At 43.0% G+C, this 286,924-nt stretch overlaps 8 protein-coding genes, 1 long non-coding RNA gene and 2 other non-coding genes across 21 annotated transcripts; 3 read left to right on the plus strand and 8 right to left on the minus strand.

Moving 5' to 3' along the window:
- Positions 1-5,736: 5,736 nt before the first annotated feature.
- Positions 5,737-6,681, minus strand: GSX1 (GS homeobox 1). The gene is made up of 2 exons (XM_019612072.2): positions 6,294-6,681; positions 5,737-6,092 (listed from the first exon to the last, which is right to left on the minus strand). The coding sequence occupies exons 1-2, from the start codon at positions 6,679-6,681 to the stop codon at positions 5,737-5,739; spliced, it is 744 nt and encodes a 247-aa protein (XP_019467617.2).
- A 37,185-nt stretch (positions 6,682-43,866) lies between these two features.
- LOC100544276 (uncharacterized) lies at positions 43,867-61,728 on the minus strand. 2 transcript variants are annotated; one of them, XM_010728914.4, is made up of 4 exons: positions 61,570-61,704; positions 59,778-59,867; positions 53,200-53,274; positions 43,867-45,224 (listed from the first exon to the last, which is right to left on the minus strand). In XM_010728914.4, exons 2-4 carry the CDS (start codon positions 59,789-59,791, stop codon positions 44,939-44,941), a joined length of 375 nt encoding a protein of 124 aa, XP_010727216.2. In that variant the 5' UTR covers positions 59,792-59,867; positions 61,570-61,704; the 3' UTR covers positions 43,867-44,938. The 2 variants fall into 2 exon arrangements, with proteins under 2 accessions (XP_010727216.2, XP_010727215.2); XM_010728913.3 differs by lacking the exon at positions 59,778-59,867 and having other exon boundaries at positions 61,570-61,728.
- Positions 61,729-61,811: 83 nt separating this feature from the next.
- On the plus strand, positions 61,812-120,837 carry LNX2 (ligand of numb-protein X 2). 2 transcript variants are annotated; one of them, XM_085216116.1, is made up of 10 exons: positions 61,812-62,042; positions 94,727-95,247; positions 103,263-103,498; positions 105,182-105,381; positions 108,695-109,075; positions 110,790-110,936; positions 112,523-112,700; positions 114,200-114,431; positions 116,131-116,289; positions 118,412-120,837. In XM_085216116.1, exons 2-10 carry the CDS (start codon positions 94,847-94,849, stop codon positions 118,545-118,547), a joined length of 2,070 nt encoding a protein of 689 aa, XP_085072242.1. In that variant the 5' UTR covers positions 61,812-62,042; positions 94,727-94,846; the 3' UTR covers positions 118,548-120,837. The 2 variants fall into 2 exon arrangements, with proteins under 2 accessions (XP_085072242.1, XP_085072243.1); XM_085216117.1 differs by lacking the exons at positions 61,812-62,042; positions 94,727-95,247 and adding an exon at positions 99,199-100,222.
- A 12,375-nt stretch (positions 120,838-133,212) lies between these two features.
- On the minus strand, positions 133,213-153,236 carry LOC104917540 (uncharacterized). The gene is made up of 3 exons (XR_014881089.1): positions 153,136-153,236; positions 144,921-144,991; positions 133,213-137,694 (listed from the first exon to the last, which is right to left on the minus strand). It is a non-coding gene; the product is annotated as an uncharacterized LOC104917540 (long non-coding RNA).
- Positions 153,189-158,448, plus strand: MTIF3 (mitochondrial translational initiation factor 3). Of its 3 annotated transcripts, XM_085216120.1 has the most exons (5): positions 153,207-153,263; positions 153,728-153,938; positions 155,667-156,130; positions 157,337-157,482; positions 158,170-158,448. In XM_085216120.1, exons 3-5 carry the CDS (start codon positions 155,668-155,670, stop codon positions 158,377-158,379), a joined length of 819 nt encoding a protein of 272 aa, XP_085072246.1. In that variant the 5' UTR covers positions 153,207-153,263; positions 153,728-153,938; position 155,667; the 3' UTR covers positions 158,380-158,448. The 3 variants fall into 3 exon arrangements, with proteins under 3 accessions (XP_010727213.2, XP_085072246.1, XP_010727214.2); XM_010728911.4 differs by lacking the exon at positions 153,728-153,938 and having other exon boundaries at positions 153,189-153,263; XM_010728912.4 differs by lacking the exon at positions 153,728-153,938 and having other exon boundaries at positions 153,234-153,340.
- GTF3A (general transcription factor IIIA) lies at positions 158,371-162,802 on the minus strand. Of its 2 annotated transcripts, XM_085216118.1 has the most exons (9): positions 162,471-162,801; positions 162,288-162,388; positions 161,884-161,980; positions 161,616-161,704; positions 160,950-161,023; positions 159,641-159,724; positions 159,023-159,252; positions 158,892-158,945; positions 158,371-158,648 (listed from the first exon to the last, which is right to left on the minus strand). In XM_085216118.1, the coding sequence occupies exons 1-9, from the start codon at positions 162,726-162,728 to the stop codon at positions 158,490-158,492; spliced, it is 1,146 nt and encodes a 381-aa protein (XP_085072244.1). In that variant the 5' UTR covers positions 162,729-162,801; the 3' UTR covers positions 158,371-158,489. The 2 variants fall into 2 exon arrangements, with proteins under 2 accessions (XP_085072244.1, XP_085072245.1); XM_085216119.1 differs by lacking the exon at positions 158,892-158,945 and having other exon boundaries at positions 162,471-162,802.
- A 48,380-nt stretch (positions 162,803-211,182) lies between these two features.
- On the minus strand, positions 211,183-217,326 carry RASL11A (RAS like family 11 member A). The gene is made up of 3 exons (XM_010728910.4): positions 212,358-217,326; positions 212,143-212,279; positions 211,183-211,718 (listed from the first exon to the last, which is right to left on the minus strand). The coding sequence occupies exons 1-3, from the start codon at positions 212,476-212,478 to the stop codon at positions 211,275-211,277; spliced, it is 702 nt and encodes a 233-aa protein (XP_010727212.1). The 5' UTR covers positions 212,479-217,326; the 3' UTR covers positions 211,183-211,274.
- Positions 217,327-217,484: 158 nt separating this feature from the next.
- Positions 217,485-221,954, minus strand: RPL21 (ribosomal protein L21). 2 transcript variants are annotated; one of them, XM_003203407.5, is made up of 6 exons: positions 221,925-221,954; positions 220,910-220,988; positions 220,295-220,356; positions 219,257-219,369; positions 218,444-218,594; positions 217,485-217,620 (listed from the first exon to the last, which is right to left on the minus strand). In XM_003203407.5, exons 2-6 carry the CDS (start codon positions 220,974-220,976, stop codon positions 217,531-217,533), a joined length of 483 nt encoding a protein of 160 aa, XP_003203455.1. In that variant the 5' UTR covers positions 220,977-220,988; positions 221,925-221,954; the 3' UTR covers positions 217,485-217,530. The 2 variants fall into 2 exon arrangements, with proteins under 2 accessions (XP_003203455.1, XP_003203454.1); XM_003203406.5 differs by having other exon boundaries at positions 221,880-221,954.
- LOC116216247 (small nucleolar RNA SNORA27) lies at positions 219,063-219,195 on the minus strand. Its single transcript, XR_004158700.1, has one exon. It is a non-coding gene; the product is annotated as a small nucleolar RNA SNORA27 (small nucleolar RNA).
- Positions 219,584-219,659, minus strand: LOC116216235 (small nucleolar RNA SNORD102). The gene has a single exon (XR_004158689.1). It is a non-coding gene; the product is annotated as a small nucleolar RNA SNORD102 (small nucleolar RNA).
- Positions 221,955-235,690: 13,736 nt separating the features above from the next.
- On the plus strand, positions 235,691-270,897 carry USP12 (ubiquitin specific peptidase 12). 5 transcript variants are annotated; one of them, XM_085216122.1, is made up of 10 exons: positions 236,129-239,614; positions 241,132-241,643; positions 246,510-246,590; positions 249,996-250,209; positions 253,123-253,349; positions 258,757-258,833; positions 259,043-259,126; positions 262,516-262,713; positions 265,867-265,945; positions 268,197-270,897. In XM_085216122.1, the coding sequence occupies exons 2-10, from the start codon at positions 241,584-241,586 to the stop codon at positions 268,296-268,298; spliced, it is 1,122 nt and encodes a 373-aa protein (XP_085072248.1). In that variant the 5' UTR covers positions 236,129-239,614; positions 241,132-241,583; the 3' UTR covers positions 268,299-270,897. The 5 variants fall into 5 exon arrangements, with proteins under 5 accessions (XP_085072250.1, XP_085072251.1, XP_085072248.1 ...); XM_085216123.1 differs by having other exon boundaries at positions 241,479-241,643; XM_085216121.1 differs by having other exon boundaries at positions 236,129-238,220; positions 239,493-241,643.
- The last annotated feature ends 16,027 nt before the right edge of the window (positions 270,898-286,924 follow it).

The following is a 286,924-nucleotide window of genomic DNA, read 5'->3' on the forward strand; positions in this document are numbered from 1 at the left end:
TGTAGCAGTCCAAATAAAAACATAGGTTGGGATCTCATTCATATGAAGTGGATCCAGCTTTAGTTACCATGACACCATGACAATCAACTTGTTTACTGCTTCAAGGTACAGTCTAAACATTCTTGGCATGTCATTTGCATAGCAATATCCAGAATGCTTTGTGTCACCCTGCTATATTCCAGCTCTGCAAACACGTTGAAAGGTTTCTTTACACATATGCCTTACAAATGAAAAAGAAAGGAAGAGGAAAAAGAAGAGAGCTTCATTTTCAGTAATGTGTTTCTTATGAACTGTGCCCTAAACTGGGTGCAAAACTAAACGTAAGAGCTGGATAATGAGACGTTCTGGGGGAATGGGGGAAGCAGCTGCCAAACTGAGGGTGGAAAACAACTTTAAGAAAATCCAGAGCCAGAGCTGGTTCTGGCAGAGTATTTCAGCATGTTTTAACTTCAGAAAGGTGACTGGCTGAAGTACAGGGAAGAAAAACAAAAAAATACATTGTGAAAAGATGGTTTACCAATAGAAGAGAGAGAAATGAGGGCGGAGAGTAAGCAGGCTGTGTGAGCTGGCAGAGCTGCAGAGGAGCTGGGATGGGTCTGTAGAGTGAAGGGGAGTGGCAGTGTTGGCTGGAAGGAGCTGGTGGGGCTGAGAGTGCAGGAAGGACACTGTGTGCATTGTGCTGTGTTGCGCTCTGCAACTACCTGAGCTCTCAGCAACTTCCTGAAGGTAAACTGCAATGATGAGGGTGTCAGTCTCTCTTCTCATGTAACGAGTGGTGGAGGCGAGGACGTGGTTTCAAATTGTGCCAGGGAGGTTTAGGTTGGACATTAGGAAGAATTTATTTATGGAGACAGTGGTGGGGCGTTGGAATGGGCTTCCCAGGGGATTGGTGGAGCCACCATCCCTGGAGGCATTCAGTAGACGTGGTATTAAGGGACATGATTTAGTGATGGGGCTCGGTGAGCCAGGTTGATGGTTGGACTTGATCTTGAAGGGCTTTTCTAACCTGGAAGATTCTGCAATTCTATGGCACATCTCTTGAACCTCTGCCTATGGAAACCACTACTGGAAACCAGTGTTGTCTTCAATAGTTGTGCCAGCAGGGCTGAGAGGCTGAGTCACAGGAGGTCTCTGGAAGGATGGACCCAGGGAAAAGACAGAAAGAGGAACTGTGAATGCTGGGAGAAAATGGCTGACCACACGTGAAGCTGGATCTGGGGTCAGCCAGAGAGGTGGGGATGTAACTGTCAGTGTGAGGATATTCCTCATAGATCCATCCTTCCCGTGGCTACTTGCAGACTCCAGCATTGCTAGACTGACACACATTGAGCAGGGAGGCAGCAGCTCATTAACACAGGCATGATGTGGAATGATACTTACTTCTCAGCTTTAAGTAGTGAGGGGTCTTTCAGGCACAGAATTCCAGCATTTTCCTGCCTCAAGACTCACTGTAGCAGTGCTTTTTTCGGCACCAATGCCTACCATAATAGGCAGCTGAAACACCTCTAATGTATTTGTAGACAAAATGCCCATCCACTGCTTCCATGGGGAATTACTGTCATCCAGGCAGAGAAAACTGCAAACATATAGCTAAGACACAAACAAGGGCAGTGCATAGTGCTGCGATAGCAGAGTACAAACTAAACAAAAAGATCAGGAGTTATTATTAGAGATATGAGACAGAAAAGACGTGACTCACAACTCAAACCCTGTTGTTCCCAGGTCATGTTGTAAGCCCAGATCATAACATGATTATTTTATCAGATAAAGTAAAAAAGCAGAAGCCAGGGTGAACTCCAAGGGTGAAATACCTAACCATGCAAAAACCAAACTCTTCTGACACCGTCTGTTGTTACTTATGGGCTGTTCAAGATCTTCACTGAAAACTCAACTCCTTACTGGCACATGTAGCATTCATCATCAGCCTTTGGGGCTTTGGGAAGACAACAGACACATGTCAAAGCTAGGGACAGGATCCAGGGCACGTTTTGTGTCCATCCTGAAGTCTTTCCAGTGTGGTCTATGAAAACTTGGTAATAACTGTAAGATGAAAGTCCGCTCCTTTCTGTGTGTTCCTTGTTGGGAACGGGCCCAATGGAAAATGCCAACAGAGAAAATGGGAATTGCAGCAGAATGGGAAAGAGATAAAATTCAAGCATGAAAGCATTTTTCCCTTTTATGATCACTGCTGCTACTTCTTTTAGTTTTGTTCTTTTAGCACTTCAGGGCTTCCTAGAGTGTGTACAGATGATATAGTGTATATAGAGCACATAGTGCATGCATAGAGCAGTAGCAGACCAGCACCAGTCACTGCTGGTCTGTCTAAAGCTGCATTAAGCAACAGGCACAGCCATTTGCTGTCATCATCAGTGTCAGTATCCTAGGAGATCAGATCCTGCATAATCGCATCCCGATAAATGAGTACTTCGTGTTCATAGCAAAAACACTTTCAAAATTAATGTAACTGAGAGACTGCTCATGTCGACGTAGTGTTTCAAACCATTTGGAATGCCATACAGAAACATTTTATTTCAGGTCTTAAGTTAACACCCATCTATATTTTTAAGTAATAACTTTCACAGGCATAATCATGCTGTCATTACAGAACCAAATTTCACAGCCTGTGTCAAGGCTTGAGGATGAAAAGCGGAGCCTGGATTTTCCAGGTTGATCCTTTGGTAAGAATAATTCCAGGTAAACTCGAGTAGAAGAAGCACCCAGCTGTACCCAATGGAGCACCATTTCAGAACAGAATCAATCTGTTTACAGTAAATGCTATTCCAGGACCACAGGGTCAGCTCAGTGTGTAAATACACATTTACACACTGTGTAAATGCATTTACAGATGTGAAACTGAATTGTGAACATCCAGTCTTCCTTCCCCTGTCAGCGTAACCCACTTTTGCTGTGGCACCCAATCTTCAAAGTCCCAGTAGCACCCAAAGAGTTTCCTTTCTTCTTGATAGGAATATTACGGTTGGATATTTGAAAAAAATTGCTTCTCAGAAAGAGTGGCAATGCATTGGCTGCCCAGGGAGGTGGTGGAGTGACCGTCCCTGGAGGTATTCAAGAGATGCGGCCCTGCGGGATGTGGTTAGAGGGCACGGTGGGGATGATTTGGGGTTGGACTAGATGGTCTTAGGGGTCTTTTCTAACCTTAATGGTTCTGTGATTCCATGAAATACTTCAAGATAAAAATATGGTGGAAAATGATACGCTGAAAGATGGTCAAACTCTTTTTGTGGATTTGCAAATGCTATTCCTATTACAGTCACAAAGGACCAGGCATTTCAGATGCTAAAATGTTTAAGTAACTTTCAAAAACCTCCTATCAAAATGGCTGGAGATAGAAAGTTGAAAATTGGTGTGTTCTGACATTTGCTCTAGCAGAGGTGCCCACGCTCTTCCCACAGCAAAATGACTTTAATTTGCCCAACACCAGGGTCCTTGAAAATGACACTCTGAGCATTTGCTGTAATGATTTCTCACTAAATTAGAAAAATGCTCAACTAAGGAGGGATTATCTCTGCATGTGGATGTGGCATAATGACTGTCAAGTGCACTGAGAGCCCCCGTGGGCTTTGCAGGGGACATGGGGTCTGCAGCAGAGGCCGGCACGTATCAGAGAATATTAATATTGCCTTGTTGGGGGCATCCATAGTGACCCTTCACTGCTGTTCAGACAAAATTACACCATATGGGGGAATTCTCATTGCTGCTTTACATATACAAGATGTCTTTTAGGCTGAGGATTATCCCCAAACTCGGTTTGTGAAGGATGCAGACGTGTGCACGCTCCCCATGCTGTGTGTGCCTGTGGGGACAATGTTGCAGCCTGCACCCACTGTGCCTGCGGTGCTTGGGGAGAAGTGGAAAGCTGGGGGGGACGTGCTGCCAAATGGGGATTCTGAGTTTCCACATCACAGCCACAATAGCAGTTTAATAGCAATACTGAATGCCCAGTGCTGGTGTTCCTCCCATTACAGTTGGCAGCCAGCTGGCTGCAAACCATGCCAAGGGGGCACAAGGAGCACGCACAAGCCTCCATGCATGGATGTTTATTGACTGCGATGCCAGCCCCCTGTAAGCCTACACTGGACTGCTGCTGTCTCTATTTTGCAATGACTCTTCCAAACAAGGCTGGTTAGTGTGGGCAGGGAGTGGGGCGAGTGCTGGAAGGGCTGCAGGGCCCTGCTGAGCCAATTGGCTGGGGGGGTAGCAGGCTGGAGTTGGGCCATTGTGGAGGGCAAACAGGGGACACCGTGGGGCCAGGACAGCATGAGGCTGACTGCCTCCTGCAATGAGGTCAGGTCCTCACCCCATGGGGATTTTTCATCCCTCACCCACAAGAGATGTACAAACAGCCACAGGGAAAGGAGCCAGAGTGATGCTATGCGTTCTCAGCACAGCAGTGAGCAGACACTGCCTAGGAAGGCCCCCGCAGTACCCCACAGCCATAGTCATCACAGCGGGACAGAGGGTGAAGTTCCCCTTTGGTGACTGAGACGTGAGGCTCTCTTGGCAGTGGCACTGCACTCAGCCCGTGTACATGGTTTGTAGGCTCTTTCTGCGGGGATTTTTAGGGATGTCCAGGCCTGGGTGGCCTGGTAGGGATAGGAGGTACCCAGACATCGGAGCCGCTTCCAGACGGCCCCGGGCTGACTGACACAGAGCTGGCGATCTGAGAGCACGTCCCCATGAGCCCGAGTGGAGCGCATTCCCGCACGCAGCAGAACGGAGCTGCTCCCTCCGCGCACGGCGAGGGGACCCGACGGTACCGAGCCTCGGAGGTACGCCCGATCCCCCCGTCACGTCCAGGGGAGGGGGAGCATTGTCACCGGTGCCCCCGCCGTTGTCACTCTCGTTTGTCACAGGGCAATTCCCGGCTGCTTTTCAGCGGGGAACATTTTTTTTACGACGGCCCTCTCCGCCGGGCTGCGGCTTTACGAGGAGATTCCCGGGATTCCTCCAAACCGGCGGGTTGTCGGACAAGGAGTTCCCCGCACCCCGTACCTTCGACTTTCGGAGAGCAGTCCCCGTGGGCAGCGGAGGGCGGCTCCCGGTGCCCACCTCGGTGCCCGTCCCGGTGCCGAGCTCCGTTCGTCGGAGATGGGGAGAGAAAATGCCCCGGGGGGTACCGGAACCCGGAGCGCGGCAGCGTGCGGCTCTGTGTGAGGAAATAAACCACCAGCGGAGCCTTTATTGACATCATCGTCATTATTAACATCGCCATCATCGTTTCTCAGCACATAAATAAATAAATAAATATCTCCCGGGGAGGGATGGTGATGGGGACGGGGACGGAGCTGCGCGCCCACCAACGCCAATGTCAAAACAGAACAAACAAACAAACAAACAAAATAATACAGTTTGGTAGGGAAAAAAAGAAAAAAAAAAAAAAGAAGCCAATATTATGACAAGAACCCAAATAGCCCAGACCCTCCCCGGCCGCCCGCTCTCGGCCCCGCGCTGCGCTCTCTGCCCTCCGGTCCGGCTCTGCCCGCGGAGGCTGCGGGGACCCCCGGCCTCGGGTGGGACAGCGCGACGTGGGACGCCGGGAGTCCCGTGGAGAGCCTTATTGGCAGCGGGGCGCCCGCACGGCCGCCGCTACTGGTCGGGGGTGTGGAAAGGCGAGAAAGTCTTTCGTAAACAACACGGATTATACAAAACGGTAGAAAATCATCCGGCTGCGCGGACCCCCCTCCGCTCCCGGCACAGTTCCTGCGGAGCCGGGGGTCAGGGGGTGCCGGCGAGGCCTCTGTCGTCCTTCCCCGAAGAGGACGGAGACATGCGCAAGTCCTCGTCGTCCTCCGAGCACTTGGTGGTGGAAAGGGCCGAGCATTTGCAGCTGTGCCCGGGCCCCCCTCCCCGGTGGGATCCGTTTTTGCCTTCTTTCTTGTGCTTAACCCGGCGGTTCTGGAACCATATCTTCACCTGCTTCTCGGAGAGGTTCAGGTAGGTGGCGATCTCGATTCGCCGCAGCCGGGAGAGGTACATGTTGGAGGCGAACTCCCTCTCCAGCTCCAGGAGCTGCGTGCTGGTGAAGGCGGTGCGCATCCTCTTGCTGCTGGGCAGTTGGCTCGACGTGCTGTCTGCGGAGCGGAGCGGAGCTCAGCACCCACCGCACCCTCACGCTCCCCGGGTAAAGCTACGGGGGCCGCCCCCCTCCCGCTTCCCCCCGCCCGCATACTCCGCGCACCCAGCGGGCGCGGTGCCCGTCCGCCCCGTCGAGCCTCCATCCTCACGCCGCCCCCCGCCTCCCTCTGCATGCGACGCCCACGCGTGCCCCTTACCCACGGAGATGCAGTGGAACTGCCGGGGGTCGGGCAGCGGGTAGGCGCCCTGGTAGAGCGCCGGGCCGTGCCCCACGCTGACGGCGGACACGGAGTGCTGCTGGCGGCCGAGGGGCGGGTGGCAGTACTGGGAGCCGAACGGGGGGAAGGAGGCCTTGAGCAGGGGGATGGCGGGCGGCGGCGGGTGCAGCTGCGAGGCGGTGACACACAGCGGACAAACGCACAGCAGCCCGGCTTTGCGTGCGTGGCAGGCGCCGGCCGGCAGCCCGGGCAGCGGGTGCGAGGGGTGCACGGCGTAGGGGAAGAGCGGCGGCGGGGGGCTGCCCTCGCCCTTCTTCTCGCCCGCCTCCCGCAGCACCAGCGAGTCCACCAGGAAGGAGCGCGGCATTGCCCCGCGCAGCCCCCGCGCAGCGCCCGCGCAGCCCCCGCGCAGCGCCGCTGGCCAGCCCGAGTGGTGCTGAACGGCGCCCGCCCGCCTTAAATAGCGGCCTCGCCATGTGATGGCGGCGCCGGGCGCTCAATGGGCTTTCTGTGCCGCTTCTCTTGGCATTCACGCCGCACGCTCCCTCATTATTTCCCTTGTTAACTAAATGAACTGCATAATGTACTCTATTCTTGTCGACCCCACCCACGCCGTAGCAGGCGGCCTCTCCCCTCCTCTCCCTTTGGCGGGGTTATTTTCTCATTCTCTCGCGATTTAATATTCTTTTCTTTCTCTTTATCGCTCTCCTTCTCTTTCAGCCCAGCTCTCGGCCCGCTCCCCCTCGGTTATTTGCCGGCCGCGCCGCTCCCCCGCCGCTCCCCGGCTCCTCTCCCACCTGTGGCACCGCCGAGCTCCCGTATGGCCCCGCACGGCCCCTGTCCGCTCCCGGAGACAGCACCGCGAGCCGCGCCGCGTTCCGGGCACAACCGGCAAAACGGCTTTTTGCGGCCGACGGGTTAGGGGGTGAAGGAGTGACACTAAATAAGGAAAAAGGACTCATCGGAGCCTGTTTTTCTCCCCATCTTCCTGTTTAATACTGTAGGGGGGAAAAAAAAAAAAAAAAAGAAAGGGAAAAAGAGACGCGCTGCCGACGAAGCGCAGAGCGTGGGGATTTGCGCCGCAAGGGAACAGCCGCTCCTTCGGATGAGGAGGAGGACCGCCCGGGAAGCGCAGCGCCGCGTTCTGCTGCTCTCGCTGCGGGGTTCGCTGCCGTGATATCCCCGCACTTCTGCAGAGACGAGATCGGTGCTCGAGTCTGGAAATGTGGGGATGGGAACAAATCGGTGTAGGAAAATCACGGGATGATCCAAAACGAATGCCAGCGAAAGCTCGATTTTTATTCAGATTTAGAAAGAATTTCCAAGTGCCCTTCCCTTCAAAGCGTTAACGGGGTTGGTTAATTCCGTTTTCATTCGTAAAGAACTCGGCATGTAAAGGCTTTCCCCGGGCCGGGGCGCATCGCCTTGCTGAGCCGCGGCCGCCGGGGGGGCCCAGTCGGCCTGAGGCGATCCGCTGCCCGGGGCGGACCGCAGCGCACGGAGTCGCGGGGAGGTAAAGGGTTAACGGCCCCTGAATGCACACCGAGCCCAAAGCCACTGGGAAAGAATATCCCAAAAAATAACCAGTTTTTTTTTTCCAGCCGCTGGACCTTATTGAATGTCATTGAAGAAAGTTTTGAATGCCAGATAAAGAGAGGCGAATTAAAGTGTGTGACAGCAGAGGATAAGCAAACACAAAGAGAACTCTGTCACACTTTGGGCAAAATCCGTGGGCTTTTTACCAAGCCTCTTCGCTATGATTGAATTAAGTAATAGGAAAACATTTTCTTTCAGTTTAGAGCCATTAGACAAAAACTTCAAAGCGAATAACACTTTTTAATGTGCAGCCCGACAATGGAATCTGTTTTGTGCTGAAATGTTTAAACGGTTTGTTGTGCAACTGGGGGCTGAAACAACCCAGACTGCGGCAAAATAGCATCCTTCGGGCCGCTTTCTGAGCGCCTGAAACGAGAGCAGACCTTTCATCCAGGCGCTTCAAACCGCCCTCCCCTGTCCCTGCTGCCCCGCTTCGGGTCGGCTTTATTATTTATTTATTTATTTACTTATTATCATAATTTTTTTAGGGGCGATCCACCTCCCACGTTTGCCATCTCGGAGCGATCTCCTCTCAACGAACGCGGCTACGGGAGAGGGGAAAGGCGGAGAGGCTCCGGCGGAGCGATGCGGGAGGCGGCTCCGGGCTGCGGGGCGCGGGCAGAAACCTCCCCTCCTCCTCCTTTCCCCATCCCAGGGTGCGGTGCTTCCTCCGGTTGAGGAGGGAGATGGGTCCGGTGGGAAGCGGGGCCCGGCCTCGGCCCTGCATCGTCCCGACATGGGGGTGGGGAGGCGTTGAGTGGCCATCGACGGGGGAGAGGGGTATCGAAATGAAGGGAAGGCTGGGTAACACCGCGGGGAGCGAAGGGGAGAGAGGGGATCTGCCTTATATTGGCAGGAGTCAGTACTGCTGAGGGATGCTCTCCCTGCAGGGAGCGTTATTTCCAAGGAGACCGCATCCTCGGTAGCTGAGGATTCGCATCTGCGGGAGACTGCAACCCTCTCCAGCCTCTCACAGAACTGGGTTTTAATGGCAAATGCCGAAACGTAAATCAGTATCTGTGCCGTGTGGTGGATACGCCTTTGTGCCTTGGGCAGACACACCCAGGAGTATGTCAAGCCCACGAAGTACCTGTGCATCCCTTTAATCAAGACGTCACAGTCAGTGGGAGTTTATTTGAGTAAGCAGAAATATATTAAAAGTAAACAATTCACCGTTTTATCAGCAAAACTGTTTTTTGTGTCTACACAGCTGATGGACCACTGGGACTGAGTGATGAGGGCTGGCATCAGCAAGAGGTGGTTCTGTGGGCTGTTTGTGTCACTGTGTAAAACTTATTGTCTGAAAACTGCTGTGTTTATTTTGTGCGCTGACTTCAGTCAAAGCTGGAAGTGTTTGGCAATTCCAGAGTCAGAGCCATTCAGAGACAGTGAGGAGAACTCATCTGCAGCATGACGAGCATGGAGTGATCCTTCCCTGGCTTACTCCTGGCCTCCAGTGATCCCTAATGCATGGGCTTACAGACACAGGAGTAGTTTCTTTGTGTTTAGTTACATTTCCTCCATGCTGAAGATAAAGTGCAGCTATCTGTGTCATGAAGTTGTCTTCTTGTCCTTCAGCTCTTGCCTGACCTTTCAAAATCACCACTGTACAAACATGGTAACCTAACAGCAACAGCCCGTGCAGCTCTTCTACATCTCCATCGTAGTTCCTCTGGTTTCATCTAGCTTTCATTACAAGCTATCAGGGCAATAATTAATCTGTGCCAGTAAAACCTGTGCCACAGGAGGACCAAATCAAAGCTGCCTGTTTCCAGGACCTGCTCCTGTTTTCCTCGTTCACTTTCAACAAACAGATTCCTAGAGTTGAGATTTGCCATTTAGCTTTTCTCCAGGCCTAGTGCTTCCAGGCAATGAGGTCCATAAAGGAACCCTGCAATCATGTTCGAGTGTGCAGAGCTATTTCTTCTCCTTGGTTCAGCCTTTCATGTAGGAGGTGACATCAAGTTGGACAAAACCAGTGAAAATGTAACAGTAAAAGGAGGGACATGTAAACTACTCATACAAAAATAGCCCTACTTCAAATCAGTTGTCCTGGGGATAGAGAAGGATACAAAGGATGGAGAAGTCTGTGAGAGGAATGAAGACAAGGAATTCCAAAAGAGCTGAATGTGAGATCTGCAAGTCTGCCTGAATTATGGAATTATTTGAGATACGGTTCTTCTAACTCAGAATCCACCCTATGTCCAGCCACATTTCTCACCTTTGACTGTGCCAAGTACTTTACAGATTGAAAGTTTTTGTGTTTCTCAGACTGTTCTCAAGGAATATCCAATATCCTTTTCAGGTTTTGCAGCAGCAATTATGAAACCTTATATGCAAGAGATGTATAATATAGGTATATTGTTATTTTTTACAGAGTGGTGAGGTTGCCTGCAGAGGTGTGGATGCCCCATCCCTGGAGACATTCAATGTCAGGCTGGATGAGATTCTGAGCACCTAGTGGAGCTGTAGGTGTTCCTGCTCATTGCAGGGAGTTGGACTCCATGGCCTTTAAGGGTCCCTTCCAGCTTCAACTTCCATCCACCACCTCCTGGGCAACCTGTGCCAGTGCAGTGCTGCTGTACAGCCACCTGCAGAAACTGGTGCAGTGCTGGCAGTGGTGCAGCAAATGGGGCAAGGTGTTTGGGTTTGCTCAGTGGTTGGTACATCACAAATGGAAAGTGGAGCCTGTGAGAAAAGAGAGGCAAGCTGCTCTGTGACAGGGCAGCTGGTAAAGAGGAGCCTGGATGTTGCAGAAGAAGACTGTGCAGCTTGCTCCTTTCATTAATGTTGGGAAAAACACATTCCTCAAGTGATTATTGCACATGAATGTGAAATGACTATCTGATATGTTTATTCAGCTCATGTAAGGCAGACCTCACCAAGAAGTCCTAACTCCTCCAACTTTCCAGTCCTAACAGTACAATGGGATGAGAAACACTGAGATAACAAAATCATATTCATCTTCTCATTGCATTTTGAAGGCTTAAAACCACTTTTGAAGATAGCATTCAGGATGTGTTACGTTACCTGTGTTTGCATCTGACTGTCTTAACACGAACTTATATTATTAAACAGATCAACCAAGTGTACAGGATAGGAATGTATCAATATTTTGTAGAAACCATGTCCTGCAGGTTGAGTAGAGCCATTGGTTGACCTCCTTCTATCTGCATGGAAATTTTCCAATGCACAGCAGGATGTTTTTCGAGACACAAAAAAGCTTTAGCTAAAAACATCAGCATGAAGAGCCAAGTCAGCTTATCACAAGTGTATGTGATTGTACTGCTCCTATTTTTCAGTATTTTAAATGCAAGTAAAGCCCACAAACCACATCCTTCTATTTCCCTGTATCTTAGTATAATTTGTGGTGCAATGTGAATTACTCTAGGCTTGTGTCACTGTAACAGATGAACCACTTTTTAAACTTATTCCAGTACAAGACACATGTGCAGCAGAAGTCAGTGCACAAATTCATCCTTGCTGTGCCCAAAGTCATCACTCTGATGATGTGAGATTTGTGTTGTCTTCTCTGATTCTACCAGGGAAATCAATAGGCAGAGGATAAGGCTGTTAGATAAGGCTGGGATTTTGCCATGGCAAGAAGTCCCACAGCTGTGGCTCAGGGGCTGTAGCACCTCACAAACCTGGCATCTCTTCTTCACTGATGTAACCGTTTACAGAGCCTGGATTCCTAGTTGATGCAGTCTGTCCTGGGCCAGCAGTAGGCCTGCGAGTTCTACTCAGAGCCTGACTCTCACAAATAGGACTTGTGCCTCACACTCTTTTGCTGGTTAGACCTTTGTCTTCCACATCTGGAGAATCTTGAAAAAATACAAACATTTTCATAAAAATATTTTTGTTCACAATGCACGTCCTGTTTTTTTCTTTTTATTTTCTCAGACAAATGTATGGTATTGCTCCACTCTGTTGGTCACCCTTCTGGCAGACAGGCACAGTGGAAGACTCCTGGCATTTGTCCACCTCTAAGCCTCCAATCAGCACCAGAACTCACAGGCTGTGGGTCCTTGCAAGGAGAAAAAAAACACTGCAATTATGCTTCCTTCAGGTTCCTGATCAAATGGGCTTTCAGGACAGAGGAAGAATAGCCTTCACTTCCTACGGGCCTTCAAGTAGCATCACATTGCAATGTTTTTCAGTGTTCTGCTGTTGCTCACTGTCCTGTGAGTTCGGTTTGTGCTATTCTCCATACCAACATAAGAAAGAAGGATCAGAAGCCTCAGAACCTTTTTCTTTCATTGTTTATCTTCACAATGCTGTATTTCCCATCCTGACTTCCTGGGAATCCCTGGAACACAGTCCAGTCATTCTCCCCCATCCCTCACAGCATCCGCTGGGCAGACTGTCCAGCTGTGACATGAGCAGGTTCATGTTATGCTGAAGATGAACTGGCTGCAGCTCAAGGGGCTGCAGTGAATGGGGCTGCATCTGGCTGGAAGCTGTTACTGGAGATGTTCCCCAGGCTCACTTCCATCTTCATCAGTGATCTGCAGTAAAGCATAATAGGAAGCTCTGAACAAGAATTGCATCAAGTGGTCTCCAAACTACTTGACTGACCGATGATTTCACTTTTCTCCAAAAGAATCCCTCCAGCCTTTAGGGATGGAGATAGGGACCTGATCCAATTATTGGCCCCTTGAGCATCATCAAACCACACACACACACTGAGAACATTTCACCCAGGGGAACACTCTGAAGCTCACTCAAAAATAAGCTCATCTGAAAACAAAATAGAAGCAGGGGTTGCTGTACTGGTCGCTTCAGGCTACGCACCCATCTCTACTGCAGTAAATTAATGCTGGTGTAGGCACACTGCTGGAAGGTGAAAGGCACATGTCTTTATGGTCAAGCACATCTTCTACTTAGCCACGCCACCCAAGGTCCCCATGCTGAGCCCGTGTCTTCATTTCCAAGTTATCAAGCAGATGAAAACCTGAGATACAATAGCAAAATAGTCCATCTAAAACAGAAATGCTGTTTATTCTACTCCCATAAGTGTGAATTTCTTGTACATCACTCAGCATTTCTTCAACTACAGGAAGCTAAATCCCAAAGAATTATGAGGTGCATGAGTCCCATCCACCACCTCCTCGTGCATGCCATAGCAGTGTCCAAGAAATAGAATGACATTAAAGAGCAAGGATATTAAATCACAGAATCAACTGAAAACCCATGTCCACGTTTAGTTCTGTACAATCACAGAATTATAGAATGGCTTGGGTTGGAAGAGACCTCAAGGATCATGAAACTCCAACTCCCCCGCCACATGCAGGGCCACCAACCTCCTTATCTAACAGTAGACCAAGCTGCTCAGGGCCCCATCCAATCAGGCCTTGAACACCTCCAGGAATGGGGCATCCACAACCTCTCTGGACAGCCTGTTCCAGCACCTCACCACTCTCTTGGTAGATACAATATATCTACTTTAATATACAATCTTCATAAAACCAATGGAGCTTTCCTCTCTGGTGACACGAGGAGTAGGAGAAATCTCTAGATTTACAGCTTTTACATTGGGTAGCATTTTCAACCATTGTATTGGTTTTATTTAATAGTTTTATCACTTGGGTAGAATGAACAGGTCTGTGACAGACAAATCCATAAGTGCAGTACAATTATTTAATGGAATAAAAAGGACACTTGTCTTTCTGTAGCACAAGAAGAGAAGCAGACACAAATGTATTCCTGAACTTTTTTTGTCCTGCATATGAAATAGTTTCAAAGGTTCCTTTGTCCACTTTCTAGATTGCTCACAGAACTGCTTTTCTCAAACAGTGATTATTCATGGTTTATCAGTGGATGCGGAGGTCATTATAAGAATAAAAAATTAAAATCTTAAAATTTGTGTTTTGCCATTAGCTGCAAATATGAAACAAAAAAGGTCTTTATTTCCACTGATAATAGAATAGGGTCAGGGGCTACAAATTAAAATCCCCTCCATTAGGCACAGTCAATTGAATTTTGAAGTTTGGTTTTCTACTCCGGACTCTTGGTTGGGAACTAAATAGAAGAAGTCACATTTCCAGGAAAAAAAATAGCAGCCTCAGGACAAAGGGACCTGCTGAGGAGTGTTCACATGACTCTGGGCTAGGGCAGCAGCACAGACCAGGTTCTGGCTGTGCTCTAAGGAGGCAGTGATGGATGATGTCCCAGTGTGAAGGCTGAGCAGTGATAAATGAGGCAGCCATGCTGAGCACACGCATGGTAGTCATACAGCACATCATAAAACAACACTGGCTGCTGCTTTGATGAACAAAACTCTTGGAGACAGGAGGGGAAATATCAGCTGTCTGCGATAAGACACTGGGAGTTTAACACAAAACAGCACCTTTTCAGGGGCTCTGCTAGGAGCGTGAGCACAGTCATTTGGTAAACAGTCATGGCTCGTGCCTCTGCTCTGTGGCCATGGAGAGGCTGAGGGTGAAGAACAATGAGCCACAGAAGAGAGAAGGCCTCTGAGATGGTTTGGACTTTGGTCTCAAGCACATAGAAATGGTGGAGCATTTGGAATGTACACCTTGCTCTTGGACATTGGAGAGATACAGATGCCAAAACTGGGTTATGAAAGAGAGAACGTGGGTCCTTGTTTTTATCAGTGCTTTGAGTAGGCATTCCATGTTGAAGATGTGGCCCCTCACACCACAAACACTGTCATAGCTCCTGAGGCTGCAAAGTCTCCTGCATGTGTCTGCCTTTCTGCATGCAAGCGATCTCTTTGAAACAATGAATTTAGGAATATGCATCACAGGTGTTGCATTATCAATGACTACTAATTCATAAATTATTAATATAGAATCTACATTAAAACTATGCAAATTCATGCAATATTGAGGTCATTTGCTGAGCACTTTAAAAATCTTGAGCTGATTCATTTTCATACTGACATAATTTCTTTTGTTAATGCTGATGCTTGCGAGAATTCACATACATTGCAGAGTCCAACAGAGGCATCATATTCAGTCTTTAGATTTGATTATATGTATGGATCAGTGAGAGCAACAAAATGAGCTAATTTTAGATGAGGAGAGAAACATGCTTATTTTTTTACACTTGTTGGTTTGTTCTTGCTGATCTAGAGTTCAGTGCCAGTCTTAGAGTACCCTTAAAAATGACTCTTCTTTACTCAGTTGAATGGTTTGATGTTCATTATTAATTAAATTTATTCCATGTAATGGACTATATAGATGACCTAGAGTATCCCCAGATACTGGCTCCTTTGTTAATCTCTAGCTTCGTTGATTCTTTAAATATATTTAAAGAGTCCAGTCCAACCCAAAAACAGGCCGATCTTCACCAGAACAAAAATGAAGACAAAGAACAACACATCAGTGTACAGTGCACCAGAATGGGAGTAATACAGATGTATTTCAAAATAGAATATTTCTGTTTTGTTATTTAGGCTGAGGTTAAATTGTGATTGATCCTACAGTATTAAATGCAAATGCTGAATTTAGGAAGAAGAAGGACTGTTCTCTAGGATCCATGGACCATACTGAAGTATAGAACCATAGAATCATAGAACTGTTTGGGTTGAAAGGGATCCTAAAGACCATTCAGTTCCAGTATGCCTTCCATGGGCTGGCTGCCACCCATCAGATCAGGCCAGCCAGGACTCCATCCAATTTGGCCTTGAATGCCTCCAGGGATGGGGCATCCACAGCTTTTCTGGACAACCTGTGCCAGTGCCTTACCACCCTCTGAATAAAGAATTTCCTCCTAATATTTAATCCAAATGCCCCCTCTTTTAATTTTAAACCATTCCCCCTTGTCCTATCACTATCAGATCAAGTAAAAAGTCTACTTCCTCCTGCTTGTAAGCTCCCTTCAATAACTGGAAGGCTGCAATGAGGTATCCTCAGAGCCTTCTCTTCTCCAAGCTAAGCAATTCTAGCTCTCTCAAACCTTCTTCACAGGGAGAGGTGCTCCAGTTCTCAGAGCATTTTCAAGGCCCTCCTCTGGTCCCACTCCAACAGCTCTACATCCTTCTTATGCTCAGCACCCTAGGCCTGGACACAGTACTCCAGGTGGGTCTCATGAGGGCAGAGTAGAGAGGGACAATCAGCTTCTTCTCCCAGCTGGCCACCCCTCTTTTAATGCTGCCCAAGATACTGTTGGTCTACTGAAGTGGCAAGTGCACAGTGCTGGCTCATATCTAGACTTTTGTCCATCAGCACTCAATCCCACATGTTATTGGTAAAGCATGATCTGCCCCTGCTGAAGCCTTGCTGATCTGGGGTCTCCTGCTCATCCTTCACGTACCTTAACATAGTTTCCAGGAGGATCTGTTCCATGATCTTCCCAGACATAGAGGTGAGACTCACTGGCCTGTAGTTTCCCAGATCTTCTCTTTTCCCTTTCTTGGAGATTGGAGAGATGTTTTCCTTTTTCCAGTCACTGGGACTTAACCTGATAGCCACAACTTTTCAGATATGATGGAGAGTGGCTTGGCAACCACATCAGCCATTTCCTTCAGGACCCTGGGATGCATGTCATTGGGACCCATAGACTTGTACATGTGCAGCCTCGTCAGCTGGTCTTGAACTTGCTCTTTGCTTGAGTATAAAGGATTTTGCTCCCTCAAGCTCCACCTAGAGGTTCAGGGACATGGGAGACATGGAAAGCCTCACTGTCAGTGAAGACTGAGGCAAAGAACTAATTGAGTGACTCAGCCTTCTCCTTGTCTATTGTTGCCATTTCTCCCTTCACATTTTCAGAGGGGGTTACACTCTTCTTGTCCTTCCTCTTCTGATCAATGTATCTGCAGAACCCCTCCTTGTTATCAGCTATATTGAGGACATCTCCACTCCCAACAGCCGTGAGACGTGGAGCTCATGAATAATGCCTACACTGAAGTACATGACCTTCACACTTGGTCCTACCACAACCACCTACAGCAGCACGGTTCTATTAAACGTATGGAAAGATTCAAAGGTCACATCTCAAAGGTGAAATACCACAGCAGTGGAACATATGGCAAAACTAACGTGCTAAGAGAAGTGTGCTGCCCTGTCTGTGATGGCTACATCCATATAGCTTAGCATTTCTCTTTTGAAGAATCCATGTTCCCACTTCTGGTCAGCCCACTGCTCTGTAGCACTGAGGTTTGGATTGAGCATACAAGGTGTTCGTTCCAAAACACACGATCAAATAATAGTAAGGTGGACATTCTGAGAAAAAAAAGCTTTTTCTGACCATGTCTTTTTTACTCATTGTAAAGGCCTGACATGTGATTTGGAGAAAGGACTGGGAATTTGCCCCAGATGAAGAAAAGGGCGTTATTTTGCTCTTTTGCATGCTTCCTATTGATCAGTGTACAGAAGGGCACACCTCTAGGCTCCTGTAGGCCTTGTGTTCTGGGGAGTTACCTCAGTTTTCTCAACAAGACACTGTCTTTGCTGGTGCCAAACGCAATTTAGGTTCAGCACAAGACCAGACAGCACTGCTGGCCTCTCATCTCCAAGATAAGCAACATAGGCAGCTCCAGACACTGGTGGATAATAAGTTCAGCTTTCAGAAGTGATATCTGTAATAACAAAAGTGAAGATTTTTTTTTTCTTTTTCTTTCTTTCTGCTGTATTTTATCTGATAGTGGCCATCTTTCAAATTCTTCTCAAGTTAGAATGCCATGACTGCATGAAACAACCACCAGCTCCTATTTTCTGATAGATAACAAAGATAACAGAACAACCTGGTTGAAAACTCCTACTGACAACTCACAGTCATAAAGACAACTTTGTCAAAATCAACATCTGTCCAAGGAGGATACCAAGCCTGAAAAATTCTCTGTTAGAAGAACTTGTAGGGATTTGGCCCAACTTTATTATTCCATACTACTAACACTCTAAAACACACACTTCTAATAAATTCCAGAGATTATTATTTGATATTTATATTCCAATACTGGTGTTACCGTAGCACATCATAGAATCATAGAATAATTAGGGTTGGAGAAGATCTCTAAGACCAAATCCTATTCCAACCCACCCCACTGTGCTCACTGACCACGTCCTTTGGTGCCACATCCACACGGCTCCTGAACGCCTCCATGGAGGTGACTGCACCACCTCGCTGGGCAGCTGTGCCACTGCCTCACTGCTCTTTCTGAGAAGAAATTGTTCCTGATATCCAAGCTGAATATATATTTTATTATTACTTAGCTATTTATTGTAATGCTTTCACTGTATTGAATTAAAATTAATTTTGATATTAAAACATTCTGAGTTACTAAAGTAAAATCTTTGAAGGATTCTAAGTCATTTTTCCCCCCAAATCTATATTTGTTAGAAACATAATGTTCTGCCTTTGCATTGAGGTATAGCTTGAGACAAAATGCCATTGCATTACCCTGGAGCACAGCAGTCGTCTGTCATGACTCCTCACACCATTAGCAGTTATCATGGGTGGTAATTTAAAATCACACCTTGTAACACAGTAGTCTGGCTTTAAAGTTGTCATGACTGACAACAAAACACATCAAACACAAACCATATTATAGCTACTGATAAGAAAGGCACCAGTTTTTTTCCTCAGGAGATAACTTCTAAAAATGCTATCAGTTCAAATGAAAACCCAGTAATAAATGAAGTTCACATCAGTGCAGATCAGACAAGAAGGCATTTCTCTGCCTCTTTTTAGATTTTTTTTTTTACCTCTGAGAAGAAGCATTTCATGAAACTTGCTCAATAAAACACCAAAACCAGGGTGCACCCAGAAGATGGTGCACTGAAGACACTCAGACTACGGCTTGAGCTTTTGCAGGGACAATACTTTTGAGCAGTTTTCATCTCCCTTGCAAACTCTATCCTGGAATGATGGGAAGGCAAAGAACTGAGGTGTTTATTCCATCTGTCTGCAACCTCACATGGATCTGTGGAATGTTTGGCTAATCTATACTAACGAAGATATAATGAAAATGTATGGAAATAAACAGAATATCCAAACATTCAGTAAGATTATGGTTACTTATACAGAAAGTAACTGTAATGTTCATGGTGACCTGTCATTCAATGGGAAAGTATTAATGCATAATGAATTTTAAAAACTGAATTTTCCTGCCCAAGCATGGTGCATTGCTCCTCAGGTCAAAAACATGTTTACTCCAGTTCTGTATGTATGAAGAAAAGTGAACACCTTAGCAGATAAGATGGGAAGTCTCAGCAGAAGCAAGGGCAAATTATTGTTGAATTTCTTCATGGAATCACCAAATATTCTCTGATTCATATGACCACTGAATAGAGATGTTGCAATACTCTTCCTTTGGGTTTTGCACAGACTGCAATGTCATCCTGTATCATAGAATCATGGAATCATAGAATGACTTGGGTTAAAAGGGACCTCAGAGATCATCTAGTTGAGCAGAATTGCCAATCACCAGATCAGGCTGCCCAGGAACCCACCAGCCTGGCCTTGAACACCTCAAGGATGGGGCATCCACAGCTTCTCTAAACAGCATGTTCCAGTGCAGCAGTGCCCTCTGAGTGAAGAATTTCTTCCTAACATCAGCTTACTAACATCTTCCTAACATCTTCCAGATGTCAGTTGCCTTTCCTTGGTCCACCAATGCCATCACTCCATCATAAAAGTTGTGACAAGACACGGGTTAGTGGATAGTTGTAAGGTTTATTTCTCTCCATTGCCCAGCTGTGACTCAGAGCACTATAAATTGCAGAAGGTGTTGCCATCTTGAATCCTATATCACTCTCCCTGCTGATGGATGTGAGGATAAGCATAATACCCTGTTGTCTGTGGTCCTACGTGATACAGACACTCTCTTACTACTGTACTTTAGCTGAATTGTCTCCTCACATGTAAGGGTTTAATATTCACACCATCATCATCAGAATGAAGAATACTTATACTCTTAGCATTTTAAACTACTGAGTTAGTTATTAAAACCTTTGGGTCTTATGGTGGTTTTTTTTTTTTTCTTTTCCTTTTTGGAACTTAAACTTGTGAATCTAACATTTTTGGAGAAAGCTCAGATTGTTAAGGAATCAGCAGGACACATCACCAAGCTACAATAGGTTCACTTTCATGTGGATGCTGTAGCAGGCAAGCCTTCATGGAAAAACTCTGAATGTGAATTTAGCTAGTTTTGGATAAAGACGCCTTTCAGCGTCAATAAACACCATGAATGCAGCCACGGTAGAGTTACAACTTAATGAGATGAGGGGAAGTGCACAGGGTCAGGCCTCATCTCCCGGCCTCTGTCATGCTAATCAGCTGGGCAGCCTGCAGCTGAAAAACTGCTGGAATTTTTATTTGCATTTCATTTAGTTGGAAGGAAATTGACCCAGATGGTCCACAAAGGCAATAGAAGGCTGGCAAGCAGTCTAGTGCTGCACACTTTTCGGAGGGGCTGCACTTGTCCGCCCGTCCCTCTCAGAGCCCAAAACATAAAAGATTAAAACAGCGTAAGGGAATTGATTTCATGATTTTTAGATAATTTCCCTAAGATTTCAGAAAAGGCCTAAAAAAGCTAATTTAATCAGCCAGGAGCTCAATAGTAATTAAAGGGAAGAAAGGCTGAGATAATGAAAGAGGTGGTAGAGATTTTTGCTGTTGCTGGTGGGAACCTTTCTTAATTAGATAAAGTCTGAAATCTAAATGATGTTAATGACGACAAGCATGAACATTTATTGCAAAGTCGCTCCATCCTTGGTCAACATGGATGATTGATAGTCAAATCTGATAAACTTCCTTAGAAAAAACTAGAACGATTTTCTATGTATTTGTCCAATCCAGATATTTCCATGCATTTTCTCAAATGAACAATATTGGTGTCACTACTACTCATTTGGCCAAAGCTTAGATATTCGTGCAAGTGATGTGTTGTTCTACACTGTCTCCTCATGGCTTCAACTAGTTTGCTTGGAAAGCCTAGTTAAAGCTCTAACATAAATAAGAACACTTTGGATTATACCTGCTTTTGCACTAATCTTAGAAATGATAATGTTTCAGAACAAGTGCAGCAACCTCACAGAAGAGCAGCTGATGGCATGTCTACCTAAGTGGAAGAGATAAAACATAACTGAAGACAAAATACTGTTCCAGCAAGCTCCCTTATTTCATGTTGTCTTTCTAGATAGTTACGTTGCCTCTAACACCAGTGTGTTAAAGCTTTGGGTTTGTCTGAACTAGTATTTCTGATGCAAGTCCTGGGAATTAAATGCTGCAACTTCAGTAGAATTGCTTCTGATTTATGCTCATACGGGAATGTACATAAATCTATATTAGCCCTCTGGATTATTGGGCACAGGAGCCCATAGTAGCGCACCATACATGGCTTTAGCTTTCATGATAAGAATTCTGTCTCTGGGGAGATGTGAAGAGTTTGAGGTAGCCAAAAAAACCACATGACGATATGGGTGGTGTGACAGGTCATGCAGGAACTGAACAGTCTGGAATATTTCCCCTCCTGGTTCTTTGAGGTTTTTTGTTGGCTCAGCTTGTCTCAGTTCAACTGCCAAGCAGTATGGGCTCCATGAGCACACCACTGAGGTGGCCCAAACACTTCACCTGCTGCCTGCTGCAAGGTCTTGGTCTTCATCCAAAGCTTCTGTGACTCAGCCACAAGTTATTATAAGGATTAATTGCTCGCATGGTTATGACAGTCACACTTGAGCTTTGCTTTTATGAAGTTTACATATAGCACTCATCCATGGTCCTCCATGCAAAGCAGGTGGGAATAATTTATATTTTCAGCACAGTCAGAAGTCCCACACTGCCCTTAATGTTCTTGTTAGCAGTTCAGTAGCTAAGAAAGAAAGGAAGAATGAATGAGGGCAATTAGCTCAATTTCCTGATCTGGTGGTTTAATAAGCTAAGGCAATTTATAGGACAAATATTTATAAGAGAGTCAAGACTTATGTAATTCTGAAGACCCACTGCTCAAGATACAAAACCATAAAATCATACCTGAGAACAACAAGGCAACATGAATAGCCGCTGTCCTTGCTGGAGGTAGCTGAAAGAGGTCATCTGGCACTGCAAGACTTACCTTCTCTGAAAGATGGAAGAGATCAGTGCTTTCTATGTGGCTTCTAATATCACATCACTGCACAAGGGAAGGATCCTTATTATGGGCAATGCTTATCTCATATAGGTTGAGTACCATAAAAAAGATGTGTTTAAAAACTGTTTGGATGTGGTACTCAGGGACATGATTTAGTGGAAGGTTGTCTATCTGGATAGATATTCAATACTGCTGGGATAAACATGCTGATATGGGTGATTCTTTCTCCTCCAGAGTCTTTCCAGTGCAGACGCAACCCAACTTTGCAGCTGAATATAGGCTCAGTACTAGAAATGAGCATAGCAGAACCTAATATCAAGGCCTCATTGAAGCTACATTTTGACTGGTGCCTGAAACCTACATGTAAAACCAAAACAATCTCATCTTCATACTGACAAGACAGAAAAAAAACTCTGGAGGTGAACTTGCAGTTGAAGTGTTCCCTGTACTTCACTGACCCAGTGCTGTCCCACTCACAGAGTGGATGAGATACTTCCCACCAAGTTGCTCATTTCACATTTCAATGTTGCATGAAATTTTCTTGTCATTGCCACTCTCTGGGTATAGCTGCAGTCTGTAGATGGACTGAATTAAGCTTGAAAGTCCCGCAAGATGCCCACAGCTGGGTCAGGACAGAGGATGGACTGGACTGAACTTATTCTCAGATTCATCATGGTCATGAAAGTCACGCTGGGAGAGTTTGGTTGAAAGAAACAGACTCTGAAGATAATATAAAATTAAAAAAAAGAAGACACCTGTGGAAATCAGCACTTTCTTTAAAAATTATTTCATATAGTTAATAAGATGCACTATCTTCTTGGCACACAGATATCACTAATAGGGGTTACCAGAGCACAAGCAGTAGCTGTTTATAGAGGCAGAGGAAGGATTTGGGTCAAAGCATGGACTGCAATCCTTAGAAGAATGGTTAGGATTAAAACTAGAAGCTGTCACATAAACTAAGAGCAATTTTGGGACTGGTGAATCAAGTTGGCTCTCACTGCAGGACTTCTAATGGCACTGTTTTTCTGCTAGCTCATTTCAAAGCATTTACCACATTTTCCTTGAAGACCACAAAAGCCAAAAAAAGTGCTGTTTGTGCTAAAACCCTGAGAAGGTCTCAGGCAAAACAGGAAATGTTTATCCAAACATCTGGTGAGGAGTGCTACAGGCTGTGCTGGGCCCCAGCTGACTCCACACTGCTGGGTGCTCCACAAGGCTTGGTGCCCAGCCTGGGTCCCACATGGTCAGGACTGAGGGGCACAAAAGAGTGAGAGCACATCCAGAAAACATGCTACACAATGCAGAAATTGGGGCTGTTCTATTGTGCGCTAGGGGTTTCCTGATCATATTATTCAAATATGCCAAGAACTGCTGCAAAGACTGAAAAAAATACTCTTCATGACTATATATGACAAGAAATGATACATTTAACTGCAGTGAGAAGGTTTCAATGAGAGACCAAAAACACTTGCTAATGATATAGACAGTGAGGTGGGGGAGTTGTGCTAGAAACGTGTGCACTCTCTGTCACAGGAAATGCTTAAGGACAGCATGGAGAAGCCTCCATTCAAAAGGTGAGAGTGGTCTTGTCTTGTGATGATGGTCTGGACCAAAAGACTGCTTGAAACCCTTCCAACATTACTCCTGTGCTTCACTTTTTTTTGCAGACTTTCAGAGTAAGTTTACTTTGGTGACGTCAACTGCCCAGAAACTTTTGTCTTAATTGTGTAGAGACAACTTACACCATGCATAAGGATATCTGCACTGGTTCTTCTCCAAAACAAAAAGCAACAAAACAAACTACCAAAGAAATACAGTTAAATATAGAGCTACAGCACATGGTTACAACTCAGCTGGATATAATCAATCTGTAAAGTCTTGCAAAGAATTTGGTCTCTATGAACCAAATTCTTTCTCTGTAGAAAAAATTGTCATAGAACTGGTAGAGTGAAGGCAAAATATTAAAAAACAAACAAACAAACAAAGTATTTCAACAGAACTCTGCACATTAGTTTAAAATTCGGCAGAAAGTGAATTCATTAGCAAAGTCACTGAAGCTTGACTAATGAGAGTTTGAGCCAGAAAATCTAGCAATTTAAAGTAAACCTTTAGCTGTGAGCATAACTTGATACTTATGATGCCAGCTGCAGAAATTGCCATTTCAAACCTCACTCCGGTTGTTGGCACAAAGGGAACAAATAGCTCTCAGCTGCAGGTGAAGCCTACCAGACCTTTCTCCTCAATCTTTGTATAGCGTCAGTTCTTCTTAAAAAACAGCCATTAAATTATCGCCATTGTCTTGGGGGAATGGTGATTGATGTCTCTTCTTTTATGCTAACTCAGCTTGTCTCTCTGCTCTAAATGGCCTTGTCTTTGGCGTGGATGTTGGTAGTACATCATTAGGTTGTGGTCACAGCTTGGCAAACGCGGCTGTTGAGCAACGTGGCCATTAAGTGGATTAATGCAACTCTCCTGAACTCCCTAACACAATAAACCATGGGCTCCCACCTGTTCAGGCTGTAGCAGGGTGCTTTGTACAGGGTGTGAAAGAGAAGGTGACAAGGTAAAACAACCCTCTTGGCACTGCTGCAGCATCCTTGGGGCTCCATCCCAGCTGCCACGGATGGACGGGAGCAGCACTATGGGAGATCCTCAGAATGGCAGCAGAGCCCAGTGAGACATTTCAGGTGCTTATGTCCAGAACAGGCACTACTTCTCTGTTGTCCCCTTGCAAATGTACCTCTTATGTTTCAGCACACCATCGTGGATGGCACTTTTTTCATACACTGCTGGTTGCAACCAAATATAACCATATATATAACTCTCCTTTGGACCCGCCCCAACAGCTCTGCATCCTTCCTGTACTATGTCCAGGCCTGGGTCCCCAACACAAGAAGGATTAAGAGCTGTTGGAGCAGATCCAGAGGAGGGTCACGAAAATGCTCGGGAAACTGGACCACCTCTCCTATGAAGAAAGGTTGAGGGAGCTGGGCTTGTTTAGCTTGGAGAAGAAAAGGCTCCTGGAGAAGTAAAACGTCATTGCAACCTTCCGGTAACTGAGGGCAGCTTGCAAGCAGGAGGAGGACTGACTACTTACATGATTTGATAGTGATAGGATGAGGGGGAATGGATTTAAACTTGAAGAAGAAAATTTAGGTTAGATGATAGAAAAAGAATTTTACGCAGTGTGTGGTGAGGCACTGGCACAGGCTGCCCAGAGAAGATGCGGATGCCTCATCTCTGAAGGTGTTCAAGGCCAGGTTGGATGGTGCCCTGAGCAGCGTGAGCTGGTGGGTGGCAACCCTCTTATGGCAGTGGAGTTGGAACTAGATGGTCTTTGAGTTCCCCTCCAACATGAGCCATTCTGTGATTCTATGATTCTATGAGTTTGTGGAGCAGTTATCCTCATGCCACCACAACAACTGGGTGTTTACCAGATGACTTCTGAGAGCAAAGGAACATTCCTAAAAACTGCATGATGTTTGACAAAAAGATTGGGATGGGGGCATGGAGGGAAAAGGTAGGAGTGTTTGCAGATGTTTTTGTTGTGTGAAAAACCTTTCTTCTCCAAACTATGAACTTGGAAAGTGAAAGTAGAGGTTTTACATCACCCTGGTCCTTTTTATAACATCATCCTTCACTCTGCCCCTTTTTCCCTTTTCTTTTATGGCTGCAGGCTTCCTGACATGTTTGAGCTGATATAACATACCTCTAATGCTGACTGTACTTCGTTAAGATAGAATGAGTCTTAAACCGCTTTATCTTTTCTTCTCTGCTCCTTAAACATGGAATTAGATGTGGCACTGAGAGACATGGTTAGCAGGCAATATCGGTAGTAGGTGGATGCTTGGACTTGATTTTAGAGATCTTTTCCAACCTTAATGATTCCATGATTCTGATTAGCTATAATCTTCACAGCTGATAGACTGCAGATTCAAAAGTACAGACACTAAATAGTGAAATAAATACACATTGATATGTTAGGCAGTTAAAGAGTGAAGAGAAACCTAAAGCCTTATTTCTCCCTGACATTGAGTACTGGGAGCAGATGGAGTCTCTGCATCTCAAGAAAGGTGTAGCAAACTCAGAGGACACAGTAAAATCCAATGAAAATAATTGCAGGGAATTGAAATGTCCATCTTGTATGGAGCCTAAAAAGACTCTTTAATTTAGAAGAGGTTATGTACAAATCCCACAAAACCGTGGGGGTGATGGGAAGGGCAAATGTGGAATGACTACTCACAGATCCCTCAGAGCGAGCACTAGAGAACACATGGGAAATCAGTTTAAACACAGTCAGATAGTACATGGTTGATGGTAATTGTTTGGAAATGCCATCTCTGGGAGGCTACATAGGCATATCGTACCAGCAGCTTCTCAAGGAGATTAGACATATTTAAGGAGAGTAGGTCCACGGAATGGCACTCAGAAGCCCATACAGGTACATAGTGTTGAACATCTCTTCAGCTGTGGGGCTGGGAAATCTCAGTAATGCAAAGAATGTGGTGAAAATCCTGTGTTCTGTATTACAGCAGCTCCTACTGCCACTGATAGAGACAGAGCAGAAGGTAGGATACCACCGCTCTGACTCTTGTAGGGTGTTCCTCAATCTCACCTTCTATGGTGCTCCCCCAGCGCCCCAGAAAAAGCTCTCACTGCAAAGAGACCACCATGGGCTGGCAGGAAGGGGGAGCATGCCATGAACTAGATGGTTCCCACACCACTGGATGTGGCCCTGGAGTTACTTTTATTCTGCCTTGGTGGCCGGGAACAATACCCCTTTATTGGAGACACTCTGTTTTAGAGTGACTCTGTTTACAGACAACTCCAAACAGATTTTTGCAAGTGTTTTTTCCAAATACAAAAATTCTGCTTTGGTGGCATTCAACTTCTTCATCTCATTCCTTTCCAGAGATGTGAGAGAACATGGTTTACAAGGATGCTCATGGACACAGAGTCTCTGGCAAACACGATCCTTCATGAAGAGTCACAGTAGGAAGGGATCATCTGGTAAATCTTCAAAGCACCAGGAATTGTCCAAAGTGACTTCAGAAAAAAATAAGTCTCTAAGTTACCAATTATGGCCCACTCACAAAACATAAAAAAAGAATCTTAGGAATTCATAAAACAATAGACAAGGAGTCTGCAGACCATCCAAAGACTGTCTAACTGTTGAACAAATAACTACAGGTGAATAAGAAATAAGAAAAATAAGATCATTTTATAGATATTTTTCCAAAGAAGGAAACGTCACATAAACTCTCCTTGGCCAAGAGTTCTGTTCTACCTTTTAGAATCTAGAATTATGCCTGTAGAATAACAGAAAATAATAGGACAAAGTCTGGTTTAGACTTCAGTAGTTTTCTTTGGTTTAAGTTTTCTTTTGAATAAACATTGTGACCTCAGAAGATACCAGACTAATCTTTCTCTTCTTTTTAAGGACATTTCTTCCCTAAATGAAGCCCTTCCCTAAAGAAGCCCTTTTGCCGATATTTTTCCAGTCAGACTTTCTATAAGATGACAATCTATCAACAGACTACACTGAAGGCTTTCCCTGTGTTGCTTCTGCTGCTTCCTCTCCTCAACACCTTTTAGGTGGTGAGGTTCAAAAAATCATAATTACATTGTACTATAAATGATTTATATACTCTTATACTCTACAAAGTTCCTGAAAACATTGATGCTCCAGTGGGAGCTCCAGAAGGACATAGCAGGAGAGAGAGGAGATAGCTTGGAATGGCCAAACTCACTGAGCAGGAGTCAAGACAGCACTCACTCCCATGTTGCTCCTCTGCCTGCTTTTAGAATCATAGAATCACTGAAGTTGGAAAAGACCTCTAAGATCTAGTCCAAGTGTCCAGGTACCACCAATGTTTATCACTAGATCACATTCCTTGGTACCACATATACACATTTCTTGAACACCTCCAGGGGCAGAGACACCACCGTCTCACTGGACAGCTCATTCCAGCACCTGACCATTGTTTTGGAGACGAAATCTTTCCTAACATCCAACCTGAACCTCCCTTGGCACAAGTTGAGGCCATTATCTCTTGTCCTACCGCTGCTACGTGGGAGAAAGGGCTGACCCCCCACCTCACCACAATGTAGAGAGCATTGTAGAGAGCGATGAGGTCACCCCTGAGCCTCCTCTTCTCCAGACTGAAGAATCCTAGTTCTCTCTGCTGCTCCCTATAAGACTTGTGCTCCAGACCCCGCTCATGGATTCACTGCCCTTCTCTGGACATGTTTCGGGGTCTTCATATCTTTGTGGTAGTGAGGGGCCCAAAACTGAACAAATTACTTACGGTGCAACCTCACCAGAGCTGAGTACAAAGGGACGATCACTTCTCTGCTCCTGCTGACAACACTATTTCTGGTACAAGCCAGGTTTCACCATCCTTGGCCACCTGGGCACACTGCTGTTCAGCCAAGCACTAACCAGTACACCCAGGTTCTGCACATGCCGTCTGATCTCACCGAAAATGATCCTGCCTCCTGGTCTACTGCTACCTGCTTGCCACCACAGCTCTGAATTCTGTACCTCAACTTCTTCTAGCTTCAGAGCTGCTCACTCCCACAAAGAGATATCAAAATAGAAGTGGAGAAGATGTGATAAATGAAGGGTAAGGTTGTAATATAAAAGTTCTGCAAACTCAGCGGAAGTGCACTCTGAGAGACATTCTTTCCAGGCACCAGTTGAGAATGGAGCCCATACCTGGAGCTGATAAGTGCAAAAGGAAACAGTAGAAAGGGAAGAGTAGACCAGATCTCAGAAGGAATATATTATGATGGTATTTCTGCCCTTTAGTATGAAATACAAGAAAGAAAAAGATATTGAAGTCACATGGTAAACTTTTTCTGCATATAGTTCCTTGGAATTATTTTCCATTGGCATTCTCTCCCTCTCTTCTTCTCCCATGGTTTACAAGACTGTATACTATTTGCATCAAATAATAATAATAATAATAATAATAATAATAATAATAATACTATAATGTCTCAAAAAAATCAGATTTTCCTCAGCTGTCTGCAGAACAACCTTCAGTTTGTCTCTCTCTCCAAAACCCATACTCAGCAGCTACTGTGAGACTTGTTGAAAAGCTCCACAAAAGATTTCTTCAGCAGAAAGGATCCCCCACATTTCTTAAATGCACTCATCCTTCATCTTTTCAGAGCCTGCCCACCAGTCACTCTGTGTGCAGGCTGATGTGCAAGCTGGTGAGACCCCAAGGGGACTTGTCTTGAAAGGGGAAGTACAAATTTTGCAATTTTATTTGCTGGATATGAGCCTTTAATCACATAACCTTGCACCTCTATGCAGCTGAATCCCACTCCTTATGTCAGTCATGAAAATAACAGCTTCTGGAAAGCTGTATCAGATATCCCAATCCTTTTTATTTAAACTATTAACTTGCAGACCATCTCGAAGAAAGTTTATGTCTTTGAAGATAGATACTGAAGAACTGCCATCTGACTAACATTTACTTTGATATTTGTAATTTATTTTCCTTTTATCCCACTGTTCCTGAGCGCTGAACCTCAGCCATATGTGAGGCAGGATAAAGTCACCATTCTGCCCCAGCTTTGCACAGGTATATCCCGCAGGCTCTTGGTCTCCCCACTTTTCCACATCCCAGCAGGGCAGGACTTCTCTGGTCAGCCTGGTCTGTCCCTGCTGTCTGACTGCCTGTCCTTTTGAGCGGAAAAGCTGCACTTCATGCAAAGCACATCCTTACCTTTAGGAAGCCTTATTCTTATCCTTCTCATACTCACAACTTGGGATGGGTCAGCCACATGCTGAAATGCATCTTGCATCAAGTGATGAACTCTTTTGTAGTGATGAATGAAACCTCCAGATTTTGAGATTTTGATGTTAAGTCCTAGTTTAAAACTGTCTGAGATGTAAACCTCTGTTTTACCTCGCGTTTTATCTGTACAAACGCTGGTTCTGAAACTTAGTCTCCATATGCAGAAGAAGGTTTATTTCTTCACACATTAAAGTTCTTTTCTCCCAGTATTCAACTGACCACGAACACATCAAGAGTCTGATGTAAAGCAAGAATCACCATCTCTGCCTCTCCACGTGCTAGAGATATAAATATGCTCTGCCCTGTTAAAAAGATGCCTCTGAGCAAGAAAAAATGGTAAGTGGAATCGTCTGCAAGACTCAACTTTTTGTCCTCATTTAAGTGAGAGAAAGCTCTGATGAATCTCTTTAATGCTCTTGAAAAAACTGGACAAAACTGCCACTCCAGCTATAGCCCACACTTCAAATGGCCGTGAGATGGCCTTTTCTGAATGTTACATAGTTCAAGGAGGCAGTGAAGTGCTCGGTGGAAGATTTTGTATGGGAACTTTAACTTCCCATTCCATTTGACTTTTGGTCTTTAAAATACAGGTCAAATCAATGAATTTAATGAAGGCCGTGAAACACAAAGGCTTTGCCTTGCATTTTGACCTAGATAAAGGAGAGTCAGTCCAGGTCAAAAGGCTTTAGCAGCACTTTAAGTGGTTAGTACACAAATGTGACAGAATGTTTAGACTCTCAGAGACTTGCAAGACCCAGTGACAAGCCGTTAAAAGTATTTGAAATAGCTGCTTGAATGAACTTCGATAAGGTAGCGTTATTGTCTTCTATTGTCTCTTTCTTTTCATACCAAAACACCCCCAAAAGAACAAGAGTCAATGAATGTATAATGCAGTCCAACTTTTACTGGATTTGGGGCTTCTTTCGGCCCTTTGGACTTTTTTTTTGTGAACTTTTAATGTCATTTTCATTCATTTTTCCTCATTAAACCGTTCTCAGACACTAGTGATTAATGTGACTTGTCAGTAAGAGCTTTTAAAGTGCAATGATACTTTCAGAAGCTATGACATGTCACTTGAACCCAAGATTAAGATCAAATTAAGATTAAATTTACTCTTACTGAATCTTCTTGCCAGATGGAGCTAGGTTCATGAAGGTGGTAATGGTGCCTCCAAGCTTCCATGCTCCACATCAGGCATCTGAAGCAAAACTAGCACAGAGCAGCAGGCCCATATGTTAAATTCTGGATTCACACCTTTCCTCTCCATGGGATAAAACAGCCTTCTGAGACAGTCAGACACTTAGCACACGTCTGTGTACTTTGCACAGGCATCTAAATCAGAAGGTGGAAGTCAGCTGGCCAATAAAGGTAAGTTCCTGTTATCAACAGTAAACATACTTTAATGGTGGAAAGCATAAAATCAGAAAACCCATGATTGAAATACATGCCAGAAAACAAATTTCCATTTAAATACATAATTATTCTCCATTACTAGAAAGCAGTTGTCTAAGGAAAACTGGTAAAATGTGTAACAATTCATAATACAGGGCTGAATTTTCTAGAAAGACCCAAATCCTGGTTGATTTGTGCAAGAAAGAAAGATTTAGTTTTGTTTTGCTTTTCAATTTTGCTGTAAAAAGTCTGCTTCTTGAAAGCTTTCCAGGCCAGAGATCAGGTTCCTCCTTTATAATGAGAGCTATTAATGCCTGAAATGGGCCGCTCTAAAGAACCACATGGCGGTTTCACATGGTTTGATAGTTCCAAGATTTTGCTCACTGTGCTTTTGGGACTTTTCTCAGTATTCTCTATAGTGAGATTTTTATTGTATTTTACCCTTTTGTCTGGTTTTTGTGTTTGAAAATTTTCCCTTATTCATTGACTACTAACTTTCTGTCACCCATCTTTGACTTTTCTTCTTACATCTGCATTAAAGCTGTCATTTACTTCTGCTTTTTCCCCTCTCTCCATATTTGACAGCAAAAGCCTTCATCAGCTTTTATCCCTTTTTGTTCACATTATGACATAACCTGCGCAAAGTGGCACAGCTCCCCAATTCTTGTATATAAAATTTGCAACATTTTTTGAGACGGGTCAATGCCCATTTTTGGGATCCTTTTCTTTATCTGAGTACCGTGTTAAAACTTTTTGCAGATGTGAGCTATTCAGGAGCAGCCTGCGGCTGCATGCAGAGATGGGGAAAAGAAGAAAAGGCCTTCCTATTTTGTGATTGCCATAGTAACTCAAACATTGCCAGTGTGTTTGTCGGTTTGGTAGGGCACAGCCAGGGAATTTTATTTCCTGTGCAATCAAGCCCTCTACTGGAGATCATGGCTTGTATGACACAGGGTTACAGAGAGGACAGTGTGCTTGTTAGGCCTGGTATTAAGCATTTCACTTTAAAATAATACCCATTTGTATCCATTTTGTTCAACATAACAACAGCTGCTGTCCTGGGGATGACAGGCTTGCCTTTTTAGCCAAAGTCTCATATGACATTTATGAATGAGGCAGGCTCCATTCATTTCCACTCTGAATTCTCAGTGGTTATTTTGGATTGAGTCTTTTTTTTTCTATTTCTTTTTTTTTTTTTTTCCTCCTAGGCGTGTGGAGATATTCAGCATTGTCTCAAGTAATTACATTCACGGTTTATGACAAGAGAAAATACACCTTTTTTCAGTGTCAATTTATCACTTTCATTAACTTTCATGTTAAAAAAGAAAGAAGAATGAAGCAAAAAAGCATCCTAAGTCAGTGGAATGGAAGCTTTCATTTGGTCAAGAAATAGGGATGAAGAAGCCATAAAAACCTCCAGGTCTGCAACAGGACCTGCGGGCTTCAAGTTCAGCAGTTTCCTGGTTCCTTTTGGGGTCAGGAGGACTCGCTGCTCCAAGCACCTGCCCATTTTTCTCTGCTTGGCAAATGCCTCTGCTTCCAGTGCTTTGCTTCCAGCCCCAACCACCCCATCCATGGCTGCTGCCACTCCAAAACTGCACAGCTTTCACCTGCCCGTGGCTTAAGGGAGTGGCAACATCTCTACAGACCTCAATGCCTGGCCACCTTCAGCAGTGGGTCCTATCTGAGGACTGAAGATGGATGCACTGGTGAAGAATCATAGAATCATTTGAGTTGAAAGCAGCCCTTCAAGGTCATTTAGTCCAACTCCCTGTAAGGAACAGGAACATCTTCAGTTAGCTTTTGAGAGTATCTAAAAGACAAAAGGAGGAAAATAATAGCTTAAGGGGAAGCTCTATCAATCTTGGTTTCAAAGGGAATTCAGTTTTCTGCTGCTTGATGGCCGTGCTAAGCAACTCTAGTAGTTACACACCCACCAGAGCAATAGGGAAAGGATGAGAGATATCTTGCCTTTTCTCTTCCATCATTCAAAGAATGGCTTGTTGTATCACTTTGTGCCTTTTCTTGAAGCAAGTAAAAAACCGAGGACCACAATGATCCCGGCAGTGAGTTTTCTACCTGGAGGAAGCAGGAGAGCTCCGCAGCTGTGTCTCTTGTGGCCTTCAGCCATGCTGAGCATTTACACAGCTTTTGGGTAACAGTACACAACTGTTTTATTCAGACAGCAATTGCACTCCTACTTCATATAGTTCAAAGAAGCAAGGGCAGAGTGAATCATGCTGGTGGTTGCATTTTCCAACCTGGGTTCCTCATTCCCACCTCTCATACAACGAGTCCCAAAGCTGGGACTGCCCTGAAGTGCTGAGGTACTCAGTCTCATGTGTTCCACCAGCTCCTCTCCCAACTTCCCTGCTCCTGCAGCAAGGCTGCCAGAGTCTCCCAGACCCTTTTTGATGCATCTTTCCAACCTCAGACTTTGCATTCCCCAGAGACTTCTAGCACTATTTAAATGCAAAAAAAAAAAAAAAAAAAAGTTCTTGAAATCTGGCACGTTGTGAAGGTGTAAGGGAAGCCTCCCTTGTATAAATTCTGAGGTGAATCTTGGTTTTGTTTCCTTCCAAGATATTTCCCAGGGAAGACAGTCACACTGATACTTCATTCACCACCAAAGTTCTAATTTACAAGCTTTCCTGACCTGGGTCAGAGAAATTGGGCAGCTCAGTAGAGCCTTCCCATTGACAGAAGTGGTTTTCTGCAGTGCCTTGCAGCTGCCTGGAGAAGAAGCAAGGAGGGGTGAGGGGAAGGAAAGTGCTACGTCAAGTAATTTGAAAGTTACCCCTCTGCCTTTGCTATCCAGGCTTTTAATTCCTACATCATAAAAGGCCTTGTACAGAGATCTTGACAAATTAGAGGGCTGAGCAATCAGCAAGCACAGGAACTTTAACAAGAGCAATGCCAGATTCTGCATCTGTGGAGGGGCAGCCGTAGATACAAGTACAAACTGGGTGATGAGAGGCTGGAGAGCAGCCCCACAGAAAGGGGTCTAAGGGTTCTGACTGATGGCAAGTGGAACACGAGCCAGCAATGTGCCCTGGGGCACTCCAGGCACAGAACTGTCACCGGGGAAGGGATGGATTGCCTGCCTGCTCTGCGCTGCACAGCCTCACCTCCAGCACTGGGTGCAGTTTGGGTGCCACAACATAAGAAGGACATAAAGCTATTAGAGAGTGTCCAAAGGAAGGCTACAAGGGTGGGGAATGGTCTGCAGGACAAGGTGTGTGAGGAGCAGCTGAGGCCCCTGGTTTGCTCAGCCCAGAGCAGAGCAGGCTGAGGGGAGGCCTCGTGGCAGCTGCAGCTCCTCATTTTGGGTTCAGAGAGGGATTTTGTCTTGCACTGTACATGTCATTCTTGAGTGGATTTACAGCTGTGAGATTTGTAAGAATGTCCCACGCTGCCACGTAACCAGGAAGGAGTGCAACTGCAGCTACTGTCCAAATGAGCTTTTGGTGATGGAAATGTCTGGACTGAGCAGATGTCACCTAATAGCTGACAGTCTCTATGATTATTTACCCAAATAAGCCCCAGGAAATACTCCACTGTGTGTCATGGGATGCTCCGCAACTTACCCTGCAGGTCGGAGTAAAGCTGATGTAGAATGAAGAGAAAAAGAAGTACATTAGGATGATGGACTGGATGATTTTCTTTAGTCTTTCTTTCCGTAAGGCTTCAATTTTCAAAATAAAAAGGTGAAGATTAATAATCATCATAGAGGGCAGCTTTGAAATAATGCCTTCTGTTTTATGATGTTGGCCCACAAATTCAGATGTTGGCGGTACAGCAGTAGAGGTTGAACCTTCCCATCAGCATTCAGTTATATGCTGTTGCCATGTGACAGATGGCAGCAGAGGGGCAGTCTGACAGAATGGTGTCTGACATGGAAGTGTGTATGGAGCAAAGGTGTGGCACTGAATTCCACCATGCAGAAAAGATGGTACCCACTGACATTCATTGGCGCTTGCTGAGTGTTCATGGAGATCAAACCATGGATGTGAGCACAGTGAGGTGATGGATGGTGCATTTTAGCAGTGGTGACTGTGAAGTGAAGAACAAACCACATTCTTGATGGCCATGCACAGCTATCACAAAGTGAAGAGTGTCTCGATCAGCTCATCCACGTGAACCAGAAGATTATGACCAGGATGCTGTGTACAGAGCTGAACATCAGTTTCAATTTGGAAATAGTGGTGGGAACATTGGAATATTGCAAAATTTGCACCAGATAGGTCCCACAAATTCTCATATAGGATCAGGAAGAACACAGTATGCAAGTTTGTCAGCACCTACTGAACCAATAGGACACTGAAGGTGACAGTTTTCTGGACCACACCATAGCCGGTGACCAAATGTGGTGTCATCACTACGAGCCAGAGTCAAAACATCAGTCCATGGAGGGGTGAAATGCGAATTCCTCATCGAAGAAAAAGTTCCAGGTGCAGCCCTCAGCAGGTAAAGTCATCTTCACTCTTATGGGATAGGAAAGGGCTGATCCTTCTGGATTTCCTGAAATCCAGACAAACCATCAATTCTGTCTGCCACACTGCAACGCTAACTAAGCTGAAGGCTAGAACTTCCAGAATCAGGTCAGAGAAGAGGTCAGTCTTTTGCAACATGATAAACCAGGCCCCATACCAGTTTGGATACCATGGAGCACATTGTCATTCTAGGCTGCACTGTCCTACCACACCCACTGATAGTCCAAATTTGGTGCCTTCTGACTTCCATCTGTTTGGCCAATGAAAGATAGACTGCACGGGTAATAGTTTCCTAGCAACTATACATAGCAGGTGTGAAACAGTGCATCATCTCTGCTAGTGAAGATTTTTATGACTGCAGCATGCAGGCTCTTGTTCATCACTGGCAAAAATGCATAGATAAGACTATATTAAAAATTAGAATTTGCACAATGAAGTAGTGTGATTGTGCTCTTTGTAGCTGTTGTAGTTTCCATGGAAATAAATAGGAGGCATTACTTTCAGAGCAACTTATGTATTTACACACAGTGAAATCAGCGCCATTGTTATCAGTACAGGTTTTGCCAATAAAAAAACATCACAATATAATAATGTAGCACTAGGATACCTGGAGGCATTCCCATCTCTGGGATACTAGAAAGCTTCAACTCTATGCTAAAGTCTATGGGTTTGCACAGATGTTAGATGGGAATCCTGATCAAGTCACATGGTTCCAAAATAAGAATATTTTTAAAGGTCAGTCAAATACAGCAACGCATGAAAAAATACTCTTGTAGAAAGTTTCCCATGCATGCCATGTCATGCCATAAATAACATACGTTACTTACAAACAAACTCAAATTCCCTTTTTTTCATGTGCAACTTAATGTTTAAGTTTTACTGGCCCAAGAAATTCAGAACATTTTGTCAGTGTGGCTGCTTCCACCCTGCAAACATGGCTCAGGTTTGGTGGGACCCTCCTCCCTTCTGTGAGTCACAGCTCACTGGCCAGCACTGGGTGCTGGGTCTGTGCCTTGCCCTTCTTCCAGCACATGGATTGGGATGGTAGGCGTGTGCATTTGTCCTCACAAATAGGTTAGAAACAAGATCTAGAGGGTGGGGATCTTTGACAGAATGATGTAATATGTCTTTTATATGAATTCCCAGATCTGCTCTGGAGGAACAGCTCCATGCAGCTTCATTGCTCCTGCTTGGGAAGGATGCTCAGGAGCACAGGAGAGAGGAGGAAGCAGCCTGTGCACTATCCATGGCATTTTTGCAGCCGGATCCGGCCCAGGAAGGGTTAAAGGCTTTGTGATGAGGTGGGACAAACTTCACTTTCCCTCAATACTGTGGTGAGCAGCGATTGTTTTGACACCTGCACGATGTGAGGGATGGCATGGGCTCCTTTGTGGCACATAATGGCATATCTTCATTATTGTTCTAATACTCTTAAGAAAGATCCCTAATCTTTCTGCGGTGCCAATGACTGTAACAATGCTGGGATGTTTTATTTTCTGCTTGCTCTCTCTTTCCCTTAACCCGCTATTGTTGCCATAGCCACGATGGTGTGGTACTGCTGGTTTGGGGAAGTTTCTGTACTGTACCGCTCTGAGCTTATTGTTTAAATCTTTATTATTCAACTGTTCTGAAGATTTACATTTTTAATGGCTCATTTATGTAATCCCATAAATAAAGTAGCAGAAAAGCATCCCACACAAATGAGTGAATTGGGGTTTGAAAAAAGCTGCTGAAGCAGGTCACCCAGGGTCTCAGCTGCGGGGCCTTGATTGGTATCAGTGATATAGCCACTGTGGCAATGGACTTAAGACCACCCAGTCAGCTCCAAAATGGTGCATTACCAAGGAATAGTGGAATGGTGCTATAGTTCAATCTCCCCTATTTATCAGGGAGCAGAGTTCTGCCGCAAAAACCATTTCAGCCCCAGACTCATTTACCTTATTGCTTTGACAGCTGCACCTCTCCCGCAGCAAAGTTTGGATGATTAGCTTTGCCCTGCTAGCAGCTGATGTAGATAGTTTTTTTCTTTTTTTTTTTTTTTTTTCTTAACCAGTATATTCCTGGGGCTGATAAATTCCCTCTAAAGAGGCTGTGAATTCAAGCACCTGCCTGAAGAATTTGTTTTATAAACCAAGTGCTGGGATGGAGAAATGTCCGAACAATTTGCTTCTGCATCTCCCTCCCTGTGCACAAACCCTTAGCAAACTGTGAGTCCTCCATAAGGGCCAACACAGTTCTAGCTGGAGCTGTGGTAATGGAACATGTGGAAAAAAGATAGCTTGCTTCAGTTCTTACCCCAAAATTATGTTTTTAGTTTCTAACTCAAAGAGTGGCCTCATAGCCCCTGCGCATCTATGCCATAAGGCATAGCTTCCTCTTGCTCGGGAGGACAGGAAGGAGCATGGGGCTGATGCCTCACATCCAGCACCCTGACATGAGCTCGTCGAGGTGTCTGGCAGGAGGGACCCATCTTGTTGGTCCAGCACTGTGGTTGGTTGATGCCAGCACTAACGAGGTCAGAATAATTATAATAAAGTACCGGTGGTGTGCATTTATATATCAGCGTAGAATATAAGGAGGTAAAGGCAAACTGGATGATACCATCTTGGGTGAAGAACTGAAGAGATGCTTCCAGATTTGAACTCAGTCTGCACCTCGCCCACACCACACAGACTGACAGACAGACAGACTGGCTGCCTCCCACCAGTCTCCATGTCACTCATCTTAAGCAGGGACATGCCCCTGCGTAGGCAATGTCCCCACAGCGGAGGTCCCCAACCCGGCTGCCCCACCACCGGACCATGTCACAGCCACCGTGCCCACACGCAAGGAATGAACATTTTCAGTGCAAAGACCTCGTTCTGCCCGGCTGCATGGCACAGAGTCAAAGGAAGCTGCTCGGAGAAGGAGAGGGAGAGGAGACAAAGGCGGGAGAGCAGCAGCCGGCCGGAGGAACAGTGGGGATGCCGGTAATTGGTCTGCCTGCGCTCAGCTTTCGCCAGGCCCGCAGGTTTGTTGTTCCCAGGCTGCAGCTCTAGGGCTGAAAGAGAGGTGAAATTGTTAAAGATCTCAACCTAGAGGAGTGTAAAAGGGGGGAGGGGAGAGAAAAAGAAGTTGGCAGCGGCTGGAGGTGAGGGCGTTGTGGGGGATGTCTCCTCTGTGTCAAGGACAGGGCTGGCTGGGAAACGATTTTCATCAGGCAGAGACAAATGGAGTTTGGGTAAAATTCATCCAGCCCTCATTCATTATTGGTTTAACGTGTGTTAAAGCTAGAGGGGATCCTACCAGGTAGAAAACACTAGGTCCTGCTATGGAAAAGTGGAGCTGTGCTTCTCCAGCCCCCTTCTTGTTCAGCACTGGGTGCAGCAATCGCAGTCCAACAGAGCGGCTGAGGAGGCAGAGCTGGGTGCTTTTGGGCACAGGGCTCTGTGTCAGGACTTGCCCCAGGCAGATGCAGGCAGGAGCCACACATCACAGCAGCTACATGCAGGGGTACAGGGTTGTATTGGTCTCCTTCAGCTTAACACTGTGCTGCTGCCACTACACAGACACAGACAGGCTGAGGGAGCCGGGCTTGTTCAGCCTGGAGAAAAGGCGGCTGGCCTCATTGCAGGATTTCAGTACCTAAAGGGAGCCTACAAACAGGAGGGGAATCAACTCTTTGAAAGGGTTGATAACTGCAGGACAAGGGGAAATGGTTTGAAGTTCAGGGAAGGGAGATTTAGGTTGGATGTCAGGGGGAAGTGCTTTACAGAGAGAGTGGTGAGGCGCTGGAACAGGCTGCCCAGAGAGGTTGTGGATGCCCCGTCCCTGAAGGTGTTCAAGGCCAGATTGGATGGGGCCCTGGGCAGCCTGGTCTAGCATTAAATGTGGAGATCAGTGGCACTGATGTGGCAGGGGGAGGTAGAGATTCATGATCCTTGAGGTCCCTTCCAACCCTGGCCATTCTGTGATTCTGTGATACACAGCATCTGGGAAGGCCAGCAGAGATTGATTATGCCAACCACTTTGCTTGCCTTCATTTTGGCTTTTGCTATTACACAGTAGGTGTCTGCTAACAGGAGGTAGGAAGAAAACATTAAATATGAATATAATATCTGGAATCAAGATAAAGCTTTGGTTTTCTTCATATGTTGTGCTCCTTTCCTACATTCTTCCTACCATGAGCAGTGTTGCTGCTGTTCCTTATGAATCAGCTGCTTGCTGGCATTTTCCTCTGTCTGAGACGTTTTGAATGTCTCATCCCTTGTGGGATGATATGAAAGACACAGGCAGTTCCCCTCTGGCAGAAGCTGGAGAATTCAGATGACACTGGATATCAAGCAGAGTGCCAATCCACATTTCCCAAAAGCAGACTTTCCTTGTTTTTACCCTATTAATTTTCAGCTGTACGTATTACTGCTCCTTTAGCAATTCCTGCAGCATTCCCCATTTCCGTCCATGCAAACAGGAAAGCACAGGAGGCCAGACAGACCAAGGACACATATGGCAGGAGGTGAATGTCAGAGTCAGCTTTCAAATGCCCAGATTTGTGCCCTTATCTTAAAGCTGATAAATATGAATGGTTGCCTTTGCACAGATCTGACGTGCAGGAGAACATGAACTGAGTGGGATGTGATAACTCGGGTTCTTCCCACCTGAAGCAGAATGACCAGGTAGATGGGAGAGAGCAGCAGGAGCAGTGCTACCTTTTTTTCTCTTCTAGCAGGAGTCTCTGGGGCTCTCTTGTTGTACTATCAGCTTCAAGTCCAATTAAACCCTGTTAACATTGGTTTTCTGATGTGGTCCAGAAGCCTTTTCTCATTCAGACCATCAAAGGTAGCATTGCCTTTACTTTCTGGGAAAGTTTTGATTAGGATTTACTACAATAGTCCTCGGCAAGTGATACAGAACACCTGAGATTACCATCATCATTACCAACGTGGTGATACAATTTTCTCACAGCATTCCTCAGTATCTACACCTGTGCATTCTTACACATCAAATCCGCATTTACAGCAAAGAAAGTCAGCCCAGAACTCATCCTGATCATTGCCTGAGCTGCAGTGGCCCTGGCTTGCCCACATCCACAGTCAGCTCCTGGGTCTGGAGGAACCCAGATGTGGGACCTTATTGTACACCAACCTGGCAATATCAGCAAGTTGACAGCCACCTGCAAAGCAGCTGAGAGGACCAAAGATGAATGAGAAATACAGTGTAGAATGTTTCAGATCCTGCAAAATCTTTTATCTAAGGTACAAATATACCCACACACGAGAAATCTGTAGACTAGAGACCCTACAGGAGGCTGAACCCCTCTCCAGGGTATCAGACTGCTGCCTGCACTCTTGTTTGTCATCAGCTCCATGCACGGCTTTTGGAGCTATCTCAGTGTACATGCGGGATGCTATCAGAACAATGTGTAACTTACACTGCTCCTTAGCTTTAAATATTTGAATAAATAAATAAATAAATATTGCTTGACATTCTAGTCACACACACACACAAATATACACATGTTCCTTAATTTCTTTATGAAAGTCTATTTTTGTTCCATATAGGTGGAAATTCAATGCTTTCCATTTGGATATAGATACAATCTTCCAGAAGCAGCTTATTAGGTACAGGGTAATGTCCCGACAGTTACTAAAACTGTATTTGATATATAGACTAAGCAATACCAAACCGATCTATAAATTAAAAACGATGACATATCTACAGTGTTGATTTGAGACATTGAAAGGCTGCTAGATATTTGACATAGAAGTGCTTGTGTTTTTTCCCTAACACTACTCTATCTAGAAAACTAAAAATGACTGTGCATATATATATATATAATTTTCAACTTTTAATGATCTTTTTTACTTAATTGGAACCACGTCCCCTTTAACATTCACTGTTGACAATTTCCTACTGACAGTCAATAAAACAAAGACTGTATATTAATGCAGAAAAGTTTCATTCATAGAGCATGAGCTACAACAGGATTATTTGCAAGAGCAAAGATCACTCACATGAATAAAGATTTGGTGGATCAGTTACTCTACTGATAAAATGAATGAAATCCTTCTCCAAACACCATCCAAATATGTTTTCTTGCCACTTATTGAAGCGAGTTTACTTCTGTGTTGTCCCAGCTTAATTAACTGAAAACACATAATTACTAATGAGAACTCTGATAGGGGAGAAGTAGAAACATGCTTCTCGGTGATGAACTTGCAGCCGAAACACAAAAAACAGTTCTGTTTGTGCAGGAAAAGCAACCCCCTCCTGCTACATTATCCCATTGATCTAAAAACATTTACATCTCCTTTGTTAACTAGTTGTCAGCAGAAATTCCATAATCGCTCAGGAACGCCATTACAAGTGCACCTCAAGAGATCTTCTGTGAAGATTCTGTTTTTGCCTCTAAGTTTTGTACATCGTATATCTTGGGCTTTTATTGCACATTCTCGCCTTTCATGATTCATCACAAATAATTCAAACTGGGTTTACAAAAGGGAAGAGGCTGTACAATGAGCAGAGGAAGTGTGCATTATGCTGCCCGTTTAGTCAAAACTAATTAAAGTACTTCGTAAAATCCAATCATAAGGTATTTTCTCCTCCTCTTTTACATTTGTAATTAACGCTTTGTGATTAATATTCAGTGTTGGCGTGGTGAAAATTACATTTTGGAAAACTTCTGTCCAAGATAATAATGAAGTCTGATTAAACAGCTCTTGTGACTATGGCAAGAGCAATACTCTCACCTGAATAAACTTTGTTATCTGTATAATACACACTGAAACTAAACAAATACAACATTAAGAGCTTACAGATAAACAAGAAACACCTTTGAAGTATTTATTGCAGCAACATTAACTTAAAGCACTGGGCCACAATGCACTACTATGGGAAGCTGACTGTAAGAGACAAAGAATAAACTTTATTAAGAACTCAACATTTTTAGAGGAAACAAGTGTTCAGTTAGAGAAGTCTATAACAGGTTTTGAAAAGCCATGTTCAGCTTCAACCTTTAGCCTTTAAGTCCTATCTTCAACATACTTCACAAAAGTGATGGTACTGTCACATATTATGAGCTGACACTTAATACAAACCTGGCTTCATATGCCAATTTTGATTTTCAGAAAGTGATGAAAAGATGAAGGTTTTCCTTAAGAACAGTTAAGAAGCAGCAGATTTTGCTTTCTCTATGTACTTCTGGAAAAGGAAGCACTGATATATGGGCTAAACCTATGAAAGATTAACGCTTCATTGATGTTCTCTAAGTGAGAAGAAAATAGCACTGCATTAGAAATTACCTCCACAAATGAAGACAGGCATTTTTCAGCTATCTGATTTGGGTTATTTTCCATGGAAGCACTGCCTATCAACAATCCAGGTTAATTCTGGATGCATAATTTCCCCTACCTTGAAAGTCCAGTTTACATTGATGCAGAATTAACAGCAGGTCTACACTAAGTGGGTATACAGAGGCTCACACATGGAAAGGCTCTGAGGAAACCATGTTACCACCATAAGCCTGACTGGCAAAAGTTCATGGGAATTTGTCCTGCAGGACATCTTCAGACCTTAATGCTAAGCAGTGGGGAAAGGAACTTGCAGCTGCATAGCCAAACATACCCAGCACTGGCATTGCAGCAGAGGCTGGTTGGAATTGTAGGTGCTGGCCTTTAGAAGAAATCACGAAGGAGACACAAAGCAATGTCCAGAAAATAAGGACTACAAACAATACCTGTTAATTTAAACCAAAGATAATCCTTTATTCTGTAAAGACATTACTTTCTCTTTGGTCCCACTTAAGTCATTAGAAATTTTCTGAGGTGGTGAGATTTCTACTGTAGTGCTGCATTCCTGAGGAGAAATAAAGGAAAATAGCTAAGTTCTTCAGTGGAAATTGAAAAGTACCCCACCTCCTTGGATGCACTGACCCTGGCAGCAGCAGCTGGCCTCAGAACCAGGTTAACTACCTTCCCATTACTCAGAAGAGTAATTCTCAGCTGGTACATCAAAATTCAGACACGGTAGATCTCCACGTTGGTTTCCCCATCTCCTAATTAAACACGATCCTTCCAAGAGGGACAGGTACGCACAGCAAGACGAGGTATAGATGTGCCTATAGGTGGCACTCTTGTCCTGACACAACACTGAAGGACCACCAAGTGTCAGCGCTCAGTTCTCTTAGTCGACAGAGGCCCAATTCAATTAAGAAACTTATTAACACCATAAATATCACGAAGCACTTTTAATGAACAATTTAAATTTTATTGTCAACACACTCGAAAACCAAAACCTATGTTCAAAACAAACATACTTCTGAGAACATCCAAAACACTAAATATTTCACACAGAAGTTTGTTACTGTAAAACAACAACAAAAAAAGACATAGAATATGCTGATGTATATTGTACATGCTCAAAGTCACAAGCTTAAGAACTGTACTACAAAAAAATTGCCACACAGTTTTGGAAAGTGAGCATCTGATTGTTTTTAAACATCTCTGCATTTCTAGTTCTACACTTTACTTGGAAACTTCTTAGCAGTGGACAGAGACATGATAATTTTGTCTTCAAGGTTTGTTTTGAAAGCACCATGACAAGAGACTGTTCAAACTACTTCCTTACACAGGGAAGTCTAAACAGAGACAATTATTGCATTATGGCTTTTTAGGGGTAACATTTATTATTATCTATGAGAGGTTTGTGAATACACAACGCACAAGATCAGTATTTCCTAGAAGTCCTTCCTGGAAAGCAAAACTAGTGTTGCCCACTTTCATACTGTCTAAAGAAACCAAACTCTCATATTCTATACAAAACATACGTGCTTGGCCAGGCATTGACCAATTTTCCTTTCTTCCAGGTACTTAAAACTAAATTAATCCAAACAAGCAAAACTTCTCAATTGGTTAAGCAGCAAAGAAGTTCTGCTAACTTTATACAATAGATAGACTTATGCTTAATTTAAATTTATTTCCAAAAGGGTAATATGACTAAATAAATTGTATCAGACAGTGACGCACATATTATGCTCCATTACCAAGACCCTAAGATTAGTCAGAAAGGGAGAGAGGAAAGGAGCAAAGGGAAGGGAATGTCTGTTCTCAGAGAACTGAAAGATTTACGCTGCACTTCACTTTTCTCTTAAAAGTCCTGAAGAAAAGTTTTATAAAGCTACCTCTAACTACTTCTCACACAAGAAACCAGTTCAAAAATCTATTCTGAACAGAATCTCCTTCTGAAAAGACCAAAACATCCCTGCAGTCTGATGTCTAATGACATTCTTGGATTGTAACAACACATATTCACCTCTCTTCACCGTTTGCTAGATCGCTTTTCATACTTATCCTTTGTGTGCTGGCTCCTGCTTCGGTGCCTAGGAGGAGAGTAGCTGACTCTCCTTCTGGACCGAAAGCTGGGTGTGTATGGGTGAATTCTGTGTTTCTTTGGTTTTTCTTCTTTCCTGCTTTTGTTTGGCTCTGGCTCCTTGCTGACTTCCTTTTGCTCACGTTCTTGGTCTTGTTCTTTCTGAGACGGTAATGTGTTTTTGATGGTATTAATAAGAAATCTTTTGTTTGCACCAGCAAGAGGACATTTCAACCTGTAAAGACACATAAAAGCAATCAAAAGACAAGATAAAAACATCCCGAGACAAAACCGAGAGTTTAACTTCAATAATTTTAAGACATGTTCGTGGTTTTGGCTTTCCTTGCATGCCACCTAGTGTAAACTCTCAGTACAGAAAGATACACTCGAGGTTGTCTCCATTCTTCCTTTACCTTATTTTGTAGAATAAGGCTTATTTTACTTCAATGCAATGAAAATCCACGATTTTCACAAGGCAGCAGGAAGCAGATAGGGCAATGCTCATGTTTACCACACTGTAAGGTGACAATATATTTGTTTGTCAGTGCTTGACTTAGCTATTCAGGAATCAAGTATTTAATAACATTCTAAGTCAAATGAGAATGTTTTATAAGACTATAATGCTGGCTGTAATAGGTTAAATAAACTGAAATATTTAGAAAGTAAAAGAAACATTTGCATGAAGAATCCAAATAACTGTAGAAATCAAACAGATAAAGGAGGCATGCAAATTTTAACCTACATTTAGCAGTCACCAAACAAAATGTTTTATTTCTTTTTCTTGAATACAAAAGATATGTAGTCAATTCTTTCCCATTGTTTCCAACTTTTTTTTTTTTTCTTTCTTGCACGTAATTTATTAGCCTGTTTTAATAAACACATACTCTATACTGCATTTATCCTCTTGGTATCAGTTCTACACTACTTATTCCCAATTTTTCATCTCTTAGAGAATGGAATGAAAACAATACAGCTTTGAATATATGCCTTTGAACTGGACATTGTATTTACTTCAGATCTGCCTATTAAGCACTACTTGTTCTTGTCCTCAAAGACCTTAGAGCTATTTTAGAAGTATGCATTAAACAACCAAATTGTTTCATTTCTGCTATATGTTTCTTGACATTTTGACATCCTAGTTAGTTTAGAGCCTTGTAGATTTTATCCATATAAATCTACATTATTCCCATAGAGTAAAAAAATGCCTTGGATTGGAAAGGACCAGAAAGATCATCTAGTTCCAACCCTCACTGTGGGCAGGGCTGCCACCCACCAGCTCAGGCTGCCCAGGGCCCCATCCAGCTTGGCCTTCAGCACCTCCAGGTACCCACAGCACTCTGGGCAGTCTGTGCCAGTGCCTCACCACCCTCTGAGTAAAACATCTAATCTAAATCTCACCTCATTTAATGTAAAAGCTGTTCACCATTGTCCTATCATTTTCTGCCCACGCTAAAAGTTGGTCTCCTCCTAATTATAAGCTCCTTTCAAGTACTGCAAGTCCATGGTGAGGTCAAATCTAGCTTAAAGAAAAATAATAATAATTAAGATGCTTTGTGCAGATATTTTGTAAACTAGGGAGACAGTCATTATGTATTAGGTGTATTACTGAGTGCAAGTACACAGCTAACATTTGTCAGTAGAAGAGTGTTTCCACTTCAAGCTACATTAGCTAAGAACGTGGCAAACAAAATGTCATGCGACACAAACACCAGCCAACATTCAAGTCCTCTGTATGTCTTATGCCAGCATTGAACTGTTGTATCTCAATGCTTCCTACCAAGAAGCTTTCTCTTGGATGCATTAAGGTACAAATTATTTTACATTTGTCTCTTTCCTCTTCCTTTTCTTAAAAGCCAATGTATTGATTAAGCACTAACATATATAGCACCAGAATGAGATAGTCTGCTCTAAATAAATCCATTTTGCTGAAGTATTTATGTCTTTTTGGCACTAGGAGTGCTGCCTGAGCTATACTAAGAATGAAAACTGATGAGAAACGCAGGAATTCAGGGTCGGTTAAGAGATGCCATTAATTCACTATCACAGTGATAAAGAACGAGCCCCTGGGTTTTCATGGAGCAGCAGTAAGTCATGGCACTGAAGAGAAACATCAGTTTCACTGACCTCTGACTTTAAGAAAATGTATTCTGCCATTAAGTCTTGAAAATAAATGAGATTATGGCATATGAGAAACACTACACATGCACGCTCATAAGTCCAAAACGTTTACATATATACATGGCATATATGTAATAGTGAAAATTCAAAAAGAACTCTATTATTAACTCATTGATGTCCTTCACAGCATTTCTGAAGGTAAGAAAATTGTAGAGTACTTCTGTAGCACACTCCTGAAGACAAGCCTTTGGCTTGCTGCAGCTCCCATCCCGCAGTGCTCAATGCGACAGCTTTGCCCTCCATGTAAATTGTGAAGTATTGGGAAGAAAGCTCAGCCTATGCAAGGTGGATCACAATCTCCTGGCTAGTGAACTGTGCCACAGAACAAACTGCAAAAGCTTTGAATAAGTAAATAAAGGTGTTAAAAGAGCATTAAGTTTTCAAACTCAAGCTTGCCTGAAGCAGAACTGTAGGCATGACCATGAATGCACACTACAATTCTAAAGTAGTCTAGTTGACAAAACATACTCAGTTTTGCAGCAAAGCATTCACTCAGTGTAACAGTTTACCTGCTGTATTTACACCAAGATTCCCATCTCCTACAATGACAAGTCTTACATCCCCCCACATTTCTCTGCCATGCAGTGATGAAATGGCAACTTCACAGTTTAAACAAGAAGAAGAGACACAAACCATCCTTGCATACATACATAAAGTCTTACACTCCCTTTTGATGTTTTCAGTCAACTTTCTTAATAATCATCTTGCTCTTCAGCCAATGCCTGCCATCAAGTTTAGCACAGTAGTTCAGTACACCAGTGTACGTTATGGCTTCTTCTCAGTAAAACTCACTAACGCTGCTTAAGATACTGAAGTACACTGCCAGTCTCCCCTCTGCTGTGTAACTGAACATGCCAAACAGGCTTGGCACAGTCAGCCTCAGTATACAGATCAGATCATCAGATCTTTCAAGGAAATAGAGTTTTTTATGCATGAACTTAGAAAAACATTTCTACCACTTCCAAATTGCCATGGAAAACACAGTACTTAACAGAATAATGACTGAAGGCACAAAAAGCAGCTAGAGGTTGTTTTACCAGAGCAGTTTTCCAAAGCAAGTAATCTAGGCTGCTGTCCTTTCATGAGGGATCTCACAAAAGAGGCTGGTTGGAAGCACACTGCAAGCTCTTACATATGGTCTTGGTAGCCAGATGCACCTGGCAGGACTTTGCATGGGAATCTGTGCTCTGATCATAACAGTTTAAAATACTTATGTCACAATGTCCATCTGTAACTCATTCCTCCACCTCTTCATATCCAATGAAAAAGATGCTGTGGAATCACATTGCAGCGTTTCTGCATATGACACAACACCCATTCAAAGACAAGATGCAACATAGTGTATCTCTGTTCCTATGCCCTCAAATCTTTCTTATCCTTATTATTTCACATTCTGCAGTGTTTCTGGCCAACTGATTTGGTATTGGGCTGAAAACTATATATAGGCATGAAACTAATCTCAGGAGTACTCTGCAAGAAAGAGAGCTAAAAATAATTTAATGCTTCCAACATTTATCTATTTCTTACAATTTCATCTGCTCTGACAATGCAGAGCTGAACAAGCCATCCCAAAATATCCTGTTTTCCATATCTTATTTTAGGAAGCCAGTTTAGCCTTAATTCACTTGAGGATCCTTGAAGAACAGATCCATAAAGCAGAAGAAAAAAAAAAAAAAAAGTCTCCAGAACGTGTCCCCATAGTTACTTTTGCAGTATTTTAACTGACATTCTCAAAGTGGAAAAGCCCTTAAAATGAAACCCAACTCCACTGCTATTAGGAAGCTTATGAATTACATACATAGGATTGACAAAATCTGTAAGAAAATCTGTGCTTATAGCTTGATTCTACCTGAAGACACACAAGGCAAATCCCCATATGTAGCAGTGTGGGATACTCTATCTGTGTCAATCATCCCCTGATGAATCAAGAATATCTGCATGCATCAGCACAGGTTGGGGGCTGACCTGCTGAAAAGGAGCCCTGCAGAGAAGGACCTGGATGTTCTGTTGGGCAGCAGGTTGGCCATGAGCCAGCAGTGTGGCCCTGTGGCCAAGAAGGCAAATGGGATCCTGGGATGCTTTACAAAGAATGTGGCCAGCAGGTGCAGGGAGGTGATTCTCCTCCTCTACACTGCCCAGGCGAGGCCACATCAGGAGTGCTGTGTCCAGTTCTGGGCTCCCCAGTTCAAGACAGAAAACTTCTAGAGAGAATCCAGTGGAGAGTCACAAAGATGACTGGAGCCTTGGAGCATCTCCAATATAAGGAAAGGTTGAGAGACCTGGGGCAGTTCAGCATGGAGAAGATAAGACTGAAAAAGGATCTCATTAATGCTTACAAATATTAAAGGACTGGAGTTAAATGGATGGGGCCAGGCTCTTTTCAGCAGTGTGCAGTGACACAAGGGGAGACGGGCAGAGACTGGAACACAAGAAGCTCCATATGAACGAAAGAAAAAACTACTTCAGAGGCGACAGAGCAGAGGAATAAGCTGCAGAGAGAGGCTGTGGAGCCTCCTACTCTGGAAACATTCAAAATCCAGCTGGATGCTTTCCTGTGCAATCTACTCTAGGGAACCTGCTTTAGCAGGAGGTTGGACTACATGATTTCCAGAGATCCCTTCCAACCTCTACAACTGTGTAATACATTTATCTATTTCAAGCGTTCCAACTCTATTTGTCCCTAACTTCCCATCTTGGATCCAGTTGGTCCTTCAAGTATTAATTTCCAGACAGCTGCTCTAATGTCTTTTCTCATCTCAAAAATCCTGCATGAGATTCCCATAGATTGCAGCTCTTCCAGCTCAGCTCCAACATGGCTCTATATCACAGAGCCTATCATTTCAGGAACACACTGCTCCAGCATGGGGCTCCACAAGTGGCAGATCTCTCGGTACTCCTCCTCTGACATTGGGCAGCTGCTAGGCTCTGCTCACAGAGGCCACTCTCAGAGCCCCCCCTCACCTCACTCACCAAAATCTTGCCATGTAAACCCAATACACATATCTATGAGTGTCAAGTAACTCTTCTGCATAAAGCTTTTGCTCAGTGTCAGTGCTCATCTCCATCTTGGGACAAGCCTTCCCTCTAACAGCACCTGAATCACATAGGTTGCAGCATCTACCCACACTATCCACAGAAAACTTGTGAGTCAATCTAACAGCGATAAAACATTCTCAAACTGGAAGTAACCAGCAACACTGTCCTGTATTTTCAAGACTGAACTGTTGTCTTGGAGGCCCTGGGCTGAAGGACAACCACTTCACACACCTTTCTCCTGACTGTCAGCTACACTGTGTCTGAGCTTGAACTGCAAGCACCAAACAGCAACTGACTACCCACATCATACGAGGAGACTACAAAAAGCTAGGTAGGGATGCCTGGGGATCTTCTTTAAGTACTATACTTGAACTGTGGAGAATTAATCACTGTGAACAGTAGTGGAGCAGTTGCATAGATCTGAAAGCAGTCCCAAAGCAGTGTTCAGAGGCTTGCTGGCTAAGGTTTTGCTTCCAGCAACACCCACCAGGAGACTCTACTCCTTCGTAATGGTATGCACAACAGTTTTCTGTGAACAGCACCTAGACACACACTTCCCTTTATTAACTAATTCCTGTCAAATACCACTGACACATATTTCCTCATATCCAACAGCTGATGGAGAGCAACATAAACTGGAATCTGTGAAGTATGAGCAGCAGCTGCATTTGCCTCTCCTCGTCCAAAGAAAGATGGCAAAACCAATCTTCTTTCCATAGGTCCAGTTACTTCCACTGTCCAGTGCCTATGCAGGACTGATGGTAGAACTTTCCAGGGGTTCTACATTGCCCCTCCAAGACTCCCATGACAAAAGACTGAGGCAATCCCACAGGTCTTCGTGTGTGAACCACACCTATAAGCATTTTGAGTTTGGCAAAGAAGGGAGGATTTGTGTTCTACCCATTAAGACTGTGTTTTAATCAAGTTGGTGATGATCTCATCTGTTTGCTTCTACCAGTTTATGCTTTCCTGGATTTGGTCTTTTAACATATGTTTTCATGTTCACTTCATTCAGCACCCACAAAGCTCAGAACAGCAGCTATATGCTTTTCAGTAGTTTATCAGTTGCAAGAGTATACATCAGTACTGGATGTAATCTCTGAAGCCCTTTGGGATTTACTCTTTAACGTTGTTTACATCTGATGGTATTTTGCTGCACTGCAATACTCAGCTTAGTACAGTCTCCAGAGATTTTTCTCTCTTTGAGAGAACTGTCATATGCAAAAATATCACCTGTCAATGCAGAATATCCTGAGCTGCAGGCTGTTAGAAGCTGGAACTGTAAACTGAGGATGTACTGCTATTTTCTCATATAATTCTTACCCCATTTCCTAGACCCTAACTATTAGTCACTGATGGAGACAGGGCAATGCAGAGATGGATCCCTCGTTTGAGTCAGTAAAGTACAGCTATTCTTACATTTCTTCACAGTTAAAAAGATCCTTACTTCAACAATCTCAGTTCAGGTTATCACTGTGCCAAACCTCATGTCAATAGCTTTCCTCTTTCTGAAGCCTTCTTGGCAATCCTCTTTCCTACGTCTTGAGCACAACTCTGGCCCAATCAACTGCTATTCCAAAGAACAGGTCACCCTCTGCTATGCCTCTGGGCATCGGGTGTTTGTAAACCACATGTTAATCCCCTGTGCCAATAACCATAGCTGTGTGGGACTCTGCTCTCACACAGACAACGAATAAGAAATGGCCAGGAGTAGAGGCCCACACACACTCCAGGAAGACATTCCAGGCTGCACAAACGGTAGCAAAGTCAGGGAGGGATGCCAGAGTATCTTCCAGAAGAAATCCTCCACATCTGGAATTAACTTGCAAATGTTTGGATGCATACAACACTTCATAGTGCTAATTATCTGCACAGGTTTGCCTGGTAAATTGGCAAGGCTCACAGAGGACAAGCACGCTGCATTAGAAAAACTGTAGCCACTCTGGGGGACTAAATCAATTTAATTATTCTCATATAAAGGGTGTAAACTGCCTCCCTAGCAGAAATATTGGGTAAAATACACACATACAAAATTTCCCCTTTTTGAGCAAGACAATTTTCATCTCTTCAGAGCTGCTAAAACAAACATAGCTAAGAAATCAGCCAAGAATTTCATAAACAGCACAGGCTTATCTTGTTATGCTGTTGGTAGAGGAAGCCAGACCTTATCTACAAATGAGTTTAGCACAGTCAATTGGTGTACTGCTTGTGTGAACATCCCCAGATCCAACAGCCTCTTATCAAAGTCATATACATTATTTTAAGATGAATGACTCTTTACCACGTTATTTTTTCTTTAATTGCAATTATATTCATTATATTCCATTATAATCTACCTGTAAAACCTGAAATATTGCATTGAAGATCTACCATCATATTTCACATCGGATTTAAATACTGATACATTTTTCCCCACTTGCTATACAAAAGTCTCAGCATTATAGATTTTTTTACTTGAAAAAAAGGTCTCCTTCCAAAAGCCAGGTTATAGATTCAGTTCATTTTTTAGCTGAAATTTATACACGGATTCTCTGCTAGAGGATAATTTATTATTTTTATTGTTTGAGACTAAGGCTTCTTTTTCTGTGCTATCAATTTTTTAAATTTAAGCAGGATCCAACCAAGTAACATATGGCCAGTATGAAAGCAACATATATATATAGATATATTCATATTTATAAAGACTCATAGAGTTCTGATCTAAACTTCACAACCCAATTCAATCTATGGTAGTAAGGAAATCCACTCCAGATGCGACACCCAGCTCTCCAATTACTTTGCCTTCAACACATTCAGCTAAGCAATTTTATGCTGGCAAAATTTTCTTCAGCTTCTTTATTATCAGGGCTCTAATTTTGCCCAGACAAATTAATACCTGGGTGAAGAAAATAAAATATTTAAACATGATGCAAATTAAAACATAAAGACTTCTGTCACCCATTAAATACAAAATCTATTTTGGTATCAGTCATTCAGTTCCTTTTGGCACAACTTACCAGCCCATCGCTCCCATTGTTTCAGCTCTGGTTCTCCCACGTTTTGCCTCCTTCAGTAACTCTTCCACAGCCTTCCTAAACACGAGGAGAGGAAAAGAGTTACCACTTGAAGAAAACAACAGGAACTTACTACTTCACGCACTTATGTAAATAAAGTGGAAAGCTTTTTGTTTAATTCATTACAGGGAAGAAAAAGGAAATGTTGTAAACACAACAACTGCAATACTGATTTCAATTCAAGAGCAGAAATAAAGCGCACGGAACTGGTACACTACTCTAAAAAGCAGAGTCCCCAAGGTTTTTGGGAACGTTCTCCCCTGCTGTCAACTTTGTTTCTTCCTCAAGTCCTCCAACCATAGCAGATCTGTTTCAAGCACAATTAGACAACACCAGCAAAATACCAAGCAGCCAGCTGTCATATTTCTACCAATTGTTAAAATTGTACCAGTTCTGGTTCAGTGGTGGAAGAAAGGAGTTCGTCTCTGTGCTTATGAACAGCTGCCTTTCAAAAAGGACTTCACATTACCAGGATCTTCTAGTACAAACCAGCCAGATTAACACTAAAGCAATTAAATAACCATGCTCACTTAAAAAGTCATTGGAGAATGCAACTTACTCAAATTGTAGCTAATTCCTGCAGTGTCAATCTTTTCAGTTTTCTTTACACATTAATTTCAATTTCAAATAAAACTTTAATAACTGCTCAACAGTACATGGTTGAAGTTAATGGAAAAGCCAATAAGGAAATAAAATGAGTCATTTATTTCATAAATTGAATGCATAAGCTAACAATTGGGTTAGTTCACTGTAAGAAACTATAGATGCCACCCGGTAAGAACTGTGAGACAGAATAGGAGAGCTATGCACCTGGCTATAACCCACAACATGAAGCTAAGCATTAGCAGCACTGATATGGGTAGGACTGAAGGCTCAAGGAATTAAAAGCAGGAGGTAACTGAGAAAGTATGCACCACTCAGCTCTCCCAGCTGCAGTGTGGCAGAATGACCGTTGGCATCAAGCCGACCAAGAGCATCACCATTTACCTAGGGCAAGAAAAGAAAGGTGTGAGCTCTTGAGCTTTCAACTCAAGGTGCAAAGAATCCATGCCCTATCATGATGTTATGGTACTAGCAGCATCCTAGGATTCTGCTGCTTTGCTGTAACAGATTACAAAAAAGAAAAAACCCTGAATATAATTTCTGATGTCAAGCCAAAACTGAGACTAGACAAGTCAAGGCTCATCATCTAACAGAAGCAGCAGAGCCAAGACAAAAAGCAAGCAGCTCCTATGGCAGGTCCATGTGAGGATATACTGCTGGGCTTTAAACATCTAACACAGTTGTTTGTTACCATTTAGATTACTGAAGTCTGCACAGAAAACACAAAAGGTCTTAGCTTTAATTGCATACACTGTACACGAATGAAATAAAATGCATAGGAATTAAAACTAAATAGTACCACATTTCCTTCAGTATCTAACAAGAAAACTTGATGCAGTCACACAGCAGTCAGTCAAAGTCCACCCCTCTTCAGTTTGCTATGGTCTTAACATAAATTTTCCCAGCTCCATTCATTAGGACTGGTTGGTGACATTTTATATGCACACACATGTTTTCTTCTGTATTGCTTTTGGTCATGTTTTGCTTTTTTCCTTGTAAGAGAAAAACTGGTGCTAAATGGGTACAGTGTAACATGCACCAAGATACAGCCACTCTATGTACAGCTACCCATGCAGAACTGCAAGTAGAGTTGTCAAATTTTATACTTACAGTAATCTGTCATTGAAGTACTTCCTGGCTTCAGAGCAATTTACAGCAAGTACCATTTTAACTGAAGATTTCTAAACAATCTTCTGGAATCTGCCACCGAACCTCAAAGAGCATGGAAATAATCCTTGACCAACCTATCTGTCTGAATAGTCCTTCATTTCAAGGGGAAACAATTCCAACCAGAAAAAAAGATCTATGCCAGGCAGATACGCAGATACTCACAGACTACAGCTTGTATTTGAAGGGTTTGCAAAATAAAGAGCCCACAGAAACAACAGCAGGGAAATACACCAAAAACTGTTGTGTTATTTGTCCATTCACTCATGTATTGCACACTGGCTTAAGGTCTCTCACAGAAGTGCCTCCAAGGTTATCAGTATCATCTGAGCAGCAGCTGTGCTTGGGGTACTTCAAGTCCCTTTTTAAGCACATATTTCCCTGCAATGACATTCAGCACATCTGCTCATTCAAAGAAATGGAGTATCAGCACAGTAAGCTGTTGTGTCAGAGTTCTGTGCACCTAGATGCAGCACAGCCCTCTCAACCTAGCCAGGGACAGCTGCATTCCCAGGCGAGAGCAGAGAGACGTGTGGCACTGCAATGCCCCAGTACTGCAAGAGCTGTAAGAAACACAGGCTCAGCCACCAAGATATAGCAGATGTCACACACTTTGTGAAGTCAAGGCAAAAACGTATTTTTCTCTCCAGACTTAGAATTTACCACCTGAGCAGCATGAACCAGCTCAGAGAGAGCACAGCAGGAGCACACGGCCTCTGAAAGCCTGTCCTGAGCCTTCGAACAGAAGCACCAGACAAAGGGCGGGAAAGAGGAAAAAAACTCCTCACTGTTATTACTGTAGCTGCCAGATTTTGTGATTGTAAGAAATCTGTATAGCAGTCAGATTAAAAGCCTCTATATCTGCCATTATTCTATTTTTAAAAATCATAAACCAAAGCGTTTCAGCTATAAAACACTAATAAAATGCACACAAATATTTTAACCAGCTGCAGTTCAGCTTTAGTGGAAACATCAGGATAAACTAATATGGTGACATCAATTCTATTAACTTGAGTAGGAATTATAAGCCATAAACTATGAGATACTATTTTGCAATGTTTATATCACAGATCAAACTGACTTGGCATCTGCCTCAGCAACCTTAAGGCAACATCTTCAGCTCTAACAGAAGTTATGGCATAATACTGTCTTTTACTATTATTATGCCTAATCACTGCATCTTTACAAAGACCTTCTGACGTGCACAGACCGAGGAAAAAAATGCTCAGATCATCTTTGAAATGATGTGTTTCCACTCACTGAACCCACATTCTCTGCATAAGTAAGTTAAAAGCTATGCAAACAGGGTTTTTACTTTGCTTTTAAAGGCCTCTTGGGACTCAGCATTCCTTGCTGTCTTCATTTTTACAGCTTGGTTACAACTCAAGCATTCCTGCAGCCAGCAGCTTCAGCTCCAAGCACACAGCTTTCACATGAGAAGAAACTAAAGAGATGAAAATCAGGAGTGGAAAATGAAGGGCAGGGGCATATTTAAGAGCACAGTAATCATTCTGGCACCTTTCATAGCAAGGATAGCAAGCACTACTTTGAACTTGTGGCAGTTCTTTTTGAGCAATCACGTTTTGCTAAACAATACAGTAGCGTGAGAGTGCAGGTGTACAGATGCTTGATATCTTCATGAGTATTGTCCAAGATCTATTTACATTTCTGAAGGATGAGACTTTGTCATCTATATTTCAAGGCCACAGGCAAAGCTTCCACCTCATAAACTCTAACAATTTGTAATATAAAATGCACATGCCCTAAGAATGGGAGAATGTTAAGCTTTGAGGTCAGGCAAAATCACATCTGTTTCCTATTCTTCATTCGGGGTCTGGGCTTCATCATTCTTCTGAAAAAGTGAATTTATAAACTGAAATATGAACTACAGCTACAGGCGATGAAAACACCACGTAACTAGAGACCATCAAATGCTTTTAATCATAGACAAAACTGTAACGGAAAAATACATCATGCTGGGTCTGACAGCCTGGGAGAGCCTCACAGCTCTGTGCCCCAAATCCAACTTGCAGCAAAGCTGAAAATCTGTGCCCAGCAGACACACACACACACACACCGCAGGCACGTGGGTCCCTTTCTCACTGCAGTGGCTACCACCCAGTGTCACCCACTCCATCCTGCCCAGGTGCTGGCAGCAATCCGCCAGCTCTTGGCTTCAGCCCAGCTGCTGGCACCACAGACACAAGGTCCCTCCAATCCTGCTCTGATTCCAGGTACTGCACTCACAGCCCCATAGAACAGAGTCCTCACCCAGGAAAGGGCTGGAAAGGAATTTCAGGCAACACAGACCATGCTGGTCAGGCACAGGGCAAACCAAGCACGTGTAACTACCTGCAACCTGTTCACAGGTGACCAATCCTTTTTATTCCCTTACTCATTTATTTTTCCACTCCTCCCTAAATCACCTATATCAACCCCCTTCCCTGCCTTTGGTTTCTTCCCTAAACATCCCATAATAAGCCTTGTGCAACCTTGAAATGCTCACAGCAACATCCTTCAGTCCCAAAGGTGCTGCAGCACCGAGTCACTGCAGTGGGACACCAGGAAGGAGATGTTCATCCTTCCAGTCTTGGCCTTGGGTTCCTGGTGCCCTTCGCTGCCTTGGGCCTCTGGGGGCTGGTGGCACCAGGGGTAGGGGAGCTGGAGCAAAGCTGTGTGTAAGGCCTCCTGCTGCTGTCATGCCTCTGCAAGCACACAAGTTAACTAACCCTGCCACTGCTGCTTGTGCCATCGTCTTATTGGAGATCTCAAAGAACTGCAACGGCAATGTATTTAGTGGAATTGCTTCACACCATGCAATCGACTACTGAAACACACAGACATGCAAGCAGAAAAGGCAATACTGGCATTCAGCAGCTCCTGAAGTAAGAGAAGGGATATCTTACTACATGCAGCTCTACCAAAGACCTTCAGAGCATCACTAACTGCTTGCAGTCTATACCATAACCTGAAAGGGCAGGCTGCTTTTCTGCTGGACCCCACATCACTGAATGCTCACACCCACCTGCTGGACTCCTGGTCCTGACAGAGAGCTGCAACCCAGGGAAAACAACAGGGCTCTTTTTAAAATCAGTATTCTCAAAATAGTGTTATGCTGACAATATAACTTATTTCTGGTCATGTGTAGGGCTGGAAATAGAAACAGATGTTGGGTGTTCTGATTATATCCAAGTAATTGTCACCCAGACCTTCAGTTAATCAAAGGTCTGAAGATACTGCTTTCTACAAGGGAGGAACAGTAACGAAGACCAGTGTTATTCATAATGAACTCTTATGATCTAGTTTGTCCTGTCTGCGCACACTTATTGATGAAAAGGGATGCCAGAAAAGAAGGCTAAGCCAGAACATTCATAGCAAGGATAAAGAAATACACAATACAAATACACATACAAATACACCCCAAAATTCTCAATGTAGAGCATCTCTGCCTTTGAAGATACACGGGGCATGCTGATGCTCTCATCTTTCACAGATCAAGATTGTAGCTTATTTAAACATTCTATTTGTAGGTCTCATAAGTGCTATTTTCAGGACATTTCCACGCTGATATTCTTGACAGCTCAATCTGAAACAATGATATCAGCTTGCAGACCAATTTCTGCCATATGGCAAAAATGGGAAATAATGACCTAATTATGACATTTCTATTTTAACTGTTAAAAATAACAGTAAGAAATGTCAATTAATTTCTCCAAGGTGCAAATCTTACTTGTTAAGGAGTGTAATTAGGACATCTGTGCAGCAAAATAGTAGGCTATCAATTCTCAACTCAACAAGAAGCCTCTTGTTACAAAACCCAGTAATGGTCTTTCTTGGAATTCAGAACAGCATCTCCTTTAGGAAACACTTATTTCCAAGATGATGATCCAAGCAGGCATGGTAGGCAATTCTATTAAGATTCTGAAATATTTATAGTTAATGAGAGAAAGACTTCACTATGGAACAATTTGGATACATGGTAAAAAAAAATCTCTTTACACTGCCAGGGGAACCTCATTTTTTTTTCTGTGCTTCCAATACAGACACCAAGCACAAAGACCTTTTAGGAAGGCGGAAGAAAAAAGAGGTGGGGATATTTAGTAGAAATTAAGTAGGAAAAGCAAGTACACATGCTTGCAGCAGAAACAAACAGTTCCTGGTAGCTGATTTGTAAGGGTTTTCTTTACAGTACTGCCTATTGAGTCATATACCTTAACATCACCATTATACACTAACAGAATTTACCCCTGGATTTCCTTGGGATCGCAAGATACCTTTGTCTTACAGTCTGGATCTGCACTGACATACCAGAAAGTTCAGAGGAAAAAACACCAGCTCAGGCTTACAACAAAGGCTATTGGGTGATCAGGGAAATAACTCATAAAAATGTAGTGAACAGTAATATTTTACTGATTTTAAGACTACATCATTTTTTAAATCCATATTATGCAACAGCTGCACAGTAACCTGCAGGTCAGCATTCCCCTTCTGCAGTGACTCCCACTTCTACTGACGTGAAGAAAGCCTGAGACACAAGATGAAGCATGAGTCAGACACACAAGAACAGGGCAGTAGGGACAGAACAGGACAAGCTGGATGAAGACTCTTCCTAAACAATTACAAACAAGTAGCACAGTCTGCTTCTCTTAGCTGATTCCAGTCTGGAACGCTAGGAAACAAAATTCACTTCAGACCTGAAAAAACACATACAAAAACAGTTACAGTTCAACAACACAGCCTCATGAACCCACCATTCCATGCCCATTTTCTAACACGCTGCCATGGAAAGAACAGTGGGTCCCAAAGCAATCTGAAGCAGAATGGAATTCCAGAAGGGGTTCCTAGAAGAGAGAGCAGCCTGTTTTAACCACTGTATGGGGACACAAGTTTCCACAGCTACAGCAGAAGGCAGGCAGCGCAGAGTCAAAGAATCACGGAATGGCTTGGGTTGGGAGGGACCTCTAATCCCATCTAGTTTAACCTCCCTGCCAAGGGCCAGCTGCTACATCAGCTCATGCTGCCCAGGGTCCCATCCAGCACCTCCAGGGATGGGGCACCAACAGTTCCTCTAGGCAGCCTGTGCCAGTGCCTCACTGCACTCTGAGTAAAGAATTTCCTCCTAACATCTGACCTAAGTCTTTGCTCTTTTAGTTTAAAACTACTCCCCACTGTCCTATCACTACCTGCCTGTGTAAAAAGTTGGTCGCCCTCCTGCATATAAGCTCCTTTTAAGCGCTGGGAGTACAAAATACTGGCTGCAAGAGAAAAGTGTTTGGAGTGGCACAAACAAAAACAGCATTCATGCATGTATAAAAAGAAGCTTTAATATTTAAACTGATGATCTGAGTAAAGAAGTGCCTTACCAAGAATTAAAGGCTTCCTGGAAAGCATTACACTCTCAATCCTTCCCACCACCCCAGCAGCATCACATGTATCTAATTTCAAAAATGTGTCAGATCTAAGCAGAAAGAAGTGACTTAACATAGAATCACTTCCATTGGAAGGGACCATTAAGGCCACCTGCTCCAACCCCCCTGAAATAAACAGGGACACCTATAGCTAGATTAGGTTTAACAGAGCCCTATCGAGCCTGGCCTTGAATACTTCCAGGGACAGAGCATCCTCCACCTCTCAGAGCAACCTGCACCAGTGGCCTTACCACAATGACTGTAAACGAACTTCTTCCTTACATCCAGTCTATATGTCAGCTCTTTTACTCTGAAAGCATGTCCCTGTGTCCTATTGCAACAAACTGCTAAAGTCTGTCCCCTTCTTTCTTACAGTCCCCCTTTATATACCAAAAGGCCACTCTCAGGTCTCCTTAGAGCCTTCTCTTCTCCAGGCTGAACAGCCCCAGCTTTCTCAGCCTGTCCTCATAGGGAACTTCTACCATCCCTTGGATCATTTTTGTGGCCCTTGTCTGGATACACTCCAACAGCTCCATGTCTCTCCTGTACTGAGGACTCCACATCTGGACGCAGTACTCCAGGTGAGGCCTCACCAGCACAGAGCACAGGGGCAGGATCACTCCCTTGACCTGCTGGCCACGCTGCTTTGGACGCAGCCCAGGATACGGTTGGCTTTCTGGGCTGCGAAGGCAGCCATGTTCAGCTCATGCCCAGCTTGTGATCCAGCAGCACTCCCAGATCCTTCTTGTCAGGCACCAGCACTCTCAGATACACGTCTTAGAAGTTATGAAACAGAACCACGGGATCACTTTGCTGTAACAGTTTCACGCAGCTGCTTGCAAAAACCTCAACCTTTTTTCATTAACCAAATAACTTTAACCACCCATTTTTAAGACCTTTCACTCTCGCCTCTAAGTAACACCAGAGGAACGCTTACAGTAACAACAACGCAGAGATGTACGCTATCGCCCAGCGAGAGCTCAGGGCTCAGAGCAGCGCGCAGGCCGCGCAAGCCGAACCCTGCAGGCCAGGAGCCGATAACGGGCCGGGCCGGAGGCCCCGCACCTCCACAGCGCAGCCCAGCGCCAAGGAGAAGCCGCGGTCCGACCCTCTGCACAGTGCGGCCGCCCCTCACCTCTCCAGCTCGGGATCCTCCTCCATAGCGGACTGCTGGACGGCTTGTCACGATGATGCCGGCGCCATTCCTGCTCTCAGCCCAGCTCCTCGGGGCGGAGCGAGCAGGCGCAGACAGCAGCGAGGATCCGGCGGGGAGGGAGCGGGGGCGCGGCGGGGCGGGGCGGGGCGAGCCCCCGGGCAGCCATGCTCTCCGCCCTGCCCCGCCCCGCCCCCCGCGGGTTGCGCTCCGGAGGGTGGCGGTGCCCTCCCGGCCCGGGGCTGTTGTATGTCCCGCCCCGGCCGCGCTGCCATAGGCTGAGCTCGCCCCGCGCCCGGCCCCGCGCCCCGGGGCTGCCGCCGGAGTGGCGGAACGCGGCGTCACTTGCGCTGCCCCGGGGGAGGCGGGGAGCGGGGCCGGGCGGCGGGGAGGCGCCGCGCCGAGTGCCACCCGGAGTTCGACCGCCGCCGGGAGGAGCCGGGTGTGCCGCCGCGGTAAGTCCGTGCCCCGCGCCGCGCTCGGTCCCCTCGGGGCGGCTCGGCCCCGCGCTGCCCTCCGCCGTGGCCGCTCCGCGGAGTGGGTGCCGGGGCAGGGCCCGTCGGTGGGCCGTGCGGGGCCGCAACAAGTGGGGGAGGCGGGGAGCGGCGCGGGGCCGCTGGGTCGCTCCGAGGGAGTTCGCTTAGGGAATCGCGTTACCACTGCGCGGGGAGGGCGGGGGGTTGGGACGGCCGTGGGCAGCGCCGGGCTGTGTGCGCGCCACGCCGCTGCCGGAGCGCACGCCTCGCCGCGGTGCGAGGCTGCTCTTCTTTCCCCCGCCCGGTTACGCCGAAGGTGCGGCTGGAAAACTTGAAATGCAGCGCCTTCTGAACTTTCCCAAGGCGTGCTGTGACGCTGCCGGTGCTCCTCGCTCCGTGCTCGTGCTCAGCCGAGCCAGGAACGAGCGCTGTGGCGCTGACGGGCAGGACGGCACCTGGGGCTTCTGTGACCGCGCTCCCGGTGCGGGGCGTTGGTTGTTTGCTGCTGTGGGAAGCCACCATTAAGTATGTCTGAGCTTCGTTTAGGTGCTTTTTTTAATTACGTGATCTCGTGGGCTTGCATTGGTCTCTGTGTGTGAAGTGAAAATGTCACGGATCGGCTTTGGGGAATGTGTGATGATCTCTGGATGCGCATTCGTGTTTGTAAACGCATCAGAGCTCTCGCTCAGCACAGAACCAGCTCTGAGTTGGGCCTCCGTTAAACAAACAGTGTAAATTACTGATTTCTGTGCATCTGCAAACCACTGTCTTCCTTTTGGCTCCACGAAGCTTTGCTCTAAGCTTCAATCCCGCTGCAGATCAGGGAGCTTAGGGGGAACATCAGATGGCTCCGTCCGCTTGGGAGCAAACCCGGCAGTGCCATATGCTGCCGTGACTTCATTGAAATCCCTCCAAATGGAAACAAGGTTTACAAGCACCTTTAGGAACCACAAAACTGATAGGGACCTTCTTGCATTGACTTCTAGAGTGAGGAGTTCCCTCTTTCCTGAAAACAGACTCCAAATTCAGGAAATTGTAAGGATTGAATCATACAATCACAAGGTCGGAAAGGACCTACAAGATCATCTAGTCTAACCATCCTTCACTACTATTACTACCACAAACTACTAAGCTATAGAAAAAACCATTGCATTGTGCTCAACTAGGGTGTTGGTTTGTTGGCTTTTTAAATTCTTTATTTTAAAGAAAAGTGTCATACTTTTAAGTGCTTGCATTATTGAAATTCTAAAATCTTGGAATAAATGCCAATAAAATGCACAGTTTTTTAATAACTTTTCTATAATGGACTTCTAACTGTCCTGGCTTCTAGCTCTAGTCTGTGACTTCAGCAAGAGATAGTCCAGGGCCTTGGACTCAGGTCTATAATGGGCAAATCAACATCATTGCCTAAGGTAGGCTTACGTCTTTCATTAACCAAAGCATCATTTAACATTAAGTTGCAACTTAAGGATGGACTTTGAAAGAGAAATGCCAGCAGCTTCCTGGGTGAAAAGTTCTGTTCTTTGAGACAGTGAGGTTCATTTAAAAATTAAGCCTAAGAAAACCTATCTCTCACAATTGCATAAATGCTGGCTTTGATACCACAGGCTTTTGTGTATGATAGGCACCTGCTCTCACAGGAGCCTTGGTGACCTCAATTAAATTTGGCATTGTCATGAGCCTTCACCTGTACTGCATGGCCTGTGAGCCTCAAACTGGGGTGTCTGTGAGCTTGTCTCACTGAAAGCAGCAGAGGTTTGTTGGCTTCCATCTACAACTGTCTTCTGTAAAACTCCAGGAAATGTCCCCCCCAGTTTTTAAACCTCACTTTTTCCTGTGCTCTTAAAAAATGGCTCAGTGTAGCTGAAAGCAACTGTTAAGGAGATGTGGTACCGATGATGTAACTTTAAAAGTGAAATGTGTAAGCATATGATATGTATTAGATATTGGATTAATATAAATTGGTGTCATAAATCAGCCCGATGCTGCTTGCTTAAAAAGCTGTGAGATATTATGGTCTGCAATGGGTAAGAAAGCAGCACTCACTCTGTTAAAGTGCTCCCTGGTGTAAGAGGCGCCTGGTGACAGATCAGATGCAGCAGTGACCTGTCTCTGGTATTGGAAAATTCTCAGTTGGTTTGGTCTGCAGAAGCAATTTAACATGGCACCGTCAAGTCTTGTGGTTCTTAATTGTTTTATTAGGTCAGTGGTGGTTGCTGAGGAACTGCGGGCATGTTGCAGATGAAAATTCTATTAAATATCATGAATTATGTACTTGCTACACTGCAGTGTCCACAAAGCAATAAAACCCCATAGAATTGTGGTGTGTGCTTTTTTTGTCCCCAATTCTACAGATCTGTGTACTTACATATGTTTAATTCTAAACATCCAAGTATTTCTTTTGGAATTAGTGGGCCTGTTCTTAGGCTTAGCGCTAAGCCTGCATGTAAACGTTTTCAGGGTCAGGATTTATATTCACAAAGTTCATAGGCTAAACCTGTCATGTGTTTTCATACTGACCGTGCTCTCTTTTGCATGAGACAGTACAAGCGGCTGGTGGCATCTGGCTTGGCACCGAGGGATGCTGCCTGCTCTGTGGGTGAAGGTGGGGCTGTACCAAGATGCTCTGCAGTGCTGCAAGCAGCTGCTGCATCCATCAGGTGGTTGTGGTGGCACAGACTTGCTTGGATGTCTGCCCCTTTTGTTCTCTCAGATCTTCATTTTAATCAGCCCATCCCTGGCAGTGCTTGAGGCCAGGTTGGATGGGGCCCTGGGCAGCCTGAGCTGGTGGGAAGCAACCCCTGCCCATGGCAGCGGGTTGGTACTTAATGAGCTTTGTGGTCCCTTCCAACCTATGCCATTCTATGATTACTGGTAGTTTTTGGAATTCCTTTTTTAGAATTTGGGCTGAAAAGAGAAGGGTCTCAAGTTGAGTCTCTGTTAGCTGTGCATGAAATGCTGAAAACATAAGATTGTGTAAGTGTGAAGTTTAGGCTTGTATGGAAACTGTTAGGGCACTGCCCGAATCAGTGATTGAGAACTTGGAAGAGTGGCGTGGCCAGCCCTGGGATTACAGGTGTGAGCAATTCACTGTGGGTCCACCCCTCCCTATCCTCATTTAAGGGCAGCAGGCAGAGAGCTCTCTCTACTTGGTGATCCCTTCCTTCTGAGAGTTTTCCAGTGAGCTCTTATCTTCAGAATGGGATAAGATATTCCTTTCTCATTACTAGCTTGCAGTTAGTATCTTTCTTGGGTTATCCTAAAACTCTTCAGAGGCAACTACATACCTCTATTTCAATACAAGTCTAAAATCAAAATAATCTGAAAAGGCAAGATTCTGAGTTATATTTTCCCATTCTGTGATTTTTTTTTTCCCACCCAATTCACAGTAAGGCTTTTTTTTTTTATTTTTAATGGATCCTTGTGGTAACTCAGCTTGTATTTTCCATTTCCTTTTTGTGATTTTGTTCTGGATTTCCAGTGTTTTGTTAAGAATATCTAGATGATGCTGTTACAGCAAAGCATTTTTTACAATCAAGGTGGTGAGGTAATGGTACAGATTGCCCAAAGAGTTGGTGATGGCTTGTCCCTAGAGGCATTCAGGGTCAGGCTGAATGGGACTCTTAGCATCTGCCTGAGCTGTAGGTTGTCCTGCTCGTTGCAGAGGGGCTGGACTAGATGATCTTTAAATGTTCCTTCCAACTCAAATAATTCTGCGATCCTTTGAATATTATGTTCTAGGTTAATGTTTGTCTGCTAGTCTGTGGAAAGGTGGAGTTGCTTTGCTTTGTGTTGAGTGGTGGGTGTTGCATTTGTTTGGCAGTTTTCCCTTCATTCCACAGCTGGAAGTGTCTTCACATTTCCTTGCAGGTTCTCCAACGCTTAACTGCTGTTCAGTGGAGTGCACAGAATGGTTAGGAAGAACTGTTGCTTTTAGAGCAAAAACCAGTCTGACTGAGGAATGTATCCAATGCACGTATAGATGCTGTTTTAAAATGTTGTAAATAAGTTGTTCTAGGTAATGAAGAATTGGAAGTAACCTTATTTGTCCTTGCTGCAGTGTTGCTTGGAACATAGCACAGTTGGAGGTGATGTACATTACAGGAGTACACAGTCTCATCTGAGCAGAGAGTGGAGAACTGTGGCTGAAGAATGGGGTTTTTGGATGGCATTGACTGTAGTGGTGTAGTGCTATCACATTGGTCAGTGCACTGGGGAAAATGGGTGGCCAGCTCCTGCTTCTGCAGTGGGACATTCTGTAAGGGGGAATGATTTTGCAGTGTGCTCCCCTCATTGCAGCCCCTGGGAATAACATTACAGTCTTGTGTTTTCATGATTATCTCCCAAGAGCTTGCATGAACCAGCAGAGCCCATTGGGATGCTGTTGTCAGTCACCTATGGGCTGGTGCTCCGGGGTGAGCACAGGTACCTACAGTAGTTGTATGGTATCCAGAGAAGCCAGCTTGTTATGCCACAGGAATTTTGTTCGTTCTGTAAGGACCAGCACATGGTGAGCTATTCTGATACACAGGCAATGCTTCAAAACCCTAATGTGTCATGAGTTTTCTGGCAGACGTTCTAAGGGAGAGGTGTGTGGAGATTGGTTGGTATCAATCCCTTCTTAGTCAGTGCATTTAGTTTGTCACAATGTGAGTGTGCTTCTGTCTGGGTACCTTGTTTTACTACCACAGAAATGAGCTGCATCAGCAGATGTTCTCTGTGTCTGTGTAATAGACCTATACTGAGTTTTTTGCTGGCATAGCGATGTCATCAGGATCGTTCCCCTGACATTGCCACCTGCTACACATGCAAAACCAAAGCAAAACTAAGAATCCCCCCAGCTCTTAGGATGACCACATCCCAATTCCAGCACAGGTAGCTCCTCATATGGTCTGTGTTTATGGATTTGATTTGACCTGCTTCTACACATATGGAGGCTCCAAGTTATAGGGGGAGGAAAAAAAAAAAAAAAGAAACAACTATCAGCTGTACTAACTCATTCAGGGGATGCCTTGTTGCTGCTTCGCTTATCAATGGTCCATCTCTAATGCATTTTTATTCTTATTCCCCTGCTCCACATCAGCATTTTCTCTAGTTGTAGTTCTTTTGTCTTTAAAGTTTAAACTTTTGAGTTTAAAGTTTGTTTGTAACCAGACTGAAGTAACTGTAAGTGAAAGCTGATGCTTTGCCAGACCACATAGATCCTAATTTCTTCCAGAGGCTTTTTGGTCTTTTTAAGGGTTTGCTGCAAACTCCCTTACATTCATATAGCTTTAATCATACACTTCACCCAGTGTGAACATGCTCCTATTTTTAATTGAAAGAAGGTTTGTTTGTTGTTTTTTTTTTTTTTTAAAGCTTTTAAACACTTTTTAAGTCAGACATCTTCGAGAGCAGGTTGTCTGGGACTGCCTGCTGTGCAGCCTCTTTCCTGTGTTTATTACTTGTTTGTTCCAGAGGAAATCTCTCAGCCTTTTGGGTGAGTAAATGAAGCTTACCTAACATGCAGATTCTAATGAATCAGTAAAATAGTTCTGCTTCTGTGCTAGATCCTGCTTTTTTGCTAACTAAAAATGAGAGTAAGTCCATTACTGAGCTGTCATTGCTTCTTCTAATTAAGATGGAAACCTTAAAAATCACAAGGTGTCCTGCCTTATAGCAAAGGAGTATGAAATACTCTTTGTTCAGCACTGCCTTCAGAATTGCCTTTTGCTTCTGAACTATTCTAATGCCTTTAAAATGCTAAAAGTGAAGCTATTCTCCAGGTTACGTGTGGCTAACCATGCAGATATGTTTGTGTACTTAAGGATCTGTTGTGCATTGAATCTGAATGCCTTACGAAGATGTCTGTTGGATCTTCACATGGACATAATAAAGCTTTGTAAGAATTCAGAGACAACCAAACAAATGTTTCCTTTTCAAATCACCTATTAAAATTCCACTTAGTCTGGCAGATAACCGCTGTGCAGTACCTGTTATCTGCTGGATGGCTCAGCATGTCTGCTCTGTGCTGATACATCATATCCTGCAGCTTGTGCTATGTGTCTGTCCAGTTGGAAGTGAGAGGAGCTGAATTAGGCATCATATGAGAGCAGTAAGCTCTTATGGTGTATTCTAACAGCGTGGGCATGGTTCAGTGTAAATAATACTTGCATTTGTATCTGTGGGGAGTTTTTCCCCTCTGAAATCCATTGTGACTGATAGCTGCTGACTTGACTGTGGTTCTTCTGCCTTCTGCAGGGAAAATTAACTTTCCAGTTGTTGTGGTTTAACTCAGCAGGTGGCTTAGCACATTGCAGTTGTTTGCTTACCCCCCCCCACTTCTCAGTGGGATGAGGGAGAAAATTTGAAAGAGCAAAGTAGAACTCGTGGATTGAGATAAAACTATTTACTAAGATAGTCACAACTATTAGCCTTTTTTCTGTGTGTGTGTGTGTGTGTGTGTGTGTGTATAGAACAAGTGATGCTGAAGCTATTGGCACCCTGACCAATGCCCAGTTCACCCCCTGAGCAGAAGAGGGCCAAATGAATGGCTACCCCCTTCAGAACTTCTTCCACATGACATCATATGGCATGGAATGTCTCTTTGGCCAGTGTAAGTCAGCTTTCCTCATTCTGTTCCCTCCCAGCTCCTTGGGCCTTTTGCTGTGGATGACCTTGGCTTTGTCGAACGCTGCTTAGCAGCAGCTATAAGCATCACTGTATTATCAACATTGGTTTTCTCCTAGAATCAGAACATGGCATCACAGCAGATGCTCTGAAGAAAACAATTCTGTCCCAGCTCAAACTAAAACGTCAGTAAACCAAAAGTGAAGATAAATGAGTAGCAGTAAAAAGGAGAATCAGCAGCCCAGAGTGTCTGTGCTCTTGACCTGAACTGTCTTGCCATGTAAGCAGAAAAAGAGAATCTATGGGAAAATTAACACAAAAGTGAGTGGTAAAGCAGAATTCCCGATTACTGGAGTGTGAAATGAAACTGTTACAGTTCTTTCTTCAGCAGTAAGAGATGTGTGCCATGCTAGTACAGAAATGCCACAGAAGTGTAATATTTTCCTAAATAATATTTTGGAAAGTTTGGAAAGCTGTGAAGCCAAGAAATGTTCATCGCTAGATGTCATGACATTATGAAGTGGAGGATGTTTGATGAAGAGCTTTTGGATACAGTTTGACATGTTATTTCCTATAAATTATTACAACAATACAGATCTCACAACAGCTCCCATTTCTTTAAAGAACAATCTCAAGTTTAGTGAAGGCAACTTGCTTTGCAGTGCAGTTAGGGTGCAGTAACGACAAGATGGTGTTGTTTCAAAGAGGGAGGTTCTGTCTGAGCTGTGATATGGACTCAGAGTAGAAGAGGTGTTTCGCTCTAGTAGGTGAAGCAACGCATACTATAAAACCTGCTACATTTTAAGGCTAAATGAGATGGAAAGAGAGAGAGACTTCCCTACAATGTACTAATAGGTGTTAGGAATAGCTGCTCTTTCTTATTATATATGCAGACTTTTAGATGATGCATCACGTGCTGAATAATACTCAGTCATCCCTAGAATTTGATTGTACAATTTAATCCACATCTGGGACTCCATGAGGTCCTTTTGTGGGCACAAGCATTCCTCTGTCTGGTTCTGCTTGCAGGAAAGTCACTGAATTCAGCCTTGTTATGTAATTATAGCAAGGCACCCATTATAGGATCCCTTTGCAAATCTCATTAGCATTCTACTTTTTTAGAATTTTATATATAGTAAGTTTCTACATATTTATATATAGACATTTGTTAATAAAACAAAGATAGTGAATGAAATTAAAATATAATAGGTAAAGGGACTCAACAGAAATCTGATCCAGGCTATTTTTTACCAACTTAAGTGCTGTTTCCATTGCAGTTTTGCTTTTACTTCTACTTGTGGAGTAACTTTATTCCTCTGGTGCTGTCAGCAGTTACAGTGGTGAGGAGCTTCAAAGATGTGTTCTTTAAATAGATGATCTGTATAAATATTAGCAACATTGATTGTAGAAAATGTCATTAACCAGTTTTATTGGGGGAGGAGATTCACATAAATCTCCGTAACAAAAGTTTGGAAAACAGTAAATTAGTGATGGGAAAAGTAATAAACTTTTTATGAGGTAACATAGGAATTATTCTCTTCATTTTCCATCTGATGCATAGGTGCATATAAAAAGACACTGGGTTGCTTTTGTTAGGAAAATGTTATATGATGCTGTAGCCCAGACATTAAGTTCTGTCTTTCAAAAAAAAAAAAAAAAAAAAAAAAAGATAAGCTTTGTAGTCTGACTTAAAATAAACCTGTTTTTCAGATTTGAAATAAAATTGTAGCAACAACAAAAACTGTGAATAACAAATTGTTTCATGAGAAGCAGTGGATACTGGTCACAGTGGCTGGATGACCAGATGGAGACCAGTGACAAGTGGTGTCCCTCAGGGCTCAGTACTGGGACACGGTGCTCTTCAACATCTTCATCAGTGACACTGACAGTGGGATGAAGTTTATCCTCAGTGAGGTTGTGGATGGCACCAAGCTGTGTGTGGTATGGTCAACACACCAGAGGGATGGGGTGCCATTCAGAGAGACCTAGACAGGCTGAGTATTGGGTCCAGGAGAACCTCATGAGGTTCAACAAGTTCAAGTACAGCATCTTGCTATCAGTACTAGCTGGGGGGACAAAAGGATAGAGCACAGCCCTGCTGAAAATTACTTTGGAGTTCTGGTGGATGGCAAGCTGGACATAAGCCAGCAATGTGCACTCACAGCCCAGAAAGCCAGCTGAATCCTGGGCTGCATTCAAAGCAGCACAGCAAGCAGAGCAAGGAAGGAGATCCTGCTCCTCTGTTCTGCACTGGTGAGGCCTCACCTGGAGTACTGCAGCAGATGTGGAATCCTCAGTTCGCTGAGAGACATGGAGCTGTTGGAGTGCATCCAGACAAGGGCCACAAAAATGATCCAAGGGATGGTAGAAGTTCCCTATGAGGACAAGCTGAGAGAGCTGGGGCCGTTCAGCCTGGAGGAGAGAAGGCTCTAAGGAGACCTGAGAGTGGCCTTTTGGTATATATAGAGGGACTGTAAGAAAGAAGGGGACAGACTGCTAAACAGTCTGTTGCGGTAGAATGAGGGGTATGGTTTCAAAGTAAAAGATGGGAGATATGGATTAGGTATAAGGAAGAAATTCTTTTATGATCAGTGTGATGAAGCACTAGCACAGGTTGCCCTGAGAAGTGATGGACGCCCTATTCCTGGAAGCACTCAAGGCCAGGCTGCTCAAGGCTCTGAGCACCTGATCTAATTGTAGAGTGTTCCTGTTCAGTGCAGGGATTGGACAAGCTGACATTTAAAGATCCCTTCCAATTCAGTATGGTTCTGTGACTCTATGACAATGAAATATTAAAATTTAAATGTACTTAAATATTTATTTATGAAATTGTATTTAAGTACATTGATAAAACTCTTTAGTGGAAATGTTCTGCTTTAACATGAATTGGAGAGGATTAGGATTAGTGAATAAAGTGAAATACTGTTTGTGTTTGAGGGGAAAACTATTTTTCCCCAAGGTTTTGATTTTTAAAACTACCATCTTTCTTCCCAGATGTTCTAGAATACATTATTCATTGTTTTGAAACAACTCTAATCTTTAATACGATTATCTGTGAACTTCCTTTGTTTACTGAGGGATTTTTCAGATTATCAAATCATGCTGTGTACAAATCCTACTCTTCTTGGGCGTACTTTTAAGTCTCCATTACATTCACTAGGCAGTGCCCCAAATGAAGTTGACTAATATAAATTATTGATGATTATTGTATTCACACTGGGAGGTGAAATTGAGTCTCCTGTCTTGATTCACAGTTCACTTGCAATACAGAGTAATGAGAGCAGCTACATCAGGGCACCTGAGCATCCGAATTGATTTGCAGTGTAAATATAGACAAGTCATTTATGAGTATAAGGAATTCCAGAGAGAAAACAGTTGGAGCTGAAGTTGTCATTTGTTTTTGAAGAACGTGCTCGGTATGTTTTTCATAATAACCATACACTAAAGCGAGAATAACTGTTGTGGCACTTGTGCAGTGTGGTGCTTCATTATTCTGGGTCTTGTCATAATGCTAAATAAGTGAAGGGAGTCTCTTGCATCCCAGTTCTTCATATAAGTTTTTCAAATCCGTGGGTGGAATTTCTTGGAGGGTGCAAGCTATGCAGGCACAAGGGTTTTCTCTTGCTTGAAACTGTCAGAATCTGCTGTGGGGGAAAAACATCAGACATTCAGATGGCCAGCAATATCTGTCCTCCACATCCTTCCTCCTTGTGTGCAGGAGTTCGCATGCAAGGCGTAGCAGCAGAAGTGAGCACAATAGGATGCACCTTTTGAAGGACAAATCAGTATGGTGATAGCTGCCTTTGCTGGCAAAACCCTGAGTAAGCAGGTGGGCTTGGCGCTGTGCCCATAGGTGAACGTGTTCCAAGCCCTTGGTTCTGCCCGCAGTCTTGAGAAACATTCCTGTGAGGGTTTTAGCTGCCCTCTGTTGCTTCACCTTGAATGCTGAGAGAAAGAAATGCCCTTTGGTAGCTAGGACCAAGGGTATGCATGGCTTTAAAAAAAAAAAAAAAAAAATCAATTTAGGTAGTATCGGTTGCATTTAGAAATGTCTCAGTTTCTTTTGTGTGTGCTGAGTGGCAGGAGAGATGGCATTCTGTGTCTGTATTTGGCACTTAGGGCAGTGGGAAGGCTGGGGCAGGACCTGTCCTCTGTGCAGCTTCATTCTTGTTCCTTGGCCTACCTCCACACTAATTCCATGGCTCTTCTTTGCGGCATTCCCTTATGGTTCTCCCTCAGGCACCAAAGCCAGAGCAAGCGATAAACAGTTGGATACCCAGCTGTTGCTGGAGAGGAGAGCAGAGAAATAGCAGATGGAAGGACAAGCTGCTCTCCCCAGTGCCCACAGCTGTTCCCTGTGCCTTTCAATGTAGTGGCTGGCTCCAGAAGGCCTTCATAGAATTGCTGAGGCGGAAGGGACCTCTAGAGGTGCCCAACCATACTTGAGCAGGGACACCCAGGGCAGGGTATTCAGGTGGCTTTGGGAGATCTCCAGGGACTGGGCACTCAGTGCCAGTGCTTCATCACCTCCATGACAGAGAAGTGCTTTCTGATGTTCAGAGGGAAATTCCTGTGTGTTCCTTGCCCAAAGTAATGGTACTGGGCACACATCTGAGAAGAGCCTGGCTCCTGCCTCTTGGCACCCTCCCTTCAGGTATTTAGACCTGATGAGATCTCTCTGAACCATCTCTTCTCCATTCTAAACTGAATCGACTGATGTGGTTGCTAAGCCACTTCCCATTGTATTCAGAAAGTCATGGCTTGAAAGTCCCTAGTATCTGGAAAAAGGAAAACATCACTCCCTTTTTTTAAGAACAGGCGAAAGGAAGAACTGGGAATCTACAGGATGTTGAGCTTCATGTCTGAGCCTGGGGAAGTCGTGGAATAGATCCTCCTGGAAACTATGTTATGAAGATGCATGCAAGACAAGGATGTGATCTGAGACAGTCAGCACAGCTTTACCAAGGGCAGATAGTGCCTGACAAATACTGTGACCTTCTGTGATGAAGTGAAGGCATCAATGCAGACAAAGGAAGCACAACTGATGTCATCTACCTGGACTTCTGCAAAACCTTTGATGTGGTCCCACACCACATCCTTTTGACTAAATTGGAAAGATACCAAGGGTGGACTGCTCGGAGAGTAAGGAACTGGACGAATGGTTGCAGCCAAAGGGTCAATGGCTCTATGTCCAGGTGGAGGCCAGCAATGAGTGGTGTTCCCCAGAGTACCAGTTTTGGGACTAGTGTGCTTCAGCATCTTTATCAATGACCCAGATAGCAGAACTGAGTGCACCCTCAGCAAGTTTGCTGATGATGCTAGTATGCCTAGCTGTCTCTTGTACTGGAAGGCTCAGGACTGGACCCAGCACTCCAGGTCTGGCCTCATGAGTTCTGGCAAGAGGGAAAGGATCACCTCTAGACCAAGCTTCCACAAGTCTGACAGAAAAAGTGGAAAGACATGTGAGAGCAGTGCTTGCTTGCTGAGGTGAGTTGCCTGATGAAAGAACTCACCAGTTCCGGCTTTGATTATTGCTGCAAATCTACCATGCATACCCAACGAGCTCACCCTGTACCTTTGCTGCTGTTCTGTGCTGCTGAGGTTTATGGTGCCCCTGAGGCTACTCCTGGATGTCAAGAAGAAAATCAGAGAAATACTGCCAGCGTATTTTTTATTGCTAACGCAGGAGAAGTTTAGCTGAGTACAGACAGTGATATTCTTAATTTTCCAGGCTGTTGCTATCTTATTCTCTAGCTGTCTCTAGACATCCTCACCATTTTATGTTTCCCCTCTAATGGCATGAGCCAGGATGTCATAATATCCAAAATCAAATGTACCAGAAAATGTAATAAATTAGAGTTGAGCTAGCAGAGTAATTGAAGAATAAACTGAATTTTAAACAACACAAGATTGCGTTATGAACTGATTGCTATGCACAAAATGCACTGGAGGAGTGTGACTTCATGTAGATTTACTATTGATGGCAGCATTTCCTAGATTGCTACTAGTAATAAAGAAATGAAAATGGTTTGAACTTTTGAGTTAGTACCACAAAATAATGTTGTAGCAAAGGAGGGGTACCATTCTAGTTATGCTGCAAAGTAATTCTGAAATAAAAATTTTCTTGGTGTTTTATTTAAGAGGTTTCTGTGAGTTTAACAGTCGTGATGCGTATAAGGCTACAAAGTGAAGGAAGGTTTTGTGTGGGAAGGACTAAATTTGTCCTCAATGTACTTGGACATGTAGGACCATGTACTTTTTTTTTTCTTTTTTTTTTTTAAATAAGAAATTGCATATAAAATGTACCTGGGGTACCTTGTGAAACTGAGTTTAGGGACACAGAATCACCAAAGTTGGAAAAGACTTCCAAGATCATTGAGTCCAACTATCCATCTACCACCAATATTTCCTTACTAAACCATGTCCCTTGGTACCACATCTAAATGCTTCTCAAACACCTCCAGGGATGGTGACTCCACCACCTCCTTGGGCAGCCCATTCCAGTGCCTGAGCACTCTTTCAGAGAATAAATTTTTCCTAATATCCAACCTCCCCTGGCACAACTTGAGGTGGTTGGTTCCCTCTCATCCTATCACTAGTTACACAGGAGAAGAGACTGATCCCCACAGCACCACAACCTCATTTCAGGTAGTTGTAGGGAGCTGTAAGGTCTCCCCTGAGCCTCCTCTTCTCATGTGGTGTTCTTAAGGAATTCTAAATTTGTGTGCCATACCAGTTTTATGGCAGGCAATCTGCATCTTGTTTGAATAATTTCCTTCTAATTTTTGTTTCATTAAACCATGTACTAAAACACCGCAGAAACAAACAAACAAAAAAATCCCACAACAAAAATCAGCAGATACACATACATAGTGCTTGTTAAAAATACTCTCCTTGCTGTGGTGCTCGTAGAGATATTGGGAGACTGTCACGTTTATCTGAGGTGGCATGAGAAGTTCTGGTTTTGCAAGCTAGCAGGCACCTCAGCTGAGATGTCATAGCTGAGCATGCGTGCTTCTCCTGGTCTCTTGAAATTTGAAATGAGATAATGCTGGTGAAAGCCACCCTGAGGCTGTTCTTACAGCTCCAAGTTACAGGAAAGCCTGGGAAATGCAAATAGCTGCTACCAACTATTTGCTAAAAGATAACAAACGGTTCAGCTAAAGAATGTCAGTGGGTTGTCCAGCAATCAGTTCTATACAGAAGAATTGGTGTCACATTAGGTTGCTTGTGTGCAGAGAAAACCTGAAAAACATTTTGGACCATGCTTTATTTTCTATTCATCCTTGTTTTAAGAATATAAAAGAAACTTTATGTAGAGATGAGATTTTTGGCAGCAGTAGTTCTGCCCTCAAGTCAAGACTCTGTCACTTAATAAATTATGTTCTGCAGCAAAACACCAGCTATTGTGCATTTCAGTGGTAGAAATCAAACGTAAACCTTCTTTGGTGGCAGAGGGCAAGAAGTAAGTGCTGTGATTTGTGCTTAAGTCAAAAGTTTAGAGTTTAAAGGTTAAAGCTGTATTTAAGCATGAAATTCTTAGAATCATGGAATGTTTGGGTTGGAAGGAACCTCAAGGATCATCAAGAAGCCCCCCTAACTAGATCAAGTGCTAGATCAAGTACTAGATCAAGTTGCCCAGGGCCCTATCCAGCCTTGCCTTAAACATCTCCAGGGATGAGGCATCCACAACCTCTCTGAGCAGTCTGTTTTAGCACCTCACCACTCTCTCAGTAAAAGACTTCCCCTGACATCCAATCTAAATCTCCCTTCCTTTAGTTTAAAACCTTGCCCTGTAGCTATTTACCCTTGTAAAAAGTTGATTTCCCTCATGTTTATAAACTACCTTTAGATATTGGAAGGCCTCAGTGAGGTCTCCCTGTAGCCTTCTCTTCTTCAGGCTGAAGAAGCCCAGTTCCTTCAGGAAATTGTTTTGTTTATGCTCATTATTCTTGTAAAATTTAAATAAGGTTGACTACCAGGAATGATAATAAAATACGTTCTACGTGTAAGCTAATTTTTTAAAATAGCAAAAAAATACAGCTCTTCTGAGTCAAATACGTGAATATATATGGTGAGCTTTATTGTTCTGACACTTATTTAAAGAGTTGTAAAACTCTTAAGTTACTTCTCTGTGCCACAACCTAATAGAAGTAGAAACGAATCCAGGAGATACAGTTATTTCCACTGTGTAAGACTTATTTTGCCTGTGTGAGATGTAAAATGAACTTCTTTATGCATTTTGATAACTTAAAAATTTACCGTCTTGCATCCATCCTTCATTTCCATAGAAATATGTTCAGAGATCACCAGGAGGCAAGAGCGAGGACTTTAGTGCTTGACTTCCCCTCTGCACTGCCTGTTGAGATAGTAAGTGAAAGTTCCACAAATGAGCCTCCAAACACCACAGCTCCAGCACTTAAAATCTGTGTGGCAGAAAGCTTGGAGGAAATAGATAGGTATCCTTTAATTTGTTTAAAAATTAAAAAAAAACTTGATCGGTACAGGAATTTCTATAGATGGATTTTGAGGATGTTCAGGATCTGTAGTTATATTTCTACTTTTTCAATTGTAAGTTTTGATAATCTGTAAGAATCAGCTCTCCTATGCTGTTGAGGACTACCTTTTCATTTTTCTCAGTCCCACAGCCCCGTTGATTTTTGATGGCTTACACTAACCACGTGGCTCTTTGAGACTTTTCCAGTGGAATATGACATTTTATGATTAAGCCTTCCACTAGCCCTGTTCTAATATTTATTACCTAGTTTACTTGGCATGGTGAAATCTGTGTGCCATGGCAGCTTACTCCAGGTGAGACCTTTTAAGAAACTGTGAGTGCAGTTATTGGTGAGGAACATAATCAATATAGAACAGTTAAGGTTGGAAAAGATCACATAGTCTGATTGTTGATCCATTACTACCATGCCCACCAATCAAAGTTCTTTCAAGGAGCTCTGAAGCATCATTTTCTTCCAAAATTTCTTAGCAGCATGGAAGAAAGGAGGCAATTCTGATGAAGTTTATTGCAGTAGTAAATGGTGGGAACAAGTCAGCAATATTGTGCAGTCCAGATCATTTTGGAAGCTGCAGGCTGTTGAATCATGTATTACAATTTAAGCGATATATTTTCTTCAGTGTTTAGAAGCAGAAAATCTAAACCATTTTTACAGGCTGAATAAATACATCCTGAAAACATGCAGGAGTCATCAGAATTAACCACTGGAAAACAGCTCCATGTTCAGGTAGAGTAAGATGCCTGCTAGTCCTCAGAGTAAGGAGGAAAGAGTGAGGGAGCGCTGAAGTTAGGCATGGATGGACTGGGGCACAGGCAGCCTGCAGCTTTGGTGGGAGCACTTTTAGAGTTAACACTTTTAAACTGGGAAGACTTAGAAAAGAATCAGAAAAATGAATAGAGGTCTGCCTTACGGTGTTTATTTAAGAATCCTCCTTTCCTCCTCTAATTAGTAAATAAACCATGGTGTGTAATAGTAATGGAGGGTTTCACACTTCAAAGGGCTGTTTAGAGGCACTTGGGACAGGCAGCAAATATGTCTGGATTGGCCTGACCATGGTCTGCTGCAGCTTGAGCAAATATCATAACTCTGAAGAATGAGAAACTCTCAGGAACAATTAACACAAATAGCTAATACCAAATAGTAAAGATCTCTGTTAGTTGAAGAATTGTAGAAATGTATATTTAATGTGTGCAAGCAAATTCATTGCTTCAGTTTGATACATCCCACACCCATACTGCTGGGATCAGCACTTAATGGTATAATTTGTATTATGAGACACTCTTCCTGTGGCACATGGACAGAGAGCCAGTGCCACGTGTGTGTCATCCCAGGGACAGGTGGGACTGGCGATTTCGGGCTGCTTTACAAAGCAGCTGCTTACATATATCCTTGCATACCAAGGCTTCGGGGAGGTCAGGCCCCTGCAGCTTGTTCTGTGGTGTGCTGCAAGTAAAGGCTTTTAATCTGTGGATCCACTGAATCTCTAGTGTCCGTTTTTCTTGTTAAAATTATATGTGCTGCAAAACAGGTATGAATGTCTGCTTTCCCTGCATCCATTGGATAAGGAGATGGACAGCTTATAAATTCAGTTGTTACTATTTCGTATTCAGTCAGGTAGACTTTGATGGTTATAAAGAAACAGCACAAAGTCATCTTGAGTTTTATAAGTGCTAGCAGGAATACAGATTCAGTTTATCTTAAAAAAAAAAAAGAGAGAGAGAGAAAAGAGGAAGGCTTTCATGTATTTTGTTACATTATTTTCCTAGCTCGATACAAGCTGCTTCTCTTACCTTTAATAAAGGATATAGCAGCCAAAGGGAAGCTTTCCCATGTGAAGAAAAAGATTGAGGATTGCAAAATGAGTTTACAAGATCTTCAACAGAAATACTTCTTGGGGCTTATAGAGGAACCCATTGTATGAAAGTGAGAGAACTGCAGGTATAAACCAAATCCCTGCATTAGGCAATATTTTGTTTGAAGTGGCTTGCCAGTATTTTTTTTCTCCTCTCTTTTGTGCTCTTGAAGAGAGCTAGTACTGTTGGTTTCAGACCAGGAACGACTCTATGTTGGTATTTCCTATTCATTCAGGGTGAGATGTGCCACAAACAAATATCTTTGGATGAGCTCATTATTTCCATACATAAACTGAGGAAAAACAGCCCATCAAAAGAGTTCATAAAGGTTAAGACCTTCACAGTTGCTAGTGACTTTGTGCTTCTTAGGTAAAGGCATTAAATAGGTGGAATACGTTGTAGATCTGTCTCACGTGTTGTGTTGTTCCCTCACGCTTACAAAGTTAGAATGTAATGAGTTCAAAACATTTTTCCTCATAATTATGCATAATGTAGAGCAGCACAATTGCTCAGCTAAATAAACAGGAACTTTTTCAATTATAAGGTGCTATTACCTTTGTGTGTTCTTGTCATTTATGAAATCAGCGGGTGGTTAATTAAATTGCTCCTTTGGACTCTTCTAAAGGCTGTGCATTAATTATATTTTGGTGATGGTGTGCAAATTTCTCAACTTTTTAATGAGGGTAAAAGTTGTTTACCTCTTTGTTAGGAAGTAAAGTTGAGATTAGTATAGGATTTTATTTTCTAATGAAATACTGTTAGATATTCATTAGGACATTAAATGCTGTGATCACGTGATGTGCTTGCTTGAAATCAAATCTGAATTTCCCTGATTGCAACACATTGCAAAATGTACAGAGTCTGTGTGATGAGCTCCGTGTTGATGGAGGAAGTTCATGCTCAGAGAAAGGACATGCTGACCTAAACAGGACCACTCCAAATCCAATCCCTATGTCTGAGAGCACTGTCCAAGCGCTCCCTGAGCTCCAGCAACTCGGGGCCATGCCCACAGCCCAGGGCAGGCTGTTCCATGCCCACAACCCTCTGGCGCAGACCCTTTTCCTCACCCCCAGCTGCCCTCCCCTGACGCAGCTCCATGCCGTTCCCTCGGGCCCTGTCGCTGTCACACAGAGCAGAGCTCAGCGCTGCCCCTCCGCTCCCTGTGAGGAGCTGCAGCTGCCATCAGGCCTCCCCTCAGCCTGCTCTGCTCTGGGCTGAGCACACCAGGGGCCTCAGCTGCTCCTCATGTCTTTTCTCCATTTCCCCATCCTGCAATTGTTTTGTTGGAGTTTCTTTTGTCTTTTTCGTATTTTTCTTTAGTTAGTGACACTTGCATGCTAAAGAAAGCCCCACGTAGGTGCAGTGTAGGTGTGCTAACAAATGTTTTTCCCAGATTAGTTTATATTGGTTCCCCTGATGAAACAGTGTATTGCTGTCAAATGCTCAAAACCAGACAAAACCCCCTTAGCCCAGTATAGGTACCAGTGAGGCCATCATTTAAGTGCCATTGTCATTAACAGATACGAAAAGCATCTGTAGCACTCCCCGGGTCTTTGAAACACAGCTGCAGGTTTTACCTCACTGAAGGGAGGGGATGCCCTTCACTTCTGATTTGTCCCACTGGGTGCTGACTTATTTAGCAAAAAACCCATTCTTCCTTTTTGTGCTCTTTATCCAACCTCATTGGTTTAGAACCATATCAAGCCAAAAAGAGCCAAGAAAAACACTTTAGCTACTTTTTCAGATGTGTGATTTAGTCAGCAGTTAGGCTTTCTCAAGCAGAGGAAGGCGTGAATCCATCTGAAGCATCCACTGAGATCTAAACTGGACCCTTCTCATTTGGAGCCCACCTTTCTGCTGTGTATTTTTATCTTGTGTGTAGGTCCAGAGCTTTTTCTCCACATGATAGAGCCATATAAATGCAAGGAGAGGACAGTTTCTCGAGGGATGTGACACATTTTGGTGGCAGCTGACTCTGGCATTTGCAAATGGCATTTGCATTATGTCCAGTGAAAGTGGATAGTAACGTTTAGGTATTCAGTTTGGAAATGGGAATACTGAAGCCCAATATGCTGGGCTTTATAAAAGTAATGGAACACAGTAGTTTGTGTGAGTCTGCATATTTTTCATACCATGTACCCCTCCAGTATTGAGGTACTGAATTTTAAGGCTGCACTAACTTGAGAATTTTTCAGAAATTATGCACAGCTTTGGGAATACTTTCAATTTTTCATCTTTTGTTCTTAATATAATTTTCTTGAGAAGGAGGAGGTAGGAAAATAATGTTGTATAATCTGATGTTGGCTTTTTTTTTTTTTTTGGAAAGGCTGTGACTGTAGTAGGATTTGCGTAAGGTTTGCAGCACATGGCAGCAAGACAGAGAGCTGAGATGTCCTGTGTGTGCTGTAAAGCTGCTCTGCAGTACGCACGGAGTTATTGTAACTATTTCTGTATGACACCCGCTCATGCTCCCCAGGCATGCTTAAAAAATGAAAGCGCCAGATCCAGTAGACCTGCTTCATTATGCATTCAGGAGAAATTGCTGACGACATTTTAGCCCGCAGTTGATTGAAAATGTTAATGTTAGGTTTTGTGTTTGAAAAGGACACAGCGTAAGAGCAGCAGTGTTCTCCGAGCCCCAGCTACCCACGTGAGATTGGAAATCAGATGAATTTACTGCTGTAAGTAAAGCAAACCCTGTGGGATGCTGCAGCGGCTACAGAAGGGGCTGGCCTTAATTGCCTGGTTTTAATTGCCTGCTGGTGAATTAATTTGGTTGTGTACAGCAGCACGCCAACAAGCTTTTTCCTTGAAGTTCTCCACTGTCATGTGATAGACACCTCCTCCTCTGTGAGAACAGTAGCGTGTTCGCCCTGCCCTGCATGCTGGGCTGCCTCCTCTCCTCCTCTCAATCTGGGAATGAAAGGGTAAGAAGCAGCGAGGAGGGAAGGGGCTGCCGCGGGCTTTGGGATGGGCGTTTGGTGCCAGCTGCCCAGGGGCTCACAGGGAATTGGAGCTGGGTGATGAGGGCTCTGCCTCAGAGAGATGCTCTTCTCCAGAGCTGCAGGCTGGACCCTCCGGCAGAACTGCAAACATGAAATTCAGGAAATTCCTTAATTCAGCCTGTTTTGAGTGGGTAGGTGATTCTGACCTGAAGCATGAAGAGGCTTAAATTAGATGGGTTGTGCTTTCTGTTTCTTTTTTTTTTTAAATGTTTCTCTTTCTGAGCCTAGTTCCTTAATTATATGTTTCTCTGATATTTTGAATTAGGTTGATGATTTGCAAGCATGTGCATGAATCATTTTCTGGAAATATTTGAGAATTCCAGCTCTGCTCAGTTGTAAAATCCAAGTTTAAAAATGCATTCCATGAATTACAAGAGATTTCTGACATCTTTTTAGTGAGAAAGACGTAGAAGTGAAATAAAATGAAATGTTTGTGTGGAGGTTAGCAGAGGTCATTGTATGTTCTGGCTGAAATTAAAACAAGTTCCTCTCTCACAGCTATTTGTATGGTTTGTAAATGCATTAGATGGATACTGAGAGCGTGGCTGGGAAATAAGCTTTTAAATGTGAAAGCTCTTTGGTCTCCTAGGATACGTGTGTAGTAAGAGTTGTACTGTTATCCATAAGGCTTTCCCATAGAGATGATAGAGACCCTGTTAAAACTGTACCTGGCCTTTATGACCACCTTGCAAAGAAGGTTCCTGATTTCATTGTGCTCTGTGTAGTGCATGCATGCTTTGAGAAATGGGTCCTCAGGTAAAGACTTTTTTCAAAGCAAAAGGAGAGAGATTCTTTTAAAAATAAAATAAGAAATGAAAGATCACTCATGCTTCTGTTTTCTTTTTGTTAATCCTGTTTGCTTTTCAGAATGCTTTGATAGGAAAAACAAAAGTCAAGGGCTATCGCATGTGTAGGTATTTTGAAGTAATCGTATGTAATGCTTTCTAGTGGAACTGCTTGTCTCTGGCAAATAATTCCTATTTCACTGTTTTTCTGGGAGTTGGGGAGGGTAAGGAGGGAGAAACCAGAGAGCGAGTGAGGTGCCAGCTCTGGCTGTTGGGGGGTTTTCTGGTTTAAGATTTGAAACTGTTGGAGATGTCCAGCAGTTTTGTCAAGTTCTTATATTTTTGTTGCATGCTTTGACCCTGCTGGCATCTCGGCAGGCGTGCCCTTCTCCAAATCCAGTATTAAAAATAAATAAATCCATCTCCCATAGCTTATGGGAAAGTTGCAGTGATTTATTTTCATTTAACTGGTGAAAAATGCAAGACTCTCTGTGAACCCTTTTAGGTTCAGATTTACTTCCACTTATTTCTAATAGTAAGCGTTGGCTGAAGCTTTAAGCAGCAGAATGTAATCCAAAAACAAAATAAGTATCAATTCAGATTTTACACTTAGTGAAAATCTCAGGTTCAGTTAAACTGGTTTGTGAGGATAAATTGTAGATATCAGTTCACTTATTTCTGGTTCCAAAGTTCAAGAAGGGAAACATACACAAATTATTTCCCTTAACCGAAGTATGCTTTATTATTGCAGTAAGTTTCTAGGGTAACTTCTAGGTTCTGTGAAGGATTTTGCCATTTTTGTCTTAAAATTGTTCAGCTGGGATGTCCTCTTCAGTTCTCTTTTCCTCAGATGTTTTTTCTTTACAGCAGCCTCCATTCAATACACGAAGGCAGACTAATTGCCTGGGAACTTGTTTTTCTCTTCTTATTCCATATGATTAATAAGAGACAGTGTTGTTTGTAGCAGTTAACTGCTTTTACATTAAGATGTCTCCTTTGAATAAAAATCCCATTGTATTCTTGACTGTATTTCTGGTTTTCAGGTTGCACACAGAATGAAGGCTTTTAATTATCCTATAGCCAACCTTTTGGTTCTTTAGAGTTTAATTTGAACGATTAACTTTTTAACTCTTCAAACCAGTGAAAATGAAGGCTGTTTTTAATTTTAATATTAATCAGCTGTTTACAGAAATGTAAACTTTTTTTTTCCTGATCCATCAGTGTCTATATGGAAGCTATTAACTGTAGAGCAGACTGGTAGGTTATTTGTCCTGTGGGAGATTTTTGCTTGTTTTGATGGTTTTCTTGCGTGAATTTCCTCGCACTTCTGTTATTACAAGCATAATGCAGAAGGGATCTGTCTTAGGATAGAGTGCTAACTGACTTTCTAGCTATTCTGTTTGGTGACTTCCAGGTGAAGGTGACATGGGTGTAGACTTTCTGACCTCCTGGACTGTTCCTGTAGGATCGTAGGCTGTCCTGAATCTGGTACCAGATTGGAGTAATTTCTCACAAGATCTGGAATCTGAACTAGAATTTTGAGAATCAACTTCTTACCAATGCCCTGCTTTGTATGTTATTCTGCTCATAGAAGCATAGAAATTTGGAAGTTTTCTATTTCCCAGAATCGTGGAATCACACAGGTTGGAAAAGACCTACAAGATCACCAAGTCCAACCATCAGCCTTACCTATTGAGCCCCATTACTATACCATGTCCCTTAGTACCACAATTACACATTTCATAAATACTTCCAGGGATGGCGACCGCACTGCTACCCTGGATAACCTGTTCCAATGCTTGGGAATATTTCTGAATTCGCCATCACATTAAGCCACCCTGGTGCTATTAACACATTTACTACCATTTCTGCAGCCGTTCTGAGAAGCAGGTGTCTGCAGCAGGGCTGGATGGCATGTGGCATTTCTAGGTCTCATTATCTGGATGCACAGGACTGCTCCCTTTTCATGGCAAGAGTTTGATTTCTGCCATGTGGATATTGGTCTTTATCTCTCAAAGACATAGTTCTCATTTGGGTTTGTACATTTCATAGTACAGAATTAGGTTTGTTAAGGCTTCTTGGATGGTGTAGCAATTCAAAAAAAGGATTTGTGAATTTTGAAAAATGTTTTGTTTAAGTATCTGGCATAAAACGTGAAAACATTTAGCATGAGTTGGGAGTAACAAAGAATTATGGAAATACACGAGAGTTTGAATTTTTATTTCCTTGAATCTAACCTAACTTGTTGAGAAGTGCTCGGCTTGAAAAATGAGTGCTGTGGTTATGAAATGCAAAGTGGGTAGGTATTCCCGAGGCTGGATCACTCATCTCTTAAAGCCCTTTTTCCAAAAGCGATGGTAATGAAGTAATATCCCTCAAAGTAAGACTGGTATGCTCACAGCTGGTTCTTAAGGCTTGAATACATAGAATAAATGAAGAAGTGAAAACTTTATCAACCTCCACAGAATCTCAAATGCAAAGTTTTAGCATGCTGGGATTGGGCAGTGGCAGGAGGAGGAGGCTGGCTCCTGCCCAAGGTGACATGCTTCTGTCAGCCTCTTGCTGGAGCCATTTTGACCACGGTCAGAAAACCAGTGCCTGAAGTTAGGCTTCGGAGTGCCTTCTTTCCCCACAGTCTTCCCAAAGTGTGATGAACCACAATTTCCTGTTGAAGTAAGTGTCTTCTGTATGTCCTGCAAGTTAATGATTAAGTATCGGAGAATTTAGGTATATTTTTCTTTCATAATACCAGGCCTTCTTTTTTTAATGACTTAGCCATTGTTTGGTGGACAAGCAATTGGAAACCTCTCCTGCTGGATAACCTTCCCCTCATTGCTTTTAGAATGAGTGCCCTGGTCTGAGCACTTCTTCTAGTTTATTTCTTTGTGTATCTAAATACCTAATTTCTATAAACGGCTTCCAGTTTGCGTAGATGCCACCTATTGTTTGTCTCTAGTGTCACTTTTTCCTTTGATTTTATTATAGTTTGCACTACTCAGAAGACAGTGATTTTGATTTGTCTGCTTTTGTTTAAGAATCTTTTTTTTTCTTTTTTTTTTTTCTGTTTAATGAGCCTAGAAAGAAAGTGAGCAGTTCAGCACTAGCTCCTCCATGTCATTCTTGTAAGGCGGAAATAGAAGATTGTTGTCAAATATTTAGCCCATCACTCATAGCAGAACTGTTGGGTTGCTGTAGGATGCTAACACTGTGCATCTTTGCTAATGCGTTCCCTTGAGTCTTGAAGGACTGTTTTCCAACAGTTCCCCTATAGAGGCAGTTTCTTTCCAAGAACGCTGTAACAGGGAAGGTGCTGCAGAAGCCAAACTGTACCTCAGGCATATGCATGAAAGCACTGTTATAAAAGCCTCCCTATTTGATTGGTACTGAAAACTGTTTTGTACACATATACGTGTGTAATATACATGTGCGTGCATTTGTATGTAGTCAGCCAAGCTAATAGGGAAAGGAACTGAAATAAACAGCTTACAAACAGTTAGGAAATAGAGAAATGCTTTAGGAAAAAATGTGGATTTCTGGTTTGGGGTTGTTTGTTTGATTTTTTTTGGTTGCTTGTTTTCTCATTCTGTAAATGCTATCCCTGTTTATCTTTGTTGCTGTGGAATTACAGGGACTGAAGCAGAGATGCATGCTTTTAGTTTGACTAAAAAACAAGTGTGGTGTTGTCTTTGCTTGCCTGTTCTTTGTCACATTTATTTGTATAACCAGACTCAACTTCACAGGGTCAGCTCAGCATCCAGTCCCCTCTCTGAAACCTGTCTGAAGGCCTCGGATCAAGTTCTAGCCTAACGTGTATGCAAAGAGTTGTTTAAATACAAAATATTTAAATGTTGTTGTTTAAGATCAGAATTGAGACTACAAGTTCTATATCTAACATGCTGTTGTTATGTAAATTCTGATTATGCACAGAGCCAGTTATTTGCAGTGTCTGGGTGCAGAGTGCATGTATATGAGGTATGATACACGCATGTCTAGAGAGCTGAAGCAGAAGGTCCCAGTTGCAGGCTTTTATTTTTTGACGGATGTTCTGTAAAACATTATGGGAATGTTTTGAATAAATACTGGAGAGCATGAGAGTAAGTCTTGCAACAAAGCTGGGTCAGACAACTGGGACTGAAGATATCTTCTTTGCTCAGATCCATAGGTGTAGGTGTCCTCAGCAGAGCTAAACCCGCAGGCAGTCATCACCTTAAGGATCTGAGAGTCCAACAACCAGTCTTACTGGTGACTGATTCAAGTAATATCTGGTCCATGGCATCCTCAACTCCATCGTGGCACACCAAAGCACAGCACTGCTCTCAGGGGTAGGTGATGGCTCTCAGGGACAAGTGAGGATGGTTTTTAGGTGAAGTAGGTTCTCTGTTGGTAGTACCCATGCCAACAAGCAGTAAAGTCTCCTGGCTAATTGTGCCTGTCTGGGAAGCTTGAGTTGAACGCTGCTTTGAATATTTTGGCTGTGACATCAGAAGGTTGTTTTTTTCCTTCTATTTTGAAAAGCTGCTCCATGCTTATGCGGTGATGTTTTGTTAAAAGGGAGCATGCGTGGAGGCTGGAGGCCGGGCAGACTGGTCTGGGTGATGCTGTGGCTCAGGCAATTACGCTGGATGAGCCTTTCTGTCCAGACTACCCTCTGCACTTTTTCATGGACCTGCTGTGGGACCTACCCCATCCCACCATGCTCTTTTAGCCCCTTCCCCTCTTTGCTTGTATGATGACTGCCATGATCTAAGCATTTGTACTTTTACTGGACAACTTTCTTCTAGTTTATTTTTTTGTGTATGTAAATACCTAATACCTGTTCAGTAGGGAGGACCTTCATTTTTTAAATATTTAGCTGAGGTGAAGGCTGACGTAGTAGAACTGTAGTTTAATTTGCAGAATAATTCTCCATTTATCACAGGGGCTGTGGCTGGCAAGGGGCACCAGATGTGGCATGTCACATATGATGAAGAACAGAAGAGATGGGGCTGGTGTCTCTCTGAAAATAGTTCGTCCACCAATGTAATCACTCCAACAGCTTTTATCCCTCTGTCCTCCCATGAACTCCTGGCTTGTCTTTGCCATCAAAGCCGTTCTGAAAGCAATCGAAGAATGTTGCTGTCTCCTTGATTTTTTCCGCATTCACACCTGTTCTGATTAGGGCTTATTATACAGATGAGCAGCAAGAAAGCAGGGAATGAGAATAGCTCACCTCTTCCTTCTTTATTTTCCTTGAATTGCATCAGCTCCTTAAAATTCCTGTTAATCAAATCAAATGGTATCTGTGCACAGCCAGGAACCAGCTATGTTTAATCTAGTTAAGTGTTTTCTGTTCATCCGTGGAAGTCCTTGTTTCAGGGCAAAGAGCACAGGGGAGGGCTCTGCAGAAGGTTTAACATCTTGATCGACAGCTCTCTGCTGCTTTCATCTCTCCATCAGAAAGGGTAGCATGTATGTCAGGGGCTGTAGGACAGATTGCACTGCAGAAAAGAACCATACTGGTGGAACAAATGCTTTACTCTTTCTTGCCTTTCTCCTCTGCCCCATAAGTAAGAAGAAAGTCTTCTTATTAACTACTGAGTTAACTGTTAACTGTTGGGCTACTTCTGTCAGTGCTACTGGATGTAAGAACCCACCGGTTACAGGAGTGGTAACCAAATACTGCTCTTGCTATGTTCTTTGCTTGGAAGGGAAATTTGTCTTGAGCTCTACTGCCAGGTAAGCGTGTATCATTTCCACCTTCATTTCACTTTGCTGCTTCTTGTTTATTTTTCACCGTATCCCAAAAGGGATGCAGGGTCTTGGGAGATCTGGTGCAGAACCAGGCCTGCAGGTTGTGAACCTGTCATACCCATGGATGGTGCAAGACCTAGGATTTGAGAAGGATGAATCCCAGTGCCATGGACAGCAGTGGTCAGCCCTGCATATAGAGGAAAGAATAAACTCGATACTTTTCTCCTTCCAAGGACTTTCAGAGCTGTTTTCTGACCATCAGACTGCACAGGGCTTCCTCTCCTGTAGCTTGGTTTATGCCTTTCACTTCTTTCTTTTTTCAGCACTCCTCTTGTTCGGTATGAATATTCAAAGTTTAATCCTTATTTTTTGTTTTTTTTTTTATTTATTGTGTAGATGTATCTTCATTAAAGATTCATGTTCTTGTCTCTTTTTCATCTATTTTGAGGTGATTTATCTGATGTAGCCCTCTGCTTGCTATAAAGAATAGGTTTCTCATATGGTTACAATCCTCATCCTCCCTGTCTTGTTTGAGACTGATTTGACTAAACTGAAGCTATTTTAATCTCCCTGTCCTGAAATAGAAGCCATTCCATTTGTGCTGTAGAAAATGGCTGCGTGATGTTCTTTGCCTGCTTTGAGGAAAAACCTTCTGGCTCCTTCTTTAATCTCTTAGAGCTGTTTCCTCCCATTTTGTCCAATAATCAGGGATCTCCAATTTTTGGAGCAGTGGTTTTGGGAGATGGGCATTACCAATCCACTGTCCAATGGAGAGATGGCCCCACACTTCGCAGAGCGTATGATTTCACCTCTCTTTACATCTTTGTTTGTTGCTGAAAACGATGCTTGGATCCCCAAAATCTCCTCAGTCAGAAGATGTAGCACAGATGTCCCCGTGCTGGATGCCCTGCCTTGGCCCAAGCATCACAGCCCCACGCAGCAGGTGCCCGGCCAAGAGTCACCCCTGCCGAAGGGAGCTGCTGCAATTAAAGCCCATCATTCCTGTTGCTGTGGAAACGCAGCACTCCACAAACACAGGTTCATTTTCCCAAATGCTCCTTTTTTCGCTGGCTTTAAGCAGGGCTCTGTTGGTAGGGATGCCATGCCAGCACCTGGCGTGGTGCAGGTGCTTGGGCTGCACAGGCATTGCCTTGGTTGAACAGAAAGACACACAAAGGATTGACAGATCTGCCAGCAGAGGATTGTACTGTAAGCCCAGCACTGCCTTTTGGTGGTTCAGTTTTCTTCAGTCACAACTGGATTTAGTTTGATTATAAAAAATTCTGGTCGTTCTGCGGAATGACTTGAAAAATGTAGAAAACATAATCAGGATTCAGTGAAAGTGTTTATGGTGCATTAAGAGAAATCCGTTCAAGTCTAATTCCTGTACTCATCCCATCTCCCTCTGTTTTCCTGACTTTGAGCTACCAGATGTCATCTTTTGACATTGCAACATTCAGTTTTGTTTGTGTGTTCAAAAGAGTAGGAGTCAAACAGGATTACTTTCTCACAGTCTTGCACTGGAGTCGAGTTGGCTTTTTGTATTGGACAGCAGCAGAGCCCTTAGACATCTGGATAATTAACATGGATGTTGTGCAGTCGACACAAGTTGCTGGTTCTGCTCCGCTTGTTTGCTGTATGGCTTTAATCTTAAAACACAGATTGTATCTAACGAGCTGGGTCACGCTTTTTTGAAGATGTGGCATAACACTTTTCCTCTCTAAGGCTGCTTGCCCGCTATTTATTCTCACCGTGTTTTTTATTCCCAAGTTTCTGCTATCTTATGTTAGTCCACTCAAACTGTGGTCTGCTTTGAAAATAGTTCTGAATCATCAGTATGATGCTGTAATTCCTGTGAAGGATGCTGGACTGGGAACAAAGGACTAATTTTTCATGTTATGATGTGGTTTAAAGCCATGAATGTGACCACTGTCTAGTTTCCCTCTCCCATGGCTTGTATTCATCTACTCCTGACTGCTAAGGGATGCTCTTTACAGCTATAGCATTTGAGCAAGGGGAATTTAGAAAACATGAGATCTTTTTCAGCTGGGGTACCTTAGAAGTGGGGATGTAGTGCAAGACCAAGAACAGGCTTCAGAAATCCTGCAAATTTGTAAATTGAGAAAATTTTCCTAAAACTCAGGATGATGACCATGCTACCATCCAAATTTAATAATAGCGATATTGGAACAATTATGTGGCAATTACAAATCTATCTGACCAGAAAAGGATGAACTCAGAGTCGTAGGAAGCCTTTGTAGCAGTGATAATTTCTTTCCATCCAGTTGTTTTGTTTGATTGGTTGTTTATCATGCCCATTCAGACGGAAGGAATAAACATCATGAAATGTAATGTAGGTATAAAGCCTGTCCTTTAATGCTTTTGGAAAAATGTGCCAAACTTCTCCAAAGAATGTTGGATGAGCCAATAAATCAGACCTATAGGAGGCCTATGAATAAGGCTGTCTCTTTCAATCTAAGATTGCTGTCATGCATGTTCTGCATAAAAAATACATTAAAAATGCACAGTTGGATGTCCAGTCTTGCTCAGTTCCCAAATGAACTGTGATTTAAAACTGAAAGCAGGGCACTACCTGCACTGTTATGCTATAGTAATGAAGTCCCAGGTGAATTATTTTCTAGGGAATTGCTTGACTTGAAAACCAGACCTGGCTGGCTCTTTTACCCTCCTCTTATTCTTTTTTTTTTTTAAATTCAGACTATTTTCTCCTGTTTGCAGCTCTCCTGAGCTGAAATCAATCCCGTGGAGCTGGGGACCTGCAGTGATATGAGAGACAGCAAACAAAATTAGGAATGCATAAAGAGGAACGAAGTACTGTAATATAAATGGCAGGGCCCTGGTGCTGTGTATTTCAGGAATACAGAGCTTCTGTGCCAGTGAAATTTAGACCCTGCCTACTATCCTGATCATTGTTTGGACTATGAATACTGTGCTTGTGGGCTTGGTAAATCAGCTGTGAGATTTTGCACTGGGAACTGCCTGTGGAAAGCCTTGGCAGCTGTGGTATATAATCAATACAAATCCAGTGAATAATTCCTGTTATTGAATATGCTTGGCCTAAATGCAAAAGCAGCACACAGCAGTGCTGGAGTGATGAAGTCTCTAGGTTTTCTTTTGTTTGGGGTGGCATGTGCGTTTGCTTTTGAGGTTTGGGGTTTCTTTCGACATTCTGTGTTGTAATAGACCATCTGTTTCTTGCAGAGAACCCTGCTGCAACACTTGTGCTGTTCAGGGGAAGAGAAATCAAGGCACAAGCAAAAGGGGAAGATCAGGGGAAGATCAGCAGGGCAGTTCTTTCTGTCAGAAGGGTTCTGCTGGCAAAATGGAACCAGTCCTACAGGACATCTTTGAGCCACAGTCAGATGTTCTTATTTCAGAAGGCTGTGGCTTTGAGCTGTGGGTCTGTTTGTCATTCCCTTCTCGCTGCAGCCTGCCACACCACAGAAGGGCTGACAGATCAGCTGCAGAAGTGCTCAGGTTTGCTCATATGATCTCTATTGATCCCTGGCAGCAGTGACACTGGGAAGCAGCTAGAAGTCACGTCAGCAGCCAGCAGAAATAGATCTGGTTCAGCATGTCTGCCTGTGGCCCTGGCTGCCATTGGCCCCTTGATCCCACCCCAACTGGCACTTTGCTGTCCCATTCCAGCTTGTCCTGATGATGTAAAAGATCACGGTGAATGCTGGCTCTCTCAGAAACTTTCCTTGCTTTAATTTTCATTCAAAATCCTTAGTAAACTGTTCAAAAAGGATTTAATTGCAACCTTCTAAAAGCCTGGTGCTGGAATCTTTGATTGCAGCAAGTACGCCACAGGTACATTTGCTGTTCGGCACTGCATTGTGCTCTGTAGAAGGTTGTGATGTGAGTAAATCACTTCATGGGGCAGAAGTGCTATAAGCCTGGTCCTTTTAAAAGGGGATGGAGATTTCAATTGGGTATGAGGAGGAGGTTCTTTACTGTGATGGCAGTGAGCCCTTGACATAGGTTGCACAGAGAAGCTGTGGATTTCCCATCCATGAAGGTGTTCAAGGCCTTCCTTTCATTTTCTGCCTACAGCAGGAGATGAAGTGTAAGGTCCCCTCCAACCCAAACTGTTTTGTGCTTCTATGAATTTGAGGTACTTGCTGTTAGGAGTCTGTAACTGGAATACCCCTGGCTGGTGTAGAACCTTTTTTGGCAACTTTGTTACGTGGAGAAGGAGGAGAAGTCCTAATTTTCATGATTTGGAGCGGTTTGAACAAGGTATCATTGTCCACTTGTTTACACAACACACTGTCAGGAGGCTTTCTGAGCCCCTTCTGCATGCCCAGTCCCTACATACTGGTCATGCTGCGTGGCATGCTGTGTGGCAAAAAGATTTGGTAAAGCCGTGAATCAGTGCAGCGTTTTTCTAGAACATGGAGCTGGTTTCTTTTGAATCTGTTAAGGAACAGTCATTAGGTGGGTCTCATTCCTTTTGTGTTTATTTTGGAGCAGGGGTGTGTGGTTAGAGAGCTGTGGTTTGTGCGTGAGGGCCCTATATGCTGGGCTCCTTATCTGCTTGGCCGTCTGCATTTTTACATAATACATTTAAGGCTGGTTTTGAGTAATCTCTTTTGGGGTCTCATTTTGCATTTGTATTCTCCAGTAACTAAGAACTGCTGTGCTATTCCCTCCTGAAATCCTTTCCAGAAGGTGCACATTATCTGCTACAAGGCAGGGCAATGAAGAGCATCAATTTCCACAGCAGAATAGAATCCTGGATTACAAATTACTATTTAATCCTTTTTGCGTCAAAGGATATAATAATCCTCGCAAAATGTGCTCTAAGTCTTATGCTTGGCTGTGTGAGGTCAAGAGGCAAAAACTGAAACAGAAATTCTCTTAAAATGTGAGACATAGTAAAATGCATGTGTTCCATGTAAATTTTGGAATGCATTTATGACTACATTCAACAGCTAAAAATAAAGATTATGGGCTGGTGCCTAAGCTAGTGGTTTTCATTTCACTGCATGCTTGCTACTTGTCTGTTAGGATACAGTCAGTCTCTCTTGAGCGTTGTGAATTTGTAAGAAAGAATTCAGGCACAAAATAAGCATCATTCTAGTTTGATTTTTATTTTTTATTTTTGAATGAGATTATTTACCAAAACTAACTAATCAACAGGGCTCTTAAGAGTGTGAGAAAGTTTATTCTGTTTCCTAAATCATCCAGTTACAAGATTCAAAGAGTGTTATTTCATATGGGAGAGAAAGATAAATAATGTTGGGAAGGTTAAGGATTTATGTTTGAAACTGTAAACTAATGGCTGCAGTTTCCTGACCATGCAGCTATTTTAAAATGGGCAAATTTTAATAACTTCAACTTAGTTTAGGAAATAAATCCTATAGTGGCAGACTTAGAATCCTTTGACTGACATGATTTTTGTCACACTGAGTATGCAGAACAGGTTAGTTGTTTGGAACCAGTGGCTTGATATGGTTATTCTATTGTTTGTTTTTATTTCTGGCTTCTAAATCAAATCAAATGTGTCATACTGGATAGAACTGGCCCCTTTCACTGTGTAGGAATTCACAGACAGAACCTGAAGGTAAAGGGTGGCATATACTCAATATTATTAATGGAAATAACAGGGCAAGCAATCATTTCTGTTATTTTTAATATTAGGTGTTTAGACCTTTAATGTGTAATATTCCACATTAATGTGCAACAAAAAAAAAAAAAAAAAAAAAGGAAAAAAAGAAAGTGGGACCAGATTGCTGAATAAAATCCTAATCGCATATTGAAGACCACCTTTAATTACATGGTCATATAACCAGTGTTCCACTATGGACTGTCTTTGTGCTAGATGCTGACTGCGTGCATCTGGTGTGACACTGCATAATGTGATGTCCTTGCTCTCAGCAAACTGCTTCTCTTGCAGGTGAAAACTGTGCTCTGGAGCAGCTGTTACAAAGCTGTGAAATGTTTCTCTCAAAACGAATTGTGCTGGTGTATTTTTCAGTGCTCTCTTCCATCACAAATTTACAGAAAACAGAAATGTTCTCTTAATGGAACCGTTGTTCCTTAATGGATTTTGGTAAACACAGAACAAGTCAGTAGCTCCAACAAGAGCTTTCGTACTTTGTGTCACATCAATAATTTTTACTTCCTTATTTGTTGCAGAAAGTGATACTAGAGTGAAGAACGGAGGCCACCTTTTCTGAGGCTGCTTCCCTCTAGGATTTGCAGGAGCAGACCGTCCTATGAGGAGGAGGAGGACACCTCGGCGTTCCTAGCTGCACGATGGGGACGACAGGTGATGACATGGCTTTGGCAGAGCAGAACGCCTCCTTGAACCCCTTGTGCTTCGAGTGTGGCCAGCAGCACTGGACGAGAGAGAACCACCTGTACAACTACCAGAATGAAGTGGACGACGACTTGGTCTGCCACATTTGCCTTCAGCCCTTGTTGCAGCCATTGGACACTCCCTGCGGACACACTTTCTGCTACAAGTGCCTAAGGAACTTTCTGCAGGAGAAAGATTTCTGCCCGCTGGATCGAAAAAGACTCCATTTTAAACTCTGCAAAAAATCCAGCATTCTCGTTCATAAACTCTTAGACAAGTTACTTGTTTTGTGCCCCTTCTCATCGGTGTGTCAGGAAGTCATGCAGCGGTGTGACCTGGCGGCACATCTCAAAAACAGGTGAGCCGTGCAGATGATGGGATTGGTAGACTAATACTTACACAGATTCATATCTCAGGATCAAGTGAGGGGCAGAGGGAAGCGAGGGTTGGTGTGGTTATGACATCCACAGTACAGCATTGTAGGAAATGATACTGAGCCCAGCCACAGTGCTGAGTCCATTCTTGGACACTGCACAGCAAGAATATCAGGGAACATGTGGAGAATCATGGGAGGAACAAGGTGAGTCAGCAGGAGTCTTGGAAAAGTGAAAGGAAATGGGGTTATTTAAGGTAGAGGAAAATAAAGACTGAGTAGTGAGGAGCAAGGCAAATGCAGACCATGTCTGCAAAGATGAGAGAAGCAGGGCAATAGGAGCAAAGGAAGTTTAGTTCAGATTTTAGTAAAAAAAAAAACACCTTTATAATGATCCAGCACTGACATAGATTTCTGGGTAGGATGGTTGTGTATTCCGAATTTTAGAAGTGCACAAATACATTAAACAAACTATTGTCAGGAATAGTTACAGCAGCACAATTTTTCCTTGAAATAGGCAAATGGACAGGGTGCCTCTTGAGACTCTTGCAAGACCTATTTTTCTGTTATTCTTTGTTGTTCTGTTTTAAACCCGTTCACAGGTTTAGGAGCTTATTCTGAACCGTTAATCATTTTATGTTTCTTTTCTTTTATGCTCTGCTACCCTAATCATTTAAATAGTGACAGGAGGGCATGACAGAAGAAGAGGAAATATGATTATCAAGTTCAGGTTTGAGTAATATTTAATATTATGTAGACTAGCGCATTTCATTCTTCTGACAAAGAAAAGCATCCTTACTGTTGGAGGTACTTGCTATGTGAACATGTTTCATTCTTCTGTTTAAAGCATGTCACTTATCTTGATGGACCAATATTAAACTTGTTCTGAGGGGTGCATTTAACTGCTTTGGTTTTCTCTGTGGTTTCGGAAGGTACTTTCAGTAAGCAAATATTTATTATTTTATTATATGAGCCATTAACAAAAATTTGAACATAAAACTCATGCTAAAGCTAAAACATGATGTAATTCATGAGTCAGAGCTAAAAGATTTTCTGCGCATCTAGACAAAGTAACATATTTTTAAACTGATTGGAGATCTAAGAAATTACAAGATGAGTATAGTGGGAAATTACATTGAGGAGGAAATAATGCATTCAAAGGAAATGCCTCTGCTTTCAAAGGATCCTGTTCACATGAATTGTTTCTGATATCAGAAAATATGTCCTGTGAATAACTCAGTGTGATAGGTGCATTTTCACTTTCAATTCAGCTCACATACTGTGTTTAACTTGGAAAAGCTATGTTCATTTTGCAGAGAGAGGTTTCAGAAGGGCATATAGCTGTCTCTACAAAAAGCATCAAAACTAGAACAGTAAGCATTGTGCATCTCTGTTGCATGTAGACAAAATGTAAAAGAAACAAAACTCAGTGTGTGAGCAATTGTCAGCAGTGTTTGTAAAAACAAGCACATTGCCTGGTGAGTCATAGCAAAAATGGATGGTACGTGGCCTCTTTTCTTCTCCTCAGTCACTGTACTGAGACAAGAACTTTCTGTTTCCATCCCACATTAATTTAATCACGGGTTTTGCTCTTACATGCTTTGTTTTATTTTAGTATGATAGTTTGGGTTTTTTAAACCAGCCTGAGCTTCAGAAGTTGCCTGTTTCATGTAGAATGTTTCCTTGCTTGGTAGATCCCTGTGTTTGTCCTTGGACACCATGACATCTGCAAAAGCTTCAGAGCAGAGGCTCAGAGGGAGGAAAGCAGTGACACAGTGTGCAGTGAGCACAGGAGAGGTTCCCTCTGTCTCCTGTTGCTCTCTGAAGTGCAGAGTCTCTTAAGCCATGGGCCTCCTTCTTCTGCCCTCAGTTCTGTCCTAGCTTGTTCTACCTCCCTGGCCACAATGAGGCACTGGGTGAGTAGTGATAACACCTGGAACATTCCCCAGCCTCTGTTGCAGGCAGGAGCTGCACCTCAGGCCCTGGTGCTGAGGAGGCTCAGGAGAGGTATGCTTTGGTCAGATACTGTTTCAGCATAGGCTCTTCCATCTTGCTCTAAGCCCAAAGACTTCCAGAAGCTGAGAGGCCAAGAAGACGGTGGCCGTACAGTCTGGGGTGCGAGTGGAGATTGCTGGTGTTTGTACCCACCGCAGGGACATGCACACATGCAGCATCCTTTTCAGAGAAGTACAGGTAATAATGAGCAGCCTTTCTTGTTGTTTTTTTATTCTTCTCTAAATCTCCGTGTTTCCATGGTATTTTAGGCATGTTCATTTCTTCCAGGCAGATGACTTCTGATCTATACGATGACTTAGAGGGAGCTGGAGAGACAACCTGTTAGGTTTATAATCCTAATATTAAACTGATTAGATTTTGATAAGAGCCAGAGTGCTAGTAAGATTCTTGCTGCATATTCGTTTTATCTTCTGGTTTCTCACTGACATTTCCCTCAGCTTTTCAGTCCATTTTCCTTGTCTGCTATCTTTTTGAGTGACATTAGATCAGTTTACTTGTATTTGGAACACTGTGTATGCTCCCTTCAGATATATATGAAATACTTATTTTCCTAATGCATAAGATTATTATGAAATCTGCATGAGCTGAGTCACTGGCTTTTCCTGTTTGTCAGATGAAAAAAAGCTTTCAGTTCAGAAAGCTGCTCATCTTGAATTCCTTCTGTTGTCTCAGGATGCCGATGTGCATTTTGAGTACATGGTGATTTTTGGTTTTCAATTAAGTTTATTTGCAAACATCTGAACACCTGTAAATTATCGCTGCTGACATAAGATGTGTCATTTGAATTTGATTTTGTAAGGATTAGTGAATCCAGTAAAATGTTATTACTGGTTATTAAATGTAGGAAAGAAATACATAATTCAGCATCATTACTATTTTCAGTATAGATTAATATAAATGAGTCTTAGTAAGCACTGAAATAACTAGCTTGTATTTTCAAGAAATGAAATCTGATTGGTCAGTTTTGGAGGTTAAAAAATATTCTCACTCCAGTTCTCCAGGGTTACTGCAGTCTACTCTCTTTGAGCGTGGAAGCTTGAGAACATTGAGAACATAATATCCACCAGGCAACTTGGAATGCAAGGTTATTGCAAGTTGCTCTGGAAATAAGAGGCATGAGACAATAATTTGATTGCTTCATAATCACTAATTGCCCTCATTGTACCTTGATGCCTAAAAAAAATATTCTTGATTTATTAATTTTTCAGTTTTGTCAGGCTCATTTGGGAAATATGACTTTTGAAGTTGAACATGGAGTAATTTGCCTTAAAGGAAACAATGCATAAACAATGTCATGCTGTACTGTTTTGCCCTTTTGTCACTTGATCGGTAAGTGACAGGTAAGAAAAATAGGTAATGTTTAGCCAGGTAGGTGCCAATTCCACTTCTAAATATCACACAGTTTATCAGAACAAAATTCAAGGCAATTCATAGAGCTTTTTCTATTTGTGGTTTTGATTCAATTAATTCTTACAGATGAATCAGTCCTGAACAAAATCCATTCCGTCGTACAAAACAGTATTCCTAAATTTGTACAACTTTTTAATAGGAGGGTTAAGTATCCCATTTATGCATTTGTTTTGAGACAGGCTTCAATTTTCCTCTCCTGTGTTCTGCTGTAGTGGTTTAAGCTATCGTTTTGGATGGAGGCATTTTACCAAATGTTTTCATGTTGAGGCCAACATCCAGGCCAGTTTTGTGGAAGGCTTCATTTGAACTTCAAAAAGGATTATGTTTTCTGAAAATGATGAAATGTTTGAACTATTCACTGTGTCTTGATCAGCATGCTTAATATACAAATTTAGGGTAAGAAGATTACATGAAAATCATTTGTATAAGTAGGAAACCTTATCATTCAAAAGTTTGGAAATATCAGTTATTCTAGTGTTCATTATAGTGCTTCTGAGCTATTTTTTCTCATGCTAGCTGTCCCTACACTTCTGTTTTTAGTACCAAGCAGATTGAAGAGCATATGTAACATTTAGCCTTCTTCTGAGCTGTCTTTCCTTACACCTAAGTGGTAGATAAGCAATGTATTCAGAGCTTCTCCATACATACCCCATGGATTCTCTCCATTGCTGGAAAAGAGAAGGATCTGTCTGTGGTTGGTTTCTGCTCTGAAGCTACCGGTTTCCTATAGGCTCCTCAAATCATTAGATGTGAGAGACAAATACACAACAAAAGCCCTCTTCTCTGTGTGTTTTCCTAGGTCTTAGTCTTTTTTGGTTCACAAGTATAGTGCCGCCTTTTCTTTTTTTTTTTCTTTTTCTCCCCTGGCAAAAGAAAAACAAAACCCAAACACTTAGCTTTCCAAAGAGGCAACGTGTCTTACTCTGAATTGCAGCTGTAAATCCTGCCAAAATCACTGTCTAAGGTCATTTTGTTGGCAAAGTTTTATGAGCAATACCACAGGCATTTCAGCTGCTTCTTTGCAGTCTTTGGAGAGCGATTTAGTGCAACTGTTTTGAGGCCATTTGATGTGTTTGCTTTTATGGAACCTCTATACTGGGCAGAAAGTGATGGCCCAAGTTACAACAAAATCTTTTCAGTAGTCACTGAGCAAATGTGTTTTTCAAGCCCTTGCTGTTATTCCATGGAATTGTAAACTACATCTTAATTTTGTGTGAAAGCTCTTTTCTTTGCAGAGAGAGAATGCTGCTAGCGTTCCAAGAATTCAGCTTTTACATGAGACACAAGCAGACTTGGCTGCTTAAGAAAATATTTTTTTTTCTCTGTCTGATATTGATCAAAAGAAGTTCAAGGTAAAATTTACACTCTGTCAACATCCAGAACTGAGCTAAAGCCATTCCTGCTGCTGAGTGGAGGAGAGGAGGGAGTCAACAAGAAGCTCGTTTTACATCTCAAGAACAACTGCCCTTCAAGTTTCCTGATAAATAGCATCTCTGATGTGCTTTGCTGGTTGCTTCAGCATTTCTACTCTTAGGTATCTAAAGTCATAAAGTAATCACTCACAAGTTTTAAAAAAACAAGCATTGCTTTCTTCTCACTCTTATTCAAATTGTTCTGACTTTGTAGGTAGATATGAAATGCCATTCCTGGAAGAGATATTTCAGTTTCAAGCTCTTGTTTATGCAATTTGTTGTAGGAGAATGAGTTCCTATATCCATAAAAAGAATCTTTGATGCTAGCTTTGAACCTGAGGCATCCATCTGTGTTCACAAAGCTGCTACAGGACTTTGTCCTAACTGCTCTTTATCTCAAACATTTGGCAAAAATAGTGTTAGTAAGGGTGTGCACCTTTAGAGATTTATTGGCGCTTGTTAACTCTTACAGCTGCTTTATCGTCTCACTGTTTGTGAATAATGCATTCCTACTGCTAATAAATATATTTTTGTGTTGCAAGTGGAAATGAAAAAGCATCAACTTATGTGCTTGAATACCAACACTTGTTTTTGTTGCTTGGTGTAGACGGCATGTTATGTTTAAAGACCTAGCAGTTGGCATGGTGTGACTTGATGTGTCCGCTAGACAGCTACCTTTAAGGCTGTGCAGTTCTACAGTACCAGATTGAAAGTCTTAGTCCTCCAAAATCACCAATTCATTTGGGGAAGAAGGGGAAGAATCTAACAGAGTTAATTCTGTATTGTTCTCTTTTTTTACCTAGTTGCATAAAAGTGATTCTGTTGAACTAAGTAGGTATGCTCAGGATGTTCTTTACATTTCTTGCTGTTAGCCTTTGAAATGATAATGAAATATCATCAGCAAAAATAAACCTCAAATCTATTTATATTTCATATGACAGCTTTAATCAGCTGCCAGACAGTGATGGGGGAATGTGCTATGTGAACAAGAGTGGGGAGAACCTGTCTATGGTTTGGAAAGCTTTGACAGAAACAGGACACTTTCAAGGATGGGTTTGTTCTGTCCTGTTTTATTTATTTATTTATATTTATTTTTGAACACCCCCCCCAAAACCCATAGGTTTCCAAGGTGAGTTTTGCCACCTACACCAACTCCTCCATGATCACAGGCCTTGTGAACAGGCTGTATTAGGGCTGGCAGCACGCTACTATTTTGGTAGAAGATGTGGTAGAAGGATGTATCATGTTCATAGAAAGTGGCTCTGATCTTCTGTGGGACTGAAGCATCACTGTGTGACAGTGTCAATTTTGAGCAATTCACTTCTTTGCCTAAAATTAGCCCTCTTGTAGCAGAGCTGTTCAGGGACAGTACAGACATGCAGCATAAGATGGCTTTGTCCTGAACTTGTCAGAGCTTGCAGTGAACAAGATGTTTCTGCAGGAGCCTTAATTCTTCACACATTGCTCAAGAGGTGAATGATATTGGAGTTTGTGCTTCATTCAAGTAATTTTCATCTTTCATGCTTGCACTTTCTGAAGTTTAAAGAGCAAGATGTCCAGCAGGTGTGAAACTCAGAATTGTCTTGAGGAAAACCCCAAGAAATGATTCCTTAAAAGTGTAATTTCATTGTGTTACCTTTTAGGCTCTGTATTTATGCATATTTCACATTTTTATTATTTCATTCTTCTAAACATATATCACAGTATATGTATGTATATATATATATATACACACACACATATATTCACCTGTAAATATCTGTCTCAGTTTATGTATGTATAACTGCTGGAGTGGGATGTCACAAAATCGGCATGAGTGTTTATCAAAATTTCTCAGATCTGAGTAGCTTTGTTAGCGTTTCTTCAAAATCCCTCATGTCAAAACAGTCTAACCCTACAATTATTACATCCTTTTCACAGAACATCAGTACATTTTGATTCTCAGACCACCCCAGTTTAACAGGTTAGAACGTCTAGACTTCTGATGTCTTCAACCCTGTCAACACATTCCTTATCCTTTTGCAGACATGAATAATTTCTCCTTTTGTTATAACAATCAGTCAAATTCCCAAACAAGGAGTTCTTTTAAGAACACAGTTCCATTTTTTTCTGACAGTGCTACGGTATGAACATCTTTATGTGGTCAGCAGCTCCCAAAGCAGAAGCCTTAGGAGGGACATCAAATACTATAAGACATGAAATATCAGAAGCTGACAAAAGTGTGTGACACAGCAAAAATAAGCTTGATGTCCACATCAGTCATTTGCAAATAGATGTAAGACTGTTCAATAAATGAAGGCTTTCTATCAATTTGCAACATTGCAGCCCTTCTTTACAAAAAAACTTTTGTAGGGTTTTAAGCATAAGTGAAGAATCATGGCCTTAAAATGAACTCATGAAAATCAGGTTATCACAGAAAGAACAGAATGCTGATGGGACATTGCTGCTTGGGGGAAAGCAAATACTGGATCTCCTTTGTGAAATCAGTAAGACAAAAAAAAGGATGAGGAGGAGAATGAACCTTTGCTGACTCAAGAGGTCATGAACAGAGAACTGTTACTTGTGTAAAACTTTTCACAGAAACTCATGGACAAGTGTAATGTTTTTCAGTATTTTAATACTTAGATGACAGTCTAGGTAAATTTCGTTTCTCTCTTCCCTTCCTGAGGTGGCCACAAGAAAATGTAATGCTTCTTTCTTGGCTTAGTGGGGCTAAGGGTGATAACTCCAGTGGGTGCTCAGAGATGCCCTGAAACAGGGCTTTTGTACTGAGCCTGTTCAATCTTTTCAGAAATGTTTATCTTGCAGAAGCTGAAATATACATAGCAAAAAAAGTGCTCATTCAGAGTGAATCACAGCACATTTAGTTCCGGGCAGGAACCTACATAAGGGAGACTCTGTGAAGTAAGCTGTATCATCTTAGTCTCTGTCCGCTGACACGCATTTTGGCCTTAAAATCATAGAATCGTAGGTCAAAAGGGAACTTAAAGACCATCAGGCTCCAACTTCCTGCCGTGGGCGGGGTTACTTGACACTAGATCAATCCAGGTTAACATTTATGACTTGTTTAAAGCTGCGGCTTTGAGGAAGTCTGATGTTGCTTGACGGAGAACTGGCACTGTGGTTCTTGCTGCAGATTTGATATCCGTGTTTTCTTTGCAGGTGCCCTGGGGCCTCTCACCGAAGGGTTGCCCTGGAGAGGCGGAAGGCGAGCAAGCTGCAGGCTGAGGCTGAGGGTGAGGCCGGGCCGGGTGGGCCAGAGCAGCCCAACAGCGTGTCCCCAGATGCAGAGCAGAGCAGCGTGCCTGCTGAGCAGAGCTTTACTCCTGCACTGCCTGCTTGGGCAGATGAGCCTGGCATCGACAATCCTCCTTTTGAAGAGAACACAGGAGCAGACAGTATGTCCTCAGTTATCTTTTGAGATTGCTTATCAACTGTAGGAGCGGTTATGGTGTCAGAGCTTGTCTCTTTGGAAGACTGAATGCATGTTTGTTAGCTTTTTCTTTTTCTTTGCTCTTTTGCAATTGAGTGCTGGTAGGTTTCAGTTATGGGCACATGTGCAGCTGAGCTAGAATAGCAGTTCAGAAGGAAAGAAATATGTATGTGTGTGTTTGCTGGATATCACAGTGCTGTGTGCTACACCGACACCCATACATTAGAATCGCAGAATCTTTAAGGGTGGAAAAGACCTCTCACCTGAGTGCAATCGAGTGCAATCATCTGCCCATCCCCACTATCCCCATTAACTACACCAAGGAGGTTGTGGATGCCCCATCCCTGGAGGCATTCAGGGCCAGGCTGGATGTGGCTCTGGGCAGCCTGGTCTGGTGGTTGACGACCCTGCACATAACAGGGGGGTTGAAACTTGACGATCATTGTGGTCCTTTTCAACCCAGGCCATTCTATGATTCTGTGATCCCTAAGTACCACCACATCTATGCAGTTCTTGAACGCTTCTAGGTACAGCGACTCCACCACCTCCCTGGGCAGCCTGTTCCAATGCTTGACCACTCTCTCAGACAAGAAATTTTTCATAATATGCAAACTGAATCTCTCCTAGCAAACAAAGCTTCATTCCAGTGATCTGAGAAATTCTCCCTGTTTTGGATGTTGAAAACAGGAATAACGTGTAAGAAACAGGTATAGTCCAATCCAGAAGCAACAGTTACCACAGTCTATAGCGATGCGGCAGCTTCGCTATGTGGTCAGCCACTAATGGAGGTTCATTATGTCCTGTGAGCAGACAGAGTAGAAGTCTTGTTATAATGAAACTCTCTCTCTAAGATAGTTCATGTCAACCTAGCAGCAGTGAGGCCGAAGCCATGTGTTTTCTGTAAAATTGCAGCAGTTGTTATCTAAGATGAGATTTCTTTTCCCTTCTCCTTTGGGTCCCCACTGGATCAGCAGGCTTCCTGCACACCAAGTGCTGCCCTGCTCAGCCCAGAAAGTAGCTGAGTAACTCCTGCATCCACTCGCTCTGGGTTAGCAGTAACACCTCTAGCGTCTGGGATTTTAGAGAGGAAGCACTCAGCCTTGCCACAGAGGAAGGTGGTCGTTTCCCCTTCTTTCTTCTGTGTATCTACCATCCCTTAGCATCCTCCTTTGTTGTCTCCATGCTTGCTTCAGAAATGGGCTCTTTCTTGGCGCCTGTTAGCTCAGTGGAAGCACATGATTTATATAATAGCAGCTAATGAAGAAACATAGTGAAGATGTGCTGTGGGCTGCAAACTCAAATGAATTTTTGCTGTTGTCATCATCATCAAATGTGAATACATTTGATCAAACTGGAAATGTTTATTATAATAAAGGCCAGGAGCCAAAAGTTTCAGAATATCATTTTCAAAAAAACAGTTAACCTCAATTTCACGAAGCATAGATGCTGCTAATTTACTATTGATTATTTCTAATGATCTAGCTGAACCAATAAATAGCAAAACTAATACTATCACAGTTGTTTAGATTGTGAAACCATTGTGTGCCATGCTCTATACAGTCTTCTGCCAATTTGCTTTATTGAAAGTGGATGAGGTATAAAGGATATTAATCTTTTTTCTTTCTTTCTTTTTTTAAATAATTGGCAGCAAATCAACAGCCACCTACCTTGCCTGAGGGAGAGATCACTACTATTGAAATTCATCGGTCCAATCCTTATATTGAATTAGGAATTAGCATAGTGGGTGGCAATGAAACGCCTTTGATCAACATTGTTATTCAAGAGGTTTATCGAGATGGGATCATTGCCAGAGATGGAAGACTTCTTGCTGGAGACCAAATACTTCAAGTATGGAATCTAATTACATATTCTGTTTGCTTACTTACCATTCAGTCATTGCAGAACTGCCTGCTAAATGAGATGGGAGATTTTCCTTGTCTGACTATGTTGTGTAAATGTTAGCTTTGCAATTATCAGTTAGAAAGCCAATTAATACTCAAAGCAGAGCCCGTTGTTCTAGCACTTTTGGCTATGATGTTTTGTGTGGTTCACAGGATCAGCCCCATAGAATTAATTTTTCTCCTCTTATCAATTTTTAAAACATGAGCTTAGATTTCTGAATTTAATTGTTGTGGGGCTTGTTCTTTATCTCTACTCTATGCGTGCTTTCCAGAAAAACTAAAGGATGCTTCTGGCTAACAAGTTAGCAATGTTTGTTCCGTGTAAAAAGCAATTCATATTTTCTTAGACTGACTTTGTCTAAGTTGTTATTTTAGTGTCATTTCAGTGTTATCTTTGAACAGCCCCAGCAGCTGATCTGCATCTTTCAGTATTTATAAAAATATAAAATCAATAGTATTCTTCACTGACATAATTTGAAGCAAAGTGCTCTGAGTATTTTTTCTAACATTTTCACAATTGGTTAAAATTTACGTTAGTTATGATATAATGTGTATTTTTGTTACAGTTTTAAGTAACAAGCCAAAGGTGGTGTAAAAGGATCTAATTCTATTGATTTTATCATAGGGGAAGGAGCTAAATGCAGTGATCTGTAGACAGAATAATCTTTAGAAGAATGACAGTAATTGAATTCTACATAAACAACACAGTCCTCCTCCTTTTTTCTATTTTGGAATCGTTCCACCTGAAACAAATACATTTCCATCATTTAAAACTGACTTCACTAAAAATGCTTGCTTTTGATGTGATAGCCTGAGATCAGTCCAAAAATAGCATCAACCCTTTTCATTCCCATTTTTTTTTAAATCTGGGAGAGAAAAGTAGCTTAAGCAGTGCAGTTATACTTGGAATAAAATTAGTTTGCACTTCAGAAAATAGAAGTCCCTTTTGAAAAATGTATCTTTTTCCTCTTGTTGATTGTTAGGAGAGTAGCTGTCCAGGAGTAATGCAAGGGTCTTCCAAAATGTTGCCTTCTTAGCAGGCAGTTGCAGGCACTGATTAAACACTCCCCAATTTATTCCCATACTCAAGGGCTCTCATTGGTTGCAGAATAGGGACCTTACCACCAAAGCTTTGGAAATTCTTGCCATTTGGGCAAGTGTCAGTTATAGTTTCCAAAGCCGTAAGTGGCAATAAGTTGACTATAAATAGGATTTATAAGCAGCAGTGTGTTCTCCCTATCACATGCTGACGCTGTGGCTGTCAGATGCTAGGAAGGCGTTCATCAGAGTCCTTTTGTCACGATGAGGATGAAGTGTGGGAGGTAGAAGCCAAAGTTTTTTGGAAGATACAGTGTCTTTATAGCTTCACAGTTGCCTGGGCTGGTGCTGAGTTGTATTAAAATTATCAGGCTTGGTCTGTACAGACTGTAATTAAGTAGAGAGTTAGATGCAGTTCAGTACATGCTTCAGCTAGTTGTTTCTGAAAATGTCTTCAAAGACTTTCATGAGAGGCAAAGTGCTGCAACAACACCAGAACAGACTGCAAAATGAAGCTTAGCATTTTACTTGTCCAGTCAAACAAGAAGTATTACCCTTTTAAGATCTAAGAGAGCAGCATTTAGTAACTGGTACATAAAAGTGCATGTCGTGTACAGCATACAGGTAGGTGCCTAAAAATGCTCTACAAATGGATCTTTTTGTGCAGGACTGTGACAGTAATTCACCTAAGATATGGTCTAATGAGAATCTGTTTTCACAAGGAAAACTAAGTCTGTTTTATTCTGAAATTGTGGACTGCTTTGTAGAAAGAAGAATTAAATTTTGTTGCATACATTCTTCTATGCCCTTTGCGTGCTTCCATGTTTTATACATCTACTTTAGCAAGCGACAGCTAAAAATAAAACTAAATTTAATTTGAGAGCTTTGACAGATGAGCCCTGGTGGATTTTGCTGGTGGCAGCTTTAACTGTTCTTTCTTCAAGCTGTGCTTCCTCTTCCTCTGCTCAAGGTGACAACCTGTCTGCGGCAGCACTGGACAGGATATGGCCAAATTGTTTGAGATTGGCCTCTTGACACCCACCGCTAAGCTCAGATGTGTGATGGAAATGTTATGCTTGTTGTACAGAAATGTCTGAGTCCTTTCTCTGCCTAGCTTTTGGTTGGTGGCTGTTTTTTGTTTGTTGTTATTCAGGTTGGATTTTGGGCAGGGGTTGGGAGCAGGTCAGTATGTGGGTATTTATTTTTTATAGTTTAGTATTTTTTTTTGTATTTTGATGAATACTTGGCATTAATTTTAAAATTTGGTATGCTTTTTTTTTTTTTTTCCCTAAAAAAAAAGTATTTATTTCTACTAAAATTGTGAGGACAGGGGCTCTTCCATCAGGGCACAACAGTATGTGCCAAGGATGACATTTCAGTGTTAACTTTCAACCCCTACATGATACACATACTGCTTTTGTGTTATTTTTGTGGTGGTCCTATTTTCAGTTAAATCTTATTGTACTATACATTTTTGTCTTGGCTGTAGTAGAAGAAATGTCTGAATATAACTGATCTTTGTATAAGCGGGCCACATAACAAACGATTCTTGTGTATAGGGAGGAAGGGCTTAGTCTGTTTTTCATTTACAACTGACTTAAACAACACAGGCTGCAAATCTGAAACCTCACTGAAGTCAGTGGAAAAAGTCCTAAGTTCATGCTGCGACTTCACTGAGGCCACTTTTTCTTTTGCCTTAGTGAACAAATTTAAGTTTTCTGAATTTCAGTTCTTTTGTTAATGTTTCACATTGTGGAAGTGCTGCATACTGTTAGATGTTAGCCTTCCTCAGAGACTTTAATGGCTTGTTTTTAGAGCTGTTGTTTCATGGATTTAAGTAATATTGGGCTTGCTGGTGAAAGCATTCATGAAGTTATTCTGAAGAACAAAACAGGAAAAGATCTGAGAAGTACAGGAGACCAGGAGGTTAAAAATCCTGTAGCATGAGGATGGAGAGTGTTCACCTTTAGAGAGATGTCACCTTTGTGCAAAGTAGGTTTGTAGACTGGGCAGACAAAGCAGGATGCAGGAAAGGATGGAAGGAAGGGAAAGAAAGGCCTGTACAGGCAGATAAGTAACTTGCTCCAGGTGGGTTTTCTTGAGTTTTGCAGCAAATGTAGTTCGGAATGGACTTTATGTTCTTAATTTCATTATGTTCATAATGAGTAGTAATTAAAGCCACGAGACCGCTATTCTGATTGTTGTAATTTATTTTTTGGCAGGTGAATAGCTTTGACATCAGCAACGTGTCTCATAACCACGCGCGAGCAGTGCTGTCACAGCCCTGCACGGTGCTGCACCTCACCGTGCTGCGGGAGCGGCGGTTTGGGAGCCGTACCCATGGCCACACTGACACCACCACCACCACCTCCTCCTCACGGGATGACAGCTTCCAAGTCACGCTGCACAAACGGGACTCCAGTGAGCAGCTTGGCATCAAGCTGGTCCGCAGGACAGATGAGCCGGGAGTCTTCATTCTCGACCTCTTAGAAGGAGGGTTGGCTGCCCAAGATGGCCGGCTGTGCAGCAATGACCGAGTGCTTGCCATCAATGGGCATGACTTGAAGCATGGGACACCCGAGCTTGCTGCTCAAGTTATACAGGTAATTTGCATTCCTGAAGTCTTAGCTTGGCTCTGTGTCTTGGGTGAAGATTGGGTGGAGTCTATCCCAAATAGAACAGCTTGTGAGTGATACCTAAAGTATGCCTCAAGTTGCACCAGGGGAGGTTGGATATCAGGAAACACTTCTTTACAGCAAGGGTTGTTAATCACTGGAATAGGCTGCCCAGGGAGGTGGTTGAGTCACCACCCCTGGCTGTGTTTAAAAACCGTTTGGATGTGGTGCTCAGGGACATGATTTAGCGGAGGGTTGTTAGGGTAGCATGGTTAGGTTGTGGTTGGACTTGATGATGTTTAAGATCTTTTCCAACCTGAGCAATTCTATGATTCTAAAAGCCTGTGGCTGTGCAATTCACTGTGATTCGTGTTCTGGAAATAATACAGCAAACCAGGGTTTGCTTTGGCATTTTGAAGATGAAGTTTGTCTTCGTAGAAGTGAAAAGTGAGTTAGTCTTCCCTAGCATGCAGCCTGAGTGTTAGATGGCTGCTTATTTGGCCTATTGCTTAACAGGAGAAAAAGAAAAAAAAAAAAAAAAGAAGATTGTTATTATATTTCTGTGTGTCCTGTAGGTTTAATTTCTTGTCTGAGTGAGCTCTATAAAAGTGGACATTGATTTGCATTGATTTGCCTGTACATGGCGTTGGTGGGCCAGAATGGGACAGCGAATTGCCAGACTTCATAGAAGCAACAGACAGCAGCTAGAAACAAAAAGTCAATCTCATGAACCTAGTGCAGTAAAACTCATTTCCTGAGCATTAAGGAAGAGCTACTCTAAATGACTGGCTCTGCTCTGGACACAGATATTACTCAAAGCATGAAGCAGTCAGACACGTGACCCCTACCTATTCCTACATGAGAAACTCTACTGCACAGCTTCCTCCTAATCTGTAAGGAAACAGCTGCATTCCTTCTGATGGGATGTTGGCAAAAATGCTCCAGTTTTGGTAAAGTTGGGATAGACCAGTAGCAGGTTCTTGCAGTGCAGTCTAGTGCAGTTAATTCCCTTTGCTTAACCTCAAGTTCCAACACCAAACGAGAACCACAATTTAAATGAATAGAAAATATGTGCTTCAGGTATCATTTTAAGAGCTTCCATTGTATCTAAAGGAAAATAACAATGATTTGGATGTTTAATGCTAGTTTCTAAGTTTCTGGATACGGTGAAATAGTCAGAATTTTACAACAGGTAACTTTTATCTCTTGAGGTGTGTTTTTGCAGTAATGGAAAGAGTTGATATTTTATTTAATAACTCGTATCTGAGTCTCCTGATATTCCCAGATCTCTAGGATTTAATGGTCTGCTCATACATAACATCTTTCTCTGAAGTCTATGAGAAACACAATGTTCAGAACTTTTGACAAAACTCTGCAGATCCTGGATCCATCATGTGCATATTTCTTTTATTGATAGAGGTTGCACAAATTCATAGAGGCTGCAAATGGAATTTGTTTATGTTTGAAGCTTTGTAACACTGAATCAGTCCTTTTTGCAAAGGATTTCCAAGTGAAGCAGATGTAACATCAGAAGTAAAGGAGTGCTACTATGCCCTCTGTTCTAAGGGGAATTGCAGCAGGAATCAAGTAAGGGAATGAGAACTTCGTGGTGCTTCCAGGAGCTGAAAACCAAGTTCTGCTGACTTCATATTTATCATGTATATCCTACAGACTTCTTTATTTTGTTTTATATATTTGACAGGCCAGCGGGGAGAGAGTGAATTTGATCATCTCTAGACCCATGAAGTCACAAACAGTCAGTATTATCCGAGACACGGGAACTCACAACAGCAACCCACACCAACACCAGTCCCAGCAGCTGTTTCACAGCAGACCCAACTCACATAAGGTTGGTGTCATTCGAGAGTATTCTTGTTTCTACCACTGTGCTGGCTGCAACCAGCAATGACAGGACATGCAGCGTTTACTATCCAGCATATAAAGAGCTTGTTGGAGGATGTGTCCTCTCCTCTGTGAGCCAGCAGTGCTGGCAAGACTACGGAATGGGAGAGAAAGGCAGAATGAGTAGACTTTCATTAAGCTAGTATCAGATTATCTGTAAGACTGTAGAAATAAAGCCTGTGCTTGAGTTCTAACAACTTCTTCTTGCTAAAACAACGTGTCTTCTTACTGTTCAGATTTTGTGAAATAATTGTCCTATTGACCATGGCAATCAAGCCACCTTTCCTCCTATCCAGTCTTTTAGCATCACTGTCTAATGTCACCCTTCTACTGGGAGGATTTATATTTTTACATTGGTAGTATTTTCTTTTAAATGTTTAGGTACTATCTTTACTTCTCTCTCATTGAACTATAGTTGGTGTAGAAGTCTTTTGGCTTAATACAAAGTTTATATAACTGCATGGCACCTGCCAGTTAGTCCCAAAGCCTGAAGACTTAAGGAGGAGCTGTCTTTAGAAGCTATGAGTTGCATATTATATGATCAACATGAATGTGCAAGGAGCAGATTCAGTCAGAAGAGGCACGTGGCATGGGAAGTAGAGGAAAGCAGAGCTTCCAATTTCTAAGAGAAAGCAGGGGAATAAAGAAGTGTTTGTATTTGGAGGAATCTTCCAGGTTATTTGGTTATTTTGGATTCCTTCCGAGCATTTTGTTGATTTAAGATGTCATTGCAGGTCTGTGTGCAGTGATTTCAATGTATCACTAAATAAACTGAAGAGGAAAGATTTGGGCAAGTGAAATAAACTGATTCATGTCTAAATCCTTAGCTAGGGGAAAACTAAATATGCACTAAACTTTAGAATTCATGTGTTAGAAAATGAAATATTTTCTTCTTGCTTCAGGTTTGGGTTATCATTATGCTTATTAGGGAGTCTGCTCAATGCATCTATTAACAGCCTATATATAGCATTTACTGACTTCAGTTGCTCTGTGCTCTGAAAGAGGCTACATACCAGATGTAAAAACAAGCATGACATATGAGATTTTAAATGGCCTCTGTGTGTGATTGTGAAAACACACGTTTTCGTTTCTTATAGAGCTTCTTTGTAGTTGTGGGCCACGTTCTACTTACGAGTAAGGTAATGCTGAAGTTCAGTAAGACATCAAAAGATTTGCTTCTGTTTGTTTTCTCGACTTTTGACCATATGGTTTCATAGCACAATCTTAAAATTTAGCCTATTCCAGTGTAAGAGCTAAAGGAAACCTGAGTGAGATTTTCAAGGTTGGCCTTTGTCAACTTCCTGTGTACAGTTAAGCATCTACATGAGTAGCATTTTTATTTTTTTTCTGACCTGGAGGAAATCCAACTAAAGCCAATTTGCAGTACAGACTTAGTCCTTTAAACCATTCTGTTAAAGCACCAAAGTACAGCTTTGAGGTGAACTTAGTTGCATTCTTTCTGGTTTTTTTTTTGTGTGTGTGTGTTGGGTTTTTTTCAAAGGTTTAACTACACTGTTTATTCTTGTCAAACAGGACCTCTCCCAGTGTGTTACATGCCAAGAAAAACACATTACTGTGAAAAAAGAGCCACATGAATCTCTTGGAATGACAGTGGCAGGAGGCAGAGGCAGCAAGAGTGGCGAATTGCCCATTTTCGTGACAAGCGTACAGCCCCATGGGTGTTTGGCAAGAGATGGCAGGATTAAACGAGGTAGGGCTTGGCTTTCCTGGTGTTATGGATGACCTCCAATTGTTTTTTGATGAGTACATTCAGCGAAATCACGGGGTGTCATAAAGCCTTTTAACAAATGTAACAAAGCAAGGATGGATGTTTGCTTTCATGTTTCAATAATGGAAATACAGTATATAGTATCACACTTCCACCTTTTCTAGGAAAGGGATGTTTAGAGAACGATTGCAGGGAAGTGGACGAGATCAGGAAATGTCTGGTTACATTCTTTACAGCTGACTGTAATCTCCTGAGCTGAGTGTCTCATGTGATGCTTTGTACTGTAGTGCACGCGTCCTGTTTTTGTGTTCCATTTGGTGGGATGGGCTCCATTTCTGCTTGAGGAATCCTCACTGTAATATCTGAACAGTTCACATGTTCCTGATGGCAGGTAATCCACCTGGAGATTACCCTCAAAGCTTCATCTGCAGTGACTATGGAACCTAAATGCTATCTTGTCCTTTGTCCAGCACAGCCTGGTTTTGGTGTTTTTCACGTGTGCTACAGTGCCCATCCCTGTTCCTCAGCTTTGCAGAAGGTACAGGGAACCTGGAGACATAGGTTAGACACAGCATAGGAGAGCACAGTCCTTGCTGATCAGTAGCTAAGCATTGGTGATTAGAATATATTGTGTCATGTGAAAGAAAAACTGTGTATGGGACCTTGGCAATTCAGAATTCACGGAATCTCAAATTGTTTTAGGAACTAAATTTAGAAGGAGGGGGGGGAACTTCGGAAATTGAAATTGAAAAAGAACTGCATGGGAACCTCCTTCTATGCTTCTGAGATGGGGAGATTTACACCCACGTACCACAGTATACTCGTGAAAAATACAACTGATGGAAGAATCACAATTATAGTTTCATTATGGAATAATAAGGGAGCCACAGCAACCACAAAAATGGTTTTAAGTTTAGCTTTCCTTGGGAGGCAAAAACTTCTAAGAAATGAGTCTCATTCCAAATGTGGCTCAGGTGTTCACGTGTTTGCTTTGGTTTTCCTGGCTTTCATCAATAAGTGAGACATTGTGTGAAGAGGAGACTCTTACTGCTTGAACAGTAAATTACATTTTTGTTTTCACCCTGAGGCATTTTGATATTACTCTGAAATACAATAAAAATTGTGGCAAGTTTTGGACTCTTTCCAGATTATTACCTTTGCACAGATGCTCATTTTTCCTTCTGATGGATTGGATTTTGCGCCAGCCTTTCCAGTTGTTTTTGTATTCATTTCTGTTCTCCTAAATTGCAAACTCAGAAAAGCCAAAAACCTAAAATGCTCTGTGGAGCCTCACTTATCTGTAAGATATAGTTGTGGTGCCTGAATTGTTGTTTATTGAGCTAATGTTTCTATTTACATTCCCAAGTTGTTCATTCAGACTGTCTTGGCTCCAGAAAATTACAATATTAGGTGAAATCCTGGTCAGAGAGGTACTACAGATCATAACAGGCTGCTGTGTTCTTACTTGTGCCTCTAAACAGGTGATGTGTTGCTGAACATCAATGGCATCGATCTGACTAACCTCAGTCACAGTGAGGCAGTGGCCATGCTGAAAGCCAGCGCTGCCTCCTCGGTAGTCGCCCTGAAAGCACTGGAAGTTCAGATTGTAGAAGAACAACCCCAGGCCAATGAAGAACAACTGAGTACCATCAGTGAAAATGAATATGATGCCAGTTGGTCACCATCATGGGTCATGTGGCTGGGACTCCCAAGGTACTGAATTAATTAATACAGTAATTAGTTATCTGTTTTAAACTAAGTCAGAGAGAAATACAAAAGCAGAGACATTACAAGCTGCAACACATCTGCCCTTATTTCTGCCTGCCTAACCAGTTCAACTGTACTCTGTTTGCATTGTGCTCATGATGAGGATCATGAACAGGAGCAGCATTCTCTTAGGAAACTGGAGGGTCAAGAGACTCGGTTTATCTCTTCAAAAACAATAGTAACTACTCACATAGATTCTTCTCATTTAATAAAACTCATCTTTTTCATTGTTTAACCATATCATAGTTTCCAGTAGAGTATCTAAAATCAGAGAGATAATCAGTAATAACACAAAGTATTTATCCATATGTCTTTGTGCTGGTTTACTACTTAAATTTACAAGGCCAAACGTACAACTTTGGAATATTGGATCAGACTTTCCATTCTCATACTTTTAACACAAGTCTCTTCCACACAAGCCTGGAGTTACAAATCCTCATTTATTTCTTTTCAAGAACCCACAACCACCTCTGCCAAACACGAAACCTTCTCCAGGTTTGCAGCTCCCTCCCTCCCTATTCCTAATCTGCAGTCTGCTTGACATCGTCATGCTTCATTTTTACTGTTCTGTTTTTCAGTCTCTAATGGCTTCATTCTAGCATTCTCACTATCAAGAAGAGCTCCCACTACAGTGGATAGTGTTGGTAACTTCAGGCAGTGTGCCGGCTGATTCCTCTCCCACTGATGGACTTTACCAAGCTCAGGACTGTAGTTAAAGTATAAAAGAACAAAAATATACAAGCATACTGGTTGCAAAATATGTCTGAAGATAACATATATGTCTGAATATAACACAACTATGAGTTATCCAGTGTCAATAAACTGCTTTCAGCTTTGGTAAATGTACTTACTCTCCATGCCTTAGTAGTGATTTATTCCTTATGTGCTGTGGAAGATGATGCGTTGCTCCTATGTCAGTCATTGTGCTGCTGCTCTTTAAAGAGCATTTTGTATCAGTAAAGAACTTTGCATCATTATGGCCTGGAAGTTAATTTCTAGGGCTTTTTGCTTGTTTCTTTGCTTGTTTTAGTTACAGTCACTATTTCACTGCCAAGAATTAATTTTCATGAAGGAGGTTATTACATATCCCAGTACAGTTAGTGGGGCATGATCTCTGGATTGTTTACCTGCCATGTATTAAAATGGTTAATCATTTATGTTTTCATTGCTGATGGTGAATCAGTTCAGAGGTAGAGGAGGTGACACATGAACTTCTAATTTTGTACTTAAAGTGGAAAAAGGCTAAATTGACTAGAGGTGGGAGAAAAATGCACCGCATTTTTCACTTGCAAAGTGAATAGGTTGGATATACATTTTCCACCCACATTCTCGCCACCTGTGAAATCCCTATAATGCCATTTTAGTATTGTCAGTTTACAGAGTTAAGTAATTATTCTAGCTTTGCGTTATTTCTTTTTAAACATATTTATGTCTGAAGAACGTGGAGGCTTTTTTTTTTTTTTTGTAATCAGTTTGAATATTGCAAAATTACTCTGTGGGCAGCATACTAATCACCAGCCTTCCCCTTCTTCTCCCTGCTTATTGCAGTGGTGATGTGAGAGAGCAGGTGTTGTGCCTAGTATGGAAACACCTACACGTGGTATACACAGCTTTTCTCTTGCTTTCCTCTGCTTCCATTCCACAGCTGCCTGCATAGCTGCCATGACGTAGTGCTGCGGCGGAGCAATTTAGGAAGCTGGGGTTTCAGCATTGTCGGCGGCTATGAAGAGAACCACACAAACCAGCCTTTCTTCATTAAAACCATTGTCCTTGGAACTCCTGCGTACTTCGACGGAAGATTAAAGTAAGTTAAAAAAGCAGTAATAGTAATCATCAACACTTGTAAGTAAGCACATGCTAATACAACTAAAAGTTTAATGAGCGATGGGTAGCACCTGGTGCGGCCCACTAACTTTATCCTTTCCTAAAGCCTGCTGAAACCACTGCTGAAAACCCTGATACTAAAGGTGGATGCTGCTGCTTTAATAGAAAGGTGTGAAAGTAGATGAAAAAGTCGGTATCTCTGAGGATCATTAAAGAACAGTGCCCTGAGTTTTTGGCTGGCAGGAAAGGCGTGAGTTCAGCAAAGGCCTCTAAGGTGGTGGACCCTTCTGGCCTTAAAGATTAAATGATTCTACTTACAATCTACATCTGGGTGTAATTTCCAGGTGTACTATTCATTTATGCATTTGCTTTATGTAGGGTTATTTCAGAATTAGGACTTACGATTCCTATTAAAGATTCTTTTGTTCATAAACTGATTTAGTTTTTGTAAAGGTAGGAGTGAAAAAATATGCCCTGGATTTGTAAACATTAGGTGGCTTGAAGTTTTATGGCATGATTTTTACATGTAGATTTACTTACATGATAACTTAAGAAAAACATGTGCTTATGCCTAGAGCCTTGCCAGTAAAAGATTTTTTGACTTAATGCTAAATAAATAAATGAAAAAAATAGTTTGGCTGAACACAAAATTACATTTTTTTGGCCAACTATGAAACAGTTTGGATTAAATGAAAGATTTCAGTTCAATCCAAAGTAAATAATTTCAGATTGGGGATTTAATCACTATAAGTCTTAACACAGATGGAAATTTAAGCATCATTCTTACAAAGGGAAGAGTGCTTGTGGTCGTGCTTACTCCTTGTAAGGAATAGAAAAGATTCCCTTCTGTGATACTGCGATGTAGTAAGTACCCTGTGCTCACATCTGTTCTCTTACTGAGACTGTGGACTTAAAAATAGGCCTCTCCCATCAACAAGTGAGAGCTCCTTAGAACTTGCATAATGTATTATCATGGGACCACTCTTTTCAAGCTGTTCCATTTGGTTTAAATTATCTGAATGTTTTGTTAGGCTGGAGAGAAAATTGGAAAAAAAAATCACGGTCCAGTAGCTAAGACTGTTTTCTGCCTACACTATCAGTCTGGTATGACTTTATAGATGAAACGGTTTCAGCAATAGGGTCAGTGAGACCCAACTCAGTCAATTGTAGCATTGTGGTCTGGATGCTTTCTTGGGTGATGGAATACTTGGTTCAGGTAGAGAGGGGCTCTTGAATGCACATTTGACCAGTGCTGGCCACACCGCCTCCTCTTCCTTCATTCTGCCCTAGTGGAGGGAGCTGGGAAAGCTCAGGAGAGCACCTTTTTGCCATCCACTGTGGTGCACCTGATAGCTGGAGGGATTAGTTACAGGGAAAGTCCTGTTCAGTCTCCAGCATCACATTCCACGGCTCCGAGGGATCCCAAATAGACTCAAGTTGTAGAGAGGAGATATCAGCAGGATGGAATGGAGCCCGTGTAAGAAGAACATAGGTGCTTTTTACTTGAACTTGTAAAAACTGAAGCATAACCTTCAAAAACCCAGCAAACAGCACCTTCCCAAACTTCTATTCCCTGTTTCAAAGCACAGAACTGCTAGAGCTTCTCAGTTTAACCATCTGCTATAGGACATCCATCTTAAGTCACATGGTTACGTTTGACAAAATTGTAAGCCATTGAAAACAAGATTCTTGGTTGGAATGTGGTTGGTAATGGTACATACCTTTACATTAAAGACATGCTTGGTATAAATGTGTTACAATTCACACAAACAAAAATGCTGTGACATATACATGCTATCTTGTTATCTTGTCTTGAATCAAGTAGATCTTTCCTGCTCTCTCTTCTCACATTTCCATTTGGGTCAGCTCTTAATGCAGAACTATTTTGGCATTGGGGTTGAAATCCAGTGATCTGAGAATTTCCCAGATTAATGTCATTAGTAAAACAGACTGAAAATTGAACCCTTATGTTTGTTTGTTTGTTTTGAGCTTCAGTTCAAACCTAGTGGAAACATGTCTCTCCAAAGATGAAGTGCTGTTTGCTGGTGTGTGACAGTTACAGCAGAGCAGCACTCATTGGGTTTTCTTCTTGTGTTTTTTAGGTGTGGTGATATGATTGTTGCTGTAAATGGACTTTCAACGGTTGGAATGAGCCATTCTGCACTTGTTCCCATGCTGAAGGAGCAGAGGAACAAAGTAACTTTAACTGTGATTTGCTGGCCTGGAAGCCTCATCTAGATTTATGAAATCATTTTGGTTCAAACAGCTTCATTTTCTGGATAGTTGGCACAAAAATCTCCTTTATCTCTTTTTCCCATTGATACAGCTGGTTATAAGCAGGGCCAAAACTGCTGTATTCACTTTCTTCTTGCCTCTTTTTTCACGGGCTTTTCAGACTCACTGTATGTATCTTTCCATCCTGAACTAGCCATTTCTGTTTGCTACATCCATTGCTGATGCAAATGCAAATACACACATGCTCACACAGAAACTCCTACTGCGATACAGCTCTCACTGAGCCTTCCCAGTCAAGCAATAGTCTTACAGTCAGCAGAGGAACCCACCTGTTGGTTGGGTTTCTCTGAACAGCCCTACGTTGCTATGTATTGTAAAAATGTAACAGCCACGTACCCATTCTTTGAGAAGAGAATGTGTGTCAGTAAGGCAGCGATGCATCTACCTTCTGCTGTGAGTCAGAACCGTTTCCAAAGGTACCCCCTTACACTTTGTGAGCCTTTCCATGTTTGAGTCAGTATTTCAGACTCCCTCAAGGAATCCATCTTACTCTGAGAAATTGTTGGGTCCCCATACTTTTCCTTTCAGGGCATCGGTGTTCACAGAAAAGTAGGACGAAAGCCTGATATTACTGGAATTTTTATAAAGTGCAATAATTGGACTCTTTGTTAGGAAACTTTAATATATTACAGAGTTTGTATCCTCTAACGAACAGAAATACGGAAGCAATTACTGTTGCAGTGCTGGCAAGAAGACACGTGCCCAGGGTCATCTTTGAGGGAATGGCCTGCAGTGTTAGACTTCCCTTTACAATTGAATGTTTTGCTATGTCAGGGAATTTTGATGAACATTTTTACTAAGATCATTTTTACCGTTTATATTGTAGTTGTCGGCTCTCTTGCTCCACGTGTGGAAGCACTGCTTTGTCTTGCACCTTGTAGATGAGAGAATCACTTACAGAGAAAAGCCCACTGTTAAGAAAACACACGAGGTTTGCAGGTGGGCAGGCAGGAAGGATGCCTCTTTTCACTCAACTCCCAGCTGGAGAGTAAGCTGCAAAGTTCACTCTTCCTCTGTCACCTGACAAATGTGCAATGCCTTGGTATGAATGCTGAAACAATTTGTCTTGCATTGCAGGATTTTTCTTTCCTTTAGAGAGCACCTGCTGTTAAGATGTCAGTAAGATAAATGCTATTTATCTTGGATCGCATTTAGTATTTTTAAAAACAAACCTGTAACTTCTAGACTTCGCCTTTCCATGATATTTGCAGGCTAAGCACCACCCATTTATTTAGAACAAAGAGGAGTGTGGCACATAAAGCAATGTGCTGACTTGGAGCAAAACCTACGGGCTGTCAGTGTTCTGCATAGCTAAAAACAGCTTCATTTATAAACCAGGCTCACACCTGAGCTGATTTTCTGAATGACCTCTGTATTGTATTATTCATTACCAGAGAATGTATTGGGGAATCACAGCATATATCAATTGTGAAGCATGAACTTTACTTTCACACTTAGCCGTTGTAATATTGGGGCATATTATCGCATGTCATTAATCCCAGTAGCTTTGTTTTAAAAAGAAATTAAAGTTCCTCTTTTGCAAAGGAAAAAAAAAGAAATAAAATCTCATATGAATGAAATGGTTTTATTCCTCTCTATGATGTATGATAATGGTTTCAGTTCACAATACTAAAAGAATGTCCTGTACAGTATATTACTGTATGGAGAACTTTGTTTCTGATGCAAACACCAGACTTCTTTGATACGCTGGCTGATTTGAGAAGGAGTTTCTTCCCATTCCAAAATGGTGTTAAATTGTATACTTTGCTCCTAATGCAGTTTTTTCTTTTGTAAAGTATGTCTTAGTGTAGACTTTAGGAAAGACTTTGACATATGTACTAGATCTGACTTTTTTATTGTTATTTTCAGAGTAACACTTTTCATTCAAAACCCTACAAAAATCAGATTTTTAGTATTTTTTTTTTCTTTTCTATATACATATATATATGTACCAAAAGCATGGGTTAGCTTAAGCAGTGCGGTTCTGTTTGTGTGCCGTAGCTTCTGATCAGAATGTTTAGCATTAAAAACTTTTCTCTGACTGAATTCCTTTCCTGGATCTTTTTTCCCCTTTCTCTCGTAGCTGCATAGTTGGGTTTGTTTCTCCGTGCCTTCTGTTTTAAATTATTTCGAGTTTTTTTTTTCTTCTTTTTTTTTTCAGATATTGCTATCTAATTGTATGGTATTAATGAAGGATGAATGGAAATAAAGTTCATTCTACTTATTGTAATAACTCCAAGTATCGTCTCACTCTTTGCAGAAGGAACGGGTGCCCAAATGCAGGTTGAGTTGAAGGATTTTTGGTTTTGATGCGACTTTTCACAAACCACACATTCAGTCAGCCAGGGCTACCTGTCAGCTGTTTAAGTAGTGATTCCAGCATGGAGAAGTGTTCTGAAGGGAAGGTAATCTCTCTGCCCTGTGGTCTTTGACCACAGGCAGCATTTTCTTGGTCCCCCTCCTGCCAGCTGCTACTGATCAGCCCGAGGATGTTCCACAGCACAGATCTGATGCAAGGAGACAGTCTTGCTGGAAACGTCACATTTTTGAGAACGCGGGGCTGTAATTTGAGCCTCCTGGTAATCAGTTCCCATCTCCATCTCCTGCAGGGAACTGTGCTCTATCTTTAGACGTCTGCTAAGCCAGAATGAGTCTTAAAGCAATTTCTGGATGATTTGCCGTAAAGTTTTTACTACTCATATTGCCCAGAGCCTACATTCCTGTCCTCTGCAGTCAGTAGTTAGGGCTAAGAATAAATGAATCCCCTTAAAACAAGAAAAATGTTCATGTGCAAAAGTGCACAACGCTGCAGTGTTTGCCAGTGGCTCTTGTGCTTCTGTAGTGGAAGGGTCGCACTGTGAGGGCTCTGGTTTACAGGCAGATTAATGGTTTTGTTGTTGCAGCTGAACGTGCACAGAGCTGTTCTGTGGGGAGCTGGATTGAAGCATCTGTGTGCTACATCTTCATGGGAGGAGTGCCTTCTCCAAACAACCATATGAATCTTCAGAATACAGAGCAGTTCATTCTACTTCACCGCATGCCAATGAAGCAATGAAAACACAGTCGTTTATTTGCTACTCTAAGCTTTCTTTTTAGGAACAACTGAGAGGAAAATTCAGTATTAGAATTTAGAGTCCTTTCATTTGCAGATTCTCTAGTGTAATTGGGCTGAGTATAATGAAAATGTAAGCCTGTCTCTCTAATACGTTATGCCAGGTAATAGTGGGAGCAGGGCAAGTTCCATTCAGTCAAGAAACTTAACCATTTACTTCTGAGGCAATTTTAATAGATAGTGGAAATTTGTTAGGGATGTGAAGTACAGTATCCCAATGAGGTGAACGATGTCTGTTCTGGGCAGTCAGCAGTGATGGCGAACGTGGAGATAAGGCCACGAGGCACCATCCAACAGCACACAGCCCGGCAAGGTCTTGCATCACAAGGGCGGCTCAGCAAGCATCCTCATCCCAGTTCTCATACAACTTCAAGGCAAACTTTCACCTAGGAAGTGGACCTCCTGACACACATAGAAAAAAAAAAAAAAAGCTCATGGCTGAGAGAGGGGCTGAAGATGATTTGCAGTGACCCATAACACCAGCATGTTTTTGCCCAGAGGATGGTGAAAGCCTTAAACTTCACACTTCTATAACAGTTCCAGTAATTTTGTATGGATAAGAAGCTAAAGGATGATGCCCTTAGAATCACAGAATCACAATATGGCTTGGGTTGGACGGGACCTTACAGCCCGTTCAGCCCCAAGCCCCTGCTATGGGGAGGGTCGCCACCCATCAGCTGAGGCTGCCCAGGGCCCCATCCAGCCTGGCCCTGAGCACCTTCTGGAATGGGGCACCCACAGCTCTCTGAGCAGCCTGTGTCCATGCCTCACTGACGTCTGAGTACAAGTTTTTCTCCTCGTTTGTTCTCAGTTCACATACATGGATTACCTGAATATTAGCACTGCTTTATGGATACAATGCCCATCTTAATGATGCTTTGCAATTGATAGAGCTGTGATAAACTCCCTTTGGTAGAGCAACACTGGAAAATTCTGCCATCTAGAAATGGAAGAGGTCTGAGAGCCTGGCCAAAGGCACACAGCCTGCTCAGTATCAACCGTGGAATCTGCTATGCATGATGTAGAAGGAGAAAGAATGTGTTTGGGTTTGGAGGCTGTTTTTTTTGTTAAGCTCTGCAGGCAAAGGCTGGCTGTAAGAATCTGGAGGCTGCAAGCATGGCCCAGCAGAAGCAGCACACTTCTCAGTGGGGAAAGCACTACTGGTTTTGCCAAAGGAGGAATGAGAGGCAACCACTTCCATCATATGAGAGATGAGAAATTGGACGTGGGATGGGATCATCAATAATAGGAGCAAACACTGCATCCCTGGGCTGCGCTGAGCTGCTGCTCTCCACTTGTGCTCCTGACCCTACCGTGCCACTGCAGCCCTGGCTCCCCATAGGCTGGGAGCAGAGGTGCTGGAGACTTAGCCACACTGCATCCCCTAGCAGCCTTGTGCTTTCTGCTCCACTGAATTTACACACACATACGTGTGTGTGTATTTATATATATATATTTTTCCTTTGAAACTTTCATCTTCCTGACAGCCAGCAGTCGTGGTCTGGTTGGTAATTGATCACTGTGTGTCCTGCAGAGAGGCAGCCTGCAGAGCTACCACCCCCTGGGCTGCAGCTGCAGGGCTTCACCGAGCAGACCAGCAGCACAAGTGTGTGCTCACACTTAAGCTCCAACCTGAGAGGAGCCTGGTGCTACACATCTGCAGCATGCAGCACACAGAGACAGTTCTGCTGTGTGAGGGCTCATCTGGTGGCTCTGCTTTGCCCCAAAGCACAATTTGGTCTTACAGAGCCTTTCAGTCATATGAGTGTTAGAGGTCTTTGAAGGAAGAGAGGAGGTGGGTACAATAAAACCAAGCTCTCTCCTCATGCTTTTGCCTCTACGTGCAATAATCACATTCTCTACAGCCCATTTTCTGTCCTGTACCTTTGCATTTATAACACGCTGTGGCACACGAGCACTAAATGGCCATGGAAATTAGAGCTGGATGTGTGCTCCTGCATTAACTAGTGTTCCACTGGGCTGGACAGGTACTTCACGTCCAGGAGATGGTATCATAAGCAAAGAGAGAATTTAATTACAATGATGAATTTAATTCTGTGATGGGTTTTAGATGCAGTGGTGACATTTGCTGCTGGCAGTTACTCCATTGCTTAGCAACGTCGATGCAAAGCAGCAGCCCCAAAGTGCTTCTCCCCTTAGCACCAGAAGGAGTCCAACCCTTTGGCTTGCCTGAGCTACATCGAGGGAAGAGGAATTGTCCTGGGCTGCAATATGCAGGTTGAACCAAAAGTAATGCCTCCTGTTTATTTCCATGGAAACTGCAATAGATGCAAAGAGCACAACAACACTGTCTGACAGGGCAAGTTCTCAGCCACACAACCTTATTTTTCAGCATAGTCACCACCATTACCTGTGCATTTTTGTCAGAGCTTAACAAAAGCCTGCATGCTGTGCTGCTGAAATGCACCAACATTGCTCACTGTCCTCGCATCCCATGTTGGGTGTTCTTCAACACTCAGCAAGCATTGATGAATGTCAGTGGGTGCTATTTTTTCCACATAGAAGAATTCAGTGACACAGCTTTGCTTCATCCGCTCTTCCATGTCAGACACCACTCTATCAGACTGCCCTTGTGTCACACCACAACAACATGTAATGGAATATTGGTGGGAAGGTTCAGCCTCTCTTGCCATACCACCAACGTGACATCATGGGCCAACGCCATGAAACAGAAGGCATTGCTTATGGAGTAGCCCTCATATATAATACAGCTCATGTATATTAGTAATGAAACTTTATTTTTTAATCATTTTTATTAAAAGATTTAGAAAAAGAGAGCAACAAAACCATAAAACTAGTGGAATATGTGACCTTGTTTTTGGGAAACTCATGCATCAGTCAGGCTCAGAGGCAGTGTCTGCAGTTCTGAGTGAGTTCTCCAGGTGTTCATCAGAGATTTTTGACATGATTTTACTCTCCCTGTGCTTCTTCCTGGACAATAATCGCTCACAAGTGTCTGTACTGCCAAAAAGCAGTGACGTGAATAAGGTGTGTCTGTGAAACGAGGGCTATTTACCTCTGGTAAGAGAGGGCTTATGGAAGTCAGGTGAAGAGACACAATCTTATTTTTGAGTTGAATATTTGATTGCAAACCTACACATTCTGCTCCTAAATAGTTAGGTAATGTATTTTCATTGTTTGAAAATGGAGTCACAAATATACCAAAAAATTGATTTTTTAGCAATCTTGAAACCTGTTCTCAAATTCCTTTACCAAAAGGGAAAGCACAGCTGCATGTTTTTTGCGGTTCACAGGACTGTGTTTGGTCAGTTGCTGTGGTTTAACCCAGCGGGTGGCTCAGTGCCTCACTGAGTTCTCCCTCAGTGAGGCCCTCCCTTCCTAGGTAGGATGGTGAGAGAATCAGAAAAGGCAAAGTAGAACTCATGAGTTCATATACAACTACTTACTAACGCAGAGAAAAGGAAAAGGATAGTAGTAGTGACTATATATATATATGACAAGTCATGCACAAGCAATTGCTCATCATCCCTTGCCCCATGCTCATCTCGGCCCCGAGCAGAAGAGCCAAATGAAGGGCTACCCCCTTCAGAACTCCTTGTACATGATGTCGTATGGCATGGAATATCCCTTTGACTGGTGTAAGTCAGCTTTCCTCTCTCTGTTCCCTCCCAGCTCCTTGGGCCCTTCATTGTAAATGGCCTTGGCTTTGTCCAACACTGCTTAGCACCAACTGTAGGCATTGCTTACAGTTATCGACACTGGTTTTCTCCTAGAACCAGAACATGGCATCACAGCAGACTCTCTGAAGAAAACAATTCGGTTCGAGCTGAAATGAAGGCAGGCACACGCACAGCACCGGTGGCCTGGCTGCCAGGGTTTGCTGTAAAGCGATTGCAGCAAGCTACTGAAGAGAAGCATTTTAATCAGATTAGGATAGATAAAGAGCATAACCCCTCGGTTATACAATTGAGCTTTATAATCATATTAAACTTTAATACTGGCATCAGTGCCATATTGGAACAACAATCACAAAAAGCTACAAGCATAAAATATTACAGATCCTTAAACATATTACAAAATGTCATCCACTAACGTTGAAAATGTTATCATGGTAGGGGAGATGTGCCAGCTCAGAAAGATCCCCAGAGCCCAAAGCCCTCTGTGCGCTCAGATTCAAGGCGGCACAGCAGATGCATGGCCTGGCCTTTTCCTTTCTTACTTTTTTTCAACTAAATCGCTTCCCAAGTACTACTATCCACCTCAGTGCTCATCCACCAAGGTGCTGAGTATACTTAGCTCTTTGTGAACTCAATTAAAGGCTCCCAATTAGAGGCACTGCGACAGTGCCTTTGTTTGGGGATATGGCCACAGGGTCCCCTGCATGTGGGCAGAGCAGCCCCAAAGGCAACACCAAAGCACCTCTGTGCCTGGGCCCACGCATTGTCCTCCCATGCTGCCTGGTCAATGGGGGTTATGAGCACAGCCAAGGGAAGAGGCTGCTGGATGTGTCAAACATTAACTGGGTGGTCTTCTGCCATCCATACTTTTCCACTGGTCTAAGTGTTCTCTGTAGCTGTGACTTGGCCTTACAGGTTCACTACAAAGGACCCCACTTGGCAGCTGTGGCTCTGATCCAACCTGATCTTATTCTTCTTGAGCTGAGCAGTCCCAGCTCTCATGTTCTCCACAGTAGAGGTGCTCCAGGCCGTTCAGCATCTCATTGGTCCTCCCTTAGGTTCTCTCCTGTATGCTCATGTCTCTCTGGTACTGGGGGGCCCAGAGCTGGACCCAGCACTCCAGCTGCAGCACCAACACTGGGTAGAGGGGAAGAATCGCTACCTTTACGTTGACTAATGCAGCCAAGAACACCATCAACCAGGGCACACTGTGTCTCATATTCAACTCCATGTCCACTGGAACCTCCAGGCCCTCAGTTGGGTCAGCATTTCCCTCAGTTCCAAGTTATTCACAAATTTAGTGAGGGTGCACTCCATCCCATTCTCCAGATTATCAATAATTTGCAGATTACTCCTTCTTTTCCAATAGAAAATGAAATGCTGCACGTTTTCCTGTTTTGCTCCAGGTGCCCACTCAAGCAAACCAGCACGGGGAAGGCAGCCACCAAGGCATGACATTGGGCTGGGGGCTGGATGCAGATGGATGGGATGGGAAGGGAGTGGTGCCCCTTACATGAGCATCCCAGTGTCCACTGCTCCTCACCCTACTCGGGCTGGGTGGGGACTGTCTGCTGGCAGCCCTAAAGTTATGCTCTTTGTGTTTCTTTTTGGTTGACGCCACACTAATTAGGCACTTGTGAAGACATGTGGTGTAATCATACCCTTCTAAAAACACCTCAGATTAAAAGCTTTTCCCAGGTCTTTAGGTGACAGGCCCGCAATTACAGAAAATGAACTGCATTTTAGCTTTCCATTGAAATTAATAACAGTGTTTCTCCAGTTGACTCTCTGAGTAGTTAATGGAACAAACTGGATGCTTCACTGTGAGATGGGTTTTAAAGCTATTTGAGAGAGATTCTGTGTTTCAAATAGGAAAATAATTCACATGATGTAAAACCATTTTGCTGGTGTCCTTGTGGTGCGATAGCTGTGTGTTGCCCAGAGATGTGATCACTCATTGGGGTGACTGGCTGTGTTGGGTAATAACCTGCCCATATTGCCCTGAGGGAGCCTTGGAAAAAGGAAAGTAAGTCAGAGAATTCATGTTGCAGAAAAAAATGTATGGCTTATCCCAAGCTGCCCCAATGACTTCCACCATAAAGCCTGAAAAATGTATTTGTGCGACTTCACACAGGGGCAAATTAGCAAATATGCCCAGACCATCAGCAAACTTTGGATGCTGCTGGAGGGCTACACCCACCTCAGAGATGCATGGTGCCAAAGAAAGAGCTGCCATCAGCTCAGACACGGTTATTCTCAGTGTGTATATCTCAGCTTGAGCAGCCTGAGCTGCAATCCAAAAAAACCGAGTTTTACAAAGAGCCTCTTAAAAAAAAAACATGCTCCTTTTTTTGTGTCTAAAGACATCTGCCAGAAATGCAGTGATGCATCATGCATGGACAATTATTTTACATCTCCTGATCCCGTGTGCTCAAAGCATGGTGGTGATGGGTTGACTGGAGGATCTTAGAGGTCTTCTCCAGCCTTAATGATTTTATGATTCTATAAAAAAGAGCCCTCCCCAGCCAATGGTCATATATATGCTGCATGTCAGCAGCCTTCCTGGTGCTGCTTGGCCAGCATTTCCAACAGAGTGCTCTAAAGCGCCAGCCCTGCACCAAGGCTTCTTGCAGCACTGAGACTGAGGCTGGGAGCATCCTGGTTGGAAGGAAGTGCATGGTCAAACAAAACCATGAGCTGGAGAACTGGGCGCTGGTTTTCTAGTATATTTTATAGTAATACACTCTCTTTTATGATCTATATATTACATATTACTCATATATTAAAATCACCCATATAATTAATTATAATTACCTAATTATTATAGGTAACAAATTATAGAAAATCACCTGAAAGATTGCAGCCTGTTGAGTGACCTAGCATGGGAAGACTGAATTTGATGCATTGGCTCTCCCATTGTACAGGAGCTCCTCACGGCACATCTCTGCCTCCTCAGAGCAGTGAATTGCTCAGTGGGCAGGAAAACACACACGCATTTTGTTGCGATTCCTTCTCTCCCAGCATTCCTTCCCCTCACCTGCTACCAGATCTAAGAGGAAATCCTCTTGGTTACTTCTGTTAATTGGGTAATTCTGTTAATTGGGCAGTCTGTTGGGTCAGCGGGGTCATTGCATGTGTTCAGCCACTGCCTTCACACTGCCATCACTGTCCCATGATTACAGTGGGGAATAAGGAGTGTACATCCTGGCTTGCACAGGGGCTCACTCCTTGCATCCAATGTGTCACTGCCAGGAGTTGGCTTTATCACAAGGAAGGTAGGCTGAGCACAAGCACACATCTTTCAGTGCAGATGTTCCCCTTGTTTGGTGGGATTTTTCCATGTCACAAAGAGAAAAGGTAACCAGGAGTTTTGGGAGTTAGGAGGAGTTAGGATGAATGTTGACAACATCAATGTGTTCATTGTTGCTGAGCAGTGCTTCACAGTGCCAAGGACATTTCATCTCCTCACTCACACTGCCTGGCCAGTGAGGGGCTGGGGTGCACAGGGAGCTAGGAAGGGACAGAACCAGGACAGCTGACCCCAACTGGCCAGTGGAATGTCCCATAGCATGTCGTGTCACACTGAGCACTGGGATGGAGGAAAGGGGGGACAATCAGAGTGATGGTGCTTATCTTCCTAATGACCCATTATTTGTGATGGGCCCTGCTTTGCTGGGAGTGGCTGCATATCCACCTGCCCATGGGAAGCAGCAAATGAATTCCGGTTGGCGGATGGGGACAGGGTCTGCACCAGAAGGCATGTCATGGTTTTATGATTTTTGGTTATCGGTATTCCACATCATAACATCACATAGTGCACTGGGAGTTAAAGTGTTAATGCTCCAGTTCTGGGTACCTGTCCCCAAAGAGAAGAAGAGCTACATTCCCCAAAATACTGTTTGCTGCGCTGTTATCATTTCTGCTCAGGGGGAACAGATATAAGGCCTTGGTAGGTCATCTGACATTCTCTCTTCTTCCTTTGGCTCTCCTCCCTGCTGCTCAGCCCAACTGTGTGCCTCAATGTTATGGTGAGGCCTTTCCACTTTTTGGACACTCTCTCTCATTATATTTGATTTATTAGCTTCAATTCTAATGATACTGTATTATAGTGTGTTATCTTGCATTCCGATACCATAGGTAGTGAATTAGTTTGTTTCTCCTCAGATCATTGCCACCGTTTTAATTATTTTGGGGTCCCCTGTTTCCCTTTTCCAGAGGCGTGGATTTGCAAAATCCCTCCATCCCGCTAGTCATGGAACCGGGCCGAACCAGCCCATAAACCGTTGAAAGGGCAGGGGGTATGGAACAGGCTGCCCAGGACATGGAACAGGCTGCCCAGGACATGGAACAGGCAGCCGGAGCTCAGGGAGCGTTTGGACAGCACTCTCAGACAAAGGATTGGATTCTGAGTGGTGCTGTGTGGAGCCAGGGGTTGGTCTTGGTGATCCTTGTGGATCCCTTCCAACTCCTACATTCTATGATTCTACGGTTCCACAAATGCCTTGATTTGTTTTGCTTGTGAGTGTGGCTTTTGCTTTACCTTGTGAGCTGTCCTTATCTCCACCCATGAGATTCACTTTTATCCAACTATCTCCACATCTCACCTAGGCAGAGCAAGCAGGGTTATGGTGCTGAGCTGCCATCCAGTTAAACGATGACAATTTCTTAGTGCAGGGGTATGAAAAACATATAGGATTTCCTGAGAATTTAGAATGCACAGCTTCATCCCCAGAATTTTAAAAACAAGACTGGTACATCTGGAAAAAAAAAAACTAAAGAAGAAGAAAATAAAAGATTTTAAATTAATGGGGGCAGCCTGGTGAGTGGCAGCTCCATCCAAAGCAGTGGGGTTGGGACTGTAAGGTCCCTTCCAACCCAAACCATTCTATGATTCTATGAAAACAGGAGCAGCAAAGTATATATTTGGGGAAATCACAGCTAACTTTCGGCATAAATTTTGAGAGAAACATGAGCTTTGGACGTCGAGAAAGGCTCTGCAGTACATCACTACACTGAGCCTTCATACCCTGAGGTGCAATCTCACATGTAACTTCGCAATCTTGAGCTGTCCAAGAGCTCCAGGACAAAGGAGAATTTCCCCCACCCCATAGTGGCTCACCTACCTATGAGTCGAGTGTGGGCATCCCTTCCACGGCAGCTCTGATTCTGGCACTGATGCTTTGCCCGGGTGCGGTTGTTCATCATGCTGATGCCTCATGTTTACACTGGGGAGCTTGGGCACTCTTTCATTAATGGAGAGAAATTGGCACTTCTAGGTGCTGTTCATCTCCTCCTAATGCAGTTGTCAGGAATAAATCAGATAACTTGAGCTGCAGATGTAGCTATGTCTTTTGCTGTCTTGAGAAGGAGCAAGATGACAAGCTGAGATAGGGCTTGGGCACTGCGCTCCTCTGCCACATGTGCCCATGAGGAGTTGCTCCTGTCCAATGCCAATGGTCAGCAATGTATTCAGCACTTTGTATTCAATCTTCTGAAGCTAGGGAAAAAGTCTGCGGAAAAGGAAAGGTCTGGGTTTTTTTTGTTTTTTTTTTTTCCCCAGAAGTGCTGATTTTTGACTTCTCAGCAGAAGGGAACATTGGCAAATCTGCTTCCAAAAGCTAAAAGCAATCCACATTTCATGTGAGTGGCTTGATGTTGCATGAATAATAGAATCATAGAATCATCTGAGATGGAAGGGACCTTTAAAGGTCATCTGTGGCAACCCCCTGCAATGAATAGGGACACCTACAGTTCCATCAGGTACTACTCAGAGCCCTGTCCAACCTGCCCTTGAGTGTCTCCAGGGACAGGGGATCCACCATCTCTCTGAGCAACCTGTGCCAGTACCTCAATATCCTTAATGTAAGTAACTTTTTCCTTATACCCAATCTAAATCTCTTCACTTTCAGTCTGAAACCTTTTCCCCTTGTCCTATCACAATGCATCCTGATAGAGAGTCTGTCCCCTTCTTTCTTACAGCCCCCCTTTAGACACCGAAAGGCCACTCTCAATCCCCCTGGAGCCTTCTCCAGGCTGAACAGCCCCAGCTCTCTCAGCCTATCCTCGTAGGGAAGTGTTCCATCCCTCATGTCATTTTTGTGGCCTTCCTCTGGACGCGCTCCAACAGATCCATGTCTCTCAAGAGAAGCATTAGTGCAGTAGCACAGTTCCAGACAGCACCACCCAACACCAAATAAAGGGGTTCCTGCAGCTCCGTGCCAAGGACCCACTGGTCCCATCACTGCCCCAGGTGGTCCTCCCTGTTTAGGAGATGGAAGAAGATGCCTAGGAGAGCCCCAAGTGGAGGAGCACTCAGAGGGATCTAAGCAGCTCCTGCCAGGTGGCCCTGAGCTGGGGAGAAGAGGATGCAGATGTTGGTCAGATGCAAAAGTAAAGAAACAAAAGGAGAAGAACCCAAAGTAATTTCCAACCGATGGGAAGCTCTGTTTGCTCAGATCATTGCCATATCAGCAAACCCACACTAAGGTAGCATTAATGTTCATACTTTCCCAAGACTAATTAGGCTTAAATTGGGTAGAAAATATGGTGTGACTAAATAGCCCCGCACACAGCCCTCTGTGAAGTTTAAGCAGAAGTGGCAGAAAAAGAGGAAAATAATTTTTATTAATGCATTTACACCTTCTTAGAGTCTCCCTGAATTGTGTTTTACCTTTGCTATAAAAACAAAAACATTTAAATTTCTTTAAAATTACATTTGACTTAATTACGGCCAATCCCTAATACCAGCAAACAACCCATTTTGCCTACTTTCCAGCACAAATAGCCACCAGCCTCATCATTTCATAAAGAGTTGTTTTTCTACATTATGTTCTCTATGTGCAGAATGTTAATAGCTACTATAGCTGAATATGAATAGGCTTTGTAGCTCCACTTGAAATATAGAAAAAATGGCCCAGACATTAAAAAAGATAAAAGGGAAAAGGGCAGTAATGAATTTAGAGGAAAATGAACATTAATGGTACTAGCATTACCTCATGTTCCACATAACAAATTATTGGAAATCTGTCAAGCACACCAAATTATCTACTCATCTGCTGTTGTGGGGCCCTTCGGAGCCATCCAAAACCAGCAAAAGCAAGACAATTTAAGCTAATTTTACTATTTATAACAATAGAACAGACCATTAAGATAAATTAATGTCATTATCAAGTTTCTATGAAAATGACAAATACCGCTATTTCAAGCAGCTTTAGAAGCTGTTGACTATAATGAAATCTGCTGTACAGGTACTAAAAAGAAACACTCCAAGTAATTATTTTCTAGTAGCTTGTTTGTTTCCTTCACATTCATTTACTTTCACCACAATTAGTTCTGTACACAATATATGGTAACTAAACAGTCAACACTACGCAGCATTAGGACTAATTGGGCAATTAGGATGCAGTTTTCAGCCTTTTAGGTCCTAAAGAGAGCCAGGAGTAAACATTTTAGAGGCAACAATAGCGGTGCTGCCTCGAGTTTTGTTGTTGGAGTTTAAAGGAATACCACGCCAGCAACAAATGAGGGCAAGGAGAAGGCTCTACCTGCAGCCCAGGGAGGGAGGGCACATCCAGTGGTCTGACAGAGGTAACAGAGCAGTGGAGGAGCCCTGGGGACTCACATCTGGAGGGATGCGGAGCTCTTGGAGTGGGTCCAGAGGAGGGCACTAAGATGATCAGAGGACTGGAGCACCCCTCCTATGAGGAAAGATTGAGGGAACTGGGCTTGTTCAGCTTGGAGAAGAGAAGGCTCCAGGGAGACTTCATTGTGGCCTTCCAGTACTTGAAGGGAGCATGTAAACAGAAGGGGAACGGCTGTTTACAAGGGTGGATTGTGATAGGACAAGGGGGAATGGTTTTAAACTGAGATAGAGGAGGTTTAGGTTAGATATTAGGAGGAATTTTTTCAGTCAGAGGGTGGTGACGCATTGGAACAGGTTGCCCAAGGAGGCTGTGGATGCCCCATCCCTGGAGGCATTCAAGGCCAGGCTGGATGTGGCTCTGGGCAGCCTGGTCTGGTGATTGGTGACCCTGCACATAGCAGGGGGATTGGAACTAGATGATCTTTGATGTCCTTTTCAACCCAAGCCATTTTATGATTCTATGAAACATCTACCCCGAGGACAGTGGCATCCTGCCCAGCCCTCCTCCATGCTATGTGACTCAGTATCAGCAAAGGCACACTGCAGTGCTGAGAGGACACCATGTCAGAAGCTGTCCCTTGGCCATTTCCCAAGGAGGGCAGGAGGAGAAATGGGTGCTTACTTCCATCCCCGGGTTCCCATTCACTTTCTCCAGATGGCACTGAGTGCATCTTCGGCTGCCAAGCTTTCATCCAGTGCCAGCCACAAAATGGCGTAATTTGTGTGCTCATACATCATTTCCACACCTCTTCAGACCCCCATACTGGGGCATCAACTGGAGAGGCTGTTATGGGGTCCTGATGGGGATCAATGCCAGAACCTGGAGATGGTGTCTAACCCTACCTGCCTACTCTGGTACTGGGCATAGCTCATCCTTTTGGGCTCCCATCTCCCCAGGACAAGCAATAATAAGCATCAAATATGAGCATCCCACATTCCTCATCCTACATCCTGCATCCCTCATTCCACATCTCACATCCCACATCCCACCTCCTCCCCTGGCCAGCCCCATCCCAGCCACCACAGCACAGTGCTAGCACAAGTGGCTGCCGATCAGTTCTGTGTTAATGATGATGAAAGGCAATTAGTCTCCAAAAGCATTATCACAACATTCGTTGCATTTATGACATTTTATTAGTACTATCAGAGATTTTATGAAGCAGAGGTTTGCTTTTTAATTAGACATTCATGACAGAATATCAAATCCGCTTAGTAATTTATTACAGGATAAAGAGACTCCAGGTGAAATCCAGCTTTTGCTTACACATTTTGATTTTGCACTGAATGTAGCAGGAGCTGCATCTGTTTCCAGCAGTGTCCTTGGCTCAAGGGCCTGAGCATACTCATCAGCCCAGGAAGACTGGAGGGACAAAGACCTCTAAGATCATCCAGTCCAACTGCCAGCCCATCCCCACCATGCCCACTAATCACATCCCTCAGTGCCACATCTCCACATTCCTTAAACACCTCCAGGGACGGTGATTCCACCTCCTCCCTGGGCAGCCCATTTTAAATGGATGGAATGATATCTCGAGAGGACAGTCTGCCTAGAACACTGCAGATTTGTTACAGGGATCTGCGGCTGTTTTCACTTCTTCCTGCTGTGGGCTGTGTGGGCATCAGTCCTGTCCCCCTTTCCCATGAGATCTATCTGTCCCCTCTGCTCCCAAGCCATGTCCAGTGAGCCAGGTCCCAAACCCCCACACCAATGGAGACTGCCAGGTGCTCCTGGCTTGAGAGGTATGGGCAGAATGCTTACAAACACTGTGATTTACACCCTGCTCCCAACAAACCACATTGAAATGGGCAATTATTTGATCCAGAAATCTCTGGGACAAGATAAAAGAGGATGATCACCTCACCAAGGCTCGGAGGCAGGCGTGGGGCACCAGCATCAGGCACATGACCAGCATGGTGATGTGCCATGCATGCCTTGGCTCACAGGGAAAACAGAAGCATCGCCTTCATTTGGTCCAGAGTGAGGAGAGGAAAGGTACAAATGCACAGATACACACAGACCGCTGACACAGAGAGCTGCTAAGCAACGCTGGCTCTGTCCTGTGCATCACAGAAATGGCTCTTAGCTGAAGAGCCAAGGGAAAAGTGTTAATGCAAACGCATTAGGATGCCTCTGTGATGTCTGAGCCTGAGCATTCAGTGCTCATGGCCGCCCACCTGCATGTGGGGCATTACCCAGTGAGTGCAGGGCAGGATGTGCTCTTTTTTTTTTTTTTTTTTTTTTTTTTTTTGTACAATAAGGGTGGTAAGGTGCTGGCACAGGTTGCCCAGAAAGAGGTGGGTGCCCCATTCCTAGAGGCACTCAAAGTCATGGACACGGCTCTGAGCACCTGATGGAGCAGGGGTTTGGACTAGATGGCCTTTAAGGGTTCCTTCCAATTCAAATGCTTCTATGGCCCTGCTGTTTGGAGGAGGAGTCTGGTAGGGCACAGTGAACAGGGACAACACAGATCCCAGCTCTCACACTATAAACATTCCAGATATATTTATACTGTGTGCATTTCTCCATTGCCAATAATCAGACTGTCAGTCTGCATTTCCTCCCAGTCCCACCACCAGCGTTTGCTTCTGCTCCCTTCTGCCAGCCCTCATTTGTGCAACATATGGTGACCAGGACTGCTGAGCTCAGGGGAAAGATCACCCACCTCTGTGCAAAGTCATTTTTCAGCTGTTGCAGCTCTCTGGCTCCTCGTAGCACAAAGCTGTGATGCCAGCACAGCACAGGTGGCAGCATGGTGGGTGGGAAAGGAAGGGCAAGACAAGGAGAGAGAGAAGTGACTGATGGAGAGCTGCCTCCAAATGCAGCTGGGTGTGCAGCAGAACGCATCCCCTCACTCCTGCAGCATGCTCCTTCACCTGCCCAGTGCTGTAACATGTTCTGACTTCGGAGCAGCCACACTACAACTGGGACATGGCACTTGGTTTCACCTCTAAAGCACCTGCAAAGTATCTATTTTTAGACCAGATCAGATTTTCAGTAGCAATTTGCTGCACAGATACGGTTCCTATGTATTTCAGTGAGCACCATAACATTGCACGAGCTGGAAGAGGGGGAACACAGCTCCTGAGGCTGTGTGGGATGGGGACCCACTGATCCAGGTGTCTGTGTGAACCAGGGAACAGCACAACAAAACCACAACACTGTCCTACTCCCACTTCTAAGCTTCATTAGTGCCACTTCTGTTGAGCTTTTTCAAGGACTTGGGTTTTTTTTGGTACCAGTGTGCAGTAAGCAGTGCACTGCTTTCCTCTGCAATGAAGGCCAAGGAGATAACAATGGCATTCAAACCCTTTTGTGACGTGGTGGTCCTTTGCCTTCAAGTAAATTAAGCTCTACAAACTAAAAAAAAAAGAAAAAAGAAAAGCTGCAAATGAGATTCTAAACGAGATAGCTTTGGTTATTTGAGGAAGAACATAACTCTATTTCCATCTCCCAGGACCTTGGACAGACAGCAGGATGGGGTGAGCACAGCATGGTTTGGGGCTTTGCACCAAGGGAGCATGGACAGCCAGAGATCTGTGCCCTGTCTGCTCACATTGCTGTGCCCTTCAGATGAGAAATCAATCACCCGCCAGATGAGAAATCCTCCTGCCAGGTGCACCAGGATGAGCAGTGTCCCCCCCAGCCCTGCTCCTCCTGGGAGAACACTGAGTTCTCCAGGCAGCGCAGCTCCAGGCTCACACTTTCCACTGGCCAGAAGGACACATGCAGGTCATGACTAAATCATGAAATGGCAGCTTGAATTAAACAGAGATTCACCTCTTTTACAGCCCATTAATAGTGAACCTTCTCTAATTGCAATAATTTGTGATCATAAATGACTATTAATACCAGGCTTGTCTGGGACAAAGATAATTTGCTACCCAAAATGAGGGACATGAAATGATTTTGTACTCAGGTGCTGCTTAAAATCATGGTTTTGGATTGCAGACAGGGACCATTACAGAAGGTTACACCAACTGGAGTGGAGCTTGGTAGGGACATTTACAGCAGAACTCAAGAAGTGAAATATCCAAGGCTGCAGCAGCTGTGGGTGGAGGTCTGGAACTTTGCACCAAGCATGATTTACAGTGTAAAAGATTTTATTGGAATGAGAACTGCTGGAATAGATACAAAAGCGGTACTATGACCAAACATGTTTGCCACCCATCCAATTGTTCCCACTGAACGCAGGCACAACTTTCCATTTCTTGTTTGCTGAAAACCAAAACCAGACCCCGTTCAAAAGTCAAAAGTTATGTTTAGACTCTGGCAAGTCTCTAACACCCTGTACTAATGTATACATCCCTCGTATATGCTTGTAAACATAGGAATGTAGAAAAACTGGTATCATAAGCGACCTCTGAAGCATGAGTTCATTTAATCCAAAGCTCTGCTCAAACCACAAGCAGTTGGATTGGGTTTCTCCAACAGGGGCTGAAGCACTCCAAGGACTGGGGTTCCCCAGCCCTTGCCAGACAACACCCCTGCTCCATGAGTGCTTTTAACCCAAAGGGTTGCCTCACATATTTCATCTTGCTCGCCTTTGCTTGCATCTCTGCAGGTTTTGGTATGCTTACAATGAGGTGAATAGGATCTCGAAAGCACCTTTCCTTCCATAGACAAGGATCTTTGTGCCACCGCTTCTTCAGTTTTCCAAAAATCCCTTGCTCAGGGCCCTCGAAACGGAAGAAATGGAGCAGTCATAAAAAATCCTCCTTTGAGGATTAATAACTAATCCAGAGTAGTTAAAAGACACAAAAGGAAGGATGGGAAAGTTGAGGCATTTTTTCACAGTGATGGAGATAACCACCAGGGAACTGTGCTGGCCAACATTTTTGTAAGTGATTTGGACAAGGGGTGAATGGTGAAGGGAAAAAAGTTCGCTGAAGTTGCAAAATTGTCAGGGAGTAACAATGACAACTGGCTCTGAAGGGCTGCAGAAGGATTTTAGACTGCAGAGTGTCTTTGAGAATGAAATGGAAGATGAAATTCAGCATTGGTAAATGCTAAGTAATGTGCATGGGGAAAGCAATCTTAACTGTGCATGCTCAGCGATGGGCTCTAAATTAGCTATTATCACTAGGGAAGAGATCTTTGAATAGCTCTCTGAAACGCCAGCTCATTATTCCGTGGTGGTCAAGAAGGTAAATAGAATGTCAGGAGTTATTAGGAAAAAAACAGAGAGCGAAACAGAAAACATCATTATGCCATGGTGTAGATGTACTCAAACCCTGAATCCTCTACACAGCTCTGGTCTCTGGTCTTAAAAGCATGGGCTAGAACTCACAAACAATGAGAAAAGTAATGACTGGGAAGGACAGTAATGGAATGACACGTTGGGTGAAGTGACTGCCAAAATGAGGACAATGAAGTTTGCAGAAAGAATGACTGAGGGGGGATAAGACAGCGATCAGTTAAATTATGAATAGCATTTAGAAAATAACAAAAAAGAATGCTTATCTTCTGTTTCTCAGAGAATAATTCAGTGGGCATGAGTTTTAAAAGAAATAAAAAGAGAACTTGTTTACTTAAACCGTAGAAAACATGATCAGAAAATATGAGATGTAAAGGCACAGATGAGTTGTAACAGAGATTAAATACCGATTGCATAAAAAGTCAGGATAAAAATAAAAATGTCAATGCAACATCCAGTTTCAGGTTGCACTGGAAATACAGAAATGTTTCCAATGGAAACAGTGGAAATTTGCATTTAAGCAGAAGTATACAAACAGGAATGGATGTACAAATGCAAACATGTACATAAACACAGCAATTCCTACAGCACAAGGACCAAGAAAGAATGGCCCTACCTGCTCTGTTCATAGCAGGTGTTTCTCTAAGCACCAATCACTGCCAGGTGCCAGTGTCTCCCAGGGCTGTCCCAAGCCCCACTCATGGGCCATCACCTGTTACAGCTGTCAAGCCCTGTTCTCTGCCTTCAGGTCCTGGCTGGAGCTGACGGTTCCCACACAATCAGTACCTGGTGCTGGCAGCTGGCTTGAGCTTCCGGGAGGGACATGCGTAACCCAACATTGTAGTGTGTGTCAGGAGAGGGTCAGGTGAGATATCATAGAATAATAGAATGGCTTAGGCTGGAAGAGACCTTACAGCCCTCCGCGTTCCAACCCCCTGCCACGGGCAGGGACATCACCCACCAAATCAGACTGCCCAGGGCCCCATCCAGCCTTGAGCACCTTCAGGGATGGGGCACCCACAACTTCTCTGGCAGCCAGTGCCTAATTTTTCCCTTTTAGTTTAAAACCATTCTCCACTGTATTACCATTATCAGACTGTGTTAAATATTGGTATCCCTCCTGCTCATAAGGTCTTGCAAGTACTGGAAGGCTTTGATGTGGTTTCCCCAGAGCCTTCTATTCTCCAAGCTAAACAAGTCCAGCTCCCTCAGCCTTTCTTCATAGGAGAGGTGCTCCAGCCCTCTGATCATCTTAGTGGCCCTCCTCTGGACCTTCCAGGCTTGGACACAGTGCTCCAGATGGGGCCTCACAATCCCCTCCTTCTCTCTGCAGACCACCCCTTTTTTGATGCAGCCCAGGATAAAGTTGGCCTTCTGAGCTGCAAGAACATACTGCTGGCTGATATTCAACTTTTAAGCCATCAGGACTCCCAAGACCTTCTCCACAGGGCTACTCTCATTGAGTTCTTTCTTCTTCCAGACCCATACTCATATCTGGGATTGCCTCGACCCAAGTGGAAGAACACCTTACCCTTGTACATGTTAAACTTCATTAATGTTCTCGTGTGCCAACTTTTTGAGTATGTTCAGGTACCTCTGCTTGGCATCCCTTCCTTCTACTGTCTCAGCTGCACCATTCAGCTTAGTGTCATCAGCAAGCTTCTGAGGGTACACTCAGTCACACTTCTATGTTATTGATGAAGATGTTGAAAAGCACCAGTCCTAAAGACAGACTTCTGAAGGACACTGCTCGTGACCAGCCTCCACCTGAACACAGAGTTGTTGACAACAACTCTGTGGCTATGATCATCCAACCAATTCTTTATCCACCAAATAGTCCAGCCTTCAAATCCATATTTCTCCAATTTAGAGATCAGGATGTGGTGGGGAACCATTTCAAAGGCCTCGCATAAGACCAGGCAGATGACATCAGTTGCCTTTCCTTTGTCCACTGATGCCGTCATTTCATCACAGAACGCCACCAGACTGCTCCAGGACTATATTCCCTTGGTGAAGCCATGCTGGCTGTCTCGGATCACCTCTTCATTCCTCATGTGCCTTAACACCTCTTCCAGGAGGATCTGTTCCATGATCTTCCCAGGCACAGATACGAGGCTCACTGGTTTGTAGTTCCCTTGTCCATCCTTTCAAAAAAGCTCATAGCTCTCAATCACAGATATCAGGAAAAGGTTCTTCCTCAGAGGGTGGTGGGCATAGAACAGGCTGCCCAGGACAGTGGGCACAGCCCTGAGCTGCTGGAGTTTAGGGAATGTCTGGACAATGCTCTCAGACACAGGTTTGATTTTTGGGTGATGCTGTGTGGAACCAGGGTTGGACTTGGTGACCCTTGTGGGTCCCTTCCAGTGTGGGATATTCTATGATTCTATGCTCGTTAGCCTTTGTCACCAACAAAGCGAGGGTCCTATTGTTGTCATTCTCTGTTACAACACACAACAAACCTGTGGCCTGAAACACTTCACAGGACAAGAATGGCTGAAGCCACTCTAATGACACCTCATGTTTGTTCCTGCCTCATGACTCAATGGACAGAACTGGGAGCAGCAAACAGAAAAGAACACCGCATTGTCAAGTTGTTGAGAAATGAATAATGTATCGGGAAGCAAACATAAGCATTATTCCTCTTCTAATCTGTATCATGAAGCATATTACAAATTAACCACTTTCCCCAGACACTTACTGTATTAAGTAGCTCTAGACTGAGCCCCTCTCAGGATGGACTGTGCCATCTGCATTTAGAAAATTGCCTATACATTTATTAAAGTGAAATTCACCCATTAATTAATCCTGCCAGCATTTTCCCTGGAAACTCTCATTAGCACACTGAGCTAATTACTACAACTAGCAGCCCTAGTGGTGTGCGTATGTGCAGGCTAGGGAGGAAGGAAGGTTATTTTAGCATAATAAAAGATATTCCATTCTTCCTTTTGCACTGAGATAAAATTGAAACAGTCAGGATAACTTTGGACCAAGATAGACTTGTCATGTTATTTTCCTTCTATATTTGATCCTTGATTGCTGTAGGAGAAATATATTCAAAAGAGGATGGATATCTTCTGAAGCTGATGAAAGTTAGAAACACAGAACCACAGAATATTCTGAGTTGGAAGGGCCTCACAAGGACCATTGAATCCAATCCCTGGCTCCAAATAGGACCACGCAAATCCAATCCCTATATCTGAGAGCGCTGTCCAAACGCTCCTTGAGCTCCAGCAGCTCGGGGCCGTGCCCACAGCCCAGGGCAGGCTGTTCCATGCCCACCGCCCTCTGGTGCAGACGCTTTCCCTCACCCCCAGCTGCCCTCCCCTGACGCAGCTCCATGCCGTTCTCCTCACTGAGTCACCTTGCTAACACACGTAGACACTGGGAATGCATTAAAGACTTAGTTGTCAGAATTGTCACGTGGTGATCTTTCCAAAATTTTTCAATTCAAAACTAGTTTGTTTTTTCCATAGGCTTGAATCCTCAAGAGAGGAGAATCAACTTCTGGTCATTCTACTCATGCACATATTACGTCAGTCTCAAAATGAGGGGTCTTCTTTCTCTGGATATTACACAGCACAGGGCATGTTTTGTGAGAGAGAGTCTATGTTAGGTCATTGTGAAAACCATCCCACTCCAATTAGACATGATTTGCTCTTACTAATTTTACTGTAGTACATGTTTTGTAACTATAATTATCTAAAGCTCCAAGCAATACTACAAGAGATACTCAACAATGAGCACATCTGCAGTCCCAATTCTTCAGCACTCTGCTGCATACATAACTTTTCCCCGGCCTTTTATCCCTTCAGATTCAGCAGGAGGATGGTCCCCGTGCATAGAGCAGCTCTACACACACGCCTTCAGAACCAGACCTTAAGTAATGCTGCGTAACCCCAAAGGCATTCTCTATTTAATGAAGAATAGTAAAAATTGTTCCTTACTCAATAAGGCAAAAATACTTTTAATAAAATTAGGACCCTGACCTCAAATAATGAATGAGATTTTTTCAGCTTGCTAAGGTTTTCTCCCCGCTTTTTGATCATATCCTTCCTTGCCCCTTAATCCCAATAGAGTTCAGCTGTATTCCTCTAGTAACAAATGGATTCCGCTGTGGCTAAAATGATTGTATAAATAGGAATGCTAATGCACTCCCTTTAGCTGATTAGTACCAACTATTAGAGACATTGAGTTCAGCTTGTATTTGTATTATAATTTCTATTAACTTCTGTCCCCAATTCCTTTACAAAGGTACTCCGGCACAGACATAACATGAAATAGTCTGAGGATGTAAAGTAGTTCTGGTTTTAAGACGGAAAGGAAGAAATATTTAAAGAAAAGGTTCAGTTGTGCCATTCGCAGCAGATGGTTGCTTATTTAAATGATCAAGTTAAGTAAGATGCATTTAGGACTATCGTGTTTAATTTGGTTATTTAAATGAATAAACTGCCTGTAAGGCAGTGGTTTCTACAAATATAATCATGTCACATTCAGCTCTGATTCATGTTTGCTGATTTTGATATGGTTAGATCCAGAATGAATTAGCTCATCATTTCTCTATGTGGCTAAACGGTTTTGCTTACACGAGGGATGTTTTAGATCAGATGAGAATTACCATGATGCATCGATTGATATTATGTTAATGCATAGCAGATTAATGCTCCCGCAAATTTGCATATAATGAAGATGGCCCATAGCCCTTTGTCCAAGTGCACATCCCTATGCGCCTGCCCCAGATAACAAGACCTTTCCATATCAACAGGAGCCAAGAGAGGAGGAAAAGCAGCTCCTGTAATTCCTTTTTTACGCATTCAACAGAACTACCTTTGCCCGTGGAGTTATCAAGTAGTCACTGGGATGGCAGTGATTATGCAAATGACATGCAATTTTAGTGACTGAACTAACACTGCTGAGGACTTGCTCAGTGGAAAGGAGGCATCTCCAACTCACATAAGTTGCAAGAAAGGTAAGGGCGTATATGGTAAATAAATTGTATTGTTCTGCCCTTTTTCTTGGCAAACTTGGGGAGTGCTTATTACTTAGAGCTTGTCCATTTTTTCTCCACTTAAACAGCTCTGCAGAAAAACTCCGTTTAAAACTGAACAGCTTTTCACTGTTGCTGAAAGGATGTCTTCCGCCTGTGGGGATACTCTGCCTGTCTTGCCTCAGTGAGTTGCATACAAAGCCTGCTTCAAGCAGGACGTGCAGCCTGAACACTCATTGGGATCCTCTTCTGGGCTCAGCTCACCTGCTGAGGCACAGCTTATCAAAATCAGTCATTTGTGCACTTTGTGAAATGCAGTGTGACCAGAAAACCCAGCCTGGAGAGGGTAATGAAGATACAAAGCACCTTGGGGCACTTCCATATAGGCACATAGGTAATTTGACAAACTCATTTTAAAAAGCCAAGGAAAACATCAGTAGCTTTGTTCACTGTGCAAAAATGTCTCAACTGCCAATGAAAAGCTGGTAACTGAATTTCATTGAAAATATCCAAATTTGGAATATTTGGACGTTTTTCCCTCTATCCTGTAGTAAGTTGATAAATAGTGGGGGAGGACTGAATGGGAATGTGGAAGATCAAGTTCCAGAGTGATGTGAAATGGATGCAGTGAAAACTTGGGCCCACTACAAAGTCTTTGGCTTCAATGTAATGCAACAGTTTTCAGAAAACTCCATTACCAGAGAATCATAGAATGGTTTGGGTTGGAAGGGACCTTTAAGATCACCTAATTCCAACCCCCCTGCTATAGGCAGGGACACCTCTCTCTAGACCAGGCTGCTCAAAGCCCCATCCAGCCTGGCCTTGAATGCTCTCAGAGAGGGGGCATCCACAACTTCACGGGTTTCAGTGTCTCACCATTCTCACCGTAAAGAATTTCTTCTAATATCTGGGCTAAATCTACCTTTTTCCAGTTTAAGGCTATTTTTCCTCATCCTGTTGCTACATGCCCTTAAAAAAAGTCCCTCCCTGGCTTTCTGTAGGCCCCCTTCAGGTACTGGAAGGCCGCTGTAAGGTCCCTCTGGAGCCTTCTCTTCTCCAGATTGCAGAGCCCCAGCTCTCTCAGCCTGTCCCCATAGGTGTTCCAGCCCTCTGATCACCTTAGTGGCCCTCCTCTGGGCCCACTCCAACAGCTCCACATCCTTCTTGTGCTGGGGGCTCCAGAACTGGACACAGTACTCAGATGGGGTCTCATGAGAGCAGAATAGAGGTGCAGAATCACCTCCTTGACCTGCTGGTCATGTTTCTCTTGATGCGACTCAGGATACAGTTGGCCTTCTGGGCTGCATGTGCACACTGCTGGGTCATGTTGAGTCTTCCATCAACCAACATCCCCAAATCCCTCTCCTCAGGGCTGTTCTCAAGGCATTCTCTACTCAACCTGTATCTGTACTTGAGATTGCCCTGACCCAGGAGCAGAACCTTGCACTTGGTCTTGTTGAACTTCATGATGTTGGCATGGGGTCCACCTCTCAAGCCTGTCCAGATCCCTCTGAATAGCATCCCTTCCCTCTGGCATGTCAACTGTGCCACTCAACTTGGTGTCATCATTAAAATGAAAATGTTCTAAAGAGTCTATGGCTAATAGCAGTATAAAAATAATGGAAGGAAATATATATACTTATTAGACATTTGTATTTACTCTATAAAAATCACTTTGCTTGACTTATGGCTGTTTTTAGACATAAGTAGAAGAAGACACTTACCTTTTAGAGTGTCACTTAATTATACTGCATGCTAACAAAGTATAGTTGCTTCTCGTTACCCACACAAGTAACTGTAAAAGTAAATGATACTGTTACAACACAACATTCCTTCTCAAAGTTTACAAAAGCAAGATGAGCTACTAGAAAAAAATAACCAATAAACAAAGCACCAGCTGGCCTAAGTTTGGACCTACTTTTATTTTTCTCCCATTTTTTGGCCTTTTAATAAAAAATACTGCAATTTTTCCATTTTGTTTTTGCACAGACACAAAACAGCTGGCAGTGACTTATCTTTTTCAATAGCATGCTGAAACATACTGGTTCAGATGAATAAGTATGAGATTGGGATGTTACAAACAGTATTCCACTTCTGTTGCTCCATTTCTTTGTAAATAAATAGACAAATGAGAAGCTTCCCTTCCTTGGTAGGATCAGGCTCAAAAGCAGCAGGTTAGTAAATTAGGATTTTTTAAGTTCATGTTATGTTCAGTAATATTTAGAGAAATTCTCATTAGAACATTTCACAGAACACTTTTTTGTTTGACAGAATTATATAGAATGAATGCATCTGAGACGTTACAGTATGAATAAACTCTCTTTGGTCTCTCCAATACTATATATGCTTGTGAGTTACCAGATCATAGTGAATACAGGAATAATTCAATTCATTTCTGAGTAGAATTCTATGTGTTCATGCAGAGCTGGTTTCTGAATTTTCCCTCAAAATCATTACCTCCTGCTGCTCTTTATAGAAACAACTATGATTCATTTCTTCTAGCTCTAGCATCTGTGTTTAATTTATGTAAATAATTCATGGTCTGATGCCATGTAAATACCAGTGATATGAATCCAAATACATATAAAAACTACTCAGAATGTAAAGATGTCTCAACACAATTAAGCTGTTTAAAAATTACTAACAAATAATCCTCAAACTGACACTCAAAAATAGAATGGTTGTTTGAATTTCAAATGCACTGAGCTTGTAGAACTGTAATTGCTTCTAAGAAAAGATATATGCAAAGGCCCCATCCTGCATTAGAATGTGAAAGAGCAGAATCTGAAAATATTTCAAGTCCTGCTGATTCCTGAGGTTATTCACATAGATAGATAAATAAAGAAATAAATATTAGTATTTTCCCATCAAGTTGAGGTCCTAATGCAAAATTCTGGATATGGCACTGGAATAGATGACCCCCTGAGGTCCCAGCGTGCATTAAGCTGTGATTCTACACTTTTATCACAAGGTAGTAAATTCTCTCAGACAGTAGTTCCTCCTGGAGTTAAAAACTTGTTTCTATAACCATACAAAAGAAGGACAGGTGGGAATTAAACAACAAAATGTTAATAGCACACTGTGGGGTCTGGAAGTCAACAAAGAACAAACTCTGGGAACAGACATTTTACACGGGATGCTGAAATTTATCCTAGCTGTGAGAGGTTTCTTGTCTATGCTCTTTGAGAATAAATCTGATATAAAGACAAAAGAGAGAATTGTAGGAATAGGTGAAATGAAAAAAACTCTGGATGATGAGTTTTTCATATGTATATCTCCTGAAAGAGTCCAGTCCGAATTCCAGTTGGAAGGGAAGGACCTTCAAGGAAAGGTATGCAATGGTATGAATGCTTTGTTGATGAACCATGTCAAGCTATTTTTTGCTAGGGAATAGTAATTTTTTATTATTTTTTAAAATACATCTTAGTAAAGAGTTGACTCCTCTCCTGTTTGTAGGCTCCCTTTAGGTACTGGAAAGCTGCAATGAGGTCACCCCACAGCCTTCTCTTCTCCAGGCTGAACAAGCCCAGCTCCTTCAGCCTGTCTTCGTAGGGGAGGTGCTCCAATCCCCTGATCATCTTTGTGGCTCTCCTCTGTACCCTCTCCAACAGCTCCCTGTTTTTCTTGTACTGGGGGCCCCAGACCCCCAGTGATGGAAGATTTAGGTTGGATATCAGAGGAAAGTTCTTTACAATGAGAGTGATGAGGTGCTGGAACAGGCTGCCCAGAGAGGTTGTGGATGCCCCAGCCCTGAAGATGTTAAAGGCCAGGTTGGATGGGACGCTGGGCAGCCTGGTTTAGTATTAACTACAAAGATTGGCTGCCCTGCTTGCGGCAGGGGTTTGGAGCTTGGTGATCCTTGAGGTCACTTCCAACCCAAGCCATTCTATGGTTCTGTGACTCTGTGATTCTATGATTCTATGATTGTTTGTCCTGGTAGAGGAACATCTACACTGGCGGCTGACCTTAGAGAACATACACAATTTTGCAGAGACAATGAACAGAGCCAGTAATCCTCAACATTATGGAGATACGACGGAGTAGATTTCATGCATACTGAAAATTATTTCAGGAGGAAGTTTCATTCCTAATTCTGGACACATGAACTGCATCTACACAAAAGGGCAGAGTTAAGGAAAAAATACCAAAATTTTTGAGATATAAAGAGGTATGTTGTCTTATAAATCAGTTCAACAAAAAATCACACACAGTGAAGAACTGAAGCTACCACCAAGATTTCAAGAAGAAAAAAAAGTTATCAATAATTGAAAAAAGCATAAATAATTATTTCCTATCATAATTGGTACTTTCCCATGTTAAAGATGCTACACAAAAAGCAAGTAATAGATCAGTAGGCAAGATCTCTCAATCTTTTGAAGTATTTTATTTTATTAAGTCTGCCAGCTCTGAGATAACAGGAGAGCCCTGGCGGAGTATTTCTTTACTGTTCATTAAGACTATAGCAGCACCCAAGAGCACAGCTCCCCGGCAGTAGGCATGGCCCAAACATAGAATTAGGGAAAGATGCTGCAACAAAATGGGTAAAGTGTCTAAGTGGGTAAAAAGATGAGAGCAGCACAGAGGTGAAATGATTTATCTGAGCTCACAGGGCACAGTAGCAGAACTGCAACCGTAACTCATATCTCCTCCCTCCCAAGCCAAAAATCACCCAGCCTACTCAAACATGAGGCAAAGGATGTCGGTGAAAATTAGGCTGTATGGATCAGGGCTCTTTGGGTCATGCTAACTCTTCTTCCCTGCTGTTCCTCCATTTGAAAAAAGCCACGCTCGGTGAATTGTAATGAACAAATAACCTTGCTCTGGGGGGTCTGCAGTTTCCATTCACATAACTTACTTTGTGGTTCTTCTCCCCAAGCTTCCCCTCAGCCCGTGCCATTTGATGCCTGCTGCCTTTGTGCAACTTTTGAAATTATTTTTGAAATTATAGCTTTAAAGCGCATAAGAGCAGCCCAGAAGAAAACAAATGGCAATTTTACATTTTTCAAAAAGATGTTCTTACTCTACTCACAGCTGAGTTTTGGCTGCAGCTTGTGGGCAGAACAGTAAGTGAGAGTTCTAGTCATGTATTTCCAGGGCACTTTGTCTGGGTTCTGAGAGCCATAATTTTCTTCTTTAGTTGCTTGGTTTTTTCCCTATTCCTTGACCAGAAAGTAAAGGAAAGTAAATGAAAGTAATAGGGAAAAGGATACTTTCTGGTCAAGTATCTATTCACAGGTCAATACCATGTGTCTCTAAACTCCTGCTGAGGGACCAAAAGCCACCAAGAGGTGTCATGCCAGAGTGAATAGACTTAGTGAGCCAAATATACTTTCTCCAGAATTTAGTCTACACTGACAAAGTTCACACTGATTTCAGAAAGAATAACCCCAGAACTGTCAAAGTGATTACATGCATTTCAGAGGACAAACCTACCCTGCTGGAGAGCAGTCAGCCTTCAGCATACAGCCAAGAACCCAGAGCAAATCTGAATTTGTGCCCTCCAACCACAACCATTCAATGAAGTTTTGTGGGATAACAGAGCAACCCATACACATACTGCCTGGTCAGCATGATGAAATCTCTTGCCAGGACAAGACATTAATTTGAGGCTCTTTGTTTAAATACCAATTATCACAATTTCTTTCTTTAGAGATGTGTATTTGCAGTATTATGAGCATACTGGAGCTTTGGGGGGCCACCATCTCTTCACCAAACTGGGCAGAAGTGTCTAAGAAGTGAAAGCTGTACTGAGCAAACCTGTAGTCAGACTGATAGATAGGCAGGCACAATGATCCCATAAGCTTATTTTTTTCCTTTAGAAAAACATATTAAAAAAGAAAGAAAGAAAGAAAGAAAGAAAGAAAGAAAAAGAAAGAAAGAAAGAAAGAAGAAGAAAGAAAGAAAAGAAAGAAAGAAAGAAAGAAAGAAAGAAAGAAAGAAAGAAAGAAAGAAAGAAAGAAGAAGAAGGAAGGAAGGAAGGAAGGAAGGAAGGAAGGAAGGAAGGAAGGAAGGAAGGAAGGAAGGAAGGAAGGAAGGAAGGAAGGAAGGAAGGAAGGAAAGGAAGGAAGGAAGGAAAGGAAGGAAAGGAAGGAAGGAAGGAAGGAAGGAAGGAAGGAAGGAAGAAAAGTGCATAGTTTGTACTTATGAATTCTTGTCAGAGTTAATTAAACTGTTTTCAGATCTCAGTTCTTTACTTTGTACCAGGATAAAACAATAGTAAACCATAGTTACCTTACGAATTAATTTTGAAGATTGATTGGCAGAAGATAAGCTACTGTGCAGAAACACGAGGAAAATCCTCCTGAATGTATTCTTTGTTTTTATTATTCCTAAGTAGTTTTCAGAAAGATTCAAACTTTCCTCCCCTTTGCATTCCAAGAAGCTGAATTAAAGCTTTCCAACAGAGCTACCCACCAAGTGCATCCTGTAGCTTACTGTCCTTTACTGAATTGGGAAAAAAAAACAACCAACCAAAGAACTAGCATGATGTGCTCTTCACTAAAAAATCTTGATTATCAAGGCTGTTGTAAGGGGCATTTCACTTTGATCATCATTAGAGTGAGATTGAAAAAAAAAAAAAGATTACCTTGGGAAAAAATACATACAAAATCAGTCTGATTGTAATGTGTTCCATAAAGCATTCCTATTGGCAAGAAACTCTGAAGGTAAAAAAAAAACCAAACCAAACCAAAACAAAGCAAACAGCTCCTCTGTCCATAACATGCATTTTTTCAACATTTACAAATTATTTTTGACTTAGCCACGCAGGGAGCCTACTTTCAACCCTCAATTTGAAAATCATGGAGGCTTAATAAAGTCTTCCACCTGCATCTCTTTTTCGCATCACGGTTCTTTATCCTCTAAAGGATGAAAACCCTGGCATATAAAAACTTTGTTAAGCTGTCACTATCAATAGAGTAAAAAAAAATAATGGTTGACAAAGAAGAAACAAATTGCATCTTCGAATAAGTTTCCTTCATGCTCTTGTTAAAAGCTATAACCTCTGATGTTAACTAAATTTAACCCATTCTGACCCTAGCGCTGGCCCTTAACCTCTTCTTTATTCTGCTTCCTGTGGTTGCTGAAGAAAACTGGCCCAGCGCTTGGAAAAGCGCTCTCTGTTGCACACAAAGAGGCAGCCTCGCTGCTAGGCTGTCAGGAGGGATAGAATAGACGGGGAGGTCAGCACCTGTGCTGAGAAGCAGGTGACAGGGAACTGCTTGGACCATTCTAGGGCAAGTTGTAATAGTTTCTACCCTTTAAATATCGCACTGTAGTTTCGGGTATTCAAGGCAGCGAAGTTCACGTTTTCTTTGTGAATGCAGACTTTAAACAAATTAATCTATTGCTGTTCAACTGACTGTAAAATTAGTAGATTTACTGTTGCAAAAAAAAAAAAAAAAAAAGGGAGAGCTTTCACTTCCACTTTAATAAGGTCACGGATGTGTCCTAGGCTGCCAACAAAAGCAGCTTTTAAAATCTTCACAGCTGAACCCAGCAACTTGCAAAGGCTGTTGAACAATGTCTTAGATGTACAGTGGAAACTCCTCTCCCTACAGTCAAGATGTAAAACCAGGCATTTAAAAAACTTACCGCACTGGGAAGTTTTAACTTTAATTGTGCCTCACCACAGGGACCTACAGGCTGGCTTTATGATTACCATTTTAATAAATTCAGCCAGCCTCGCTTTTCAGAGAGCAAAATCAGTTCCTTGCCTGGATTCTTTAAATCAGACCAAGCAATTTAATGACGGCATGCATCTTCAAAAGAATTGTTTTAATTCACAGAACAGAGGCAGACTCTTGGAATCAAACAAAACTGTGGCTCTTTGGCTATTACATTCTGTGCAGGGCTCTGCTAGCAGTGGCCATTCTTATCACCCAACAGAATTTCTGGGGTTGCTTTTATTTTTTGCTGCCTTGTTAGAGTGAAAATAGAGAAGTGTGTGTTTATTAAGCAGCTTTCAAAAGCTGGGGATGTAAAGAGAGTAAGCGAGCTACTGCAGAACCAGGAACATGTACCTGCAGCCCACCCAGAATATCTGTATCCTTTAAGCATGCATTAACTCCAGTGTGTTCTGCAGCATGTGGCAATGCTCAGCTCAGCACAAGGGAGTTTTTATCTGAGTTATATGATAAAGTCTTCATAGAATCATAGAAGGCCTGGGTTGAAAAGGACCACAATGATCATCGAGTTTCAATCCCCCAGCCATGGGCAGGGTCACCAACCACCAGACCAGGCTGCCCAGAGCCACATCCAGCCTGGCCTTGAATGCCTCCAGGGATGAGGCATCCACAACCTCCTTGGGCAACCTGTTCCAGTGTGTCATCATTCTCTGACTGAAAAACTTCCTCCTAATATCTGACCTAAACCTCCCCTGTCTCAGTTTAAAACCGTTCCCCTTTGTCCTGTCACTATCCACCCTTATAAACAGCCGTTCCTTTTCTGTTTACATGCTCCCTTCAAGTACTGGAAGGCCACAATGAGGTCTTCTCAGAGCCTTCTCTTCTCCAAGCTAAACGAGCCCAGCTCCTTCAACCTTTCCTCATAGGAGAGATGCTTCAGCCCTCTGATCACCATAGTGACGCTCCTCTGGACCCATTCCAACAACTCTGCATCTTTCTTGTGCTGGAGCTCCAGGCCTGGATGCAGTACTGCAGATGGGGCCTTACAAAAGCTGAGTAGAGGGAGACAATCATCTCCCTTCCTGCTGGCTATCCCTTTTTTATTGCAGCCCAGGATATAGTTGGCCTTCTGGGCTGCAAGCACACGCTGGCTCATGACAAGCTTCTTGTCCACCAGGAGAGGTCTTTGGCCAAGGTCTTAGGTCTTTGGCCAAGAATTCCAGGTGTTGCATTAGCCCAATAGTATCAATAACAAATTCCCGAAGACCTTGTTTGGCACTTTAAAAGTTTTGCACTAGATGTTGGGAATCAGAGCTCCAATTCAGGAGTAGGGGAGAACCGTGTCACCCATACGGCAGCATCCTTGCTCTCTGCCAACTATAGGCACAGATCCACCCCAACACAGTCACCAGAACAAGCACCCACCTCCTCAGGGACAACTGAACATGTAGACTCCCAGAGTTGGGCTAAGAACATGGAGGAAACTTCCCAGTAGCATCCTGAGCATGTAGGTAATGCCCACTCCCTCAGGTCACTGCTGCTCAGGGAATTGCTGCAGAAAGCAACAGTGCCTCAGAGCATCTCCTGTGAGGAAAGGCTGAGGGACCTGGGGCTGTTCAGCCTGGAGAAGACTGAGAGGGATTTTATCAATGCTTATAAATATCACAGAATCACGGAATGGCCTGGGTTGGAAGGGACCACAAGGATCATGAATCTCCAACCCCCCTGCCACATGCAGGGCCACCAACCTCCCCATTTAATACTAGACCAGGCTGCCCAGGGTCCCATCCAACGTGGCCTTGAACAACTCCAGGATTGGGGAATCCACAACCTCCCTGGGCAACCTGTTCCAGCACCTCACCACTCTTTGTAAAGAACTTCCTCCTGACATCCAACCTAAATCTTCCCTCTTTCAACTTAAAACTGTATCGAAAAGATGGGAGTTAAGTGGCAGTGGATATCTCTTCTGGAGATACTCAAAACCCATGCAGTCGCTTTTCTGTGCAACCTACAGCAAGGAACCTGCTTTAGCAGGGGGTCAGAGTAGGTGATCTCCAGAGCTCCTTTCCAACCCGTATGGCTCTGTGATTCTGAGGACAAGCAACCTCCTGCCACCATCCCTGTTCCTTTTAAATGCTCTGGATTATCTACGTGTTGGTGCACGGACTGGCAGAACAGGCCTTGATTTGGCACGAAAGAAAACAAAGCGGCTTTGCTAACCAGCCTGAAACAGAGAGCGGGAATGTGAGCACCCTGTTTGATAACACCGCATAGCACGGCGCAGCACCGAGGACACCGACACCGACACACCTACCCAGCCGGCCGGGTGCGTGCGCAGTCCTCGTGGGGCCGGGAAGGGGAGGAGGAGGAAGAGGAAGGGGAGGGGGAGGAAGAGGAAGGGGAAGGGAGGCCGCGCTCCACCCTCCCGGCCGGCCAGGGCAGGTAAGGGCGGCCCGCGGGGCGCTACAGGCGCGGGGCGGGTTGGAGGATGTGTTCCTCCGGAGCCGGGTTCCGCTGAGGTAAATGTGGTTTTGGTGCTTTGTGCCTGAAGGGGCGTGCGGTGACGGCACGAGGGGGAGTGGCTTTAGGCTGAAGGAGGAGATGTTTAGGTCACATTTCAGGGGAAATCTTTTCACTCAGAGGGCAGTGAGGCTGTGGGTGTCCCATCCCTGGAGGTGCTCAAAGCGAGGTTGGATGGGGCCCTGGGCAGCCCGAGCTTGAGTGTTTCCAGGGACAGGGCATCCATCATCTCTCAGGGCAACCTGTGCCAGTGCCTCACCACCCTTATTGTAAATAACTTTTTCCTTATAACCAATCTAAGTCTTCCCTCTTTTCATTTGAAACCATTCCCTCTTGTCTTGTCACAACGCACTCTTCGAAAGAGTCTGTCCCCTTCTTTCTTACAGCCCCCCTTATATACTAAAAGACCACTCTCAGGTCCTCCTGGAGCCTTCTCTTCTCCAGGCTGAACAGCCCCAGCTCTCTCAGCCTGTCCTCACAGGGATGTGTTCCATCCAACAACCCTTGGGTTGTTTCTGTGGCCCTTGTCTGGATGTACTCCAACAGCTCCATGTCTCTCCTGTACTGAGGACTCCACATCTGGTCGCAGTACTCCAGGTGAGGCCTCACCAGCACAGAGCAGAGGAGCAGAGGATCACTCCCTTGCCCTGCTGGCCATGCTGCTTTGGATGCAGCCCAGGATACGATTGGCTTTCTGGACTACAAGGGCATATTGCTGCTCCTGTCCCGCTTCCTATCCACCAGTACCCTCAAGTCCTTTTTGTCAGGGCTGTGCTCCACTCTTACATCCGCCAGCTTGTACTGATAGCAGGAATTGCCACAGCCCAGGTGCAAAAGATGTTGTACTTGGATTTATTGAACCTCAGGAGATTTTCCTGAGCCCAGTGCTTAGGAGGTGTCTCTGGATGACATCCTGTCCCTCAGTGTGTTGACCACACCATACAGCTTGGTATCATCTGCAAACTTACTGAGGGTGCACTCTTTATACTGAAGTTTTTGCATCTGTTAAAAAAAACAACAGATGATTTCTGAAGTCTGTAACAAAATGAGAGGAATAGTCAGGTGCTGCTTGTTTTCCATTCCTTGTATTGCAGAAAAGCCTTACCACTGCCTTTATTTTTTGCCTTTTTTTTCTGCAAACTTTTGTCAGTACCTGAGAAAAAAGTCTCATGATCGTGATTTTTACCAGATGGTCTGGTGGAATGTCTACCATAAACTGCACTTTCCAAACAATTCATGCTGCATAGGTGTATAGCTGTATGTAAGAAATCTTGCTAGTTTTGACAACTGCAAAAAAAGCTCAGCTCATTATAATTATGCCATCCTAAATTTAATGTTTGTGTAAAACTGAAAAAGGCAATAAATACTTAAAATGCCTGATAAAATAGGTTTGTAATTAAGGTACTGTTTCAACTTTGGGGCATGGCTGAACGTGGAATTCAGGTTTAGAGACAGCAAGCCCTTTTTGCTTTTAGGTTATAGAAATAACGCTGGTGCTTTGTCCATATAAAATCAACTAACCATCTGGATTACTTGCATGAAATGATCATTGGAAAACTTGCCTGAGAAACACACACAATTTGGGGTTAGCTTAATGAGAAGCAAGTTGCATGTATCCTAGGAAGAGTTTTCAATGCTGGCATAAAACATACTGTCAAGTATGGTAATGTTTGCTTTGTCCCATACCATGGTGAATATTGTGCATGGTAATCTTGTACTGTATGGTTAAAGTTTATGAAACTTGGCAGATGTTGGGGTGGCTGTTGATGGGCATTGCCTGGATCACCACTTCATTCACTGGGTAACTGAGACAGATCTGAAGCAACATGGCTTAAATAAAATGCTTCCCAAAGGTGCTGAAAGAAGTCCCAGTGTTGTGTATTTCATGAAAAACAAAACAAAACCCTGCACTGAAAGTACACAGGTTTAAAAGTGAGACATGTCTTTTTATTTGACAACGCTTTCTCCCTTTTAACCACTGGCTCATCTCTGCACAGCTGTGTCACAGTAGATACTCACGAGGAGAAATGAGCTGGAAGTTTTGGAGTCTCTAAAAGGATTCAGGCTCAAATATTAAGATACTGAAGATAATGTCAACTCTATACATTTTCTTTCGTTGTAAGATTTTCTCTCTGGATTAAAGCCCTCTTTGTTACTGGAAAGCTCCTGTTGGTTGCTTGTTTTGTAGAGTAACACTGCATCTTTTCCAAAGAGTGGTTTTAAGGCTTGGGGTTTACTGAACCAGAATTGGTCTTTCTGATAACGCTAACTCGAAGAATCTGACAGTTGGAGGTAACTTGTTTTCTTATTCTTCCTGTTCCTCAGAATGACTTCCTTTTGTGTGATGAAACTTTTATGTCAAACAACCAGAAGTGAGACTAGATATGCAAAAAGATTCTGTGGTACTCTCCTGTCACAGACAACACAAAAGGGAGTTTTCCCTCCATTCTGGATGGCGGTGCCCCATCCTAGAAAGACAAATGTGCTTGTATTTGCTCAGCCATTTTGTACAGCTGAAAAATCTCGCAAAGATCCAAAAAAGAAAGCAGCGTTTGGAAGCGTTGGGCGAAGAATTCCGTATCGGATTTTGCACGTAATCAACCAGGATGGAGAGAGCTTAGGAGATATGCACCGAGCAGAGGCACTCAGACTGATGGATGAACATAACCTGAAACTGGTTCTGCTTCGTGAGAACGCAGAACCTCCTGTGTACAGACTGATGACTGGGCAACAGATTCATGAGGAGAAGCTGAAGCGTGCAGAGAAAGAAAAAGCAAGTCTAAAAACAGGTACATGCATTGTTAATGTTACAACACTGAGCACTTTGAAAAATGCTGTATTAAAAGTGGTTTCAGCGGATTAAATCCTCTTACTTGCATTTGTGTAAATCCTGCAACGTCACTGCAGTCCATGCTATTAGGGATTTGCACTGGTGAAAATAAAATTTTGGATTAGTTTAGTCTTCTCCACGGAAGCCTACTATTGCCTTCTCAGGATTTACTACTTTGGCATCTGCTGGCTTTTTTTTTTTTTTTTTTTTTAAAGCTATTTTTATTTAAGTTAATACAGCTAGACTCTGGTCGTGTAAGGCTCACTGAATTTCTCTTCTTCTACTAAGGCATAAATGACAGACACTTTTTACAACTCTGTGTACAACGTACACAAACTTGCCTCCAGTGATCATGAACTGTGGTTGTGAAACTTTCTCTTCATAGCCTGCTGCTAGAAGGAAAAAGTCTGGAGCTCTTTCTTTTAGAGAGGAAGCAGGCTTTCTTTTTTTTTTTTTTTTAAAGCCAATCTGCTCGAACAGTTGAACAAATTGAGTTTGGCAAGGATGTTTTAGAAGACATCTGACCTTGTTTGTTGGCCTCGGGCTAAGGAAGGTATCTGTGCTCTGGACAGAGTTCTCATTTTAGGGAGCATACTGTGGTAGGGAGTTTTTCTGTTTCAGAGACTACAAAAAGATTATGCACGTGCTAACTAATTTAGAGAATTCTTATGGAGGAAGAGAGCATAATTGTACTGTACTTCCAGCTGGATATTTTACTGTGCAAGAAAACAAGCTTGAGATGAATAGATATTTATTTTTAAAGCTTTCAAATTCAGCTACATTATGTGCAAGATGTAGGAGTTTCCACACTAATTCTCAAGTCCAGATCCAATGTTTGCCTATTTATCTTTGTTAGACCTGCATTGTGGGTGGTATGAACAAAACTGCAGTGAAAACAAAAATACTTTAAGCATTCTGAACCTGAAGAGACTTCCATGTGTGCTCTAAACATGCAGTTTATCTTCCCTTTAGAGCAGTGACTGAAATACCAATTACCCCTTCTAAGGTGAGATGGTAAGTGCTGACACAGTGAGGCTGGGATACTCTGTGTGTGAGAAAGCAGCATGGGGGAAAGGGGGTTAAGCAAAGCACTGGAGGCTGCTGAAAGAGAGCAGATAGTTTCTCACGTGCTATGTTAACACAATCTTAGTTCTGTTTTAAACAGTGCTGGTTCAGAAGGAGTTATCCTTTTCTTCAGCTATTGCCAAGAATGACTTGGAGACTAAGACTAAACAGATAACACACTGGATTGAAAAGAAATACCATGTTAAAGTGACTATCCGACAGGGAAGAGATAGCAATACAGACATGGTAAGTGGACAGTCCATTTCATGAAATAGCTGTATTTGTATTTACTTCTCCCATACCGTTCTGTCTTCTGAGTTTAATGCATCATTTGGTTTTGATGTGAATGTCTGTGTCCCATCAAGTTAGCTGTCGCTTCTCGTGTTCAAACACTGCAGTCCCATAGAGACAATTCAAGTACTATGCTTTGTTAAGAATGCAGGCAGAATAGTGAGCTTCTTTGTAGCATCAGCTTATTAAGTGGGCTGTAAAATTGTCCCATCTGTACCTTACGCCAGCTGAGATATTTTGTAGTAATGTTTATTAAATATTTTTATGTTTTAGTTGGATAACTTAAATAACTTACTTGTTCTTCTGAAGACAGTACTGTGTAGAAAGCTACTGAAATTGTGCTTCAAAAGTGGCAAAGTAATTATCTATAAAGATTTCAGGGCTTCACCTCTTCTCATGTGCACAAATGTGGGGTTTTTTTGTTGTTTGTTTTTTTAAAACCAAAACAGGATGAATTAATAATTTAGCCTAAACATTAGGAAATGGCATAATCCTGGTGACTTTCCTAATACTACTTTAATGAATAAAGAATGAATGGTTGGGAAAAGACAAGCTGAAGTGTTCAAACCAAAACTAGCAAAACAGCCTGAAATATTTCTAAGCATTGCTGTGGATTTTATCCTATTTTTTTCCTCTTTTCAGTTCATGCTTTTTGATCAGATTTTGGAGGCTATGTCTGACAAAGCCACTTACCTTTCCAAGCCTAAAGCCATTAAGGAAGGAACAAGTATGTGCATTCTGAGACACATGTCTGACAAAGAGTTGAAAGCATACCAGAAGATGGAAAAACAGAAAAACAGTATGGTAAAGAAAGATGAAAATCAAGAGCCAAAGTCAAGTGAGTTGCATTAATGACTTTATGAGGAGGTACAAAGAATCCTATTACAAAAAGGACTGTAAAATAAAGGTTTTTTGCTGGGCTTTGCACTGGTCATTCGATGAAGAAAATCTGCAGTTAACTTTTACTGCAGAGTCAGAATTTCAACAGTTGGTATTCCGTTTTCCATGGGCGGATCTGTTGTCTTGCATTCTGTCACAGCATCTTTTCCTGGCTGTGTTTTAGGGGGAATGTACCCACTCAGACGAGAGGCTAAGCTCCTCTTAGGGCGAGAACGCTTTGCCTGGCAGAAATAAGTACAGCATTAGCAACTTCACGTGTGTACAGAATAGCAATGGAGGTGCAGAAAAAACATAGGGAAAAGGCCAGCATGTTATTTACAAGACCTTCAGATAACAAAAATCTCCCAAATTAAGTAGATAGCTGGCTTGCTTTCCTGCTTTTCCACATTCTAAAACACTTAATACTAACTCTCTCAACTGTATTTTGTCACCTCACAGAGGAGGACTTTAAGAGTATAACTTACTTTTAGCTTTTTCTTTTCAGGATCGTGGTGAACTGCATGCCTTGCTAGGCTCTGCTACAGTTACAAAGAAAAAAAGAATGTCGTTATTTCAGATTATGCAGTTCAGAGTAAGACTGTGTGAAAATACATACCTTCATTGCAAATACTTTTCCACAGCCAGGATGATCACAAGAGAACGGTTTCAGCTCCTCGTGAAAAGAGAGGATATGGCTTTGAAGGTTAAACAGAGTTGTATAAGTTCTGTCACATCCTTCTCTTGGGCAGCGGCAGACTTCCCTCTCCGCAGCATGTGTTTTTTTATGCTGCTTGAGGTAATCTTTGCGTTTAAAAGTTTTAGAACACTCTGTACAAACAATTGGCTCTGAGTCAGGGAAGGAAAGAGGGAAAGAGAGGCAGAGTATAAGTTAACAGCTTCTTGCAGGAACTCAGAATTAAACCCCAGCAGTCCTCTAGAAAATAGCAAAAACTCACATGAAGGGTAGGGAACTCAGAGACTAGAAAAGAATGTGAATTATCCAGATCCCAAATCCTACATTATGCAGTTATTCATTAACTGAATCATAAATCAAAGTTAGTATACTAACGTTTTCATCAATCAAAGATCTAGCCAGAGTGACAACTGTTTTACCATTAAGTGCTAGTCAACAGTTGGTTTAGGCACAATGACCTAGTAGTAGTGAGTTCAGCAAGGCCTACTCTTCACACATGCATTTTGTTTCTTGTTGCTTGCTAATGCATATAAAGCTTACCTGCATGGCTTTCTTTATTATGTTTCAGAAGCTCAGTCCAAGTTTTTCCAATATATGAGCAGTTTTCTTTCTTGCACGGATAGCCTTTTAGAGACAACAGATGATTACATCACAAACACTGTGGCAAACAGTCTAATTTTACAAGGGTGAACTCCATTTTCAGTGTTTGAAAATTAGAGTTAAGTATTCCTCATCTTCCTCCCCATTCTACATGGTAGGACAAAAGGCAATAGACACAAGTTAGAAGATGAGAAACTCCTAATACGTTTTATGAAGAAACCTTTTTATCACCGACACGAGTTGTCCTGAGAGGCTGTGAAACCCTTGCCTCTGGAGACATTCAGTACGTGACTGCATGCAGCCCTGAGCAGCTTGGTCTAATGAAGTAGATTTGAACCAGATGACCTCCTTTCCAACCTAAATGGCTTTATGGTACTCCACCTCCCTGAGCCTTAAGTAAAACTTATATCCCACCAACCATGCACTTTCAGTCAAATATATAACCATAATACTATATTTCTATCTAAATATTTATATTCCAGGAACTTGACTATACAGTAATATTCCCCAGCCTAAAGAGACTACCATTTTATCAAGCAGACAAGATGACTTTTAAATGAACCACAGAAAGTTAATGCTATTTAAATACCAAGACTGCAAAGATCAAAGAACTATAAGCAAGTCTTAAGAAAGTACCACAATATGAGTCACAGGTTTGGGGATACTCTTCCTAGTCGCAGATCTCCTTGCTTTCCAGTGTTAGTTCAAAACAAAAACAACAAAGTTAGCTGTCAAAGAATACTAAAAGAAGGATAGCAGTGTAGCGGAATAAGCTCAAACATCTACATGACCACCTCCTGACAATTCTACTTAAATACCTTTCACGTGAGAACAGTAAAAATGCAAGCTTGTGTGGTTTTTGCCAATGTTACATAAGAAACGTGCAGCAGAACTGGCAGTTAATCTTAACTTGTGGACATCTAAGCTAGAGCCTTAACCATTAGCTGATCTTCTCTCCAGAAGATAGATTATTGACAAGGAAGCACTTTAGAAGTCAAAAATGACTTCTAAGGGGAACTGAGCTGGGTTTAGCGGGCCAGAAATAAATATATTGTAACCTGAATGATGCAATGTCCTGACACTGTAACCCAAATGGCAACTCAGAATGGTATTCTGGCTTTGTCTGTCTGAATCACTAGGCACAGAACACTTCCATGTCTGTCACGAACCAGGAAGTACCATCCACATTGGAAAGAGTCATTTTTCCTTTGCCAAAACACAACTGAAGCAAAAAGAAAAAGTGTGTTACCTTCATGTATCTTCTTGTGCCGCTTTAGACTATTTGGAGTAGAAAAATTCTTCCCACATCCTTCGTGATTACATCTAGGTAAAATTGCACTGGTTTAACTTCTCTCATTGTACCTGCATAGTTTTTCTTCAAGTCACAAACAAGTTAAGAGGGCAACCCACACTTCCCCCTGCCCAGAGATTTGTTCTGCTTCATCCCTTGTATAAGTCAATTCCATAATGCTTCCCATTACAGCAAGTTACATTTTAGCTGAAGAATCAAACTTCATCTCCCTCCCTACATAGGGAGCTGTCCAAATGCACAGAAGGTGGAAGCTTCAGGTGACTTGTACAATTCTAGCAGCCAGAGCAGCCATGCAAGCATTTTGCTCATGTTTCAGACTCCGTAAACTCAACGTTTGTTTGTTTGATTTTCCCACGAACCTGTAATAAATACTAGGAAAAGTGCCTGGAGAGCTGAAATTATAGAGCATCGTGACTGCTGATCAACAGTTTGCTTGGAAAGCAGAAAATTAGCTAAAGAAGTGTGCTGGCAACTATGAGAGTATTCCTGCAAGTTTATTTTCAGGTTTTAAATGCCCCATCAATGAAAAGGTTGAGAGAAGGCACATGTTTTCAACTGTAGTGTTTAAATTGTTGAAGTTCATTAGCAAAATGATCTACCTACTTGAAGGGCGGTTCATTGGTGTGCTGACACAGGTGAACTTTCAGTTGCTGATGTTTTCTGAAGGACTTGCCACAACCTTCAAAGTTGCACTGTTTAGGAAATAAGTTATCATCAAGCCAAACAACGACAGCCCAATCCACCCATGCTGGCTGATATCCCAGTCACACAAACTCATGCAAATTCTGCACAGCGAGCCCAGGTACGCCCTCAGGTACCACAAGAGGAGCTTGTTTAGCCCCATTCTGTAGTGCCAAAGGTCATCACTCACCGAATAGAGTTTCTGCTGATTTTCATGCTTGCGTTGAACGTGTTTCTTTAAGTTTGATTTTGTTCCAAACTTCTGATTGCATCCCTCAGCTGTGCACCTGCAAACAAAGCAAGTTTTCTCACCGCACACAAAGCACGTAACCCCATCACCGGGCAAGAAGACGACGAAGATAGCCGCACTCACAATACAAATAGTCTTTTTAAAGACATGAAAAGCCAGTGGGAAAGTCACTATCGAAAGCCGCCGGAAGCCACGTAAGGGGGAGCTTCAGCAAAACACAAGGCTTTCTAGCTGCCGCCCCACTACGGCGGCCGACGTCCCCTCGTCACAAATCGCACCCCGCAGGGGCGGCCCTGCCCGCTCCCACCAGCGCAACGCCACAGACGGCCGAGGCCGGGCCTTACTCGAAGGGCCTCTCCCCGGAGTGCGTGAGGAAGTGCCGGGCGCGGTGGAAGTCCCTGGTGAAGCTCTTGCCGCAGCCCTCGTACAGGCAGACGTACGGCCTCTGAAAGAGACGCGGCGGCTCAGAGGCGGCGGCCGCAGCTCCCGATCCGCCCCCGGCCGGCACGCGGCCCTGCCCCGCTCACCGCGCCCGTGTGGCGGCAGAGGTGCGCGTCCAGCCGCCAGCCCTTGTTGAAGGCGGCATCGCAGCCGGGGAAAGAGCAGATGAAAGAGCGGGCGGGGGCCGCGCTCCTGACGCCGCTGCCGGCGGGCGCGCTCCCGACGCTGCCGCTGGCCGCGGGCGCGCTCCCGACGCTGCCGCTGCCGACAGGCGCGGGCGCGCTCCCGACGCTGCTGCCGCCCCCGGGCGCGGGCTCGCTCCCCGCCGCGCCCTCCACGGCCATGCGGGAGATCACGTGGCCGCGATCCCAACCCCGGGCACCGCGATGGCCGAGGCGGCGGCGGCGCGCATGCGAGGTCTGTGGAGGGCTGGGCCTCGTGGAGGAGAGGGCGGTACGGCGTCCTTACCTATCGGCTCGCGGCTCGGAGGTCGGTGATCTCTCGGTCTGTGATTAAAACAGTTCCTCTAAGCCGCCAGAATCTAGGCAGAATTAAGCAGCAATCTCAGGCATGCTGGTGCTGGAGATACTCGTTTTCCTCTGTAGAGCTTCCCACGAATGGGCTGTGCGTCCCTGCCAGGAGCTGAACGGATGTCGCCTACCTAGGCTCATGCAAAGCCTTTGGCGTGGTCCCTCACCACGTCCTGATCTCTGCACTGGGGAGATACAGGTTTGAGAAGTGGGTAAGGAATTGGTTGGATGGCCACAAACTTTGAATTTTTTATTAGCAGAAATGTGAAAATACCGCTGTGGTATATATGGTTATATGTGCTGATATGATCCATCACTGCTCCTATGGCCTAGTAGGTAGTGAAAGCAATGGTGTCATTGTCCAGATCTAACCAATAAGACAGTTTGTCTTTCTACGATGAAAGCTTACCGTACACTGTATTCAAACCTTTCTCACAGAATCATAGAATCATAGAATGGGTTGAAAAGGACCACAATGATCATCAAGTTTCAGCCCCCTGCTATGTACAGGGTCACCAACCACCAGACCAGGCTGCCCAGAGCCACATCCAGCCTGGCCTTGAATACCTCCAGGGATGGGGCATCCACAACCTCCTTGGGCAACCTGTTCCAGTGCGTCACCACCCTCTGTGTGAAAAACTTCCATCTAATATCTAACCTAAACCTCCCCTGTCTCAATTTAAAACCATTCTCCCTTGTCCTATCAACCATTCCCCCTTCTCCTACTGAAAAAAAACCCACACATTTGGTTGAAAAGGGCTTTTTTGATCACTGGGACATGGACATTTGAAAGCATGGAAGCGACAAACTTGTTTTTTTCTTTATGTTCATTTTTTTTCACCACTGAGAAGAAAACTCTCAATTTCCTGATCATTGCCAACGTAGTAAGTAAGCTGGGCTAGCAATATTTGGAAAGGTGAAAATAATGGATTGCAATCGAATGTTTTGACTTTGGCAGGGTATGGATATTTGCAGCTAACAAACATAGAGATCTGTGAGAAATCAGAACAAGTATTTCCTCCTAGATATTCCTTCATCTCACCTACAGCGTATTGCAGGAGGTGTTGCAGATAATTCACTGCTGGTCTATGAAAGTTTCATTTTGGTAATATGTGAACACAAGGAATGTTGAGACTTACCCTCACAGGATGGATATTTCCATAGTTTTCAGCTGAGTGGATGTCAAAACGTCATCCAGATGCTGAATGTGAATGCCCTGTTGGAACCACTGCGTTCTTCAAAGGGAGATGATGAAGAAAAGCTTGCAGTGAAGCAGTTCCCCTTACATTTTCCTTTTGGGGCACTGACACAGTCTGAAAACCAGAGCAATCCAATTCCACATCTCAATGTTATGGCCGTGCATTAGTTGGAAGGCAGTTTATGGGAAATATGACCACTTTTGAAGGCTACAGACTTGATGAGAGGCAGAGCTTGCATAATGCAAACAGAGCAGTGTGTGCTGAGTGCTCAGTCAAACTCACACTTCAGGAGCCTGACATTAGGAAATTAGCTACATCACAAAGTAAATTCTGATCCTTGAAATGCCTTAAAAGTGATGGGATTAACTACTTTGACAGTCCAAAATGCAGCAGTGAAGATAACGGTTCTTTCAGTAAACAGGTATGGGAAAGCTGAAGAAATTATTAAATGTCGCACTAAGCTGAGCTCTAAGTTGAAGTCATTTTCAATTGTACAAATAAAAAATATGTATTATTTGATTTAAATGCACTAAACAGTATCCAGGTTGCTTAGTACCTTTTAAAATAATACGTTTTTGATTGTTCTCACTTAGCTATGGATTTATGTACTGTAGAAAAGCAAACCAACCCTCTTTTCCTCCTCACAACAATATCATCTTTATTCTGTTCTTGATCACAGCATGGGCTCTTCCTCTTTTCCTAAATTAAAGCCTGTCCCATGGCTAAGGGAGAGCAGATGAAGTAGGTGTGAATTACGAAACTGGATGCCAGAGGTGAACTGCATTTAGGATAATGTGTCCTTGATCTTTCTGTTTACAGAATTATGGCTGACTCCTAATGATGCCCGTGTCCTCAGGAGCCCTTTCTGGGGATTTCTGATCAGCACAAAAACATGCTAGGAGGAGGATGGAGTTAATCAGTTGGGCTTTCCTGCTGCTATATTCAGCCTAGCAAACTGACTCCGACAGATGTTTCTGCTTTTAGGCCATGAGGAACTTTACTGACTGGCTTTCCCTGTGCTCAAGAAGCACATCAAGCTATCAAAGACTTGGTTTCTGTCAGAGCGTTGTCTCTTCAGGTGATGTTTTTTTCTATCTCTGGCCTAGCAGATTTTAATACATTTATCAAGGGACTGATTCCCCTGACAGAAGAAATAGAGGAAATTCTCATTACCCGATTTTCTCTCCTGTCTGCAGGGGCCATGGACTGCAGGTGACTGAAGTTGCAGAGCAGAGCCATGCAGAGCAGAGCTCAGAGCCCCCTGCTTCCAGCCAGCCTGCCATCAGTTGTCCCAACTTGCTGACTTTTTGGGATAAGGGCCAGACCTTGAACAAAATGTCTTGCACAGCCGTTAGACAAGACCAGATTAAAGCAAAATGGACCAGATTTTCTTCTCAGTTGCACCACTGTATTTGAAATTATGCCAGGACAACTCCAGGAAGCAGTTTCATGCTGAAAGGAAGGACATCTCAGGGGGTATCAGGTTTTCCTGACTCATGGCATTGCTGATTTTCAAAGGGACACAATGTCTAGAATTGTGTCTGCCTGTCCTGCAAATGGTGCCTTTTTAAATCAGACACAGTTATTTGTGCTCACTACACAGGTATCTCAAGGCATTGAGTTCCATGGGTCAATAAGGAAGGCAGTTATCCGTCCAACCAAAATTACAGGTGCAAAATTGTGCCTGCAGCTACCCGTGGCCATAAAAAACAGGCATCCTCTGAAGGCCGGTTGTAACAGAAGTGTTGCCACACAGCAGATGTGGGAGTCCTTCCTGCCCCAGTTGAGCCCTCGGGGCGTTTCTGCAGCACGTAGTCTGTTTGCTTGGAGGAAGGAGAAAAACAATTTTCCCCATCCTTATGGGGATGACTGTTTTTGTGGACTCTGATGTTACTAAAACAATTTCTACTTCATGAATCATTAGTCTGCCAGTGACATGTTATGCAGCTGCACTTGTATCAAATCCCTGTTAATTATCTAAGTAAGCAAGTTTGCTTCCTTTCCCACTATGGTCGCTAGTCGTGTGTCTTGTTGGAGGCTCCTGTCCTGCCCTGCCAGCAGTTGTCCTTGCAAGGCTTTTCTCCTCGAAGCTGCCGATGTGAGGAAAGACTTGTTCCCCAAGGCCTGATTCAAATCCTTTTGAAATCAGGAGAGAGGTGCTCACAGTTCTTAATGGGTTTGTATTACATCCTCAGATAGTAACTTTTTCCGGGCAGGAATTTTGCTTCAAATGCTTCTTGAAGACATTTGAGAGATCTGTCAACTGATAAAATACCCAGCTTTAAACCAATACAAACAGTGGATCCCCTGAGTATGCTGTTATATTGTAGAATAAAGTTGCTTTTTGTTTGTTTTTCTTGAAAAAGCAATAGTCTCATCTTCTTTCTTGTCCAGAATCAGACCCGTGCTAGCTTTTCAGTTAGAGACATCCAAACCTGTATGCATAAGCCCAACTTTGTCTCCCACCTAACAAAGAATGAAGAAAAGGCAGTTCCTCACTCTCTACTAATCTGCACCTGTAGATCATCCAGTAGATGTCCAAATTCCTCTTTTTTTGGCTCAAATCTACTGGAGTGTAAGGGCTGGTTGAGGAGTCTGAGGCAAGGAAAATCCAGATTTGTCCTCAATGGGGTTGTTTCATGCAAATCTCAAAACATGAGATTTTTTACAACAATCATTTTATTCAAAGGTGTTAACAAAAACACAATGAAAACCATGATATAAGCCCATTTTTCCACCCACCAGAGATTTACCTTCACTTTGTGTGGCTGCTGACCATACAAGCATGCAGCTGCTGATTTGGGATTGTGAAAAGAAAACTGTGAGTTTAGTGAAAGCAGATAGAGCCATCTAGTGACATGAGAAATGCATTCTTCATTTCACACAGTGAAAGACCTACAGAGGCCCCCAAAGGTCAGCATTCATCACCCGCACACAGGAGAGCCCCTCTACCACAGGTGCATCTCCTGATGTTCATGCAGCCAGAGCTTTGCTTGGTTTCCAGCAGCCCAAAGCCAGCAAAGGTTTGGAGAGCTGGAGCAGGGAGGGCAGTGCCATGCAATAAGGGTGCGTCATTAGCAAGGTATGACTTTGGGCCACAGAACAGTGGGAAGAGTATGGGGTGCCAGGATTGGGCAGAGCTTGGCTTCAGCTGCAAAGCGTCCTGGCTGGATTGGGCTCACGTATTTCTTGGGAGAATGATCTTCCACACAAATTGATTTTGAGCTGCTTGAACCAAACGAGGGGAAATTCAGGGCACTGGAAATAATACTTAGAAATGAAAAAGAGTGAAAATATCTGTTTTAAAACAAGGAAATGTTTGAGTTTGGACTTAACATTTCCTCTGATCAAAGTGAAGCTCTAATAATTATCACTCTCATCTTAGAAGATCTAGGTTTCTTGGCAGGGGAAACTTTACTTTTTTCCTCTTCCCTTTTCCTTCTATCTTTGTCCAGCATAGTCCTCCCTCTCCTCTGGAAAATTCACACCACTCAGTTTGTTATCAGTCTAGCTAATTGCATTACTGCACTTCCCAGCAAATTAAGACCCAGAGCCCGCTGTTTTACAGTAAACTCCTTGGATGAAGGGATAATGAGGTTTCTTAGAAGGTTCTTCTTGCCAGCAATACACACTTTTGGTTTACACAGGGAAGATAAGGCAGTCAGGAGAGCTTTTGTGTGAGCCTTCCCAAGCACAGTCCAGGTCTTGTAAATCTTCTGAGAAGGAAGGCATTCTCCTGGTGGAGGCACAGAGGTGTGATGCTGTTTGCCCCAGGGCAGAGAGAGACCAAATGCAGCTCTGTTCTGTGAATAAAGGCAATAAAATTGCAGTAAAAGACAATAAAAAATTATTTTATAAATGTATCAATGGCAAAAGAAGAACCAAGGATAATTCTCATCCTATACTTGATGCAGCAGGGAACGTGGCCACTGAGGACAAGGAGAACGCTGAGGTCCTCAATGCCTTCTTTACATCTGCCTTTAATAGCCAGACCAGTTATCCTCTGGGCATTTTATGCCCTGATCTGGAAGTCTGGGACGCTACTCAGAATATGCCCCCAGTGATTCAGGTGGAGACAGTCAGAGAGCTTCTCCTCCATCTGGACTGTCACAAGTCTATGGGACCGGATGGGCTACACCCTCAGGTGCTGAGGGAGCTGGCAGGGGTGATTGCCGAGCCCCTCTCAGCCATCTATCAGCGCTCCTGGTTAACTGGACAGGTCCCAGAGGATTGGAGGCTTGCTGTGTGACTCCTATCTTCAAGAAGGGCCATAAGGAGGATCCGGGGAACTATAGGCCTGTTAGCCTGACCTCGATACCAGGGAAAGTAATGGAGCAAATCATCTCTGGTGAGATCACATGGCATGTGCATGGCGTCCAGGGGATCAGGTCCAGCCAGCATGGGTTCATGAAAGGCGGGTCGTGCTTGATCAACCTCATCTCCTTCTATGACTGGGTGACCAGACTGGTAGATGAGGGAAGGGCTGTTGATGTAGTCTACCTAGACTTCAGCAAAGCCTTTGACACGGTCTCTCACAGGCTTCTGCTGGGGAAAGTGGCTGCCCATGGTCTGGGCAGATATACACTTCTTTGGATAAGGAACTGGCTAGAGGGCCGTGCCCAACGGGTAGTGGTTAATGGAGTTAAGTCAGCTGGTGACCCGTTATGAGTGGTGTCCCCCACGGGTTGGTACTGGGGCCAATCTTGTTTAATATATTTATTGATGACCTAGATGAGGGGATTGAGTGCACCCTCAGTAAGTTTGCAGATGACACCAAATTGGGAGGTGGTGTTGATGTGCCTGAGGGTAGGGAGGCCCTTCAGAGGGATCTGGATAAGCTGGATCGCTGGGCTGAGGTGAATGGGATGAGGTTCAACAGGGCCAAGTGTCGGGTCCTGCACTTTGGCCACAACAACCCCATGCAGCGTTATAGGGTTGGGGACGAGTGGCTGGATGATTGTGAAGAGAAAAGGGACCTGGGGGTGTTGGTTGATGCCCGGCTGAACATGAGCCGACAGTGTGCCCAGGTGGCCAAGAGGGCCAACGGCATCCTGGCCTGCACTAGAAATAGTGTGGCCAGCAGGAGCAGGGGGGTCATCATCCCCACTGTACTCAGCACTGGTGAGGCCGCACCTCGAGTACTGAGTTCAGTTTTGGGCCCCTCACTACAGGAAAGACGTTGAGGCCCTGGAGCGTGTCCAGAGAAGGGCAACAAAACTGCTGAGGGGTCTGGAGCACAAATCTTATGAGGAGCGGCTGAGGGAGCTGGGATTGTTTAGTCTGGAGAAGAGGAGGCTCAGGGGAGACCTCACTGCACTCTACAACTTCCTGAAGGGAGGTTGTGGCGACGAGGGTTTGGCCTCTTCTCCCTGGCAATGAACAGGACCAGGGAAATGGCCACAAGTTGTACCAGAGGAGTTTTTGGTTAGACACGAGGAAAAACTTTTTCTCTCAGAGCCTGGTCAGGCACTGGAATGGCTGCCCAGGGAGGTGGTGGAATCGCCGTCCCTGGAAGTGTTCAAGAGGCGTCTGGATGAGGAGCTGTGAGATACGGTTTAGTGCTTGTGGTGGCAGTGGTAATGAGAAGACGGTTGGACTAGATGATCTTATAGGTCATTTCCAACCTTGTGATTCTATGATTCTATGATTCTAAAGCTGAAATAAAGACTGTCTGGGGGCCAGAATCCACAGTGCTGCAGACAAACTGCTGGTATCCCCACCACAGAGCCCTCAAGCCAAGGTCTCCTCCTTACCTCATGAGGGTCTCCATACAGGACTTCACTTTGTGCATAGGTGAGAAGTGGAAATCATTTTCAAAGCATTGAAATGGGTGCACCACAATAGTGTTTTCACAGCAAGAGGGTGGGAGTATGGCATGGGGATGGCTGAAGACCCCAGGCTGGTATCAAGCAGTGAAGGGAGAAGAGCTGCCGTTCTGGGAGCTCTAGCTTCAAAGTTTGGTTTGACTTAGAGTGGAAACAAACACAACACTGTCTACATCACAGAACACCCCAAAGCAAAACCTTTTGTTTGGGATCAAACTACTTGTTTGGCTTTACCTCTGGTTTCTGATTTTTTTTTTTTTTAAAAAAAAAAAAAAAAAAAAAAAGAAGCCAAAATGTTTCTTTCCTTGTTACTGCAGATAGGTTTTGTTTCTATCAGGTAATGCAGCTCTTTGGATGTTTCTGACCAGTTTACTTACCAATTTGTTCAGACCCGCAGTCTCAGCCAGGAACTAGGCATCCCAGTTATTTTATACATCTCTAATTAAGCCAAAGTGTAATGAGTGGATATAACTTGCTACTAGAGTGAAGGGTGTGAAAGGAAAATACATCAATGGAACAAAAATGTTTTCATCTAGGTTTATAGTTTAAGAGAAAAATTCTCTTCTGATGAAAGTGACTCCCTGCTACACTTATCTGATTATGGTCGAGACTCTACCATTTAACTTTATTCATTTTGGTATTAATTCCACTTTCCAGATGATCTTTCAGGTCCCTTCCAACCAAAGCCATTCTGTGATTCTGTGATTCTATGGATCTCACACACCTGGCTCTCTTACCATCCCACATGGCCAAGTCCTACCGAGATCTGCTAGTTTCAGCACCAGAGCCCCTCCAGGCTTTAACAACTACCTCCCCACACGCTCCCTTCCCCCATGCAACTTCTGAAGCTCATAGGTGGTTTCCCTGAAATTTTATGACAACAACTAGGGAAAAACAACTTTGGAAACTAAAACTGCTCAGCAAGACACAGCCTGCAGAGTGCTTTTTATGGCCCAGTACTCGCAGCGTTCCTGCCTTCATTTCCTAAATGCTCGCAGCACTCCCCCTTTATTACAGGGCTGCTCCCCTAGTGCTTGTGGCAGTGGGAACTGGCTCAGGTGTGATGAAGCAAATGGCTGGGGAAATGCAGAACTTGAAGAGGGATTTTTTAAAAATGACAAGAATTATTGCAGATGGGCTAGGCAGCAACTGGTATCTTCCACTTAGAGCCAGAGTCACTGGGGTTAATCCCCGTTGCTTTGACAGGGCATCAGTAGCTTTCTGATGCTCCTTCCCCGTGTGCAAGTTGAGAGCAGGATCTAGCAGAGTTATGCCCCAAATATGTGGCTCTACTAGACCCTAAAAGATAAAGCATGGCCCTTCCTGATATGTCCATTGATACAAAGTCACCAAAAATCACTTTATTTATCCCTGGGAGGAGCCCTTCTGTGTCCTTCCAGTGCAGGACCATGCACTGCAGCCTGCAAGCTGTAGCCATCCCAATGGCACTGACTGAATCATAGCAGCTCAGCTCCCAGCTAAACAATCTTGTTCCAGTCTGGCCATTTGCAAATTACCCATCTGCTCCAGACATGAGTCTGCCCTGCTTGAGTTCACAGATAACTTGGTAAGAGCATGCACCAGTCATGGAATCACAGAATTGTCCAGACTGGAAAAGCCCTTTGAGGTCGTCCATCAGCCTGACCCACCAAGTCCCATCTCCGCACCATGTCTCTTAGTGCAACATCCATGTGTCTCTTCAGCAGGGATGAGGATTCCACCACTGCCCTTAGCAGCCCATTCCAATGCTTAACCACACTCTCCACGAAGAAATTCTTCCTTATGTCCAATCTTAACCCTCTGTGTCACAACTTAGGGCCTTTTCCTTGCATCCTATCACTTGTCATATGAGAAAACAGACACGCATCCTTGACAAAGCCTTCCCAAACTCTGCATGCTGCACAACCAGAGGCCAGTCAGAAATCTTTGCCTTTGAGCACAAAGGGAGGTGCAGAACCTCCTTGACTACCTCATGCTGGCAACAGAATACTAGAGTCACAGGATCACAAAATCACAGAATGGCCCGGATTGGAAGAGACCTCAAGGATCATGAATCTCCAACCCCCCGGCCACATGCGGGGACACCAACCTCCCCATTTAATACTAGACCAGGCTGCCCAGGACCTCATCCAATCTGGCCTTCAACACCTTCAGGGATGGGGCATGCAGAATATCACAGAATATCCTGAGTTGGAAATGACCCATAAGAATCATCGAGTCTAACCCCAGCTCACACAGCACCACCCACAATCAAACCCAATGTCTGAGACTGCTGCCCAAGCACACCCTGAACTCCAGCAGATCAGGGCTGCCCTGTCCACTGCCCTGGGCATCCTGTTCCACGCCCACCACCTTCTGGGGAAGAACCTTGTCCTGATATCCAACTTGTAACCGTCTTTCCCCTTTCCTCTATGTGTTAGCAACAGGAGTACTTTGTCCTCAGTCAGCAGTAATCCCTTGGATCGCAGAGCTGTGTGCATCTGAGATGAGTTGCAGGATGACAGCACTTCCCTGCAGGCATCCCGTCAAACAATGCTTTTTTTCTGAACATTTTTGGTGCAAGATCTCTGGGAAATGGCTTTCCTGATGTTACAGGAGCACGGAGGGTCTGTGGTCTCTGGCTCTAAATAGCCCCAAGCCTGTTCACAGCTGAGGTACATTTCTTCCTGTTTCCCTTGTCACAGCACGGGAGCTAACAAGGGAATGAAAACTGCCAGCCCTGGGCAGAAGCATCATGTAGCAGTGTCCCCTGGCTGCTGGGGCACAACAAGGCAATTTGCCTTCTTCCTCCTCTCCCCTTACCTGTAATTATGCTGGCTTTGTTCACCACTCATCTGTTCTCCCCGGCCCTGTGATCTAGCAGCCGCTCCAGCTCTGCTGCCCACAAGCACTTATTTGTTTGCACAGTTAGGAGCACTTGTTTTCTGCTCTTTTGGAACAAGGTAAACTGCAGGCAATTGAGCTGGCGACTTGACACTGATAATGTGCCTCGCTTGGAAAAAAACATGCTCTGAAAGGCTCAGGGAACACTGAGGGACACCAGAGCTGCATGTGGGGACAGAGGTGAGAGATTCTTCTCTAAGCTATACTCTGGGAGATGCCCATCTCCAACAGATTTAACTAGATATAAAGTTGTAGGGTGCGATATGGTCACTAAATTGTCTTCGGTAAGTGACTGCGTATTTGACTTTGGCACCTTTCTAGCGGTCTAAAAAGCATTTGTAAGGAACCATAAAAAGTCATTACATATGCAGAACAATTGAACCTCCTCAGCATCTGTGGTAGGAAACACATCTGTCTTCTGTCCGCTCCTTTCCCCAGTGTCTCCCTGAATCAAGTTTTATAGGAGGGCTGTAAATATCCCTTTCTATTTGGATCCAGGAGTTAACAATACCCCCTGTGACCATAAACACAAGACAGTTCATTCAGGAAAGAGGTGCACTCAAGTAAGCAGAGATCTTTGTGACAGTTGCTGCCAGTATGGTCCACATGCGCCGCTAATCACATTAGCGTGAGAGCACAGAGGTGGCCAGCAGACAGTGAAATAAAGAGGGAGAGAAAAGCAAGACTAATCTTGTTAAAAGGGAAGCAAAGATAGACGCTACTCTTACACAGAGGCTTATAACGTCCCCGCTTTCCCAGGGCTGGCATCACCTGGATGCTCCGGGCGCACTCAGAAAGGCCTCTCATGGTGCTGGTGGGGGCTGCTTTGCCTACGGCTCTTGGCTCTTGGTTTCTGCACAGGCAACCTGAAGTCCTACCTGGAGGGGGGTTTTCTTGTCTCCAGATGACCTTAAAAGCAGTGGGAATATTTTTAAACCTTGAACACGATCATTTCCCAAACATAATTTTTAGTAGATGAAAAAAGCACCTAAGGTAGCACATCCCTGTGTGTTATCATTTCACCCTAGAGAGGCAATGTTTGGAGTTGTCCTCTACTTGAATTAAGTCTTTCACTCTGGCCTCTGGCTATGTGAGGAGGATGTTCAGATTTCTCTGTGGCACATTTATTAACTTGAGGGGTCCCAAAGCACCTGCCAATTACCACAACAAGGTGTCAGTGCTTTGCATCCCCTAGGAGAGCCCAAGAATCCTTCAAGAAGGATCCTTCAGGAAGGGGAAGTTCAATTGGGTACCAGGAAAAGGTTCCCAGTGGGTGGTCAGGCATGGAACAGGATCCCCAGGGCAGTGATCATGGCACCAAGCTCATCAGAGTTCAAAGGAGCATTTGCACAACACTCTCAATGTATGATCTGATTTTTGGATTGTCCAGTGTGGAACCAGGAGTTTGACTCAGTAATCCTTGTGAATCTGTTCCAACTCTGGATGTTCTATGATTCTATAATTTGGGCAATGCCCAAACCTGTGAGCTTCTCGTTCTCTAGGCCAGATGTGATTTTTTGGGAAAAACTATTGTCCCTTTTTGAGAAAAACAGCACAGGGCTGTTTGAATGGCCCCCCTCCCACAGAGTGTAATATTGAAGGGAAAATCATGCCTTGTTATCAGAAAGGTGCCTTAGCTTGGCTTTATACCCATAGTTGTTTGATTAGTATCATCCTTCAGTGATGAGGGTGGAAAAACAAAGTGCTTGCGTCAGCGGATTAGGTGTGTGCTGCTGTGTGTGCCCACGGCTCAGTAATTAATCAAACAGGGTAGGGAGGGAAGATTCAATGGGCAGGAGAAATCCCGAATGAAACACGTCCCTCAGGGCTGCATTAGGTAGCAGGGAGAGACGAAGATGATTTTATTGTGCATTGGTCTCTGGAAAGTCCCAGTGAGCGACCTGGACAGAACAAGTGTTTCTGAGCTGCTGGGAGCAACCTATGGGCAGTGAACCGAAGCATGGGAAATGCAGCAAAAGGGATGGAGATGGCTGCAGACACTGGGTAGAGGGACAAAGGGAGAGAACACCGTGTTTTTCTCTCTCGCGGCCGTCTCTCCAGCCCTCAAATGCAATTCGCTCATCTCCTTGGCAGAGCCAACATATCGATCTTTCTTTGGGGCTCTGACCCTTTCATGCCTTCTCTGTTTGCAGAGTTATCTGCAGCATTCCGGCCTTCTCACTGCTGCTCGAGGGCAGCAAACAGTTCAGATAAAATTGATCTGGCGGATACAAGGCAAGATGTGATGGAGAAACCCGGGGCACGAGGCCATTCCCTGCCCTCACGTAAGCTGACTCATGTGTAGGGCCCTGGATGGCTCCAGGCAACACTCACAAAATGCAAACTGGGTTGTTATTATAAACATCTCTCTTCCTCACTCCCCAGGTCCAGCAGACCACGCTCAGAGGACTGCAGATCCTGTCTCCATGGTGTGTGGGAGCACAGCCCCAGCGGTGCTGTGCTCAGAGAAGGCAGTGAGGACTGTGAGAGGGAAGAACCACAGTGCACCCAACGGCTCATAGGCAATGAGCCTATCCGTCTTTCCTCCATTCCTTTGCAAACAGCCGAACCTGTGAGAATAGGATAAATCTGCAAACACCAACATAAAATACAAAAACAAAGAGCCCCAAACTTGTGCTTTGATCATTCTAGGTGACAGTAGCTTCAAGAATCGTTAAGAGAGAGCTCCATTTGCAGCAGCTGTGACCAGCTATTAACTCTCAGAGTCTGAATCAGCAAAGCCACTGGAGCAGCACAGCTGCTGGCAGTGCTGGTCATGGATCTGCTGACTGGGATGAGTCTGACTCCCCCCTTCTGAAAGGAATAAAAGGCCTCTAAAGAAGTTGGTTGTAGAGGAATCTTTCCCTCACACTTGTTCTTCGTGATTTAGATGTGTCTTTTTTATGTACAATAATGACTGTATTTTCTATAGCAGTCTTCACCAGAGGAAATTTGTTTCCTGAGGTGTCAGCAAGCAGTGGTTTTGTCCTCTCCCAGAGTGAGAGGGAGAGCAGTTTTAAAAGGCTCTTTGTGGAGCCAACTGGTCTTTGCATACTTCTCAGCAACCTCCAGCTATCTTTGGAGCCCCGCTACTGGAAAAACAGGAGCATCATTATGAGAGGAAGGGGGAGAGGTAAGGATAATGCTTCCAGCTGGAGTGGGATCTGATCCAGATCACTGTAAATGGAGATGCAAGTGACCGAGTATCATTTAATTCACATACCAAATCAGAGTGCACTTTATCACATCATTAGGGGAGATGTAGATTGAATATAAGGAAAAAGTCTTTTATGATAAGAGTGGTGAGGCACTGGCAAAAGTTGCTCAGAGAGGTAGCGGATGCCCCATCCCTGGAGGCACTGAAGATCAGGCTAGATGGGGCTCTGTAGATGTCCCTGTTCATTGCAGGGAGTTGGACCTGATGACCTTTGAAGGTTCTTTCCAATTCAAACAGTTCTGTGATTCTACATCAGCTCAAAAGCTTCATGTTCCTTAATAATGCAATGCTCCTGAGTGTGCAGTTAGAGGATTTTAATCATCCATGACCTCTCAGATGTCTGAAACAGGCTGCCACTCCTTTCCAGAGGAGCTGATGCTTGTGTGGTTATGAGGACAGTGAAGGACAGTCAGGCAATTCTGCAAGGCACCTCTCTTGACTGATTAAGAAGAGTAAGAAGAAGAAAGAAGAAGAGGAGGAAAAAGAAAGAAGAAGAAATAAAGAAAGAAGAAAAGGAAGAAGAAGAAAGGAGAAGAAAAAGAAAGAAGAAAGTAGAAGATGAAGAAAATGAAGAAAAACAATAGCCTGGAGGAACAAGGCCTGTGTTGGAGGTCTCCTTCCTTGAAGCAAGCACTTTCCCTAGCTAGAAATACATGCTTTTCTCTCCAGTTCATGCTTTTCTAGTGCTTCAGATAATTCTCTCTGCTTTTTCTGGTCTTTCTGGTTGTATATGTACACATACCTGCATCAAAATAACAATTTCTTCTTTGTTTTTGCAATCAGATCCAGTAAAAGTCCTCCACTTACATGGCTTGGTCCCTGAACAGCTTCTCAATACATATCTGTGCTTTGAGGCAGCTCCCATTGTTTCAGCTATCTTACTCTTGAAGAGCAGCTTGATTACATCTACCATGTGTTGTGAGAAGGCAGCAGCTGCACTGACTATCTTCAACAAGTCTCCATTTTATCCTACCTTACTAGACTGCTCAACTTACTGCAGGCATCCCTCAATATACCCCAGGTGTCCCATTCCAGCACAAATGAAGGCTTGATGCTGCAGTAAAAGCTTTTTGCTACCAAAATACACTTGGGAAAAAGAAAATGAAGGATCAGTGCTGTTTCACACTGAATCACGTGGCATTTCCCAAGTGGTCTGTGGCACATTAGCTGGTGAGTAATTGAGACTGTGATCTTCCTGCAGTATTACTGAAATAGTAGTAAAAAATTTATTAATTCACTGCACTTAGTTTACTGTCCTTTGAGTGTATGTTAACCAGTGTTTATTGTCTGAAAGCAAATTAATTGCATGGTAGACATGTTGCTTTTGAGATGCTAGTGTGCCTTGGGCAAGTGGCTTGTGTCTGTAATGGTTCCACTGAAGGATCATGCACTTCACACAGCAAGCAGAGAACAAGGTCACCACATTTCCTGGGTGCAACTCCTGGGGCTGCCAAGTGCCTTCACTCTCTACATCCTTCACTTGGATGCTGTCATGGCTGCTCTGACTATTTCAGGAGGCCCCGCTTCTGCAGTGTTCACTTCCCCTGCTATGCGTGAGAGCTCCCTTCCCCATGTTGGGGTTAGCTTCACACACTTTTACACAGTTTTACATGCATGCCAATGGCCAGGACCAGAGGGTGGGCTCTGTAATCTCCTCCAGAAAAAGACCTGGGCACACAGGGCAGAAAGGGAGCCACGCTGCACCTCGTTGGCTGATCAAATGGACACAACCCCACACAGCACTGGTGCTGCTGTATACCCAGCACACGATCTGAGCTGTGTTTTCACATGGCACAGAAAGGACTGTATTTGATTCCCAAGCACGTGATGGATCTCCATGGAGGGAAATCAATACCATTAGTAGGGGAACGCCACTTGGTTCTCAATGCCTCTCAGCACAAATCAATCTCAGCACGTAGTGTTATCCCATCCACCGACCAGATGGCAACATTTAGTGCCCACATTTTATAAACTTATGTATGGAAGAGAGGAAAGTGGGCTCTTAGATAATAGTCCTAAAAACTCAAACTCCCCATGTGTGTCATTGTCTCCTTTTGGTACCAGTCATCAGATTTCGCTATGCAAGCTTGAAATCTCAGACAGAAACACTGAGATTGGGCAGATCTGGGCATAGCAACTACAATTTGCCACATACTGAAAACTCAGGAAAGCTTTTCCTCCCTTGTAGAAAGCTACAAAATACAAAGACAGCCACCCTCTTTCACTATCACAGATCAACAGATGGCTTTACCTGCTGCCCTCGTGATGAATCTGAAATTTCTTTAATGTCTTTGAATGACATTATTCATACCAATAAAGGAAAATAATAAAAAATAGTAATGCGTCTGATACTTTCTCTCTTTACCCTAGCATGATGAAAAGTAGCAGCCATTTCCATAGCAATCAAAGGGCTTTATAGAACTTAAATTAATCTGTGTTAACATTCAGAATCTGAATCTACTAAACTTCTTTTATTATAAAAGAGGAAATCTAATCTTTCTTTTTAAAAAATCAGTTTAAAAGATTTCTTTCCAGTATAGAGGTAGATTCTGTTCTTTTTAAACTGAAAGCTTGTGGTGCATTTTTAAGCTTTTTGCACCTGTGCTGTAATTTAACACCGATGTTGCAGTTCCCCTATATTCTTTTAAATGCTGTCTGCATCCTTCTGGCCACCTAGCTTTAAACTTTGCCATCCGCTCTTGTGAAGGGCTTTTTCTGCATGCAGACATCACCTTCCATTGCTTTTGTAGTCGTTAACACAAAATTTTCATCACTGATATTTATGTGCCATTTTGCCAGATGCTGTTTGGACAGATAATGAGAGCCATGCCCTGCCCATGTGCATAGATAACCAAGATTACTCAGTAAATACAACTCTTCTAAAGACTACGCAAACAGTTTGTGTTCCATGTTGTACTTCCCTCATTCTTCATTCCCCTTTTCTGGATTCATTGGTTCATTTTAAAGCCTTTCCATGCTGCTGTGACTGTCACCACGTTCCCCTCCTTTCTTCACCGTTGACTATCATGTTAAACTGAATTGTTGAGCACAAAGCAAATCCCAGCCTGATAAGAAGCGATAACACAGTAAGCAGGTTTTGTGCCTCTTTCATAGGTTTCTTGATGTAGCTGATACAGCCTTCAGTTAGGTTTGGCTCAGTTTCCCTTGATTGGTCATTTGGTTATAATGCATTTCCAGTGCTCTGTCAGCTTAACAGGTCTGAATAGTGAGAAGACAGTGGTAATAAAGCCAGACAGCTATCTCCTTTAATAGCTGTCTTCCTTGAAAAGAACCAACACATGATGAAAATAAGACAATATCTAGTAGAATGTTTTATCTATAGGAATATATTCCTTGGAGAGGCACCAAGCCAGAGTTTTCCTACTGTGATAACATTTTCAGTAGAGCAAGAAATGACACATGACTTTTATGCAATCTCACCACACTGCTCCTACAACATCCCTTGTTGACAGAGTCAGATATGTGAACCAGAATAAGTCCTTGCTAACACGCTCCAGGTCCGAAGGGTCTCATGTAGGTTTGAGCTGCAGGCTGTAAGCCTCTACAACCAATGGGCCTATGCTGAGAGCTGGCTGGGGCACCTACAAATGCCAGCTCTGATGGCAGACATTTATATCAGTGCAATTGGATTGAAGTCACTCTGCCTTCATCAGACAGCAAATATTACCCCTCTCTGTTCAACCAAGTTTCTCTAAATTCTTAGTGAGAAGTTACTCTGGATTCCAGCTCCAGCTTCATTTGCCCTATCTAGCTCATCCACACCATCTAATAGGAAGTAAAATCACCATGGTTTCTTCCTATCACTGAATGATCAATGTAAAAAATATCCTTTATCATTTTGCGTAGCTCCACAGACCACAACCCTTACCTGAGATCAGCCTGCAGCCATGGCTTCTTCTGCCCATGGTCCATCTCTCAACGGATTGTAGTCAGGGGAGCTTCCAGGATAACTTTGCCTGTTTCAGAACAGTTAGGATTAGTACTGTTGAACCTGAAAGTAACTGTGAAGTTAGCTGAGGGCATGAATCACTGTTGTAATAGCTTTGCACCTGACTGCTATCAAGAGATGGGGACGTGTCCCCAGCCCAAGATAGACCAGATATAATAGCTAAGGCCATTGAAGACAAAGTCAAGGACCATTACTGAGCTGTCTTTTCATGTGTGGTTGATGTGTAACATTCTTTACTCATGCAATGTCAGCTTAAATGACTTCAGATAGCATTGAGCCAACTCACAGGGTGGGGTTGCCGCAGGCACTTTCCAGGAAGAGAACCGTGTCTTGCCTTCGTGTCCCTGAAGTCAAAAAGCACCCATGGCCAACTCTCTCTTGCTAAAGGGCAGCGGAGATCTCCCATGGCAGGAAGCTCAGAGCAAGGAAAATAACGTGTTCTAAGAACACTGCCTGTATGAGCACTGCCTGTATGAGATGATCATCTCCCACATCTCCCTGAATGCTGGACCTGATCTGAGTGTCATCCTCAAGCACTTCTCTGCCAGGGGGTCTGCTTTTGTTCTACAGGGAATCTGGGAGCAGATAAACCAGTGGAAACAGGCTTGAAACTGCTGTACAACAGACACAGAAATAACCTGCATTCGTACTTTAGGCAACAAATTGACTTTGATTGAGACTCCAACATTTTTTACACATTTATAAGAAACATTGTGAGCTGCCAACTATGGTTTGGATCAGAAGATACAGATTTGCATGGATGCCTCTATCTGGAGAACAGAGAAGGACTAAATGTGAACTTAGGAGTAGGAAGGCAAGAACCAAAACCCCTGCTGAAGCCAGCTGGGGCAGGCTGGCCAAAGTCAGGAGCTTCCCTTGGTGTAGGGATATAAGGAAAAGGTTTTGTACAACAAGAGTGGTGACCCAGGGAGGTGGATGCCCCATCCCTGGAGACACTCAAGGTCAGGCTGGACAGGGCTCTGAGTACCTGATGGAGCTGTAAGTGTGCATACTTGTTGCAGGGAGTTGGACTAGATGGCTTTTAAGGGTCTTTCCAACTCAAACAATTCTATGCTTCTGTGATTCTGTGTCACTCCACTCCTCAGCATTGTCACACCAGGTCCCTCGTGAACAGCGTACTCTAATGGGGACTTCATTTAAAACATGCTAAGCCCCCCTATTGCATAGCTGAGGCCATCTGTTCCAGAACACAGATCTCAGACATCTGGATCTCTCAGTCCCAAGCTTTAGAGAAACTGTGCAAAGGGCTGCATTAATCATGTTTTCCAGCACCTCACCTCCTCTCTCACTGAGTTTCATTCACACAGCCCAGCCATCAGACACAACTATTTGTGAGAGTGATGATCTTCAAGCTATGAAGTGGGGACTTAAGAGATGAAAGTGAAGTCACTGGCTCTGCTACAGGTTCTCTCTAACGCTTTGGGCAGGTCCTTTACATCTGCATTTATATCTTGCTCTCATGTGTAATGCATGAGAAAGAGGAGAGAGCAGAGCACTTATTTGACACAGCTGAAAGACTGCAATGCATATAGGGAGAAAAGTGTAATGGCATCTTCGGTAAGGCATCTGAAGAATCTAATGAGATTCTAGATTAATTAGATGCATCTTATTTAGGCACCTTCAAGAAGAAGCCTGAAGAAGACTTAACTTTTGATATAGTGGTGATTAACATTCTAATTAACCCCCATTAGAGCCACCTCCTCCCTAAGCTTTGCAAGAAGAAGGTTCCAAGAGATGTTCTGAACTACAATTTAGCGTGATTTCCACAGGTGATGGAGTGAAGCCTTATTGGTGTTCCCTCTTTTCCTACTCCAAAGCCAAAATATTCAGTGGGACATCCATTGGAGGGAGCCATTGTGGGGATATTTTCCGTTGGGTACCAACTGGGAGCTGGCAACCTTCACATTTGTGGTGGGAATAGGTAGCAGGTGTCAGCAGGGTGTGATCGAAGAGCTTTCACCCAAGAAGGAATTAATAACATCTGCTGCTTTCTTTCACACTTCTGGAAGGCTCACAATTGAACACTGATTGATGGCCATGGCTGATGACATGAGCAAACCCTTGTTGGCGCCGTCTCGGAGGCTAGTGCCTATTAATGAAAGAAAAAGGCAAGGAGGAAGGTGTCTTGCAGGGCTCACAACTCCCCTATCAGTGCTGGAAAGTCTAGGTGAGTGGCTTGTTTAGGGGGGTATATTTGCTGACAAAAGTCTGTGCAAACAAGGACCTTGGGAGAGCGTACAGGGAACAGCTGCTCTGTATCTGGGAAAGGTAAATGCAGTTTGCAGAACAAACTCACTCTAATTCAGGCAAATAGTGTTACAAGCACTGTAGCTGAAAAGAAAACATGTTTACTGGGATGTTAACATGGCTCATATCAAGTGCAAGGAAATGGGGAAAATGCCTGTGTCTGTGGGACTGCTGCCTGAAGCAAATAATTCCTGCCAAGAACACGCTTCTGCATGAAACTTCTTGCCTTGGCTGAACACCCTTGGTACCTGGGGGGGAAAGGTGCCCAGCACCTCCCAGAATCTGACCCTGCAGACCCAGTCTGAGTGCCAGCTTTGTGGTACTTATATTTACAAAAACGCACTTTTTGCTTTGGCTACTCCTGGAAGTAGCCTCAGGCCACGCTCATCAGATGCACACTTACCTGCTGCTTTCTGCCTCATCAGCTGTTCTAATTAAGAGTTTTATTTCAATGCTGGTTATTCTGAGACCCCCAAGGTGGGTATAAGTGTGGCAGCAGAAACAAGGCTGCTCATGGCCCCAAGGGTGCACAGCATGACCAGCTTGTCATGGGAGATGCCCATGTCTTCCTCTCCCATTACTCAGTGCCATAGAATTGTTGAAGCTGGAAAAGACCTCTCAGATCATCTAGTCTAACTGTCAACCCACCCCCACCATATCCACTAACCACATCCCTAAGTATCACATCTACACAGTTTTTGAACACCTCCGGGGACAGGTACTCTACCAAATCCCCGGGCAACCTGTTCCAATGCATTACTACTCTTTTGGAGAAGAAAATTTCCCAATATCCAACCTGAACTTCCCTTGGCACAACTTGAGGCTGTTACCTCTTGTCTTGAGTGCCATTGTGTTGCTATTTAAAAGTAGTAGTACTTTTAAAAAACCTTTTTTTAAAAAGGTTTTATTAATTGCAGTGTGTGTATCAAGCTCATGAATTTCCGTAGATGCAGTGAAACTCACTTCTGCTCTCAGCACCATGCAGGGCAACCCAGGGCTAGGTGATTCCCATGTAGCAGCAGCTGCCGTACTTTCCCAGGCCGGTCACCATGATGGGACATGGCTGTGAAGCAGGTTGTTGGTTTCCTTACTGCTTGAAGTCCAAGCCATGTGCCTCTTCTTGGAGTGAAGAGTAATTAAATGGTCATTTATGTGATGAGTGGGCTGGGCAGCAGTAGGAAGGCATCGCCAGGGTAGACACGAATCCTGTGAACTACAGATTGCCCTGTGGCTGGTTCAGCTGTCACAGGAGCTAAACCTTGGGGTTATTACTAAAAGCAAACCTTTTCTCTAACTACCTGCATCCGGCATGAGCTGAATTAGACAAATGTAACAGTGGCTGTGACTGGAGGGGGCTTTGGCTGCGTGGGTGACATCTGCTGTCCCAATGGGAGCCCTGCGCAGAGTCACAGCCCGTAAGGAGCTGGAAAACGGCTCGAATTGCCACATTCGAGGCTTTTCGTGGACAACATCACCCTCAACCGACGGCTTCACGACATAGCGCTCTTTTCTGCCGCTCGGTCCGTCAGCAGCGATCTTCAGCCTCTCGGAGCGCTTTTATGGCTGTAGGTAATGCCGTGCCCATAAAACGATACTCGAGCTTGCACGTTGGTTAACTGCTTGTTTACCTGTCCCAAGGTGAAAGCTGATAAATCCTTTTATAACTGTATGAAGAATGTGCGTGCCATGTCAGAAGCCCCAGTGTTTCTGACAGGAGGCCAAGAATGGGCTTCAAATGGAGCGGTGCAGGAAATCTTCAGACGTGGGCAGAGATTTGTTCCTCCCTAGTTGTGATTAAACCTCAGAGCTGTTCCTTCCATCGAAAATTAGTACCGGATTGGAGCGAGTGAGCATGTGAAACAAACAGCGATGTTTTGTGCACATGGGAAGTGCCATTGCTCCCAGGATTTGTTTCAAAATGGCAAAATAATGGTCATTTCTCCAATGTTTTTGATCTTTTGAAGAGTAGAAACTAATATTAACAAACAACACGTGCTTAACTTCTAAAACAAATAAACAACAAGAAATAAAAACACCTCAGCAACACATTAAACTGAGCAGTGTTTAAACATCAAACAAAGAGCAAAAATCACTTGTTCTTTAAAACACTGTGATTTTTAAGCCTGTTCTGATTTAGGCATCTGGCATGTAACATGTGCATGTTTGGGCAAGGTGAGGCTGCTGCACGAGGAGTGCTTTGGCATCCACGCAGAGTAACATCACTCACAGCTGCTGCAATATTTGCAGTGCCATACATGTAGATGAACTCTGCGATACCACGTCTTTTTCAGTGTTGGCCGTTACCAAAAGATGAGCACTCATCAGTTTCTCAGCCTCTCTTCCCACTATTGTGACTCTCCATCACCTTGCTGCTGCTGTTCCTGTCCCCAGACCAACAGTCCTTGCCTTGCAATGCTCCAACCCTCTTGACTCAGAGCATCTGCAGCTGATGCAGCATCTCGAAGTAGCACCGCCTGTGAATGGGACCTGTTGTCTGCCTTGGGCACCAGGAGAATTTTGTCAAATCCAGTCCTTGAGGAATACTGCATTTTTACATCTCCACATTCTTTTTTATTCCTGCTTCACACTCAATTCCCTGGCTGTCATTATTCAGCCCTTCATAATTTCATCTGAGGTTTGGCATTCTGGCTGGCAGGTGCAACCTAATAGGTCCAAGGTTTCCCCAATCCTCCCACGCCCTCTGAGCACCTTTGACTCAGCCTTCCTTCATTACACCTTCTTCAGATTTATTGGTCTCCATTGCTGCTGCTAAACCCATTTGTTTTGCCTTTGCAAGCTCTGTTATACCTTTTCCTAAGCTAAATATCTCCAGATTGCCTCCATCTGATCTCCAGGAAAGCTTCCCTGTGCTCCAAAGCAGGCTGTTAGTTCATTTATTACTCACTACTCCCCTGCAGTTAGCAGTCAGCACTCTAAACTGGAACACCGTAAGCCAGCATGGTGTGTTTTACATGTGATACAAATGAGTAATGGTATGCCTCATCTTGTGAAATAGAAAAAAGTCCTTCAGGAGATATAAGAATGGCAATCGTGCAGAAAACAATTTTTTCACACTGTTGATCATGCGGAAGAAGAGCGTTTAGTAATTTTAATATCTGATCTCGAATGCTAGACTTGCTGAAGTTTAACGCAGATTATTTTGCAGTGCTCTTTTGTGTTATGTCCTACAAGGAAAGCTCGTGCATTTTAACATCCCATACATACTTTTTTTTTTTTTTTTTTTTTTTTTTTTTTTTTTTTTTACAGTAAGGTTTAGCTTATATGTCCCTTGGCAATGCTCTCACTTCTATCAGATGTTCTGCTCACCTATCCCTAGTGACAGCTTCTTGCCCAGAGACAATTTAGAAGTGCTTTAAAATTATTGCTTTTCAAGTCCTTTGGAATTTAAAGCTGTATAAATGCCAAAGATATGCAGCATATGTGAAAATCTTGGACATCTGCCAAGCCTTGATAAAACTGAATTGTGACTGGTTGGGATAGGAAAGAGATTATCATAGAATCATAGAGTTATTTGAGTTGGAAGGGACCTGTAAAGGTCATCTTGTCCAACTCTACAGTTCAATCAAGTTGCTCAGCACTCCATGACTTTGAATGCCTTCAAGGACAAGGCATTCACCATCTCACTGGGCAACTTGCTCCAGTGTCTCACCACCCTCACAGTAAAGAATTTCTTCCTAATATCTAGTCTAAATCTACCCTCTTCCAATTAAAAACCATTTCGGCAAGTCATTTTTGACAGGAAATTCCTAATAATGGTGCTCTGAGTGATGGAATATTGTTTGCTCCAGTTTTGCTCTGTCTGGTCCTTTGAAGCATTTTCCATTCCTACAGAGGAAGAGACTCCCCGGATGTGGGAATGCTTCATCACCTGCCTTCAGGTCTGCTCTGGGATGAGCGGTGGTCCGGATGCCACCAGATGGAGCCCGCGGTCAGGAGAAAAGAGGGCAGGCCGTGGCGAGGGGATGGCGGTTATCCGAACAGCCAGCTGTGCGCGTCCTGGGGGCTGCCTCAAGCCACGAGTGCCTCTGGTTGGCACCCCCGCACCGTCCTCCCGACCGAACCCCTTTGCTCTGCTTATAGAAAGGGACTCTCATTACAAACTCCTCTTACTGCTCTTAAGATATTCTGCATCTTTCCGCACCGCTCCTCAAGGTGCTGGTTAGGATCCAGACCAAGATGCTGGAGGGCAGTTGGCATTCTCTCAAAAACTTTGTTTTTCTAAGAAGACAGGCACTTCTGCTGTCTTCTCTAGTCCTGAACAACTGTTTAATATTAAGCGATGTGGAAAAAATGTAATGATCTCCGTGTCTTCATTCCTCATGTCTCATTTATTTTGGATTAACACTCGGCTGTGACAATTTTTATTAGTCCTTATAAAATCAAACCAAAATCCAATGTTTCTGTTAAGAAACCAGTTGTTCTGAGTTCTGTATTTTCATAATGGGTATCATGATGGGAAAAAAAGGACAGGGTTCACCAACTGCCCACAGGCTTTGCTCCTACCAGCAGAAATAACACGAGCATTACAGTAGATTGAGGGAAGAATTAGACCACATCTAGATTTGGTGTCCAGGTTTGGGTTCCCCAATACCAGAAAGATATCAACCAACCCATGACAGCACACCACTAACATCGTCGACCACAGTGACACCGGCTTTGCTGGCACACACATATCTGCAAGGAAAACCTCCTAGAGACCAGGAGGATGATTGAGTTCTGAAGTGCCCTCCTCTCTCCAGTGATGACTAAATATCTGAAGTTAGGTGATACAATCTCGGTGCAAGGTCAGTTGCTAAAGGTCTTGGAGGAATTGCGCAACACAGACTGAAAGACCCAAGTTTCTTGAGTATTTACCTGCTACTTGAACAACTCACTTGTTGACAATCAACTGGATTTTGGTTTTAAGCTTGCCCCAGTAAATGACAAGTTTGACAGGCCTTTGTCATTGGTTCCCTTTAAAGTTAACCTACAAATAAGCTTTCATCATGGGTTACTCAATGCATACAACTCGCCTATGTCTACACCATCTTCTTGTAGGTGAACCAATCATCATTTCAACAGTAATGGTTGTATTGATTTGAACAAAATAATCATAGAATCATAGAATTGCTCAGGTTGGAAAAGACCTTAAGGATCATCAACAACAACCTAGCCATACTACCCTAACTCTTAACAACCCTCTGCTAAATCATGTCCCTGAGCACCACATCCAAATGGTTTTTAAACACAGCCAGGGATGGTGACTCAACCACCTCCCTGGGCAGCCTATTCCAGTGCTTAACAACCCTTTCTGTAAAGAAGTTTTTCCTGATATCCAACCTAAACTTACCCTGGCACAACTTGAGGCCATTTCCCCTCTTCCTGCCACCTGTCACCAGTGAGAAGAGACCAGCCCCACTCTCGCTGTAAGCACCTTTCAGGTATTGGAAGAGAGCAATAAGGTCTCTCCTCAGCCTCCTTTTCCCCAGACTGAACAGCCCCAGTTCCTTCAGTCTCTCCTCATAGGCCATGTTCTCCAAGCCCTTCACAAGCCTTGTTGCCCTTCTTCGGACCTGCTCCAGCACCTCCATGTCCTTTCTGTACAGAGGTGCCCAAAACTGAACACAGCAATCAAGATGAGGCCTCACCAGTGCCGAGTACAGGAGCAGGATGAATTCCCTAGTCCTGCTCACCACACCATTCCTGATCCAAGTCAGGATGCCATTGACCTTCTTGGCCACCTGGGCACACTGCTGCCTCATATTCAGCCGACTGTCCATCAGTGCACCAAGGTACCTTTCCATGAGGCAGCTTTCCAGCCACCCCTCCTAAGTCTGTTAATGTCTCACTTGGGTCAGATCTTAATGAAAATAGACTCTGCAGACCAATAGCATCCTGTAATGCTCCTGCACAGCACTGAAAAAGAAAAGAGCATAATCAGCAGTTCCTGCCCTGTGGTTTGCATCTAGGAGTATTGCTGGCTGGTGCTATGATGCTGAGACAGCCATGGAAGCTGATATTTCCTGCTCCCTGGGCTCAGTCCTGTTACTCAGCTAGGCAGTGTATATAATCACTTGTTTTCAAAGGTGGAAGCTGAGGAGGTTTGGCAGTGCAGGAAATGTAAGCTTATAAATACAGCTACAGCTGCCAAGCTGAAGCAAAGGAAACATATACAGCTGCCTCCTCTAACACAGCTGCTGTCTTATAGACTCTTACAGCCCATAACAGCTCTTGTTGGCTGCAATGGTAACAACTGTAGAAGAAAATAAACACCCTAACATCTTCCTCACTATATCTGCAAGCCACAGAAAAGGAGACTAAAGATCATAGAGTCATAGAATCATAGAATTATAGAATTATAGAATAGCTTAGGTTAGAGGGGACCTTTTTAAGATCACCCTGCCCCCACCCCCTGCCATGGACAGGATTGCAACCCACCAGATCGGGCTGTCCAGGGCTTCATTCAACCTGGCCTGGAATACCTACAGGGTTGGAGTATCCACAAACTCTCTGGGCATCCTGTGCCAGTGCCTCGTTGCTCTCTGAGCACAAAATTTCCTCCTAACATCTGACCTAAATGTCCTTTCTTTTTATTTAAAGCTATTCCTTGTCCTATCCAAAAAGCCAGCCCTCTCTTGCTTGTAAGTTCATAAGATTTTAAACACCATTTTGATCTCAGAGACATAAAATATGCAGTGTCACTTTTGTTACTATCAAAGAATCCAGCGTTCTCCTAAGTTCAAACAGTTCAAAAGCTATTTGCGTGATGTGATTACCTCAAGAAGATTTCAAAAATGTAAAATAATATAATATATAAAATAAAAAGAAAAAAAGTGACATTTGGGCAGAGGCATTTAAGAGATCATTTTGTAAGAGTCTCTACCATGGGTTATATTTGATAAGAGAAGAGGAAGTCAGTGGAAGTCAGTGACCTTTAGCGTAATAAAGGAGCAAGATAACAAGGATCAAATTCTAAACCCTGAGAACCCACAGGGAGCGTGGCTGGTGATGAGCATTGGCAGAGGACCCTCCTGCATCTGTGTGTTAACACTGAATTTGCCACATGAGCATCTTTTCCGTGCTGCCTTATTTCTTTCAGTCAAAGCATCACCAGTGTTGGTGGCACAGGGCTGCACTGGCTCTGTATGATGTCCCATATGCTGGCCAAAAGACAGAAAATAAATACAGGTGCTCTCTTCTTCCTGAGAGACACCTGTAGCATACTTGCCTGTGTCAGCATTTATCTGAAAACTGGTTTCCCAACATGCCTCAAGCCAGGGTAAGAGAAGACATGCTTCAGTTGCATGGCTGATCATGCTATTTACTTGGAAGGAAGGAAAGGAAGAAAGAGGAAGGAAGGAAGGAAGGAAGGAAGGAAGGAAGGAAGGAAGGAAGGAAGGAAGGAAGGAAAAGATTCTTTAGAAGCGGTTAAGATACCAATAAGGCAATAGCCACACTACCACTGTAAGCCTTGGTCTACAGTTTTCAAGACAGTGCAGTAAAACCTTCTAAAAACAGGATCTCAGTGTCCTTTAGCAAAAAAAACAAAACAAAACAAAACAAACAAACAAACAAAAAAAAAAAACACCTCCCTGAGTTATTTTAGAAACCTGAATAGCACCACATAAATATATTTGCCTCCTCTCAAAGGCAGGTCACAGCAGCCTTCATTATCAGAGGCCAGAATGGAAACAACGTGAAAATAAATCCTTTCAAAGTTTGCTCTCATTAGCACATTTGGCATATTTAAACACAAACACCATCTGTGTTTATCATGAAACGTAGCAGTGCTGTCCGATCTCATGGAGACATCAGTGTTTCTAGAGTGTTACAGTAAGGGGTGCATGCAATGCTTCCTCGGAAACTGAGCTTATTTTAAATTATTTGCTCAGCCAGCAAATGCTTGTGGAGACAGAAGGTGCTTTTGCCAAGGAAAGGATTCTCATGGAAGATAAACAAAGCCTGCAGCCTTGCTCTGATGGCAGCTCCTTCTAGCAACCACAAGGAGGAAAATAGCAGGGAAAAGCTGCAGCAATGAATCAAGTAGCAGTAAATACGTGAAGATACAACAAGATCTTTGAAGATTAAAAAAAATTACATAAGCATCCAAAATACGTTACATCACCTAAACCTGAACAGCCTGGAACAATATCTGATCAGGAGTTGGACTCAATAATCCTTGTGGGTCTCTTCCAGCCCAAGATATTCTATGATCACTGTTGCTCTAACAGCACTCGCTCAAAACCAGTGAGGGTAATGAAGATGAGCACTGGTATTCACAGCAGAATTTGGCTCATTATCTCTCTTCTTACAGATGTGACACGAGTGGTCTCATGTGTAACAGAAATACACTGGACCATGCAAGGACATTTCAATTAAAACTAAAATGAAAGCAAGAGCCACACATTAGTGTTAATTTGTTCAATTCCAGACTGATGAGTTCATGAGAATTGGAAGCACAAAAGTTAGCAAAACTGCAGGCAGCAGTTTCACTGTATCAACTCTCTCATCTATAATACATTTCCACTGTTTATTTTCAATTTTCCTTTTCTTAATTTCCTCTCATTTACCATTATTATGCTGCCAGCAGGGTTGCCTAAGCAATTTTTCTTTATCAATGATGTTTACTCTCCTCAGATAGCTACAGACTATTTTCACTTCTGCCCACACTGTGCTGTTTTTTTTGACAAACTCTATTTGTGTTCAGGACTCACCAGTCAGTATCCTTGGTCTTCTCCCAGTTGTTGTTGCTTTATCCTGGACTCTGTCTGGGTGGTGGTGGCAGACCCCAAGACAGCAGAGCAGAACTGCTAAGGCACCAAAGACAACCAGCATGGTAAGCACTCTGGCCCACAGCCAAAGAAGCAATTTTCAGCCTGTGCTTAACTTTAAGCACATGAATAATCCTATTTGTTTTACAGAGATTACACATGCCCTTAAAATGAAGCCTTGCTCTGATGCTGCATGCTGGAGTGGGACCAGAGTGCTCTGCCTATTCTGCATCAAGCCTATTAGAAAGGCAATTTTCACCTGTTCTTCTATAACAAAATGCATGTGTGTGAATGGCATTTTAAGCGTGTTTTCTTGCAGGCATTTCTCTGATTTGCTGCTCACCATCACTCTTGTATCTCCAGGCGCACTCTGGTATCTGTACTTCTCCTCCGACAGAAGTTTGGTGTCTATCTGTATTCCAAGCACTGGCTCAGAGTCTTTGAAGCTAAGCAACATTTTTTGTTATCTCCTATCCATATTAAAAAGAGCAGTTGGAAAACTGGGGGAAAAGAAGATACCTTTGGCAGCGGGACTGCTCTGAGAAGTATGAGTAGTGCTAGCAGTGTGGGTGAAGAGCTCCAGGTAGCTGGCAGGAAGCTGGGAAGTGTGGGTCTGCTTTTCTCGGGGGGTTCTGCTGTGGTGTTGGATTATATTGTGCAAACTTCAAAAGCTTTTCCAGCGGTTGAGGAAGCCCTCATTTCCCTCTCCCAAAGGGCTTCCCTGGTATCCACGAAGATGTTAGTCACCTCTTGTCTGCACAGAGCTATTGCACAGGATCTCTTATTTCGCCTTTACTTAACCATTTATTTTTGTGAAGCTTGTGAAAGGTGAGCTCTGGGACACACTGGCTCACATTAACCACTATCTGATAGTGTAGAAATAAGGAGGAATGCCTCATACATACTCTCCTGCATAAGCCGTGGTACTGCAAGCATCCCATCTCTGTAGCAAAGTAGGCTGAAAACATATTTGTTTGAGAAAACAAAGATTTACACCAAGATTATTAATGAGTTATGAAGAGCTGTACTATGCTAATCTCACTCTGGTTCCTTTCAGCTAAACACCTCTGACAAAACCAGAGAGATCTAAGGTGTTAAGTGTCCATAAAGACTGATCCATTCTATTTAGATGTCCAAGTGTGCACTGAAGGGGTGTGACATTGGTTCTATAGATTTACTCTTTGGGCCATGTTTCCTGATGAAAACATGCAACAAAGATCTGAGCCTCTTTGCATGCAGTGTGCCACACAGTGTACACAGTCCTGGTGAGGCAGATGTTGGCAGTTGTTCTAAGTAGCACAGGTTGAAGACGTGACATCTGTGATATGAGGGAGAGACAGCATCAGTGTATTTGAATTCTAGGAGATCACATGAGCAATTGCAGTGCTCACTACAGGCTTCATATGCTCTAGTTAGACAATGCTTCTGTCAGGCATATTTTATTGTGAATTGAAACCTCATAAGTCTCATGTATTTGAGAAAGAAAGCCAAAAAAGTTTCTAGTGGGCTCCTACTGTTTCTTCGGTACCAGAACGGGTTTTCTCTGTCTTCAGAGAAACTTAGTGTGAGGAGAGCACAGAGAAGAATGGACCCCAGTGACTGCAACCTAATGTGTTAACACATTCAGGGCATCTCCTCTAGCCTTTGAGTGCAAGTGGCACAGCACAGCTTGCATCTACTTGGCTAACGTGAACTCACCTACAACTAAAGTGTAGATCCTATTGTTTGTTGGCTCTATGCATCCTTTGGGTCTACTGGGAATATGCCTTTGGTCTCCACTGTTCCTTATCTGTGCCTAGAAATTCACTGCATAGAAAAGTAGCTGCCAAAATCCAAAACCATGCAGGGAATGTGCTGATAAGCATCTAATAAGTACAGCTACATGCTGTGGTCAAAGCTCACGTCTTGTCCCTGGCTAGTTAACTTGCACAGATGCAGCCAGAGACCAAAAGGCTGCCCATAAGGAAATGTGCTGGAAACTGTCTATGATGATAGTAAGAGAGTTGGTGTGAAGCCATAGCTGGAGTGACAGGCCAAGCCACCAACCCCTACATTTCATGTGATCTGCTGAGAGGTGAGGAGTTGTCAGGTGGGGTGGAGTGTGAAGAGTGGAGGAGAAACAGCCATGCATACAAGGGCTAGGTGGATCGGCCATGCACAGGGGCTGGATGGATAACTTCTTTAAGAAAAAAAACCATCCTCTGGCTCAGATCCCAAGCCCTCAAATCTCCTCTGAAGCAAGACGCCCTCACAGCACTGCACATGCCTTACATATTTTTTTCCCTCAAGGAAGACGTTTGTGATGATTAATGAATTATGAGGGTCAACTTTTGGGTCTTCAGCTAGCTGCACTCCAAAGAAAACAAACTCCAGAAGAGTTCCAGCTAAAAGTGTCATAGCAAATTCATCCAGTTTATTTATGATTATGCTCACAATGGACGTATCAAGTCCATTCTTTAAATAAACAGAATTGAGACTGTGAAATGCTGGGATTTTCTATCTTAAAACATTTGCTGCCTATTTCTTAAGGATCATTTAGGAAAATGGAGCATGTCCTGACCAGTATCTATTTTCTGGAAATTGCTTAAACATTCTTTAAAAATGCAGAAAACTGTGCCTTCACCACCCAAGAAAAACCTCAAGCTAAAACAAATGAAGCTGGGTAGTCTTTAACTGAGAAAAATTCAATAAATCTATCCAGCATGTGAACTGTGTTGGTATGTGAGACTGCAAAGCTTGCTGACAGAAGACAGAAAAGTTAACAGTAAGTCTGCATAAGTCCAAATGACACAGCTATTTCACCAGTGTGATTTTTCTAATAATGTGCTCATTGAATAAAAAACTGGCCTGCGTCTTCCCCAACAACTGAAGATGCCCTAGACAGGAATTTCCCTCTAACTGTCTGTCCCACTAGATGGATAAGAATTGATATCCTGGGAGAAACTTCTTTTTCATGCCAAGTTTCAAGAAGCACTAGTAATATCCACACGACAATTTACCCATGAGATGTGATCCTTGTCAAGCATTTACATGAAGTCTGACATATCACCTTCTCTCTGGCGGTAAGAAGCCAACTGCACTTAAATGTCCAGTGTTTTCCTACAGACAGCATTAGACCTCTTATAGTCTGGCTTCTTTGGGGCTTTTATTTTTGTGGCTATTTTCTCCTGTCTTGTGAGGAAGTCAGAGAATAAAGACAAACTCAGTCTTAAAAGTTCAGCTGCTGAAGTGCTCATGGAAAGTTCTCTATGGCATTTACTGCTGCTTCCTTGCTTCCCTGTTCCTCAGCCCACTGCCACCTTAGTATCCCTCTGGACAATCATATACCCAGCCACAGTTTGTTTAAGCTACACTTGTCTAACATGAAGGACACAGCTGAGGTCATAAGAACCTCCAATGAATTTTTACTAAGCTGCTGCCATGCAAGACGTATCCCATCCCATTCATTAATAGTAACTATTAGTTTTCTAGAAGAAAAGAAAGGTCCAGTGGCTCCAAATGCATACTGGAAACATGGCTGGACTTCATGAGTACCTGTCATTAACTCCTGTTATGGATATCATGATATAACCCATCACCTGTGCCTCTTTTGTTGGTTTTTGGTCCTTCCACTCCATGAGTAGAGCCTGTAAAAGACTGTGAGTTTTGAATTAAAGTTGCCATAGACTACAGTTTGCCTCTTACAAAACTAGCATATCTCACTGGAGACTAATCTCCTCGCAGACCTGAGGAAAAAAGAAGAAATAAGTGCCAGAGCTATAACAAAATTGTTGGCTTGCAAGAGAGGCTTAGGAAAGACATATAAGGAATTTGATAAGGCCACAAATGGGAAAAGCCTTCCCAGCCACCCTTTCTCCTCTTAAATGATAACCACACAATCCCAAAAATGAACCACCCAGGTGTTAAATCTCTAGGATATGTGTCTTTGAGCAACCTTCAAAGCCACGGGTCTTCTTTATGGCTGCTCACATTTGAGCCCACTATGCAGCTCGTGAGTCAGTCAAGAGGATGTACTTCCTGGAGCCTTCATATAGGACGCTTCTGGCTTTGTGCTCAAAGGTTTTGCGTAGCATAGTATGTGTGCAAAGAATAAACTTACAGCCAGATTGTTTTATATTTATCTAGGAAATGAAATGCACAGTTTTGAAGCACCTAGAATCTATAGCTTCTCTTTGCACTTAGTGGTTTTGATCTCAGTTCTGTGGATTCCTTGGCCTTATCCTGCACTTAACCATTTAATTGAGACACATCAGGCTTCTTCCTTGCTATACTGGAAGAGACAGCTATATGCCAAACCCTCTTATTCCAGCAGATGAATAGAATTTGTTGCTTGGTCAGCCAATCAGCCACATGTGCAAGCTAGAAACATCTGGTTTCACACTGGTGATTGACAAAACATACACCCTTCTTCCTAGATAGCATTGTCTCCATAGTCACCACACCGTATGCCCTCACTGCTGCTGAGCTGTGTCAGAACATGGGCACGCTGACGTCTGTGCACCACTCCAAACACTTCATATCTTGGAAACAGCTGCACTGAGACCTGTGTCTTGAAAAGCATCATCCTGGATCTTCTGTTGTCTAGATTTGGTACCAGTGAAAATGTACTGGTCCTACTGAAGTTTCTTTTGTTCTGGTTTTGTACTGGTCCTTTCTGAAGTTCTGACTGGATGTTGTGTTGAGGGATGTGGTTTAGTGGGAGCTATTGGTAATAGGTGAACGGTTGGACTGGATGATCTTTTAGGTCTTTTCCAACCTTGGTGATTCTATGATTCTATGATTCTTTTCTCTAGCTCTTTTATGGCTGACAGGAGGTAAAATCCAGACTACAATGTACAATGACATGCTTGATTATATTAGTTATTATGCTTTCAGGCCCTGATACGTTACTCCTTCTGTTATTCAGGGAGATTTTAAATTATCATCCAAAACATCTGAATATTCTTAATTCTAGGAAAAGAAGGGCTTCTGCCTCATGCAGGCACAAATTAGCATTCCTGTAAGGCAGAAGGAAGGGAAATCTTGGCAGGATTGTTGTCTTCTTTGGTTTGCAGAGAGCAACAAGTCGGAGTGATTCAGAAGGCCTTATGGTAATTCTCGTGTGAACTTCAGACTATCAGGGAAGAGAGGTTGCTGTGTCCTCCAGGAGTCATTGGAAGAGAGAAAATTCCCTTGTCAGAGGGTCTTCAGCAGCCTCCCATCTGGCAGACTCAGGCCTTCCTGGCAGCAACAGCAGCAGTCCGTTCGTGTGACTTCTGTCTCACCTGTGAGGAGAAATTACTGGCCCTCCCTCAGTGTTTGTTTGTTTGTTTGTTTGTTTGTTTTGTGATGGAAGTTGTGTTAAAGAATAGATCAAAGTCAGGAAGCCTGAGCCCTTGCATTCCTCAGATGCAAAGCAGTGTCACTACTGGGATCAATGCTGCCTTTCCTGTGGTCTCACTCCCTGGGCTGACATCATCAAACCATGCCCACAGCAAAGTGAACATTCCTGTTAGGGTTAGCCAAAAAGGTGAGAGAGTAGGCTGGGCACAACAGCTGGCCTTGTCAAAAAGAACCTTCCAAAAAATCCTCAAATGAAATGGAAATATAACATCTTGATAACAAAATCAAGATAGATTTTTTTTCAGGCTCATCTGGATTTATAGATAGGAAGTATTTGCTGTGCTCTGATTCAGTTAAATAATGATCTGTACCAGCTGCCACAAACTGGCTGAGTTCACCTCTTTGATTCAGTTATGCCTACGCACGCTGCAGTCAGCATCCTTCTGCGCACAGCCATCTACAGAAATTTTCTTTCTCCCGTGGGGGAGCTCACTTGGGCACTGCTGCTCTGCCCATAGGGTATGGAGAAAGCACAGATACCCACAGGCAACATGGCTTGCAGTTAAGTCTCACTTAAAAACGCATCTTTGCTCTGACAGTTTTCTAGCTCAGTCACTGCCTGTACTGCCGGGGGTTGCTTGCTTTTAGCCTATTACTACAAAAATACCTCTTTTCAAGATTTTCATCCCGTTCTGTTCTTTGCGTCCCTTAGCTGATGGATAGCCGCTTCTTTCAAGAGTGACATAAACTTCCCTAGGGCATCTTTCACCCACAGAGGTGTTCATCACATGCAGACAGCCCTCCTCTTTGCCCCTGGAATGAGGATCTCTTAAATGAAGGTCTGTACCAGCAGATATTGCTGGCCCTGGACACAAAGTAGGCAGAGCAGCTGCAGGCAGGGGTCATTTCAATTTGCTAGGTAGGCTCAGCCATCTAGGCAGGGCAATGACATTACTACTGTCAAGACCTATCTATTTTGGGTCTTCTTGCCCAGGTCCCTGTGACATGGTACCATGAGTAACTGTTGCACTTTGGAGACATTCTGGCCAAATTTACCAACATCGAAGTGGCTTGGATGGGTCACTGATGATTTAAATTGCGTTTTCCAGTTATGAGTTAGGATGTCTTTTACAAACCGTCAAGGAGAAGAAACATCGCAGCAAATAACTCCAGGTTCTGGCCTCCTTTTGTTCTTGATTTTAACAGCCCTTGTCCTAATTATAATCATTTGCCATGTGGTTTTAAAGCAATTATGAATTGACTGTAATGCATGCAGATTACTGATCTCTTTGTGATGCACAAAATTCATTCACTCTGCCAGCAATTTCAGACACTGAACTTCGGCTTGTGACTCACAGCTTTGCGTAAATGATTCTACAGCAAAACCTGTGAAATAGTAAAGCTTTGGTAAACAGTTTTCTCTAACAGATTCTTCAGTGTTATTACTCCTTATAAGGACACTTTGCCAGAGGAAAAGAAAACACTCCCACACAAACATGGATAATTAAACTGGAAACTGTTTATGAGGTAGGTTATTGTTTTATACCCAAGCAGATATTCACTGAAAATTACACTTAGTTACAGAACAAAATGAAAAGAAATGAAATCACATGGACAGAGGTGCCCTAGAGAAGCTGAGATCCAAACCTCGCCAAGAGTCGCTGGGACACCTCCTTAGGTGATGTGTGAGGAGTGATGCAGCTCAGCAGCAGTGGATGGAGGATGAAGCCCTGGAAAAGAGTCTGTCAAACTCAGAACATTATCTAAAGATTAGAGGCCTCTCCAAATTCACAGGCTGGGCTGTCAACAAACCAGGCCAAGTCAGCCAAAGCAATTACTGGCTTTACTTTGCTATCAGTGAAATAGAGTAATTGTGCGACTGCCTCCCAAACACTGGAGTTGTTAGCAAACAGTGAAGTAGTTCCATTTTAGCTCCCCACAATCAAGATCTTGCCACAGCACAGTAACAGAGAGGAAACACAGAAGACACTTGGAAAAGAAAAACACTACAGCGTGAGTGAAGCCTTCAAAGCACAGAGGTCTATCTGAAACAGGGCTCTATGACTAAGGTAGAGAGGAGCAGCCCAACAGCTCTATCTCCTCAAAGTCCAGGGTGCCCCAGAGATGTTTGCCACAGCTCTTCACTCAGACAGATCCTTTAGCAGCAGGACTGTGCACACTGCATGCCTGCACCATGACTCAGCTTGACCTGAGCACAGGCAGACCTGGGCAGGAGGCAGCAGCACTTGGGCCCTTGCCACATGTCCCATGACATCCCCAGAGCAAAGCAGAAAGGTGCTTCACAGGAGCTCCTGTTTTGTTAAACCCGAGAGAGTTCCAGGAAAGAGAAGGGGCTACAGAGATGGACAAGGCTCTGGAGAGCAAGTTGTGTGAGGAGCAGCTGAGGCCTCTGGTGTGCTCAGCCCAGAGCAGAGCAGGCTGAGGGGAGGCCTGATGGCAGCTGCAGCTCCTCACAGGGAGCGGAGGGGCAGCGCTGAGCTCTGCTCTGTGTGACAGCGACAGGGCCCGAGGGAACGGCATGGAGCTGCGTCAGGGGAGGGGCAGCTGGGGGTTAGGTTTTATCAAGCCAAAGTCAATGGTGTTCATCCCTTCTCCACTGGGAAGCAGGAGTAAGTTGAGAAACAGGCGATGGCAACTCTCTAAAACCATTGGATGGATCTTAAGTAATCCTCACATAACATTTTCTTCTGTTCATGAGAGATTTTTCAGCAGTGAGTTGATTTTGTCATGCTCCGCTGCCCAAAATGCAGAGCTGGAAGTGGCAAACCCTGTTCAAACCCTAATCCCTTCTTCAGAGCCTCAGGCACTATCTTCAGTGTGTTCCTCAGGAACTGGGACTTTGTGGATTTTTGGAAGGTTCAGCTCCCAGCAGCTAGCATAACCAGGATGAGCAACTCTTCGGTGTGGAAAAAGCCCTTTGCCTTCTTCTTCTTCTTCTTTTTTTTTTTAATCATCTACTTAGGTTTTCTTTTTTTCCCCACTCTATCCTTTTAGTACTTCCACTATAAAAAGGAGAACTGTGATGCTTTGCCCACCTCTGTGGCATATTTTGGATGACTAAGAAGCAGCGTGTGATTTTATGGCTTAAAAGGTGAAGAGAGAAGGGCAGAGATATTGTACTTAAAGCTGTAATTGTGTGTAAATACTTGTAAATATCAAAGCCACCTTTGGGAACAACTGTGTAATGGCTTTTCTTGCTATATTCCATTTGTCCAGTACAACATAATGGCTAAATCAATGTAAAGTGTCATGTCTTTCTTTTTTCTGCTCTCCCAGGGCTATTCTTTTCAGTTATGTATGTTCAGCTTCGATCCCCAGAAAAATCAATGAAGATTCAGTTGTTCTCAAAAAAAAAAAAAAAATCACACACAAAACCCACCAAGCTATACATTTAAAGCATTTTCTGTCATCTTGGTGTGGATTAAGTAATCCTTCTGTCCTTCAGGGAGCCTCAGAGAGTGCCCTGCTCAGCAGGCTCTTCTGAAATGAGCAATAGCATGAAAATAGGTATATACTTCATGGTTTTAAAGATTTTTCTTGGATCTAGTTCTTAACTGTAAGCAGTTAATTTTTACTGGTAGTCTCATAAAAGAGTCATAATAACTTTGTTCTTTACTGTTTCCAAAAAATTAAGGCTATTAAAAAAAAAAAAAAAAAAGTTGACCTGTGTATCCATGCTCTGACATTCTCTTTGTGACAAACTCTGACTTTCTTGTTCACTTTTACGTATGGCTGTGAACACAACAGAGGTGTTCACGATGCAATCAGTGACTGCAAGAAGACACAGCCCAGCTATCAGGCTGCACGTGGGAGTAATCTGAAAATAATAAAAAATGAGAAAGCACATTAAGCGTAAGCTTAAATTTATCTTTGTCTATACAAATATAAATCTTTGTAGAAGACACAAAAATGTATTTGTAATAAAACTTTAATTTTGGAACTTAGGTCTTCTCAAGCAGGCTTGAGAAGTGTAAGATTTTCTGCTTTTTCAGAGAACAAATTTTAGAAATGATGTAATGCCATCAGAGCAGATCTCTGCAGAGTGTGTCGTGGTCTCTAGGGTGAAGGCATTGCTCTGCATTGCAGCTCAGGGTCCAGCTTCTCAGCCAAGCAGGCAGGGAAGTTGAGCCCTGCTGGGTGACCACAGCAATTCCTTACAGGTTTGGAAGGTACCTGCTCTGATTTTGCCAGCTCCAGAGTTCGCTGGATGTTGGAAAGGCGAAACATCCATTTAGGAATGTCAGAAGCTCAACAAACATAAGATAAATGCTATGAACAGCACCTTCCCCAGAGCCCCTTGATCTACTCCTTTAATTACTCTTCCTATGGGTTGTTTGGAGGTTTGGGAGATTTTGCTAGGAAACAGCAGCAGACAGGGGCGGGTTGGACAATTCTGTTCTTCCAGTTACTCGACTGCTTAGGAGAAGGGAGGAAAGAAGCCAAATCCTCCAGCAGGGTGTGGGTATATGGGCATATCAACTACATTATTACCCACATTAACACATGGTAAGTTTGTGACAGTTCTGAGCACACAACCCTGCGCCAGCACCCTCAGTCCCACAGCACTGAATGCAGCGCCCTTATGGGGTGTGCTGGGGTGTGATGAGAGGAAAACAATGTGTAGCACTGTTTTTTGAAAACAGCAACAAAAAGCTCCATTTATCTGCAGTTGCTTGACAAGTGATGTCGTCAAGAGTCTGTTTCACTGCTTTAAGTGGAAAATGTTTGTGCCAAGCAGCCTCCCCCAATGCATGTGTAAGGATGCAATGCCGAGGATGGAAAGTGCCAGGAACTGAGCACACCCCCATGGCTGTGGTCACTGATGCCATCATCAGCACTTGCCCTTGGCAGCAAGTGATTCAGCAGAGGACAGCACAGAGGAGCTCCGGAACTGAAGATTTTCCTCAAACCACTCATCCTATGTGATGTCCTGGAAGGGCTCCTGCGGTGAGCAGATGAATAAAGAAATTAGGCTAAAGGACAAGTGATGTTTGCATCTGCTGGGAAGCAGTAATGAAATGGCCTACAGCAGCATTTCCCAGCTTATACCACTCTCTCTCCCAGCTTCACTGGCTCAGCTGTGCAACCAAGCATTTGCAGCCACACTTCTGAAACCCTGTAGCACCAAAAACCCTCTATCCAGCTGCATCTTGATTGGTGCGCACAAAGCAATTCGGGAGAAGATGAAAGTTAACCCAACAAGTTACTCATATTCTCTTCTCACCTGACCTGTGGAAATTTCTGGAGGGCAAAGTGAAGCAGCTGGGATGTGAGGGCTGCCAGGTGCTCCAGATAGAAAAGGGAAAGTTGGGGCTCCACAGGCATGTAACCCTGCCCTGACAAAAATAAGTAGCAGCCATGTGTCAGAGGTGCCTCCGGAGGAAGAGTCAAGCATTCACAAGGTTTACGAACCTTACTGAAGGCTGTCTCATGCTTCTGAAGGAAAAAATAAACATCAGCCAGCACTTCCAGACTGTATCGAGAGGTGTGCAGGCCAGAACAGGAAGGTCCAAGAGAAGCTGGCACTCACAAACCCAAATATTCCAGCTGAGCAGCTGTGGCCTCGTGGAGGATGCCCCTATGACTCTGCACAGTCCTGGAGGCTCCTAGATACTGCCTTCTCCAAAGCCTTTCCCTCAGGAAGAGTAAGGGAGGGGTGACGAGAAGACAGGCGCTTTGCTTTCCACTGTGGCCAGGCACCAATGGGCTACCACAGCAGGGTCAAACCCGATTACCTGCTGATCTCATTCATCTCCTTCCCCAGGAAGAAAAGCCATTAGCCTCACACTGGGAAGGACACAAGGACAAGGTGCTGTCCTGCACCCCACTGTGGGCACCACAGTTTTATTTTCAGCAGGCCTGGAGCCAGTGCCTCTGCTTGGTGGGAAAGCTCAAGAGAAAGTGTTGTGCATACATTTTAAACAACAATATCACACAAAGAAATGTATTATTAAGACTGCCCCTCTGCTGCCATATTTTGCACAGCAACAAAATTTAATGGAATGTTGGCAGGAAGGTTCAAACTCTATGTCCATACCAGAAACATCCATCTCTGACATTGTGTTCCAATATCATTAAATAGGAGGCAATACTTTCAGAGCAGCCTTCATAAGACTTACTGAGCATTACCAATTTATGGTGAGGCTAGATCCTGCTAGCTCTGGTGTAAGAGCCTCCCCTGGCTGCTCCCACATCACAGATCCCTGTGGTGCTCATTGAGGTGATTTCAGGAACAGGACTACTGCTCACATTTCACCAAGACAAGGCTCATGATCATAAGGTTTCTTCTTCCTGCAGGTTTCCTTCTTCAGCTGCTTCTGGCTCTCCCAGTAGAGTGCAGCCCTCTGCCATGTTTTGATGGATAGTGTCAAGAGCCCAATTCAGATCACAGATGCTGCTAGTAACAGCTTGCTCAAGCATTCAAGCACAACCCCAGGAAGACTGAACAAATCTGTCGAAGTCCTCAGTGAGCAATTCTTTGAAAACTCTTTGAAAGGGTTGATAACTGCGGAACAAGGGGAAATGGTCTTAAGTTGAGGGAGGGGAGATTTAGGTTGGATGTCAGGAGGAAATTCTTTACAGAGAGAGTGGTGAGGCACTGGAACAGGCTGCCCAGAGAGGTTGTGGATACCCTGTTCCTAAAGGTGTTCAAGGCCAGATTGGATGGGGCCCTGGGCAGCCTGGTCTAGTATTAAATGGGGAGGTTGGTGGCCCTGCATGTGGCAGGGGGGTTGGAGATTCATGATCCTTGAGGTCCCTTCCAACCTGGGCCATTCTGTGGTTCTGTGATTCTGTGATTCTGTGAACATTTGCTCTGAGCATAAGGGATGAATCTCAGTAATCCTGGAGGAAGAGAAGTGCAACAGGAAAACAAGCAGGGTGATGTAACTAGCCACTCCTTTCCCAAAGCACAGCAGAAATTATTGCATGTCTCTGCTGAGATTTCTCAATGGGGAGGATGCCAGGACCAAACTTGGCCTGTCCCATTGCCCTTCCAGCCTCCACATCCACCTCCTCCTCGGGTCATCACTAGCAAAGTGAGCAGCATGCAGTACTGCTCACCCTTCTTGATCATGATCAGGTCAGGAAAAGCTTCCTGAATTCCTTGCCTGCCCTTTTTTAACCTGAAGCTGCTGCACCACAAAGCTGCTGATTGGAGAGGCCTTACAGAGAGATGCTATCAGGGTGCTGGGTGATCACCAAAGATGTGCAATTTAATGGGAGAAAATGCTGGTTTCTGTATCTGGGGAGGTGTATCTGAGTGTATGTAGCTTGGGGAGGGGCAGCTGGGGGTGAGGGAAAGGGTCTGCACCAGAGGGTGGTGGGCATGGAACAGCCTGCCCAGGGCAATGGGCACAGCCCCAAGTGCTGGAACTCAAGGAGTGTTTGGACAGCACTCCCAGACACAGGGACTGGATTTGGGGTGGTCCTATTTGGAGCCAGGGGTTGGACTCAGTGATCCATGGGCCTTTCCTTTATGTACAGAAATGCTGCAAAAGGAGAAAATCGCCACGAGCCTTCCTCTCTCCTTCAGACCTCTGTCTTCTCATCAGTGGAATGATTTAAAAATCGTACGATTTGAAAAATAAGCTGTGGTGCTGAAGGATGCCTTCTCATTCTCTGAGCCTTGGGGTCACATTAGATCACAGCTCATCACTTATCTTTTCAAGCATGAAGGCTAGAAATGTTCCTTGAATGACAGCAGAGATTCATCTCTAGTGGGCAATGTTCTTAAGTAAAAGTCACACCACGAGACTTACACTGTGAACACAAAAATATATAATGTTAGAAATAATTTAGAGTGATGAATAAGGAAGGAAATCTGGCTCGCCTTTATGAAAGCTTTTTATTGAGGAAAACTGCATTTTCCTGAGAGCAGGCAGCAGTTGGCTGCACATTTTCACTATTCAGGCAGGAGAGACACTGCAAGTGTCTGTCAGTAATAAATCTCTCAGTCAGCTGGCTGGCAGATATATTATGCAGAGCTTATGGCCAGGAACAGAAAGGAAAAAACACAAGGCTTCTGAGTTTCCTTTTATTTTGGGCGAGCTTTCTGCCAAGAGTTTGCTGCCCCAGAGTTTCTTTGGGACAAAAACAGGTGTTGACAAACTGCAGGAGGCCTCTCCACATTTACCAGTTTTAAATGCTGCTTAAGTGCTATACGCTATTATACAACAAGTTATGTCATAAGGTCTGTAACTTTCTTGATTGACTGCATCCCTATATACGTACAACATTCACTCAATGATAGAGACATCATCTTTCTCTCACACTTTGTAGTGTGCAAAATACCTGCCAAAAATGAGACCCCACCTTACCCGTGGTTTTATAGCAAATTCAGAGTTTTCACTGGGAACTAAATCAAAGCATAGGACCCCCACATTTTAATACTTCCAGAAACCACTTTAGAAGAGCAGTAAAGCTGCAGGTTGCACAAGGTCACCAAGGAATGTTAGAAGATATGGAGCTTTTGGGGTTTGTTTTGCACTTATCACATCTGGCCTGAGTTAATCGGGGCAGATACAATCCCACATGCGTGACTTGAGGTAGAAGTGAGCATCCAGATTCTTGGCTGCCAGACCTGAACTGCAGGTGGGCTTGGGAAGAGGGGTAGTGAGGTGTTCATGCCAGCTTGTTTATACTTATGCTTATAGTGCCACATCAGTCTTTCAGACCTGGGATTCTCTCTCAAATCTGATTAGATGTCGCTGTTTTTCCTGGTGAAGAGCCACTAAATGCTGTTGCTTTCCAGGAAGAGAATGGTGGTATTGAAGGTGGAGGTAGCTCCTCCCCTTGTGTGATGGTGACACTTGAAGATGCAATGGGGACCTGAGGCAGCTCTGTATATCAGGCTGGTTCAGCCCAGAGCAGCTGCCCCATTGGGCAGAGAAAAGATACTGAAAAATGGGAGATCTGGGGAAGGCTCCTGGGGACCTGGCCTTGGAGAAAGGAGCTGAAAGGGGCAGAGACACACAGATGAACAAAATAGGCAGTACACAGAAAAGATCAGAAAATTAGGCCTGAGTAGCACTCAGGAATTCATCCAGCTTTGTCAGCTTCAGAACAGCTATCTGTGATACCTTTTATTTTTTCTTGCTTGTTTGTTTGTTTGTTTATTAGTATGCATTTCTAGATTAGTCTTAAAATTCTGGAGGGTGAGATCTTATGGGCATGTTGGAATCCTCTTCCATAGCTAACTGTCCAGACTCTTCGAGAATATTTCCAAATCCTCAGCCTAAACCCCTGTGCTGCATCTTAAATGTAAAGAAGGGAAGACAAGTCCCAGAGGGAGAAGCTGAGCTGCAAAAATGCCTGAAGGCAGGAGCATCAAGCTTGTGGCTCTCACAAATGAGGTGGGATCTGAGCTGACAGATGAGCCCATCTGAAGGCTTGGGGAGGCCAGAGAATAGTAACCATGGCTGAAAGCAGATTGTGTGTGTGTGAAAATGAGCATTCATGAGAAGACAGTGCCCTTGTTTGCTTGTTGTGAATAGAAACACAGAACAAGTTTACAGCAAGCAGAATTATGGGAAAGCAATGAAAAGGGGCATGCAAACACTGTTTATTCATTCTGGGATGAAATCAGGAAGGCCACAGCCCAGTTGGAGCTAAGATTGGCAGGGACAAAGAGAAATATGAAGGGATATTACACATGCCAGCAGCAAGAGGAATTTTGGAGAAACTGTAGGTCTACTGATGTGTAGGAGAGACAACCCAATGGCAGATGACAAGCGAAAGACTAGAGTATTCAATGCCCTTCTTGCATAAGTTTTCATTGGCAAAGCCTCTTCATGTATCCAAAAGGATTTGTGAAGGAGAGGGATGACAAACAGCAGGAGCAACAAGTGAGGGTCTACCAAGAGAAACCACAAGTTATTCACATCCATGTGACCAGATGGAATTCACCAAAGGATGATGATGTGACTACATGGCTGCTGCCCATCTTCAGAAGCTCACAAGGACAGCTTGGACAACTGGATGCTTTGTAAAAACTCAGTAAGTATAGACTGGATGAATGAACTGTTAGATAAATGGAACATTAGATGGACCGTTAGGTCAAAGAATAATAATCAATGTTGTGATGGGCCATCTGGCTGCCAGTAATGAACAGAGGACCCCAGGGAATGACACAAGAGCTGATATTGTTCAGTATTTCCATCGGTCACCAAGCTGATGACACAGAGGACACTTTCAGCACATTTATAGATAATAACAGATTAGAAGCGATGAGTTCCATCTCCATTTGGCAGAGCTGGCAGAGCTTCACTCCAGAAGGGCTTTGAGAAACTTGGGATCTGGTGACTGAATTAATAGGATGGTAAAGACAAGGGAGGGCACAAAAAGCAAAAGGTGGAATGCAGTGTTATGTGCATGGAAGTGCCAATTTCCTCCAGTGTTTCCCCCCTCACCATGCAAGAGGATGATGCAGGCAGCAAGATAGCTCATTACCCAGGTTAAAATGACTCAGTTCTGCTTCAGATCTTGCTTCTATTTCACCAGCTTTTGTATCTGAGCCTCCCATTAACAAAAGTAAATGGACTCTAACATCTTCTAAGCAAGCTTGCTCAGAGATCTCTGAAACAATCAAAAGATGGGGAAAACAATTCGTTGCATATTATGCATGGATTATTGGAATTTTAGATATATTAGGCAATATCTCTATTTATTTATTGAAATTAGCCTAATTGCATGCATATTTATTGTCTGCTGTTCCTTAGTATCTGGGCAAATCAAAGCAGACTGTTTCACTACAGAGATAGCAATTTTGCATATAAAATATGGGCAGTTTTACATCAGACTATTCCATTATTCAGAACCAGAGTTAAAATTAGCAAGCATCTCAACAACCAGATGCATATTTTATCTTCAAGGTACAAGCCCAAATTAGCACCAGCCCCTGCCTCCTACCAAAAGCCCATAATTCTCAGTGGGCTCTTCTACGCCAAGATCACTGAATGAGACAGGCACATCCTATTTTAGTATTAGAGGTACTCCAGGAGTTATCCTCCATCTGCATCCATTTGCTCTGTGTTGGAAAAGTATGCAAGCCTCCAAAGCTGACCTTTTATATTGCCTTTTAAGAAGAAATAAGTTCTGCACTTGCTGGTTCCTATTTCAATGAAAATGCAGCCAAACCTTCGTGCAGAGTTGTATACTTGCCTGGGTTTGCCCCAGAAGCACCAGTTGTATCTCAAAGCTGTCCTTAACAACACAGCCTCTTTCTCCTCAGGCTGGCCAAGAGCTGGGAAGCCCCCAGCACAGAGCAGGCACTGTATCTCACCCACACTAAATAAAAGCCAGAGCCTTTATTTTTGTTGCATGAAAACCACAGAACAGTCCTTTAGCAGATGTTTTCCTCCCAGCAGCTGAAAGCAACCCATCCACTTTCACTCAAACCGGCCTGATCACATCCATTCTGATGTGCCTGCAACACATTCCTAGCTGCTGTAAATCCTAGGGATTGTCGATGCAGTGCTGCTGTGATTTCTCCATCATTTCTGCATTCCTTGGGCTCTTGCCAGTTCTGCCTCCCAGGAGTAAGGAGCCATTGGGTCGTCTTCATTTTAGAAAAGATGTGAGAGGCAAATCTGCCTGCTGAGTGTGGTTCAGCTGAAACCTTTTCCTAAAGGCTTCTGGAAGGCTTTGTAATAGGTAGAACCTTTTGCCTGATCTGGGGTTTGTTTGTGGTGGACCAGGGGATACCAGCTGCAGGAAGGGTGCTGTGATCCACCTAGCAAGCAGGGCTCAGCTTCCTCTTCCCATAGCTGAGCTGAGCTGAGCAACAATATTTGCTGATACTGGCTTGGAGATGTAATGTTTACCAGGACCATTTGCAACCCGAGCAAAGGATGTTTTCAGTAATGGGAAAAGAGCCAAATATCTTACAAGAGAAATATTCCAGCTTTAAGAATTTATTACCACTTCCCAGTAACGTGGGCTGAACTATTAAGTAACCTTGCGCAATTTCCTGGACAGATACATATTAATGGGAGTGCTGTGCACAGATCAAGGGTGAAACACTGTTCACCAAGCCCAGGCCCGTGGGCAAAGCCCTTTGGCCCAGTGCTTATCCAGCAAAGGACAGGGGATGCTGGGGGCTGCAGCAGTTCACAGCATCGCACACCATGAGGCCTCTGGGTGAGGATTTCTCTTATGGATTGTTATCATCGGTCCAGAGAGTGCTGCAATTATTGTGCCAACTTTTCTACATTGCTTTTCAGCTGTAAATGAAATATTGTTGGTCAGTGTGGCAGGTACTCAATTTCTATACCTTCTTTTTTCTCTATACCTTCTTTTTAGTGTGGTAAAATGGAATACAGCTGGTTGTGCTCCACAATATGCACTAGCATAGCAAGCCATGATATGTACTTAGATATCTGATCCTGCTTCTTTCAGTCAGGAGCAATAAGCAATGAACCTGGTGAGAAAAATTCATAGACCGATTATCTAAAAACCTTTTTCAATAAAAATAAATCAATTTCTCCTTTTTTTTTTTTTTTTTTTTTTTTTTTTTTTTTTTTTTTTAGATACCTGGAGAGAGGAAAGCGGATCAAGAGCAAGGCTGAGAATCTGTGGGGCTTTTTGGAAGCCTGAATTGTCACCTATTATCCAAAACTAAAGCTGATCTGCTATTTTGTGAGCTGTGCTCTAACTCGTAACCAACCTTTTGAGGCTGTCATTCTGGAGATATCTCTGCTGAATGGTCCATACAAGCCTTGGCCATTTCTGCTCCTCTGCCAAAGCTGCATTCAGCTCTTGCTGATAGGGTCAGAGTGGTCCTTCTTGCCCGTGGTCATTCTCATTCATGGTCCCTCATCAAAACACACCACAGAAATACAGTGTGAATGTGCAGCACTGAAAACCAAATGTGCCAAAAGGCAGTGAGGAACAGCCTGAGTCCAGATTGCTGAACCAGGACAGAAGGAAAGGGGAACCTCCATGAAGCTACGTGTATGTAGCATCACCTTGGGATTTGTGGCTCCTGAATGGAATCACACAGAGCAGGTTAGTGTCATCAGCTATTCTAAAATTTGTGAAGTCTTAAAGCATTGCTGGATGATTTCATTTCTGGGAGATAACTAGACAAAATAGCCCAACAGGTGGAGATGCTGATGTAGTAGCAGCCATAATAGTGCATGATTCCACCTCTGAAAACCCACTCATCCTTCCTACTGGGGGAAATTGCTGTGATTCTGCTCCATTGCGGAGGCAGTGGGAGGAAGGAGAGAGAGATTCATCCTTCCCTCTGATCACAAAGAAAGGCCAGACCATGCCCTGCCATGCTCCTGAAGCCATAAGGGCTGGGAAAGCGGCCGCCTCCTGACCAAGCTGCCCTCAGTACCATGACCACATCCCCAGTTCCAGCTTCTCAGGAGCAACAGACACCAAGGTCAGTGCCCATTGCTCTTCCTCACTCTTGGACAACTGCAGTGAGAGGCAAGTCCGCAGACAACACCAAGACTTAGCATATTGTATTGGACACATAGATGTTCCTCCAGTTTCAGGACAGTGAAGTTCCCCTTCAGATTTCCCTATGAATGTGTGTCCTGTGCACTGACATCAGACCCACTAGGGCAGTGTCTTTCCCATTAAGCACATACCCTGCTATTTCCAAGCCCCCAGATCAGAGTCCTGGACCTGGCAGAGCACGTTATGCTGAATAAATCTTTCCAGTGTATTCCAAGAAGTACTTTCACTTGTCCAGGCTGTCACCATGCTTTTCACTTGCCATTCCCAATTTAGGTCTGACCCTGCATGTCTTGAGCTGCCTCCCTTCAGCCCTCCTGTTTCCTTTGTAGGGCCCATATTGCACACATGTCCTGGGAAGGGTGTGGTGTGATCAACCCCTTCACAGACTTCTCTGTGTATGCCCAGCAAGCCTTCCCATGCAGGGATTGCTCCACTTCCACATTTTCCACTCAGCATGGAGCAGTTTTATTTTTACCAACACATCACACATACTTCAGAGGCACATTTGAAGTGCAAAGCCCACGTTCTGTGCTTAGACAGCCAGCAAACTGTTACTGAAAAACACTCTGATCGGTGTAGGGCTTACGTAAAATCAGAGTATATAGTCTGACCTGTTTCCAAATGGCTAGAAAATGGCCCTGGAGAGGATAGAGATGTGATTCCCTCTAAATGAGCTATTTTCTCTAATGGAGCCCACACACCAGTCCCCCCAATTGCATTTCTCCAGAGAAAGCAGCAGCAGTCCCACACACACCTCCACTGCAGATTGCTCATCTTTATCCCATGGTGATGTGTGACAGAGCCCCGTCCTGCTCAGCACTGGGGCCTGGGACACTTTGGGATGGGTCTACAATGCAGTAGATCAGAAACCAGCATGCTACTAAGTGCATGTCATTGCTCAGCTGATTGTAGGTGCAAGAAGGAGGAAAGATGATAATCGGAATTATTACAGACAGTTTTATGTTTTCATGTTTAATATGGCTTTTTTTTTCTTTTCCTTTTTCCTCCAAAGGCTGGCTGAGCATTTTACATGAGTGCTGCATCAGCACCATTCCCATTTTACAAGCAGGAAACCGATGCCCAAATAATCACTTGAGCAGAGTACAGCAGCAAACCCCAGCCCACAAGAGAGCAGAACCAAACCTCCTGGCAAATGCAAATCCCCTTCTCCAACCATCTCCATTCAGTTGCTATGCAGCATTTTCTCTCTTTCTCTTCTTCTTCTTTTTTTTTTTTTTTTTTGTAAAAATAACCCATCACAAAGAAAAGAGAACGAGAAGGAAACCGCACACTCCAACATACTTACTTCCATACCGTTGGCATTATTACAAAAATAAAGATTGTTTTTATTATTTATTCACTAGCTTACAAAAATATAAAGTCTGTGGCATTCCCCTAGACCCCGGCAGCAGCTCTATTTGACCCTGGGCGACAGCGCCTGCTTGAAGCGTCTCTTCAGGTCCTGCATGTTGGGGGAGCGCGGCCGCGGGATGACGGTCGGGCGGCGGCGCTCGGCGTGCTGCAGCTTGCTGACCTCCCGGCACAGGTACTGGAACACCTCGCAGACGCCCTGCAAGCTCTCGCTGGTGGAGATCTCGAGGAAGAGGCTGCCCAGTTCGTTGGCCAACTGCAGCCCCTCTTTGGCCTGCACCTGCCTGGCGTGGAGGAGATCCGCTTTGTTCCCCACTACGACGATGGGGATTCGGGCGTCGGGGTGGAGCTGACGGATGTGCTGGTGGAGGGGACGCACCGCCTGGTAGCTGCCGGGGTCCGTGATGGAGTAGACCACAAGGAAGCCCTCTGCCCACTTCATGCACCTCGACAGCGCGTCCGGTGCCTGCACGCAGTCCTCCTGCACCTGTAGCGGGACACAGCAGGGGCTTGGCACGGGACTTGACATGGGGCTGGGAGCACCCGGCCCAGCACAGAGCCCTGCTAAGGGGGTTGAGCTGTGTCCTAGGAGACTCGGACCAGCTGTTTCCTTTTTAGGAAACAGAGGTTCATAAGCTGAGCTCTTGAGTGGCAGAGAATGGATCGTAGCTGAGCAAAGCACAGTGCAGGGCATCCCTTGAGCGGAGTGCGGCTCAGTGGGTAGCAAGAAAAAGGGCTGAGAGCTAAATCTGCCCAAAACACGGCTTCGTGACCCTGTACAATTCAAAGATTCTCAGCCGTACATTCCGGCCAGTGGGGATGACCACTGGGAACCTCTGTGACCCCCCCCCCAAAGATTTTCGACCCCCCGCTCCCCGATCCTCGCGGGTCTGGATCGGAGTCGCCCATACCTGGAGGCAGCCCGGCGTGTCCTGGATGTGCACGGCCACCTGCTCCCCGTCCAGCCGCACCAGGCGAGAGTACAGGCTGCCCGTGTTGGGCTCGTAGTCCCCGATGAAGCGCTTGGTCAGGAACCGCACGATCAGCGCTGAAACAGAGCGGCCGCGTTAGGACGGAGGGATAGGGAGCACAGGGGCGGACGGAGGGACGGACAGCCCGCACTCACCGCTCTTGCCGACGCCGCGGGCCCCCAGCACTGCCAGCCGCAGCTCGGCGCCGGGCGGCCCCGGGGAACACTCGGCGATGGGAGCCAGCAGGAAGGGTTGGGACATGCCCGGCAGGCGCATGGGGCCCGGCTCGTCCCCGCTCGACTCGGCAGCGCCCGACTCGGCCCCCGCCGCCAGCTTTTAAAGGCTCCGCCGGCACCGCCTCGCAGCCGCCCCCGGCAGCACCGCACCGCCCACCGCCTCCCCGCGGCACCCCGCTGCGAGCGCTCCCGGATCGCGGCAGATCCCGGTTGCGTCCACCCGTCCCCGTAGCGCCCGGTGGATGCGGACCCCAAGGATGCTGGGGAAGCCTGGGCAGCGATGCGGCCCGCAGCGGAGAGGCGGCTATGGGGTCTCGGTGGGTTTGTAGGGTGTGGCTCCAGCCCAAGTGGTGACGGAATCACAGAATCATAGAGTATATTGAGTTGCAAGGATCATCGAGTTCAGGTCCTGGTTCCCACAGGTCCTGCATTACGTGTCAGCTCTGCAGCTGGGCTCTCGAGTCATTAGAAAGAAAATGATTTAGTCTTTTATCTCAGTTGTGCATCTGGATGCATCCCTCTGGTGTCAAAATCCCAAAGCCTGAAGTCCCAGCTTGCAGATCAGGAACTAATAAGCTTCAAACACTCCACTTGACCCTGGAGTTTGAAATAAGCTCTTTGCTTTTCTGAACGGAAATAAAGTTTCTGAGGAAAGTTGATCCATGCCGGGCCTGAGGTCACAGCCCAACAGGTAAAGGAGCCTCAAATCCACCAACAGCCCAAATCCCTGTGTGAACCATCCCCAACACCACCCCTACAACAGGACGCTTTGCAAGCACAGAAGTCTTGACAAGTTGAATAGTTCGTTCAAGGGATGCTTCATTTTTATTGTTATCAGAGAGAGAACACAAGTCAGCAGGAAAAAGCACAGAGGACAGCACTTCTTCACATGCCAAGCACTGCTTTCACCTTCCTCCCTCCAAGAGCACAACATACACAACTACAAATCACACTGTTCTTGACTTTCTCTCATCCTCCCTAAGCCCAAGCAAGAGCCCAGGTGCTATGTCTGCTCAGCACTTCTTTGGGAATTCCCAGCGACTCAAGAGCTCAGGGGAAGACTGCCAGAGCAATGCCACCTACTCTGTTCTGCCACCACAGAGGCACTCTCAAAATAAGCCAACCCCTGGCACCATTGGGATGAGGATGGGGAGGGCTCCCTGCACCCCACAGCATCAACAGGCCCCCCAAAAGCTACATTCTACACCGCTTAAATTCTCCCTTTGTGGCTTCCACCTGGTAACACCACTGCTCTGTACTGAAGGGCTACTGTGATTCCCAGCAGTTAACATCATCACTTAAAGCAGAGTCTGTCGAAGTTTGTTATTGTTTGTATTACCCCAATGTCCAAGAACCCTTACAGGAGCATCAAGGCCATTTTTAGCCACAGATTGCTTCTGAAATCTCTCCATCAACACTCCCCATCATGCAGTTTCCCTTTCATAAACAAGATTTCTCCTCTATCACTAAAAGCTTTTGGTTTCCAGAGGTTCATGCTATTGTCATCTGCTCCCATTGTCATGCACCACCACTTGTCTTTGGCCTTGTGCACACTGCAAACACAGCCTATTTTTAAACATTTCTTTATAAAAGAGCTATCAGGGTACATCCAGCACGCCCTTGAAAGAACAGCATTAAAACGAGTCCATTTCAAGCAGATTTCAAACCAGGTGCTGCGCTGTAAGAGCAGCAGCACTAAACATCATCCCCAAAACTTGATCTCCTCTTGTTCCTGGCCAGTTGCAGAGCTCAGGGTGTCCTGCCCAATGCCGGCACCCCAAAGGACAAGGGGTGACAGTCACACACTGATGTGACTGCACAAACCAAGGCAGAACACACCGTGAAGCAACTCATTGCCATGGCCGAAGCCGTTTGGGCTCAGGTTGTTCACATGGCAGCTCAGACCAGCAATGTCCGCAGACCAAGCACTCCTTGCGCATGGGCTTCAAAGCCATTCCAAGGAATCTCATTTCTGAGCTGCAAACCCTACTTGGCAGCACCAGTCTATACTGCTCCATCCAAGACATCCCATACCACCAACCCTACAGTCCCTGTAAGGTCTTTCATACAAAGACTATTCAGCCCAAGTTGTATTCCCACCTCAAGGACTTCTGGCCTTGAGCACCTCCAGGAATGGCAGTTACAAGCTCCGGGCTTGGCTGGCAGGGCTACGTCGTCTTGAGGATGTGGGGTAATGAGCAGCAGCCACAAAGCTTCCCCACGTGCAGAAACACTGGTGAAAACCTCTGTTGTGAGTTAGCACGCCTACACTGTGCCCCCATGAATTTTCAGTAGCACGAGTCCACATTTGAGCATGGCTTTGCCTCCCACTTCTCAATCCCCATTGGTCAGTGGCTGGCCAGTTTGGAGTAGGCATGCACAAAATGGTGACTGACAGCTCGAGGGCTACCACCCAAAGCCACACAGCAGAAAATGGAATCAGGAGCTTCACCCAGAGTTCGGCAGTTTCCAGGTTCCTGAGCTGTACAGGTGCTGAGGATGGGAGCCACATCCCTAGACAGTGCTTGAGCCAAGACAGTTATGAGCACATGAAACCCACTAGCTGCAACTTCATTCTTAAATAGCCATAGGTACCTTTTTCCCCACATAAGGGCAAATTTGCAGCCTGAGTGCCACTGCACAGTGGGAAACACCAGCAGCACTCCTGAATCATAAGGTATTTCCCATACAAATGGCAAGCCCAGATGAACTGTGTCCTTCCTCGACACACCATGAATTATGGGAACCCTCTGCACCTCAAAGTCTCTGCAAAAGCACATGGGAGCACCTGTGTCGGGACAGCCAGGATCACATCCTCTGACAGGTGTGGTCACACAGCTCTTCGCACCCTCTGGACCAGCTGGGGTCATCCCAACACACTACCCATGCAGGATACCATCCTTCAGATTATGATGCTGAGGCACAGACTGGATCAAGGACAAGACAACGTATGTCAGCATTTCCTTCTATCAGATTCAGTGGGAAGATTACAGAAGCATTCATTTGTACGCCCTTGTGGCAGCTGCCTACCTGCCTACCCCCAGGAATGGGAGGTGCCTGCATTTTCCTCACTCCTCAGGCACAGATTCTCTTCCCCAGTCCTTTCTGCCCTTTCACTGACCGTTCCCACTCACACAAAGCATTACCATGCACTCACACTGCCTACACAGTCCGCAAAAAAGCTCAGATCTTGGCATGAGTGATGCACTACAAGATGAAGGTGACAGCTCAGGTTTTCCTGTGTCTCTTCTGAGTATTCAGCAGAGGAGGAAGGGAACCAGCTGCAGTAGTTCAAGGCAGTAAGGACTGACACACTTCAGCCCTCACCTCTGAATTAGGCTGCCTGGAATACACAGCACTACACAGAAGCGTAACAGCTTGTGCTGATCCATGAGCACTCCACTCTCCGTGTGTCATACAAAGGTAATGTGACCAGCAGCTCCAGAATGGTAAGTCTGAATTGGCTGCAAAACTGAAATCGCACTAGCTCAATTATCACAGAAATCTATAGCTTTGCAATCTTCTCCAGGAAGTTTTCCAAAATCATTGTGGAAGAGAACAAAATTCACTGAAGTCTGTTACGATAAGCAGCTGTAGCTGCCACACAAAGCTGCATGGCTTTGCTGGGTAGCCAACAGGACAGCTAACTGCTGATCACAGCACGTGGTTCTAATCCATAGCACCCCAGCAGTAACCAAAAGGCAGCTCCTACAAACCCATGACAAAGTTAAGCCTTTGCCAGTCTGTCCTCCTGAACATGGCAGCAAACCCAAAAAGGCTCTCTTCCCTCACAAACCCAGTTTTATTTTCCATCACTTCTGGGAATGCAGACTAAGGAAAGCATGCCCTCCCGTTCCTCCCAGCTCACACAGATTTCAGACACTCATGATCAGCTACTGCCTGCACAGCAACCTTCAAAATCACCAAGTGGAAAACTCCAGAAACAACAGCTCTCATACGTAGCCTCTGCATACTGTCTATGCCTTTTATTCCAAGCCGCTGAAAGAAATTCAGAAGTTGAAAACTACCCAACGCTTATTCACGGTTGATAATGTTCCCATCAGGATGCTACAGCAAATCCACTCCAGTCTTCACAGTAAAGTATAAAATAACTCACACAAGCATGCATCAGGGGGAAAACAGATGGGAATACCATCCCCAAAGAGCAATCCCATTAATGCATCCCATTTAAGTCTTACAGATACAACGCCTAATGAAAAATGCCCATCTTACAAGTCAAACATTTATTTTAGATTGCTGTGGAAGCTCCCAAGCCAAATAAGCTGATAACAGTCTACAGTTTAATATATACACCCAGCTCCAAGACAAATGCGTTTGCTAACAAAAGCTGAGTGCATAAAGCAGCAGCAAAAGCAAAAGGAGTAGTAAGCCTGCTTCCTTCAGGTGAAGGCAGCACACTCCACATCTAACATGCAATGTCAAAGTACCACACTGCCATCTTCCATCAGCACATGAACAGGTAAGACTTGTTCCATCTTCATCAAGGCACTTTAAGCAGATTCTTCTAAACTATTTAAGAATGCATATTGACTCTGAGATGTTCTAAAAAATCCTTTTACTGGCTACAGTGGTGAAATGACTGTCTTTCCAAAGCCATTTCTCAAAAAGTGCTTTGAAAAAACCATTTCCCCAATTATTCCTTGGTATTAATCTGAGGCCGTTTAGCCAAAAGCTTCTACTGATGGTATCTGAAACCAGCTGTTTTTCCCACTAAAAAAACCTTAACCTTAAGAGACACCGTACTGTTCTTGCTATTTGCTCTCAGTTCGCCGGTGAAATTATTCCATGTCCTCTCATATTACCTCACTAGGTAATCAAAGGAGGATGATCATCATTGAGCAATAGCAAATGTCAGCATCCCCAAGGTTTATGGTCTACATAAATGACTGAACTGATGAGCAAAAGGGGCCGATGTTTTAAACAACCAAGTACTATGTAATGTAAGCTAAAGAAACAAGCTTAGAAAAAGTTTTTGAATAATCTATTTTAAAAAAAAGAATTTCAAAGGAATCAGCCACAATCACATACACTCGTCCAAAACCAGATCTTTAATTTATTTTTCAAACATGCATTACGCCATGAATTCATAGGGAATTGGTTCCAGCAGCTCTGGGTCCTTCCCATTAGTCCTCACAAAGTGTGCTTCTCTTGGTGGAGCAGGCTGTAAACAGAAAAAGAAAGAACTCAGGGCACAAAAGCTCAAAAGAAACCTTACACAAAATTCCTGTTGACAAATTTAATTTATTATTATACAAACACCACAGGAATTCTATCATTCCTAGCATCTCTAAAATCTGCTTCAAAGACTAGCTGTAAGAAAAGGAATCTGCTGTAAGATTTGACTTTTGCTGCTGAGTGAAGATAACTACAATTCATCCTCTGCGAGTTACTAATCCAATTCAATAAAAAGTACCCTGTAATTCCAGAAGCAATAGCTATTACCTTCCCTCTGAAGTCTAGTTGTTCAGTTTTAACAGTTTGTTGCAGCTAAATTCAACTAAACCAGAGACAACATCACTTCTAGAAATTGGCCACAGCTTCTGCCACTGATTAGCAACCCTCTAGTAGTGATGCCTGAACAGGAAGCCTTTGCTCATAGGCAAGGGCATCATTTTCATCGAGGAACAGCACAGTTCTGTTCAGCCAACAAGCATATCAGACAGCTCAGATGGAGACATACTGCATGCTGTCACTATACTCTAAAAGAAGAAGGAACCTCCTACAAAAGGAATAGAAACAAGTGAGGGCGGTTACAGACACCTCCAACACCATCTGCCATAGACCTGCATTTCAGCTCCATTAACATGTTTTGTTGGTGGTGTTTTTTTTTAAACAGACAAAAAGTTCTGTTTACAGCATAATGCTTTGCTGTTTTGGAAAAAAACATTTTAGTGAATTGATTTGACTTTAGTTTCATGCTTTACTTTGCTTTTCTTTTTAGCCAATTGCATGAAAAATGTTATCAACTACAATAAAAACATTACCTGACGTTTCAGTTGAACCCAGATGCCTTTTTCTTTTGCTTCCTTTTTCTTCTTTTCATTCTCCTTCACACGCTGCAAAAAGCTGTCTCTGCTCTTGGAATGCTTAATATGCTCAATACGCACATTAATTCTCTTGGCAAGAATCTTACCCCTAAGAAAAAAGTATCAGTTTTTAATGCACTGCACTTGAAAACAGTCATTTCAAAGCTAGTTTTATGGCATTTACGTAAGTAATCCTATAAGCTCAACTACAGATCATTCTTCTTCAAATGGCAATCACTCAGAATACATTCCTGCAGATGTAAATTGGATAGTATTTATGTAAGTGAAAGCTTATTAACGTACAATAACATGCTGACAATTTAGGATTAAGTTGCTGGAGAACAAGTAACCTTAACTTGTTTGTATAGTATAAGGTTAACTATTACCGCTGTACTTCAGTCTCACTCTTGAAAAAAAAAAAAAACTATCTTTTTCTGACAAAACTGTGTGAAAAATCAGATGAATACAGCTGGATACGGCCACAAAATAGTATTTACAAGTCCTCAGTATAAATGCGAGTCAGGTGAAAATCCACATTATGAGATTATGTCATTAAGTGCTACTCAGAAGAATAAAGAAGTGTTTCCTCTGACAGGATCCAAGACAAATGACCACCATTTGCTTGGGTTTTAAAAGGACACATACTTTACCCACCTTGAATGACCAATCAAGACAAAAAAGTGTCTAACTGGCAAAGTGAAAGGAGGGTATCACTACACATCAACTCCCCCCAGAACAAAACTTTTTACACTAAGAATTTTTGTTACTTACTTAACTTTCTTGTTAACAATAACACCCACAGCGTGTTGAGTAACATTATACACCCTTCCAGTCTTGCCATGGTAACACTTGTGAGGCATACCTTTTTGAACTGTACCCATACCCTGTTAAAACAAGAATGAAGGCAGAGTTTTACAAGCTTTGGCTTAAAAACATTAAAGCAATGCCAGGGGCTTTTATTTCAGAAGTTGTTTAAAACAGAAATATCAAATTATTCAAGGCTTATTTAAAAGTGCTCCTTTTTTGTTCATCCCTTTGAATTTATAGCTACACATGTTACACCTAGAAACTATTAAATTCTTCTGTGATCATTCCAGTTGCTTTCAGAGCCGGTGAAATGATTTGATCACTTTGCTTTCAGCAAGCAATCATAGGAGACAATCATCATCAAGCTCCAGAATGTCAAGAAGCAGTAATTTTGAATGGCATAGTTCTGCAAAAGTCAACCCCATAAATTACCTGCCAACTTCTCTGTGGCTGTTGTAACTTGGTGTTTCAAACTGAAACTAAAGGATTCAACAGAGCAGGAATTCTCAGCAAAACACTTTCAGAGCTAACACAACATACTTCTAAAAGTACAGGGCATATCATTTAAAATCAACTAGAAAATAATTAATGGGAAATGATATTGCATAAATTACGCAGCATAAACTATGGCTCTTCTCAACAGTGCGTGCAGATCAGGCAAAAGTGAGTAACTACTAGAATAACAGCTGTGCAAGCAGTGCCAGTAGGCAAAATGCAACAACCCAAGTATTAGACATGGCATATTTCACTCACCTTTTTTCAGCTGAACTGACAGTTCACAGTCTAATATATATTATACATATAAAAAAGGTGATGCTGAAGCATTAATACTGGCTCAATAGCATTGTTGTTCCTGCACTACTTCGAAAGTAAGAAGCAGGTACTTGTATTGACACACATGACACAAATAACAGAAAAAAACTCAAAAAATCCCAAAAACTAGAAATGAAAAGTGATGACACTGCTTCAGTATTTTTAATCACCCTGCATCACAAGAAGTACCTTGATATCAACTATGTCGCCTTTCTTGTAGATGCGCATATAAGTAGCCAGAGGGACAACTCCTGTTGAGAGATACAGATGTGGACACTATGAAGCTCACATTTCACACTCAAAAAAGTGAGAGGAAAAGAGAAAACAGATCACACATTTTAAAATATTTAATTAAAAAAAAACCCTCAAATTCAGAATTAAATCTCAAGAAGGTAAAACAGAAATCAAACTTCTTTTAAGCAGTAATTATCTCTTCATTTGCGTCAAATTAAAAATCAAACCAATAAAAACAATAGCTTTACATTTATTTACTATTATCAGTCAAAATAGCTGCTATCACTGCTCACTGCTAAGAGGCAAACCGTACGTTTTACGTAAAAATGAAGTTTTAGGCATTTTCTTTATCTTCAAATTCATTTTCAAGTGATGACTGCTTGACCTCAGAATACTAATACATAAGTTGTAAGAGCTGCAAGTTTACTTGCATATCTTTCTGTGGGTTTCTGGTCTGAAGTGTCAGATATCCTTTGATTTAACCTGTCAGTTCTATTACTACCTGGGGATTGCTGACACCCAACAGGTCAGTAACTTAAAACAGTGCTCTCACTACAAACAAATACTCACCATGCTTGCGAAAGGGCCTCGAGAACATATAACGAGTTCCCCTCCTCTTTCCTTTTGTGTTCGTCATTTTGGCTGATTACTGTAAAAATGAATGCAAATTAATCAGGACAACTGGTTCATTCACTAAACACGTGACAAATGATATGTCTAGGAATTTCAGAAAAATTAAACTCTTAAGCTTGATCAGAACGATACCACTTCCAAATTACAGAGTCAAAACAAATAATATTACCAGACACTGAAAGAAAAAATATCCAGCATCTATATAAGATTGTAACAGAGGTTACATGGGATGTTAGCTAGTCACCTAGCCCTGCCTTCTTCTCAAAACTGACAGCAGACATTGCTCAGGCCTTTGCCTGGTCCTTCTGAAACCCTTTAGAGATGAAGGTAAACTACATCACAACTTCCCTGCACAGCTTGTTTGGAGGCCTGATCTGATGACAAAAACGTGTCTCCCTGCATCCAGCTGGAACTGCTCTCATTTTGACTTGTGCCACTCATCACAATATCACCTGTGTTGGAAGGGAGCCTTAAAGGTGCTCTAGTCCAACTCCCTGCAGTGAGCAGGGACACCTACAGCTCCATCAGGTGCTCAGAGCCCCGTCCAGCCTGACAGGGCACCCATCGCAGTTCTGGGCAACCCCAGTGCCTCACCATTCTTACTGTAAAAAGCTTTTTCCTTATATCCAACCCATAGCTCCCATATTGTAGTTTGAAACCATTTCCCCTCATCCTATCGCAAAATGCCCCGTTGAAGAGGTCTATCCCCTTCCTTTCCATAGCCCTTCTAACCCTCCTTCCCCTCCGCAGCCTCCCGGCCCGCCGCCTCACACCGCGCCCCACAGGCCGCGGCCTCCCCGCTCCCCCAGCGATCCCCCGTCGCGGGGCTCTGCTATCCCCAAGCCGAGCAAGGCACCCCACCACCACTACGGCCCCTCCCGCTGCCTCCCCGGAGCCGCGGAGCCACCTGAAAGCGGCCACCACGCTTCAGCTCAGCTCCCCCTGCACTCACAAGATGGCGGCGCGGGCCGAAAGGAGAGAGGCGGCGCCGCGGCCGCCCTTAACAGCGGGGCCTCGGCGGGGCTGCCCGCCCTGCGCCTGACAGAAAGCGTGTGGCGGGCTGCCTGCCTGCCTGCCTGCGCAGGGCGGAGTGGTTGTTACTTAAAGCAGTAAATAAAAATATATTTGATCCGCTTACTAAGTTCACAGCTATTTTGATTTTGTCCTGCAAAACGTGGGCCTAAGCCCTTTCTGTCAACATTTACAGTGAATTTAATATTCATGGCCGCAATGGCTGTGGAGGGTGAGGTGCGCCGTCAGGTTCTGCCTGCAGAACTAGTTGGCGGAGCGTGTTCTGACACAGAGGGGCCCTGTCTGTGCACAAAATCCATTGAACTGTTGTAGTTGGAAACACACGGACTGTATTCCAGCTCTGCACTATGAAAAAAACCCAACCTGATATCTCTGATACCTATGCAAGGGAAATGTGTGCCATTCAATAAGCATTCAGCCCAGGTGCCAGGAAACGGTCCCAGGCTTGGAGGAAGCCTGACGAGCTCTCCGGTGAAGAAATGCATTGGCAACTGAGAGAGATGTCAGGAAAGACATCAAGCGGAACGAAGATAGGAGGCCAAATCCAATCCGAAGGCGTTATTGAATAAAGAAGGATCGCTATTTTCAGTGAGCTGAACTCCTTGCTCTTGCCAGTGATTTTCATAAAGGATACATTTCCACATCAAGCAGGAAAGAATGGGAAAGAAACTCCACATGTTGAAACGGATTTCAGCACACAGAGTGTGTAAGTGTAATTCATAAGGGAGCAGCAACTGTGAACTGGATTGATCGCTGCTTTACTTGGGATCTAGTCAGACATTCAGGATTTGCTTCTTTTTTTTTTTTTTCTTTTTTTTTTTTTTCCCTGAATAAATGGCATTGTGGGTTTATTTGAAATTTCAATAATGTTCTCATTTCTAGCATTTATTTTGATGCTCAACATTTCAAAGAAACAGTTATATTTCAGAATTTGTTACCACAGATCACTTACTGGCCAGCAGGCAAGCAGATATAGGGGAGATCTAGAGCTCTGTATCTTAACTGCACGTGCTCTCCACACTGCCCTGATTCATGACCTCAGAAACCTAGCCTGAACTGCAAGTTCAAACTGCAGTTGTAGGATGTTAATTCCAGTTTCTCCTACACTGTACATTAAGAAGCTGGTTCTGCTTGAGAAACATAGCATCCTCAAGATGAGGATGAACATGAGTGGCAATGCCCAGCTTAGCATGAAGATGTAAAATCCCGTGAAGATCACAGGCTGGTGCTCTACCCATTGCTGTATCTTGGAAATCTCTCTACATGCTGATAAGACTGAATTTCTGTCCTTGTCTCGCTGACTTGGAGGTGGAGCAAATTTGAAAATAGCTGGGGAAAGGAACTTGAAAGGCAGGACCCATTCAAAATGAGGGGTGTGGAGACTAGGTAACATGACTTTATTTTTCAAAGTGGAAAATATGCCGGAAAAACATTTTCAGTCACCAAGTTCCCATAATCAGGATTCTGATATCTTCTTTGGGAGAGTCCCATTTTCCTTTTTTTTTCTTTTTTTTTTTCTTTTTCCTGACACTTCCTTGCAGCATCTGCCTGGACAACAGCTCTCTCTAAAGAATAAATCAGCTATGATGATTCTTCTTGTGGGGTTGCCAGAAAATCTTCACTGAATTTCTAAATGCACAGTGGGATCTAGCTTGTTCTTAATCTCAGAGGACCAAATGGTATAAAGATCTGGAGTGTGACATCCATTTCTGTGAGGTTATTCATCAGGGATGTGTAAGGAATTTAAATAAATGAGAGCTTGTGAAGTGCTTTGATGTGAAAAATTATTCCCCTTCAGTAGAGTGTAGATTTCCCATGTGTCTACATAACATATTCTTTATATGAAAAACAAACAAAACAGAAAACAAACAAAAAACAGCTGATTGTAGCTGGAGCAAAAATTTTAAAAATAACTGAGATCTGGTGTCAAATAAAGAATATCAAAATCTGCAGTTCTAATGTGATGGAAAGGCAAATCCAAGAGTTTAAATGTGAAATCAAGATTATGAAATTGATTTTTTACCATGTAGCAAGCTCCCATCCACAGAAGTGCTGCATTTACCTTGCACTATTGATCAAAAAGATACTGTTCAAAGTTATGTGTAAGTGCTGAAGTTGATCATTCTAGTGTTCTCTCCTTTCAAAAAGATCCTCTTAAATGGCATCTCAAGGTCATACTTTTGTTCCCTGTCATAGGTCTCTAGCACCTCAATGATTCTGGTTCTAACAGCCTTCCTATTTCTAGTAATCTGTCCAGTTCCTCCACGAAACCCATTCAGTAAATATTAAAAGCCAGAGCCTAGTTTCCTGGAAGTTTAAGTCAATAACATTTGTATTGAAGCAACCTCCAAAGAACATGACTGTATAGACAAACTCCTTGAATGGCTCACTGCGGAGTTGCCTAAGTGCTAACGTGAGTGCAATAACTGAGCTGCATCACCAGTGAAGCATTTCATAGAGAGAGGGACACAAAACAGTGACAGTGTGCCCCTGAAAGAAAAGGAAAGGCAAGATATACAGACCAAAAATTGTGATGAGGCCAGCACATCACATATCGGAGAAGGTTTTCTGTACATTGCCGCTTCTTGTACATTACTTGCTAATTCAAAATGTTACTAGACAGAGGTAGACGTACTGAAGGCAAACAAAGTATTTTACCATTATCTCATAAAATCTGCACAAAATCTGAAATATTGAACAAATTCTGTCATTCGGGGGCTTATTTGAATAACATGGCATTCTGTGTATACCTATACATCAGCAAAAACTGCATTGTTGACCATTAAGAATCATTTGGAACGTAATCATTAGGAACATGCAAGGAGCTTGTTGTGTAACTGAGACCAGCTTTTCATGGGTACCAAAGAGTATAGTCCATTTATCAAACTTCATTTGAAAAGCAATTAGTGACCCCTTCCTCATTTACTAGTGGAGTGGCTTCTCAGAAAACCAGTTTCATTAATGTAATTTTTTTTCTCAAACTTCTCCTAAGTGCTGCTGTGTTTTTGAGGTCACCTATTTCCGTGTAACCTCCTCTGAGCCCAACCCATCTAATCAGGAACAAACAACACCTCATGTTGTTAGCATCAGCTTCACTGTGTACGTAGTTCTGAGTAAAGGTGACTAGCCACTCATGGTAATTACCAGCTCTGCCAGCCAGATACTTTCTACTGTTCTGTTGTAGAGGAAACTGACCTGCTGCCAGCAGTAAATCTGCATAATGTGGGGATTTTTGTTGGCATGCTGTTTTGATAATGTACTGAAGTATATAAGGTATTGAAGCATATAATTAATTCTAAATTATTATTATTTTTTTAATCTAATTTTTCACAGTTGCCCTTAAGCCCTTCCCGACCCTCCGGAGCAGCCACTGACTACAATTTGGGAAGTAAGGGGCTTAATGGTTGGAATCACACTGCTATTTTCTGTTTGTTTGTTCATGTCTGAACTGTTATGAACTTATCCTGAAGAATAATGATGTTTGCCCTGATTTTTTTTCTGTAATTATTTATACACAAGAATGATGGCTCCCCTTACACCTCTGTTCCTCTAGGCTACATAATCCAGGCTCTTGGAGCCTCCAAATGCACAGCGAGCTCCACAGATTTGCTGCCATTCCCACTCATTGCTCTTGAGTATCAGTGATCCGAACTGTATAAAACAGTCCAGCTATCTTACAGTACACTAATTATTTCTGAGACATTTCCTGTTATTACTGAATCCATTAAATATGAAGCCCCAGGGGCTGATTATTTATTTATTTATTTGGCCCTAAATGTTTCAGTGATTGTCCTTAACTTGATAACTGAGAACTAAGAGACAGTTTTTTAATCTAACTCTCATGCAGTGGCAGACTTCCTGGTAACTGCAGTGGCACCAGGTCAGTTCTTAAACAGTAATGATTTTGCTTAGAAAAAAAACTCTCAGTGTATTTAAAGATATTTTTTTCTGTAAGGAATAAACAGGCATGGACAGAATTGACTATTAGTCGGTATAACATGGACTGGCCAAAGCAAAACAAGTACGCTCCAGGAAAAAATTCAGGCTAGCTGGTAGGGGCCAGTCTTAGTTGCCCTTTTTCTTATCTGATTTCTAGCATGTGACTATTTTATTCACTATAAAGTATAATTTTAACAGAGCACAACCTACGACAATTATTTTTTTCAAGACAGGCTTAACTTTGGAGGGCAAGGCGGATCATGTCTGACCAATCTGGTGGCCTTCTGTGATGGAGTGGCAGCGCTGGTGGACAAAGGGAAGGCAAATGGTCTTGTGCAAGGCCTTCAACATGCTCCCACACCACATCCTTATCTCTAAATTGGAGAGCTATGGGTTTGAAGGCTGGACTGTCAGGTGAACAAAGAATTGGTTTGATAGTTGTGGCCAGAGGTGTTGTCAATAGCTCTATGTTGAGATGGAGACCGGTCACAAGTGGTGTCCCCCAGGGGTCCATCTTGGGAACAGTGCTCTTCAACATCTTGATCAATGACAAAGGCAGTGGGATTGAGCGTACCCTCAGCAAGTTTGCTGATGACTCTAAGCTGAGTGTTGCAGTTGACACAATAGAAGGAAGGGATGCCATCTAAAGGGAGCTGAACAATCTCAAAATGGGCACATAAAGATCTAATAAGGTTTAACACATCCAAGTGCAAGGTGTTGGGTCAAAGCAATCCCAGATACAAATACAGACTGGAAGAAGTACACGCTGAGAGCAACCCTGTGGAGAAGGATTTGGAGATCCTAATGGATGAAAAGATGGCCATGAGCCATCAGTGAGTTTTTGCAGCCTAGAAGGCCAGCAATATCATGGGCTGCATCAAAAGAGGAGTGACCAGCAGGGAGAGAGATGAGAGAGAGAGAGAATTGTCCCCCTCTAGTCTGCCCTTCTCTGGATTACTGTGTTCAGGCTTGGAGCCTCAAGTACAGAAGGGACATAGAGCAGTTGGAGCAGATCCAGAGGAGGGCCACAAAGATGATCAAAAGGCTGAGGCACTGCTGTGAAGACAGATTGAGAGAGTTGGGCTTGTTTAGCTCGGAGAAGAAAAGGCTGCAGGGAGAACCCGTTGCAGCATTTGAGTAAATGAAAGGAGCTTACAAGCAGGAGATGACCAACTATTTACACGGTCCGATAGTGACAGGACAAGAGGGAATGGCTTTAAAGTAAAATGGGAAATTTAGCTTACATGTTAAGAAGACATTTTTTACTAAGGTGTTGAGGCACTGCAACAGGCTGCCCAGAGAGGATGTGGATGCTCCACCTCTGAAGGCATTCAGAGCCAGGTTGGACGGGATCCTGGGCAGCCTGATATAGTGGTTGGCAACCCTGCCCATGGCAGGGGGGCTGGAACTAGATGAGCTTTAAGGTCCACTCCAAGCTAAGCCGTTCTATGATTATATGATTCATTCCATGAAAAACATCTGAGGATCCTGTCAGACAACAGCAGTGTGCCCTTGCTGCAAACTCAGCTACACCCGGGACTATTGACCAGCACAAAAAGGATCTATTTATCTCTGTTTTGGCACTTGTGAGACCACATCTTGAGTACTGTGTCCAGTTCTGGCCTCCCCAGGATGCAAAGATAAAGATATACAGGAGCAAGCCCAGCAGAAAGTCAATAAGGCATTAATGGACTGAAGCACAGGGACATAGGAGAAGTTGAGAGGGCTAGCTTTGTTCAGCTAGCAAAGAAGGCAAAGGAGATCTTCTGTATCTGTTTTCCACTGTGTGATGGGAGAATACAGGGAAGATGGAGCCAGAGACCTCCTGAGGTGCACAGTAGAAGGATGAAAGGCAATGGACACAAGTTAGAATATGAAAAATTTCTGACTCAAAATAATGAAAACATTTCTATAATGTAAAAGTGGAACAAAACTGAGCTAGATTGCTAAGAGAGTTGGTGAAATTTACACCCTTGGAGCTGTTTAAAACTTGACTGGACATGCCCCGGAGCAACTTGATCTAGCTGCATTTGCTTTTGCAGAGTATTGGAATTACAACTTCCATAGGTAGCAGAGATTGCATTAGTCTATGATTTAACTTTTTAACACTGATAAAGTAAAAATGTTTGTGGGGTAATCTTCTATTTTATAAGCACTCTGTGAATTTGTATTGGTTTATTGGCATCCAAGGTAGTCATTTGTATTTCTCTCTAATTGTTTTAAGCAGAGTCCCTAACATCATTGTCTTTAATTGCTTATGAAATGGTAAATAATCTTGCTGGAGGAAAGGGCCTTATAACATATTTCTAGTTTTATTTCAAGTAAAGAAATGTTTTCTATTTAGTCTTAGCTGAATTCCAGTAAACATAAATTCTTTCTTCAAAATGCACCAAATAAAATTCACTTTTCTGTATGAGTACATAAAGACAGAGTTGAATGATTTTCATTTTAAGTGCTACCAAATGCTCTTTTTAATAATGTATGAAGTAACCAGAGTCATTGCAAAGTCAACTGCTGAGCAGATTGTTGTAAGTCTCTCAGTAAATGTCTTCTTGTAGTTGTACGTATCTTCGAATGAATAAAGAAAATCCTCTTCTGCCTTCATAGATTCTTCTTGAAAGAAAAGAAGAATCAAATACAGAAATAACAGGAGTAAAAAATGCTGTTCTCTGCATTAAGGCATTTCACATATGATTATAATTCCACTTATACTTTTTCCTAGGTGCTTTTGCAGAGTTGAAATTTGTGCCAAGTATGCATTAGCCTTCATTGAGCGATTTCCTTTTTGCAGCCAGCCTCCTTTCCACAATGGGAAATGATCCTTAACATTTGCAGTCCCACATGTGTCAGTTTCTTAAATCATTAATCCAAAACAGAATCAATGATATCATAAAATACAGCAGAATAGTTGCATTAAAAAAAAAAAAAAAAGGTGTCCTTTATTTTCATAGTGTTTTGAACATTTTCAGTATTCTGTTATCACATCTTTCAGTTTTCTAGCTTATTGAGCTAGAAACTCAAGTAATCTTCATCACCTTACCCCAGGGACTGGGATCTATGAAGGGAACTACCAGATATCACAAGGCTTGTGATAACAGTGAGAGTTGGCTACGCTCTGACAACCCCTGTCATTGAGACAACATCTGCTCTCAACAAATATGTACAGCCAGAAAAGAACAAAGTAATGATGAGTCAAGGAGAAGTGAAACTGAGAATTAACAAAGGATAAGCTTGACCAATTTGTGACCAACCAAAAAAAACCTTGACCAACTTTCCCATATGCATAATGGGAATAATAGCATATATTTAAGGAGCACATATTTATGTTAAAGATCATTCCATTCATATTTGTGAAATGCTATGGAGATCTTAATGGAATATGCAAAATAGTAACATGAGCTAAACAGCATCTGTGCTGTTCTAAGGCAGCCACAGTTAATCTGTGGGGAAGAAGCAATGCAGGAAAAGGGGCAAAATTGGGTAAAGGAAAAGAAGGACAAATGGCAAGAAGTACTGCAGGGAGGCAGAGAGAAATGAAATTGCAGAGAGAAATGAAATTGCAGGAGAAATGGAATGAGGCAGCGAGGTTAAGGACAAAGAGGTGATGCCTGGGTTACTGCACTGTAAAGACACAGGGTGCTAATACACACAAAATTAAGCACTGTCAGTTTTGATATACATGCAACAATCTATGTTATTTTTTTCTTAGTAGAAAAACCTAAATTATAAGTATAACCAGATGGCAGCATTTAACTGACTGTGTGCAGGTACAGAGGGGAACTGTGGGTCTTCCAGGGTGTAAATCTATCAAGAGAAAAAAATTAAAATCACTTTACTTTTGTACTGCTGACAAAGAGAGCATTGTTTAAGAACTGACTGCAACACGCACTTGAACAATTGCTTTAGATCAGTGGAAACACAAAATATTGCTAACTGCGACATATGTTTCAATTAAAACAAAAATAATGAACCACCCATTAGTTTAATGAAAAACACAGGCTATTAACAGTAAATGCTCTTTAACAACTTGATTATCTCCAGAAAGCTGTTTTGAGTAATTTTCCCACCCCCTATTAATCATTTTTTCCACTACGTACGTATCTGCTATGTGCATGCTGTTTTACATGTTCCTCCTCAGTTCATTTAACATCTTGGTGCTGTAGAGAACTGATTAGTGGAGGAGGCTGAGGGCTGAAATTGTACAAAGACTCTTTACCTGGGGGCTGCCTGTTGTCATGTTGTGCGTCAGTGTCGTTATAACATGACAGCTAATCTTGCTTTTGGAAAAATGCTGCAGAGATCACAAAAATACCGTCTTGCTGACTGTAGTGGGAAGCTTTGCTAGGTGTTCTGGTAGAGAACACACGCACTGAAGAAGCATCCTATGCCTCTCTCCTAGTAATGGATTTCTCAAGATAGGTTTAGAACACAAATGAACTGACTTCCAAGGTTTTTGTTCCATAGAGAGTGAGTTGATAACAATGATTCCTCTAGTGCATGTGCCAAGGATCCAGTTACTTTTTCTAAAAACCAATAATAGTATTTCATTACTATATTAAACTACCTCACTTTTAAATAGTGGCCCTGTTTCTCCAAAGAAACCTGCAGAGGCCTCTGCAGCTGTTCAGAACAGTATCAAAAAGTGTACAGTTATTGTTTTAATGCCCAGTTTGTGTCCTTGCATCCCATCAAGATCACTGGGGACCCAAAATATACAGATTTCTCTTGCAGTATATGACAGTGTTTTTCAAAAGAATTTACTGCTATATAAATGGACACTTTTTCTAAGCAGAACTCCAACTTTTTTGAGTCTAGAGACTCAAAGAGTGAGAACATTTTAGAAATCTACTGTTGTTTTCAGTACAACTGAATTCTTCTATTTTAGTCTTATAGGACAACTGTCTTAACTGATGTGTGTTTTAAGTGCTGTTGACAGAAATTTTTATTCAGTTCAGTAGCATTTTTAATTTATTTTATTTACTTTCCCTTCTAAACTTCAAACTTTTCGGATGCTGATAATCCTCTGTGTAATAAAAGGTGAATTATTCACCAGCTGTATATGTAGCAAGGTGATCCGTATAAGTTCAGCTGCAAAAAAGGCAAGTATTAAAGTAACTTCATCTGTGAACTCTGCAAGAAACAAATATTACTCTCTGCTTAAAAACAAAGCCATACTGCTTGAGGAAAGCTTTGGTCTTCTGAAATGAGTATAAGGTATAAATCAACATGAGCCAAACTTACTCTGCATGAGAACTCCCCTTCACCTATCTTTTCCTGTTTACAAAATTTGTCTAATAATGATTATTTCTCATATTTATTTGTAAAATATTCCAATATTTATTGATGGAAAGTGGTAAGGAATAAAATAATATTTATCTTAAGTACGAGCTTAGTTTTCATAAATTTTGTAGCTTTCCATCATTGTCCAGTTTTCTGTGATAACAATTTCTTAATGCCTTGTTTATAAGTGAGATTGAATTTCTTATTTTGAAACAATGAATAAAAAGTGTCACCTCACCTGTTGAACTGCTTGCCTGGGTCCTCCCATTGTCAGTCTGCCAACCATCACTCCCTGTCATGGCTCCCAGACAGCTCGTACAGCTGTCCTGAACAAAGCCTGAGTTCCTGGAAATGTACTAGAACCATAATTTACAAATATTAATTTACTAATATAGAAATTTAAGTATTTTAAGTCAGTCCAAGATGATTTGATATAACAGCACTTTTGAAATATATTTCTCATTAGTGTCTCTTGTTCTCAAGAAGGATCCAATTTCACTTACATAATGTGTTAAATTTCCAATTCTGTGTAATTTGCATTCTGCTTCAGGTTTTCTTGGAATTATGGAATACAAATTGTGGAAAAAATCTTTTATGTCTCACTCAATTACCTTGTAGCATAAATCCTGTAATACTTGTTGCCTGTAGGTTAAACTGTATATTTAGAGCGGGGCTGGTTACTTGACCATGAGGATGGTGGATGACCTTCACTGGGCTATGTGTCAATCAAAATCCAGCTGGTGAATTCACGTGGTCTTTTTGCAAGAGCTATCTGGATCAAAAATTACAAGTTTCCAAAGCAAATAAAGAAGTATATATACAAAGCAGCCTTCTGACTTGAGAGCCAACTCTGCTGTGAGCAAGAGGCTGGGCCAGAGACCTCCAGAGGTCCCTTCCAACCAGAATTATCCTATTATTTTATGGTCCTATTATGCTATGATCTTTTGGTCATACTATATACTAGTCCAACAACAGATGCAATCTGTCTGCATTCAGATACTTGTAGCAACAGCCTTACTGGCTGGTGGTTTGACTTGTTAGCAGAGTGGAGAAAGAGATTCATGGGACCAATCCTGTTGACAAGCAACACTAATAAAAACCTGACGTTCCTCAGACTCAGCAAAGCCTCCTATTGTTGCAGAGATGAAACAGGCACAAACATACCTGTACTGCTCTGCTCTTCAGTTTTAAAATCCAGCCTACCCACACACCTTTGAGTAAGCTGGGCTGCCGCCAAACCATGGGATTATGAAACAAGGAGAGGCACAGGGTGAGTGGCAGCAGTTCACACTTGTTATGTTTTCTCTTGCTTCTCTGTATCGATTGGTGCCTACACACATTTGGATTATAAAATCTTCAGAAGACAGAATGGATTTTCTCTCAATGTCTTACATAGAATCTAATTAGGCAAAGGACTTTGGCCTCTGACTTTTGTTTCTAGGTATCATGGTCATTCAAATATTTTTTAACAACAGCTACACAGTGTGAGAGACTTTAGAGGCAGATAAATGGCTTGGCCATTGTGAACTCTTAATTTCTTTTCATTTACCACTCCATAACACAGCTCACATCTGCAGGTGTGACCTGTTCACCATATCTTTAAGAAACTCTGCTTGTGCCTATACTAAAACATTTGACTGGAATGAATTTACCATGCAATATAGATCTTAAGATAACCCTGACCTTAATTTCCCATTTAGCCACTGTTTTTCTCTTCTTTAGATCATATCAATTTTGCTTTCCTGTTGCTGAAAACGAATACTATTGTTTTCCTCATTAGGATGGACAATTCTCATGCTCTCTTGCCAGCTCTCCAATCAGAGCTCCTGAATAAGCTGAAGTCTTCTCTCTAAAGCATAGGATGTGTAGTCTGCTGCTATCCTCCCGTGGTCTTCTCAGGATCACAGACACCTTTCCTCAATCACTGCAGCAAAGGCTTTGATGACCAAGCCACCGATTGCCACGTTCCATGGTTCTATGGTTCTGCCTTGCTGGCATGGCAGATCCAGCTGCAATCACCTGTGGCTGGCCCATCCAGTATCACTAAATCATCTGGCACCTTTCAGAAATCTTGACTGCTTGCATTGTGATGTGTTGTGCTTATAGCAGATGTCAGGTAGGCCAAAATCCTCATCAGTCTGGGATCTAAGACTCCCTTAAATTCCTTATAGAAGACTTAATTTGCCTGATGAGGTGATCTGTAACAAACTCCCACCACATCATGCTTGCAGAGCGCTAGTTTCTCCTGCTTGCTTCCCAGTCTGTAGGCGTTTGTGTGCATACCCTTGAGGTGGGTGGCCTCTCACACACCCTATTTCATCATTCCTGAGGTCTCTTATTCCCTACATGCATGCTGCACCATTTTCTTACTGCCCTTGACTACTGTTTCTTCTCTTCCCTTTGTGTTGCCATCTCCCTTCTCTGTTCCTAGCTGAAAGTTCTCCTAAGGCTGGCAAAGATGCTTGTCTCGCTTTGTCAGGTGGACTTGTCTCTCCTTGGGGATACAAGATACAACTGATGTCTTCTCTCAGACAGGGTTTGTTACTGTAATGATCTATATGCACTACCAGAACTCTGTAACTGCTTTCAAAGCTCAATCTCCACAAACATGTGTATACGCACTCACACACAATCCTGGTCTACCCTTACCTATATTGGTTAAAAAAAAAAAAAAAAAGGAATAGTAACTTAAAATTCCTTTTGCCCTAAGGGCTTAGTCATGACAATTAAGCGATGGTGTCCAATCTTTGCATGATTTCAATTTGATCACAATACAGCATCTCAGTTTACACACTGTTGCTGTTCTGAATATGCCTTTATTAATTCAACATCTTTCCAGCACTTCTGCTTAGACTCCAGCCACAATTAGCCTCACACCTGTCAGATACAGGCCAGCATAGCCATGTATCCTCCCCACTTTTTTAAAATGTAGATAAATATTGCACAATATTTAAATTTTCCCTTGGTGTGAATTGCTCTGCCTGTGTTTCCAACTATATTCTGCCCTCTAATTTATGGACAGATAGAAACTTCAAGACAATCTCTGGCTTTCCATGACTGCCTTTCAAGATTCCTTCAATTCTCTACAGCCTGCACAGTTTCACTTAAAGTCACATAATTGGTTGCAAACTGAATTATATCTCAACTAATTGTACAAACTTCTGCAGTAGTGAAATAACATTTTGCAGTTTTGTACCATATTGTCCTTCTGCCATCTTTTAGCACTTTGTTCACCTGGGGTTATACAGGAGCATGTCCTGCAGCGTGGCTGACTAATACTTAAAGGAGTCCTCCTACAAATTTGTCTTGCAGCTTTGAATTTCAGTAGATGAACTGCTGGATATCTGATGGCTTGATGTGTCTAGCTGGTCAAATATCCTTTCTTGCTTTTTTTTTTTTTTTTTTTTTTTTGCTCATAGATGGCCAATCCACTTCTTTTGTTTCTATTTCTCTTGATGCTGTCCTCCCCCATTGTTTCTGTGGCAACAGTTTCTGAATGTAGTCATCCAAGAAGCATTCATTTTCTCAAATACTATACTTTTGAAATATACACTTCTAGACCACAGCTGTTATATAAAAGCTCAAGAATATTTCAGGTTGCAATAAAGAGTTCAGACATAAAAACTCTTTAAAGTCACATTCTTTATGCTTTAGCTGAAAGGAAAACTTATTCTTTATTCCCATTAATTTAGTTGCTAAGGAATGTTTACTTCTGAGGATCATGGAACCATAGAATCGCAGAATATCCGAGTTGGAAGGGACCCACAAGAATCATGGAGTCCAACCCCTGGCTCCACACAGGACCACCCAAAATCAATCCCTGTGTCTGAGAGCGCTGTCCAAACACTCCCTGAGCTCTGGCACTCAGGGCCGTGCCCACTGCCCTGGGCAGGCTGTTCCATGCCCATCACACTGTGGTGCAGACACTTTCCCTAATATCCAACCTGAAAAATGTATCATAATTTGATTTTATAGATATTAATGTATGTTTTTTTTATGGTGAAAGTATGTCTTTATGACCTAGGTCATCTTATGTATTATTAATTGTAATGCATCTCAATCTGCTGTGCTCCCATACATGAAAAGACAGGGTGGTACATGGCTAATGTAGACATAAACATCTTGAACGACTCATCCAGATTGCCACTGCAGTGCACAGAAGAAACACGTCGAGGAGATGATTCATCTCATCCCTAAGCAGACACCTTGAGCGGCTGATGTAAGCATCGACTCTACGGGTCAACTTTATTTTGGAAATGAGCGAGGCCGGGAGAGTCGGTCCTAGACTCGGTGAAACCTCGGAGTCATTAATCTAGAGACAGTACAAGGGAAGCAGAGAGAGACAGAAACACCCGGAAAAGCAAAACTTAAAGCGCCCAGACAGAGCCCCGACATCCCACCACTCCCCGCACACCGAGGCGCGACGCCCACGCCTCAGGCGGCCGAGGCCCCGCCCCGCGCATGCGTGCCCGGCGGCGCCCGGCGCGGCGGGAGCCGGCTCGGGGGCGGGGCCGGGCGGCGGGCCGGGAGGCGGCCGGCGACCCGGCGGCGCGAGGGCCCGGCGTGAGGCGGGGCGGGCTCGCGTGGGCGAGGCTGCGAGGCGCCGAGTCGTGAGTCGTTCGTACGGCCGTTGGGGGCCCGCCGGGCTGCGGGAGTCCCGCGGTGGGCGCCGGCGGGGGCGGTACGCTCTGCCCTCCCCATCCCCTCCTACTCCCGCTCGGCCCGGCCCGGCCCGGCCCCGCTCGGCGCTGTGATTGGGCGGAAGATGGCGCTGGGCGGATGGAAATCCTAATGACGGTCTCCAAAATCGCCTCCATCTGTACCATGGTGAGTGAGCGAGTGAGCGCTAAGGGACCGCACCGCTCGGAGGGGTCCGCGGGGCGGGCGGTGGGGCAGAGCCGCGCTCCGTGGGTGGGGATCGGGGGCGAGCGCAGTTAATCGGCTTTGGGAGGCTGCACCCAGGAGCAGGGCAGAGCTCGGGGGCTTTCCGACGGAGGCACTCAGGACAGGGTCTCCTCGGGAGCTGCCCGTGCCTGCCCATCCCGGCCAGCGGAGCCGCGTCCCGGTGCTGCGCGGGGCCGTCCCGTTGTGCGCCGTCCAGCAGCGCGCGCTGGGACGCGTGGGCACCGCGCCGCGTCCTGAGGGGCTCCGGGCTGCGGCGGCCCTTGCACTGCTGCCAAGGGGGAGGGAGGAGAGAGCGGAGGGGAAAAATAGCCTCTGCCGTCCTGGTTGTTCAGTTGCTGGATTGGCGTTATAACGTGCCATGATTTTGAGCAGTGGAAAATGCTGATGGGTGCGTTCTGGACGGTGATTTATGATTTTCATAAAGCTTACCGCAGAGAGGCTTCAGCGTCTCCAGCGGGCATTTCAGAGGTGGCCTGAGAGAATGTGGAGTGGATGCCTGTGGAGGTGGCTCAGGTGGCCGCCCACCGGCTGGAGCAGTGCTCTTTGCGACATGGGAGCTGACAGCTTCTCATCTGAACTCCAAGAGTCCGATTCCCTGAATGCAGGAGCTGTACGCCGAGGTCTTTGTATGGCCAAATGAAGGAACAGCAGTTTTCATTCTCTGGAGCGGTTAGATTTCAGACTAGGCTGTGATTGATCCTTGAGCCAGGACGCATTGATCCTTGAGCCTTTATCCACAGCTGCCTGCTGGACGTTCTGTCATCATAGACTCAGTGCCAGTCCCTTAATTTAGGCCCAGTATGGGACCTCATTTCTCTACTTGTAACATATGAAAGCTGTAGGTGTGGATCACCCAGGCATATGGTTGAAGATTTCCTGTGTGTGTGGTTGTTGGAAATGGTGTTTTGTCACTGGCGTACAAATCAGTACCTAAACCATTCTTTTCAACTAAAAACCTTACCATTAATTAAGTGTCTGTACCCATGAAACCAAAATTCTGATGTCAATGAGGTATTCTTTGTCCAATTGTAATTGTGTATGCTGAGGGGATAGATTCCAAGCATGAGATTTTTTCCTGTGCCTTTTCTGGTGCTTAAGCTTTAATGGTACTGTGTGAGAAAGGACAGCTGGCTCAGGATACCCCCTGTGAAAGTTTAGCAGTTCTTAATATAGGAATTGGCTGTTTCAGTGAAGGTAAAATGGAGAGGTACTTGATATTTACATTGAGAACAATGTGGTTATGGCCAGGAAGATCTTTTAAATGTTAAGAAAGTTATAATAATCATGTGTAAGCATTAATTTTGCAGAAACAAGATTATAAATGCTGAGTAAGGCTTTCTTTTTTTTTTTTTTTTCTTTTTCTTTTTCTGGCAATTTTTCTTAGTGACAAGCTACCATTTGATTAACTCTCAGACAATTTTATGAAGATTCTGAGAACATTTCCTTGCCTTTTCCCCATGCCTATTGGAAGAATTCTCAGGTTGATTCTCACCTTATGTCTGGCTAGTACAAAACCAGCAGCAGGCAGTTTTTGCCACAAGACAGTTTGTGCATTCACAAACCTAGCACATGTTGTGTGCTGGTGGCCTGTAACAGAGCTATCTGGAGCCATGCTGAATAATCTCTTCAATCGCAGTCCTTCATTTCATGACTTTCTTTTTTGTATCCAAATTCAAGTTTTCACTGCTGCTTACTCACTTAAATTTAATGCACCCTTTCCTCTGAAGCTCTGAATATTGGAAAGTAATAAACTGGATTTTCCAGCACTGGCCAATGGGGTATGGTGAAGAGTGATGTCAGAAAGGCCAATAGCGCCTTTTGAGGTGATGTTGCAGGAGCAGTAGACATTCTGTCTACAAAACGATTTTTTTTTTCTTAGTTCATGCTGCATCTATACTCCAGTGTTTATATCAGTAGTACTGCAGGTCGTCCTATTCTATCCCTTCAGGGTTCTTTGGATTTCTTTTCCCTGTATCATCGCTCCTGTGTTGTAGTAAGCCTTAATTACAAAGCTCGAGATTGCAGAAAAGGACTGGAAAACAACTTTGCTCTTGTGTGGCTTATGTACTGCACTGTTCTTTTTGCAAAATGGGTAAGGGCATGGGTGACTGAGTGGGTTGGTTTGTTTGTTTAAATGTCTTTGCAGTAGAAGTAGAACCTGGCATTTTACCCTCATCCATGCATTAAGCTGCAAAACAAGTCTTAGTTGTCTGAATGATAGGAGGTTTTATGCGTGGTTGGGAAGTGGTAAAATAATCTGTGCAACCTGCAACAAACATGTGCCCCAAGCTATACTCACATAAAATTAAGGCTGAATATAGTCCTTCTGACTTTGCTTCTGCTGTCTAGAGTCCAGCAAATGCTTCGCAGTCATAGAAAGGTATCAGGCCTTCTAGTGGCTGGAGTAGAGGGGATAGAAACTGCCTCTGTAGATTAAAAGCTATGGAGGTGTCCATCTCAGACGTACAGAAGGAAGTTATGATAGTAGAGCTGGTACTTGTTTTTCAGTGTTTCTTCTAGAAAGTGGTTGATTATGCTAGCACAACCTGAAAAACCATAATGAAATTTAAATGTGATGCTAATCCGCCAGCTGTAGTATTAGACATGAAAATCTTTTGCTTAATGTTTCAGGCATTTGTTTAACTGTTCCCTACTAGTTTAGCATCTCATATGCAGGGTCAGTGTACTTGGCTAGTATTACTGTAGAAAGTCTTCAGTGACTAATTGAGATTTCCAAAAATGCCATCAAACTCATAGTCTGCAGCTAAATGTAGATTTAATGATGCAGTAGTGTGTTCTGCCTGAGGAGTTTCTGTGTTTCTTACAGTAAAAAATTTTGGTTTTAGGTTTATTTTTGAATGCACCATGTGCGAGCACCAGTCATGCTGAATGGTTGCCTCCCATCCTTTTCCTGCTTCTCTCCTTACCCCCCAGTACTCTTCTGCCTGTTTCAGTCACATTTGACAAGAGCGAAGAGGTGTTGTAGATGCTAACATTAATACAAGCACATGGGGCTGGAGGCTGCTGAGGGGAAACAGGCAGAGTGCCCAGCTTAGGGAAGGCAGCAGTGCAACCTGCCACAGATGTCACAGTGGAGAGGTTTTATTAAACACTTAATTGCAGGCAGAGTTTATAGTAAACTTTGAGATAGGTGTGCGTGCATGGGCTTCGTTACTGCTCAGGGAACTATCTGTTTATAGTAGGTTTTTCAAACCTAATTGTGAAATCTGCACTTAATGTAAATTGATGCTTGCCAGGGTTTGAATTCAGACGGAATGGCTGTTATGTACTCACTCCTGTTCCTTTTGTTTGCACTCTACTCTCAACCACAAATTGTAATACTTAGACAGTAATCAATTAGCAGTTTTTACAGATTCTGCAGGAAAGCATAAGGAAGACTCGAGCTCAAAGGAGTGTTAATTGAGAGTTGCAGCAAGGAAAAACATTGCTTCAAAGTGAGGAGGTGGCAGAAAAGAAAGCAAGAAGGTGAGAGAGCTGACACAGGGAAAATAACAGCATTGTGGTGTTCCTTTATCCAGCTGACTGACTTGCTTATGTAGCAGGGCTGGCAAGGAGGAGCATGTGCTGTGGCTCAGCCACACCATTTCACTTTGGCATGGTGACCTGAATCTGCCATCATCAGTGGACTGGAGTGTTCTGGCGTGTGTTCTGTTTTCATGATTCTGTTGCAAGCGCACTTGGTTTTGGAGAAGTGTGTGTTAGACAGTTAGTTCAAGAGCCTATACCACTGCAGGGAGCTTCACTCATTGGTTGGAGTTGCAGTAAGGAGAATTTTTCATAATGATTGTGACACGATTGTGGCATTTGTCATCGTCATTTTTGTAGGTGCAAAATAGGTTGCTATTTTGCAACATGTTGCAATATAGTAATAAAAAAATAAAGCTACACATTTGCTGTTTAAAATGCTGGGTTTGGGGCAGTGCTTAAAATGCACCAATTACTTTGTACATGTTTGACTCTAAATGTAACTAAAAATTTACATAAAACAAATGTGAAATACAAGACATGAAGAAGAAAGCACTGAAACTGTGTAGCTGTAAAGCAATATTTGTCACAGCACAGAATTTCTTAGTTGGCTTACTTCTTAAATAATTTCAATCATATAATTGTGCCTGTGTCATTTGACTTACATGTGGACATTCATTTATCGGGTTCTAAGCACAGAGAAACAATGCAGTACCTGCTTGGACTCTAGTCTTGCCAACAGTGAATTTTTAGCTGTGTCAGTGGGACCAGCTGATCCCATTACTACACAGAGGTTGATTATTCAGATGATCACATATGTGGGCTTTGTTACTTTTTAAATTGGCAAAGCAAGTGATTTGCATCAAGACTTGTAGGAATGATTTTGTAAGAATGTGGAAGAAGGATGTCTGTCCCTTAATTAAGATTGTTTACATTTCTCTTGTGTATCTGTTGAAGGAAGGAAGAGTATACAAGGCCCATGTAGGGGTCAATTTTTGTTTTCCTGGTTTAGGAAGTTTCTAAAAGTAAAATGCTTTTAACAAACGTTGTATTTCAAATCAGATCTGTTTGATCTTTCAGTCTTAAAAAACATGAAGAAAACCCACTTACCCCTAGGTAAGTTTTGTAGCATGTAACCATAATGGTTTAGTGTATTAGCATAAATACATCAAAATCATGTATCAGTATAAATGTACCAGAGCAGAAGATTACTCTTACCATTTTTCATAACTTCAAGAAGTTTTAGTGAGCCTGTGAAAATAGGGAAAAAAGCATTTGTTTTCATGAAATGGCAATTTTTGTGGACTAAACGTGTATTTTAAACATTACATAGTGTGCTGTTTATTAATAAATGTGTTACTGTACTTTTTCTCCCTCTGTGTTGTGGGTGATTCGGTAAGTGTCTTTTTTGTTTGTTTTTTGAAGGTGAGTATAATGCTTCTAACTGCTTGTACTTTCTAGGCAGGGAAAGATTTCTCACGTCACCATCAAATCCTCTTTTTAAATTCATTTCACAGGCTTCCTGTCTGGTCCATGAGTATAATTCAATCTTCCACTGTAAGTCTGTGAAGGTAGTGCTTCTAAGGTCCTGCTTAGCAAGTGCCATGATGAGATGTGTTGTACTGCTGCTGGTAAAAGCCTTCTGATTAGAGGAAGTGGAAGCAAAATCACCAGCTATTGTAAACAGTGTTCTCTCAGGAATGTTCTGGAATTATAGAAGATAAATAAAACTGATACTGCTGACAGTATTTCTTTTGTTTTGTGGTATGATTTCCTTCAGTATTTCCTTCCGAGGGTAATTGACAAAATCTGTTTTGCATGGGGCAGCAGCTTGAGAAGAATTGCATCTTTCTGTGTTTTTTAGATCTATTCAGTGAAAGACCAACTAGAGAGCCCCGATTCATTGAGTCTCAGGTTCATATTTGTGAGTAATTTATCTTTGCCTTGAGTGCTCAAAACAGAAGGAAGTATGACTGTCTGTCCAGCTGCTGTGAATGAAAATACAACGTCTGTGCTCAGGCTCAAAAAGGTTGGTGTAGTAGCAAATGTAGTAGCAAAAAGCAAATGTGAAGGTAATTTTGTGCTGTACTGTTGTCATCTTTGCCCGTGCAGGGATGCTTCATTTTGTGCTCACTAAGAAAACATTCCCTTTGAGCTGCATGCAATTGGAGTACACAGGACTGCATCTTAAGCCAATTAGTGAAGAAAAATAAGACTACGAGTATTTCAAAAGTATGAAACTATCCAAACTAGATCATGAAGTTGTGCCTTACTAAAGCATGCTCTTTTGCAGATAAATGAACACTGAGTATCACTGAAGCACACTCAGCATATTTCACTTCTTCTTGGGCCAGAAACAATATCCTAAGAAATGTTTTTTCATTTTGGTTGCATTTGAAATAACAGATATAGTTTATATTTGATTTAATATAGCTATGCTGTTTGTTTTAAGGCTTGTTTCTATAATTACACAGAAAAAATACAACTTTACATATTCTAATAAAAGGTGATTTGAAGAGTGGAGTTTTGTATTTCGTCTTTCATGTAAGATTCCATCAGTCACAGTGCACTAATTGATATAGGCTATGGAATTGTGAATTGAATGCCTTCAGTTGTGGCACAGATAAGGAAATGTCTTCAAATACTTCTGAGGGGAAAGTGAAAGCTCTATTATAAATGAATACTTATGCTCTGATTTTTATTTTTACAATTTGTAAGTAAATTAATTTTATAGCTGTAATGTTTTCTTCTTGTTGAGGAAAACATTATTTCTGGATACTGAATTTCTCACTTTTAATGCCCTTCAGTCACTATGATGCATTTTTCTTCAAGCTCACTAACGTGTAGCTAAGTATTTGAAATATTTGAGAAATTTGGCTTACATTTGTGTATGTAACATTAGTTATGTCAGACACCTTCAGTCTGTGTTGTTTCTTGGGAAGGTGAAGGGCATTGCAGGGAAGTGTATTGTGTTAAGGGAAAAAGACATCTACAGAACTTAGGCAAATACCAATTTTATTGTAAGAAATTTCTTTTTGAAATTATTATTATTTTTTACTAAGGAAATTTGCGACTCAGTAAGATAAAGATTAAAACTGCTGAAAAGATGGCCTTCTGTGTTATCAACTGATTTTTCATCTAGGAAGGGATAGATCAGTAGAACTAACACCAGTTTAATCTTCAAAGCATGTTAGGCTGGTTGAGTCAAGTCAGTGTAAGAGAAATGCTGTCTGCTAGATTGGATGATAACAACAAGGCAGGACACTTCAAAAGCACTATTGTTTGCCTGCTTGCTGATTTGTTTTTAGACAGTATTGTCATGTAGGATAGCTATTTTTTTCATTTGTATTTCTACCTTTAAAAGTGTTAGGTACCTTTACATTATTTCTAGCTTAGGTGAGGTGTGTGTGCTTCTAAATTGATTCTTCCAGCCATTCAAATTTTACCATATGTTAGTTTGCATCTTTGAGTCGTTAGCTGTTAGTTGGTCACAGGAGTATTAATTGTATGTATGGTGCCCCAGCAGTGAGACCACTGGGGCAGCAAGAAAAGGCAATAATAAACGTGAAAATAATAGTTAGCAAAACTATTGCTTCAGCAAGGTGGGTGACTTTTCACAGTGCCTTCATAGTGACGTAGTGCAGTTTATCTTTGCAATTGTCAGCCAGTACACACAGAACTTAAAATTTGTTTCACTATGTAATTGGCTTCTTCCCTATCTGTTGTAGTTCTTTGTTCTACATGGAAATAATCACAGAGTTTAAGAGGTCAATATTTTGGTATTTTCAAACATCCGTTATATCATGGTGTTATTTTGCATACGATCTCTTAACAAGGGCTTCAAATGGTCTGATTCAGATGAAGCTAGTTAAGTTATGGTGTTACTTCCTCTTCCAGTGGTCAACTGTAGGACACCAAGATAGGTGCATGTTAAGATTTCGTGTTCTTACATGCCTTACTTGCTGAAGATTTCACTGTAAAGCTGTGTTGTGTGTAGTGTTCTGTATGCCTGTATAAGTGTCACTGTCTTGGAAGGCGGGTGATGTGAAGCAGTGTTTGGTGATGTGTAGGTGTTTATAGGTGCTGACATGATGATATATAGGTGGTGATACAAAGATACGAATACAATGCAAAAAATGGGTAAATACCAGTAGTACTGCATTATTCGCTTTTACTGCTTACTTGTTTTTGACATCTTTTGTGCCTCTGAAACAGACTGCCTGGGCAGTAGCAGTTTGAGCACTGGCACAGGCTGCCCAGAGGCTGTGGAATCACCTACCTGGAGATCTTGCAAAGGCACCTGGATGTGGCCCTGGGCACCCTGCTCTGGGTGTCCCTGCTGGAGCAGGGCTTGGGCCAGGCGGACCCAGAGGCCGCTCCACTCCCAACCATGCTGTGATTCTGTTTGCTCCTACTTCTGGGTTCACATAGGGAAACCAGCCCTGGGGTGTACTAACTGAAGTTGGTGTTCCCATCTCTCATCGGCACAATGTCAAAGCTAAGCTGCTCTGTGGGAGACTGAGTGTCTGTTGTATCGATTGCTCAGTGCACCGCAAAAAGTAGAGGATCATTTTTGGGATTTTCCTGCGTCCCAGTTAGATGGCAGAGGAAGAGCTTTTATAACTCTGCCACAGACATCTTTGAGTGAAATCTCCTGATCCCAACTCTAGTCTTTCATGGCAGACGTAACGAGGTATGACTCTTCTTGTGCTTTATTCCTCTGCTGACCTCTTGTCCAAAAGATCTTATGATACTGCAGTAGTTGGTACCGCAGCGCTTCCCCTCTGCATCTGTATTTGCAAAATGGGAGGATCAGCTGGGGCTGATAGTGCTTACCACAATAGTTCCCTAGAAACCTTTCAGAGGGAGGGATACTTAGATATTACAATAGTTGTTATGTGTCAGATGTGAGCGTGTGGTTTAACATATTTTCAAGCTCCTGCTGCATACTGTATCCTGCCTCTGCAACTAACACACTGTGCCCAGTATAAATTATTTATTTGTGGGAAGGAGTAACATCCTTTATGACAGACAAAAGGAAAGCTGTAGAGGGAAGTCTAAGTAGCTTTGAGGGTTTTGTATTGGTTTAAAACATCCGTGCTGCTTTGTACTGATAAAACATTCATAAACAACTGCATTGAAATTAGTAATGTCATCCTCTGAAATTCATGTGAAAGTCTGAACATTGAATGAAATAGCCTTGAATAATGAGAGAACTGTATTGTTAATATACGCATATCTTAGCATATTTTACTTACTAGGGGGATATTTACTGTGCTAGAAATCTAAATATAATGTTCTGGTCTGTACAAACAGAAACATCTTGTGTCTTGGTCACAATATTCTCCCTTCCAAAGCTAGAATAAAGTAGCCACTCCACCCTTTGAAAACAGATAATTTCCTAAAAACCTGTTCTAGAATTCATTTATTTTTTTATGAAGTAGAGATTTGAGCAATAGGATAAATGGCCTCCTCAATTCCTTTTTTTCTGATTTGTTTGTAAATAATGTCCACCTTGCCAGAACTCAAGGGTGGATTTCAGTAAGGCTGCAAAACCAGGCATTCAGTAGCCACAGAGTGCTGTAATCTCAAATGAGATCTTATATCCCTTTTCCTTACCACTAACATTGCCATTTGAGAGCAGCTGTGAAATCTTAAGAGCTATTTTTAATGCTGTTTATGATTTTGGTTCAGTTTTATTGCTACAAAGTCCGTGGCCATTTGCTACATCTTTAATGTAAGGAAAGATATAGTTGGGAAGGAGTCACACCTGTTTTTAAGATTCTTTGCTGTGTAGTATGTGCTATTTTTTTAATTATTAGGCCTGAGTTGTTGCTGAGGAAGCTGTGCTTTGAAACTAATAAACACAGTACATCAAAACAGTTTAATTCCATTAAAAAATACGTAAAAATGATGCAACTTGAGATGTTTTTGAACAGAGAACGTCTCTGGAACCCTGTATCTCTAGGGCATTTTGGATTATATTTAAGTAACTTTCTGGTGGTGAAAGAGTGCTAGATGCTCTTACTGTAAGCATGTAAGTATTATGTTATGGCACAGAAGACTTGCTGGGTGACCTGTCTGCTTTTGGATCTGTATGAAATGGCTTTGTGGCCAATCTAAACATCCTGAGAGAACAGAACTCAAAGGACTGGTTTTCCTGCATTCATGGCTAATACTATCTTGCCTGTGTGCTTGCCTTTGGATTAAGAAACAGGCTAATTAAACATGTTTAGTTAATTTGCCATGTATGATTGATGGATTGGATCACAAACTCCTGCTGCCTCCACCCTTCAGGCTACCGGCAGGAGAGTGTTTCATCCATTCTCTCCAGTTTCTTTTTGTTTTCCTATGTCCTGACTAGAGGGATTGCTTCAGCATGCCTAAATTCAGCAAAACCTGAGTCTCACAACCTGAGATCTAAATTTACAGGTCTGGTGTTAACAAGGTCTACAGCTGTGACCAGTAATTGTGTGTGTGTGTGTGTGTGTGTGTGTGTTTAGTCAAAGTAAATCAACAATTGCTTGGGGATAAATGCCTTTGACAGAACTAACTGTACAGTATATGTATGTGAGAATCAAGATTGAAATGTCATGTGAAATGCGTAATTATACCTCAGTACACTGTTCTGACAAAACATTTGGTTCTTGAAGAGTGGCTTGTTTCCTCAGATGTGTGCTGTGGTCAGACTCATACTTGTGACTGTGTTATAGATGCCTGCAATGTGTATGAGTTGCCACTTCTAGCTGTACATGCTTGTCTTATAATCTTTGGAGGAAAGGCATTTACCTTTACAAAAAAAACCTCACTTATTTTTTTTTTTTTTTTCTCAACTAGTTAACCTCACTGTGTGCATAGTTGCAACATTAATATTTTACTGCTTTTGATTTCCTAGGGCGCCAATGCCTCAGCTTTGGAGAAAGAGATTGGTCCAGAACAATTTCCAGTCAATGAACACTATTTTGGTTTAGTTAATGTAAGTTTCAGTTCATAATTCTATTGCTTTGAAATGTTGTAGCTGGATTGGTTAGATCACAAGATTGCCCCTGAGTGAGTAGTTAAAAAGCTGAATGATGCAGTCGTTGAATATACATTTTGAAATGTATTTAAATATTCAGCATATTTGTTAAAATATCTCAATGAAATAATAGTTGAAATTGAGCTAATCATTTATTTCATTTCACTTTTTACAGGGTAATTAGGAAACCACTTCCTTGCAATTAAACTGTGACTGTTAAAAAAAATAAAAAGCTATTTAGAATATACGGTTTGTAGTTGGTAATATGCCAGCTTAAGTAGATAAATACAGTACAGGAAAAAACCTGTGAAACTGTTGGTGATATTAAGTCTTCACATCTGCCATTTTTATTGAGATGTTAAAAAATACTGAGCCTGAAGGGGGCAGCAAGTGTGGAATATCATATGAAATGGTTCAATTTGATGATTAGTGTTCAGGAATAATTTAAAATTTAATTTCTGGTGTTACCCATGGAAAATGTATCTTGTTAGAAATTGTATGATTCTGTCTGAAATTAATTATTAAATATTTTATTCGGGGATACTTTGGAAAGTACATACAAAAACAAGGTTGATTTAACATGATCTGTCATCTTGCTTTTTATAGTGAAACTAATTACTTGTAATGCTGTCCTGCTACTACAACACATATCTCTGCCTCTACGTTCTTAGTACTGACATGGTTTAGGAGTCTAAAATCCTGGTATATGCTGTACAGTCATTAAACAGTCTTACTGATAAGCTGACTTAGATGCAGCTCAGCTGTCATGACTTAAATTAGTCATTTTTTCCATTCTCGTGGAAGTTGAAATAGTGCATCGTTTCTCTTAAAAGAGAAGTATGACCGAAGGATGAGCAGATGGTGAGGTGGATTTTGAACTGGCTGAGCGACTGGGTTTAGAGGGCATTGGTCAGTGGCACAGAGTCTGGTTGAAGGCCAGTAAAGAACAGAATACCCTAGGGATAGATACTGGATGTATCATGTTTAATGTCTTCGTTAACAATCTGGATGATGGGATAGAGCTCACCATTATTAATGCACAGATGACGTGAAACTGAGGGAAATGCTGACTCGCTAGAGAGCCGTGCAGCCATCCACAGGAACTTCAACAGATCTGGAGAGGGCCTGACAGGAACCTCATGGAGGCTTTGGGCAGGGTCCTTTTCCAGGCATGTGCTGGGGGCACCCAGATGGAAAGTGACACTCTTGAAAAAGGCCTGGAGTTCTTGGTGGACACCGAGTTGAACTTGAACCAGCAAAGGCAAAGAAGGCCATTGGTATTCTTGGCTTTATTAGGCAGAGCACAGCCAGCAAACCAAGACCCTCCTCATCTACTTCGGTGAGGTGGGAGCTGGAGCACTCCGTCCACTTCGGGAGCCTCTATGGTGCCAAGAGGACAGATTGACTTAGCACTGGGCAATTTTGATAGGACAAAAGGCAGCAGGGACGCACTGTCTGGCACACAGGAGTGTGAGAGAGAAGTGTCTGGGAGTGTCCAGAGAGGCCTAGGCAGGCTGAAGCAGTGGACCTGCTTTGTTCTTGACTCTGAACAAAGCCATGTGCACATGGGTTGTGTCAGCCCTCACTGTCAATACAAGCTGGGGATGAAAGGATTGAGCGCAGGACTTCAGAGTGCTGGTGGATGGCAAGCTGGACATGAGACAGCAGTGTGCCCTCGCAGCCCAGAAGGACAACCACATCCTGGGCTGCATCCAAAGCAGCATGGCCAGCAGGGAGAGGGAGTGATCCTGACCAGCTACACTGTGTTGGTGAGGCCTCACCTCGAGTACTGCGTCCAGATGTGGAGTTCTCAGTGCAGGAGAGACATGGAGCTGTTGGAGTGCATCCAGAGGGGGCCCACAAAAGTAATCTGAGAAATGAAGACCTGATAACAGCCTTTCAGTATATGAGAAATGAAGACCTGATAACAGCCTTTAGTATATGAAGGGGAGCTATAAGAAAGAAGGAGACAGACTCATTAAAAGGGTCATGTCTGTCTTTTTATTAATTATTCTTGCTGTCCTTTTATTAATTTATTTCAGTGCATTTTGAGTGTTTTGTAAGCTGTATATCATATTTCTTTTTTTTTCTTTTCAATTTTTTAATATAAACAGTTTCCTTGCTAGCTTTCTGATTAAATTGCATAGTACTCATGTTTGTCACTGAACTGGGAGAGAGCTGAAAAGAGGAGCTTTCCTTTTACTCCAAAGATATAAAGTCTTTTGTCCTTTTTCTCTCTTGATAGAACCTGTTCTTAATGAATTGTGAATGGGAGAGTTTTCTTATAATTTCATGCCTCTATTTGCTAATATTTCATATAAAACATAAATAAGAACATTATTTTCATATGTTAGAGGAGGTGTGTAGTAGGTATGTGCTTCAATTTGCTGTCTGAGTGACTGCTGCTGAAAGGTTAGATTACTTGCTGACAGCCTTATAAAGAATTTTGTCACTTTGTGTTAGATAATGGGTTTTACTGCAGGAGGGCTGTATAAAATGTGTGAGTCGCCACTGACAATTCACGTTGCCTTCACAGAAGTGATTGGGGAAGTTTGTCACATTGGGATGGGTTAGAGACAGCATCAGTGATAGCAGGACTTGAGGGAAGCTGTGCCTAGGCCCTGGAAAGAGTCTGGGGAAGAGGAATGCGCAGTGTTCTGACAAAAGGAATTGTGGATGCTCTTAGAACTGTCTCTGTTTGTACCATTTCAATTCAGTGACCTACCTCATTAATAATACCCCTGGTCAGTTCTTTTCCTTCCCATCTCTGTTTGAGACGGACCTCTGACATAGCTTCATATTCTCAATAAGCCACGATTCACTGTTTTAAGAAAACTCCAGAAAGACAGGCCTGTCACCTAAAATGAGAACTGAAAACTGAAAAGAGCAGGTTAAAGGAGTTACTTCTGACGTTGATCACAGCTAATAAGATGTGGAGAAACCAATTTCTGAAGTGTCTGAGAAGGTCTCTTCTCACAGTACAAAGTCATGCTGTACCTATTCTGTACTCTTGTGGCTAGATGAATAGATGTGATATATGGATAGCTATTTTTACCTGGGCAGCTGTGAAATTGGTGGAATTTGTTTTGAGCCAAGTTAATGCATAATTCTGTTAATAAATTTACAGGAAGATAAAATTATCGTGTTGATCAAATTCACTGTTTTTTTTTGTTGTTGTTGTATTTGCACACAACATACTTCTTAATCTATGGTAAGGCGTATTTCTGTTTTGTGATCTTAAAAGTAAAGAAGAAATGACTTACAGAAAATTTGCCCATGTGGATTTTTTTGTGCTTTGGATTAAATGTTGTTCCCCCACAGTAATACAGTGCAAACTAATAAATCTCTATCTTATTTTTATAGTTTGGGAATACATGCTACTGCAATTCAGTTCTTCAGGCACTTTATTTTTGTCGTCCATTTCGAGACAAAGTCTTAGCATACAAGAGTCAACCAAGAAAAAAAGAGAATCTCCTTACATGCTTAGCTGACCTCTTCCACAGTATAGCCACCCAGAAGAAAAAAGTTGGAGTTATACCTCCCAAGAAATTTATAACAAGATTACGAAAAGAAAATGGTAACTTCTTTTTTTTTTTCTCCTGTGTAATATAGCAAGTATGACTTGGTTCTGAAGTTGAAATAGTGGCATATGTACATATTACGGATGGAAAGTGTTCTTTGCACTGTAGTGTAAAGTAGAGGTAACCTTAGAATAAGAGTGTAACCTTGGAGCTGTCCAGAAAGAATCATCATGTCTCTTTGTGTATAACTGAGTCTTCTGTCAGTGTCTACTTCTGAAATTGCATGCTAGTTTTGTCTAAGAACTGTATTTTTATAATCAGAATTCACTCTAAAGCTTTTATTTTGTTCTTAAAAGATTGTTACGCTTTGAATGCGGTGAGCAGTCTGCCAAATTGACTGTATGGAACGCACATCGAGGCATCCTTGCCATAATCTAGCTTAAAATCCTATAAATCTTAAGTTGTTAATTTTTTTTTTTTTTTGCATTACTTATCTTGGTCTACTTTTTAAGTAATTAATGCATTTTAAAATCAGTAAGTAGTTTTATCTAACTTCTTAATGTAATAAATACCCCACATTTTAAGAGTTTTCCAGAGATTTTAAACATTTTATGTTTCTTATCCAAAAAAAAGAGATTCTTATCTCTAACCTGTGCAGAATAGGAAACTCATTCAGTTCTGCAGTGAGTTTACTTGAATGTCTTTGCATTTCAATGCATTTGTAGAAATAATCCATTATTCTTTCACTATTTAATCAATGAATGTTAACTATGTAGAGAATGGTTCAAATGGAAACTAGAAAGTAGATCACAGGAACTGTTACTTTTTTTTTTAATAAAGTTGCTTGTAATGCTCAGTTATTTAATGACATTCAAATTCTAAGCAAGAGAAGGCAATTGGAAAGTATTCTGTAGAGAGATCAGATGTGAAAGTTCACCTCTTGTTTCCTTTTTTTGTCTCTTGATGATACTCTTACCTCTTCTATAGAATTAAATGGGTAATTTTTTCTGAGCAGTGATAACATGGATATCATATATGCTTTTACTTGCTTATTGTAAAGGTAAACAATTTGGAGCTTTAGAGAAGAGTTAGTTGACGAAAGTATCAGATAGGTTGGCACTGCATACCTAAATTCTGTTCCAGTAAGCATCCAGCTGTACCAGGGCAATAACTGAAAACATAATCTCCACGTATTCCACATTACAATGCTGCTATTCAGTCTTTGTTTTCTAAGCCTGAATCCAACATACATCTATTAATTACCTTGAAGCTTGACTGGCTGGGAAGCAGCTTGAGGTCAGCTGAAGGTATACTGTTATGTTTGCTTAAATTTCTTCTACTCATAAAATGAACCAACTGAGCAGATAGCCCTAAGAGATCTGTTATGTGGCATGGTGAAGAATCTCTGGAGTGTTTAACCTCAGGAGACTTGCAGCCTTGATGTACTTGATTAAATAAAGATTTTGTAGGTGGTTAGATTCAGAGTTGAACTTTTCCTTTTCAAAAATAGTGTTGTAGGTGTTCATTAAATAAGATATTTGATTCATATGCTTGGCTGCTTCATTGCAGCTCTCCAGATGATACAGATTAGCATTACCTTCTCCTTAACTTGCTAGTAATTCAGGTTTTTATTTATTTCAGTTTGAAGTTTATTTCTGGATGCAATCAAATGAATGATGGCAAAGCTATGAAGTAGTCCCTGTATGCACTTCTAAACTTAAACTTCACTGAGGATTTTTTTTTATGTTCATCTTTCCAATCCTGGAAACTATCCCTCCAGTGAAGGCCTGCCTATTTTAGTCTCTTAATGTTCTTGCACTAAAAGGAAATTGGAAGTTATAGTTTTTTGCAATTGGAGCAATTGCTAAGATGATATTAGCTCATTATATAGAATGGTTTTCAAATTGGCAGATAAATTTCCGTGCTAAGAACCCCTGGTCAGAAAGGGAAAAGTAACTGTTAATAAATTAAGTTCAGTACCGTTAGTTTTTCTTAGTCCCATAAATAAGGATTTGTCGAACCAGATGATGTCTCAAGTTATTGAAGTCCACTGAAATATGTGCCAGTGATACTATTTGCTGTCAGCTGAGTGAATCCTGTGACAATTTAGAAATGTCAACAAACCACTGTTTGTGCATACTTTTATTATACATTATATATTATCCAGAAACAGTTGTTCAGGTCTTTTAAAGATGAATCTGTTTATTACTTGAAGACCTAATTTGAAGTCTGTTCTTGCCTTGCCTAGATATTTAGGCAGGTTTGACATGACTCCTACAAGTACTGCCTTACCTAACGAGATCTGAGAAAAGTAATAGTTGCTTATATCAGTATCTTTAAGTTCATCTTGCTTTTATTTCTGGTTCTGATGGCAGTGCACTCTTGATAGAGTAATGATGAACTTAAAGCCCTAAAAGTGAAAATAAATGTTCAAAGCATTCCCTTGCTTGTTTGTGTTAATCATGTCATAGAACATAGAAACCACTGAAATATTTCCAGTTCTGAGTTCATTTGTGAAAATATCAACGTCTGCCATTTGAAATGTCCTTTATTATCCAAGACATTGGTCTAAGCTTGTCAGAAGTACAATACCCCTGTTGGAGATCCAAATCCTTATGGACTGGCTTCTGGAGTGTGGTCCAAGGCAAGCTATAAAATTTCAGGCGGCACTGTATGTGCACCAGTGTTTCAGTAGCAGAGTAATGGCCAAGTTTTCTTGCAGAATAGCTTACTTTTCTGGTAATTCTCATCAGCTATTTACAAGAATGTAAGCTATGTCTTTCTCCACCCCTGAGAATTGTTGGCTTAATAAATGAAGTCCTGATTTTGGTGGTGCTTTGTCACAAATGATTCAAACCTGAAACAAAGACTAATTTTGAAATTTTCCTCTTTTAAAAAAACTTGTTTATAGTATAACACTAATCAATTCATTTTAAAAAATATCCTGTTTTTTTTTTTTAATCTTATAGAACTTTTTGATAACTACATGCAGCAGGATGCACATGAGTTCTTAAACTACCTATTAAATACAATTGCGGATATCTTGCAAGAGGAAAGAAAACAAGAGAAGCAAAATGGTCGCTTACCCAATGGCAATATTGATAACGAAAATAACAGCCCACCAGACCCAACGTGGGTTCATGAAATCTTTCAGGGAACGTTAACAAATGAAACCAGATGTCTTACGTGTGAAACTGTAAGTCCGTATCTCCTTCATAAAGCAAATTCTTCACATTACAGAACTTCGTTTCATGATTCATTTGTCTCAACAGACTAGCAGATTAGATTCATTTCTTTCCTCAGAAATCTTATATTTGTATGAACGATTTTGTTTTTAATTTGCAAATGAGAAATTTCCAGCAGCAGATGCATGATTTGTATAAAAAAGATATTGATCAATATTAGGAAGATGCCCAGTTGAATTTTGTTTGTGTAGTCATAATCAACTTCAAAATTTAGATTAGAGAAGTCTAAGTTGATATATTTGTAGGAGCAATGAAGCCTGCTGCACAGGGATGGGGAGTTTTTCTCCAAAGTGATGTCTTAAAGACTTAATGTCATATTTAGTCATGCATTCCAGAAATAAACATTCTGAATCAGTTTCCATAGACTTCTGGTTTTGAAATTTAAATCCATTGAAATCATGACACTGTTGTTTCCTCTTAAGAATTTCTGTGGACAGACATTTCTCTTACTGGACCCTGAGAAATAAGCTTCATTTTTGAGTGAGCTGTGCTAAAATTTTCTTGGAGAATAGTTCTACTGTAAAAGAAATGAGCTATTTTGGAGAAAAACTTATAATTGAATTTTACCTGCTTCAGAAAAAGCAGCACAATATGAAAATTACAGTAATTCTCTCATGGTCTGTGCCTTAGATATTGTAAAAAGCAAAATGACTATATTTTTTGTGTGACTCTCTATACCTATTTGCCTTAATTACATAATGCACATATTTCAGCATTGGAAAGGAGGAATTAGACGAAAACTATATACTTCATATGTATTTTTTCTGTCTTCTAGAAATATCATCTCTTTGATGTGAAAAAGAAAATCAACAAAAAAGTTTCCTAATGTGATGTGTAATGCAACTGCAGACTTCAATAGATCCTGATATTTTGAGTAATTTAAGTGGTGATTTCTGCCTACCACCTTTTATTTCTGATTTCTCCTCCCTAGTTATTACTTCACGGCAACTGCAAATTACTTTTCTTTAGTTCTTATACTGATTTTTTTTCTATTTATTTATCATAAAATATGTCTTTAGTTTAGTCTCTTAATAGGACTGATGTCATTACCATTCCTCACTGTGGCATCATGAATTATTCCTGTCAGGATTTTGATCTACGTGCAGTTTTAACACAATCTAAAAATGCTGAAGCATTCTTTGCCAGCATTATTTTGTTAGTTACTGTACCTATCACAATTCTGAGCTTTCCTAATACTGCTTAGTTCTGTGTTTCTGTTAGCTGTTGCTAACATAATGGGATATGCCACATCTGTTCAAAGCTGGCTAGTTGAATTTTAAAGAATATCACAGGCAGAAATTTTCTAATAATTATTTACTGATATGTTAGGACTTCTATATTCCTGCCCCTAATAATCTGGAATAATAATCTACTAATCATATCAGCTTCTGTCTGATTAAAACATTAGTGACCTGAAAATAGGCACTTAAAAAGAAACACATTTAGACATAGCATGTATGTAATACTACGTGACTATACACGGTGAACACATATGACTACTTTAATGCTTATTGAAGATGTTGGCGTTTAGATGTTGAAGTGTAACTTAAAATGCTATGTAGCAGGTTGTGCAGCAAGAAGTGAATTAGTGCTTTGTAATGATAATAACCTTAGTAGTTTGTTTTTTTACTTAAATGTGGAATTTAATGCATACTGAAATATATTTTGTTTTTCTATTTTACTTCCAAATAGGAATGATCATCTTCTAACTGTTCAAAACAGTGCAGTCTTTCTAAAAACCAACACAGCAAGATTTCATTGTAATTTTGGTTGTCCTGATTATAGAAAAGAGTTTCTTTCCAGGATGCACGGACTCATTAGCCCTTTTATTTAACTGCCTATTCTAGAAATTTATCCTCAATTTAAACATGGAATATAGTGGAATATAAAAAACATTGATTTGTCTTGGATCAAGTTACACTATAAACAAGTTAGAAATCTGATTGTAAATTATCTTTATGTTCTCTAGATGTGATATCCTGTCATGATTCCTTCCCCTTCTCTGGTAAAAATATATAAAGTATGACTGTGTGAATATTACCTTTTTATTGTGGATAGTCGATGGAAAAAAATATGTAAAAGTTCATAGATTTTACAGCATTGTCCTCAAAATTTCAGGAAGTTGTATCAGAGAACCAGAAAATAATGTTATTGACAGAGGGGAAACAGTCTTGGGCGAAAAACATTGGATCAAAATGATAATGGTTTTCTTTTTCAGCAGTTGGTTTCCTTCTCATTTTCATGTAACTCTCCGTAATAGAAAGTTCTTCTACTTCAAGCTGAGGGGTGACATTCAGGAAAATCTCAGTGGTCTCTCTTACAGGAGCAGTACGGGGACTTATCTATGTCCTGCTCTCTCTCTTCTCTCTCAATAAATCACGCCCTTTCTTTCAGCTTCATTGAAAAATAGTTTCTATCTTAGCATATATGGGAGTCTACAACTGCAAGAGTCTTTTTTTTGTGTGAGGTAACGCATATTGCTAGTGAAATTCCAAACCAAAAGTAATACTTTTTTTTTTGTGGTAGCGTTCTGAGTTTTGTTTGTGTCACTGGCCATCAGGCTACAGGTGAGCAATCTGTATGCAAAATTATGTCCAGGATGTGAGAACAAGTTGTGGTCCCTTTAGCTAGAATTGTAGAATCGTAGAGTGGCCTGGGTTGAAAAGGACCGCAAAGATCATCCAGTTTCAACCCACTGCTATGTGCAGGGTTGCCATCGGACCAGGCTGCCCAGAGCCGCATTCAGCCTGGCCTTGAATGCCTCCAGGGATGGGGCATCCACAACCTCCTTGGGCAGTCTGTTCCAGTGCGTCACCAGCCTCTGTGTGAAAAACTTCCTCCTAATATCTAACCTAAACCTCCCCTGTCTCAGTTTAAAACCATTCCCCCTTGTCCTATCAGTATCACCCTCGTAAACAGCTGTTCCCCCTCCTGTTTACATGCTCCTTTCAAGTACTGGAAGGCCACAATGAGGTCTCCCCAGAGCCTTCTCTTCTCCATGCTAAACAATCCCAGTTCCCTCAACCTTTCCTCATAGAAGAGGTGCTCCAGCCCTCTGATCATCTTAGTGGCCCTCCTCTGGACCCACTTCAAGAGCTCTGCATCTTGTGCTTGGAGCCCCAGGCCTGGACACAGTATTGCAGATATGTTGGAACTCCAGATATAGAATGTTTCATTCTGAATTCTACATCACTTTTCAGCTGCATATATTGTGTTAAGAGCACTCACAAAGGTTTTTTAACAGACTGGGACTTGATTCTGCAAATGATGAGGTTTTCTGACCATGTCCGTCTTCATTTTACGTCCTGTACGTAGTTCGAATACATAGCATAGAAGATAAGATTACTTTAGTCTGAGGATTTGATATTTATTGGAAATAAATACATGATTTACAAGAAAATAGTGATGTTTATTGGAAATAGAACCTCTAGAGAGAAAGGGGGCATGGTTAGAGTGGAAGGTTAATTTTAAATTATTATTATTTTTTTTTTTTTGGTAAAACTGTGAGTAAATTGGCAGTTCAGATACTGATGGCTGAAAATCTTAAAAACAAAGAATAGCATTTCTGAACTATGAATATAGATGGAAAAAATGCACTTGGTAAACCATATAATGGCTTTTCATGATCTGAAATGTACAACAACCACTTGTTGTGCAGACTTTCATTTTCTCCTGCCTTTGCCAGTGGGATAAGGAAGAGAACTGGGGGAAGGAGAAGTGGAATTTGTGGGTTGAAATAAAAACTACTTATTGAAACAGAGAAGGGGGGGAGAAATAATGTTACATATATACGTGTATATTTGTGTACATACACACACACACAATTGCTCACCTGCTGACTGATAGCCAGCCAGTCCTCAAGCAGAAACTGCAACCCTCTGGCTAAACCCCTGTCCTCAGTTTTGTAGCTTTTTTTTCACATGATGTCTTATGGTACAGAATATTCTTCCGGCCAGTTGAGGTCAGCTGCCCTGGTTGTGTCCCCTACCCCTAGGATTTCCACTAGACTCCTTTGCGAACCACTCTCAAGTTTGGTGGTTCTGAAAGTGATGTTTGCAGTGGGTTACTTTGAAACATTGCTCATCTCCATGCTCCTAAACTGTAGTATTTCCCTGGAGATAGGAAACACGCAACTTGCTGAAGATGCAGGAGGCTTTCTTTGCTATTCGAAAAGCATCTTGAAAAATTTCTGGAAGTCTAAACTTAAGCATTTAAATTATATTATAGATATGATGCATACTGGTGTAGCAGTCCATTTTCTGTGTGTACACTTATTCTTGGAAATTTATGTATAGAAGAGTGGGAGGAACCTTTCCCCAGTCCTCTCACAGATATTAACAGAAGCTTCTAACTTAATTCCATAAGCCTTTCTGTTTCACCAGTTATGTTAGTTCTCAGAAGTAGTTGTCTTGACCAGCTGTGTTTTTGTTCTTCGTGTATGCTGCCCTTAGCAACTGTGCCCTTCTCGTCTCTTGAGTCAGAGAACAACTTTTCAATACTGCAACCAGGCATGTTTTCTGAAAACATTCACCTTTGTACGTAGGAGTCATAAAAGGCAGTAGACATTCTCACCAGCAACACTGAATATCTCAAGGTACAAAGGGGAAAGACTACCAGATGCTAAAAGGGAGACGCTAGCTATTTCATAAATGTTTTAATAACATTGCTGATTATCAGGACCACTATGGATTTCATCCATCACCTTTTTTCAGGATTTGTGATGAAATTTCTTCTTTGATTACATTTACTTTTAGTCTGGGGTAGAGGAGGCTGAGGGGAGACCTTATTGCTCTCTTCCAATACCTGAAAGGTGCTTACCTTTCCAGGAAAGCGGGGTTGGTCTCTTCTCACTGGTGACAGGTGACAGGATGAGGGGAAATGGCCTCTTCTGGCCTCCCTAGACCAAGGGAGTTTTAGGTTGGATATCAGGAAAAACTTCTTTACAGAAAGGGTTGTTAAGCACTGCAATAGGCTGCCGGGGGAGGTGGTTGAGTCACCATCCCTGGCTGCGTTTAAAAACCGTTTGGATGTGGTGCTCAGGGACATGATTTAGCAGAGGTTGTTAGAATTAGGGTAGGATGGTTAGGTTGTGGTTGGACTTGGTGGTCTTTAAGGTTTTTTCCAACATGAACAATTAAATGATTCTACCTCCTTGGGCACATGTACGTTTCCCTCTTCCTCTTTGTGAACAAAATCAGAAACAGAGATCTTGCAAATGTCTGACATGCTAAGACATCTCACTTGTAACAATTTTTGGGAAGCTATTATAAGGTAGAAGATATATTCTGTGCTGAAAAAGAGTTGAATGAGTTTAACAGGTTTAAACCTTTTAATCTGCTCTTTTTTTTTTTCCTGCAGATAAGCAGCAAAGATGAAGACTTCTTAGATCTTTCTGTTGATGTAGAACAAAATACTTCAATTACTCATTGCTTAAGGTAGACGCAAAAATCTGAACTATATTTTGCCTGTCTTTTTTTGACCTTGAAAGAAGGAAGTAAAATTAAAACCTCATAGACATTTGACTTAGCAAGTTTTAGTTTATGTAAACTTAATAAAATGATGGGGGTTTTTTGCATACCTTTATACATATATTTTAGGTAAGAAGCTAGTATCTCTGTAATGGTTTTTTTTTTTTTTCTTTCAGGGGTTTCAGCAATACAGAAACTCTGTGCAGTGAATACAAGTATTACTGTGAAGAATGCCGCAGTAAACAAGAAGCACATAAAAGGTAGGTTAGACTCAGAAGGAAGAACACAGTGCAAGTATTTTCATGAAAACACTCGTGTGTTTCTGCGTGTGTCTTCATGTGTATGAGGCAGGAGGAGAAAGTGCTTTCTCTCCTAAGTGTTCTCACTCTTCTTCCTCTAAAGAGTCGCTTGGTTATAAACATAAGTAACCTCTTACTTGAGTTCAGTGAGCCTCCTTTTGTAAGTAATGAGAATCCATTGAGAGTGTTCTGGGAGGCCTTTGATCATTATTTATTTTTCTCATTCTAAAAATAATGTTCTTAAGGCCAAAAATAAGATAAAAAGAGAAGTTGGGCTATGAGTGATTAAGGAAGAATTGCTGATAGTCATGAAATTTCACTGATTTTATGGGACTCTTTGCATTTCTGTTCCTCTGAATAACTAAATAACTTTTACCGTTGCTGCAAGAAACAGTTTGGCAATTCTGACTGAATTGGTAAAAGGTCTTATGCTTGTAACATTACTTTTTAACTGAGTTTTTAATTAGCTGTGGTAAACATCTGTATGGCAGAGCTCATAGAAAGCGTTAGAAGCTCCATGGAAATCTGGAGTTTATTTGTGTAAAATATTTCTTGTCTGTCTAATATTTAATTCAGTCTTGCTTACATCTTTGAAGAAAACCTCTTGATTTTATGTACTGTGCTGTATTTTTTTTATTTTAAATCTGAGAAAGAATTTGACTGTGTATAGATGAGTTGAAGGGGTGGGAACACGGGAGTTGGGGACATGCTGTACTGGTTATGCCACTGGTTCTTGTTAGTGAGTTTACCATAGGTTTAACATGTGGCTTTTGGCATGTTTCATCTGCAGAGTATGCATTCATATGTTGCCTAAGCTTACTAATTGATGGTTGTGAACTAAGGTCTGTCCTGTTGTTTTCTGTTGCCTTAGCTCTTTTTCTTTGTGGGAGGTAATATGATCCCTAACCATTAATAAGTTGTGTTGACATAAGCCTGTTCTGTAGGTATGGACATACTGGCAAAACACAGCCTTTTCTGGTTTTCAATGTGACTGGTTTCACTGAAGTCATAATTTTCTTCCATCTCTATAGCATAATGTTTATCTATCATAGTGTCTTCTCAACTAGCAAAGGTGACTTTCTTTTCTGTTGAAAAAGCTCTTATTATCAGAGTTCTTTTATTAAAAGAGGACTTTAATTTTGCAAAAAGAATCAGAGCAGAAATTATATCCGTATCTCAGTAATAAAAAGTAACTGCTTCTGCCATCTGTCAGCCCTTCTCCAGCATTTTTCATTTCCTAGTTTCCTTGCAGACAAAGGAGAAAAACTGAGTCTAGCAGGGTTTCCACAGCTACTATCGAGTCTATTTTTAATGAGAAAAAGGGAAGGAAGGATTTTGTCCACAGTCCCTTATCTTTTGAAAAGGGATTATGCCGTACAAACGTATTTACTGACATTGCAAAAATACAGTCTTAGTAGACACATCTGAAACCTTCATTGGGCTGTACTGTTGACACTTTGGAGCTACTTTGATGGCTTAGGGCAGTTTGATAAAATTACGTGCCTTAGATCAGTACAGCACAGAAGGAGAGAACTCTAGCTTAGTTGCTATTAATAAGGGCAAATTTATCTCCCAGGGAATTTAAGTCTCTGTTGCCAGGTCAGCTATGGTTGGCTGATGTGAATTTATAGGCACTGATGCAAAATTTCACTCCCTCAAACTAGGGAAAGGGGCCAGCGAGCCATCAATAAAACTAAGTTATCGCTTTCAGGCTTTGACTTCAATAAAATAACGCTGCAACATTTGTACAAAATTACTGTGCTAGAGCTTAGCATTATCTTGCTTTGGCAGCATGAGGTGTGGGGAATGACAGTGTGCTGTCTGTATCTCTTGGCGGTGTTAAATGAAGGGCTTGATGTGAAAACTTGAAGTAATATAAATGTGACAAAGTAGTATTGCCTTTTCTAAAACGCTTGTTTGACTTGACTGGTTTAATGGGAAATTAAACTGTAACAGAATCTTTGGAATAACTTTGTTGCAGTATCTCCACTGTATACTAGGTGGTGTGTAGGTTTGCTTTTGGAATCTCAGGAAAGCTATAGGGAGGTATGTCTAAAAGCTGAATTCTCTGTGTTAGTTTAACGCTGATAGGTAGCTAAACACCACACGTGCTCCCGTTCCTCCTCCTCAGGACACGAGGGGGGGAGAGGGGAAATACGTTGAATAATTTCATGGTAGAGGTAAGGGAGATCAGGCAAAAGGCAATCAGCACAAGAGATTGATGTAATTTATTGCTTATTGCTAACAGATGAGAGCAGTGAGAAACTAAAACCAAACCACAAACACTTTCCCCTATCCACCCTCTTCTGCCTCCTTCCCCCAGGGCAGCATGGGGCTGAGGTCAGTCCTTAATGCCTGTCTGTGCTGCTCCTCTGTGGTCACTCTCTGCCCTGCTCCATGCAGACTCCCTCCCATGGATGTCATCCTTTCCAAACTGATCCCACATGGGCTTCCCACAGGCTCTAGCTCTCCAAGCACTGCCCCCCAAATACAACTCTGTACCACGGGGGCCCATTCTTCTGGGACTGCTCCAGCACAGGTCCCCATGGACCGCAGCTCCCCCAGCTCTGCTGCCCCACTATCAGGCTGTTTTCCGTGGGCTGCAGCTCTGGCTCAAGGGTGCTCTGGAGGGGCTCTCTGTGGGCTGTACCTCCATCAGATCACGTCCTCTGCTGCATCATGGGCTCCTCCATGGCTTCATGTGGAGGTCTGCTCTGCGTGGTGCAGGAAAACGGTCTGCTCCTCCATGGGCCTCTCCCGAGCTGCAGGGAGCTGCTGCTCTGCCCTCCTGCTGCACTGACCTTCGTGGCCGCAGGGCTGCGTCTCTCCCATTTCTCATTCCTCTCCCTCAATTGCTGTTGTGCAGCAGTTTTTCCCTTCCATAAATCTGCTCTCCCAGTTGTGCGCCCAGCATCACTCATGGCTCGGCTTGGGCCATCAGCAGCTCCTTTTGGAGCAGTTGGAGCTGGCTCTGATCTGACACAGAGCAATGCTGTGCTCTGCTCACAGAGGCCATCCCTGCAGCCCACCCATTTCCAAAACTTTGCTGTGTAAACCTAAACCTAACACAAGCCTTTGTGTCTAAGTCGCTATGTGGGTTGTTTGTAGGCATTCATTTAGCTTCAATTTTAATTGTTTTTAATTGTCTCAGTTGTTAAAATCCAGTTTTAGTTTAGCAGTGCAGGACAAATTCAGTATTTGTTACATGGATGATGATGATTTGAGCACCTTATTAATACTTGCAACATTTTTTTAAAGACTTAACTGTGTAAGTTACTTGTTTGTTAATATCAGCAGAATTGTTTGCCTCAATACTGGAAATATTGGTTTTTGTTTGCTTGTTTTTTCAGGATGAAAGTAAAAAAACTGCCTATGATTCTAGCTCTCCATTTGAAGAGATTTAAATATATGGATCAGCTGCATAGATACACAAAACTCTCTTATAGAGTAGTTTTTCCTTTAGAGCTTCGTTTATTTAACACCTCAGGAGATGCCACCAATCCTGACAGAATGTATGACCTCGTTGCTGTGGTAGTTCATTGTGGAAGGTAATAACAGTACATTATGTAGGAGATTTTTGTATAAAAGCTAAAGTGTTTTTTTTTTTTTTTTTTTTAATGAAGAAAAGAAAAAAAGGAAAGAAACTCACAAAATCACATAGCTCTAATAGCATTTAAAGATCTCTTAAAAATTTCTTAGAAAAGAAAGCATTGTGAGGAGGTGCTACTAATAGGGACAGAATACATGGCCTTGTTGCCACCACAGTTCACTTTGGAAAGTAGTAACAATGTATACATATGAGTATTTATGTGAGCTTAACTATGTCAAAAGAAAAATGAAAGGTATCCCATATCATATAACTCTAATAACAGATTCTCTCTACTCTAGACCTACAAATTGTTTGAGTGTTGTTAAAAGGTTAAGGCAGTTCCAGAGCTGCATTAAATACTTGTTCACTTTCAATTGTGTGGTTCAGGTAAGTGCATCATTTCCTTACCTGAAATCTGCTTAACAATCAGGGTGCTCTTAGAGTTCTTTGTTCATGTTGCAGTTATGGAGAATTTTTCTTGTCTGCCATAAACTGAAGAGCAGTGCATTATCACAGATTTGTAGAGGCTGGAAGGGACCTCCAGAGATCATCGAGTCCAAACCCCCTGCCAAAGCAGGTTCCCTACACCAGGTTGCACAAGTAGGTGTCCAGGTGGGTCTTGAATATCTCCAGAGAAGGAGACTCCACAACCTACCTGGGCAGCCTGTTCCAGTGCTCCGTCACCCTCACCACAAAGAAGTTCTTACGCACATTTGTGCAGAACTTCCTATGCTGCAGTTTCTGGCCGTTTCCCCTTGTCCTGTCTTCACATACTGCTGAAAACAGTCTGGCCTCGCCACTCTGCCCCCCACACCTTAGATATTTATAGACCTGGATCAGGTCTCCTCTCGGTCTTTTCTCAAACAGACCCAGTTCACTCAGCCTTTCTTCACAGGGGAGATGCTCCAGGCCCTTCACCATCTTTGTGGCCCTCCGCTGGACTCTTTCCAAGAGATCCTTGTCTTTTTTGTACTGGGGAGCCCAGAACTGGACACAGTACTCCAGATGAGGCCTTACCAGGGCAGAGTAGAGGGGGAGGATCACCTCCCTCGACCTGCTGGACACGCTCTTTTTAATGCACCCCAGAATGCCATTAGCCTTTTGGCCACGAGGGCACACTGCTGGCTCATGGCCAACCTGTCGTCCACCCCAGGATGCCCAGGTCCCTCTCTGCAGAGCTCCTCTCCCAACCTGTACAAGTGCACGCAATTCTTCCTCCCCAGATGCAAGACTCTACACTTGCTTTTGTTGAACCTCATCCGGTTTCTTACTGCCCAGCTCTCCAGCCTGTCCAGGTCTCGCTGAATGGCAGCACAGCCTTCAGGCGTGTCAGCCAATCCTCCCAACTTCGGATCATCAGCAAACTTGCTGAGGGTGGCCACTGTCCCCTCATCAAGGTCATTGATGAAGATGCTGAACAAGACCGGACCCAGCACAGACCCCTGAGGGACACCACTGGTTACAAGTCTCCAGCCAGACTCTGCACCACCAACGACGACCCTCTGCGCTCTGCCAGTCAGCCAGTTCTCAACCCACCTCACTGTCCACTCATCCATCCCACACTTCCTCAGCTTTGTTATAAGGATGTCGTGGGAGACAGTATCAAAGGCCTTGCTGAAGTCAAGGTATACTACATCCACTGCTCTCCCCCCATCCACCTAGCCAGTGACAACATCATAGAAGGCTACCAGGTTGGTCAAGCATGACCTCCCCCTGGTGAACCCATGCTGATAACCTCCTTTTCTCCCAGTTGTCTGGAGATGGTATCCAGCACAAGCTGTTCCATCACCTTTCCAGGGTCAGAGGTGAGGCTGACAGGCCTGTAATTACCCAGATCTTCCTTCTTGCCCTTCTTGAAGACCGGAGTGACACTGGCTATCCTCCAGTCTTCAGGGACCTCCCCCATTCTCCAAGACCTCTCAAAGATGACAGAGAGCGGTTCAGCAATCACCTCTACCAACTCCCCCAGCATCCGTGAATGCGTCCCATCAGATCCCATGGATTTATGAACATTGGTGTTGCCTAGGCACTCTCGGACCACCTCTTCCCTGACTAAAGGGAAGTCTTCCATTCCCCAGACCCTCTCACTAACCTCCAGGGTCTGGGATTCCTGAGGGAGGGCCTTTTCACTGAAGACAGAAGCAAAGAAGGCATTCAGTATCTCTGCCTTCTCAGCATCCCCCATTACCAGAACACCCCCTCACTTAGTAGGGAAGCCACATTCTCCCTAGCCTTCCTTTTACTGTTAAGATACTTAAAGAAGCCTTTTTTATTATCCTTTATCACCTTTGCTAGATTCAGTTCCAGGTGGGCTTTAGCCTTCCTCGTCACATCCCTGCAGGCCCTGACGACATTTCTATATTCTTTCCAAGTGGTCAGACTCTTTTTCCATATTTCACGGAGTTTGTGCATGCTCATCCTTGCTCATCCACACAGGTCTCCTGCCATCCTTTCCTGATTTCTTGCTCACAGTGACACACTGATCCTGAAGAAGAGCTGTTTAAATGGTGACCAGCTCTCACAGGCCCCCTTACCTTCTAATATATAATATAGTTATATAATTAACATAATATGTAATTATAATATAATTATAGCTGTTTTAGTTTAAATGGGAAACCCTTTCATTGCTGTAAGGATTTTTCAATCTCCCAAATTATTAGTTTAACTTAATTCTTTTTTTCTTTATTTTTTCCTTAACATTCAAACAGATAAAAAGATATCATATTGAGACTGTAGTTGAACGATGTGTTTTTCTTTATGAAGATTGTAAAATCCTTTGGGATCTATTCAATCATTATGAAGCATTAGAATAATTTATTTATTTCACGTCTCTATTTCTCTTTTATTTCCCTTCATTTATGTCTTCATGCCTGTGCTGCTTAGTCTTTAATTTTATGTATAAAACATAGATACCTAAGGTGTTGCTAAGAAAACTATTTGAGTTGGTGGAAAAAAGGAAAAGAAACATCCAAACAGAAATTATATGGTAGCCCATTTAATTAGTGTTAAACACTACTTACTACAAGGAAAAAAAAACCACACACTTTAGTTAAATATATTTGTACATTTGTGTGTGTTGTGATCTGAATTCTTCTTTAATTGTATTTTACAGTGGCCCTAACAGAGGACATTATATTGCAATAGTGAAGAGTCATGATTTTTGGTTGCTTTTTGATGATGATATTGTTGAGGTAAGCTTTGTGTAACCCTGGATTTTTTTCACATACTTGTCAGAGCATTTGCACCCCTATTTGCTGCTCGACCACATAGAAGACTGTCATGCTAATGCCCATTCCAGATGAGAAAGAACTGTGAGTGCAGAGCTACACTTTACAGTTTGACTATCCAGTAATTTGAATTGTTTCACTTTTTATAACTTCTTAAAATAAACTTCTTTATTGCCAGTGTCTTTCACCTTCGTTTGGTAAGCTGTTCCTTTGGCCAGAGCATGTGGCAAATAGAGTACAGGTGAACTGATTTTACCATTATGAGAGTATACAATTTCTTGGCGCAAGATGTTTATTCATATTATGAGTATATATATTTAATGTCTGATCTGTTGGGCTGGATCAGTCTGGTAGTCTGTTAGATGGAGTGTCCTAGATGGTTTCAGAAAAAAATGCAACAAGAGTCAAAGTAGACTGAAACCTGTTAGATTGCAATGTAAAATCTAAAAGTTAATCCTTAAAAATCTTTTGCTTATGATATTGTTGCTAATGTTAGCCATGCTTCTAGGAATTCAAGAATTCCTAACAAGTTAATAAATAGATAAATAGCTTTTAACTAATCATAGAATCATAGAATGGCCTGGGTTGAAAAGGACCACAAAGATCATCTAGTTCCAACCCCCTGCTATGTGCCACCAGACCAGGCTGCCCAGAGCCACATCCAGCCTGGCCTTGAATGCCTCCAGGGATGGGGCATCCACAACCTCCTTGGGCAACCTGTTCCAGTGCGTCACCAGCCTCTGTGTGAAAAACTTCCTCCTAATATCTAACCTAAACCTCCCCTGTGTCAGGTTAAAACCATTCCCCCTTGTCCTATCACTGTCCATTTTCTTCAACAGTCTTGACATTGTCAACTTTATTTTCTCAGTTACCTTTTATTCTTTATTGAGGGAAAGAACAGTCCGTGTTTTAGATTGTTTCTGTTTTTTTGCTTGTTCTGTCATCTTTTTTTCCACCTTGTCTTTGCTTACGCAGCAACAGAAGTATGATTATGCTGTCCAAGTCCTTTATTAAATTTAATTAAGCCTGTACAATGAATAATTTATGTTCTTCCTCACAATATACAAAACTGCATAATTAAAAACAAGAAAAGTGGGTGAGACAGGTATTAGACTTACGGTGTTAATTGGCAGAACAAGTCAAGGGTAGTAAGAATTTCTTATCATCAAGCCACATTATGGATTGTTTTTCACATAGTAAATGCCAAACATGGAAATATGTAGGGTTGCTGGGGAAAGTTAAAAAGGATTGCTTGTATGTCTTATCAAAATGCACTGTAAATTGAAGTACCTTGATAAAGTCAAAAGTTCACTTTCCTCCAGGGAAAAAAGAAGCTGCTGTGGAGATCTCATATAATTTCACAAACATAAAGTGCAGACTTTCCAGTTCCAGAGCAGTAACACCTGGAATTTCTTGTGTTTTTTTTTTTCCTTTGTTTTTTCCCTCTGAGCCCTTCTAAGGAGGAAGGAAAGAATCTTTTCCCAGATCTTAAACATTTTGCTGTTTGTTATTCCCATGACAAGTTGGAATGACTTGCTCCTTCCTGAGAAAGATTCCCATTCTTATAATGGAAATGAGGTTAAATAAAGTCTAAGTGAAGGAAGATTTATTTTTCAGTCTTTTTGTTGTTTGTAGCCTAATTGCCCTTGGCATAGAACGTGGCAAGATAGCTTGCTTTTAGTTTGTTTCTTTTGTATGCAAAGATGATGAAAATCAGCATATACTCTTTTCACTTTCCAGATATTTAAAATCTTTCCACAAAAACTGAATTAAGAACTGATGAAAAAGTTAACCTTCATTCTCTGAGCTCTGATTTTTCTCATCTGCAGTTGATCGGCTTCCAGTGTTTAGGGTTAAAAATGATAAATTGTACATACATTCTAGATAGTGAATTAAACGTCTCAGCGCAATATTATTATCTTTATAATTATTCCATGTGAAACTTGTGCAAGCAATGCACCTCTTGTTGCATTCATGGTTCACCTAATCCTTAAAAGTGAACACGCATATGTGCATAAATCTATATATCTGCTGCCATCTGTGCAGCTGATGACAGATAGGAAACTAAAATTTAATGAATTTTAAGAGTTAGTTGGATTTCATCATTGTATATAATATGTGGAAGTTCTTTGAAAATAGTTTCTAGAGTGGAACTTAATGTGATATGTGTTATGCAAGATATTCTAACATTAAATGTTTGGTATTTTACGTACAGAAAATTGATGCACAAGCTATTGAAGAATTCTACGGGTTGACGTCAGACATCTCAAAGAACTCTGAGTCTGGTTACATCCTCTTCTATCAGTCTCGGGATTGAGGGGGAGTTATAGTGAAGAGAGATTGTTACGCCTCACGTCTTCTCTATCTTGGATTGGAGCAAGCACTGAAAGAAAGGAAGCTGGAAGCTCCAGGGGCAGTAGCACAGTTTGCACACGACTAAGCAAAGAACTTGGGATTTTTAAGACCTTTGTATCATTTTCATTTTATTTGCTCAGGTATCATGCTGACTGCACATCTCCACTGCATCTCATAAGCAAAAAGAGATACCAGCCACTCTTGCAGGAGCTTTCTGTTAGGAAATACTGTCTCCAAATACTGGTCCTAGTTCAAAGCCTATTAAGGTCACTGGAGAACCTTTCATGGAATTCAGTGGAATTTGAATCAGATTCTAGCAGCACTGCCAGATTGGTGCAATAGGAGATTAGGAATAGATCTCTATTTTATACAGACTTCACATGTAAGAGGTAAAGGACTCTTTGTAAACTTAATTTCCTGTGCTTAATTTTGAAAGAATGAGGCTGGAACGTTACTGTGTAAGCAAAAAGATATATCTGGGCCCAATTGCCTTCTTGATGGTAGTAGTTTAACTGAAGATACAAACTAGTGTCAGGGAGGCAAGTATGTTTTGCTTCTCTGAAGAAGCTTACGTTATTTATAATGTATGATCGGGAACAATCAGTCAAGATTATGGCTTTTAGTCTCCGTATGGGGAAAGATTTGGTTTGTAATAGTATATGTTTATTTATAAATTATTGTTACTTAGGATCTCGTTACTTAGAATCTCCTTTATTCTAGCCAATACTGGGGATTTTATGTATTAATTTGAATTAAAACTAATTATGTTTAAATGTTAAAAAAAAAAGAAAGAGAGCTGATATAAAGTCTAAAAGCAATGCCTGCAATGTCTTTAAAAATGAGTAATATAGAGAGATTTCCTTCTGGAGGAACTGGTATCTAAGAGAGGTATTTTTATTAAATTAGAATATTATCTTAACATTAATGTGTGAAAAAAGTGATCAAAATAATACATAGAAGACTTTAATGAACGCATATCACAAGAAAAAGGTGGTGCGGTGGTGGTATACCAGTCTTGATAGTTCTTTAATTGTTTGTTAATGTCTTGTGCTCTAAGCAAATTGGAACCATTGTCTGAATATAATTCCCTCTCCTAAAAATGGATCCACTTATGTTACTTATGTCAGTCACGTGGGTGACTATCTCAAAAACCACTCAAGGTCTCAAGTACAAATTGTGTCTAAGCGATAAAAAGAAATAGGCTTAGAATTTCATGAGACTGAAGATATACTACATTCCTTTAAAAGTAGTATGAAGAGGATTTTTCACCTCTAGGGTGAAAAATTCTGAAACCAACTGCTTATACTTCACTTTAGGTTTATGAAATAGCATTAAAGATTAAATCTTGACAAAACACCTGATCTGTTGTAAATGTGAACTACTGTGATTCGACATTCTTCCACTTAACAGTACTTTGTCTGTCAGTAGCTGAATGTAACTTCTGGAAGGTCAGGGGATATTCATTCCTGTTGATGGCAATCAAGTTTCGGATGTCCTTGTCTCCCCTTTTCAGCTAGTGATTTGTACCTTATTGTAGTTTTCTAAGGTTATTTTATTAATACTGTTGCAAACTTTAAAAAGAATGTCTCCTGTCTGCTGCTATAACTATTTACTTACCTGTATCTTTTAGCTCAGGAAATGACTTCACCTATTCACTCAGTTGAACTAATCTTTAACAGGGTCACTGAATAAATTGGGCTATTTAGCAACTGTCATACTGTAACAAACCGCTTTTGTAAAACACAAAGTTTCTAAAGCCCTGGTTAGGCTAGAACACTTTTATATAAAATCATTTATAGCGATCAAACTGTCCAAGTACCAGCATTGCAAAGTAAAGCTTCAGTATTGTGGGGGATGCAGAAAATACGATTGGATTTTTCTTAAGGAATTAAAATAATTTTAAAACCTTTTTTCAGCTTTCTGTGGGAAAAGGGCTAACGGGTGAGGCAGTTGATTAATGCTGCACATTAAAGGATGAAGTCCTTTGCATACTAAAGGTACAGTATTGTAAAAGAACTAAAGAACTGTCGTGTTTCTTTTTTACTAATTGATAAATGTTTGGTCCTTCTTTTCTTTTTTTTGTGGCGTAGCTCAAAGCTGAGGCTAGTTGCTAAATACTTTATACCCTAACAAAATGTAAAACACTTGTGTTTTATTCACTGGTTTTAATTCTGCAACTTATTTTTGTAAAATACTGGCTTTTATTTTGTGTAGGGTTTTTGAGATAGTATTCCGAATTATATATTTCACTTGGCTTTTTTTTTTTTTTTCAGCTGAAATAATTGTAATTTCTCAATTAAACTGTTATCAGAAACTGCAAATTCATTAGAAAAAGTAAAGAAGCAGGGGAAGTGCAAAATATAACTGTTTGGTATGTAAAGCAGTATGGAATTATTTCTTGACTATAATACAGGGGGGAGTTTGGGAAAGTTATCCGTTGTTGTAAATGGTGGAAATGATTTGCTGTGTCACAATGTAAAATGTTAATTGGGACTACGGTCCTCTATTTTGTATATTGGAACAAAAACTTCTATTAAATAAAATATGTTCTCTAAAGGTAAGTACTGCACCCTTTGCAGAGCCCTCGTGGTCAGTCTGCTGTCTTCTGTGCTTTTCAGTGTTTTCAAACCCTAAGTATCTAAGTGTCCTGTGTTAGGCTGACAGCCCTGAGCTGTGGAAGGAATGTGTTTAAATACAGTGCCTTTTATATCTCAGTTTGTTGTTACAAAAGTAGTTCTGTGGCAGTTACATTTTTCGTGGTGTAGTTCTCTACTATTGGTTTTTAAGCCAATTGTTGGTTTCTGAGTTAGAGAAGAGAGGGAGTGTTTTAAAATACTGTTCTTCCTGATTTCCATTTCCTCTAAAAATCAGAACTTTATGTAAAGTGTGCATCCAAGTTACATAACGGATTGCCACTTTGTGGGAGTGGAAGCTGAAGGAATGAAAAGTCAGAGTATTTACAGAGCTAGCATAAGAGAGAAGCGACTGACCAAAAAACTGGAACTCAACATCAGAAGTAAAAATGCACCTGATGACAATATCCAGTGTGATTTGGTTTCAAGTCATTTCCCACTTGGAGTATACTTGTAATGAATAGACATACTATTTACAAACAGATCGTACCCTGCTGTGTTTGAAGTTGTGATGACTACATCCATGTCCTTTCACTGTATGGAGCAGGGACTTAATCATTTGCACACGTACCTTAAAATTGAATTGTGTTGTCAGAAGTTTGTCACGTATCTGGTTGCGTATCTTCAGGTGAAATTCAGATGTTAGCACATAGAGATTTTATACCATTTCAGATCTGCTGTCGTACCCTTAGTCATCTGCGTGGACTGGCAGCTAGACCACAAGACCTACAGAAGGTCTGCATCATTCTAGAGCAGCAGTTTAAAGCTGGCCAGGACATCCTGGCTTGCTCCCCATGTCTCTGTCTCAGCGTTTCCACATGCAGTATCGCATGTGCACTTCTTGGTGCATATACATATATAACTTTATATTACTTTGTTACTTTTTTTTGTGGTGGGATGTTTGTAAACCTGAAGTATGCGAGGCCACTAGTTACTTTCACTATTAAAATGAAAAGAAATTTATCTTGTGTTATTTAGCCCAGTCTCTCAGCTGTAGGTCCAAGATGACCAGTAAAGGCATCTTTTTGAAAGAAATTTTGATATGTGAAATCTTCAGTTTTCATTTAACAAAAAATAATTAGCTTTATTTCAAGATAAGTAGTATGCAACTTTTCTTCTGGAAGTTTAAATAATCCAGATGCAGATAATCCAGATGCAGTTTGTTTGCTCTCCTAGAGTGGTTTTACAGTCTAAGTTGTTCAGTTTTTCCCCTTGTGTTTGTCAGGGTTGATTTGAAGATTATACATCTAAAATCAGTCGTTGCTTTCCCTCTTGATAATACAGTGTGAACATTTTATGAGCTCTAACTTGTGTGGCTTCAAAGCCCTCTAACTCTCACAGAATGATGTGAGTTGTATAATACATTAGTCTCTTTCCATGCAAGCCTCCAGATACTTGGTTATTACTGAAATTAATATCCTCCATCATCTGTGTTCAAGGGCTGTCCATTTTGCTGACTCTTTGCTTCTGATTGATTGTTACAAGTGAGCTATGCAGGTCAACTGCCGTGCAAACAAACAGTGGCTTCATCTTTTAAATACAGAGATCTCTGAAATCCGTTTCCAGTTTTATTAATAGAGTCTGACGGGGCAGAAATAACTTTGTTTGGTCTGTATTCAAAACATTCGCAAAGTGGTCTGCCTCTTCCTTTGTAAAGTAAGCTAAACCTCACAATCTGCTATAATGGTTGATGAGTTCTTTTTTGGGGGAGCTTAAGTATGTGTTGGATATATAAGGAAGATTGCAGATAACATCAGCATTAAAAGGAACTGAATAATATTTTTCTTCCCAGAAGCTCAAATGAATTATATTCTTCCTTTCCCACTAATGGCTTGTGATTGGCTCTACATAAGAGATTTTAAGGAATCAGATAAATGCAGAGATGCTGTCTGCCAGCTCTTTGTATGGAATTCCTGCTGGCAACATCAGGGAGCTTTAATTACAGAAGGGTCATATCTTTGATTTGCATTTCACAGGTTATGTGAACCAGGAGAGGTTGCCTAGCACAGATCTTGCAGAGAATGTGGAGAGGAGCTGTAGAATTACTTATAAAAATACTAGATTAAAAAAAAAAAAAAAACCACCAAAAAACCCTAAAAGGTGAAATACTACATTTGATACGAATTTCTAGTGGGGGGAGTTAGGGTATATTCAAAACACTCTGCCATACTCTAGGCTTTTCTTCCTTATTAAAGAATTGTGCTTTTTTTGAGTATGTTTTATTTGTTCTTCAGGTCCGCTAAATTAGTGAACTCTATTTCAAAGTGGGGTCCAATGCTTAACATTTCTTGCATTGAAAAGAGCTGGAGCTGTTTTGTCTATGCCTTTCTGGTGAAAGTTCTCTTCAAAAGCAAATGTATTTGGAGTCGTGGGATTGAATAAAAGCCACAATTTTTATGTACCCCTTTAATCGTATTTTTAAAGAAATTCTGGAAGCCATTCTGTTTTTCTCCCTAGCATTGTTACGGAACCTGAAACGTATTTGGAAAATGAAATGTTTATTTTATAGAAAATACCTTCAGATTATTTTAGAGATTGCTTGAGCTCAGCATGGCAATATTACAATTGAGCGAAAGAACCATTAGAAGCTAGATACCGAGGAGAGAGAATACAGTGGCATTACCAAACACAGTACTAACAGGACCCAAATTTTACTAAGATACATTTCTACAGAATCATAGAATAGAATCACTCAGGTTGGAAAGGACCTTAGTTGGACACTGAGTCTAACTATGACCTAACCATACCACCCTAACTAACAACCTTCCGCTAAGACATGTTCCTGACCAGAACAGCGTAGAAAAGTTAGAGTTGGAAAGGACCTTTAAGATCATCTAATTCCAACCACCTGCTGTAGGCAGGGACATCTTCTCCTAGACCAGGTTGCTCAAAGCCCAAACCAGCCTGACCTTCAACGCTTCCAGGAAGAGGGCACTTGCAACCTCTTCCCACACTCACACTGAAGAATTTCTTCCCTCATGTCTAGTCTAAATCTACCCTCTTCCAGATAAAAGCCATTACGCTTTGTCCTGTTGCTACCTGCCCTTACAAAAAGTCCTTCATGAGCTTTCATTAAGGCCCCATACAGAACTGGAACGCCACTATAAGGTCCCCTCAGAGTGAAAAAGGGAGCTGAAATAAGCTCTAGTGAAAAAGGAGGCTGAAGGAAGCTCTAGCAAAAAAAGGGAGCTGAAGGGAACTCTAGCGAAATTGATGAAAGACGCTCTAGCGAAAATGGGAGCTGAAAGAAGCTCTAGTAAAAGAGAGCAGAAGGAAGCTCTAGCGAGAAAGGGAGCTGTAAAGCTAGTGAGAACACTAAAAGAAACTTTTGTGAAAGCTGAAAGAAGCTCTAGCAAGAAAGCTGAAAGAAGCTCTAAGGAAAGAGAGCTGAAAGAAGCTTTAATGGAAAAGGGAGCTGAAGGAAGCTCTAGCGAAAATGAGAGCTGAACGAAGCTCTGGTAAAAGAGAGCTGAAAGAAGCTCTAGCGAAAAAGGGTGCTGTAAAGATAGCAAGACAGAACTGAAAGAAACTTTTATGAAAGCTGAAACAAGTTCTAACAAGAAAGGGAGGTGAAAGAAGCTCCAGTGAAAGAGAGCTGAAGGAAACTAACAAAAAAGGAAGATTAAAGAAGCTCCAGCAAAAAAAGCCTGAAAGAAGATCTAGGAAAAAAGGGAGCTGATAGAAGCTCTTGCAACGAGGAAGGCTAAAGCCCATCTGGAATTGAATCTGGCTAAAGTGATAAAGGATAATAAAAAAGGCTTCTTCAAGTATGTTAACAGCAAAAGGAAAACTAGAGAGAATGTGGGCCCCTTACTAGGTGAGGGGGGGGGTTCTGGTAACGGGGGATGCTGAGAAGGCAGAGATACTGAATGCCTTCTTTACTTCTGTCTTCAGTGAAAAGGCTTTTCCGCAGGAATCCCACACCCTGGAGGTTAGTGAGAGGGTCTGGGGAATGGGAGACTTCCCTTTAGTCAGGAAAGAGGACGTGCATGAGCGCCTAGGCAGTACTAAGGTCCACAAGTCCATGGGACCTGATGGGGTGCATCCACGTGTGCTGAGGGAGCTGGCGGAGGTCATTGCCGAACCGCTCTCCATCATTTTTGAGAGGTCTTGGATAACAGGGGAGGTCCCTGAAGACTGGAGGATAGCCAATGTCACTCTGGTCTTCAAAAAGGGCAAGAAGGAAGATCCGGGTAATTATAGGCCTGTCAGCCTCACCTCTGTCCCTGGAAAGGTGATGGAACAGCTTGTGCTGGATACCATCTCCAGACAACTGGGAGAAAAGGAGGTTATCAGCATGGGTTCACCAGGGGGAGGTCATGCTTGACCAACCTGGTAGCCTTCTATGATGTTGTCACATGCTGGGTGGATGGGAGAAGAGCAGCAGATGTAGTCTACCTTGATTTTAGAAAGGCGTTTGATACTGTCTCCCACGACATCCTTATAACAAAGCTGAGGAAGTGTGGGATAGACGAGTGGACAGTGAGGTGGGTTGAGAACTGGCTGACTGGCAGAGCGCAGAGGGTCATTGTTGGTGGTGCAGAGTCTGGCTGGAGACCTGTAACCAGTGGTGTCCCCCAGGGGTCTGTGCTGGGTCCGGTCTTGTTCAACATCTTCATCAATGACCTTGATGAGGGGATAGTGGCCACCCTCAGCAAGTTTGCTGATGATACGAAGTTGGGAGGATTGGCTGACACGCCTGAAGGCTGTGCTGCCATTCAGCGAGACCTGGACAGGCTGGAGAGCTGGGCAGTAAGAAACCGGATGAGGTTCAACAAAAGCAAGTGTAGGGTCTTACACCTAGGGAGGAATAATTGCATGCACCAATACAGGCTGGGGGATGAGCTGCTGGAGAGGAGCTCTGCAGAGAGGGACCTGGGCGTCGTGGTGGACGACAGCTTGGCCATGAGCCAGCAGTGTGCCGTCGTGGCCAAAAAGGCCAATGGCATTCTGGGGTGCATTAAGAAGAGCGTGTCCAGCAGGTCGAGGGAGGTGATCCTCCCCCTCTACTCTGCCCTGGTAAGGCCTCATCTGGAGTACTATGTCCAGTTCTGGGCTCCCCAGGACAAAAAAGACAGGGATCTCTTGGAAAGAGTCCAGCGGAGGGCCACAAAGATGGTGAAGGGCCTGGAGCATCTCCCCTATGAAGAAAGGCTAAGTGAACTGGGTCTGTTTAGCCTTGAGAAGAGACGACTGAGAGGGGACCTGATCCAGGTTTATAAATATCTGAGGTGTGGTGGCCATAGCGGTGAGGCCAGTCTCTTTTCAGTGGTACATGGAGACAGGACGAGGGGAAATGGACATAAGCTGCAGCATAGGAAGTTTCACACGAATGTGCGTAAGAACTTCTTTGTGGTGAGGGTGACGGAGCACTGGAACAGGTTGCCCAGGGGGGTTGTGGAGTCTCCTTCTCTGGAGATATTCAAGTCTCGCCTGGACGCCTACCTGTGCGACCTGGTGTAGGGAACCTGCTTTGGCAGGGGGGTTGGTCTCGATGATCTCTGGAGATCCCTTCCAACCCCTACAATTCTGTGATTCTGTGTGAAAAGGGACCCAAAAGAAGCTCTAGCGAAAGAGAGCTGAAAGAAGCTTTAGTGGAAAAAGGGAGCTGAAAGGAGCTCCAGTGATAGAGTGCAGAAAGAAGCTGTAGCATAATAGTTAGGAAGATCTAACAAAAAAGAGAGCTGAAAGAAACTCTAGCAAAATAGAGATGGAAGGATCTCTAGTGAAAGAGCAGAAAGAAGCTTTAGCGAGGCAGCTGGAAGAAGCACTAGCAAAGAAGGGAGGTGAAGGATGCTCTAGCGAATGAGAGTTGAAAGAAGTTCTGGCAAAAAGGGGAGTTGTAAAGCTAGTGAGACGGAACTGAAAAACTTTTGTGAAAGCTGAAGGAAGCTCTAGCGAAAGAGAGCTGAAAGAAGCTCTAGCAAAGGAGAGATAAAGGGAGATCTAGCAAAAGAGCTGAAAGAAGCTCTAGCGAGAGTTGAAGGAAACGCTAGCGAAAAAGGGAGCTGAAAGAAGCTCCAGCAAGAGAGAGTGGAAAGAAGCTCTAGCGAAAAAGGAAGCTGAAAGATGCTCTAGTGAAAATGGGTGCTGTAAAGCTCGTGAGACAGATCTGAAAGGATCTCTTGTGAAAGCTGAATGAAGCTCTATTGATGGAGAGCTGAAGGATATTCTAACAAAAAAGGAAGCAGAAGGAAGCTCTAGCAAAAAAAAAAGGGAGCTGAACAAAGCTCTAGTGAAAAAAGAGAGCTGAAGGAAACTGTAGCACAAAAGGGAGCTGATGGAAGCTCTAGCGAAAGAGCTGAAAGAAGCTCTAGGGAAAAAGGAAGGTGAAAGAAGCTCTAGTGATAGACAGCTGAGGGATGCTCTAATGAAAAATGGAGCCGAAAGAAGTTCTAGCAAGAGAGCTGAAAGAAGCATTAGCAGAAATGGGAGCTGAGAGAAGCTCTAGTGAAATACCTGAAAGTAGCTCTAGCAATAAAGGGAGGTGAAAGATGCTCTAGAGAAAGAGAGCTGAAAGAAGCCTAGCAAGGGAGCTGAAAGAAGCGCTAGCGAAAAAGGGAGCTGAAAAATGCTGTAATGAAAGAGAGCTGAAAGAAGCCCTACGGAGAGACTGGCTGGAAGAGGCTCGATCCTTCTGAAAGAAACGCAAGACTGAGTGAAGTCTTACCATCCCCATCCGATTTCCCTTCGCTGGACAAAGCTAGGGATTGATAATGCGAACGCTGACTGGGAAGAGGTGCTGCTTGCTCTAAGGAATCCCACTACAAAGGAATTTGCGCAACAAAAGGCGCTGGAGTGAAAGCTATTGGAACTCAGCAACTCGAAGCAAAGCTTGCAGACCTTGAGCCTATGGCTCATTCACCACTCCGAGAGAAGGAGGATCAAACCTCCAGGTGTGGTGGTCATCAGCGTGTGGGAGCAGGAGCTGTGAAAGCTGCTGCTGCTGGGATGTATGCTGGTGTTTGGACTCGCACTCATTCCAGCTGTTGGCATTGGTGCAGTCTATTTTTCTGAACCTTTTAGCTGTTGTAGTAGTTGTTCAGTGCTCCAGAAAATTCTAAGATAAGCCTAACAACGTTGAAAATATGCTTGAAAGTTGTGCTATGTCTGAATTCTAAATTAGAAAACAGTATTTGCTATTAAATGACGTCTTCACGTGCAGCAGATTGGCAATGTAGGAAGCTTTCTAACATTTGGTTGTATAATCCAACTTGACTGGCTGAATATCTTCCGGTGTTTAAGAATGTGATGTGTATATTTACAGCTGTATATCTTACCTGCATCTGCTTGGTTTTCATAATTCTGGTTTTGAATATGTAATTTCAGTGATTTAAAAAATAATAATAACAGATTTTTACTATTAAAAAAAATATCAAAACAAACAAATAAACAAAAAATAGGGGGAGCGCAGGTATGACCCCTCAGGAAAGAACAGCTAAAGCACGCTTTGTTCTTAATATTCGAAGTCGTTGGACAGTGATAATGTGGGACCAAGGCTATGCTTGTGTCTTAACAGGAACACGTTGGAGATGGATATCAGCACGATGGGTCTGGCCATCCGTCTCATCATCTGCTGGAACATGATCGCAGCACCTTCATCAGTGGTTTGGATTCTCACCAACAAGACGGAACAAGACACACTTCACTTTTCTGCATCACCAAGGAATCATAAGAATTTGAATCATTGGGATTGGTTAATATGGACTATTGTTTGTACTCTAAAGAATCCATCATTTGTTCAGTGTGTTAATTTTAGTTTAGCCTCTTTTAGGAATGTTGCTGAACTACGCTTCTTTTTCTATTAATAGAGAAGGGGGAGACGTGGGATAAAGAAAGTCGTTATCTTGCTAATGAGTAAAAAAGCTCGGCAGTAACTTGAGGCAGACATAAACACACACAAGGCGCCTGGCTCGTACATGTGACCAGTTGTTGTTGCACGGGTATAAAAGGTTGTAAGTAAGTACAATAAACGTTCTTCTTCGTTCTGCACCAGCAAGAGAGTCTGCGCCTCTCGCACCACACCAGCAAGGGAGCACACAGCTCTCTTCCCACACTCTGTGTTCATCTTGTGCTGGGGGCTCCTGAACTGGATGCAGTACTCCAGGTGGGGTCTCATGAGAGCAGAATAGAGGAGCAGAATCACCTCTCCCAACCTGATGTTCATGCTTCTCTTGATGCAAGCCAGGACACAGTTGGTCTTCTGGGCTGCAGGCACACATTGCTGGCTCATCTTGAATCTTTCATCAACCAACATCCCCAACTCCCTCTCCTCAGAGCTCCTCTCAAGCCATTTTCCACGCAATCTGTATCTGTGCTTGGGATTGTCCTGACCCAGGTGCAGGATGTTGTACTTGGCCCTGTTGAACTTCATGAGGTTGGCATAGGTTGGCCCACCTCTCAGACCTGTCCAGGTCCCCTCTGGATGGCATCCCTTCCCCCTGGTGTGTCAACTGCACCACTCAGCTTGGTATCATCTGCAAAGTTGCTGACTGTGCACTCAATCCCACTACAAAGATGCTGAATATCACTGGTTCCATGGTACTCATAGAGCAGCCACCAAGAGCCTTTAGTGAGTATCTGCAGGAAACATGCATTCAACAAGAGTGTACTTGCTATGTATATGCAAAGCTTTGAGACTAACCACTGCGTCTTTCCATTTCCTTTTTGAGAAAACAGGAAGGCTACGTTGAACACTCAACTGTGATAGTTACTCACTTTTTTTGTTGTAACTTTCTGGTAAATTTTTCTGAATTGCAAATTAGGAGGAGGGATGCCAGTAGAAGACCATGAGCTATTTTCCACACATACATATCAAAACACTAATTAGCCTTTTTTTCTTCTATTACATTACATGCAGAAAATTCATAATTCACCAGTGAAGAAGTGAGACAAAAGCAACTATGTTTCTAAGCTGTTTTTTTCTTTCAGCATTATGGGGTTGTGTGAAAGTATATTTAGAGAAAAAAGGTTAAAAAAGAGCTTTGGCATTTTTAAAAAGTATGCGTGATAATTGTTGTGCTTCAGTGAGTAATAGTAATTGTTAAGGAACATAAAGCAGCAGAACATTGCTCTTGGCTAAATTTGGTAACTATTAAAAGTAAAGCTAACAAGAATATTGTAAGCTTTTTGATAAGCATTACAGACTCAGACAATCTGGGGGGATGAGAGGGAGAAGAAAGCTGACTGTGCAGGCTGATAGGAGGATGTTTGTAGTATACAGACTATCAGTCTGCACTACAGGACTGCAGGTCTAAACACTGGCATCTTCTATTGTTTGTGATGTTTATGATACATCCAAATACACCAGTAGCCACAGCTGTTCATTCAATGGATAACTTTCCTAAAAAACATATCTATGAAAGTAGTTAGAAATATTTTTTAACTACACAAATGTCAGTTTCAATATAGGAAATATGAAAACACAGCTGCCATGTGTCACCAAGAATGAGAAATTGGGCTTTCTGGGGTTGCTTAATTTCACAGAATCATAGAATGATCTGGGCAGGAAGAGACCTTAAAGCACATCCAGTCCCAAGCCCCTGCCATGAGCTGGCTTCCACCTCCCACCTCCCAGCTCAGGCTGTGCAGGGCCCTATCCAACCTGCCCCTGGGATGGGACATGTGCAGGGCAGTCTGTGCCATGGCCTTGCCATCTTCAGAGTAAATAATTTCTTCCTTACATCTAATTCAATTCTACCCTTTTTTAGTTTAAAGCCTTTATTCTTTCCATCCCTGTAACCTCCTCTGGACTTAGTCTGACTGGTCTTGTCCTTGTACTGGGAGCCCAAGAGCTGAAGGCAGTACTCCAGGTGAGGCCTCACCAGCACAGAGCAGAGGGCAGGATCACTTCCTCACCCTGCTGGCCACTGCTCTGAATACCAGCCCTGAGGAACACCACACAGCATCAGTCTCCACCTAGGCACTGAGCCTTTGACCACTACTTTTGAGTGCAAACATTCAGAGGGAATGGCTTCAAGCTGCGCCAGGGGAGATTTGGATGTTAGGAAATACTACTTCTCTGAAAGAGTAGTAAGGCACTGGAATGGGCTGCCCAGGGAGGTGGTGGAGTCACCGACCCTGGAGGTGTTCAAGGAACATTTGGATTTTGTGCTGAGGGACATGGTTTAGTGAGTACTATTGGTGATAGGTGGATGGTTGGACTGGATGATCTTGAAGGTCTTTTCCAACCGTGGTGATTCTGTGATTCTGTGATCCAATTCTTCTGCTGATGACTCTTGCCTGTGGTCTAACATTGCTGTGACTATTGAATTTGACACTGTGCCCGTACATGAAGTGCACATGAAAATTCTATCTTTCAAAGCAGTGCTTACAAAGTTAGCAGTGACACTGGGCACAGTGCTGCATAAGCAGACTGCTTCCTCTTCTGCTTGTGTGCAACGGATACAGCAGCATTTAGGACTTACGTACATCCTTGCTGGTTTTTTCATTCAAGTCATCATTGCTGTAACATGCTCAATTTAATAGTTTTCTCACTGAGGGGTATTTAGCATCTGCTCACAGGGATAGTTTCATTACATCATGTTCTGACTCCTGTGTCCATTGCTGGCAGTGGATGAATAGGAAGGACTGTCAGTATCTAAAGAAAGGGACAGACTCTTGAGCAGGGTCTGTGGTGATAGAACAAGGGGAAATGATTTCAAGCTCAGAGAGGGCAGATTTAGGTTGGATATAAGGAGGAAGTATTTTACACAGACGGTGATGAGAACTGGCACAGGTTGCCCAGAGATGTGGTTGATGTCCCATCCCTGCCAGCTTTCAAGGCAAGGATGGATAAAGCCCTGATCAAGCTGTGCATGTCCCTGTTCATTACAGGGGAGTTGGACAAAAATGACCTTTAAAAATCCCTTCCATCTCCAAGGATTCTAGGATTCTGTTTTATGATTCTATGACTTTCTGATGTTTCATGGCTAGTTATGCACATGCTAAGAGAAATGGTGCATTTTCTTGTCAGCTCCCTTAAGAGCTGGCAAAGACTGTAGGGGTTAACATGCAGAGAGATTGGGAAAATCTAATTAATCATTACATTCAGTAGGAGTTACGTATTTTGCATACCTTTGTTGATACAGAACAGATAGCATAGTGCAGAAGCTAGGAGTACTAAAGTTCCCAAATATTTGAGAGGACATTTTGAGTCCATAGGAGCAGATGGACCCTCACAGAACCACAGCTCTCCCCGTCTCATCTTTGAGATGTGGATTTGATGCAAAAGTCTTCAACTTTCTTTGCAGAACAAAAAGTACGGAGAAAGTAAGAGCTTATAAAGTCTTATAAGGAACGGCTGAGAGATCTGGGATTGTTTAGTCTGGAGAAGAGGAGGCTCAGGGGAGACCTCACTGCACTCTACAACTTCCTGAAGGGAGGTTGTGGCGACGAGGGTTTTGGCCTCTTCTCCCAGGCAACGAACAGGACCCAGGGGAAACAGCCACAAGTGGTACCAGAGGAGGTTTAGGTTAGACACGAGGAAAAACTTTTTCTCTCAGAGAGTGGTCAGGCACTGGAATGGCTGCCCAGGGAGGTGGTGGAGTCGCCGTCCCTGGAAGTGTTCAGGAGGCATCTGGATGAGGAGCTACAAGATGTGGTTTAGTGCTTGTGGTAGCAAGGGTAGTGGGAGAATGGTTGGACTAGATGATCTTGTAGGTCCTTTCCAACCTTGTGATTCTATGATTCTATGATTTTTCTCATTCTGTATTTTTAAGGCTGAAGCTATTTTCTCATTTAAAGCTACGTGATCAATAACTTTCTGAAGAACTTCTCATAGGCTACTAATTTTGGTGAATAAAGTTCTAGATCTGCTCGTATCAGTGCTAGTTTCCCCCTGTTGCTGTTACTTTTTTAATTATAGGAAGGGAGATGTTTGATTGGAAGTCAGTGTTCACATTAACATTCTGTGTGTTTGGTGGATCAGTCTGTTGTGGAGGTTTAGATAATTATATGGAAAGCACTGATTCTTGTTAATGGCCAACTTGAGGGTTATATTCCACAGGTCTGTCAGTTCCTGAACGTTTCTCCTAATGCACGAGGGGGAATTAAAAAACGTTCTGATGTATTAGTGCAAATGTAAGTTGAATGTAGATGTGCAAATGCTTCAACTCTGCAGTGTTTAGACACGGACATTCTCAAATTGTGCCTTTTATACTGGCACATAGGCTGTGCATTTAGAAACAAAACCTTTTGAAACCCAAGTGTCTGAAGCTAATTGTCTCACTATGAATTAACATTCTGAATACTTTCTCAGTGTTTACAATAAAAATCCTCCGACATGAAAAGTGGCCATATAGGTCACTCCAAAAGTAATGCCTCCTATTTGTTTCCATGGAAACTACAACATGGAAGAGCACAATAACACTGTTTGATAGAACAAATTCTCAGCTACAAAACGCTATTTTTCAACGTAGTCACTGCCATAAGCTCTGCATTTTCATCAGTGATAAACAAAAGCCTGCTCATAACAGTCTGCACCAGTGGAGGTGCCCCACTGTCACTGTCACCACTGCTGAAATGCACCCCCCCACCGCCTCACTGTGCTCTCATCCACTGTTTAGTCTCCAACGATGAATGTCAATGGGTGATATTTTTTCCTGCATGGAGGAACTCAGTGACACACCTTTGCTCCACATGCACTCTATGTCAGACACCATTCTGTCTGCTGCCATCTGTCACACGGCAACATGCATCAGAATATTGGTGGGAAGGTTCAGCCTCCACTGCCGAAATGCCAACATCCACATCTACACTGTGGGCCAACATCATAAAAAAAGAGGCATTACTTCATTACTTCATCTGCCAGGGGGGAGAAAGGCACTACTGATGGACCTGGACAGACTGGATTGATGGGCCAAGGTAAACTGTATGACTTTCAATGGGGCCAAGTGTCAGGTCCTGCATTTTGGTCACAACAACCCCAGGGAACCCTACAGGCTTGGGGAGGAGTGGCTGGAAAGCTGCCTGATGGAAAGGGACCTTGGTGTATTGATAGACAGTCAGCTGAATATGAGCCAGCAGTGTGCTCAGGTGGCCAAGAAGGCCAATGGCATCCTGGCTTGGATCAGGAATGGTGTGGTGGGCAGGACTAGAGAAGTCATCCTGCCCTTGTACTCAGCACTGGTGAGGCCTCACCACAAGTACTGTGTTCAGTTTTGGGCACCTCAGTACATGGAGGTGCTGGGGCAGGTCCAAAGAAAGACAACAAGGCTTGCGAAGGGCTTGGAGAATATGGCCTATGAGGAGAGACTGAAGGAACTGGGGCTGTTCAGTCTGGAGAAAAGGAGGCTGAGGGGAGACCTTATTGCTCTCTTCCAATATCTGAAAGGTGCTTACAGCGAGAGCGGGGCTGGTCTCTTCTCACTGGTGACAGGTGACAGGACGAGGGAAAATGGCCTCAAGTTGTGCCAGGGGAGGTTTAGGTTGGATATCAGGAAAAACTTCTTTACAGAAGGGGTTGTTAAGCACTGGAATAGGCTGCCCAGGGAGGTGGTTGAGTCACCATCCCTGGCTGTGTTTAAAAACTGTTTGGATGTGGTGCTCAGGGACATGATTTAGCAGAGGGTTGTTAGAGTTAGGGTAGTATGGTTAGGTTGTGGTTGGACTTGGTGATCTTTAAGGTCTTTTCCAATCTGAGCAATTCTACGATTCAATACTTTTGGAGAAGCCTTCATATACTTTCAGTGTCTTTGAAAGAGGTCAGAGATTGTTCTAATGTTGGTTCTTAATAAAGTTTGGAAGCTTAACTCTTTACATGGACTTGACAGTTCTGTCTTGATTTATTAACAGAATTTTTCAGCAGCTTCCTGTAAGATAAAAGATTAATCTCATGGATTGCAATGCAAATGCACAGCTAGATACGACTGAAAAGGATTTTTTGTGTAATTAAAAACTTGTTTTCTTAAAATCATCAGGGCTAACACTAGCAGTGGTAAAAGCTTTAGAAATGTTCTGTGTGCCATAATTGCACAGCACATTCAAACCTATGTGAGCACAGATCTGTGTTTATGGATGATTAATGCTATTCATGCAGAAATACCAACATCAACAGCAAGAGCTTTCACATACTAAGTGTGGGAGACAAGTTCGGTCTTCTTTAAATAGTCTCTTTGAAAACATTTTTTGTTCCTTTATAAATGCAAATCAACGATTTTTTAAACTAAAACTGAGTTGAAGAATAAAGCCAAACATGGTTATGATTAATTCATTCACAGTTCACTAAAAGTTTTCTTCTTGCAAACAGAAATGTAAAGCTTCAGAACTGATTTAACAGTGCTTCTAGAACAGTGCTGCTCCTGTTTACTGTTGCCCTTAGGTTTTTGGCTTTGATAAGCACATATGGTGTTTGAGGAGAAAAGCTCCCCTTCTGCAACATGTAATCAAGTAAATTAAAAATGATAATTTTACAAATCTATACACATAATTGGGAAACCATGTATGTCTTTGATAAAATATTGAAATAAAAATGATTTAATGAAGTGTGATTCTGAACTGTAGAATGGCTGACAGGAGGGTTTGCTGTTTGGTTTGGTCGTGCACAGTGTTTTGGTTGCCAGATGTAAATATTGGCCTTTCCCAAATGCCTCTCTTGCGCTACTTTCAGATCAAAACCAAAATGTAGTGTTTTTCTTGTTGCCCAAGGAGGTTGTGGATGCCCCATCCCCATGTGGCATTCAAGGCCAGGCTGGATGTGGCTCTGGGCAGCCTGGTCTGGTGGTTGGCGACCCTGCACATAGTAGGGGGATTGAAACTAGATGACCTTTGAGGTTCTTTTCAACCCCAGGCCATTCTATGATTCTGTGATTCTCTTGCTGTATTAGAACTAGTAAACAAGGAGGTGTGCTGGCCACTGTGGGCAATGTGTGCACTCTATCTGACACAAAGTTTAGTGCTGCCCCACAGTATTTAAGAACAAGACCAACCGAAGCGCTGTGGTTGTGGAGCAGATTTACCAAGTTCCTAATTGAAGGCTCATCCTGGGACCAGCCTTTGGCTGCTTTCATGCCATGCAGAGCCAACAGGGGTAGTGGAAACTGTGGCTCAGGAAGTGCCTGTGGGCATGAGGACATTGCACTCTGCTGCGAGATGTGAACATTGCAGCTAATCCCATCCCTCCAAGGCACACTGCACGGTGCAGGCCAGGTGGTTGGATGTCATCTGCAGTTTCTCTGATGGCAAAATCTGTGTTAGGAATTTTTGTTTGCTTGTTTTAGAGTACTACTGTGAGAAAAAAAGAAAAAAAAAAAAAGCAGTTTGGTTCATGCCATGTACATGCTACCCAAGAAGCTTGGAGAGAAGAGGGGGTCTCATTTTGTAGAAACATTTTCTTCTCTTTCAGTGTCAAAAAAAATGGAATCCTGCCATCTGCTTGGGCAAACAGCAGAACTGCAGGAGGGAGCTTTGAAGAAGCTCTGGCTTGTTGGGCCACCTACCAAGCACCCGCCACAGTATTTTGCAGCAAGGTGCTGGCTCAGACCCAGTACACTGCTTGTGATCTTCCAAGCTCCCATGGAATTTGCCTCCGCTTCTCAAATCTGATCTTCCTCTGGTTAGAGCCCTCAGCAACAGAGATAACCAACCTGCCAGTGGCCAGGGAAATCACCAAAGTGGGGACAGCACTTCTGCAGAGGGTCAGCTCTTCTCTTCTCTGCTGTGCGCTTTTCTCTTCAGAGCTACAGCTGGGCAGGAAACTGACAGCAGAGAGAATTCTGTCAGAAATCAGTCATTTGTGAAAACTGAAATGCTTTGTGTGAATGTCACTCACCAGTTTCTGGTGCAACAGCTGCAGAGCTCAGAGTGCAATCTGTTACTTGCCTGCCAGCTCATCTGATAGGTTATGAGGAGTACAGATTTTAGGGGTCTGGTATAGCTCTGTCAGGAACACTTCAGCATCAGGAGATCCCACCTGGTGGAGCCCTTGGTCCACCAGGCTGTCAGGTAGTCACAAGGC

This window comes from Meleagris gallopavo, chromosome 1 (genome assembly GCF_905368555.1).
Source record: "Meleagris gallopavo chromosome 1, MGAL_WU_HG_1.1, whole genome shotgun sequence".
Lineage (NCBI taxonomy): Eukaryota > Metazoa > Chordata > Aves > Galliformes > Phasianidae > Meleagris > Meleagris gallopavo.

What these genes read in the sequence shown, in the direction of transcription:
- GSX1 (XM_019612072.2), bottom strand. Translation starts at nt 6,681, where the DNA reads ATGCCGCGCTCCTTCCTGGTGGACTCGCTGGTGCTGCGGGAGGCGGGC. An exon ending in GTTCCACTGCATCTCCGTGG is followed by an intron (nt 6,093 to 6,293) that starts GTAAGGGGCACG and finishes TCCGCTCCGCAG; the next exon opens with ACAGCACGTCGAGCCAACTG.
- LOC100544276 (XM_010728913.3), bottom strand. Translation starts at nt 61,595, where the DNA reads ATGGAGGAGGATCCCGAGCTGGAGAG. An exon ending in GAGGATCCCGAGCTGGAGAG is followed by an intron (nt 53,275 to 61,569) that starts GTGAGGGGCGGC and finishes CCTCGTGTTTAG; the next exon opens with GAAGGCTGTGGAAGAGTTAC. An exon ending in ACAATGGGAGCGATGGGCTG is followed by an intron (nt 45,225 to 53,199) that starts GTAAGTTGTGCC and finishes GTGTCTTTACAG; the next exon opens with GTTGAAATGTCCTCTTGCTG.
- LNX2 (XM_085216116.1), top strand. Translation starts at nt 94,847, where the DNA reads ATGGGGACGACAGGTGATGACATGGCTTTGGCAGAGCAGAACGCCTCC. An exon ending in GCGGCACATCTCAAAAACAG is followed by an intron (nt 95,248 to 103,262) that starts GTGAGCCGTGCA and finishes TTTTCTTTGCAG; the next exon opens with GTGCCCTGGGGCCTCTCACC. An exon ending in TTGCTGCTCAAGTTATACAG is followed by an intron (nt 109,076 to 110,789) that starts GTAATTTGCATT and finishes TATATTTGACAG; the next exon opens with GCCAGCGGGGAGAGAGTGAA.
- MTIF3 (XM_010728911.4), top strand. Translation starts at nt 155,668, where the DNA reads ATGACTTCCTTTTGTGTGATGAAACTTTTATGTCAAACAACCAGAAGT. An exon ending in AAAAGCAAGTCTAAAAACAG is followed by an intron (nt 156,131 to 157,336) that starts GTACATGCATTG and finishes TGTTTTAAACAG; the next exon opens with TGCTGGTTCAGAAGGAGTTA. An exon ending in GAGATAGCAATACAGACATG is followed by an intron (nt 157,483 to 158,169) that starts GTAAGTGGACAG and finishes TCCTCTTTTCAG; the next exon opens with TTCATGCTTTTTGATCAGAT.
- GTF3A (XM_085216118.1), bottom strand. Translation starts at nt 162,728, where the DNA reads ATGGCCGTGGAGGGCGCGGCGGGGAGCGAGCCCGCGCCCGGGGGCGGC. An exon ending in TCTGCCGCCACACGGGCGCG is followed by an intron (nt 162,389 to 162,470) that starts GTGAGCGGGGCA and finishes CGTCTCTTTCAG; the next exon opens with AGGCCGTACGTCTGCCTGTA. An exon ending in ATCAGCAGAAACTCTATTCG is followed by an intron (nt 161,705 to 161,883) that starts GTGAGTGATGAC and finishes TTTCCTAAACAG; the next exon opens with TGCAACTTTGAAGGTTGTGG.
- RASL11A (XM_010728910.4), bottom strand. Translation starts at nt 212,478, where the DNA reads ATGCGCCTGCCGGGCATGTCCCAACCCTTCCTGCTGGCTCCCATCGCC. An exon ending in CCGCGGCGTCGGCAAGAGCG is followed by an intron (nt 212,280 to 212,357) that starts GTGAGTGCGGGC and finishes GCTCTGTTTCAG; the next exon opens with CGCTGATCGTGCGGTTCCTG. An exon ending in ACACGCCGGGCTGCCTCCAG is followed by an intron (nt 211,719 to 212,142) that starts GTATGGGCGACT and finishes GTCCCGCTACAG; the next exon opens with GTGCAGGAGGACTGCGTGCA.
- RPL21 (XM_003203407.5), bottom strand. Translation starts at nt 220,976, where the DNA reads ATGACGAACACAAAAGGAAAGAGGAGGGGAACTCGTTATATGTTCTCG. An exon ending in GCGACATAGTTGATATCAAG is followed by an intron (nt 219,370 to 220,294) that starts GTACTTCTTGTG and finishes TTGTTTTAACAG; the next exon opens with GGTATGGGTACAGTTCAAAA. An exon ending in ATTGTTAACAAGAAAGTTAA is followed by an intron (nt 218,595 to 219,256) that starts GTAAGTAACAAA and finishes CTTTTTTCTTAG; the next exon opens with GGGTAAGATTCTTGCCAAGA.
- USP12 (XM_085216122.1), top strand. Translation starts at nt 241,584, where the DNA reads ATGACTGTCTGTCCAGCTGCTGTGAATGAAAATACAACGTCTGTGCTC. An exon ending in CTGTGCTCAGGCTCAAAAAG is followed by an intron (nt 241,644 to 246,509) that starts GTTGGTGTAGTA and finishes TTGATTTCCTAG; the next exon opens with GGCGCCAATGCCTCAGCTTT. An exon ending in ACTATTTTGGTTTAGTTAAT is followed by an intron (nt 246,591 to 249,995) that starts GTAAGTTTCAGT and finishes TTATTTTTATAG; the next exon opens with TTTGGGAATACATGCTACTG.